This window comes from Manis javanica, chromosome 2 (genome assembly GCF_040802235.1).
Source record: "Manis javanica isolate MJ-LG chromosome 2, MJ_LKY, whole genome shotgun sequence".
NCBI lineage: Eukaryota > Metazoa > Chordata > Mammalia > Pholidota > Manidae > Manis > Manis javanica.
In genome coordinates, this window is record NC_133157.1 from 219710111 (window position 1) to 219998468 (window position 288358).

General features: G+C 43.2%; 1 protein-coding gene, 1 non-coding gene and 1 pseudogene across 5 annotated transcripts; 1 reads left to right on the top strand and 2 right to left on the bottom strand.

The window, feature by feature from the left end:
• Positions 1 to 17608: 17608 nt before the first annotated feature.
• On the top strand, positions 17609 to 216701 carry KHDRBS3 (KH RNA binding domain containing, signal transduction associated 3). Of its 4 annotated transcripts, XR_005062642.2 has the most exons (11): positions 17609 to 18126; positions 92842 to 92960; positions 121807 to 121923; positions 127624 to 127770; positions 140377 to 140513; positions 155554 to 155749; positions 176645 to 176727; positions 206548 to 206606; positions 208447 to 208596; positions 209977 to 210034; positions 216497 to 216701. XR_005062642.2 is itself a non-coding variant. In XM_037023269.2 (9 exons), exons 1-9 carry the CDS (start codon positions 18039 to 18041, stop codon positions 208536 to 208538), a joined length of 1038 nt encoding a protein of 345 aa, XP_036879164.1. In that variant the 5' UTR covers positions 17610 to 18038; the 3' UTR covers positions 208539 to 209052. The 4 variants fall into 4 exon arrangements, 3 of the variants coding, with proteins under 3 accessions (XP_036879164.1, XP_036879165.1, XP_073086295.1); XM_037023269.2 differs by lacking the exons at positions 209977 to 210034; positions 216497 to 216701 and having other exon boundaries at positions 17610 to 18126; positions 208447 to 209052; XM_037023270.2 differs by lacking the exons at positions 17609 to 18126; positions 209977 to 210034; positions 216497 to 216701 and adding an exon at positions 19059 to 19080 and having other exon boundaries at positions 208447 to 209052.
• LOC118973372 (U6 spliceosomal RNA) lies at positions 95015 to 95121 on the bottom strand. The gene has a single exon (XR_005062680.1). It is a non-coding gene; the product is annotated as a U6 spliceosomal RNA (small nuclear RNA).
• Positions 151807 to 151901, bottom strand: LOC118973373 (U6 spliceosomal RNA; annotated as a pseudogene).
• Positions 216702 to 288358: the final 71657 nt, after the last annotated feature.

The following is a 288358-nucleotide window of genomic DNA, read 5'->3' on the forward strand; positions in this document are numbered from 1 at the left end:
CAGAGACCCTAGTGAGGGGTAAGGCCAAAGAAATGAGTGTCTCATGAGGCTCTACCTCCCCCTTGCCCCTCCTCCCCACCCGAGACCATCCCTCTCACCAGGGTCCCATCCCAGAGCCCTCTGCCATGTTTTCCTGTTCTCTGGCATTATCCAATCAGCCTGCACTGCCCCTCACTCAGTGGTTTGTTCTCTTCCCCGCTGCAAGGGTCCAGAGTGGCTCTGCATTAGCACTGGCTTCCCATATAACTCAGATGTCAGCAAGGTCCCCTGCCCATAACAGAACCAGATGCAATAGTGTCAGCCGCTTCCTGATACTTCCCTGGTCCCTAGAAATCCAGCATTTGCCTGTGTGATTCCACCAAGTCCAAGGGGCTCCCTTCCTCACACCTTCTCCAGTCTTTCAGTCTCTTACTTTGGGCACTGTTTGTGCCCTACATCATGCTGACCCCAGTGTGAAAACAGGCTTGTCACCCATTTCTATGTGGCACACACACACACACACACACACACACACACACACACACACACACTCCTCTCACAACAGGCATTTATGAGTTTGGTAAACTTTACTGAAGGTTTGGCAGCTGCGGGAAAGGTTTGCATCACACACCACATAGCTTCCTGCAGACTAGGGTCAGTGTCCAAAGGGACCCCCACTGTCTCCCCATCTTTAGTCTAACCTCTTGGCCTGGGGGTGTCCATGGTACCATCTGTCCTCAGGAAGACAGAGCAAGGATGAGTCATGGAGTGTCTGCAAGCAGATGCTTGAGAGGGAATTCCAGGGTCCCAAGCACCCAGAACACAGTCTGGAAGGCAGTGTGGAGAAGCCCAGGAGAATGTCCCCTTCGTCCCCAGGGAAGGGTGTGGCTAGAAGAGGCCTGAGCAGGGCTTTCCAGAGCACAGGACCCAGATTGCCTTGGTCTAAGGCAGTACTCTTAAAATCACTGTCTCCATTTTTATGGATGAAGAAACTGAGGCCCAGAAAGGTTAAGTAACTTGCCAAAGGTCACACAGCTATGAAGATGCAGAGTCAGGAATTAAATTCAGGTAGTCTGGACCCTTAACCATTATACCATTAACTCAAGACCCTTAACCATTATACGACACTGACACTCAGAGACAAGAGTCCAGTGGCTCTGAAGTTCAAGCGTTCAAGATAATCATGTGTATGTGTGTGTGCACATGCATGTGTGCATGATTTAAATAATTGCTCTTCTGAGTTCTGTGGGCTACATGCTGCAGACAAGACAGCAGAGGGACCGAAGAATCCCCAGCGGAAGCAGGGAGGGCGGGGCGAGGTCAGAGAATGCTCCCAGGGGATATGACATGGGCATTGGGCTTTGGGGGAAGGTTAGCAACAGGGTGGGGAAGGGAGTTTGAGGCAGAGAAAACAGCATGTGAGAAGGTTCAGAGGCTTGAGAGGGAAGGCTCTTTCCCTAGAATATAATGGTGACTGCTTATATTTGTGGGGTGATTACCATTCACTCTTCAGTACAACCTGGGAAGGAGGTCCTGCTGTGACCTCCCTGCCGCGAGCTTCCCAGGTTGAGGACAGATGAAACCTGAAACTAAGGTTTAGAGATACTACAGCACCTAGAAAGCTAGAAATAAGGTCACCCTGAGGCCACCTAGCTAGTAAGGAAGCAGCCCATGCTTTTAACTACCCTGCAATGCTGCCCGCAGCTAGTCATAAAATGTTGTTGAACTGGGTTAGTTGAATAGAGTTGGACTGAAGGCAAGCAGCTGCCAGGGCATTTCCCTCCCACCCTGAGTCAGACGAAACAGGTCAGATTCCAGGCTGCTGATTCGCGGTACCTCAAAGGTCAGGACAGGGTGTGACCCTCCCTTTTCCCCGCTGGTCCTTCTTAACTGGGAATCTCTTGCCCTCTCTGGTATTTCATGCCCAGCAAAAAAAGTAAGAAGCTTCTTTATGTGACTTCCAGATCAAGGGTGATAAGGTTGGGAATCTGGTTAGGGATAAGGTCATAGAGTCCTCATCCCCTATTAGAGGCCGGATGGCCTGGTGCAGCTTACCAGAGGGCTCCTGTAGGGGTTGGGGCTCAGCTCAGCACATAAATAGATAAAATAGCACACTATTTTCCAATGTTATTCATCCAGTATCCCAAACAAAGGTGCATTGCTTTGATGGTAGCTTCTAAACCTGTAACAAAATGGGACGCTAATTGGCCTTACATTGTTTCTTGTGTGTCTATCTTCCTTACGGAGCTCACTGGGAGGGAAGACACGGTCTGGTCTGAGACTCAGCTGGTCCTGTGCTCCTCGGCCACCAGCTCATCTGGTGGCATTGAAGAGCACCTCACTCCAATCTCTATTCCTTTATTCAGCACCTGTTTATGGAGCATCTACCACGACAGGCCCTAGGAGTACATCAGAGAACCAGGAAGATGAAACTCGCCATCTCCTTCCAGAGGGAGAGGAAAGACTCGTACTGGCCAAGCGAAAAAGTAAACACTATGAAATGTCATAAGGTGAAAACTGGTACAAAGTATGAATAAAGCTTTGCCTATACAAATGCCAGGGGCAGAAGGGGGTCAGAAGCAGAGACTGGGGCTGGGCTGCAGTGGGCAGGGTGGGTGTAGGTGATGGAGGGACCCTCACGCCTCCTCATGACAATGGCCTCGACTCTCAGCAAGGCGGGAGCCTCAGATGCCACATGACCTGACATCTGTCTACAAAGGCTCCCCCTGGTGGCAGAGATGAGGACAGGCTGCAGGGAGCCAGGGCGGAGGGCAGAGAGCCCTAGGGAGACGGCAGCGTCCGCCGAGAGAGGCCCTGTGAAGTGGTCAGTTCTGGATTTATTTTGAAGGTAAAGGTAACCTGATTTTTTTGATAGATTGGGTGTGGGGTATGAGTGGAAAATGTTTTTCAGTCTGTGCAGCAGAAAAAAGGATTCTTCATTGAAACGAAATGGGGAAAACCAGAAGAGGTGTGGTTTTGGAGGGCAATTCCCTGATACCCCTTAGTAAGTAGGACAGCTGTTGTTCACACAACTACTCTTTTGGAGTGGAATTGGCCTCTGCCTCTTGATAATGGTATAAAGTTAATTAAATCAGTTGAACTCTTGACCCTCAGTTTCCTCATCTGTACAATGGGAATAATAACAACTTTGTTACCCGTTTTTTGTATGGATGGGCAATAATTTGGTAAAGGACCTTGCATGGTGCCTGATGCATAGTAGATGCTTGATTGACATTAGCTGCATGGGTGCTTGAGTGAGTGAAATACCTGTGGGCATGATGATGAAGTCAGAAAGGCCAGAATTACATACACTGTGTGTTCAGTCATTTATTTTTTTGTATGCATTTATAAACAGGGGATTTGCTGAAAGCTTTGATTCCTAGTTCATCTAATATCCCAAACAATGGTGCATCACTTTGATGGTAGATTCTAAACCTGTAACAAAATGGGACACTAGTTGGTGAGTTTCTTGTTCTATCTAGTCTGGCAATGGGCACATGGGCAAGGCAGCAATTGTTCTAATTTCTTATCAGAGTTGCAGACAGAGAAGGCAGGTGGTTGGAGTACATTGTTTATAAACTCTTCTTTCCATTTGCATTCAGGGGAGTTGCAGCTGGCCCAGTTTGTTACCAAGTAATGAAATGGATTAAATAATTTATTGAAATATAATGGTTACTTCCTTGATGGCTAGAGCCCTGTCTTAGTTTTTTCTTTTATCCTACATAGCAGCAAACCTGTGCAGGTAGAGCAGGTGCTTAACAAATACTCTAGTGGAGTTTTGTGTATTCAGCAAGTGTGTTAGAGAACAATGCCAAGCCTCAAGTTACGACTCACAACTACCCTCCAGGTGGCGGAGGTAGTCATGCTCTCACTGATGGTAAAAGCATGCATGGGCAGCCGATTACATGTCACCTGGCAGAAGACCTGATGACGATCTCATCTCCCATCCACCAGTGAAGCAGTCCTGTGCACTGCTGTTTCCCCTACTTTAAGGTGAAGATACTAAGGCCAGGAGAGTGAGATGATTTGCCCAAAGTCCCACTCCTGCTGCAAATCAAAGTCAGAACTTGAACCCGTGTCTGCTCAATACTTTTCATCACATCATGAAACGAAAAGCCCTACCTCCCCTCGAATAAATATTTCCTCACTGGCCAGCTGAGCACAGTAGAACCAGATTCGTGTTCCATAATTCCAAGCCAGGAAGTGTAGATTTAATTGAATGCAATTAGCTTTGTTGTCTGAGCAACGGGAGGGTGCTGCTCCATGCACCGTGCAGGGGTGAGGAGGACCCTTCTGCTGCTGTCTGGTTGTCTAGGCCAGTGGGATGCCTGGAGTCTGCAGCTGCTTTGCGGACTCCAAGTGGTCAAGGTCTGAATAAGTCTCAGTCTCCACTTTAACCAAAAATGTTGAGGTGTTTTGTTATTTTGGGTGGAACGGAGACAGGGATGGAAAGGTAAAGGGATGGAAGGGAGGAAAATGTGAGTTACCTCTACTAGGGAATTTCTGTTCAACTTAAACAAAGCCTGCTATATAAAGAATGAAACCACCACGAAATCTCAAGAGAACAGGCAGTAGAAGATGGTATTTGGGGATCTGAGACACATTCCAGAGACAACTAAGATTATATGATGAGGACTCTGCCTATTTTAAGAATGTCTTTGTAGTCAAGTACTATGGAGAGAAAAAAATGAGGGGTCAGATACATTATGGGAAAATAACTTTGTATTAGAAAAATAATGGTGTTGATATCCTTTCAACAGATCTTTAAATACAATTTGTCCCTTTGCTTAATTACTTACAGATTGCAGAGAACATCTTCTGTGACAAGATTTTGTTCTATTGACACTACCACCTAATAAAATAGAAATTATTTTAGACTATTTCAGAAAATGTCTTGTGCATATAGATTCTGATTATATAGATATTAAAATAAGCATGTATTATTTGCCTATATATTTCCTTCCCCCCAATTTCACTCTCTTGGCTCTTCAGTGAGTTCTTTTGTGTTTGCAACTGTTAACACAAAGTCCCATTTTGGAGTTAAATTGTGTTGTGTGAGAAGAAAATAGTTTTCAGATATTATGAGAAAACATACACACACACACATACACACAAAGACAGTGGGGATGAAAATAATTTCCCAGTGGATGATTGGTTTTTGTCAATGATTCTAATGGGATCAGGAAAAAGGGAAATATTCAAAGGATGTCTGTTTAGGTGGATTTAATCAAAAAAGATCATAGACTGTAGAAAGATCTTAGAAATAACCTAGCCATCTTCCATGTGTGTGAGGATGAGCCAATTAAGCGAGGGAGGGCCGAGACTCGTGGACAAAGCTCCGGCTTTGGAAAGAGGACACCTGAGCTGTGCCCCATCTCTGGCTTTGGCCTTTCTCATGGTCTAAGGCAGCCGCTGGGCGTCCCTCTCCCCACCTGTAAAATGAGGGCTCAGGACAAAGTCATCTCCCTCTAGCCTCTTGCTTTCCTGACCACCTGACTTGAGTTTGGTCACCTGCTGTTACTCCTTCAGAGCCTATGTCACAGCTGTAGTTTTCCTATTGATGTGTGAGCTTATTTGTTTAATAAATGTTTATCCTTGTAGGTGAAAAGGGTTGGGTGGGGGGGGGCGATGGATGAAAATATATATATATATATGTCTTCCCCAGGGAGGAAAAGAGGCCATAATTCTGCTAGGCTGCAGCCCTCTCCCAGTGCTCCCCGGGGCTGGGCCCATGGTACTTAGTGATTTGCTTGATGGATAAATGAATGAATGACTGAAATGTACCCTGATCATTGAGGAGGTAGAGACTATAACTCAAATTTCCTGAATACTGGTTACAGGAGGAAAAACCAACACACAAGCTTTTCTGGCTCACATAGAATTCAATTTTATTAAAATAGCTGTGGATATTTTTTTTACATAATTTATTTTCTAGACCTGATAATATAACAAACTATTAAGTAATATAACACTTTTTTTCACACTCTTAGCTGCTAAAGCCCAAAAACTTGATGCTTCTCATGAGTAGGGGAAAAGAATGCCCTGTGCTTGAAGCTCTCCCCACCTCCACCTCACAGATTCCCCAATAGGGCACTTTTCTCCTTTCTTTCTCCCTTCCTTCCTTCCTTCCTTCCTTCCATTTGAAACTACCACATCTTAAAACAAATCACTGCAATATAAATTTGTTGGATATGAAATTATGCAGATGGCTTAAGATGCACATATTAAAACATTTTTTAAACTGATTACATGGAAAGACTTGACACAGACTCATAGCTACAATAATGGGGAGTCACTTTTTCATCCCTTTAGCTAATATTGACCAAGTACCTGTGGTCTCTGCTTTCTAGGAAAACACAGGCCAGGGGGTGATGGATGAGCGTTTGGAGCGGCCACCACACCGTGAGGCAGCCCTGGGCTCCAGGAGCTCAGTGGAAGGCCACCTCATCTAGGGAGGGCATGCCGTCAAGATGACCCCCAGGATGGATGCGAGGAGCCTGGGGAGGGAGGAGAGGAGGCCATGGTGCGGGCTGTGGTCCAGGAAAGGGCTCCTGAACAAGGGCGGGGCATGTGGCAGTCCCAGAGCCTGGGGCGCAAACACAAAACAAACTGTCACAAGCGCACAGCCCAGGGCGCCAGGGACTTGTGAACAGACAGTCACATCGTGATGAGATGAACAGGTGAAGGTCAGAGTCTGGAATGGGCTGTGAAATGTGATGAGCAGTCGCGGTCACATGCAGACTGAAGCTCCAGAGATCAGCTACACGGACTAAGGGGGGCCTACGGTGGGCCTGGCGAGGCCAATGGGATCTCGTTTTCTCAGAAGGGAAGTTTCACCATTTAGTTTGGGGCCTCCAAGGGCTTCGAAACTAAATTACCTTTGGCCTCAGTTTCTTTATCTGTGACAAAGAAACTGCAAGATCCTTTGTTGGTGCTGCCCAAATGCGAATTTCAACTACTCCCCCAATTCAACCCTAGTCATCCCAATGTTTTGGCCTCTCATATCTCCCAGCTTCCTTTTCAGAAATGTGTCCTAATCCTTATTTGAGAAAACATGGCTTCCTCAGGAAAAATACTGTTGTAATTCAGAAATTATTCAGATGCTACTTCCAGCTGTGAAGAAATAGTGCGATTCCCTCCTGCCAGAGTCACTGGAATCATTTTTCGCTCCTTACTCTCCCTCGCCTTGTCCAGGGTTGTCAGGACTTGCCGATTTAGCAAGTCCCCAGAGCTGTGCAAAGCACGGAAGGAGATGAAGGAAGGAGAGAAGGGGAGCAGGAATGGAGGGAGGAGGCACAGTTTCAGGCCCTTCGAAAAGGCAAGTCTGTCATGAGTGCATGTCTAGGGCTGCATGTGGCTGATTTTTCCAGATCCCTTCAGAACGTGGTCCCCTGCAGTAACCCAGGGCCTTCCTGAAAGGGACGCACATTAATCAAGAGAAGGATTTGGCCTAGTAGACAGAGGGAGCCTGAGGACACAGGAGAAGGCCCCTGCGGAGGGGCCCCCACGCCCGGGGCCAGGCCATGGAGAGCAGGCTGAGGAGGCCCGGGACTGCCTCTGCCTGTGGACAGGGTGCTGCCTCCCCAGGTCTCCTGTCCCCTGTCCAGCCGTCTTGAGAACTTGAACCTGTACAGCCTGTGCTGCGTCCAAGGAAAGAGGCGGGCCACAGTGGAGCTGCTGGGTTCTGAGCGCAAGGAGGGGAGAGGGAATGCTGGCAGCTGGGCGGCAGTCAGTCAGAGGCAAAGGGAGCCACTGCAGGTAACGGAGCCGCCACTCAGTTAACTCATGGCACACTCCCCAAACCCCAAGACCCCTTTTGCTGGAGAAGGGGCTGGAAGAGGAGGCAGGGCCAAATCACATAGACCTTGTCGGCTGAATAAAGGATTCTGGCCTTCACCTCAACCAGTAGCAATGGTTTGCAGCAAGGAGGACATGACAGACCTTGCATTTTCAAGGATCAGTCTGGGTGCAGCGCAGCTAATGGGCAGGAGGAGCCAGAGGGCAGGGGTCCAGTGAGTAGGTTGGGGAAGACAGGAAGGGGAGAGAGAAGGGGGTGGGGACTGGAGACATGGAGGCAGGGAGATCCACAGGAGCTGCTGTCAGAGTCACTGTGGGGGCTGGAGGGGGGCAGCAGCTTCTGGGCTTCTGGAATGATGGAGACGCCATTCAGTGAGATGGAGACACGGACCGAGATTGGGGACTTGGAAAGAAAAACAAGATAAAAGCTGTTTGTAAGAGAAGGGACAGTGAGTTCATGAAAGGCAAAAATGCAAATGCAAAACAAAACCACAACAATCCTTTAATCAGAGATGCCTTACGTAAGGGCTCTTAGGCTGATTTGAGGGGTCTGTTGTAAGTACAAACTTGACACCTTGGGGAAACTATTCAATGACTAACTACACTGGCCCCAACACAGTCTCAAGAGTCTCAGCTAATTTTAAAGACCTGTTTAGAAGCAACTTCTCCATATTTGAGCATCTGCTTGGACTTTACTTGAAGTAAATTATCCTTGTGTCATTAAAGCTTAACAGTTTTTTTTTAGCAGAAGTGGCATTTCTTTGGAGTATAATGTTTGATTCCTCCCTATATTTCAGGAAATCTAGAAAATAAATCATTAGTGAAAGAAGCAATTTCTGTGGATATTTTTTAGTATCCACTTTATACAGTCTTTTTGCCTTGATGAGAAGTCTAATTTTGTTTCAAGAGGGAGATGTACTTACTGTAACAGTTCCCATTTCCTAAGCCACTACTGTGTTTAGGTCCATAATATTTGGCAGTTTAGGTCCATAATATTCGTTAATCAATCTCAATATTCCTATAAGGGAGGTATTTATTGCTGGGGAAATGGAGGCTTAGACAGGTTGTCAGTGGTCCTGACTTTTCAGAAATTAAAGGACTTTTTAATGCTAAAAAGAAAGAAAAGAGAAGTTGAGTCACTTGTTAAAAAGGCTATCACACAGCTGGGAGCTGAAAAGTTGGGTTCCAAAGTGTCTGTTCTTCCCACTACATCTCTGAAGTTATCAGCCCTCCTTTCATTCAAAGGAAAACGAGAGAGGCTTCTTCTGGTTGGCACAGGCAAGAGGCAGCCTGTGTACTGCTTAGTTAAGAAAGACAGCTCTGCTGCCCACTTGGGGTCCCGTTTGCTTGCCCTTCCTTAGCCAGTGCCGTCGGTGCCTGGCTGTCTCCCGAACTGGTTATCTCCCAGACTTGGTTGTTCTTCGACGTTCAAAGTCACGAGGTCAGAGGAAACCATTTCCATTTCCTGAGTGACTGTTGTGCGCCTGAAGGAATGTTTGATGTAGGAATTATTATCCCCATTTCACAGATGAGGAGATGAAGGCTCAAAGGAAGGTGGACTGGCTTGAGGAAGCCAGAGGTCCCAGCTAGTAGGGGAAGGAGTAGGAACTTCGTTTCCTGTTTGCTGACTCTCTTGGTGGTGGTTGGGAAGTGTTGGCAGGCCTTCGTTTTGTCCACAAGATAACCAATCAAAGTATTCTCGGGCTGCAGATCTCAGGCTGTAGAATGCCAGCCAGTGGATCTCGGTGACGTGTGTCCATCAATGGACCTCTTGATTTTGCTGACTTAGGCATTTTCTTTCTTTTTTTTTCCCTGACAGACAGACACAGTTTTGATCTTCTTTCAGCTGTCAAGGGAGAACAGTGTCTGAGACCAGTGCTGAACCACAAAGAAATTGATTGGTCAGAATTTATTTACAGAGCTGAACTTGTTGTATTTAAGAGACCTTTAAAAAGCGCACATACTATGTGCCTGGCCCTGTTGTAAGCACATTTAAAAAATCTAATTTCATCCTCATGACTAATTTCAATCTGGTCAGGTAGGTGCCATTGTAATTCCCTTTCTACAAGTGAGGAAACAGGCACAGAGATGTTAGGTAACTAGCTCAAGCTCACACAGCTAGAGAGAAGCTGGCTCTTTAGGTTGTGATCTCAACTGCTATGCTGAGCAGTGCTGAAATTGAACTAGGCCCAGGTATTTCTTGGGCAGGAGCAGGGGACAGTGGCTTCTGGGCTGATTTTCCTTTTCCTGAGGACAGGGAGCCACCACTCATGAGTCCCATCATATACTTTGTTCCTGCTCAGATGCTCAAAACCTTCTATTTATCTACCCTAACAGAGTAAAGGAAGAAATTCCTACCCTCCATTATTTTATTTTACTTCTTTAAGGATTTTTTGTGAGTGCCTCTTGGAGTTTGGTAGTATTAGTAACGACAGCTACAGATGCCCCCTCTGATGGGAGCTGCCACCTTCCCACCAAATATCCATTGTCTCCCATTCCTTACTGAGGAAGTCCACGTAAGTTGGAGGTGGCAGTGTGCCCAGGGGAAACACTACATTTACCATCTCTGCCCTGGGCAAATAAGGGTGGCTGTGTGTGAGTTCTGGGGAATGGTACTGCCTGCCGCAAAAACCATTAGATGGGGTTTCCTAGAAAGTTCCTTAACAGCTGAGCCAACTCAACAGGTGATGGTCATTTTCCCTTTAGCCCTTTCTCTCCCCGCTTTTCCTGCCTGGAATGAGGTCAGATGCCCGAGGTGGAATGTGGGCAACTCAGTCTGCCACCTGAAGGTGCGGGAAGCAGAAAGATCAAAGGCACCCAGTACAACATCTCACAGCCAATGCACCACTTCCCGCCAGCCTGTTTTGGACGTCACGTGGGGTGGGACAAGGACATATCGATTTGGTCGAGCACTGTTAGTTGGGTTTTCTGCTCCATGTCCCTGAATCTCTTCTTCTGACCTGCACTGCCCATACTACAGCCACTAGTCACTTGTGGCTAATGAGCACTTGATTTGGGGCAACATTGGTGAAGAACTGGTGGTAATATTATGTAATTTCAACTAATTGAGTTTAAGTTTTAAAATGCAAGCAGTTTAAGGTATTTTTCCTTTAAACACACTTTATAGTTTCAATAGGACCACATTTTACTTTAATGGTTTTGAAAATTTTGCATCTAGACGAGATACACTATAGATGCAAACTACACACTGGATTTCAAAGACTTAGTATAATACAATAAAGAATGTAAAGTATTTCATGGTATTTTAAAACTATTGACTTCATTGTTGCAAATTCTTGAAATACTATTTTGGGTATGTATTAAATAACCTGTCTTATTAAAATGAACCTTACCCATCTCTCTTCACCTTGTTAATACGGCTGCTAGAAAATTTAAAATTATATTTGTGGTTCTATGGATACTCCACCCATTCTGAGCCTATTAAGTGCCAGGCTCTCTGCTAGGCACTTTACATATGTTTATCTCATGAAGATCTTACAAAAATTGTCTGTGGAGAGTGATATTGCCTTCATTTCACAAGTGGGGGGAGCGAAGCCAGAAGAGGCTGCTTTGCAAGAGGCACTCTGCTGTGAGTGGCTCCTTAGCTGGTGACTTCAACTGTTCCATGGTCAAGGGTCACTTACCAAGTAGAGCTGTGCATGGACCACTATGGTTTGTACTCTGAGTCATTGCAATTTGCAGACAAGTTACCAGTATATGTGGCTAGGAAGACCAGAGAGAATTGTTTGCAGGATAAGATTTGCCAGAGGAAACTGGAACTTCCCCATGTACCAGCTACCACCAGAGCTGGATCGAGTCCATCCAGTTTACCGAAGTATACTTTGTCCCCAACTCTCCCCCATTAGCAGCAAGTAAGGGATTTTGAGGCATTATGTATCACCCCAGGATAAGTCCGGGCAGGGTGGTGATGAGGTCGGAGAGTTGTGGGAAGGCTGTGCCGTGCTACACAGAACCCAGAGGATGAAATCCACAGAGGCACTTTGGAAGAACACAGACAGACTACTGACCAAAGTACACTTTTGCTCTGAGAAGAAATGTTTTCTCGTGTCATTCAATGTATACGAATTTACAGCTTCAACTTTATGTCTATTTCTCTTCCACAGTCATTTTTTGTTAAGATTATCTCTTCTTTTTTTAATTATAGAAAGGTGGAAGCACAAGCTGGCATTTTTATGTGTGATCTTGATGTGTTTTCACTTTTGCAGTGGACCCTAAAAATGTCATCACCCCCTTGGCAGCTGTTCCGACACTTGACACTTCCAGAAATAACTTGACACTTCCAGAAATATTCTGTGATCATTTTGTTGAACACAGACGTGTGCAGTTTTATGGTAAAGTATTCTGCTAATGTGGACAGAATTGTTTTGTGTGTATCTCTATGCATACTGACAAGAAAGAGTGGGTTAGAAGATGGACATGGATATTTTTACTGCTGTGGCAATAATGTTTTACATTTTCAACAGTGTCCTTCAAATCATCTTGCAAAGCACCCGAAGTCATGATAACTTGATGCGTTGAAATATAGCAAGTGCTTTGGCAGTCCGGCATCTCACATCGCCTTTTATCCTGGAAGCAGAGGATAGAGGGCTGTCACCACATGGAGGAAAATAATAAAACACATTTCTATGATGGTTTTATCTGGGAACTCAGAGCACTTTTCAGGGTTTTCTCGGCAAATCTTTATTGTTCTCATCAGATCTCAATAAAACAGGAAGAGAACAACTGCTATTAGCTACCCTTTTATAAGCTCAGAAATAGAGACAAAGAAAGACAGGGATTTTGAAAAGATTACCAAGTCGGGCAGTGATGGAGTCGACCGTGGGATCCCTGTCCTCTCTTACGCCTGGTTCGTCAGTACCTACCTGGCTGTGCTTCAGGGCAGCAGTCGACACTGGCCGTGCCAAGTCTTGTTATTTTCTTGAGTGTTGATCTTCGAACTAGTGAAAGGCTCGGCTTACAGAAGCATTTCTCCTTCAAGCTATTCATTCTCTTGCTCTCTCCTCCTATTCTTTTTCTCTTCCTTTTTTGCATTCTCCTCTGCCTTCTTTTTCTCCCCCCACCCATTTTTTCCCCCTTCCTTTTTCTTTACTTTATCCCCTTTTCACTCTCTTTCACCTAAGATCACACTGCACTCCCCTTTCCTTGTAAGGAGTTAAGATCCTATTGAGATTCCTTTTTGGTGGCAACCAGCTCCAACCCAGGTGGGTATTAACCTTTCAAATATGCTCTTTTTTGGGGTATGCATTTCCACACGTGGCCACGAGGGGGTGTGTGCGCAATACTATGGTTTTACAAGCTGCTTAAGACAGCCCAGGAGGGCTCCTTGGTGAGAAGACAGTGGGCTGGGGGGACTGGTGTTCCCACCCCCTACAGGGTGAGAGGAGGAAATAGACTTTTAGGCAGCATGAGTGCAGAGACAAAATACGTGTCTCCAGCAGTGTGGCCTGGCTTAGAGGTCTGATTCCATCCATCCTAGGCACAGGCGGAGTGTGTGTGCGGGTCCAGCTCTCCATTTACTACTGTGAGGTCACTTAAATGTTCTGGGCAACAACTTCTTCATCTTCATACAACAGTGACCTGGGAGCTAGCTGGTTTCTGAGGCTCCTTCCAGCTGTAAGTCATACACTGAGAGGCGGGCTGTGGAAAGTGGGAGAGCACCTCTACAGAGCGCCCGGTCCCCAGGGGCATTCCTGGTCTATAATGGCTTGGAACTTGGTGAAGGCTCCCGACTTCCAGGAGTACCCATCCCCCCCCCCCCCCACAGGTGTTAGGCCTTTTCAGTCACACCTGAGGTTTAACAGTGCATTTTCTGCTGTAACCGACTGGAGTTAGGGGTCAGAGAGGACATTCCTGGTGTCTTTTTCCCTGACACACAAACGACTGATATCTAGGTAAGCCTGTGCCATCTTTTGGTGCTTGTCTTACATGACAAACTCATTTGTCTCAGGTAGCAGGGAAGTGGTACTGTTAGGGGACTGAGTTTCAGAAGAGATGGACTCACTGTGAACTGGCTGTCTGGCTGGGCAAAGAAGGCGTGGCGGTGTCACAGTGTCAAGTGTGCCCAGAATCATGAATGGTGCCTGTGGAGCTGAGAGGAGAGGGAGGCAGAACTTCAAATGCTGTCATTTAGTGCCTATGACAGCTTCATGCTTCTTTTTAAACCTTGCAACCATCCTGGGAAGAAGGTATTTCCTCTGCATGTTCAGGGACATGGAATAGCTGCCTCAAGATCACACGGCTAGTAAGCAGGAGAGCTGGGCTTCAAACTGCGGTCTCTCCGGCTCTCGGTGCGACTGTGGCTTCACCACACGTGGCACGGCAGTAAATGGTTAAGTGGGACAGGGCTCAGCTTTCTCTACAGGAACAGGAAGCCTGTAGTGCATGCAGCAGTCCAGTCCAAACCTGATAACGGCCTCATAGATGCACTCCCCACATTTGGGTCCTCTGCCCAGCAAGTTGCTGAAGCAGTGACTGACCCACACTTAGTGTCACAAAGGCTGAGAAGTGCTTGGCCATCTCTCTCTCGGGCTGGGGGTGGTGACTGGGTGGGATGGGGGATTCTGCCAGACCTGGCCACGGTGGTGGCTGGCTGGGACTGGAGCAACTTGCTGTGGGTGCAGAGAGTTCTTGAGATGGCCCAGCGACACTGGGTGACACTGGGTGATATTGGTTTGGGAAGTGTCCCTTTGTCTCTGGGGCTGAGAGGGGAATCCCTGACCTATGGATGTAAGGAGAAAGAGTAACCAGGGTTTCTTACTTCAGTTTAGGGCCCCCCAGTCCCAGCAGATGTGAACTATACAGGTGGCATTAAGTGGCCCTAAGGGCCCAGCCTGAAGTAACTTTGAAGTCTGTTTTGTCTGTGGCTAGTCCCTGTACCCAGAGAAGTCCCTGCCTATGGTATGTGTTCAGTCAGTACTGGTGTGTGCCTGGAGAGATCTTTGGCCTGGAAGTCAGAATATCCAAGTGTCAGTACTATCTGTAGCTGTTTGCAAAATATCACAACCTTTCCCAAGATGAGATTTTCTAATCTTCAAGGGGATCTGAGGGTTAGCGCCACAGGATGGCCATCTCATGAGGCCCAGCAGTCTGCAGCAAGGCATGGAGGTGTTCCACAGCCAGCTTGGTGGGTGGGGATAATTTTCTGAGCATCTCACAGAGACATTCATCTCTTTCTCTCTGGAGGACCCCACATGGGCACTCACAGTGCTGGGCACCTGCCCTCTTGGAAGGTTCTGTGCTCAGGAGGGTCTGGAGCAGAAGATTCGCGCCATTGCTGTCAGCTTCCCGGTGTACAGCCCTCCTCCCCAGCTGCCGGTGTGACTTCTTTGCCAACTGTTCTGATGGCAGGAGGGATGGAGCCAGTCCCGAGCATCACAGACTGCTACCTGGGGGTGGGGGTAAGAGCAGGCAGGGAGGGGGAGCAGACTTTAGAGTTTGCTGGGCTGGGGACCCCTTACTGACAGCTGTAGGACTTAGCAAAGTGTCAAACAGCTCTGAGCCTCAGCTTCCTCATTTGTAAGTGGTGGTAAATATTATCTTTCACGCAAGGTGTTGAGAGAACTGAAAATAGTGCATGCAGATTCCCTGGAATAGTGCCTGGCCCTGAGTAAATGCTTAATAAAAACAGCAATTATTCAAGGCTTGGACTGCTACTGGCATTGAAGGTCTGAATGGAGAGAGAGAGTAAGACCACATGGTAAGGGGGCAGCTGAGCATCTGGATCCCATTCTCTTCCCCTGGGGCTCATCCATGTCCCAGACACTGTCCACCTCCTTTCCTCTCCTCCCTTTCAAAGTTGCTGTCAGGAAGTCATGCCCTAGAATGTAAGTCCTGTGATGCAGGAATACAAGTCAGAGGTATGTGCGTCCCATTTTGATGCTACAGGAGACAACATTTCTGCATGAATCCTTCCTTTTGCCCTTCAGCACTGTGGGCATAACCAGGTTTTGGAGATGCGGTCTCCGAAGCTCAGATAGGTTAATTATCGATTCCTCCCAGCAAGTCAGGGAGGAACTGGGACTATGGCCATGCGCCTTGCTGTCCTAGCAGCCCCAGTCTGGGCCAAGGGTCAGAAGTAGGGCCCTGCCACCCCAGGTCCTTCAGTCTCCTGGGGCAAAGCACTGTCCTGCAGCGAGGATGTCACAGGGTGTTGTTTGCTTAGTGCTCCCCCTACCCCCCAGGAGCTACAACATGAGGGGAAGCAGAGGTCCAGGAGACAGGGAGGGCAGTCATGCAGAGTTCAACAACAACAACAATAACAACAAAGACCAGATAAATATTTACGATGTGCTGGAGACTGTTGTGGGGTTTCATTATGAGTTGACATGTTTAGTCTTCATGATTCTTAGGCAAGAGGTTCTATTATCATTTCTCCTTTACAGGTAAGGAAGCAGGCACAGAGAGGTCACTTGCCCAAGATACACAGCTAGTGAGCAGCAGAACCACGATTCCAACTCCAGGCTGTCTGGTCCCAGAGGCCACGTACTTACTGACTCATTGGACTGCCTCTTGGGCATTTGATGGAAGAGAGCCCTGAAGAGGATTCTTGCTGAGGCCCTGAAACCGCACCTTAGCTGAGAGCCTGGCCAGTCTAGGGTGGAGCAGGGAATGGGTGCTGAGCGCATTTGGGTCTGGGGGCTGGTACCACGAATAGCTCCAAGCTCCGTGATTTCCAACCTCAGCATTTCTGGTGTGGCCTCCATGGAACTCACGGGGGACTGGGAGGGAGATTCAACCCTAAGCAGCAGGCCAGGGGAGTGGGCGCCCCTGGCTTATTCCTTCAGCAAACATTTGTGGTGCACCCACACCTGCCCCAGTGCACCAGGTGCTGGGGACCCTCCCTTCAAACATAACTCCAGCCCTGCCCCTGAGATGCTCACAGTCTGATGAGGCCAGAATTGCAGCTCTCTGAAGGCCGATCAATGCTGGGGGACACAGCACGGAACAGCTTTGCCTGGGGTCTTGGAACATTGTCCAGGGAAGGTGGCACCGAACCAGGACTTGAGGTGGCGGTTTGGCAGGCCAGACTCGGTAGTCCTTGCCTGCTGGGGGAACCTTTGCTCCACATTCTTGGGAAACTTAAAGCCGGCCTGGGCAGAGGGCTTTTTGGGGAAGAGGGGAGGGGAGGGACAGAGGACATCAGCGCCCACGTGCGCAAAGCACCCTCCCCCGCATCCAGGTACAGCCGGTTTATGGGAGAAGAGACGCTCTGAAGGGCACGCGCCACTTTTATGTAATCGACCTCGGCACCCAGGGTGTCGGGGTTGGAGCTCGGAGGCGCCCAGGAAGGACCGCGCGCCCGCGCCACTACCTTGCCAACAGGGGCAGACAGCAAAGCGAAATAAGTTAGGGAAGTCCTGGGAGCCTTACAGAGCAGGACGGTCGTCGTCCCGCTGCCGTTCGCAGGGCCCGCGGCGGCGGTCCGGGCTCCCCTCCCGGTCCCCTGTCCCTGCCGGCCCCGGCCCCGGCCCCGGGGGCAGAGCGCGCAGCCCTCCTCCCAGGACCGCTCACTGGGTGACCTTGGGCGAGCCGCCTGACCTCTCTGGGCCTCAGTTTCCCGGTCTCTGCTCCCGACGATGCTGTGACCGCGTCGGAGAGCTCCCCCGCCGCGCGGGGCTGGCGGGCGGCGCGCGGCAGGCGGTAGGCGCCCAGGACGCCCTCGCCGAGGACCGCGGCGCAGGCCGAGCGGCCCCACGAGGCGGCGCGCCGCGGAGACGGGCGGGCGCGGGCGGGGGCGGGGCGGGGGCGGGGCGCGGGCCCAGCGCGCAGGCGCGGCGGGCGGGGCGCGGGCGGTGGGGCCGGGCGCTCCGCCGGGCGGCTCAGAGCGCGCGGGGCGCCGTGCGGCGTGCGGGTCGGGGCCGAGCTGGGCGCTGGCTGGCGGGGCTCGCCCGGGACCGCCTCAGGCTCGCCCCCCGCGCCGCCCGCCCGCTGGCCTGCGCCGGCCCGCGTCCGCCGCTCCTCAGCCCCGTGCGGGCGCGCCGGGACCGCGTCCGGGCAGCAGCGGCTGCCAGCGCGGGGCACTGGGCGGCCACCCCCAAGGGACCGGGGCTGCGCGGCCGGTGCGCGCCCCGCGCCGCCGCCGCCGCCGGGCCGCCCTCTGGGGTTGGCTCCGGCGCGCCCCGGCCGCGGCGTCCGGCCCGGGTTCCGCGCAGCTGGGGCGCGGGCGGGGTCGGGGCTTGCGGGGCCGCCGCCGCCGCGCGCCCTCGCCGAGTCCGCGTCCCGGGCCCGGGCGGCCGGCGAGCATGGAGGAGAAGTACCTGCCGGAGCTGATGGCCGAGAAGGACTCCCTGGACCCGTCCTTTACGCACGCGCTGCGGCTGGTGAGCCAAGGTGAGGCGCGCGCCGGCCGCCCGTTCGCTGTCGCCCGCGGCCGTTGGGGGCCGTTGGGGGCCGGGCGGGAGCCGGCAGAAAGGCGGGCTGCGCGGAGGCGGGCCGGGGGTGGCTGGACAGAGACCTCGGGGAGCCTGGGGGGAACCAAGGGAGCAGTTTGGGGGCATTTGGGTGGGCTGGGAGAAGAGGCGACACCTGGGGAAACCCGACGTGTGCATCTGGGAGACCAGGGAGGGAAGGAAGAAGGGGCCGGGCGTTTGGATGGGACCCGATGGGAATCTGGGTCTCCAGGGTACCCAGGGGAAACTTCTGCGTGGTGGACAGCGGACATCTGGGGGCTTTGGAGAGGCGGGCGGGGGTGCAATTACCTCTTTGTAGAGGAGAGTGTGGGGGACTCGGAGAACTAGTGTGTTGGCTTTGTGTGAGAAGCTGGAGAAAGAGCTGGAGGAAGATGGAAGCGTTTGAGGGGATCAGATGCAGAGGAGGTGAAGGGAACAGGTGCTCTGATTGTTAGTGAAGTTCGAGCCCTCGGAGGAGGCTTGGGAGCAGCCCCGCAGCCCCTTAGAAGAGGAGGACACAGTGGTCCTAGTGAGAGAGCCCAGTTCCGCTGCCATCCCTCCTTTTCTCTCATGTCCAGGCTCTGGCCGCGCTCGCTGGGGGTGGGCGACTCACGCCAAGCCTTGCAGGCTGGCCCTCGGAGGGGTTAGCCGGGAGGAGGCCCACCCAAGAGCCCTGTTCGGGCTCGCCCGTCCTCTCTTCTGAAGGCTCTGGCTGGGTCGCCCTCACCGGGGGCTGGCTGTCCTGTGCCATTTCAGCAGCACTCCAGCTCCAGGTGTGAGCAGTCCTGGGAAGGACAGGACGCGGGATCCAGGCGCATATGGAGGCTTGCCTACCCAGCACAGCGTTTCTGGCTTGTTTCTCCTCAGCTTCCTGAGTAATCATCTGGGATGGACGGTAAATGAAGCCTGCCTTTCTTCCCAAGAGCAGTCCTCACTTCTTCCCGTATCTGGAATACGTGCTTCACATAGAGATGGGTTTGGGGCTACTGGTCTGCTTTTCCTTTGGGTGGTGGCGGAAACATTGTCTGAGCAGATGAGTTCCCTTTCGCGTGAATCACTGTGCTGCGACCGTCTGGGGTTCCCAAGTTAAATCGGGGCTGCTGATCTTAATGCCGGTCCTGGCTCTCTTATTGGAAGTGAAAGATGAGGCAGACATATTCTGTTTGTATATAGATACCTATATTTTAAAACAGCGCCCGCCGGTATTTGCAGCCATTTCTTCAGAGTAGGGTGTGTGTGTGTGTTTTCAACTGACGGTGGTGGTGGAGAGACTCCCTGTCTACAAGAATTGAAGCTTGTTTGAATTGTGGAACGGAAGGCAGTTTACAGAGCTCTCCCATTTTAATTGCAGGTTTATTTTTATTTCTTTAATAAGATGGGCTTGTGAGAAAGTGATGGCCGGCATGCATTCTTAAATCAGGGAGAAAATGTTAAGTTTTATTTTCAGGCTCTTCTGAACAGTTCTACAGTTAGGTTTGTGCTTCTTGCTCTTTATGATTTACATATATCTTTTGTTGCCTGCTGGGCTGTCATGTGTGAAAGAAATTTCTTTGTACATTGTGTGAGATCAGTGGCATTAGAAATATTCTGTACTGTGGAATCAAGTGCATTTTTTCTTAATAAAGCTGAATCAAAGTTATGTTGTACTCAATTAAGGGAACAGTTTAACTGAAAGTGTAAAGAGTTATGTTAAAAGTCAGAATTATTTTTCTGTGCCATGTTGCCATAGTACTGTGTTGCTAATACATAAGTTATTTTGGTTTCTAGGTTTTTACTAGTGTTAAACACTTCCAGTTACTTGAGACAGATATTGGACAGTGTTGCCATTTTTTTAAATATGTTAAACCTGATTACCTTACTTTTCCATAAAAAATTCTTATAACAAGTACATTTCTTGCATTGAACAGTTACATGAAGGAAGAAAGAGGTGTTCAGATGTTCTTACTAATGTTAATTTAGATTACTTTAGACTAAAATGTTTTTCCCTTAAATCTTAGGCTGATAACCAGAATGCAAATGCCTATCATTTAAAATATTAATTATACTCTCTTATGTAACTCCAAATTTACAAGTGCATTTCCAAAACAGTGTCTTATATCTGAATTTCAGTGGTTATTAGAAAGGTTTGATTTTGAAATGATGACCTTGTTATTGGCTTTAGAAAAGCACCTTTATTCTTACTTAGCTATATTTTTTAGTATTTGCTTCTCAAGGAAAGTACTTTTTTAGGTTATTCTGAGTCTTGATTCTAAAAGCAGTATTCTGGCACTAGATTGTAGAGCAATGATGGGCCAATGGTGCCAATCTTTATTTTATTGTGGAGTGGCATGTAATAGATACATTTTATGGTAAACATCTTCAAATGCTAACTACCTTATGTTTGCACAGTATTAAAGTTTCCAAGGTTCTTTACAGCACAGGCTATCTAGTTCCATTCTCATGCTTGCACCTTGTGAGGCAGACACTGGTGTCCAACTATTTTTCAGGGAAGGGATCTGAGGACCCCAGCTCTGTCAGCTTGTAGGCAACTGAGATTTAATTTTGTCTCAGGTCTTCTGTCTCTAAGGCCATCATGACTGTTGCTTATGCCTTCTGGTAAAGATGGAGCAAAACATTTTGCATATGCTAATTTAAAACCCTGTGGAAATCACTCTAATTAATATGTTTGCCTTTGATTGACTTATCTTGATTTTTTAAAAAAGTTTCTTTCTATCCTTGTCTAGTGGTCATAGAAGAAACAAACATACATGGTAGATTTATCCTACAGGATTTTAATGCTCAGCCCAAGAGGCGCTGTTGAATTAAAACCCTCCTGTGACCAATGTATTACTTCAGTAATCAACATTACAGTAATGAAATAGTTTATAAGTGAGGTGTTTTCACTTTTAAAAAATTCAGTATTTGTAAGCAGAGATCAACTTCCTAGCTGAAATACTTTTTTTCTAATAATTTTTAAGAAAGAACTTGAGCTGGGATGGCATCAGGACACGTGCTTCTACAGGTCGGCTTTTATACTTTCTCCGGGCTTGTGTGTTATTTATGGGCATTAGCTACTGACTTATTTTAATTTTCGCAGGATAACTGGTTCTCCTTTTCCCAACTCTACAAATATTGAATACTTTTGTTTCTCTACTGAAAGTAATGGGTTATGTTTACTTGGTGTTAAAACTGATATTACTCCCTTCCCCCCATGCACACGAGTGCCTACAGAGTGAGTTGACATTGCAGCTTCTTGCCAAGGAGGTTAATTGGAGATGAAAGTAGCATTCCATGTTTTGTATTATATTTGCAAGTAGGGGATGTGCTGACTCTACTAAAAAACATCTTCAGAAATGTCTTACACATCATAATTTAATCCAGCTCTCTGGTATTTCTTTGCATGGTTTTCAATCCAAGCCAAGTAACCATTAAATAAGATTACATAACCCCGTATTTTTAATTATCTGATATAATATATGGATTGGTGGCTGGTTCACTGCCAAGTTACATTTAATGGTTGGTTACACAAGGAAGTAGAGCAAAGGATTCAAGATTAAGGTGGTCTATTTGTGTCCAGGTTGATAAAGTCCTTTTTTGGTATTTCAAAATAAATATTTTTCATATTACATCAATTTCTCTAATATTAGGCTTTTTACCGTTACTTAGGACACTTGTGAGAGGTAAAAATGTGTAAAGGGAGGATCATGACTTTTCCCCATATGTGTCCTTTTGTTCAACAAAACCCAACGGCTTTAAGTTTCACTTTTGGAGGCACTCTTTAGAAGGTATTTTTGATTTGCTTGAATGTTGTTAGATCTGTAAACTAAGAAAGAACAAGAATTAAAATTGCAGAATTCTCTTCAGGTGTGGTGTCATCATGCTGCAGTGTGTGATTCTCCGCTTTATCCAGAGGAGGGTATGGTTATTTAGTTTTTAATTGTCTTTCTTAGGAGTATCAGTTTTTGTGTTTTTTCTTAAGAAAATGGATGTCATGACTCACATTTGTAGATAAACCTTTTCTGACTTTTCTTTAGTGTGCTGTGATGCAAAGTGACCCAGTGATCGTAAGTTACAGTCTTTTGGTGTCTGAACCTTAGTAGCATGCCTGTTGAGGTATTTGCCAGGTATTTGCACTGGGTCCTGGAGCAGAGAGGCACAGGGTGTCTCTGCTCTTGACACGCTCCTTCTCTCCCCCGCACTAGTTGGAGAATGAGTTCTGTTTATCAGTGCTGTCTTCTTTCCTGAGGAATGTCTCATCAGCCTTTCTACCATCTTTTTGAGATATTTAATGACTAGATGGTTTAGATCTAACTCAGCCTAGGGATGTTTTCAAGGCACTTCTTTGTGCCCGATTATGTCTGTCATCTCAGGATTGATAACAGCCTAGAAATGTAGAGGTTACTGGCCCAATTTTTCAGTCGTAGAAACTTGATACTCCAACAGCTACAGTGACTCATCCCAGGGGACATATTTAAAAGTGTCTGAGGGAAGGTTCAAGCTTTGTTCTCCACATACCTTGTTCTTTGACCACACCACACCTACCGGCAGTGACGTGAGAGTCCAGCTGTGATGGTCCAGAAGGAGGGTGGACCCCGGGCCTCAGTAAGTGCAGTTGGTTCTCTCTACCCTCTGTTGGGACCAAAAGGATCCACTTTTCTATGCAGATTTCCGCTCCGTGTCCCCTGGACACATCCTCCTGCCACGTGGGTTAGGTGGCCCATTGTTTTGTGTCCCAGAGCAGCTGGTGCTCAGCTCCCCGCTGGTCGGATGCCATCCTGCAGTACTTGGGTCTGCCTCCCTGGGGAGGTGAGGGCTTCTCGGGAGGCAGGGCCGGTCCTCCATCCTGCCTAGTATGGGCACAGCGGCTAACATAATTCCTGTTACATCGCCCTTGTAAACTCCAGTCTTCAACTCAATCTTCGTTTCAGTGTGTGTTTTTTTTTTTTTTTTCATAAAGACAGAAGAATGAGGAAGTGTGTTTGCAGCCTGGCTTTGCTCTCTGCCTCTTGGGGCACCTGCATTGGGGTGGGGCTGAGCTCTCTGGCAGTGCCACGGATCAGACCCGGAAAACGTTCCCAGTGAAACGCCGTGTCCAGCACCCTCCACATCCCAGTGCTCTTGAAGGGGTCCTGCTCTGCAGGACGAGGAGAGGTGTCACCAGGCCTGCTTCGGTCCGATGTTTCTGTGCCTGCCTTCTCTCCTTGGGGACGTAGTAAGCCCCTGCACGCTAGTCTAACTAGTTCTCCTCCCCCGAACCCCTAAATGGGCTTCTTACTCGGGCTACACCTAGAAGTGTGCCCGCTGCTGTCCCATGCCAGAGAGGCCTCCCTACCAGAAGGAGTTGGCTGCAATGCCAGTGCCAGCCGGCCTCCCGAAGCAGCGCAGCCCCCGAGACTGCAGATCCGGCTGCCGGCAGCTTTGCCACAAGACCCTTTTGCGTGCTGTGTCCTTCCCACGGAGTGAAGATGGAATAGTTTGTATTCTATACTGAAAAAAGTGGAAGCCGAGGACTGTCCTTCAGCACTGGGATACTGATCATGCTGCAAGCTGCCAACCGAGGGCCTCTGTGCCAGGTGCTGCCCCGTGTGTTCTCTCTGATGCACACACGGTCTTCCACGCAGGCGGCTCCATCCCCTGCCTGCTTCCTTTGTTTTTTCAAATGAGGCATCTTAGCTCAAACACTTCAAGTAACTTGCCCAGTCAAGATCGCAGCTTTAAGTAGTTAGTGAGATTTAAAATCAGGTTGGTAGCATTTTCATAGGTTACTTGAAGGGCAGAGATCTAAGGACAGAACTTGTTTTTAAGTTTCATTGTAGTAAAAGACTTTCCTTTGGTGGTGATGAATTTTTAAAAGGGGTTCCCAAAAATGTGTTTTACCAAAAAGGCAAGTTCACTTTTTACTATGTTTTCCAGCAATACTTTTTAGTCTTCAGTAGGCATTTAAGGTAAGGATTCTTAATCACATACATTTCACTGGTTAAGGAGAAAATATGAAAACTTTCTGTATAGAAATGTAATAAGTCAAATTCTTGGTAGAACTCCGTGTTTCTTGAAGGACCCTCTTAGAGTCACAGAGCTCTTTGTATTTTAATATTCTATCACAGAAACAATTGGTTGGAAGTATAATGTGAGGGATATATAGTCATTTCATGGTATGTTTAGAAATTCTCCATCCTCTAAAAATAGGCTCTAAAAAACATTCAACAACATATTCCATATTCCCGTAGACCATGGTTTGGGGTCTCTGAAGTGGGGGTATATTTGAATATATTTGTCTTGAGTCACCAACAATAGTAGTTACCACTTATCAAAAGCTTTCTCTCAGTTGCTTCATGTGTATTGTTTCATTTAATTCTTCTGACAGTGTTAAAAGAATCAATAGATTGGCCTTATTTTACAGGTGAGAAAACAGGGCATGAAGGTCAGTTTGCCTAAGGTTAGACAGCTAATAAGTGGTAAACAAGGATTCACATCCTTATCTGCCCTCCTCCAGGACACTGTACTGTTTACCTGTGAGCACCGGGTGGAGGTGAATGCTTTCACTGTGGCTGGACTTTCATGTTTGACTTCTGTGGGAAATTCTCTTTGTGCACCTTTTAAAACTAATTGCCTGGTGATCTGTGGGCAGGCAGACTGCATGCTGTACAGCGGTGTGACAAAATGGGGCAGGGACTTCCTGACCAGTGGCAACGTGGAAAGTCTGGTGGGTGGCATTTACATGGGAAATGACATTAGTTAACCAGGGAAGGAGCCATGTAATTATGGGGGTTGAGAACTTTCTAGGCTGTAAGCACCATTACTTAGTTTCCAAGAGCCTCAGTTGTGCATCTGTAAAATCAGGGACTTAATGCTTCCTTTTTAAGAGTTGTTTTTTTTTGACATGAAGTAAGTAGAATGTAACATAATAAATATATGCTTGATAAACATCTGCTTTTTTTTTACAGAATGCACTGAGATGAATATGAAATTGGCATTACTTTCCAGACATAAGGCACAAAATACTAATACATAAATTCTGGTTTCATTTCTTAGGTTAATTTCATATTATTAGGATGATTTTAGTTTTCCATTCCTGGCAATATCAAAGAAGAAACTCATTCTTTGAGAAACTTTTTTGCAAAATTAGCGGGAGCTCTGATGATTTTACTATGCTATTTGAGATGCAACACTTGAAGCTTAAAATGACAAATGAAGCTTCCATAAACAGTTTTAGGATGGCACCTCTTAGAACATGTCTGGACACCCCACAGCCTCTCTCCACAGTACAGGATATCTCACTCTGGATTGGCTAGCTGTAACTTTCCATAATTTTTTACGTTTCCATCATTTTTCACCCATCAGCTTCTGTTGCTATTTTAAGGTTTAAAGGGTGATCCTGGCATTTTATTGATGTCTTCCCTCGTATGATAAAGAGCATGAGTATGTGAGAGCACCCCTTTTAATCTCTCTCCGATATAAATCTCGCACGGGAGGCCACTGTTCGTCCACGCCCCCACGAGGAATTACAACGGAGAGGGGGAGGGGCACATTTCACAGTCATTTTTCCTTCATCGGCTCCAGTGTTTGTGCCGCTTGTGCTCTGCTCTTCGTCCACTAGATGGCCCTCCACATAGCGAGGTTGCCTTGCCGTCCGCGCCAGAAGCTACTCCTGAACTGTCTCGATGAATCCGCCCGCTTGCATTGCCTTTGATTTTCACATATTAATTGTTCATATTTCTGATATTTTGAGGCACGCTCTCTAACCACTATTTGCAGAAAACGACTTGTTTTTGTCTTGTAGCCACCATTTTTTAAGTGCCTGAGGAGTTCCAGGCACTGTTGCTAGGTTCTTTTTCACACATTATTTCCTTTAATCCTGATGTCCGCTTCGTGAAATTGTTTGTGTTGTTCTCATTCTGCAGATAAAGAAATGGAGGTTAGAAGTATGTATAACTTGTTCCAGAGGATACAGCTGATACATTATAGGGCTTACTATGCTCTAAAGGAAAAATATTCCAAAAGCTTTGAATTGAAAACTTTTTCAAGTGAAGGGTTAAGATAGTCTGATTTATGGCTGCTGACACTGTAATGTGTTTATTTATGTGGGGGGAAACTACCGTCCTGGCAGTTACTTACACCGGAGTATGGAGTTAAGGTCTTTGATCGTGGGGGGAAGCACACAGTAGTAACACGCACCTCGGCACCCAGGGTGAAGAGTCCCCCTCCCTCCTGCCATCCGCTGATGGGAGTGGGCTGAGGGGTCTCAGCACCAGGTCCAAAACCTGGCAGACAGCCTGGACATTTGATTCCATGTTTAGTGACTTTAGCAGAGCTGGGTACTGGATTGAACCCATAGGACTTAAAAAATGTGTACTGAGGCTTCTTTGATTTTATTCATTGATTCAACTATTTGTTGAATCATCTGCATTACTATGTTGAACTGTGTGTTCTGAGCTAGTTACTTCTCTGAGCCCGGTTTCCCTGAGCCACACGGGGCAGGAATGCCTGCCTTTTAGGTCATTAGGGTGGAATGACAGTGATTTTATCTTTGTCTAGTTTCACTATACATTTTTAACATACAGAATATATTTGTTATTTCTAATATGAGATTATTACACATTTATGTATCTCTTCCTCAGACGTGATGTTTGATGTCTGTTCGTATATCAGCTCTTGGTTATCTACCAGAGTAGTGGCTGATCTGCTGGTTATTTCTGTAGGGCGGGCTTTCTCCTTCCACCTGTGCCTCCTCCGTCCCTTGCTTTCAGATTGGGTGTGCTCAGCAAATACAAACAGAAGCAAAATACTTAAAAAAAACTTCTCACCTTTTGTTTGCTTAACACGTGCATGCCACAGCTAATTAGAGAAGAGACCAAAATAAGATTCAGACTATTTGGTAAAAAAGAATAGTTAAGGACACAGTTTTAAGTCAGACAAATGAGTTCACATGTCAGCTCTGCCACTTCTTTGTGTCACAACCTTGGATACATGAGCCCCTCTTAGCCTCAGTTGCTATGACCGCACAATGGTAATTAAAAAAGCCCCTTTGGTGTTGTCATGGCATTTGAATGAATTATTTTTGGAGAGTTCCTTGTCATGCTTGGCAGAGGATGTCCTTGTTGGTGCATTGATCACCATCATCATCATCATCGCTTTCATTTTTTATCAAGGAATTTGTAATCCTGGGGGAGACACGTGTAGAGGGATTAATTTTAAGAGTGTGTTTAGTGCTATCATAGAAGGTTGTGTAGAGGTTTTAGGGGCTCAGAGAAGGATCTCTAGCTGATCCCAGATCACGATGAGCTTTCTTGAGCACTTCTTGAAGGAGGAAGTAAGTAGCTGGATGGCAAAAGCACTGCAGGCAGGGGAGAGCACTGGGCGTGCGCGTGTGCCTTTTCTGGCTCCTCCAGATCGTTAGTTCACCTCTCATGTGTTGCCGTACGTCTTCATGTTCCTACTTGTCATGGTGCATTGTAGCTGTTTGTCCTCTTCTTTATTTTGTTTTATTTTTTCTTTGCAAATACGTATTTGTATTATTTGCTTTTTAAAAAAAAATTTTATTAAGGTATTATTGATATACACTCTTATGACGGTTTCACATGAAAAACAATGTGTGGTTACTACATTCACCCACATTATCAAGTTCCCACCCACACCCCAATGCAGTCACTGCCCATCAGTGTAGTAAAATGGCACAGATTCACTGCCTTCTTTGTGCTACACTGTTCTCCCCGTGATCCCCCACACCATGTGTACTAATCATAATTCCCCTCAATCCCCTTCTCCCTCCCTCCCTCTCCCAACCCTCCCCTTTGGTAACCACTAGTCTCTTCTTGGAGTCTCTGAGTCTGCTGCTGTTTTGTTTCTTCAGTTTTGCTTCGTTGTTATGCTCCACAAATGAGGGAAGTCATTTGGCACTTGTCTTTCTCCGCCTGGCTTATTTCACTGAGCTTAATATCCTCCAACTCCATCAATGTTGTTGCAAATGGTAGGATTTGTTTTTTTCTTATGGCTGAATAATATTCCATTGTGTATATGTACCACATCTTCTTTATCCATTCATCTACTTATGAACACTTAGGTTGCTTCCATTTCTTGGCTATTGCGATAAACATAGGGGTGCATCTGTCTTTTTGAGTCTGAGAAGTTGTATTATTTGGTAAATTCCAAGGAGTGGGATTCCCAGGTCAAATGGTATTTCTATTTTTAGTTTTTGAGGGACCTTCATATTGCTTTCCACAATGCTTGAAATAGCTTACATTCCCACCGGCAGTGAAGGAGGGTTCTGCTTTCTCCACATCCTCACCAGCATTTGTTGTTCTTAGTCTTTTTGCTGGCCATCCTTACTAGCGAAAGTGATATCTCATTGTGGTTTTAATTTGCATTTCCCTGATGGTTAGTGATGTGGAGCATCTTTTCATGTGTCTGTTGGCCATCTGAATTTCTTCTTTGGAGAACTGTCTCTTCATATCCTCTGCCCATTTTTTGATCGGGTTATTTGCTTTTTGGGTGTTGAGGCATGTGAGTTCTTTATATATTTTGTATGTTAACCCATTGTCAGATATGTCATTTACAAATATATTCTCCCATGCTGTAGGATGCCATTTTGTTCTGCTGATGGTGTCCTTTGTGGTACAGAAACTTTTTAGTTTGATGTAGTCCCATGAGTTCCTTTTTGCTCTTGTTTTCCTTGCTTAAGGAGATGTGTTCATGAAGAAGTTGCTCATGCTTATATTTGGGAGATTTTTCCCTATGTTGTCTTCTAAGAGTTTTATGGTTTCATGACTTACATTCAGGTCTTTAATCCATTTCGAGTTTATTTTTGTGTATGGGGTTAAACAATAATCCAGTTTCATTCTCTTACATGTAGCTGTCCAGTTTTGCCAGCACCAACTGTTGAAGAGGCTGTCATTTCCCCATTGTATGTCCATGGATCCTTTATCATATATTAATTGACCATATATGGTTGGGTTTATATCAGGGCTCTCTAGTCTGTTCCATTGGTCTGTGGGTCTGTTTTTGTGCCAGTACCAAATTGTTTTGATTACAGTGCCTTTGTAGTAGAGCTTGAAGTTGGGGAGCATAATCTCCCCAGCTTTATTCTTCCTTCTCAGGATTGCTTTGGCTATTTGGGGTCTTTTGTTGTACCATATGAATTTTAGAACTATTTGTTCCAGTTTGTTGAAGAATGCTGTTTGTATTTTCATAGGAATTGCATTGAATCTGTAGATTGCTTTAGGCAGGATGGCCATTTTGACAATATTAATTCTTCCTATCCATGAGCATTGGATGTGTTTCCATTTATTGGTTTCTTCTTTAATTTCTCTCATGAGTGTCTTATAGTTTTCAGAGTATAGGTCTTTCACTTCCTTGGTTAGGTTTATTCATAGATATTTTATTCTTTTTGATGCAACTGTGAATGGAATTGTTTTCCTGATTTCTCTTTCTGCTAGTTCATTGTTAGTGTATAGGAATGCCACAGATTTCTGCGTATTAATTTTGTATCCTGCAACTTTGCTGAATTCAGATATTAGATCTAGTAGTTTTGGAGTGGATTCTTTAGGGTTTTTTTTATGTACAATATCATGTCATCTGCAAACAGGGACAGTTTAACTTCTTTCTTGCCAGTCTGGATGCCTTTTATTTCTTTGTGTTGTCTGATTGCATTGGCTAGGACCTCCAGTACTAATTTGAATAGAAGTGGGGAGAGTGGGCATCCTTTCTTGTTCCTGATCTTAAAGGAAAAGCTTTCAGCTTCTTGCTGCTAAGTATAATGTTGGCTGTGGGTTTGTCATATATGGCCTTTATTATGTTGAGGTACTTGCCCTCTATGCCCATTTTGTTGAGAGTTTTTATCACGAATGGATGTTGAATTTTGTCAAATGCTTTTTCAGCATCTATGGAGATGATCATGTGGGTTTTGTCCTTCTTTTTGTTGATGTCATGGATGATGATGATGGATTTTCGAATGTTGTACCATCCTTGCATCCCTGGAATAAATCCTACTTGATCATTATGGGTGATCTTTTTGATATATTTTTGAATTCTGTTTGCTAATATTTTGTTGAGAATTTTTGCATCTATGTTCATCAGGGATATTGGTCTGTAATTTTCTTTTTTTGTGGTGTCTTTGCCTTGTTTTAGTATTAGAGTGATGCTAGCCTCATAGAATGAGTTTGGAAATACTCCCTCTTCTTCTACTTTTTGGAAAACTTTAAGGAGGATGGGTATTAGGTCTTCACTAAATATTTGACAAAATTCAGCAGTGAAGCCATCTGGTTCAAGGGTTTTGTTCTTAGGTAGTTTTTTTGATTATCAGTTCAATTTCATTGCTGATAATTGATCTGTTCAGATTTTCTGCTTCTTTCTGGGTCAGCCTTGGAAGGTTTTATTTTTCTAGAAAGTTATCCATTTCTACTAGGTTATCCAGTTTGTTAGTATATAATTTTTCATAGTATTCTCTAATAGTTCTTTGTATTTCTATGGTGTCTGTAATGATTTTTCCATTCTCATTTCTGATTCTGTTTATGTGAGTAGACTGTCTTTTTTTCTTAATAAGTCTGGGGGTTTATCTGTTTATTTTCTCAAAGAACCAGCTTCTGCTTTCATTCATTCTTTTTATTGTTTTATTGTTGTCGATTTTATTTATTTATGCTCTAATCTTTACTATGTTCCTCCTCCTACTGACTTTGTACCTCATTTGTTCTTCTTTTTGTGGTTTCATTAATTGTGTGTTTAGACTGTTCATATGGGATTGTTCTTCTTTCCTGAGGTAGGCCTGTATTGCAATATACTTCCCTCTTAGCACTGCCTTCGCTGCATCCTGCAGATTTTGTGGTATTGAATTATTGTTGTTATTTGTCTCCGTGTATTGCTTGATCTCTGTTTTTATTTGGTCATTGATCCATTGGTTATTTAGGAGCATGTTGTGAAGCATCCATATGTTTGTGGGATTTATCATTTTCTTTGTGTAATTTATTTCTAGTTTCATACCTTTGTGGTCTGAGAAACTGGTTGGTACAATTTCAATCTTTTTGAATTTATCAAGACTCTTTTTGTGGCCTAGTATATGATCTATTCTTGAAAATGTTCCCTGTGCACTTGAGAAGAATGTGTATTCTCCTGCTTTTGGGTGCAGAGTTCTGTAGATGTCTGTTAGGTCCATCTGTTCTAATGTGTTGTTCATGGCCTCTGTTTCCTTACTTATTTTTTGTCTGGTGGTTCTATCCTTCAGAGTGAGTGGAGTGTTGAAGTCTCCTAGAATGAATGCATTGCATTCTATTTCCCTGTTTAATTCTGTTAGTATTTGTTTCACATATGTAGGTGCTCCTGTGGTGGGTGCACAGATATTTATAATGGTTATGTCTTTTTGTTGGATTGGCCCCTTTATCATTATGTAATGTTCTTTCTTGTCCCTTGTGACTTTCTTTGTTTTGAAGTCTAATTTGTCTCATACAAATACTGCAACTCCTGCTTTTTTCTCCCTATTAGTTGCATGGAATATCTTTTTCCATCCGTTTACTTTCAGTCTGTGTATGTCTTTGGGTTTGAAGTGAGTCTCTTGTAGGCAGCATATAGATGGGTCTTGTTTTTTTATCTGTTCAGTGACTCTGTGTCTTTTGATTGGTGCATTCAGACCATTTACATTTAGGGTGATTATTGATAGGTATGTACTTATTGCAATTGCAGGCTTTAGATTCGTGGTTTCCAAAGGTTCAAGGTTAACTTTCTTACTATCTAAGGGTCTAACTTAACTCACTTAATATGCTATTACAAACACAATCTAAAGGTTCTCCTCCTTTTTCTTCCTCCTCCATTCTTTATATATTAGGTATATTCTGTACTCTTTGTCTATCCCTTGGTTGACTTTGGGGATAGTCAATTTAATTTTGCATTTGTGTACTAATTAGCTGTTCTACTTTCTTTAGTGTGGTTTTATTACCTCTGGTGACAGCGATTATACCTTAGGAACACTTCCATCTATAGCAGCCCCTCCAAAATAGACTGTAGAGATGGTTTGTGGGAGGTAAATCCTCTCAGCTTTTTCTTATCTGAAAATTGTTTAATCCCTCCTTCAAATTTAAATGATAATCTTGCCGGATATAGTATTCTTGGTTTGAGGCCCTTCTGCTTCATTGCATTAAATACATCATGCCACTCCCTTCTGGCCTGTAAGGTTTCTGCTGAGAAGTCTGATGATAGCCTGATGGGTTTTCCTTTGTATGTGATCTTATTTCTTTCTCTGGCTGCTTTTAACAGTCTGATCTTATCCTTGATCTTTGCCTTTTTAATTGCTATGTGTCTTGGTGTTGTCTTCCTTGGGTCCCTTGTGTTGGGAGATCTGTGCACCTCCATGGCCTGAGAGACTATCTCCTTCCCCAGATTGGGTAAGTTTTCAGCAATTACCTCCTGAAACACACTTTCTATCCCTTTCTTTCTCTCTTCTTCTGTTACCCCTATAATGCGAATATTGTTCTGTTTGGATTGGTCACACACGTCTCTCAATATTCTTACATTCTTAGAGATCCTTTTTTCTCTCTGTGCCTCAGCTTCTTTGTATTCCTCTTCTCTGGTTTCTATTTCATTTATCGTCTCCTCCACTGTATCTAACCTGCTTTTAATACCCTATCTAATCTGTTTTTAATACCCTCCATTGTGTTCTTCAATGATTGAATCTCTGACCAAAATTCATTCCTGAGTTCTTGAATATTTTTCTGTACCTCCTTGAGCATGTTAATGATGATTATTTTGAAATCCCTTTCAGGAAGATTCATGAGGTCGACGTCATTTACATTTTTCTCAGGAGTTGTATTCATAATTTTACTTTGAACCATGTTCCTTTCACATTTCATATTTGTATGTGGCGCCCTCTAGTGCCCAGAAGCTCTAGTCTCTGAAGTTGCTCAGCCCCTGAGGCAATGTCGCGGGTCCCAGTGGTATTGGTGCCTGGGGCGAGGAAAGAGGTGTTTCCTGCTTCCTGGCTGCTATGCCTGCCTCCACTCTGCCAGAACCAGTGGGCTGAGCACACAGATAAAGCTTCTATGCTTTGTGTTTACAGTTGCTGTAGACAGTTCTTCCCTCTGGCTGGCGTAACACCAGGGCATAGTTTGCCAGTTTGCGAGCCGGGTGGGGCTGGCCAGGAGAAAGGCGCAGTAAGCTGTGTATCACAGAGAGGGTCCTTGGAGCAGTGTAGCCAGCCTGGGATCTGGAGCGCCTGAAGGTCATGAAAGCTCCCAACCTGCTGGGCAGAGTGCAGCTGGACAATTTTGTCTACCTGTCCTTTTTCCTGAGCAGTGAGCTGTGTGCATTCCTTGCTCCTTTAGCAGCCCTCTTGCTGTTAGGAAGTCTCTCAGCCTGCCCACCTTTCTTTTGTCCCAGAGCAGCCAGATATGGATCCCTGCTTTCCACAAGTGGCTGGAGTCTCAGTCCCTCCAGGAATTTTGCCTGTCTTTGCTTTCCAACCCCCTAATCACGAGAGTACCATGAAGCACCATGCAGTGTAGGTTTGTGATCCCAGAGCAGGTCTCTGGAGTTAGGTATTCAGTAGTCCCAGGCCTCCACTCCCTCCCTGCTCCGTTTGTCTTCCTCCTGCTGGTGAGCTGGGGTGGGGGAGGGGCTTGGGTCCCGCTGGGCCACAGCTTTGGTACATTACCCTGTTCCCTGAGGCTTATTATTTTCTCCAGGTGTATGCAGTTTGGCATAGTCCTCTTTCCTGTTGCTCTTTCAGGATTTGTTGTATTAATTATATTTTCGTATTATATGCAGTTTTAAAAGGAAGCCTCTGTCTCACCTCTCATGCTGCCATCTTTAATCCTTGATCTCTGTATTCTCTGTCCTCTTCTTTTCTTCCCTATGTCCCAGTTTTACTTCACTACTTATTCCTGGCATTAAAAGTTTTATTTGCATACAGTATTAAGTTTACAGAAACTTAATGATTCTTTCCTATACATAGGTATTGTTATGGCTCATTTGAGGGTAAGGTGGTTATGTTATCTCTCCTTTTCCTGGAATACTTAAACACCTTGGTGTGTATGCCCTAAGAATAGTCGTGGCCTTCTCTTATGACCAAGATTAGGAAGTTGATCATTGTTTCCTAATGTTCTGTCCACACGCTAATCTTGCCAGTTGTTCCAATTTGTCTTTATAGGACCCAGTTTGAGGTCACCCATTGCGTTCAATTGACAAGTCTTTTTCCTCTGAGATGGGAAGGGCTCCTCTGTCTTCCTTTGCCTTCATGATGCACAGTTTTGGATACTACACAGGCCAGTGTTTTGTAGAATGCCTCTCAATCTGGGTTGTCTAATGTATGTTAAAGTTAGATTCATGCTGTGTATGCTTGTGGCAGGTATACCAGAGGCACAGTGTCACTCACTTATCCCGTGATGGATGATGTGAACTTGATCATTGGTTAAGGCGGTGCCCGTTATTGCCACTGTAAAGATACTCTTTTCCTTTTGTAATTAATTAGTTCTTTAGTGGGGAGATACTTTGAGACTGTGAAAATACTGTTCCTCATTAAACTCTCCCTCACAAATTTTAGCATCCGTTAATGTTTCTTACCTGGATTAATTATTGCTATGATGGTTGTAAGATGGTCATTTCCTAATTCAGTCACTCCATCTATATTTATTGGTCGACATTCTACTGAAATATTTTCATTTTTTTCTTTCCTTCCTTCTCCCTTCCTCCTTCCCTCCATCATCTCTTTGTATAAATCCAGGGATTCTGTTGGCTATAACCCTTTACTTCCACTATATAAGTTGACACTGAAATTGTCCTGGATTTGGCCATTGGGAACCCTTTATCGTGTCTCATGGGTCCTAATGACAGGATAATCCTGTTAACAGGATAACAATGTTGGGTAATCCCAAACATTTTTTGAATTATTTTTTTACTTTTCTAACAGCATTTTATTCCAGGCTCATCTTGTACCTGCTCTGCCCCAGCCTTGGAATCAGTCACTTCTTCCATGGTGCCCTGGTTTCTTCTAGTGTGGAATGGCATTTAAAAATGGAGATGGGGCTGCCTGTGTGCCATTGTTTCTAGGCCCTTCGCCAGACAGAGCCAGCACTGGACGTGTATCTGTAGGTGCATCACCATTGTCTTTATGTTAAACTCAGCCTAGGGCCAACACACTTCCTGTAAAGGGCCGAATAGCAAGTTATTGGGAGCTATGCATTCTATTCTGCTGTTGTAGCAGAAAAGCAGCCCTCAACTATATGTGAGTGAATGAGTGTGCTTGTGTTCCATGTGCTTTATTTCCAGAAGCAGGCAATGTCCTGGGTTTGGCTGTGGACTGTAGTCTGCCTGCCCTTCCCAGAGTAGCGACCAGGCCTTATCTGTATTTTCCAGTACATCCACAATAGGGCACAACCACATTCGTTTGCATGAATGAATTAAAGGTGATTGTTAGCTGTTGTTATTGCAGACTACTCATTTCTCTTATATAGGTCTTTGGGTATCAATTACTTCTGACTTGTCAATTTGTTGACATCCTAGTTTGCATGATGAGACTCTTTTAAAAATGTAGTATGCACAATATGCAAAGTAATAAGCAAAAAAATGAATAAAACTCCTGAGGGTGTTTTTCATGTCATGACAAAGTGGGTATCTTTTTCTTAACAAAGGTTCGTCTAAAGGCAGAGCTCTGGTGTGCAGGCATTATCAGCATGTGGCCCCCGCTCTGGCAGAGTGTGACTCTCATCTGTATAACGTCAGCTGAAAGGCAGAACTCCAGCACCATCAATTGGGTGGAAAATCTCAATATTGTGTTCCTTTTACTGTCTAAGAATAGATTTGTTTATTCACAATTTTCTTTATGTAATTTATTGCTCTAATATATTCAGAAAAGGACTTCATTATAGCAGTAACAAATGGATCAAGGAGTGAGCCTGTTCTCAGGGAAAAGTGTGTCATTACAAAAACACCACCTGTTGGTGACATGCTGGCTGTGATCAAGGTGGTGTTGGATGCCAGAATGCTCCCAGCTAAGAGCAGTAGCTTAAGCATAAAGTTGCAAATTCAATCAATTTAAAGTGTGTCCAAGGACTCTAAAATGATCAGACTTAGTTATTGCTTACATTTTTATTTTAATTCTGAAAATTCAACCACCAATTGGAAGCCTACTGGTGAGCATTTTTCTTTTTGTCAGCAGGCAGTCTGATTATTTATCAGAAGCAACATGAAGTTTTGCTCAATCCTTTCTCTGGAATCCAAAAAAGTGGTTTTAGGTTCTGTGTCACAGAACAGTACATGGTTCTGTGCAAAGTCCTGGCCTGATGGGAAAGGGAAGTGGAGCAGAGCAGGTCTCTTCCCCCACTTGGCTTTCATCTTCCAGGTCCTAAGTCCCTTATAAGATTTGTATTTAGTTAATGAGTTTTACTGTTTTTTATTATTCCTTTAAGTATGAAAAGTACTGTCATAACGACGTTATACCTTAGTATCTGTCTGTCTGTCTCTCACTCAGAGATACACATGGAGCAAGGAATTTCTTCTCCTTTTGACCCGCTGGCTGTCATTTAGCACACCGCCAATTCAGAGCAAATCAGGAGCCACGATTCCCTGCCCTATATTTATATGGTCTTCAATGACTTGAAAGAACAAAGCGGCAGAAAAATAAAAGTCATGTAACTTAGTTGCTTATACTCTGATTGTATTCTGATTTCCTTTTTTTCCTTGTCAGGGTTTTGTTCCTTAAATAGGTAAATAGCTATGTTACTTTTGATAGTAATAAGCTCTATGAGTTTCTGTTTCTTCATCTATGAAATGATCATGACAGAATCTTGAGTGCCTGGCATATTGTAGAGACTCAAAAAGTCAGTTACTTATTCCTCCCAAGTTCTTCAGGTCGATGCAACACACCTTCCTGGGGCCGGGCACAGAAAGCTAGGCACAGAGTCAGTACTTGTTACCTACTTCTTGAAGCATTTATTAGAAGACTGTGTGTGAATTCTTGGCTCTCTTCGTTGGAGCACCATACTATTCCCAATAAAGAATTTTTAGCAGAAAGTAGTTTTTGAGGCTTGGAGAGTCAGCATTATGGCACAGGAGTAGCCATATCTACTTCACAGACTTCAGACTTATGGACTCTTTCAGGAAGTCACTTTCCAGACTTCTGGGGAAAAAGCTTTAGGAGATGACTGGTAGAGTGCATTTCTTCACAGTCTTTTCCACTGTACTGAAGGCTGTGCAATTCTTACTTGTGAGGATCACATGCTTAGGCTGGGCTAAGTGCTGGGACACAGAGCTCGGTAATACTTAATTCCTGCTTAAAGAATTTCAGCTCAGTGGGGAAGCAGCAAAATTAAAAGGCATTTATATTGCCAGGTAGTAAACAGCGTAATGAAGACACGGCATGCAGGGTATGATGGCATGCATAGGAGCAGCGCGTTACCCTCACTGGGGAGGTGGTATGTGTGCCTCCTCCTGTAACAGTAGAGACGTCCTGGATGCAGACTGTGACGTAATGTGATGTGAGCCAGTGAACTTCTTGGAGTCGTTTTCCTTAGCCTTACACCGCAGACATCTCTGTAGACTGCAGGATGCCCTGCCTGGCATGTATGAGTTCCGTCCTTCACCCTTTCCTTATGTGCTCCCAGCGCCTAATATAGTGCCCATCTTTGCATTTATCACATGCTCGATTCTGATGTTTTGTTGGGAGTTGTTTCTCCCATGAGAATCCAAGTTCCTTACAGGCAGAAAATCTGACTTATTTGCACAGCACAGTGCGTGGGAGATAGTAAACTCAATACATGCTTATAGAATGCCTACTTATTTGGTTTCAGTTTCTTCTTCTATGCATTAGGGCAGTGAATCCATTATCTCAGGGATGCTTTGGTGAAGGAAGATTGAATAAGAGTGTTTCAATTTTATTTGCGTTTCCAGCTTCTGATTTTGAGAGATCTGCCATTTCTCAGGCAAGTTTGCCAAGCATGTGCTTCCTGGCAGGGTGGGCATGAGCCTCAGGTATGAGCCTACTGTTGGACCCAGGTACATGCCTTCCCCTCTCCAGAGCCCTGGTTTGTTTAAACATTCATAATACCACTTCCTGCCAGCCTTGTGAGGCTTCTGTGACACACATCAAGACTGTATCGAGACTCCAGGCTCCTGAGACCTGGGCTTTCAGTCCCTGCTGTTCTCCACTGACCAGAATAGTGCCTGACACACAGTGGGCACTCAGTGTTTGTTGAATAAATACTATGGGAGAAATCACCTTCTATCAGTCTGGAGTATAAGGTAAAGAGCAGGAACATATTGAGAAATGAGGTGAGAGAGACAGGCAGGGACTAGAAGGTGCAGGGCCTGCAAACAACTAAGGGGTGTGATGCATTTTAAGGTTTGGAGTGTTGAACACAGCACAGGAGAATAACATGGTCATCTATGTGTTAGAAAGATCATTTGGGATGTTGAACAATGTAGGTTGAGAAGTTTTTTGAATTATGTGAGTTCAGAGTTACATGTGGTATATTTCTAGACATCTGCTTTCACTAAAAATTCATTGTCTTATGTTGAAAGCCATGAATGAGGATGAGATCCTCGAGGGAGAATGTGCAGATCAGTAGAGAAAAAGACAAAGGAAGGATTCCTTGCAGCTTTACAAACACCGAAGGCTTGGGCAAAGGACAAGGGACCTTCCACCATTTCCGTTTTTACTTCATAAGGCTGTGTGATTTCCATCAGTGTAAAGTACACTTAGCCATGGTTAAGAGCTGTATTGTGTGTGATACATTTCTTTTCAAGTAGGAATCTTATATGATTTGTCATAGCCAGTGATGCTTAGGCAAAACAGGGTCTCTGTAAGCTTCTTGAGCCTTCAGCTGATAAGAATTTCAAGAAGAGCCCCTTGGTACAAAGAGCTCAGGAAATATGATGGGACAGTGAGTTTATCACAGGCTTATCTCTCCACAAACTTACTGACTCCCGATAGCTTCTCTTCATCATGGCCACAGTCTTCCAAACTGGCTTTGAGTTGGTTCACACTTTTCCAGTAGAGTTTTAAGTTTGGATGGTAATGCTTTGTGGCTTTCTGTTCACACCAGAAAATATGTGTGGAAATTGCTGTTTTCTTGGTGATTGTTTTTGGTTAGTGCTGTTCCATCAGCAGGTAGTGGTAGGTCCAGGTTCCATCCTGAATGAATCCCGCTGCCTGATGAAGGCCCGCCCCATGCCTAAGAGGCTCTGGGGCTGGAAGCAGAGTGCAGACACTGTTCTAGGCAGGCGTACATGGCTTATTGTCAAAGCGCTTGCGCCTCAGGGCTTTGACACATGAACTGCAAAAGATTGTGCTTCCCCAGTCCTTTCACTTGGGGCTTAGTGTAGCAGCAGAAGGGGTCTGCTTCATGCTGCCTTTCTCTTAGTTTGGGCCATAGTTCTTGTTTGGTCTCTTGAGTGGGTGGCAGGAGCTTCATGCAAAATGGGTTGAGCTGTTGGGATTTATTACAGCAGCCATGTCATGAGAATGGGCCAAAAAAGGAGAAGGAAGCCCAGTAGCGTCTTCTTTTTCAGATGATAGCTTCTTAGCCTCTTGCTTAGTCCTGTGGGAGCCACCATTTTCTGGGACTCTGTCCCACTTTGGTTTCTTGGTGAGGCCATTAGCCCCTCAGTTCTTTATTACTGGTGATGATGTTACAGTGTTTAGAGGAGGTAGCAGGGATCCATGGTGTCCCCCAGAGATTTGGGTATGTTACTGATGTGTTTTCACTTCCTTTGCCTGCAGACCAACTCTTATATTGACGTCAGTGAGCTCAGTGACATGGAACAAACTAGGACTTGACTGAGCAGTTTGAGTTAGTCATTTGTTTTAATTAATGTTTGTGGTAGGCTAAACAGTAGTCCCCAAATATGTCTATATCGCAAAGCCCAGAACTTGTGAATGTTATTTTATATGGCAAAAATGACTTTGCAGGTAAGAGTTTAAGGATCTCAAAGTGGAGAGATAATCCTGGATCATCAGGGTGAGCCACAATCACGTGGTCCTTATACAGGGGATGTGGAGGAGGAGTCAGTCAGACAGAAGGCAGTGTGACAATGGAAGCAGGGATTGGAGTGATCAGGCTACAAGCCATAGAATGCTGGGTGATTCTAGGAAATGGGGAGGACCAGGACAAGGACTCCCTTGAAACCTCTAGAAGAAATGCTGCCATATGCACCCATTAAGGAAGCCTCAACACATTTTTAAAGATAGAAATCATGCAAAGGATGTTCTCTGGCCACAATGAAATGGGATTAGGAAACAATAACAAATTTGGGAAATTCACAAATATGTGGAAATTAACAGAGTCCTAAATAACCAATCAGCCAAGTAAGTAATCACAAGGAAGATAAAAAAATATTTTGAGATGAATGAAATGAAAGCACAACATACCAAAATTTATAGGATGCGGTTAAAGCAGTACTAACAAGCAAATTTATAGCTGTATTAGAAATGATGATACATCTCAAATCAGTTAACTAGCCTCCCATCTTAAGACACTGCATAAAGAAAAGGAAATCAAATCTAAAGCAGAATGAAGGAAGTAATGCAGATTAGAATAGAAATTAATGACAGAATGAAAAAACAGTAGAGGAAATCAGTAAACTAAAAGTTTCTTCTTTGAAAAGATCAAGAAATTGATAAAACTTTAGCTACATTGACTAAGAGAAGAAAGACTCAAATGACTAAAGTCAGGGATGAAAAATAAGACATTACTACTGACACAAAGGATTATGAGGAAATACTATGAACAACTGTATGCTCCCAAGTTAGATGCCTTATAGGAAATGGGCAAATTTATAGGAGAACACAAACTACCAAAACTGAATCAAGAAGAAATAGAAAACCTGAATAAAGTGGTCAAGAGATTGAATTGGTAAACAAAAAATCTCACGAAAAAAAGCCAGATCCAGACAGCTTCACTGGTGAACCCTACCAAACATTAAAAAAAACATTCAATCCTAATTATTGACAAAGATGCAAAAAATAGAAGAGGAAGGAATACTTCCCAAATCATTCTGTGAGACCAATGTTACCCAGATTCCAAAATCAAAGACATCACAAAAAAACTATAGGCCAGTATCTCTTAAGAATATAGACACAGGTATCCTCAAATACTAGCAAGCCAAATCCAGTAACATAAAATGCGATCCGTAGAATTTATCCTAGGAATGCAAGATTGGTTTAGCATCTGAAAGTCAATCAATACACTGTATCAATAGAATACAGGAAAAAACAACATAATCATGTCGATAGAAACAGAAAAAAACATGAAAAATTCTAACACCCTTTCATGATAAAAATACTCAACAAACAAGGAATAGAAGGGAATTCCCAAAACCTGATAAAGGGCAATCTGTGAAAACCCACAGGTAATATCATACTTAATTGTGAATGACTTTTCTCCTAAAATTAGGAGCAAGCAAAGATGTTTGCTCTCACCCCTTCTATTCAGCATTGTCTGGAGAGTCTGGCCAGGGAAGTTGGGCAAGAAAATAAAAGTGATCCAGACTGGAAAGGAAGAAGTACAATTAGCTCTATTCTTAGATGACATGATCTATAGAAAATCAAGGAATCCACTAAAACCCTATTGAAACTAATGTATGAGTTCAGGACTTTCCTCTCTCCCTCCTCTTTTGTATTTAAATTTAAAGTGGAATATTTCCTCTGATAACATAATATATAATTTGCTGGTCTGTAAGCTTCATGTCTGTTTTTGTAGACCACTACACTACGTAACTAGCAACTGCACACATGCTTAGTACATAGAAAACACTCTTTACATACTTGATAAATGAATGCTTACTGTGGAAAAAAACAGAATAAAAAAGTAAAAAATAATTGTAGTCTCCATAAGCAGCCAATTGGAGATAGTCATTAATATTTTAGATAGTTTCCTTCTCTGCACAGAATTTTAGATTTTGGTTTTTAGTTTAATATTCTTCCATAATTGTTTTCTTAGGTCAACAGAAAGTTAGGAATACTGTTTTTCCTGGCTCTGTAATATTCCATGTTATACATGCATTATAGCTGATTCTTCAGTAATGATTATTTCTGTTTTTTGAAATTATTAATCATTTGGATTTGTGTTCCACATTTTTATGCTTTGTGCATTTCGACTCTTCTCTGGGTCGCTGTAGTAGCCTGATGTTGTTTCCTCATCACTGGTAACGTCTGTTCTCTTTCAAGATCTGCATTTTAAAAGGGAGCAGTGCAAAATGCAAGTATTTTTAAACATGCGAACCCAGTCAAGTCATTCCTTTATTTTAATTGTTGACCGATATGTCACATCCTCAGGATGAAACCTTAATTTCTCAGGCTGGAGTTCACTGCCCAGCTGACCTGTCCAGTGTCATTTCTGTTACTCCCCTCTTTGAGGCTGGATTTCTGGTCTGAATCATGAAGCCACACACTCTTTTGTGTAAGGCCTTCTCTGTGCTGTTTTATTCTGCTTTTTATTTTTTATTAGCACAGATGCCTTCATGCCTATTCTTGGGGATTCAGCTGAGGAATTACCCCTGGAAAAAACCGTTTGCTGCCCACAGTCTGGCTTGGGTCCCCTCTTCTGTCCTTCATATCTCAGAGCACTCTGCATACTGTTGTCAAAGCCTGTACGGCTGGACTGTAATCACCTTCCTATGTGTGTCTCTCTACGTGGACCAGCTCCTTGAAGGCAGGGACTGTGTATCCACTCTGGCTGGGACACAGCAGGTATTCAGAAAGTGTTTTCAGTGAATGCTGCAGTGACCCTCTTTGCATATGCCCCACTAGCCATACAGATAATTTCTTTGGGATAGTTTTCCAGAAGTTGAATAACTAGGTCAGAGTTCATCAACATTTTAAAGGTTTTTGACCCACATCATCAAATTGACACATTAAATGGACTACTGATTAATTACTTTTGCTAGTAATGTATGTGAGTATACTTACGTGAGACCTTCTAAAGGTCTCATAGTTATAGTCTGTGAGGATAATCTGTGTTGTCTATGCTTAGGCGGTGGCTGTTGAGGGAGCTACTAAGTAGAAAGCACTTGCTTGGCAGGTTTTCAGCCTGCCGGCTTTTATGAGGACTTGTAGTGGGAACGTGATGCACTGCACTAGAGAACTGGGTACCTGGTTTTCCATTTCCCACCCTGCTGCATGGTTTGCCTTTCAGATATAATTTGTTCTTTGATATTGTAGATGGGCTAAGCTTTTTTCGACACTCAGCATAAGGATCAAGACAGTAATAGGCCCACTGCTATAGTAAATGCTGTTTCATAACTTGGAGAAGCTCTAGAGAAGCCCTTCTGTCTGGTCTCCTTTTGGGTTTGCAGAGTTAAAGAAAAAAGGTGTTGTGATGTCACTGGCATCACATTAAAATGAAAGCTCAGAGCTGCAGTTGGGGCCGATAAACGTAGAGTGGCTGTGCTTGTGCTGCAAGGATGTACATTGTGTTTGGATTTGTATCTGATAAAACCCGAAATGGAAATACTGAACATCTCACAGTGTTGCCCTGGGAAATGGGAAATGCCTAGATTTGTAAGGCTTAATACTCTGAAGAGGGAAGGGGGACTGAGTTCTGCGTTACCAGACCAGTTTCTGAAAGAAGGTTTGTGTTCTTGGCTGGGGTGATTATGGTTCCAAGCCCAGTTGTCCTGCCACCTCTGTAGTCCCAGTGTCTGCGTGTCATCTCTTTTCCCACCTATTTCTTTTTCTCCATGTGTGTGTGTAGTGGTTTTAGAGCCTGAGAAAAGCTTGTGGCCTGAGGTTCTGGTTGTATTACTGAAAACTGGCCTAATAGAGTGGATGTCAGATGGGCGGTGGGCCAGCATTAGCCATGAGGACTGGCAAGCTGACTCACCTTGGCAGCACCCCCTCATCAGTGAGGGGGCAGCACTGCCCGCGGTGGGCGGCATGGGTGAAGGTCGGGCCATAAATGAAATATCTGTGAAGAGTCAGAGGGGTGCCTGGCAGGTGCCCAGCCGGCGCCGGTTCCTTTCCTTTTCATACAGCTCTTCCCACCAGAACGGCTGGAAAAGAATTCTGTGCGTCAGATAAGGGTGTTTCTGTTGCTGCTTGTTAAGGGGGATGATGTCCTCCATTTTCCCTGAGCCTGTCTGCACCTCAAGTCTCTCTCCTCCTGCCTTTCTCTCTTTCTCTCTCCATCTGTACCCACTTCCCTTAAAAAGAAAGGTGAAAACTGTTGGGCTTTCTCTATTGAAGTGTTGGACTGTACTAATTAAGTCCTCTTTGCACCTGGCCCTTTTTTGAACGTTGCTGATTCTATTTTATGGGCTCTTCTTTTTCACGTGAAACATGTGGCACAGTGGTCAGACCTGTCTCAAAACCCCTTCTTCTCAAGCCAGAAATTATTCTTGTTGCATCATTTTTCAGCAACAAACCCAAAGCATGATGGATCATGGCAGGTAAGTGCAGCCAGCTGCCGTTAGTGCATTTGTGGTTTGCCGCACCGCGCTGGCTGGGAATTGCTGTGGGGCTGTGGTGTAGGAGGGCTCTGGCATGGAGCGGTGGGAGCTGTGGAGGGCCTCTTCGGCCATGTTGAAACTTTGAGGCTAATTACTCTTTGAAACTAAATAGTATAAGTACATGAATCAGAGTCACACAGAATTTATGTGATTGAGCACATGCAGGTGCTATGAAGGTGTCCTGTTCAGGTGCCCGGATTCCTGCTGCTCATCTGCTGGGGCTGGCAGAGCTGGGCTTGCTTTTCCACGTCCCCCACCTTGGGGAGTTTGAATCCAGTCATGACCTGCCCATTCACACTCCCGGCCCAGAGCTGTTAGGACTCTGTTTCTGGGCAGGTATAGGACCTGTCTAGATAAACTGCAGAGCACAAATACACAATTCCAGTTTGTTTTGATTTAAGATGACTTTGAGTGTCCAGTATTTTGGAAGTCAGCACTGGATAAGGAGAGTAAGGTTGAGGCCTCTGGAGTTGGATTGCTTAGTTTTAAATCGCTCATCACTTGTACTGGTACTTGCTGTCTATATGCCCTGGGGCAGGTAGTTTAACCCCTCACTACCTGAATTTCCTCGGTTGCGGTAATGTGATAACCGTCTTAAAGGGTTGTTGTGAAGATGACGGATGTTACCATGTCAGGCATTGGTCACCTGGCAGGCGGAAACGTTCAGTGGATGTCAGCTGCTGCCATCCTCACCATCACCACCATGTTACAGTTTGTATTAGTCACGTGCTGTGCTGACTGCTGGGAGGTGACGGTGGGTAAGAATAGTCCGGGATGGGAGAGGCTGTGGGCTCCTGGAGTGGGCTCCCTGGGTCTGTGTGCAGGTGGTGAGTACCCCCACCCCCTGGCTCAGCAGCTGTCCCTACTCAGTTCAGTTTTCTCCCAGGCACTCGTCACTGGCTGCACGTGTTCCTTTTGTCCTCTGCCTCTGCCTGCTACAGCGTGAACGCCACGCACGCAGTTCCTGTCTGCTCATTGCTGTATCCTGGCACCTTAGCAGTGAAAGACTGACACGTAGTGGGCATGCAGCCCAAGAGACTGAACGAGTGAGAGCTGAAAGTGCTGTGGGAGCACCAACGAGGAAGCAGTGCATTAGCCTGGGTGGAACAAGGACATGCAGAGATGGCACTTCTTATGCTGGGCCTTGAAGGATGAGTAAGAGTTTGCCAGCTGCCAACAAGGTTGCAGAGGAGCATTTCAGCTAGAGGAGCAGAAGTCTAGAGAGGTGAACACCTTTGGCGTGAATAAGGGAAGGGGTCACACCAGTTGTGGCATCAGAGAGTCTGATGGCTGGTTTGCATGAAGATTATAGGAATTGTTTGCTCACTCAGTTGTCATACCATGTTTGCATCTAAACTCTTGCTTTGCTTATCACCGGATATTTTTACTCTAAGTTTTCATATGGTAGCTTCATCTGTTTGGGTGGAGCTAATTTCTGGACTATCAATGATGTAATCAGGCACAGGCAGGACTAAACAATGATGGTAAAGATAATGGAGATGAAGATGGTGGCATTTGCAAATCACTTTACAGTGATTTTGCCAAAGGTTTTCACCTGTTACTTCTTTTGAGCCTCTTAGTAGCACTGTGAGATATGCAGAATTGGTTGGTGTCCCTGGTTTCTGTTTTTTTTTTTTTTTCATTTGCCTATGCCTTCAAGATACGTAGTTTACAGAGATACACCAGGCAAGGATCCTTTTATCACTGCTCCTGAGTTCTTTCTGATGTCTCTGTTATTGACCTGTGCTAAGCAGTAGAGGAGTTCTGGACCCTGGGCCCAGAGAGTAAGAACATTTCTGAGAAATTGGTTTGTGCGCTCCATCCCCCTTTAGCTTTCCAAGGGTGGTGATACAGTCCAGCTCCTTGTTAGCACGCTGACCTTCTGTACTGAGAAGTAAAATGAAGAGGTCAGTGACACTTAGCTCCCTGTCCAGCACCATTTATAATCCTTTAATTTCACTCTAAAGGCGTCATCCCTTTGTAGAATGGAAGTTCTATGAGGGTAGGGTCTTTGTGTTATTCCCTGGTGATACTCTATAGTCAGAACAGTGCTTGGCACATGGAAAATGCTCAGTGAACATTTTTGATGAATGAATATTGATGGTGGTCTCATTTTGTCTACAAGAATCTGTTTTGTCCTAAGTCCTTGTCTGAGCTTGTTTTTTGGGTGAGGGAAATTGGGGGTTTAGACTCTTTCCAGAAATTAGAGGTTTGCTGGTATGCAGAGTGGCACCATCTCTGTTTTCTAAGTCTGAAGTGTGAGGCAGGGAGATGTCACATTCATTACCTGCTGGGGACTCCATTAGAAAAGAGTGTTAATAGTTGCTTATATGTAAACTTTGCATATGGAGGTATGTAGGCCTTGTGTTTTGTCTCCCAGATGTTTTCGGTATATGAACATAGTTTGAATAATAACAATGATGTTTACCTTTCTAGCAAAACCCATTCTTATATGGTGTGTATGTATTATAAACTGACATGCTTAATTGTGACAGAAATTGATTTGCAAAAGTACTCTTACCAGGTCTGATCAAGCATAAATCATACACAAGTCATGCACACAAAGAGTGTTTTCAAAAGCAGCTCTGATTAAAGGAAAGCAAATTGATTCTTCTCCTTTCTTTTTGTAGAAGAGGATGGTTTGAACTAATCTGTTTGGACAAAATTATTTTTCTCTTCTGTCTGGTATTTTGACCTTGAACCTTTAGACTTTTGTAAAACAAATTTTATCCCCATTTTCCTTCTGTCCTTTATATTTCTCTTTAATTGTTTTCTGAACATTTTAAATCATTTAAATATTTTACATGCAACGTCTGAGTGTATTTAGCATTTGATATCATTCATCAATGGTTGTTCGTATGTTTAACATTAACATTTAAGGTCCAAGAGGGCATGTATCTCTGTCATCGTTTATTTCCTTGCACTTGGTGGGCTTCAAATGTTTGTGGAATAAATGAATTTATTTAATACCTATTGTATTGGACACTATGCCAGAGCTGCGTAGAGGAGGGGAGGGGAATAAAGATGATACTCTGCTTTCAAGAGTGTCAAAAGAGACATGACGAGAATGAAGTGTCACCACTGCGCTGTTCTCATGGGGCAGTGTGGCCCGGGAGCCGGAGCGTGCTGGGGACTGTAAGTCACGGGCCACGAGAAGGAATCTTCCCGGGAATGGCATGTGTGCGGTTGAATTTAAAGCTTAAATGGGATTGAAGGAGAAGAGGGGAATTGATGACACACAAAGCAGTGGAACGCTAATAGGCCACGGTAGGTTCTGGCATGGTGAGGACTATGGGTGGGTGGTTGGCACAGGGAAGGGTGGGAATAAGAGGAAAGGACCAGTTTGCTCTAATTCCATCTGATTATCTGTACTGATGGTTGGAATATGGCCATTACCCTAAAAGTAATTGGAGGAATCTTTATAACTCTTAGGCTTGAAGGATTTTTAACATTGTTGAGCAGTGCTTCAAAAATTACCTTTGTAAAAAGTAGTGTTAAAAATTACAATTTGAATGTATCTTGTTTTCAAAAATTGTCACTGTACATGTGCATTTGTGTACATGTGTGTATATATATGCACATATATGTAAAAGTTTGTAGAATAAAGATCTTGAGAAAAACAAATACATATAGTATTTAAACAAAAATAGTATGGATTTCGTGTTGATTGGGGGGTCTGGCTGTTTTCCAGAAGCACATATAGCTTTCCAGAAGCTGTATATAGCATATACAGTTCTATATAAAGTTGTATGTATATTATATAATATAAAATATTATTAATACATAGTTTCATATATTTGATTGTAGCTTGTATACTTGCTGATACTGACTATGCTTTGTTAAGGGGAGATTATTACCATATCGATTTTGAAGAAGAACCAAGGAGAAAATAGATTTTTTGGATCTTTTCATTGTTATTTGCAGAATACTGAATAAATCAGCCTTATTAGGTACACATGATAGATTGGTGGAGGGATTATAGTTCTTTAAATTATTGAACTGTTAGAAGATCCTTCGTATTGTAAATAGATCCTGCAGCCTGGCAGAGATAAGGATTTCTGCAATCTACTCCAAATTCAGCTTATTAGAAAAAAATACTTCAAAAAGATGAAATTATGACTCTATCTGTGCTACTATCTGGCTTCAGCATCTAGAGATTAGAGAAAGCTAAGGATGCAAGACTCAGCCTACTGCCAGGTATTGTTCTGAAATGTCCTGCCATTCTCAACAGTAGAGAGGGCTGAGAAATAGAGCAAGATGGGGAAGCAGAGCTACCGATATTCCTAGTATGGATTTCGTGTTGGTTGGGGGTCTGGCTGTTTTCCAGAAGCACAGAAAGAGGCCATGAAACAGCATTGAGGTTTAAATACTGTCTGGCACCGTAACTCCCGGGGAATGAGGATGTGTCTTCATGATTGCTGTAGACTCAGCATATGGGAAGTTCCTGCTCATTCTTGATGCTTAATATAAACATTTTCTGAGTGGAGGTTGTTGAGTATTTATGCCCAGCTAATCCTGGGTTCAGTACCCAAAAATGCTGATTATTAGGTGTGCATTAGGTGAGTTAACTTTTTTGAGTGTTCTCCCTTCTGAAAACAGAGTGGATATCATGTGTAAAGACCCAGTAAAGTACTTGGAAGTAGTGGATGCCCAGCCAGTAAACAGAAATAGCTATTGTATGATTAATGTTTTAATATTATTATGACATTATAGCTAATAATATAGTTCGAGGACTTCTTACTTTCTTTGGCAGTTCTGTTCACTCCCTCCTCCCCAGCTCCTGTACGACGTCTGTCTCTGTCATTAGACTGTAATCCCCTAGAGGTCAGGCCTGCTTGCTTTCACTCCTCATTGCGTATCTTCCGGTGCTGGGCAGATAGCAGGACTCCCATCCGTTCGGTGGCCTGGGGGCATGCTGCCTGGCTGTTCCCCTGCCACATGCTATCAAGTTGTTCGCCATTTCACTCTGGGCTACCCGTTGCTGTGGCATTCCAGCTTCATGCAAACTGGGCTTCAGGCCTCAGCTGTGGGCTGCTTCACCTCACTGCTCAGTGAAAAGGTTGCTTACTTCTTATGGTTTTCCTGGCCACGCGGGCATAGAGTGTGCTTTCTGTTTTTCTCTGTTTTCACATTTCTGGCAGTTCTTTCCTGATTATGTTATGTACTAGTTGCATGACCTTAGGCAAAACAAGGTTGACAAAGTCTTGTAAGGATTAATTTTTTTTATTGTAGACATTTGTATTATAGATGTAGAAGCATTTTAATGTTCTGTGGTTATAGAGCACTTATCTTTGTCTCCCAACCCCTCTAAGCACATGAGAAGTGACCCCTGGTGTCTGGGAGAGAAGCCATGGGTTTATTATCTGCGTGTGGAGAGCAAGTGCCTTGGAGTCCAAGCCCAGTGACTGTTGTGATGACCCCTCTAGCTCTGAAGGACGTGTCTACCCTATGTCCTTACTTTTGCCATATGTTGTCTACAATTGGGGTTGTAGGAAACTGACTACCCTTTGTTAAGTGCTCTGTGTGCTGGATCAGGAAATGTCACAGGGGAGAAAGCACCCTGCCTCCCTTCCTCTCCCCTTCCATGCCTGCGTGAATGTCTGATTCTGTGGAGCCCTCTGAACCATGTGACCTCAGACAAATCACTGCCCTGCTCGGTGCCAGGCTTCCTTTCTGCTTCCTCGTCTTTAGGATGGAGATAATGGCGTCTAGCTTGTGCACCCCCTGGAGCTATCGGGTAAGATTAAATGGAAGGAGAAAGACTTCTTAGTTTACAAACTGTAACACAAAACCAAAGTATATCATTATCGCCACCATTATTATTAGGATTATTGAAACACAAGTGTGAAATTCAGCATTTTTTGCAATTAGGTTGGAAATTTTAGTAATATGAAAGTGAGTAATATAAGGCACTGTGTAATCAGGTGTTAAGAGGAAGGCCAAGGAGCAGAGGGAAGGTATATAATTTAGAAAAGAAAGTGTCATCAGAGGAGGAAATTCTGAACTCCACTGTCTCCCAATGTTCCTGGTCAATAATGGATAATTAAATTGTTCTGGCTTTTTTGTTTTGTATTGGAAGTTCAAACCACCTCTTCGCTTAACACCCTTTAGGTTTAAACACAGGTCATTAAAATAGGTAATGACCATACTTGCATCAGAAACAAATGATATTTAACATTTGATTTTATTTACATATCTACTATTAATTTAATATATGGTATATGCCACTTGGCATACTTAGTTTGAATGACTTAGTAAAATTAAATACTTTTTAACATTTTATTTTCATCAGTTCTCTAAACAACTGAACGTAGCTAGTAGTGCCATTTTTCAAAGTTCAGGAACGTGGGCTGGGAAATGGGAGCTGACCTGAGGGGGGACGTGCCAGGTTTGTGTGGATGGGGATGTCCTGGCCGAGAAGGCCTGTGTCCGGGCAGTGCTGGCAGTGCACACCGGCTGCGGCTGTGCCTCTTTTTCTCCACTCTCTCACCATCTGAAAGAGGGGCATCAAGCTAATTACTGGCAGGTGCCATAGGCATAGGAGATACTTAATCCATGTTGGTTGGTGAGGCTGTGCTTGGGGTGGGTGCCCAGGCACGAGGTCTGACCCGGTGAAAATGTGTGGGCTCACCAGCATGTTAAGTGGCAGGTTAAATTGTGAGAGTAGGCGGACCCAGAAGCAAACCATACAGACCCACGTGAGCAAGCAAATGTCGGATAAAAAAATCAGACTATAGCCACATACATACTTTTAATAAAATAGTATAAATATAATTGAAGTATGATAATTACTGTGAAAACTGAAGAATGTGATGTTAATTTGCATGGACCATGTCTTGTCATTTTTTAAGCCTTATTCAAATTAAGAAAGAATTGTTTAAAATAAGAATCTTTTTTTTTACTAGAAACTTGCTTAGTGGCTTGTACAGGCGGTGATTATGTTGACCAGTACAGAGAAGTCCTTAAATATCATGTTTTAGATCCTTGTGTTGGTGAATGTCAGCACATAATAATCCTCCTCACCGTTAAAAGGAAGACAGCTTGGGAATGGTCATTTCCTCACTTAGCGTATATTGTCTCCCCTATACTAACCTTTTCTGTTACTGGGTGTAGTGTAATGAGCAGCACAGGCGGGATCCCTGCTCTGGTGGAACTTGAATTACAGCGAGGAACATTGGCAGTATAAAGGCAGCTAACGGAAAGTTCTCTGAAGACCAAACTAGGGCATCTGCCTTTAAGGAGTTGGCATGTCAGCACGCGAGGGGTCCCAGGGGCTGCCCCACAGAGCCCCGCAGAGGGCTGTGGAGGAGAACAGGAGACGTACATTTTACCCAGACTTAGTGTAAGAACAGCTTTCCAGGAGGTTGTGATGCCTAAGCAGAGTCATTAGGTTGGGAATAATCTAGGCCAAGGAGCAGGTGTGGGTGCAGGCAGAAAGGAGGGGAAAGTCTTCTAGGCAGAGGTCATAGCATCTGCAAAGGTTTGCAGCTGTGGGAAATCCTCCATTTTAGGGAACTGAGGGAATCTGCCTGGAGATGAAGGAAGAGAAGGCTAGAAAAGAGGATGGAGGTCCAGATGACAGTGTTTCATTTCTCTTCATGGCATTTACCTTTTCCTAACACACTGTGTGCTTGTTTACAGCTCTTCCCTCTGCTGGAATCTAAGCTCTGTGTCAGCAGAGTATTTGCTTAGGTCTTCTTTGAATCCCAGCTCCTGAAATACTATTTGATGCATAGTAGGTGGTCAGAAAATATTTATGGAATTAATGAATGAATGGGTTCTTTTGGAGGAGTTCAAATTTTATTGTGGAGTTAATGGACAGTTATTGGTGGATTTTGTACAAAATGATTTGCTATTTCCTTTAGTCACAGAGCCTTATTGCAGCTAAATATGTGATTCTCATTGGGCCCATTGGAATATTGAAGAAGACACTGGTTCCCCATTACTTCATCTGTGTATCCCCAAATCTCAGAGCATTGTTAACTGTGAATGCAGTCCCAAATTTTATACAGGATGTGTTGTATAACTTATTCCCTTGTCGTGGCCTTCGGGCGTGAGATTATAGTGGCTAACACAGAATGAAAGTGGACAGAACTGAGTGTGTAGAAAAAACAAAGGTTGAAAAAGGGGAAAAAAATGCATGCAGTGTGAGGGTGGAAAAAGCGTAGACTTCAGTGTCAGACTGACCAGGACCCCCTTCTTTTTGATTCCCGCTGACTCTTGGCCAGACAGCTAACTTCTCTGTCTCTGTTTTTCCCTTATAAAGAAGGGTGTTTACTTCACAGAAGTGTTGTGAGGCATGAGTGTGATAGTGTATGTAAGTTGCCTACTGTCATGTATGTCATATTTAATTATAATAGTACAGAAAGTCAAAAGCAACAAAGAAATGCCAATCTTACCCTCATATAGTATGGGCATTTAAAAATTCTTTTTTTTTTAATAGTGGATTTTAGGGGGGCAAAGCTGAAATGCTTTAGTCTTACTTCAGTGACCAAAAAGGGAAGTCTGATCTCTGTTTTACTCTTGATAGGAACATAGCTCTTGTTCAGATTAATTTTTTTGTATGTGATTATTCAGAAATTCTTCAAGTCTTAATATTATATTGTTTTTAGAGTATGACCCATATTCTTGGCTGCTAAAACTGAATATTATTATTTTGTGAAAAGCTCAGCCACTCATGTCAGCCTTCTCTGTCTTTAATTTAAATATTCTTTCCCCCATTTGATTGTTCTGCTTGCTTGTCTGCCAGTTTTAGCAGACAGCGGGGCCGGCAGTTTCAGGTTGCAGATGGTGACAGCGCCTCCTGGTGGCTGCTGTCCTGCTAACCCTGTCTGCAGAGTTTGCAGTGCTCTTTGCATTGCCTCTGGTTTTGCACTGCCCCGAGGCGAGGCTGGGGCTCTAGCGGTCGGACCCCAGAGCTCTCTTCTCAAAGACTTTGTTTGGCTCTTAAGGGTTAGGTCCCTGCATTGTAGTTTGGGGGCACCAAAGATTTTTTCCTTACTTTTGTTTTCCTGAACTGCTCCTCTCTGTGGCCTCCCTGTGGCCCTGTGTCTAGCCTGGGTTCGGTGTTTCTTCTACACTTTGCTCTCCCTGTGACTCCTGCTGCTACCACCCCTAGGGACAGACGGCAGGAGGACAGATTCAGAAGCAGAGTGGGACTCTCCTCGCCCTGCTCCCGGGACCACAGTTCCTCTCGTCAGAGTGAAGGATTCCTTTCTCTTAAACTACACGTAGCCTTGCCTTCGCTTCTTTGGGATTGCCTGGTAGCAGGGGCGTGAAAGAAGGAGTACAACCTAGACTGATCCAGTGGGTTTTCCCTTTCCTGCTCCTCCATCCAGAAAGAGCACGGCTTAGTTCTTGGAGCTCTTCTGTCCCTAACTGGGCAGAGTTCCGAATCTGGGGCTCCCTTCAAGTCCAGGGTGGGAGAAACTGGAGGAAAACAAAAAAGAAAGTCATCCCTGGACTGGTCTTGCCCTAACGTCTGGTTTCCCTCCCCCTTCTCCTGCTGCCCTTTGCTCGTAGAGGCCGTAGATGGCAGCTCCGCGCGCTCTGCCTCGGCTTTCCTTCCTTCACGGGAGAATGTACTGAATTCCACTTCAGCTGAAGCCGGAGTCAGAACCTTCTCTTAGGTTCTCTAATTTGAACTTCTCTCAAATTAAAAAAAAAAATTTTTAATGGCTTATAATTCATTTTATAGATGATTGGTAGTTTACTGAATGACTTTGATATTGTGAAAAGGATTTCCACTTTACCCTGTTAGAAATAGTACCGCAGTGCACTTCGTTGCACATTAATGTTGAACCAGTTCAGGTTATTTCATTAGAGTGTTCCCTTTGTTTTTGCTATTATTTAAGTATAACATCAGGTAATATTTGCTAAATATATTGTATATGCCAGGCACTGTGCTTAGTACATTATCTCATGTAATTCTTATAATAACTCAATGAAGTAAAAAATAACTCCCGTTGTTTGTTCAAGAGGATTTGCTTGGAATGTTTCTTATTCAAGTGGCTAAGAAGTTGGCATCTCAAAACTGAAGAATGATTATATTTTTTTCCAAATATTTCACAAAATTTGTTCAATTTTGTTTCTTTTAAATGTAGACATTTAATATATTTTCCTGAACGGAAACTTGATCACAGCAGTCAACAGATTTAATATAAAGGTATGTTCTTGAATAAGTCATAGTCTCAACTAGAAATAAAATTTTTATTCTTCCTATACTTTTACATTTATTATTAGCTTAAAATATGAAGAAAGTTAAAAAAATATTTTGAAGGTCTGAAGAATGTGTAAGTAATATACTTGAATTTTACAAAATACTTAGAGTGGTTCCAACCGGTGAATAGAATATATTCTAAATCAGAATTGGCATTTGTAAGACTTGCAAACCAAGAATGGTTGAAAAAAAATAAAAAGAAGAAATCTGTTTTTACATGTAAGACTTGAAGTTCAGATTTCAGTGTCCCTAAGTGAAGTGTTATTAGAACATGGCCACACCCCTTTGCTTACCGGTTGCCTGTGGGGTCAATATAACCTCTACACTAAGACAGAATTGAATAGAGACAGAGACTGTGGCTTGCAAGGCCTAAAATACCGTCTCATCCTTTCACAGAAAGTTTTCTAGCCCTTGCTGAAAATGAAATTGTTATTGGGAATTTGACACATTTTTCAATGTGTATCCTGTTTCTAAAGGTGTGAATTACCATTGGCTTGAAGTCAGACCTACCGAGGTGTATTTTAGCAGTCTGTTGATCATTAGCTTTGTGAAATATGAGTTGTGAGCATAAAATGAGATCATGAAACTACAATAATTTTCTCCCTGCTTTCCCCTGGTTTCCGCGCTGACCCGTGTATGTCTACTTAACACAATGACGTAAATGAACAGTTACCAGTGTGGACTTTACCTTCCCTCTCCCCTTCTCTGGAATGGAATTCCTTTCTTTTCACATTACCCTGGGAATGGGATGGGCTTTCTCCCCAGTTCTTGTTGAGTCTAAGAGCAGATCCCCTTTTTTTCCTGCTACCCATTACCTCATCTCTAGTGGGACAAGCTCCTTACATCTACAAACACTGTCACTTACCTAGAGAACATTCGTTAGGTTTTAGGAAAAATAAAAACATTCCCCTCCCCAACCCCACCCCCCTACACAAAAATCCAGAGGTGAATGAAGTGGAACTTACACATTCAGTTAGCTAAGCTTTGTTTCCATGCAGGTAAATATTTAGTTTGGGTAAAGATAAACATTTCTGGGGTGTATGTGTGTATTTCATTTTGAACTTAAGATATAAGAAAATTGTTTTGGCTGTAGAGCTAAGAGCTCCAAGAAATAAGGGGCAGTGGTCCTCTTGGTTGGGACCCCAGGGAGTGTTGACGTAATTGCACCAGTAGATTAATGCATTCAGTTTCAAGTATGGTCCATGAATCCCTGGAGAAGTGTGTGGGGTGAAAAAGATTTTTTTCCAGTAAGATAATGTTGTTTTTGCCTTTTTTCACTGTGTTAACTTTTGCTGATCATTCAAAAGCAGTGTTGAATAAAATTTCTGGCCCCTTAGCACAATCACAACAGTGACACCAAACTGTACTGGTAGTAATTTTATTCTTCAGTGCCTGGTGCTGGCAGTTAAAAAAAAAAGCCAGTTTCACTTAAGAATGTTCTTTTTGGAGCGGTAGAAATTGTTAATGCTATTGAATGTCACTTTTTGAGTATATTTCTTTTTAATATTCTTTGTGATAAGGAAAGCTGTGTGCAGCACTTCTGGATACCGTGGTAGTAAATGGCTGTCTCAAGGCAAAACACTTGTGGATTGACTTGTTAGCTAAATGAGCCACGTTTTTCATCAAAATCCATTTTTACTCAAAAGAAAGATTGACACTGACCACAAAAGTTATTCAGATGTGGGTGTTTCACAAACTTTTTCTCAAAATGAATGAGGTGAGCTTTCACTTCAGGTTAAATAGTTGACAGTATTGTCAATAATAAATTTTGAGCTTTCAGATGACAGAACTTCAAAATTCTAATTAATATTAGGATACAGTTAAGCATGTAGTTAGAATTTCCAAAAAGTAAATGCATTTGATGAGAGTAATGATAGAAGCAGACGTGCTTTTTTAATGTCGTAAAATGAAATGTGTTTGCATTTGGAAGATCTGCATAAAAGCAAGTATTTTTCAAATGATCATGTATGATGCTACAAAGTCATGCATGAGTAGAGATTCATTCCAAGTTCAGGATAGACCAAAGGGCTTAAGTTTAACAGTGTGCAAAGTTCATTGGCACAGTTTGAGATTCCATAATGCAACTCACCTGTGAGAAATTAGCACTTGTTGAGTTTTGGTGTACAAAGAATATCCACAGTTATGTGAAAACACCTCCTTTTTCCAAATGTTTATCTGTGTGATTTTTTTCATATACTTTCAGTCACAATAACATAATGCAAAGGGTTAAACACAGAAGCAGATAAGAGGGTTTAGCTGCCTTTCTGTAAGACATTGAAGTGTGCAAAAATAAGAGTGCTGCTCTTGTCACTGATGTTTTTCCTTTTTTGTTGAAAATGCAGTTACTTTCATGAAAACTTGTTTTTATGCCAAAATGTAATTGTTATTTTTAAATTATTAGTTGTATTTGAACTTCCCACTTTTCATTTATAATGTGGTAAATCTTGATTATAGACATAAATCAAAAAGCTCTCTGGGCTCTTAAAAATTTGTGTGAGTCTAACTCAGATTTATGAGACCATGGTTCACACTGCGATAACATGCTGTATGTTTGCAGGGATTCCTGGAAGCTTTGTTTCATGAGCAACTTTTCTTGATCAGTAACTACTAACATATTATTAGATGTTATTCTAGTTGTCTGTTGAGTAATTGTTTCTCTATGAACTATTATAGACTTTTTTTTAATTAACACTATTGTATATTTAAGAATGTTTTGGTAATGAGAAGAGTCACACTGATTTTATAAGGAAATGTTTTAATTTCTACTGTATACTTTCTCTACCCACAGTCACAATTTTATTATTGATAGTCATAGATTGGCAACCTAATAAGCCTCAAGACCAGAAGTAGCGAATGGAGAGCAGATAACCGTTGCCATAGGCCAGGGGCTCCTATGATGGAGTATGTGCTGTAGTGGCTCCGGAGTACTTTGAGTAGAGGATTATACTGAGCAAATATACAGGATTATTAACACTAATCACATGGGTTGTAATACTTTGTCCCATTTAATATTCGTTCAGGTGAACTTTGCATATCTTAAATTTATGCAAAATGCATTTTTCATTTACTTTCTGACAATAATGAAATACTTGTGTATCTCTTGAACTAATCCACTTAGAGAACAGTCTGTCTATGGAGAAAGAGTTGAGATGTATCAAAGCAAATATGAAGCAAAAATGGAATATTTAGTTCTGTGTTTCTTTTCGAGTAGTTTTATTTTTTTGATAGGGTAAATTTCATTGGTTTTCGTATGTATATCTGAATGTTGTAGCACAATCTGTTGAAATGGCTTCTCTGCTGAATGCCTCTGAATCTCTGTGAAACATCAGTTAACCCCCATGTGGGTTACCTGGTACATAGTGGGTCTGATTCTGGACCCTGTTCTGTTGCTCTGTATGTCTCCCCATGGGCCAGTACCATGGCACTAATTACTGGGGCCTCATAGTAAGTCGTTGAAATCAAATAGTGTGGGTCCTTCAACTTTGTTCCTCTTCTGCAGGATTTTCTTCCCTGTTCCTATAAGGGCCTTATATGCAAGGTCCTTTGAACGTGCATATATTTATAAAAATCAGCTTATCAATGTCTACCAAAAAAAAAGATTGTGGGCTTTTTATAGGGAATTTCGTTAAAACTTATAAATCAATTTTGAGAGAACTGACATCTTTACAGTATTGAGGCATCTGACCCACGGGCATGATCTATCTTTTCACTTGCTTAGATCTTTTAAAATTTCTACCAGCAATGTTTTGTAGCTTTTTAAAAATATATATTTTGATACTATTACATGCTATTTAAATTTTTCTGTGTGTGTGCCTAGGTGCTATGTGACAACCAGCTATATTATATCCAGATTTTGCTCAACTCATTTATTACTTCTGGTGGCTTTGCTGTAAATCCCTTGGGATTTTCTAGATCATTTTGCCTGTAACTGACTTTTCTGTTTCCAATCTGAGTTATTTTTATTTCTTTATCTTCCGTTCTGGTCCTGACCAGGGCCCCCCATCAGCGAATAGATGTGGTGGAGGAGGACACCGTTCCGTGTTCCTGACCGTGGTGGTCACTCAGCCTCTCACCGTTAACTGGCTGTTGTCTGTAGGCTTCTCATAGATGTTCTTCATCAGACAGAGGATGTTTCCTTTTATTTCTGTTTTGCTGAGAGTTTTTATTATAATGGAGGTTTAGTAGTTTAAAATGCTTTTTCCACATCTATTTAGATCGTCATTTTTTTTTTTGTTTTACTTTTGTTTGTTTTGGTTTTAAGCCCTTTAATACAGTGAATAACATTGACTTATTTTCAAATGTTCAGTCATCTTGGGATGACCCACATCTGGGGATCATGTACTCTCGTTTAGATATTACTGAAGTCACATTGTTAATATTTTGTTAAGGACTTTTTCAGCCTTGTTCATGAGGTATTCAAGATGATAATATAATTTTCCTCTAAAATATTTGACTTTTGCATCAGGCTAATTAAACAAGTTCAGAAGTGTTCTCTGCTCCTCTTTATCCGGGACGAGTGTGTATAGAACTGGCATTATTTCTGCCTTATGTGTTAGGTGGAACTTAACAATAGAATTTGGGCCTGGGGCTTTCTTTTGAGAGTGGTTTTCAAACTGGATTCAGTTTTAGTTTTTTAATAGAGGCTTATTCAGTGTTACCTTTTTCTTCTTGACTGATTTTCGGAAGTGTGTGTTTTTTAAGGAAATCGTCCATTTCATCTTATCAAATCTATTGAAGTAAAATTGTTGATGATATTTCTTTCTCCTTTTAATGAATGTAGGATCTCTGATGGTGTCATTCTTATTCCTGCCATTAGTAACTATGTCCTCACCCTTTCTTGATCATTTTGTCTAGAACCTTATCAATTTTATCGAGCTTTTCAAAGAATTAGCTTTTGCTCCTACTGGTTTTTCTCCACACTTTCATGTCTGTTATTTCACTGATATCTGCTCTCTATTATTTATGTCCTCTGCTTGGGGTTAATTTGCTCTTCATATTCTGGTTTCTTCAACTGGGAGCTTCAGTCATTGAATTTAGACCTTTCTTCTTTCTAATGGAAGCACAAATGCTTCGTTTCAGAGCAGGATCCTCAGCAGGCTGGTTTCCTGTCCATCCTCCGGGGCACAGGCATTTTGCCCAGTATGGGTGTGGGGGCAGGGTTTTTTTTTTTTATCTTTCCTTGTGGCTTTAGGAGGGTATCTTCTCTTCCTCACCCCCCACCCTCCCAAGTGACCTATGGCTTTGCTTCTAACTCTTTGACTGGAACCAGGGTCTTACCTGCTGGAAGATGACGTTTGCTTTGTATGAGGGAAGGACTGGTATGCAGCGGCCTCATCCAGTGTGGGCATTTCTCCTTTTTTCCCATATTTAGCTCTGAGCACCATTCAGGGGCTTCAGAGCATCAGGTGTGCTGTCCTCCAGTGGACATGCCAGAAATGTGCCATATATCCTACAGGTGGGTTGATAAGCATATTTCTGGGAAGAAGGCATTATTTCATGACCTGAGCAGCCTCTCTTCTGCATGCCTTTTTCTCTTTATTGCTCTATTTTAATGGCTGTTTTGAAGCCTTTTTTGAAATTCAGCCTACCTTCCTTCCATGTATGCCTTTTTCTCTTTATTGCTCTATTTTAATGGCTGTTTTGAAGCCTTTTTTGAAATTCAGCCTGTTACCTTCCTTCCATGTAAGCATCGCTTGCGGCCTGTTACTGAGAGAGCCGCATACCTGACTTGGGCTGTGTGTGTGGATGTGTGGTGGGGGGGCAATAAAAGGTGAAGAGCTGGTGAGGTTATTAGGGCAAGTCTGCACAAATAAAGGGCTCCATCAGAAGAAATTTGTAATATAATTTTTAATGTGTGTCCAAAAGCAGCAGTCATTTATTTAACACCTGCTGTTAGTATAGTACTGTGCTTATTCGTTGGTGTTCTTTAGGCATGGAACTTAATTTTTTTAATAGCCATGAAAAATAAGTAGTAGTTTCTCCATTTTCACAAGTAAGAAAATATAACTAAATGAATAAATTACCTGAGATCAAAGGCTAGAAATTGGCCATTATTTTTGTACTATTCCATCTGACTTCTCAAGAATATGTTACTGTTCTATTAATAGTTAGGTCACTATCAGATGATTGATATGTGATGATAAAATAGGAAGCAGCCCTACCTTCTGCACAGAAGCACCATGGCCTGATGGAACTTCCTTTTTTTTTTGCTGCCCTGGGGGTTGTGGTTTGGTTCTCATGCTGATGTGTTCACGTAAGGACTTTGCACGGCTCTGTCTGTATGAAGGGAAGGATGGGCTTCAAGATGCTCACAAACTCGAGATGAAGAAAATCCAGCTGTGTTTCATCCATATTGCATTGCTCTGAGGAATTAAAACCTCAATACCTAAAACACGCTTTCTTTGGGGATTTTTGGGGAAGTTGAGTAGAAAAACTTCTCATCATAATTAAGAAATGCCTCAGCAGCAGCGTCCTAAGCTCACTCGTGCTACTGAGTGGCTCCTCCGCTGGTAGACTGTGCTGTCTGGGCAACCAGGTTGATCTGTTAACAGCCAGACCTGAGCACATAATTCTTGTGCTGAAACTTTCCAACAGGTCTGGACTTCCATGTCCCTCCTTGACTCTGCAGTAGACTGGATCAAGCTCTCTTGTGAATCCTACAGGTGGGTTGATAAGTGTATTTCTGTGAAGAAGGCATTATTTCGTGACCTGAGCAGCCTCTCTTCTGCATGCCTTTTTCTCTTTATTGCTCTATTTTAGTGGTTGTTTTGAAGCCTTTTTGAAATTCAGCCTTTTACCTTCCATGTAAGCATCTTTTCTAGGCTGTGTGCTCACCTATCAGGACGTTCTTCATCCTTTGTTCTCATTATCTGCTGAGTATCTGCCTTCCCTGCTCTACTGTTAGTTTCTCAGTCACTGAAACCCTGCCTTGTTTCTGGAAGAACTCTGCAGCCTTCATAGTCCCTGGCATATACAAGGTATTCAGTAATAGACAAATGAAAATAATTTTGAAGTACTGGGTAGAGGTTAGTTTTCTGACTTTTTTTTTTGATTATGGTAAGTACATATATGTAAATCATCTATTCAGTCATCTAGAATACATGGAGCATTTGCCCTGAGATACAGAGGATACAGAGTAGGGGTCCCCTTTCAGGCTCTTAGTCTGTCGTGGGGGAGACACACAGTGGGATTCCTGGGGCAGGTGCTGCTCAGGGACCTGTTCTGGGATGGCGCTGGGGTTGTCCTTGGAAAGAACCTTTACTCTTGTGAATTTGGCCCAGAGCGGTTCTGTTGGTCGTGCTTACTCATCGAATCGACTTGCTTACTCATCGAATCGACTTGCTTACTCATCGAATTGACTTGCTTACTCATCGAATCGACTTGCTTCTCACCTTTCCCTGAAAGCCATAGGTCAGCCGGTGCGTCTTGTCGCTGGCAGGCCCCTGATGGAGTGGGGGAGAGAGGAGGTGGAGAGTGTGGCCATGTCAGGTTAGGAAGGTACATATTTTCAGTGTCCTTTCGGGGATGGGGGCTAGGAATGCATAAAGGAAGTATAGTCATTATTAACAGGTAATATAAGTATATACTGTCAGGCATTGTTTATATTTGTTTTCTGTTTTAGTTGCTTATAACTGCGTATTTGGCATCATTGTCAATCTTTTGCCGATCAAGTAGCATGTCAGAGGTTAAATAATTTGACCAAAGTCATGCAGCTCTAAATGCTGGGGATGTAAACTTCTGTCTGCTTTTAAATGAGTCTTTCTGCTAATCCACCTTGATGCTGCTAAAATCCTAATGCACTTGGCTGTATGCTTATGTGTCCCTTTATCTCTACAGAATGGAAATTGTAACTTTATCTGTAACTTTGTCTTTCATTATAATTTCATCTTTTTGAAGATATAAAATATGATATATAGGATATAGCCAGCAGGTCTTATTTTTGTTATGGCACAGTATCTATGCACCTTAGTTATCACTTCCATTGCATTTAGAAAATTATTAATTTCAACTCTAGAAACACATCAGAGTGTCTTAAACCCACTCATCTTACTTTTTCTTCCTGAGTTTTTAAACTTGCCTGAACAGAGGGGATTTACTTTTTTATGTTAGGTGGCAATGAAAAAATATTTTTAGATAGTTTCCTTTTCTCTGGTCTCCTCCCATGCTAGGGTTCCTATCCCTCTTGCACTGCCATAAAGTTAAAATGAAATAGAAAATATTTGTTACATTTAAAATAAATTTGCCTTTGTTATTTCTGTGATGGATTTAAAACTATAGCAACTACAATTACTTTCAGGATATTTTAATAGAAAATCATGTTCTTATATTTAATAATACTGTATCTCTTTACTTAATTGAAAAGAGTATATCGCTGATGCTAGAAAGTCACTGTGGCTGCTGAGGTAGGTCAGACTTGGCCCTAAAGACATGGACAGGAGGGTTTCAAGAAGAGATGAAAACTCAGAACTCTCTCTGACCACTGTCCCGTGTGGTCAGTGAGAGAAATGTAGTTTATTGTGGGTAGTATAAGCCAGGGTCTGGTGGTAATTGGGTTATACTCTTTATATAAAGGGGTGAGATGGAAGAAGGAAGAATTGATACTGGAATCTTACCACGTGCAGGAGACTATTCCTTACACTGCGTCACCCACGTTTTTGTTCCCAGCAAACAGACACTGACCCTGACAAACGACTAACCTGGAAGGGCATAAGGAGCCCCAAGGGCTGATGGGAGATCCTAGAAGCAGGTTTTGAAATGGGCAGGAAGGCCACTCACAAGAGAAACTGTGTGGAAAGGGACCAGAAGTCACCCCACCTCTTCTCAGAAGGCAGATGGATGGATGGAGGAAGAGGTAGAGAGCTCAGAAAGTATTTCCTAGAAGAAATGGAAAATAAAACTCAGAAAACATGTAGTTTGCTCAAAGTCCCTGACTATCTATCTCTTGGCAAAAACCAACAGGAAACTCGAATTCTAGGATTAGGACTCGTTCGTATTTATTTATTCCTTCAGTACTTCTCCATGCAAGGCATGATCCCGAGAGCTGGAGCTCAGCCGTGGCCGAGACAGGTGTGAGCGGTCATGGCAGGTGCTGCGGCCTAGCATGGGGTGAGTGCTTTGGGAAGGTGAGTGAAATGATTAACCAGGAATTGGTGGGAGCTTATATTGGGTATATCACACTTGGATTGAGTGTTCTCACTGAAGAATGTGGGACTCTTGTAACCAAAAGCATGGGCCTTTGGTCAGGTGTGGGTTCAGTGCATATTACTCCACTTACTAGCTTTGTAGGGAAGAAAAGGCCCTCCTGCATTTGTCTGCCTCCCTCAAAGACCAAGACAGCGTATTTAGAAGTGCCTAAGATACATTAGTCTGCTGTTAGCCTCTCAACAAATGCTGACTCTAATTTCCTTCCCTTAAACCCTGACCAGTATAGTTTTTATGGTCATATAATTTATAAAATAAACAAAAACAAAAGCAGCATTTGCTTCATTCTGAGCTCTTTTCCCTTTATTCTGTAATATTTTGTTTCTTAGAATTTCAGGGGACTCATGAGCATGTATAAAGGTGTGATACCTTCCTTTGCATTAAGACATAAAAGTTCACATATCATGTCAGTCATGACATGGTTCTCGTTTTGGGCACAGCTTTTTATTTTAACATATTATTTCTATGAGTTGGAAAAATCATGCCTGGAAAAATCAAAGGTAGCTATTAAGCAAGAAACTTAAAAGGTATTAAAGAATGTTTAGGAGATCTGAATGCATTTGAAGGAAATAGGAGTGAATTCAGTAGTTTTGAGCTGGAAGTAGATTAGAGGAAAAGAAATATGAAATTGTACATTTTTTACCCATCCTTCAGAAAGATGCATATCTGTTTTACCACATGTTCAGAAATGTGGCTTATCTTTCCTTTTCTTCCTGTGTTGTAGAAGTTGTTTAGGGATTTTTTGTTGTTTTGTTCATAGATAACTGTGTAACAGAATTTTCTTTATCTTATTTTTAGTCTCAGAGTAAAATGACTTTGTATTCACAAGAAGACATTTGGGGTGCTATTGTCTAGTAATTCTCCATTTTTGCATTCTTCAACCTCTGGCCTTAGATTTAACATAAAATGTGTGAGTCTTCTCACTGACGTTTGTACCAGCACATCTTGTACTTTCTGTATGAATCATTGAAGTTTTTAAAATTTGCTTTACTCCTCTGATGTTACAAGGCCTGTAGAGGATCTCAAAAATCACTTTTTCTTTATCATATTTTTTCACCCTTTTACAGCCTTTTTGTAGTATCTTGGTTTATCAAAGCTGTTTAACCCTAACACAAAAAGCAGTGGACACTGAATCAACTGAACAGAACTGTGTCGGGCATTGCCTTACGAGGCAGCTTGCTCTTTCTGAACCGTGCTCCTCCGCCGCTTGCCCTTTCTGAACCGTGCTCCTCCGCCGCTTGCCCTTTCTGAACCGTGCTCCTCCGCCGCTTGCCCTGCCTGCCTGCCGAGGCCTCCCAGTCCTGTCCTGAAGGAATTAAGTATTTAGCCCAGCATCGCAGGTCTTTCCCTGTTTGCAGCCTACCTGTACAGCTCTGTCACCAGAGCACCCCTCCCCTTTGCGCCTCGGGCATTCATCGTATTCTGCTGCTCTGTATTCTCTGCAGACGTTACCATGGATGTGGCCGCAGAGTTTTGCTCTGCTGCTCCTGTGCATACAATGTCCCTCCACACAGGCAAACCCATTTGTTCAGGCTCAGCTGAAACACCATTTATTCTGAAGTTCCCCTTGATCTCTTGACCTAAAAGTGTTTACAGCTTCCTTTAAATTGTGTAATACCTCACTTGTACTTTTTTAAAAATGCTTACAATTTATACTTTGCATTGTGAATACCCACATGTAGTCTTAACTAAAGTATGCATTTCTTGAGAATAGGGTCAATATGATTATATTATACGGCAACATAACCACCACTTGTTGAGCCCAGGGTTGCCTGCCTCCTAGTCCATGTGTGCTTGTCTATCCCATCAACTGCCTGCCCAGAGCCGCTAGGTGCTTGTTAGAGAGCATTGATAGCATGTTTTGGCATTCAGTAAATTGTGGTTGAATGAAAAAATAAGTGTTTCCACTTCATGGCATCACTTTTGGCTGGTCACGTGCCTTTTCACTTGCTTTTCAGTTTTTAGCTGTACTCTAGATCTGTGCTCTGCTGGTAGCTTGTAGCCACTTGAACCTATTTCAATTTTAATTAACATGAAATGAAAGTAAAAATCCAGTTCTTCAGTCACATTGGCCACATTGCCAGTGCTCATTAGTCACCTGGGACCAGCGACTACTTTATTGGACCACACAGATCTACATTTCTGCCATCACAGAAAGTGCTGTTGGGCAGGGTGGTCTGTGTGGTTTTGACAGCCTTCCAGGGTAACCCGTGAGTGCCTGTGGTGTGACTATGCTTACAGGACAGGAATAACATAGTAGACAAACATGTCATGTGGGAATGTATCTGTAATACTGTATTAAGGCACTTTGCGGTTTGCTGTGTCCTTTTAGATCATCGCAGAAGCACAGCTTTCTTCGATACTGTGCACGTGCAGGGTTCTATTAATGTTCTAGGGAAAGTCTCCTTTATCTAGCGTACTGCCTTCCCCATGCTTTGCAGTGAAGCTGACATGTTTTTCTTCAGAAGCCCTGAGCCTAGAGAGCTAAGCCAGTGGAAGGCAAATGTAAAGCCTAGCCTAGTAGCCCTTGTTTAACTAGTTGGAAAAGTTCCCCAAGATGACACACTGTGGTTCTGGAACTTCCTTCTGCTGCTGAGATACAGCCTCCTGGACAGGAACTGCCTCGGGCCCTTGCTGGCCCACTGATATTTGAGTAGCTCTTACAGGTTGTGAGCATTTTCTCTGCCTGGTCTCTGATTTAATGTCCACCTCAACTACATGAGGTAATAGAAGACTGCCCACTTTTCAGGCAAAGAAACTGAGTTTCAGAGAGGATAAGGAAGTCAGTCACCCAAGTAAATCATTATTAGCAAAGGGTAAGTCAGGACAGAGGGATTAAGAGGAACCCCCAGGGGCGTATTCAGAACCCTGCTAGTCTTGCCATGCCTCTGTCCTTGCCAGGGGACTCCACCACACTGATGGCTTCTGTGACTTCAAGAGAACTGGGAGTTACTATGACTAATCTCTCTTAGTGATCTTGCCTTTAATTTTAATTGTATTTACAATTCTTATTAAATTTTTATTAGCTTTCTCTCCATAAATATGTTTGCTTGCATTAATATGTAGAAATATGGAGTGTACAGGAGGTTAGGATTTGTTATACACGGTGTTGAGGCATATCATTAATCCTCACAATTCTGCAGTAGGTATCAGTATCCCTAACTGATAGTCAAGGGGACTAAGAGCTCTGACTTTTTCTTTATCATATTTTTTCACCCTTTTACAGCCTTTTTGTAGTATCTTTGTTTATCAAAGCTGTTTAACCCTAACACAAAAAGCAGTGGACACTGAATCAACTGAACAGAACTGTGTTGGGCATTGCCTTACGAGGCAGCTTGCTCTTTCTTTATTTTTTCCAGTGTCATACTGCAAGTAAAGTTCTGGTCTGTGATTTGAATCCATGTTTTTATTAGTTTTTATTATTTTAAGTTCTCGCTAAATGAAGCACTTCTTTCCATTTTATCATCAACTTATAATCTCTTACTGCATATGTCAAAAAGCTAGAGAGTTGTGCTTGTCTGGAGGCTGTAGGTTGATATGCTGTTCTGGGAGTGCCATAAGCAAAACCAGGTGACAGATAACTGGATAAAGCATTCACTTAGAGGCAAATTTTGAATTTTCCTCTAAGCATCTTAATTTTACATTCCTTTTATGCTCATGTTTTGGCTTCATTTGTTCCCAAGCTTGAGATCATGGAATGTAAAGACTTGGCTGGTTGGAGCATTTGTATGTAATACCTGTAATACAGTTTCTTTGTCAGAAGCATAATTACCAATATGATTTGTACATCTACTGCCTTCTGGTATTCACAACACAGTTTGTAAACTTAATTAGTTCTTGGAATAGCAAATGTTTTGAAGATGATAAACACTTTCCTTCTGAATATTGTGTTGAATGGTTATATATTCATAGAAATTGACTCTGTACTCTTCAACTTAGAATGCTGATAGGTATGCTTCTCAAGGTAAACATTACCTGCACATTGCATATTCCCAGATTATATTGTCTTCCTGTGCTTTTCACAGGGAAAATCAGAAATTTAATGCAGATAATTCAGCCTCCAGGATATTCATTATGGTTCCATTGTATAGAGAACATCTATGCTAATGTCATTTACATAGATGCCTTTTTTCCAAACTCTGATGGTGATCATTATGGTACATACTGGGGGCAGAGTGGGAATAAACAAGCACACCATCACAGCAGTGCTGCAGTTGCCCTTGCCCTCAGCTCTCCGGGACCTAGTTGAGAGCAAGGTAGCAAGCAAGAAAGCTCTCTCAGCAGGTAGAAGTGCTGCTGCAAAACCATGCTGAATCCAGGAATGCCTTCATAGACAGTTTCCCCTGCTAACCATGCTTTCCCTGCCTCCACGAAATACTGATGCTTCAGATGCCTTTTCCTTAGAGCCCTGTTATCATTAATAGATCACTGGTCTGAAAGTTTAATTATTTCTGTTTCCAAGGAGTATTGAACCAGAGGAATCAAACTGGAAGGGGCTTGATGCCATTGCATTAATGACTCCAAATCCCAGGACTCAGGGATGGGTTCCATAGCCTGGGTATCCCCCATCTTTGTATAAGAAATGTGAGGGCCCAGGGAGGCTAGGTGACTTGCCAAAGGTCCTTAGTGGTCAGACTGCGGCTGCCCCTCCTGACCCATGTTCTCCCTACCACTTCCTTGCCCTGTCTGTGGTCGATTGGGGCCCTCTGAGAGCCCCTCTGTAGGCCTAGCCTGGTACCTGGCACTTAGTACTTCAGACTTCTAGCCTGTCAATTTCCAGGTACTTTTCACTAGATTTCTAGGCGTTTACTAGATGGTGTATCAGTCAGGGAAACAGAAATTATACCAGGTACATAAAGAGAAGGTTTAATACAAAGAATTGATTAGACAGATGCTGGGTGACTGGAAAAGCCAATGGAGAATGCTAAAGTAACACTGAAATGTGACACAAGCACTCCCGAGGCCTTCGCCTTTGGGTTGGAGGGAAGAACCTTGGAGGGAGTGTCCCATTCAGTGAGGCCAGGCATGAGCTTGAAGAGGGAGTGCAGGGGTGGGACCCAGGCCTCTGCGGAAAGGACCTGGCTTGCTGAGGAGGTGAATGAGTATGGTTCTGGGAAAAAATTGCCATCACTGCCAGAATTTGTAAACACTGCTCTGGTATGGTGCCAGGAGTTGAAAGCAAAATGGGAAGGATCAGGTCTTGCCAGACTCCCTGCTGTGGCACTCCCAGATGCAGAGGCTGGGGAACCATTGGCAGAGGAGAAGGTGCAGAACCCCTGGCCAGCATTCTAAAACAAGGCATGGGTGAGTATGGGTGGTGCTGGGAGACAGTGGCTTAGCTGCTGGCCTAGATGGTTTGTTTATTGAAATGAAAAGTGGATAGGTGACTTTGATTTTGGGTAATTCAGACCTTGGGTATTCTTGAGCATCTAGTCAAACTGTGCCTTTCCATGAGGAATATCATTGTTCACTCAACAAATATTTTTTGAATGCCCATTATCTTTATGGCGCAGAATTGCACATTGGGGAGATGCAGGTGAATGGCTCAGTTTCCTGTGTGAGGGAGCTAGTCCGAGAGTCCAAGGGTCAAGCGTGTGTAAGTCTCAGGGCTGAAGGGGACCTTCCAGTGCAGCCCATCAAGTTCCCGGGCCCTGTTTGCTGCTTCTGCAGGTGGGTGAAGCCTGTGCTGGGCAATGCTCTGTAGGGAACCTAAAATTTCTTTACGAGAGCTCTTTCCATCTTTGGAAAATCCTGCTACTAGAATCCTCATCTCTCTCATTTGATTGGTAAAACTCCTTTCTGTATAATTTCTACCTTTTAGTCCTGATTCTACCACTGGCCTTCTTACCAGCCAAATCAAATCCCTCTTTTATGTGACATACACAAATGTCTTTACATAAATTTTATCCTCCCTTGAATCATCCTCTAGGATTAGCATTTTCAGTTATTTCAACTGGCTTTCTTAGACATATTTTTCAACTTTTTTCATTGTTTCCTTCCTTAGCCTTCATAGACAGTTTTCCCTGCTAACCATGCTTTCCCTGCCTCCATTAAATACTGATGCTTCAGATGGACTGCGGGCCTTTTTATGGTACTCTGGGCTTTTGGTGGGCCAGCAACCATTGTTGCTCTAAAAACTGGTAAATTCTTGAAACAGGGCCAAGGGTACACTTCTCCGGATTCCTGGCCATGTTACTAGTCTCAGTGTCCAGGGTTCTCTCTTAGGCTTTTACTCACTTATGGAATAGACAGCCCAACAGATTATCCCGCTTGCTGTGGTTAAAACAAGAAAATAGAAGACAGGCATCAATCTAAGATACTTGTTTTATTTAGGCGAAGTAAAGCTCTGTATTCTTTGATTCTGTCTCATTTGCCCAGACAGGCCATGTGGTACAATTCCGTAAAAATAACAAGTCACCTGTGTGTTCATCTTTAGATAGATCAGTCAGTTGTCAGTATATTTGTCAAGTGGAACCCACCAAGTCCATCACCGCTTAACTAAATACTTCATGGTTGAAAATGAAAATAAACGAATGTTAGTGACTGGCCTCAGCATGACTGTTTTTCTCTAGATCTCTAGGCCTCCAGTGATCGTAATGTACATCTTGGTTCAGAATGGGAAGATCTAAGCTAACTTGACGAATCCCTTTATGAAACCTCCAGTGGGAATGTGCAGTGGGAAGAGAATGGCATGCTCTGGATAACTGCTCCTGGCTTTAAATCCACGTGGGAAGGGTCGTCCTTTCTTTCAGTAACTGCATGGATCTGGGTTAAGATATTTCCTATCTTCAGAGGCTGTGCTATTGAAGTGTATGCAAATTGATTTTTATCAGTGCCTTAATTTTCTATGATGATTAAATCTGAGTGGCAAAATACAAGTGTACATCACTTTATTGTGCTTTGCAGAGACTGCATTTTTTACAAATTGAAGGTTTGTGGCAACCCTCCTGCATCAAACAAGTCGATTAATGCCATTTTCCAACAGCACTTGCTCACTTTGTGTCTCTGTCATATTTTGGTAATTCTTGGACTGTTTCAAACTTTTCATTATTATGTGTGTTATGGTGATCTGTGATCAGTGATTATGACTTCCTGGAAGCTCAGATGATGGTTAGCACTTTTTAGCAACAAAGTATTTTTTTAAATTAAGGTCTGAATATTGTTTTGTTAGACATGATGCTATTGCACACTTAATAGACTACAGAATAGTGCAAATGTAACTTTAATTTGCACTGGGAAGCCAAAGAATTCCATTGACTCAACTTATTGGGATATTCACTGTATGCTGTGGTCCAGAACTGAAGCTGCAGTTTCTCTGACGTGTGCCTGCATGTTTCTGCTCTAATTGTATTTTGTTTTTAAAAAGTGTTTTATTCCTGTTTGGCAGTTTTCAGGTAGCTTAGAAGAGATTTGAATTATGAGGGAAATAATATATTTTTAAGCATTTTATATATTTTGTATTAATATTAAACTGTTTTTGTTTTAATTTTTAGTCATGTTCATTATTCTGCATATCTCTTAGGGTTTTGTTGATATGCCTTTTAAACAGCATCAGGGTAGATGTGTTCTTTTGGATTTAATTGTAATTCTTGATCATGCTATTCATTTTTAGAATTATTTTTATGAAAGTGACCCTGTAGATAATCATTATATGAAAAATATGATTTATATCTTAGGGGTTATTTTCCTCCAGTTACTCTAACTCTTTGCTATATAAGTAGGGACTGATTCTGCTTATGGAACTGACTTAAAAACATTTAGCCATAGTATGATTATATCCTACTTTGAGTTTACTTTGAATAATCCATCACAACCACAGAGTCCATATTATTGTATATCTAACCAACAGAAAACATTCTTTGGCAATCTTATTAGATATGAAAGTAAAATAGAGAGCAAAATGCTTGTATTGTATGGTTGTTATGGAATATCATTAGCACAGTCATATTTCTGTCTCAGAGTGTGATAATGCCAGCGGGATAAATGAGAAAGACACTGAATCTTCACACAAAGGAAATGGGTTTTATAATGAGTGCAGTCTGAACAGACCCAATCTCTTTCTTGGATCATTACTTCACCTAATCATAAAACCTTTTTTAATTCAAATCCTTGCAGGGTTCTAATTGGTGACCTCTGGAGCCTGATAATTGTTTAAGATAGCTGGTCTTTTGCTGTATATTTAATGGTGTTTGCAATTAAAAGTGAGAAATGTGGTTTAACCCTGAGGCAGGTATAACTAAAAAGTAGATTTTCCTTTCTTCAGTCTTTAGTAGTTATTCCCATTCCTTCTCCCAAAAGTTACTGACTTAAGTCATTAACTTGAATTAACCTAATGCACTGTTCTCTCCACTTAGCCTGGGTTTTCCAAATCTTCATTTGACAAATGTGTTATATTAATAATAATCCTGAGTTGTTTGGAATAGCCGAGGGATGGGTCTGTTTGAGAAGGCAGGAACTCCTAGCTTCTTTTTCTCTGTCCTGTAGGCCCATTGGCCTTCCATTTTTTGTGGGTGATTTAAGTAGAAGGAGCCATTCTTTGCAACTGGTTTCAATAAACATTTATTTCAGAACTTTTTTTGCTACCAGATAAAAATGAATTCCAAAGAAGAGAAATTTGCCTACGTTCACCATTAGGACTGGTCAGACTGTAGGTGAACCTGAGCCTCCATCTTTGTTGTCTTCACCACGATGTATAACAGCACATTGGACGCTAGTTTTCAGGGTCGTACCTTTGTGTTTTCAACTTCCTCTGTTGCTTCTGTTACATTTCTCAGTAAATAGTGGACATTCAATGAATGCAGTTGACTGACTATTCCTACCAAATTCTGTTGATTTATTAGAGGTGTAATTTAATTTATTAAGTTTACCTGTTGGCTTTGGAGGTTTTGTTTTGCAGTCAGGTGTGTGGCATTTGGAGAACCAAAACCCTTGAGTATCAGTCATGCAGTCAGACATTAGGTCTGCCACCTATTAGGTAGAAGGAGAACAGGGCATGGAAGTACCTGGCCCATCACTCTGAGAAGGAGGAGGCCTGAATGTCTGGAAAGCCTCCAATATAGTGTCTAGAATATAGTAATTATCACTTTGTTAGAGTCCTACTAGTTTTAAGGAATGTCCTAACTCTGATTTCCATTCTTTCGTTTTTATTGTTTTAAAATTGTGTGCAATTAGAAGTTTTTTTTGAAAATTGTTAGAATTTAATATCAAAATCTGATAACCTACTCATTTCTGAAGGTCTGTGAGTCTTTCCCCTTGTTTAAATGATAAATTTACATTTCATTGAGGCTTTGAACAATCATGTCTTACCTTTGTATTTCTTTTTCTTCCATGATGTCTTTTATATGGTGAATGACTGCACATATTTAAGGAGAAAGAAAGGTGCCAAGACACTGGGAGCATTTTCTTCCCCTAAAAAAGAATTTGACAAATTTTTATAATCATTCTGAGTATTCAGTATTTTTTAGTTATCTGAATTTGATTTTCTAGAATCTCCTTGCTTTTGACAAATTCTCCTTGAAATTCATTCTATAATGAGATACATGTAAATACATCACACATTAGGCATCATTTTAAAAAATAACATATTGGCATTATGTGTTACAGTTTTCAAAGCTCTTTGATAAACACTACTTCTTTTTTTTTTTAATCTTTAATCTACACTTACATGAAGAATATTATGTTTACTAGTCTCTCCCCTATACCAGGTCCCCCCTATAAACCACTTTGCAGTCACTGTCCATCAGCATAGCAAAATGTTGTAGAATCACTACTTGTCTTCTCTGTGTTGTACAGCCCTCCCCTTTCTCCCTCCCCCCCATGCATGCTAATCTTAATACCTCCTTTCTTCTCCCCCCCCCTTATCCCTCCCTACTCACCCATCCTCCCCACCCACCCATCCTCCCCAGTCCCTTTCCCTTTGGTACCTGTTAGTCCAGTTTTGGGTTCTGTAATTCCGCTGTTGTTTTGTTCCTTCAGTTTTTCCTTTGTTCCTATACTGCTCAGATGAGTGAAATCATTTGGTATTTCTCTTTCTCCGCTTGGCTTATTTCACTGAGCATAATACCCTCAGCTCCATTCATGTTGCTGCAAATGGTAGGATTTTCCCTCTTCTTATGGGTGAGTAGTATTCCATTGTGTATATGTACCACATCTTCTTTATCCATTCATCTACTGATGGACATTTAGGTTGCTTCCAATTCTTGGCTATTGTAAATAGCGCTGCGATAAACATAGGGGTGCATCTGTCTTTCTCAAACTTGATTGCTGTGTTCTTAGGGTAAATTCCTAGGAGTGGAATTCCTGGGTCAAATGGTAGGTCTGTTTTAAGCATTTTGATGAACCTCCATACAGCTTTCCACAATGGTTGAACTAATTTACATTCCCACCAGCAGTGTAGGAGGGTTCCCCTTTCTCCACAGCCTCGCCAACATTTGATGTTGTTTGTCTTTTGGATGGTAGCCATCCTTACTGGTGTGAGGTGATACCTCATTGTAGTTTTAATTTGCATTTCTCTGATAATTAGTGACATGGAGCATCTTTTCATGTGTCTGTTGGCCATCTGTATTTCTTTTTTGGAGAACTGTTTGTTCAGTTCCTCTGCCCATTTTTTAAATGGGTTATTTGTTTTTTGTTTGTTGAGGTGTGTGAGCTCTTTATATATTTTGGACGTCAAGCCTTTATTGGATCTGTCATTTACAAATATATTCTCCCATACTGTAGGGTTCCTTTTTGTTCTATTGATGGTGTCTTTTGCTCTACAGAAGGTTTTCAGCTTAATATAGTCCCACTTGTTCATTTTTGCTGTTGTTTTCCTTGCCTGGGGAGATATGTTCAAGAAGAGGTCACTCATGTTTATGTCTAAAAGGTTTTTGCCTATGTTTTTTTCTAAGAGTTTTATTGTTTCATGACTTACATTCAGGCCTTTGATCCATTTTGAATTTACTTTTGTGTATGGGGTTAGACAATGGTCCAGTTTCATTCTCTTACATGTAGCTGTCCAGTTTTGCCAGCACCATCTGCTGAAGAGACTGTCATTTCCCCATTGTATGTCCATGGCTCCTTTATCAAATACTAATTGACCATATATGTTTGGGTTAATGTCTGGAGTCTCTAATCTGTTCCACCGGTCTGTGGCTCTGTTCTTGTGCCAGTACCAAATTGTCTTGATTACTGTGGCTTTGTAGTAGAGCTTGAAGTTGGAGAGTGAGATACCCCTACTTTATTCTTCTTTCTCAGGATTGCTTTGGCTATTCGGGGTCTTTGGTGTTTCCATATGAATTTTTGAATTATTTGTTCCAATTCATTGAAGAATGTTGCTAGTAATTTGAGAGGGATTGCATCAAATCTGTTTATTGCTTTGGGCAGGATGGCCATTTTGACGATATTAATTCTTCCTAGCCATGAGCATGGGATGAGTTTCCATTTGTTAGTGTCCCCTTTAATTTCTCTTAAGAGTGACTTGTAGTTTTCAGAGTATAGGTCTTTCACTTCTTTGGTTAGGTTTATTCCTAGGTATTTTATTCTTTTTGATGCAATTGTGAATGGAATTGTTTTCCTGATTTCTCTTTCTATTGGTTCATTGTTAGTGTATAGGAAAGCTACAGATTTCTGTGTGTTAATTTTGTATCCTGCAACTTTCCTGTATTCTGATATCAGTTCTAGTAGTTTTGGAGTGGAGTCTTTCGGGTTTTTTATGTACAATATCATATCATCTGCAAATAGTGACAGTTTAACTTCTTCTTTACCAATGTGGATTTCTTGTATTTCTTTGTTTTGTCTGATTGCCGTGGCTAGGACCTCTAATACTATGTTAAATAACAGTGGGGAGAGTGGGCATCCCTGTCTAGTTCCCGATCTCAGAGGAAATGCTTTCAGCTTCTCGCTGTTCAGTATAATGTTGGCTGTGGGTTTATCATATATGGCCTTTATTATGTTGAGGTACTTGCCCTCTATGCCCATTTTGCTGAGAGTTTTTATCATGAATGGATGTTGAATTTTGTCAAATGCTTTTTCAGCATCTATGGAGATGATCATGTGGTTTTTGTCTTTCTTTTTGTTGATGTGGTGGGTGATGTACCATCCTTGCATCCCTGGGATGAATCCCACTTGGTCATGGTGTATGATCCTTTTGATATACTGTTGAATTCTGTTTGCTAATATTTTATTGAGTATTTTTGCATCTACATTCATCAGGATGTTGGTCTGTAATTTTCTTTTTTGGTGGGGTCTTTGCCTGGTTTTGGTATTAGGGTGATGTTGGCTTCATAGAATGAGTTTGGGAGTATTCCCTCCTCTTCTATTTTTTGGAACACTTTAAGGAGAATGGGTATTATGTCTTCTCTGTGTGTCTGATAAAATTCCGAGGTAAATCCATCCAGCCCCAGGGTTTTGTTCTTGGGTAGTTTTTTGATTACTGTTTCAATTTCTTTGCTCGTAATTGGTTTGTTTAACTTTTGTGTTTCTTCTTTGGTCAGTCTTGGGAGGTTGTGTTTTTCTAGGAAGTTGTCCATTTCTTCTAGGTTTTCCAGCTTGTTGGCATATAGGTTTTCATAGTAGTCTTTAATAATTCTTTTTATTACTGTGGAGTCTGTCGTGATTTTTCCATTCTCATTTCTGATTCTGTTGATGTGTGTTGATTCTCTTTTTCTCTTAATAAGTTTGGCTAGAGGCTTATCTATTTTGTTTATTTTCTTAAAGAACCAGCTCTTGGTTTCGTTGATTTTTGCTATTGTTTTATTCTTCTCAATTTTGTTTATTTCTTCTCTGATCTTTATTATGTCCCTCCTTCTGCTGACTTTAGGCCTCATTTGTTCCTCTTTTTCCAGTTTCGATAATTGTGATGTTAGACTTCATTTGGGATTGTTCTTCCTTCTTCAAGTGTACCTGGATCGCTATATACTTTCCTCTTAAGACTGCTTTTGCTGCATCCCACAGAAGTTGGGGCTTTGTGTTGTTGTTGTCATTTGTTTCTATATATTCCTTGATTTCTATTTTGATTTGTTCATTGATCCATTGATTATTTAGAAGCATGTTGTTAGGCCTCCATGTGTTTGTGAGCCTTTTTGTTTTCTTTGTAGAATTTATTTCTAATTTTATACCTTTGTGATCTGAAAAATTGGTTGGTAGAATTTCAGTATTTTGGAATTTACTGAGGCTCTTTTTGTGAGCTAGTATGTGGTCTATTCTGGAGAATGTTCCATGTGCACTTGAGAAGAATGTATATCCTGTTGCTTTTGGATGTAGAGTTCCATAGATGTCTATTAGGTCCATCTGTTCTAGTGTGTTGTTCAGTGCCTATGTGTCCTTACTTATTTTCTGCCCGGTGGATCTATCCTTTGGGGTGAGTGGTGTGTTGAAGTCTCCTAAAATGAATGCATTGCAGTCTGTTTCCCTCTTTAGTTCTGTTAGTATTTGTTTCACATATGCTGGTGCTCCTGTGTTGGGTGCATATATATTTAGAATGGTTATATCCTCTTGTTGGACTGAGCCCTTTATCATTATGTAGTGTCCTTCTTTATCTCTTGTTACTTTCTTTGTTTTGAAGTCTATTTTGTCTGATATTAGTACTGCAACCCCTGCTTTCTTCTCCCTGTTGTTTGCCTGAAATATGTTTTTCCATCCCTTGACTTTTAGTCTATGCTTATCTTTGGGTTTAAGGTGAGTTTCTTGTAAGCAGCATATAGATGGGTCTTGCTTTTTTATCCATTCTATTACTCTGTGTCTTTTGATTGGTGCATTAAGTCCATTTACATTTAGGGTGAGTATTGAGAGATATGTACTTATTGCCATTGCAGGCTTTAGATTCGTGGTTACCAAAGGTTCAAGGTTAGCCTCTTTAGTATCTTACTGCCTAACTTAGCTCGCTTATTGAGCTGTTATATACACTGTCTGGAGATTCTTTTCTTCTCTCCCTTCTTATTCCTCGTCCTCCGTTCTTCATATGTTGTGTGTTTTGTTCTGTGCTCTTTTTAGGAGTGCTCCCATCTAGAGAAGTCCCTGTAAGATGCCCTGTAGAGGTGGTTTGTAGGAAGCAAATTCCCTCAGCTTTTGCTTGTCTGGGAATTGTTTAATAATCCCGCCATCATATTTAAAGGATAGTCGTGCTGGATACAGTATCCTTGGTTCAAGGCCCTTCTGTTTCATTGCATTAAATATATCATGCCATTCTCTTCTGGCCTGTAGGGTTTCTGTCGAGAAGTCTGATGTTAGCCTGATGGGTTTTCCTTTATAGTTGACCTTTTTCTCTCTAGCTGCCTGCCTTTAAAACTCTTTCCTTGTCCTTGATCCTTGCCATTTTAATTATTATGTGTCTTGGTGTTGTCCTCCTTGAATCCTTTCTGTTGGGGGTTCTGTGTATTTCTGTGGTCTGTTCTATTATTTCCTCCCCCAGTTTGGGGAAGTTTTCAGCAATTATTTCTTCAAAGAGACTTTCTATCCCTTTTCCTCTCTCTTCTTCTTCTGGTACCCCTATAATACGGATATTGTTCCTTTTGGATTGGTCACATAGTTCTCTTAGTATTGTTTCATTCCTGGAGATCCTTTTATCTCTCTCTATGTCAGCTTCTATACGTTCCTGTTCTCTGGTTTCTATTCCTTGAATGGCCTCTTGCATCTTATCCATTCTGCTTATAAATCCTTCCAGGGATTGTTTCACTTCTGTGATCTCCTTCCTGACATCTCTGATCTCCTTCCAGACTTCATCCCACTGCTCTTGCATTTTTCTCTGCATCTCATCCCATTGCTCTTGCATTTTTCTCTGCATCTCCGTCAGTATGTTCATGATTTTTATTTTGAATTATTTTTCAGGAGGGCTGGTTAGGTCTGTCTCCTTCTTAGGTGTTGTCTCTGTGATCTTTGTCTGCCTGTAGTTTTGCCTTTTCATGGTGATAGAGATAGTTTGCAGAGCTGACACGAGTGACAGCTGGAAGAGCTTTCCTTCTTGTTGGTTTGTGGCCTTCCTCTCCTGGGAGAACAGCGACCTCTAGTGGCTTGTGCTGGGCAGCTGTGCGCAGACAGGGCTTCTGCTTCCTGCCGGGCTGCTATGGAGTTTATCTCCTCTGTTGCTGCGGGCATGGCCTGGCTCGGGCAGCTCCTCCAAAATGGTGTAGCCCTGTTGGAGGGGGCACGGCTGGGAGTCTATTTATCTCCGTAAGGGGCCTCTGCGCTCCCTGTTGCCCAGGGGGTTAGAGTGCCCAGAGATCCCCAGATTCCCTGCCTCTGGACCAAGTGTCTTGCCCTGCCCCTTTAAGATTTCCAAAAAGCACTCTCCAAATGAAAACAACAGCAACAACAAAAGAAAAAAAAATTAAATAAATAATTTTTTAAAAAATCACACGATTTTCTTTGTCCTCAGGCGCCAGTCTCAGGCACCTGCTCACTGGTCTTGCTTTCCTGTTTTCCTAGTATTAGGGTCCCTGTCCCTTTAAGACTTCCAAAAAGCACTCGCCAAAGAGGAAAAAAAAAAGCCACTCCTGTTTCTTTGTTCTCCGGCGTTGGCCTCAGGCACCCGCTCACGGGTCCTGCCGCCTTGTGTCCCTAGTATCCAGGACCCCACGCATGCACTGTGCCTGCGCTCTGGTCCTGATGGCTGGGGCTGGGTGTTCAGCAGTCCTGGGCTCCCTTCCTGCTGATTCCTCTCCACCCACCGGGAGCTGGGGGGAGGGGCGCTCGGACCCCCCGGGTTGGGGCTTGTATCTTATCCCCTTTGCGAGGCGCTGGGTTCTCACAGGTGTGGATGTGGTCTGGCTGTTGTCCTGTGTCCTCTGGTCTCTATTTTAGGAAGAGTTGTCTTTGTTATATTTTCATAGATAAATGTGGTTTTGGGAGGAGATTTCTGCTGCTCTACTCACGCCGCCATCTTGGCTCTGCCATCCACTGCTTCTTTTGATACTTACATATTCCCTCAAATGAAATAATTCAGAGCATTTTCTTTCACTCCAAGTCAAGATCCCTGTCCTATAGTAGGAGTAAGAAGCTGGAGGGCGCATGGACTTAGGAATCAGATAAACTGGGGTTGGAGTTCTGGATCTGTATTGGCTTAGCGAAGTCATTGGTCTCTAAGCAGCTCTTTCCTTGCTGTGCAATGAAACTTGTATCTACCTTTCTGCAGCGTTACAAGCATTAACCTCGAAGGCAGCAAATAAATTACAGGTGCTGATATTATTGCTAATTATCCATGATGAGTAGAATTGCTGTTGAGTCTTGGACAGGTTTGGGGTATACCAGCCCCCACTGTTAGGAATCTATGTATGTAATTGTTGACTCCCCCAAAACTTAACTACTAACAGCCTACTGATGACCAGAAGCCTTACCTAAACATTGTTGATTAACACATATTCTGTATGTTATATGTATGTATTCTTGAAAATAAAGTAAGCTAGAGAAAATGATTTTCAAATTGTTGGAGATCTCCAAAAGAATTTCCAATACATTTCTTTAAAAAGTCTGTGTAAAAATGGACCTGTAGAATTCAAACCTCTTGTTTTTCAAAGGTGAATTCAGATTCATTCTTTCCTCCCTTCTTAGCAACCTTTCTTCCTTCCTGGATTAATCTGACTGTCAATTCCATGTGTGTATGTTTTAATCTTATGTGTTGTATGTATATTTAAGGATATTTTGTATATGAATATTTGCTTTGTTTTCATAAAAATAATTTCCTTCCTAGCATTCTTAATATTTAGAGTGTTGAATTTCCTGCTCCCAGGATGGTATATATATATATGTGTATTTAGGTTGAGATCATTCTGATTGGACAGTGATGTGCATATCTACTCTGCTGTGCCATTTATTTCTGTTTATGGAAAACTGCAAGGTCATGAGCTATGTGAATCAATCTCGTCTGGGCAGGTTTTAGTGAATTCATCTCTGGTTCGAATCTAATACATGTTCACTTGGGTTTGGATCGCTTAAATAAGTAATTCCTTAGTGAAACTATTTGCCATATTGGAGGTTAAAAGATGTCCCTCCAGACCAGCAGTCACAGTAACATTTTAGTAATCTGTCAGATATGATTTACAGTGGCTTTCAACACTATATATCTTGTAAGATCAATTTAAATCCTCAATCTGAACTGTTGCATTATTTTAGAACAGATTTACGAATGTTGAATATGTAGGTATTACCATTTTTATATGGGCTTCTCATTTTATTATAGTTCAAGGCTCAGCCCTGTCCTTTAAAAAGTTCATACAGAGTCAAGGTGCTTGGAAAGGGGCCTGTATTGACTGTATTACTGTCCAAACTCGTGTTTCATGCATGCTGATTTGCATTATTTATTTATAGTTTCCTGACCCTTCTATTAATTTTTACTAAATAGGCGTTTAACAACTAATACGATAGTCTTCCGTGTAGATATAACTTTATTGTGAATCCTGACTCAGCTACTCATTAACTATCTAACCCTTGGCAAGCTTCTTAACCATGTGAATCCCCAGGGTCTTACTCTGTAAAGTGGAGGTCACAGACAGCTCACAGGTTTGTTAGAATAAAGAGTCAAACACACAGCCCTATACTTGGTGAATCATTGTCAATAAAGTAATAATAATGAATTAGTCCTGGATAATAAGTGATCTCTAAAACAGCTGTCTTTACTCCTCAGTATTTTACTGAGCGCATGCCGTTATCTGTGGTGAGCTCAAATGGAAAACTGTAGGTAAAGTAGGCATCAGAGATTTGCAGGCCTCCTTCCTCTTACCAAGAATGCAGGTGCTGTGTCTGCCCTTCTGTCCTCTGCTCCAGGTTGGGGAGCCTGATGGGGATGGCCTGAGGATCGAGCAGCTGACACTCTTGCCCTCTGGCTTCTAGTTGGTCCGCTCTGCTCCTTGGAGGTCACTGGTGGACGCTTGGCACAGGGAGCAGTGAGATTCGAGGGTGCTCTCCTGGCCTCCTCCCTGGGTGACCACGCAAGCAGGCTGCCTCCCTCCTGGGGGTCTAACCCCTGCGGGCTCTCAGTGGACAGGTTCTTTGTCCATCCCTTTCCCCTCGAGCTGCTGCCTCGGTGCAGTGCGCTTCCATTCCTGGCCACCCTGGGTGAGCCACGCCATGCTTCTCTGGTACTGTTTTAGGCTCTCTGTATGCTTAAATTAGGCCCTTAGTTAAACTTTCCTCAGCGTAGCCAGTCTGAATGCTGTTTGCTTCTGGAGTCCTGTTCCTCAGATCATTCTCTCAGGGAAAGAGGAGAGGTTCTAGATATAGGCAGAATTAAAGACTGTCAGGGTTTCTAGCTAACAGCTTCTGATACTAAAGTATATGTGTTCCATTGGGGCTCAGCAATTTATTGGCTTCTTAATACATTCCTTGATGGGCCTGTTTTGTAAAGAATATTTTTTTCCTTTATTAAAGCTCTGTGTACTACAGGCTTGATTGGGTTGTTAGCTAGACAATGTGTTTTAATGACCTGTTGACAGAATGTGTTTGGAATGGCTTAGATTTTGGGCCCTGGGTGTGAGTCTTGGTAATGTTTGATGATTGTGTGACATTTAGAAATACATTTTTAAACTTTTGTCATGTGTAAAATGTGAAAAACCTCAACTTTCCTGGAATATTATCAGTATCATCTGAGATAAAGCAGTGAAAATACTATATAAAAGGTAAAGCTGTAAACATTTGTACTGTTTGTAGTGATGAGTCATTTTCATCATTCATTCCTAACAGCATGTATCCAAGGAGCCCTTTCATGTCTGGCACTGTGAAGGGAATTAAAAGGGGTAACTAACAGTCTATTTGAGAAGACAGACATTAAGTAGGAAGTTACACCCGTGGTGAGAATCATAATAGAATGCTGTGTGTTTTGGTTAACTAGTCTGAGAATTTGAAGACAGTTTCCTAGGAAGTGGAATTTAGGCAGAGATACCAAAGAGAAGGATATTTCTAGGCCAAAGTCTACAGAAGTGTGCCAGTCTTGGAGAACATATTCAAAGTCTAAAGCATGGTGGGCACTGTGCTTTACACTTGTGGACAAAGACAGGCGTTACGGGCCAGAGCACAGGGTGGGGAAGGGGACACAGGTGTGCCCTGCAGGTTTCCTCTAGCGGGATGTGCAGTGGGCTTGATGCTTTTTCTAAATGAAGGGGTTGCCTCCGTGATAGTTTTCTCATCCGTCTTCTGTCTACTGCAAATATAAATAAACCCTCTGGTTCAATCCCTCATTTGTTGTTCATCAGGACAGATTGCTTTATTATCCAGCTGTGTTTTAATCTGCTTTTTCTTTCTCCACATTCCATCCATTTCATTTCCTATTCAGCTGCCAGATCACCTTTCCTACAGGAGGTCCAGCATCATGTTACTCCTCAGCTAACAGCTTTTAGTGTCTCCCTGTTGTCACTGTACTGTTAGTATCTGTTTTGACATTAAGAGCCTGGCTTGCCTTTTCATGCTTTTTTTTATTTCTTCTCTGTGTTGGCCAGAGAGAACTAACCCCACTTCTCACCCTGAGCCTGTGAGTCTTTCTGCAAGAACCCAGGACTTGGAGTCAGGAGATTGAATTCTTGTCTAAGCTTGTTCACCAACTGACGCTGCAATCCCAGGATTTTGTCATCATTACTTCTCTGATCTATTCTATTTTGTACTGTTAAAAGAGAAAAGGAAAAACTTAGTAAATCTTAGTAAAACTTAGTAAAATTCCATATACCTAATTAGATAAGCGACTGTGAACTAGTGTTACACAAGGTTACTTAAGTTCACTGAAGAATTCATCATTTCTTTGCCTGACAAATTCCATTCCTTATCTTTTAAGAATTTAGCACATATTTGCTAGCTTTTTGAATAATATTCCAATTTCCAAAGCTGTTAGTCCATTTTCTGCAGCACTGTGTGCGTCGTATTAAATTTGTTTATATGCTACAGATTGTCTATATTCCCAGCACCTACCACAATTTCTTCAGTCTTGAACTCAGTTTTCTTGATCAATGCCAGTCCTTCCCTCCACCCACAAGTGAACCCCACTGCATTTAAAATATTGATTCTCAAAATATTTCATATATAATTTTCATATCTGTTGCTTCAGCTGAAATATGAAGTCCAGGTAAATTCCCCATCTCAGTTTCAGCAAAAGAATAATGAAGAACTTGAAGTGAATGTTCAAGAGAGCATAAAGCTTTGGATTTTCAGCCAAGATGCAAAATAGAAGCATGGCCATCTCTGTATAAGTTTTTGTTATTCTCTCTCAGTATTAAAAGAAATACACAAAATTATTTGAAAGTTTAATTTCATATCAATTTAAGTGGATAAAATATTCACATGGTTTAAAATTTTACAACAATATAGAGACACTGAAAAGAGAGTGATAAGTCTCCTATTCCTGTCCACTGTCCACTGTAGTCCACCCACACCAATTAGATAACCACAGTTACTAGTTTGTTGTACAGAAGTAGGGAGATATTTTTGGTGCATATGCAAATGAATATGAACATATAGTCTTATATTGTTTTCCTGTGTGTATGTGTGTTTGTGTGTGCATGTATGTTAAATAGTGATTTGGTGGAGACCTTTTCCTATCAGAACATAAGTTCCCTGATCTTATAAAATAGTTATATGCTGTTTCATTAATGGGTGTACCCTAGTTTATGTAACTGGGCTCCTATTGAAAGATGATTTGCAGTTAAATCTGTAAATGGATTAAAGACAAATCTGTAAATGGATAACTTTCTACATAATATTTTTTATTTATGTAAGTATATCTAGAGGGTAAGTTTGTAGAAATGGAGTTGCTGGACCAAAGGAAAATGCCATTTTAATTGTGCTTATCTCTATGAGAGAATTTAAGCAGTCTTAATGAAAATTTATACTACTGAAATTTTTTGTATTGGAAACTTAACTTAAATCCAAAGATTATTTGGCTGCGTTTTAGAAAATTCTTGGATCTTAACCTATTTCATAGGCTGCAAAGATAAGTGGCTATTGCTTAGGAAGCTCTATACTGGACCAAGACAAAAATAGAAAAGAAATATCTAGGCAAAAAAGATCCTGGAACTAGATTTCTGGGCGGACAGAAATTTGGTGTCCATGGTTTGAATGCAGAGCATTTTAATCCCCACATTATCTGAAACCTAATCAAACATTACTTACTATTTCCCAGCTGGGAGATGGCATTGGTACATTCAGCTCTGCAGCTGTAATCCGGGGATTTGCAAAGTCAAATCCCCTATGCTTTGACCTTGAAAATCTGACTGGATTTTCTCTCTGGCTGGCCTTCATTTACTACAATTAACCGAAGGTTCTATCTCCTTTGGTGAGTGTCAGGTGCCTTCCCTTCCCCAGTGGGGGATCAGAGGGGTGGTAGCATGGATTTTGAAGTGTGAAATGCCCACTTAGGGACAGGCATAAATACTAGAAAGCTGTCCTAAGATTTCATAGATCGTCTTGTAGAATTCCTCATTGTTTTGCAATGAATTTTGTTAGACTTCAAGAAAACATTGTAGTACTTGCAATCTCAATCAAAAAGAAAATGCAAAATTGTTCATGAATAGCACCTAAAGAAATAAGAGTTTGGATGAGTTTTGAATTTTACAGCTCTAGTACACAAAGGTCCTGAGAAGAAAACCAGATCTGTTTGACTCCAGTGGTGGGAATTGGGTCTCTTCCCATTGCTTTGTGGTGTGTTTGGGCTGTACATGCAAACCTGTATGCTTTTAACATGGCATCAGGTTATAATTTTTTTTTCTGTAAATCTTAGTGAAGTATTTCAACATAATTCTTGACTTCAGGTAATAAGAAGGTATTTTAACAACATAAAATTTGCAAAGTTGACCGTACAGAGTGGAAGTTAGATAAATATTTCTTTTAATTTTTACTTTCCTTTTTAAAATCATAGGAATTTTGCTGGGCAGCTGCGTCTGGGGCGGTCTCTCCCTGCTCACTAGGTGAAGCACTAGGAGAAACCTCAGTCTGGATGGGGGAGGGTTTTTGACTCTGGGTGAGAAAAAATTCTCGAACAGGTGAGACAAATGTAGGTGAGGAAGGAATTCATTAAAGCAAGAGTGGCAGGGAATGGCAGCTGCCTTGCAGGCAGCAGAGAACAGGAAAGTGCAGAGGGAAATGGAAAATTCTCAGCCTAGGGCAGATTCCCTTGCCAACTCCTGAAGCCAGGGTCACCTGGCATTCTGTGTCCGCTTGGATCTGCACAGTGTGGGGACTAGCCCCTACCACTCCAGGATTTGGGGGAGCCCTGGAGCACAGGATGGAGGGAGATAATGTTCTGAGACCTTCCCAAAGAAAGGAGATTTTCAGGCAGGCTGCTAAGAGCAGATCACACAGCTGCAGTTTCATCCAGATCACCCAGGCGATAGAAACACGGAGGTACAAAATCTAAGCTCTTTTTTTTTTTTTTGGTATCATTAATATACAATTACATGAGCAACATTGTGGTTACTAGATTCCCCCCATTATCAAGTCCCCACCACATACCCCATTACAGTCACTGTCCATCAGCCTAGTAAGATGCTATGGAGTCACTACTTGTCTTCTCTGTGCTATACTGCCTTCCCCGTGTCCCCCCTTCCCCCGAACATTATGTGTGCTAATTGTAATGCTCCTCATTCCCCTTCTCCCTCCCTTCCCATCTACTCCCCCCAGTCCCTCTCCCTTTGGCAACTGTTAGTCCAATCTTGGGTTCTGTGATTCTGCTGCTGTTTTGTTCCTTCAGTTTTTTCTTTGTTCTTATGCTCCACAGATGAGTGAAATCATTTTTTACTTGTCTTTCTCCACCTGGCTTATATCACTGAGCATAATACCCTCTAGCTCCATCCATGTTGCTGCAAATGGTAGGATTTGTTTTCTTCTTATGGCTGAATAATATTCCATTGTGTATATGTACCACCTCTTCTTTATCCCTTCATCTATTGATGGACACTTAGGTTGCTTCCATTTCTTGGCTATTGTAAGTAGTGCTGTGATAAACATAGGGGTGCATCTGCCTTTTTCAAACTGGGCTCCTGCATTTTTAGGGTAAATTCCTTGGAGTGGAATTCCTGAGTCAAATAGTATTCCTATTTTTAGTTTTTTGAGGAACCTCCATACTGGTTGAACTATTTTACATTCCCACCAGCAATGTAGGAGGGTTCCCCTTTCTCCACATTCTTGCCAACATTTGTTGTTGTTTGTCTTTTGGATGCTGGCTATCCTAATTGGTGTGAGGTGATATCTCATTGTGGCTTTAATTTGCATTTCTCTGATGACAAGCGATGTGGAGCATCTTTTCATGTGTCTGTTGGCCATCTGAATTTCTTCTGTGGAGAAGTGTCTGTTCAGCTCCTCTGCCCATTTTTTAATTGGCTTATTTGCTTTTTTTTTGTTGAGATGCATGAGCTCCTTATATAATTTGGATGTCAACCCCTTATTGGATATGCCATTTATGAATATATTCTCCCATACTGTAGGATGTATTTTGGTTCTACTGATGGTGTCCTTTGCTGTACAGAAGCTTTTTAGTTTGATATAGTCCCATTTGTTTATTTTTGCTTTTGTTTCCCTTGTCCAGGGGTATATGTTCATGAAGAAGTTGTTTATGTTTATATTCAAGAGAGTTTTGCCATGTTTTCTTCTAAGAGTTTTATGGTTTCATGACTTACCTTCAGGTCTTTGATCCATTTCAAGTTCACTTCTGTGTATGGGGTTAGACAGTAATCCAGTTTCATTCTCTTGCATGTAGCTGTCCAGTTTTGCCAGCAGCATCTGTTGAAGAGGCTGTCATTTCCCCATTGTATGTACATGGCTCCTTTATCGTATATTAATTGATCATATATGCTTGGGTTAATATGTGGACTCTCTATTCTGTTCCACTGGTCTATGCATCTGTTCTTGTGCCAGTACCAAATTGTCTTGATTACTGTGGCTTTGTAGTAGAGCTTGAAGTTGAGAAGCAAGATCCCCCCTGCTTTATTCTTCCTTCTCAGGATTGATTTGGTTATTCGGGGTCTTTTGTGGTTCCATCTCAATTTTAGAACTATTTTCTTTAGTTTGTTGAAGAATGCTGTTGGTAATTTGATAGGGATTGCATTTAATCTATAGATGCTTTAGGCAGGATGGCCATTTTAACAATATTAATCCTTCCTAGCCAAGAGCATGGGATGTCATTCCAATTATTAGTGTCCTCACTAATTTCTCTTAAGAGTATCTTATAGTTTTCAGGGTAAAGGTCTTTCACCTCCTTGGTTACGTTTACAAATGTGAGATCTTAGCACACACCCCTTTCTACTTATTTAGGAGTAAAGCAGAGATAGAATGAAGACTTGGAAATAAAATGGAATAGTAAAGAGAAAAACACCAATAATCTGAGCAGTGAGAAAGCTTTATTTTAAAGTACACACTTAAAGAAAGGAAAGTGCGGGTGTCCTCAGAGAGGAGGCACACTGAAAGTTTGGGGATTCTGTCTTTTAAGGCTTTCAAGAATGGGGCCAAAGGGTAGAGGGGGCATTTTGTGTGTAAGCTTGACTTGTGGTCTCAGGGTGCTTATTGCTGGTGAGAGACACCATGTCTTTTTTTTTATTATCAGTCCTCCAACTAATTCTGCTAAGTAAACCCAACACAAGGAATTTGTTTATCCTGTTCTTGTCCAAGATAGTGGTTACCCTCAAGCAGTGGGGACATATCAGTTATGACTGCCTGCCCTGCTTTAAGATAGGCTGTTGGGTTATTGTCTGATTACCAGAGAATATGTTAGGAATCTTACTTTTCAATTCTCTGCTTTTTAAAATGGAATCTTAGCCTTAAGATGGGGTCCCTCCTGTTCTTACTACACTGTTTATATAACAGCATTTTTCATCATAGACAGGGAAAGTTAATTATGATGCTTGTCCCATGTCCCTGACCTACCTCAGGAATATCTGCAACTTTAATGTAATATATACTAAAATATATACTTCTCTTCTAATTTTTAAATCTTACCTTTAAGACTTTACATGTTACTTCAAATGTTAAATGTGACAGATGCAAGGAATAACATTTTGAATTCTGATTATGGAATTAAATATTAAATTGTGCTGTATATGTTTAAGCTCCCAAAAATTATAAAAATGCTTTGTTATTTGAAAAGAAAATAGTAAAATCTATTTTGATGAACTTATATGTACATTGAATTTTTTTTCTAGGATATTTCAGTATACCTAATTTTCTTCAATCTTCTAGCTATGCTAAAGGTACTTCTAATTACAGTATAAATGGATGAAGATAAATGAATTTGTTTTCTAATAATTAAAGCTGAAGTCATGAATTACCATTCTTGATGGAACAGAGGACATGGGACTTACTGCTCTTTACTAAGGAAAATGAAACTAATTTATATCATTAGTTCTACAATTTTCAAACTGTATATTTTGTTGTGTATGCATATGTGCACACATGTGCTTATTTGTGGAAGATTTCTTTAAGAGTATATAAAATTGTTGATTATTCTTTCCTCTGGAGCATGGGTGTAGGAGAAACCTGTTCTTTTAATTTTATATTCTGTTATGCTGTTTTAAATTTTTATTATGTGTATATTTTATTTTTACAGAAAAGAGTGAAATAGGTAAAGGGGATAAAGAGGTACAAACTTTCAATCATAAAGTGAAACTTAACAGCACAGGGATATATATAGTCAGTAATATTGTAGTATCTTTGTGTGGGGACAGTTTCTTGAAAGGTTTTTTCCAACAAGAATTATCCAAATTTTTCCATTTCTTCTCCTATTTCAGTGTATATTGTTCCAATCCAGATTCTATCTAGAATTAGTTTACAAGGTCAAAACATAGGATAAATGCAAGGAAGCAGACCCAGTAATGAGTGTATTTGGAGACGAGTGTTTGTCTTGGAAGCTTTGGTCCGGGCTGCTGCATGGTCACTGTTCCTGCTCAGCTACTCTTTCCATCTTCAGCCCCTCTCCCCCTACCTCTCTTCTCCTTTCTCTGTGATTCTTAATCCCTGCTGGGTAGTCTTTTCCCACACCAGCCAATTCTCCAACACTGATAGTTGTCCAGCAATCCAGTTCAGTTGGACAGGAGGCTCCGGAGTCAGGGCAGACCCCACAGAGTGAGGCCCAGTCGTGCAGGGCTGTTCCACTGCAGTGGGCACTACAGACACACTCCCCAGCCGCCGGCCTCACTGCCTGGCCAGCTGCAAGTCTGGGACTTCCATAATGCACCCTCGGGTTCAATAATTTGCTGGAATGACTCAGAACTCAGGAAAGCACTGTACTTACTATTATGGTTTCTTATAAAGTCAGGATACAAATCAGGAGCAGCTCAAGAGAAGAGCTGCACAGGGCATGGTGTGGGGGAGGGATGCAGGGCATCCATGCCCCCTCCAGGTGTGCCACCCTTCCAGCACTTGGATGTTCACCAACGCAGAAGCTCTCCACACTCTGTTGTTTAGGGGTCTTCATGGAGCCTCCACTATGTGGGCAAGATTGATTAAATCATTGGTGATTGAACTCAATCTCTGCACCTCTCCTCTCTCTAGAGGTGGGGGTTCATGGAGGGGGAGGGTGTTGCTGAAAGTTCCAACCAACCATATGGCTGTTTTTTCTGGCAACAAGTCCCCCCTTTTTCTCCAAGAATCACCACATTAACATAAACTCAGGTATGCTTTGAAGGGGCTTGTTAAGATGACAGAAGGCGCTTTTATCACTTAGGAAATTCCAAGGGTTTAGGAGCTCTGTGCTAGAAACTGGAAAAGTAGACCAAAGACCATACAGCTGACCCTTGGACAGTGTGGGGCGAGGGGGTTGGGGACTAGGGGCACTGACCCCTTGCAGTAGAAAATCCACATGTAACTTTTGAGTCCTCAAAAAATTATTAGTAGTCTACTGTTGACCAGAAGCCTTACCAGTAACATGAGCAGTTGGTTGAAACATATTTTGTGTGCTACAGTAGTATACACTGTATTCTTACAATAAAGTAAGAGAGAAAAGAAAATTTTTCAAATTGTTGCAAATATCCAGAAATATTTTCAATATATTTATTGAAAAAAGTCCACATGTAAGTGGACCCACACAGTTCAAACCCATGTTGATCAAGGGTCAACCTGATGTTTTTCATTATACTCCACCTATAAACTGACTTCCTACTGTGCATTGTTAATGAAAAAATTATTCTGACACTAAAGTGTAAGGACCATTATGACAGGTAACAACACTGTCACCGCAGGGGAGAGAGGGTTCTGCTCTGAATGCAGAGACAGTGGAGGTTTATAGATAATGAGCAGAATGAGGTTCAGGGAATGGAAAACTAAGAGAAAACATTGGGGCCCACTGCGTTGTGCAGTGGGGACCAGAGCCCTATGCTGAACCTTCTACCTTTAACACATTCTCCATTTGCCCTAGGGTGCCATGAAAATCCTGCTTCCTGTCTGAATGTGACATAAAAAGCGGTGGAAGAAACTGCAGTGGCATGCTGTCTTTATTGTCAGACAAATCGGTGGGGTGGGGGTGGGGCTTAATCCTACCTGTGCCATTTATTAGCAAAGTAACCCTTTTGAACTTTTTGCCACCTGTCTTGAGGATTGAATAAGGTCCTGAATGTGATATATATTAAAGTCTTAAATATCCCTAGCTCAGCAAGCCAAATGAGTAAATGTAACTTTGTGCGACTGGAGCCGTCCTCGGTACTGTCTGCGTGCTGTGGTGCCCTTCCTTAATCCTGTGGTCCATCTTGGGGGGAACAGTCCAGGCATGCTTGTGTTCGTCAGTCATTCGAGCGTCTGTTTGTGTATCTCTTGTAGGCATTTGCTATCCAATAGTGTGAGGAAATGGCATATCTGGTAGGAGAGTATTAGTCTGTTTTCTGTAACAAATATCACACCCTGGGGGCTCATGAACAGCACAAATGTTATTTCTCACAGTTCTGGAGGCTTGAAGTCCAGGATTGCCACGCCTGCAGATTCAGTGTCAGGTGAGAGCTGCCTTGGGGTTCACACATGGTGGTCGTCTGGCTGTGCCCCCACACGGCATGAGGAGCAGGTCTCTGGGGTCTCTGTAAGGGCAAGGATCACACTCATGAGCTCACCTATGACCCAGTCATTTCCCAAAGGCCCACCTCCTAGAACCCTCACCTTGGGCCGGTCAGGAGGCTGAGGGAGTAATAACATCACAGTGTGGGAATTGGACAGAGGAGGCCATTATCTGTAGTAGAGAGGCACCACATTGGTGTCCATCTAAAAAGCACGGAGCTGTGGGTGTTGTGCTCTGTGAGTGACCTAGTCTCCCACTCCTGCTGCCCAGCTGAGGAAAGGGACAGTTGCACATAAAAAGTGGTATTCAGTGTGGGTGAATCTTGAAGGAGATGTATGAGATTGAAATTGTCAAAGTCATATCACAAGTAGAGAGAAGAGCGTCAGCAGAGATGTGAGCATGGAGTTGGTTCATGCCACTTGTGGGGAGGGGAGCTTTGGATGGAGAGGTGGGCTGATGGAAGGGAGTCCTGGGCTGTAAAGCCATTGTAAAGAATCAGTTCTTGATGGTATGAGCCTTGGAGAGCCAGTCAGGGATGATAAATAGCGAAGTCGGTACTTTGTAACACTGAACTGAGAATTCTTTCTGGCTGTTCTTGCTGTTTGAGCAGCCTTTCTTTACGATTCCAGAAGACCTGAAGGAACTCATTTTTGTTTGTGCTCATTGTTAGCTGGTCGGTGGTGCCCCTGCACAGCATGGACAGGTGAGATGGGGATTTGTGAGCCCTGATATGGGCCTCTTCTCCCCTGTACTGATGAGGAATCACTGGTAACACGGGAGATGTGTCAGTACTTGAAAAAGTTGTTATCAGTCTAATTATCCACAGTCCTGTATTTGATTTAATGCCACAGTAGAGTAAGAACTCCCAGCCTTTGGAGTTCTAAGTCATACACTTCATGGTTATCTTTTTTCTTCCACAGAAATAGAAAAGTTTCAAAAAGGAGAAGGCAAGGATGAAGAAAAGTACATTGATGTGGTGATTAATAAGAACATGAAGCTGGGACAGAAAGTGTTAATTCCTGTAAAACAGTTTCCCAAGGTAAGTAAGACAGTGAGGTCTACACTGAGGGTATGTTAATCCCAAGGGAGGAGATGTTTAATTTACATTCTGTTTGGTATTTTTTGGAGGTGTGTTCCCTTAGCACAACCCTGTCCGCAGCACATACATCTTTTCAAAGTTAAGTGAAGATTTATTTAGTGATTTTGTCATTTCTGTTTGACTTTAAGTGTGAGTTATAGAGCCCTAAAAAATTATACTTCTGAATTATACTAGCAGTGTGACTTTGGACAACCTATTAACTTCTTCCTATTTTAGTTTCTTCATCGGTAAGATGAAGTTGGATTGTTGAAAATTAAATAAGATTTTCTGTGTTAAATGCTTATAGGCACAGGGCTTAGCACATAAATACTCAAAATATTATTTATTATCTATCCTAGGAAAAAAGTTCTATTTTTCAGTCATCACATGTGTTATTTTATGTTATTGAGCACAAATCCAATAGGTACTTTTAAAGTCTTGTATCAAATTCTAAACTCTTGGTCATCTTAAATGTGGCCTAAATTTTTACTCTTTTAAGCCTGTTTTTTCTTTTCTTTCTTTTGAGTGTGCATATATATGATTCATGCACACTGCTGTATATGTCAGTAGTTCAGTTCTTTTGATTGCTGCGTAATGAATGGTCTATTACCTGAATATACTACAATCTATCCATTTTCCAGGATGGTTTCAGTTTGGGATTATTATAAATTAAATTTCTGTGTCCATTTTCATCTGCCATTTTGTGACCATATGTTTTCATTTCTTTTGAGTGAGTACTTAGGCTTTAAAGTGCTGTGTATTTCGTTTTTTAAGAAATTGCCATACTATTTTCCCAGATTCGTTGTACCTTCTGACATTTCCAGCAGAGCATGCCAGTTGTGGTTGCCCGCTGTCTTCATCAGTATTTGATGTTGTCAGTCTCTTTAATTTACCCATTCTAATAATGTATTGGTTTTCTGATGGTGTTAATTTGCACTCCCTTGATAATTGATGATTTTGTCTACTTTTTCACATACTTTTTGGCCATCTGTATATCTTCAATTTTGAAGTATCTTTTTCAATCTTTGCTTATTTGTAAATGGGCTGTATGTCTTCATATCATTGAATTGTAAGAGCATTTTTCCATATTCTAGATACAAACCTTTTGATAGATACATGTTTTTTGAATATTTGGCTCAGTCTGTGGCTTGTCTAATATTAATAGAGTCATAATAAGCAGACATATTAAATTTTGATGACCTCTCATATAGCAGGTTTTTTATGATTATTACCTTCTGTCAACTGAGAAGTTTTTGCCAACCTCAAGGAAACATTAGAATCCTTTTTGGGTTATAAAGATAGTCTCCTGTGTTGCCTGTAAAACCTTTATCATTTCAGCTTTTACTTTTAGGTCTGTGATGCCTCTTAAATTAATTTTAGTGTGTGGTATGAGATAGGGTTGAAACTTAGTTTTTCTCCATATGGGTATGCAGTTTTTCCATTACTATGTGTTGAAAAATGTTTCCCTGCCACTGATTGCTGATTGTGTTGGCACCTTTGATGAAGATTAGGTAACTCTAGGAGCATCTATTTCTGCACTTTATAGTATAGTCCGTTGATCTATTTATGGGTCATTATGTTGTATCTTATATACCCTGCTGTCTGTATTACTGTAACTTTTTATAGTAAGACATGAAGTTAGGTAAGTAGCCGTTCAACTTTGTCCTTTTTCAGGATTGCCTGGCTATAGGTCTTAGCAATTCCATATAAATTTAAGATTGATTAATTTTCACAAAACATTCTGCTGGGATTATAATTGCTTTTGCATTGAATCTGTTGATCAACACAGGGAGATATGACATCTTTATAATACTGAGTTTTCCCTTTCTTGAACATAGTATATCTTTCCATTTATTTAGATTTTAAATTTCTTTCAGCAGTGTTTCATACTTTTCAGGGCAAAGGACTTGTCTTTTGTTAAACTCATTCCTAAATATTTTATGTTTTTTAACAGTTGTAAATGAATGTTTAAAATTTTATTTTCCAATTTTTGCTTCTAATATAAAATTTAAAAAAAAAATATGGAACGCTTCACGAATTTGCATGTCATCCTTGCGCAGGGGCCATGCTAATCTTCTCTGTATCATTCCAATTTTAGTATATGTGCTGCCGAAGCGAGCACTCTAATATAAAATTTTGTATCTTGACTTTGTATTCTGCTGTCTTGATAAATTCACTTGTTCTAGTAAGTTGTTTTATGGATTCTTTAGTATTTGCTTTATCCATGGTCAGATCGTCTGCACAAAGAGTTTACTTCTTCTTGTCCAGTTTTTATGTTTTTTATTCATTTAGCTTGCATTCCTGGGTTGGCTAGGATCTCTAGTATAATGCTTGGATGTAAGTGGTGAGATTTAGGCATTCTTCCCTCATTCCAATCAATGTGGAAAGCATTCATTAATTTCACCGTGGTAACAGCCATTGGGTTTTTGTAGCTATCCTTTATGATGTAGAGGAAGTTTCCTTCTTTTTCACTTTTTCTGAGAGATTTGATCCTGACTGGATAGTGAATTTTACTGAATGCCTTTTCTGTATCTGTTGAAATGAACACAGGATGTTATTTCTCTTTACTGTTAATGTAGTAAGTTTTATTTATTGATTTGTCTAAATTAAAACCAACTTTGCATTCCTGGGTTAAACCTTACTTGGTAATGCTGTATTGTCCTTTTTATATATTGCTGTATGCAAATGCATCTGTGTTCATGAGTGGTACTGGCCTATGATTTTATTTTCTTTTTTTTAATATTAGTATCTTCGGATTTTGGTATTAGTATTATGCCAGCTTCATGAAGTTAGTGGAGAAGAGTTCCTTTTCTTTCTTCTCAAAGAATGTATGTTAGTTTGATGCTGTTTCTTCCTTAATATTTTATAGAGTCACCAGTGAGACCATCTGAGTCTGGGAGCTTGTTGACGAGTCCACTGTTCTTAAAGGCACGGCACTGATTAGATTTCTGCTTTGTCTTCTGTGAAAATTTTTTTGTGTTTGTTTTTCAAGGGGTTTGTCCATTTCGTCTTAACATTTCACCTGTTATTTTTTCAAATAGTTTATCTAACCCTTTTTCTCCCCACCTTTTAAGACTTTAATTATAGGTATGTTAATCTCAAAAGGTTCCCGTGGTTCTGTTCACTTTTGTTGTTTGTTTGTTTTTTCTCCTGTTCTTTAGATTGGATTAATTTCTACTGCTGCATTTTAAACTCACTGAGTCTTTCCTATTTTATTTTTCTGTTAAGCCTGTCAGATAAATGATTTTATATTGGATAGTATAATGATCTTTTTCAGAATTTGTATTTGACTCATATATGTGTATATGAAAAAATATTTTTTCTCTTTTGGATTTTGTTTTTATTCATTGCAGATGTTATTTTTATACTGTTGAGCACAATTAAAACAGGTGTTATGTTCAATTCTAAAATCTTAGTCATCTTAGATTTTACCTGAATTGATAATCTTTTATCTTGAGGAGTCATATGGTTCCAGTGTTTAGTATGTTAAGTAGTTTGGGACTGTATACTGGACATCGTGAGTGGTGTATTGTGGAAAATCTGATTCTGTTATGTCTCTTGAGGAGTGTTGGCATTTCTGGATGCAGACTCAATTCAGTTCTCTCCCTAGTTTGACTTTTGCATTTATTTCTGGGATACATGGTTTTGCAGGTCAGCCAGAAATTCTAGCAGATTTTTGTGCACAAGGGTTGGGATTCCTTAGCTGGCTTTTCTAGTATTCCTCTCTCACATTTTGTCACTTTGATTACTTCAAACTCTGCTACTCAGGCTAAAAGCTCTGAAATCAGTAATTTCACCCAGGCCTTTCCCTTCTTCCAAGTGTTGACTCTCTTCCAGAATCTCCTTGTTTTTTAACCTTCTCCAGAGACTTCAGATAATTAGTTTTTAAATTTTGTTTAAAGTTTAAGTGTTTATAGTTATCTATAGATGGTCAGCCATACTTGCAGAAATGAGGATATATATTTTTAGTAAGCAGATAACAGTGTTGTGAAAATTTCTTTGACACACTCATTATTAAAGAAAGCATGTGGCCTGTGGGAACCTTCACAGATTGATCACTATGTTTGATATACTCTATGAGCTAAATATGCAATAGATAGAAAGGTGAATGAATAGACACGTTCCCAATCTTTAAGTAGTTCATATTCTAGTAGTGATTAATCTGAAATTAATACTCTTGTGTATGAGTAAATATGAAATAAAAAATGTGAATAAAGGATATGAAATAAAATGTCAGGTGCTGTTTTTTCGGTATCAGCCTTGATGAGAATAGGAGAAGACATATTATAATTTCTGTGTCTAACCAACATCAGAGACCATTTCAAGTACTTATAATGTCTGAAGTAGGCTGCTTAGAAATCCAGTGCTTTCAGAATGCTGAAAAAGGGTATTTCTGCTTAGCATAATTGAGCGTGCAGAGTTTGAAGCCAGCCTTGTGGAAGGGCTGATAGAGCACTTGCATCTGTTCTCAGAAAAAGCTGTCATGCTGGTGTCGGTTAGCAGACTGCACGGGAGGAGGCTCGGTGTACCTGCCGCTCTGGAGGAGCAGGGGGCCAACTACAGCTTGGTGAGAATCGGTGCTGACTGGACATTTTCAGCTTCTGGGACAAGGAAGAAGAACTGTTTGTCAAACTCTAATAACATTAATTGAATAATTTCTTTTCTCTTAATCATTTTCAACACCCTTTTAATGGTACAGCATTGAATTTGAGCCTTTTAGTATTCAAACCTAAAGTATATTCACTCTCTTGAGTTATATGTCTGAGCTTGTAAAGTATGGAGTTCAAAGTAAACACTGGTCTATAATTTTTTTAAGAGACTTTATGCTGTAGCAATTGTTCTGCATAGTTTTCATGTGGAAAAATCTTAACCCTTGGTGCTGAACAGTCTGACTAGATGCAAAGTTAATGTAAGTGCCAAATCAGTGCTGGAACAAGGAGCCCTGTCCTTGAGGGCGGCGCATGCTTTGTCATTTAGATTTTATATTCATTCTCTTCATTCATCATTGAATCAATCCATCCATTCATACACCTGACAATTAGTGGGAGTCTTCTCTGCGCCAGGTGTTGTGCTGGAAAAACAAAGGCAGTTAAGACATGTTCTCTAGTCACAGAAGCTGGTAGTTTTGTGGGGAATGTAGATGAATACCTTAATGTTTATAGCCCTGTGTGTGAGCAGCTCAGGGTTAGGGAACTCTGAGAGAGGATCCTGGTGACACTCTCAGGGATGCCTTTGCTGAGGGGTCTGTCTCTGAAGGAGCTGGCTGGGTAAAGGTCAGAAGTAGGACTTTGAGATTGAGGCATGGTCCTGTGACTGGGGAACTTGGGGCCAAAGACATTTGAGAAATTACAAGCCGTTTTGCATGGCAAACAGATCAATTTCAATAAGATGTACTAGTTTTGGTAGAAAATTTATAAATAGAGTGATACAGAGGCACAGTACGGGGTAGGGTGGGCAGTGGGAGCTGCAAAGTTTTAACAGGAAGTGACATTTAAATTGCTTCAAAGGATGACAAGTACCATTACTGGAAACTGTTTCAGGAGGGGCAACGCTGTGTGCATCATGAGGCTAGGGTGAAAGAATGCTTATGTACCATCTAAAAAAGTGAGTTGTAATGTGACGTTAAGTGAATAAATTATCTCTCTGTGTCATCCTTGCAGGCCCTGTTGCTGTGGTAAGATGTCTGTATTGTTAAATAAGAAAGGAGAAGGCAGCATGTAGAACAGATAGGAGCCCAGTTGGACGCTTAATTGAAAACAAAACAAAACAAACCTCAAATCTTAATAGCAGTTGCTTTCTGGAAGATAGGATTGATTATGTGCTGTTTTCTACCTTTCACATATTTAACCTTTTGACAATAACTTCGTGTAACTTTCATAATTAGGATAAAAATGTTTCCATTTTGGGGGAAAAAACATGCCTGAGACTATTAATTTAGGAGATGTCTTTGTCCTGTGGTTTTGATTTGTAAGATTTAGGGTACTGAGTTAAGTTCTGTAGGTTGAAATTAGATGTATTACTCTTCTTAATTTGGTAGTTGTTTATTCTCTTAGCATTCTAATACATACACACTATTTTCAGTAACTTTACATTAATCAACATGGTTTCTAATATTAAATGTTTCTGTATGATGCACATATTTTAAATTTGGAATATTTGCTGTCTCATAGAAGCTCTTAGGCTCAGGCTGTCTGAGAGAGAGAAGGGGAAGGTACTTGAGGCAACACGTTCCTTCCTGGGGTTTGAATTGAAGTGCACATGGGCTTTCTTTTTTAAAGTTGGCTTTCATTTTTCCCTTGTATGTTGTAGACAATTAAAACACCATGAATTTACTGTTAGGTAGAAACGGATTTCATTGAAATCATCATGGGTTTTGCAATGTCCTAGAACAGTAAATATTTGACAATCATTTTGATATGTTAAAAGCTGCTTTTTCTGTGACTCCTAATTGATTTCCAGAGGGTTTATTTAAAAATAATTTTCATTCCCAGTGTTCAATTGATAGTTTATCTGTAGAAATAAAGTAATGATGAGCTTACATGTTAGTTATTGATATGTAATTGCCATTACCAAAATTAATATGGTGGCTAGTGGGGATTTTGAAACTTGTTGATACTAAGGAAGATTGACATTACAAATGATCACTTAAAGACATGTGTTTTTGATAAGTCACAATTAGTGACCCTCCTGGTACTCATTAAATCTTGGGGCCTATGACAAAGCAGAAAGGCCACTCAGAACCCTAGCAAAATGTACTGGCCTATGAGGCCATTGTCCCACAGGGCACAGACCTGCTTCTGATCCTGTCATCCCCTCCCATCACCTTGACAACCTATATCTTATGGCAGAGACCTGAGGAAAATAAAAGTTTAAGTAGAGGAAGCTAGTTTTATTTTCTGTTCTGAGAGGTCTTTTAGGAATATGACAGATACTCCTGTGTCATGAGAATTAGAAAGTTATTAAAGTTGATATTTGCAGTTTACTAGCATTCTGAAAAATATATTGTGAAGGGTTTTCAAATCTTAACTTATCCTGTGACTTTTTCTTTATTCTCTTTAGAATGTGTGATTATTGACCCGGGAAGTGGCATTGAACTTAGATTTGTTAGTGACCTCTAGAAACCAAGCATATTTTCAGCATATATACTGAAAGAATTTACAGGTTGTTTGGGGGATTTATCATTTTTAGTACTACTATTTTATTGAGCCAAATGAATAATTACAAAGTTTGGTTATATATAGGACCCTGAAAACTTCATTACATTCAAAAGACTGGGATTGCTACTCTGTGTGTGCATTGGTCATAATGTGGTACATTTAGAAATTGAAGTCTGTGATAAATATTATATGTAAATCTTGTATTACCTCACTGCTTACTGATTACTTGCTTTTTGAGGGGTGATAGAGGATAGATTTCCAAGTGTGTTGCTGAGCCAAAAAAGTAAAAACATTTTAGTGCTTAGCAGTACATTACTAGCTTAGAAATCAACTGAAAATTGTGTGACTATTCTGGTATTGACATAAGAAATATGAATAAAACTTAATTCTTAGTAGAATAAAATGGCAAAATTCATATCATAGACTAAACTGAACTTTTATCAAAATAAGCAACAGACAGGTAATTACGTGGATCAAGGGACATGTAATATACATTGATAGTGAGGAGCAGTTAACAGAGGGGAAAGAAGTCCGGCTCAGGAGCCGCTCCACTTGTGTCCCGCCCTGCTCTGCGGTTCACTAGCTTCTGATACCCTCTCCCCCGAGCCAGACCAAATGCTTGCTGGACTGGACGCTACCACCTGGATATTTCACAGACATCTGAGCTCTGATGTCCAGACAGCATGTGTAGCTAAGTGCCCAGCCTAAAGCCAGGATGTCATTTTTGTTTACTAATTTCTCCTTCATTTACCTCGGCCCTCTCCATTCTTGAAACCAGCACATACACATTTTATGATTTCTACATCCTAAATTAATCGTCACCTGTCTCCGTCTCTGCACGCTATCACCATTCCTTGATGCAGATACAGTCATTCTCTTCTGTGATTCTCGCCCTTTCGGTCTTTCGCCTTCCGCTTCAAGTACTGCCTTCTGTTTACCACGCTTGCAGCTAGACGGTCGCAGTCTGGGATTTTCTGGATTACAATTTCAAATTGATTTACGTATGAGCTACACTGTTTGATTTGTTTGTTTTGAGGCTTTCCATTTCCTTCCCCCAAAAATATAATCAAGCCTTGAGCACATAGAGATAGAAAGTACATAAAGTAGATCATTTCAGACCATATAGACTCATGTGTACCTGTGTGTGTGTGCCTTTGCCCATATAACTCCTGCAGTTACTAAGTTAACAGACACTTTTTGTACACTTTTTGTTTTTTAGAGTTGCTGATGTGTAAATAAGTTGGGCTGTTTGCCATTTAGAACTATTGTTAAAATCATGATCAGTGGAGGAACACCAAATAATCTTAACCACTACCAGTAATACCTAGTGACTTGTGGTTGGCAAATTAACACATTTAAATAATGGCATTTATTTATAGCTTTACTATATTACAAGACTTTCTGCAGCAAAGAAAATCAGTAAAAACTATGTTGACTAGTAGCATTTGATTCAGGCTAAAATAAACTTTAATTCCACAAGTATTTATTAAGAAATCACTGTGTAGGAAAAAATGATGAAACATCTCAAGGTCCTAATCACTCTTAAGGGATTTATTATTTAGCAGGAAAAACAATATATTTCACTAAATAATACAGAGTAGAGACTGACTTGACATAAGAGGCAGATAAAATACTACCAGAACTGAAGGGAGTGAGGACAAATCTGTAGAAGAGAGTATAAGTTGAGATGTTACAAAGCAGAGATCAGGGGAAAGAGAGTAACTATTGGGCCAGAATGATTTAATGGTGGGGACTAGTAGATTGTAGCATTCGTTGGAATGGTGAAGACTAGTCTGGGAGGATTTCAGTGCTCTGTTTGGGCATTAGAATTTTATACAGCCTAAAAGATTTATGACCTAGAGATAATCAACCAGAATATATTATAGAAGGTATTCTGATTGTAAAAGATCTTACCTTTTGTTTTTTAAGTCCTCTTAAAATTTAGGAATGATTGATTTAAACACAAGTTTGGAATGACTTCAATTCCTAGAAAATTCAACTTCCCATGTAAAGGCGATTGTTATTTTTAGAGGTGATAATCAGAATCATGAAAATTATTGTTAGTAATCCTAAATTTGACTCAGTTACTATCTTAAGAAACAAGTGTTTTATTTCTGAAGAGGTAGCTCCATTTTTCATAATAGGTTTACTACTGTGTGGAGTTTGGCATTTATGACGTTGGTTTAATTCAAATGAAATCAATAGTATGAATACCAGCTAAATCGTGGATTTGTCTAATCATTGTGTCAGTGGTTGAATTATTGGAATCTACAACAGCCTGTAGAGCTAATAAGAGCAGTGACCTGGTCACCCTTTCAGGGGAACAGAGGTGAAGCAGACCCTGCCTATTCTTCCCTTTTCATTCTTGCCACCGGGCAGGACCTAGGCGAGTGTGGAGATTGTGACTGAACTGTGTTCCTGAGAGTTTAATCCTTTCTACCAGTAATGTCTAGAAAGCTGATGCTTGGGTGATGTATTCACGACAGTACATTTGGGTGGTAAAAGAATGTGTTAGCCCTTCTGTTTTTAGTGTAGATACGTAGCCTGTGGCTTTCTATGTGTCAGGCTCTTTTCTAAGCACCTTAATGTATTAATTTACTTAATCTTTACAACTTTAGGAGGGAATGATTATTTCCTGTTCACCTATGACAAAACTGAAGAACAGAGAAGTTATTTGCTAAAGACTATGCAGTTACTAAGTTAACAGACACTTGAATCCCAAAAATCTGGCTCCAGAGCCCATGCTCTTATTCAAGAAACTCAAGTCCGTTAATGTTTAGTGTATAGATTAATGCTAGTACCGTAACATGGTTCACAAATGCCACCCAGGTGTGTGCACCCTGAGATAGTATCCTGAAGTAAAGGAGGGACTCCACAGTGCAGAATTCTCACCAAGTTTTAATTTCTGATTTGCTTTCAGTATATTGGGACATATAACTAGTATACATCCTGGGTTAATGGATTCATGGATTACCGTACCTAGCTTCAGTTAAACTTTCCTTTAAATAGACAGATTACTGCAAGAGAAACTGTAAATTAAAGGTCTACTACAAATACAGTCAAAGTGAGCAAGAAGAATGGCAGAGCTGATCCTTCCCCTGTGCCTAATACAAGCTCAGCCTTCCAACAAGGTAAAGGCAACTATGATCTAGTTGGTATGACATGGAGAAGAATCTCAGATTGGAAGGAACTATTTCTCTCCATCCAGTATTGTTAATCTCTTGCCCTAAGTACTGAAATAGTAACCAATGACAGTATGGACCAGGCACATGATTTTAAACACATTTATGCATACAAATACAACTTACATATATACATACATATGTATACACACACACATCCATCCGTGTACATATACGAGAGGTATGAAGGCCAGGGGGTGGTGTGATTTTTGCTGTATACCTCAAGGTCTTCTGACATTTGCTGTGATAACTCATGGGGAACGTTGGCATTTGCCATCGCTGTGGAATGAGCTGGTGGGCCTGCTTCCTTCTGGTCTCCTTGCTTCCATTTCCTTAGCTGTTAAATTAATTTGAGATATATGTGCCATACTGCATCTAAACATTAAAAACATTCTTTATGTCCTCTTTTGTTTCTCACATCCTATCTCAGACCCACCTATTTTGAAATGTTACATTGTTTATCTAATACCTTATCCCATTATTTCACAGTCTTTCTCAGATGTCTTTTTAAATAAAGATTTAGATTTTTATAAGATGCTCAATTACAAAACGTTGTTGGCCAGTTAGGACCCATACAGTAGGAATGTGCTTCCTTCCATCTGTGGCTGCAGTTTGCTCCAGGGTTTATTTAATTAACGTGGTGGGGAGTGACTGGCACGTTGTGACATTAGCTTTGTTTGGCATGCATTGTTCTCTTTCAAAGCATGCACTCTGCTTGCCTTTTAGGAGCTGAGTGCTATTCTAGGCAGTTGTTGAAATGCACAGATAATAAGACAGGGTCCTTACCCTCAGAGAGATCACTTCCCTTCCCCTGTCAGGGAGAAGGCAGGCAGCTAGGGGGCCATTGCTAGCAAAGACCAGTGTTTGAAAGGCTATGAAAACTGAATGCTTTGATAAATGCCTGCTTTGTCATTTTTATCCGTGGTAGTACATTGTGTTGCGTTCTGCCCTAATGACCACTCTTGCATTCATGCCTCTCAGTGCCCTTCCCTTGAGTCTGCTGACTGTGCAGCTCCCTGTAACAGAGAGCGTGCAGAACCACTGACCGGAGGCCAGCTTCCAGGAGGACTGAAGGCTTCTGCCTTTCTGATCTTGGAAGCCGTTTACCTTGCAAATGCCTGGTCACCCTGAGGCCACTGTATGTGGATGCCCAGGATACCCAGGTGAAGGAGAGCAACAAAACTGTTAAGGAACTGAGATCCCCAGCTGACTGCTACCACCGACTTAAGAAAGGTGGGCACTATGCCATCCTGGGAGTGGGTCCTTAGTCCTCGGTGACCTGGCTCTTGCCACATGGAACTGCCCCCCAGTGCTCAGATTGCTGAATTGGGAGTAAATAAATGATTTTTTTGAAAGCCATTAAGTTTTGACTTAGTTTGTTACATAGCAGTAGATAACGAAGGTATCATTCAAGTGATGCCTGTTCAGTTCCCAACTTTCTAATTGTCAAGTCAGGTGGGGCTGTGTGAGAGCAAGCAGCCTGTACACGTGTGGGCTAGACAGTAGGGTTTTAGGGTTTGGGGAGATGGCAGAGAGGGAGAAGGGACCCAGGTGGACAAAAGGGAATCACTTTCAGCAAGTATGAGATTTATCCCAGGTTTTGATTTGGTCTGTGAAATAGTAAAGTGCATTTGAGAAAAACAGCTAGTATAAAAGAGCATTAAATAGCTGGTGTTGCAGTCAGGGAAGATACCTACCACTTCTGAGCCATTTATCACAGTGAGCAGGAAGGACTCTACCAGGAGAGAACCTTACTGTGAAATTCTTTTCCTCTGTGCCAAAGGGTTTTTTCTATTTTATGGTACTGCTGGCCTGGCTGTGGCTTTCTCAAAATAGGAGCACTGGACAGGATGCTTGGTCCTGGACTCAGAGTTCATTAATTTAGCCTATTGCTTTTGTTGATTCGGTTGTTACTTTGAGCATTTGCACATGCCAGGCAGTGTGTTAAGGATGAGATGGCCATTTAGATTTGGAGAAGATCTCACAGTTGAGTAGAACACATTCCCTCTTCTCAGAAATCCAACATGAAAGGCAATGCCTTAAAATAATTTGGTAAGTGCAGCAAAGAGAAGGCAGGACAAGGAGAGAGGATGGATTCAGAGAGTCCGGAGGTGTCTGGAGACTGACTGAGCTGAGCAAGGACTGCACTGCAAGTCGTTCACACCACAGTTTGTTCTTCTTTCAGTGTACATTTTTACCATTGTTAAAAGAGTGAATTCTTATCAATATGGAACATTTAAGTAGTGACTAAAATGCAAAGAGAAAAAAATGAAACCACCTAGGTCAAATCTGGATATTTTTTCTCTCCCCTCTTTCCCCTCTCTCTTTCTGTCTTTCTTCTTTTTAAATTGAGGGACATACAATAAAATGCACAAATCTTAGTGTGCAGCTCAGTGATTTTGACATGTGTATATCCTCATATAACCATCATCCAGATCAGATATCAAACACTTGCACTAAATTTTCTCCCTTCACCTATTTTTCCCACTCCCCACCCTCCTCTCCCATGGCAACCACCAGTCTGTTCTCTGTGTCTGTGAGTCCATTTGTTTCATTGTCCATTTGTTTTGTTTTTTAGATTCCACATATGAGTGAAGTCATATGGTATTTGTCTTTCTTTGTCTTATTTCACTTAGACTAATACCTCCAGGTCCAATCATGTGTCACAAATGGCAAGATTTCATTCTTTTTTTATGGCTGAGCAATGTTGTGTATATGTAACACAGCTTTTGTATCCACTCATCTGTCAGTGGACATTTAGGTTGCTTCCATACTTTGGCTGTCATAAGTAATACTGTGAAAAACATAGGGGGTGCATATATCTTTTCGGATTGGTGATTTTGTTGTCCTTAGATAAAGTCTCAGAAGTGGAATTACTGGGTCATATGGTATTTGTATTTTTAGTTTTTTTGAAAAACCTCCGTACTGCTTTCCATAATAGCTTTGCCAGTTTATAGTCCCACCATCAGTGTACAGGGGCTCCCTTTTCTCTACATCATCGCCAACACTTGTTATTTCTTGTCTTTTGGATAATAGCTGTTATCCAAATAGCCATTCTGACTGGTATGAGGTGATACCTCATTGTAGCTTTGATTTGTGTTTCTTGGTTAATGATGTTAAACTGAATCTATATTTTAAAACTCTAAAAAAAAAATTAAATCCAAACTCTTGGTGATTGCCTATGAGGCCCAGATGTCTGTCTGTCTTCTTTGACCTCTTACTTCCCTATCCCGAGTTACTCTTGCATTCATTTTGGCCATCTTCTTATTTCTCAGAAGCTCCTCAGTGCCTGAGAGCTTTTTATTTATTTATTCACTTATTTATTTATTTATTTATTTATTTATCCATTTATTCATTCATCTATTCATTCATTTATTTATGTTTTGTTATCATTAATGTACAATTACAATAGCAACATTATGGTTACTAGACTCCCCCCATTATCAAGTCCCCACCACATACCCCATTGCAGTCACTGTCCATCAGCATAGTAAGATGCTATAGTGTCACTACTTGTCTTCTCTGTGCTATACTGCCTTCCCTGTGCCCCCCTGCCTCTACATTTTGTGTGCTAATTGCAGGAAATTCTTTGTCCCCATATCCATGCACAGGACAAAGCTTGCAGTAACCATCCCAGGCCAGCCTAGCCTGAAGTTACTCACCTCTGTGAATACACACACACTTCCTGGTGCCTTTGTCTGCCTTGACTGATGCATTCTGGTAGTTAACAAACCTCATCTATGTGTATATTTTTCTTACTTGTTATCTGGCTCTTCCTACGAGAACCTGAAGCTCAGGGAGGACAGGGTTATTATCTCCCTTTTTTCCACCCAGCAGTTGGAACATGTTTGCCACTTCACCAAGCACTGTAACAGTGGTAACACTTACTGAGGGCAGGCACTGATCTCAGGACATATTTTGTTGATTTTGCCAATATTTTAAAGACCCAAACAATTTTGTTCCCCCTCTTTCTGAAGATTAAGGCTTTTGTTCATTCTTTCCAGTTCTGCCCTTGAGCTGAAATGGGTAGTTCTTGGAACGTGGTAGTTTTGAGAAACTGACCTAAGCCCAAAATGGCTAAAATCAACAGCAGGAGAGTGGTGATGTAGAGAGGTGGGCAGGAGCCAGAGCAGAGAGGGCCTTTCCCAGCAGCATCAGGGTGTTTGGACTTTATTCCCAGGAAAATCAAACAGCTGTATTTATGCGGAGGTGTAGCAAGGTTAACCTTGTGTGAAGATGTCTGTCCTGAATGAAGGGGATGAGAGTGAATACAGAGAAAGGATTCTGCAGTGGGCGAGGTGAGAGATGGTAACAGTCTGCGCTAGGAAGGTCATGGCGGATTCCAGAAAAATAGGCAGATTTCAGAGAGATTTAATTAAGCCATTGAACATTTCCTAAGAGCCCTGTCTTGCCCAAGTATTGGAGCAGTGAAGGTAGAAGGCCGGGTCGCTGCCGTCATAGAATGAATGTCAGGTTTCTGGCTTGAGTTGCTGCATGGACAGCAGTGACATTTACTGGGCTAAGGACCTTGGGAAGAATAACATATTTGAAACTATGTTGTCATAGGCTATAGGTTGTTTTAGTGTTGATTTAGAGGTCAGTAAAGTATCCTTTTGTTAAACTAATCAATTTTTGTGAATACCCAATTAAGGGATACCTTTTAAAGGAAACAGTGACATGTTCTTGAGGCTTAGTTGTTTGTGAAATGACAGCTTAACTGTAATTGTTCCCCAAGGAATGGTGTCATATCACAAAAATAGTTTAGATCAATTAAAGCTGATTCAGAAAGGCACTTGGTCTTTACCAACAAAGAACATAATTATTGGACCTTACATATTATGCAATGAGACTCAATATACTTACTCTGTGTTGGTTTACCATCTTCATAATCATTTGAAAATTTTATAATTGTAACATTGTATGATAATATGTTTGTAATATCATAATTGACATTTGGAGAAAAATCATTAGTCTTGGAAATAACACTTTGACTTTCTCTTCAAGTCTATTCACAAATGAAATTATTAATAAAAACAAAGTTAAAATGTATTAAATTCTTACTGTTTTGCAAATCCAGTTGTCCAATAAGAAACAAATTCTGACTTAATACGGAAAGATTCTGGGAGCCTGTTGTGGGGCAGGAAAGGGTACTTACTGCTGTAGTGAAGAGGAGGGCGGAGCATGAGGACCGTCGGTGTCCCGGAGGTCGGACTGCAAAGGGCTTTTCCTTTATGGGGAAAGTGAAGAAGACCAGCGAGGTGTGGGGAAGGAGGGGGAAGGGGTACAGGAGGCCTGGTGGGACAGCAGGTCAGAGAACGTTTTACATGAGGCTGGCTCCTGAAAACAGGCCTTTCGGGAGATATGGTGGGTAGGTTGCTACTGTTCAGGGGCCTGAGGAAGGAAGAGAAGCTCAACTAAAGTTCGATGAAGTTGGTGTTAGGGACATCTTCTGATTCATCAGTGGACTCAAACACGTCAGCTCATCTTTTATGGGGCAAAGAATGGCAATTTGCAGGGTCTGTGTCTGGCCTTGTCATAGGTCACAGGGGTCATGGCAGGTCTTACCTAAGTCACAGGGGAAAAAAAAGAGTTCTTCTTTGCAGTGAGTAATTTCCAGGAGTGCAAGAGCATTTCTTGATCCTCACAGTGTTTCTGGAGCACAGAACTCAGTGCTCAGCACTTCATCTGCTTTAGTTAATGACTCATAAGCCAGACTGTGGTTACTAGGCGAAGCTGAGGACAGGAAGGCTGAGGAGCTCTGTGATCACCCCGCCAGCCAGAGGGGGCCCTTCAGGGTCCACAGCAGGTGGAGCGTCAGGACGTCATGGAACTCGAGGCAAAACGAGAACCGTGCTGCTTAAGGTGCTTATTTTGTATGTCATCCAAAGAGTTACTCAGGCCTTTTCCCGTGTGAGCACCGGCTGCAGCTAGCCTGACCAGTGGCTGCTTCATGTTTCGTTTTGCTTTGTTAACTACATTAGGGTATCTTACAGAGTCCATGGAGGACCCGAATTTATGATCTAAGAGGAGGACCTTCAGTAACAAGAGGTTCAGGTCTAAGACACAGAGAGTAATTACAGCCTGTGGCCCCTCCTTCTAGCAGTGCTTTTTACCAGGGGCACAACTGACATTTTACACAGACCCTTCTCCACTCTGAGGGGCAGTCCCATCCAGTTCTGCCATGTGACATTTTTGGACTTTGCCCACTAAGTGACAGTAGTGACCCACAGTCATTATGACAGCCAGTCATGCTATTTCCTCATGCCCCCAGGGAGGTGATGCAATTTGGGCTTGAGAACCCAAGCCAGCAACCAAGCAGATTGCCTCTGTTGTGACTCCTCTCTAACGACGCTGAGTGTCCTCATGCTTAGGCCTAAACCCCAGACTCCCTTGACTTCCAGGCAGACAGCAGCTCCTTGACATGCCTGGGTGGCCTGGGCATGGTCACTCTGTCCCAGTGTGGTGGCTCCCCTGATAGCCTCGTGGGTGAAGGGGTATCAGTGCTCACTGAAGCGTGGTCATTGTTCACATACAACCATAAATGTCCACAACAGTTATTTAATTTATTACACAACAGTTATTACACAACAGTTAATTAATTTATTACTTATTGACTTGGCATGGAGTATGTTATGCACAATCTACGTATGGGCTGCTCTGGTGGGTGATTTTCATACATTTTTCATTTAATTCAGACAGAAGGTGCTGCAGTAGGTTGTCTGCTCCCCGTGTCCTGTGAGGAGTCTGAGACTCAGGGAGGCTGGTGCCACTGCATTTGGACAGAGAATGAAGTAAAGGTGCCTCTCGTGCCTGAAGTACTCGTCTACATTTTTTTTTGGGTGAAGAAAAGACAAAAATAGAGGTTAAATGGAGAAAGAAAACTCCTGAAGATACCTATAATCTTATAGAATCTTTTCCTTCTTTTACAGAATCCTATGTTTTTATGTTTTATCAAATGACCTTGAAAAAATCTTACCATTCTGTCGATTTCAGTTTCCTCTGTATGAAGTCAGATGTTTGGACCGGATGATTTCTAAGGTCCCGTAATTTTTAATTGAGAAATATGTAGCTATTAAAGACATCTAACTGTGGCCATTTGACCACAAATTAATTTTTATGCTCTCCTTGAAACTTGCTAAAATGAATATAAGTAAGTTAAAAAGGAAGAAATCTAGAAAGAATAGGAGTGTGAGACAATAGGCAAATGATGTTAGTAAAGTTTTGGTGATGGCAAAATAAATGGATAAATGCTAATAACTTTGGAGACCAGAAATATCAGGAACCTCAGCTTGCGGGGCAAGAGAAAGTCAGCCAGAAACATGCTCACGAGTGCGGGAAAGCCTCAAGAAGAGCCGGGCATTGTGGGTGCCAGTCGCTGCGACGGTGGGCTCATAAGGTGGAGCTGGACAGGAGACCCAGTTGGAAGTTTGGTATGAGAACAGGTCAGCCCGCTGGCTGCTCTGCCCACTGACAACACCTGGTATTTGCTCTTCTTAACCTGGCAACACACTGGACACTTCTTGAAGAGGTTGAATAAAGAAGCTTTAAGCTCTAAGATTCCGATGTAGCCGGGGACTTAAGTGACATGCGGCCCTGAAAATTAGGGAGAGATTTCCTTTAACTAAGGTGCACATACTTCATGACAGGATTCTCAGTGTTCGGGCAGCCAAGCCTGTACCCGCTCCTGGGACACTGGGGAATTTCTGCTCCGGGCAGTGCCTTGCCCTAGAGGAAAGGGCCATCAGTACTGATATTTGCGAAGCTTCTGATGAAGGAACTTGGCTGCCATATTACAGTGAACGATCAAGTCCAGTCCTCAGATCCCATGTATGAACACAGATAGTGTTTTTGAGCCTCAATCTTAAATTTTTAAGGACAGGTAGCAGAGAATTACCAGTCATCTGAGGAAAGCCCATAATGTAGAAAGAGACCATTTCACCAAGTGTGGCGTAAGGGCTTCTGTTGGAAGCAGTCAGTACAAACGCCAAGGTTGGGGGGCAACGCCGTGAACATCCTCAGAACAACTGCTGTTGCTTCCATAAAATACTTAAAAAGGTGCCATAATAAAGAATAAATATAAGAAGATACTATTAGGATACTATTAGTACTTAAATATTTGAAAGCAGAAATGAAAAATAAATCAGTAGATATCTAGGAAACGTAATTGTCTCTCAGAAAGTAAAAGAGAAAGAAAAAGTGAAAGAGAAAGAGAGGAAAAATAAGAGAGAAACTCAGAGAGTGAACTCAGGATGTCCAGTGTACAAGTAAGAGAATTTCCAGAAAGATAAAGCAGAAAAAGTGGGAAATGAGAACAAGGGTAGGGGTGGGTGGGTGGGTGGGTGGAGACAGTGATTTTCTTTCCCACTGTACAGTATTATTTGGTATTTTAAACTCTGTAAGTATCACTTACATATTTTTTTAAAGTAATTTACTTAAAGTTAAATTAAAAAATAATAATTACATTCATGTGAAGGTTAGAAAGAAATTCTTGAGTTTTCATTGAAGACCAATAAAATTAAAAGTGGGCAAGGAAAAATACCATGTTGATTTTTTTAAAGTACATATTTTTTTTTTTTTTTTTTTTTTGAGAGGGCATCTCTCATATTTATTGATCAAATGGTTGTTAACAACAATAAAATTCAGTATAGGGGGGTCAATGCTCAATGTACAATCATTAATCCATCTCAAGCCTAATTCTCGTCAGTCTCCAATCTTCTGAAGCATAACGAACAAGTTCTTACATGGTGAACGAATTCTTACAGAGTGAATAAATTCTTACATGGTGAACAGTACAAGGGCAGTCATCACAGAAACTTTCGGTTTTGATCATGCAATATGACCTATAAACCATCAGGTCAAATATGAATATTCATTTGATTTTTGTACTTGATTTATATGTTGATCCCACATTTCTCCTATTATTATTATTATTTTTATTTTTAATAAAATGCTGAAGTGGTAGGTAGATGCAAGATAAAGGTAGAAAACATAGTTTAGTGCTGTAAGAAGGCAAATGTAGATGATCAGATGATCAGGTGTGTGCCTATGGACTAAGTATTAATCCAGGCTAGACAAGGGCAGCAAGACATCCACGGATGCAGAAGATTTCTCTCAAAGCAGCGGGGGTGAGGTTCTGAGCCTCACCTCTGTTGATCCCCAAATTCTCACCTGATGGCCCCCCTGCGACTGTGCCTGTCTTAGGTTGTTCCTCCCTTGAGGAATCTTACCCGTCTCTGGCTAACCAGTCATCTTCCGGGGCCATACAGGGAAATGTAAAGTTGGTAAGTGAGAGAGAAGCCATATTGTTTGCAAAGGTTAGCTTTTTACTTCTTTGCAGATTTATGCACTGTGGCTTCTATGCCCAGCACTTGTCTCGAGGTATCTTTACCACCTGGAGGAATTATGATACTCGGTAAATTCGATATGAGGCACGAATTCTATTTAAAGTTTGTAATTAGGAAGGAAGAAGAAAAGCTATAGATGTAGCATATGAAGGAAACTTGGGAGGATTGATTATTTCTTTGACATATCTTCTTGTATAGTATCTTAAGTATGTATAGGTTTTAAACTACTAACTAATTTGCACACACATATTGACATAATAGGAATACGGTGACATAAACAAAGCAAATCTATAATTACCAGCCATCTCCAGTGAAGCCAAGAAAACCATTTAGGCACCCTAGGCATTTGTGAAAATTTATCTATGATATGATGGATATTTTCCAACTGTACTTGAACCATCAGACAAATTAAAGCAGCCCATTTCTGGGATCTGTTCACATCCCATATGTTCTTTTAACCATAGATAGTCTATAGTCATGAGATTTTGGGGTGCTACAACTTGCACCCCTCCCAACTCCTGGTTGAGTTCCAACAGTACAGATCCAGTCAAATTCGTTGTCTCACTGTATGCACATGCCAGCCTAGACATCTCCCTCCTCCTTCTTATGGCAAGTCCAGGAGACGGTGGGCTGGATGCAGCCACAACCGCAGCATCGTCCGGATCCCTGTGGAGGCTTTTTGATGATCATCCCCCGGCACGAGTCCTCCAGAGAGTGCTGATGCCGGAAGCTCCTCCTCATATCGTATCTTAGTTCATTTTCTGGGTATCCAAGCTAGGCCTTGATCTTCTGCGTAGAAACAAACAGACCCTTTGCCCACACTTTGACATGCCCTCTATACCACTGTGCAGAACTCATTGGAGGTCAGCACACAGTAACTGCTTTTTTTTTTTTTTTTTTAATTAAGAGAAAGGAATATTATCAGAAAAGAGTACCTCCATAGCTGATCATCTGACACCCTTTAAGTGATCAACATTAAGGATATTTAAAGCATGCGTTGATCTTTGATTTACCAATAGTTTTATCCTGTTAAGGAGTAATCCCCCTTTTCTTTCTTTCTTTCTTTTTTTTTTTTTAAATTTTTAATCTACACTTACCTGAAGAATACTATGTTTACTATGCTCTCCCCTATATCAGGTCCCCCCTAACAACCACATTACGGTTACTGTCCATCAGCTTAGCAAAATGTTGTAGAGTCACTACTTGTCCTCTCTGTGTTGTGCAGCCCACCCTCCCCTTTCTCCCTCCCCCCCATGCATGCTAATCTTAATACCCCCCTTCTTCTTCCCCCCCCTTATCCCTCCCTGCCCACCCATCCTCCCCAGTTCCTTTCCCTTTGGTACCTGTTAGTCCATTTTTGGGTTCTGTAATTCTGCTGCTGTTTTGTTCCTTCAGTTTTTCCTTTGTTCCTATACTCCTCAGATGAGTGAAATCATTTGGTATTTCTCTTTCTCCGCTTGGCTTATTTCACTGAGCATAATACTCTCCAGCTCCATCCATGTTGCTGCAAATGGTTGGATTTTTCCACTTCTTATGGCTGAGTAGTATTCCATTGTGTATATGTACCACATCTTCTTTATCCATTCATCTACAGATGGACATTTAGGTTGCTTCCAATTCTTGGCTATTGTAAATAGTGCTGCGATAAACATAGGAGTGCATCTGTCTTTCTCAAACTTGATTGCTGCGTTCTTAGGGTAAATTCCTAGGAGTGGAATTCCTGGGTCAAATGGTAGGTCTGTTTTGAGCATTTTGATGCACCTCCATACTACTTTCCACAATGGTTGAACTAATTTACATTCCCACCAGCAGTGTAGGAGGGTTCCCCTTTCTCCACAGCCTCGCCAACATTTGTTGTTGTTTGTCTTTTGGATGGCAGCTATCCTTACTGGTGTGAGGTGATACCTCATTGTAGTTTTAATTTGCATTTCTCTGATAATTAGCGATGTGGAGCATCTTTTCATGTGTCTCTTGGCCATCTGTATTTCTTTTTTGGAGAACTGTCTGTTCAGTTCCTCTGCCCATTTTTTAATTGGGTTATTTGTTTTTTGTTTGTTGAGGCGTGTGAGCTCTTTATATATTCTGGACGTCAAGCCTTTATCAGATCTGTCATTTTCAAATATATTCTCCCATACTGTAGGGTTCCTTTTTGTTCTATTGATGGTGTCTTTCGCTGTACAGAAGCTTTTCAGCTTAATGTAGTCCCACTTGCTCATTTTTGCTGTTGTTTTCCTTGCCCGGGGAGATATGTTCAAGAAGAGATCACTCATGTTTATGTCTAAGAGGTTTTTGCCTATGTTTTTTTCCAAGAGTTTAATGGTTTCGTGACTTACATTCAGGTCTTTGATCCATTTTGAGTTTACCTTTGTATATGGGGTTAGACAATGGTCCAGTTTCATTCTCCTACATGTAGCTGTCCAGTTTTGCCAGCACCATCTGTTGAAGAGACTGTCATTTTGCCATTGTATGTCCATGGCTCCTTTATCAAATATTAATTGACCATATATGTTTGGGTTAATTTCTGGGGTCTCTAATCTGTTCCACTGGTCTGTGGCTCTGTTCTTGTGCCAGTACCAAATTGTCTTGATTACTATGGCTTTGTAGTAGAGCTTGAAGTTGGGGAGTGAGATCCCCCCTACTTTATTCTTCTTTTTCAGGATTGCTTTGGCTATTCGGGGTCTTTGGTGTTTCCATATGAATTTTTGAATTATTTGTTCCAATTCATTGAAGAATGTTGCTGGTAATTTGAGAGGGATTGCATCAAATTTGTATATTGCTTTCGGCAGGATGGCCATTTTGACGATATTAATTCTTCCTAGCCATGAGCATGGGATGAGTTTCCATTTATTAGTGTCCCCTTTAATTTCTCTTAAGAGTGACTTGTAGTTTTCAGAGTATAAGTCTTTCACTTCCTTGGTTAGGTTTATTCCTAGGTATTTTATTCTTTTTGATGCAATGGTGAATGGAATTGTTTTCCTGATTTCTCTTTCTATTGATTCGTTGTTAGTGTATAGGAAAGCTACAGATTTCTGTGTGTTGATTTTGTATCCTGCAACTTTGCTGTATTCCGATATCAGTTCTAGTAGTTTTGGAGTGGAGTCTTTAGGGTTTTTTATGTACAGTATCATATCATCTGCAAATAGTGACAGTTTAACTTCTTCTTTACCAATCTGGATTCCTTGTATTTCTTTGTTTTGTCTGATTGCCGTGGCTAGGACCTCCAGTACTATGTTAAATAACAGTGGGGAGAGTGGGCATCCCTGTCTGGTTCCCGATCTCAGTGGAAATGCTTTCAGCTTCTCGCTGTTCAGTATAATGCTGGCTGTGGGTTTATCATATATGGCCTTTATTATGTTGAGGTACTTGCCCTCTATTCCCATTTTGCTGAGAGTTTTTATCATGAATGGATGTTGAATTTTGTCAAATGCTTTTTCAGCATCTATGGAGATGATCATGTAGTTTTTGTCTTTCTTTTTGTTGATGTGGTGGATGATGTTGATGGATTTTCGAATGTTGTACCATCCTTGCATCCCTGGGATGAACCCCACTTGGTCATGGTGTATGATCCTTTTGATATACTGTTGAATTCTGTTTGCTAATATTTTATTGAGTATTTTTGCATCTACGTTCATCAGGGATATTGGTCTGTAATTTTCTTTTTTGGTGGGGTCTTTGCCTGGTTTTGATATTAGGGTGATGTTGGCTTCATAGAATGAGTTTGGGAGTATTCCCTCTTCTTCTATTTTGTGGAACACTTTAAGGAGAATGGGTATTATGTCTTCTCTGTGTGTCTGATAAAATTCCGAGGTAAATCCGTCCGGCCCCGGGGTTTTGTTCTTGGGTAGTTTTTTGATTACTGTTTCAATTTCTTTGCTTGTAATTGGTTTGTTTAACTTTTGTGTTTCTTCCTTGGTCAGTCTTGGGAGGTTGTATTTTTCTAGGAAGTTGTCCATTTCTTCTAGGTTTTCCAGCTTGTTGGCATATAGGTTTTCATAGTAGTCTTTAATAATTCTTTGTATTTCTGTGGAGTCTGTCGTGATTTTTCCATTCTCATTTCTGATTATGTTGATTTGTGTTGACTCTCTTTTTCTCTTAATAAGTTGGGCTAGAGGCTTATCTATTTTGTTTATTTTCTCAAAGAACCAGCTCTTGGTTTCGTTGATTTTTGCTATTGTTTTATTCTTCTCAATTTTGTTTATTTCTTCTCTAATCTTTATTATGTCCCTCCTTCTGCTGACTTTAGGCCTCATTTGTTCTTCTTTTTCCAGTTTTAATAATTGTGATGTTAGACTATTCATTTGGGATTGTTCTTCCTTCTTCAAGTGTGCCTGGATTGCTATATACTTTCCTCTTAAGACTGCTTTCGCTGCATCCCACAGAAGTTGGGGCTTAGTGTTGTTGTTGTCATTTGTTTCTATATATTCCTTGATCTCTATTTTGATTTGTTCATTGATCCATTGATTATTTAGTAGCATGTTGTTAAGCCTCCATGTGTTTGTGAGCCTTTTTGTTTTCTTTGTAGAATTTATTTCTACTTTCATACCTTTGTGGTCTGAAAAATTGGTTGGTAGAATTTCAATATTGTGGAATTTACTGAGGCTCTTTTTGTGAGCTAGTATGTGGTCTATTCTGGAGAATGTTCCATGTGCACTTGAGAAGAATGTATATCCTGTTGCTTTTGGATGTAAAGTTCTATAGATGTCTATTAGGTCCATCTGTTCTAGTGTGTTGTTCAGTGCCTGTGTGTCTTTACTTATTTTCTGCCCGGTGGATCTATCCTTTGGGGTGAGTGGTGTGTTGAAGTCTCCTACAATGAATGCATTGCAGTCTATTTCCCTCTTTAGTTCTGTTAGTATTTGCTTCACATATGCTGGTGCTCCTGTATTGGGTGCATATATATTTAGAATGGTTATATCCTCTTGTTGGACTAAGCCCTTTATCATTATGTAGTGGCCTTCTTTATCTCTTGTTACTTTCTTTGTTTTGAAGTCTATTTTGTCTGATATTAGTACTGCAACCCCTGCTTTCTTCTCACTGTTGTTTTTCTGAAATATGTTTTTCCATCCCTTGACTTTTAGTCTATGCTTATCTTTGGGTTTAAGGTGAGTTTCTTGTAAGCAGCATATAGATGGGTCTTGCTTTTTTATCCATTCTATTACTCTATGTCTTTTGATTGGTGCATTAAGTCCATTTACATTTAGGGTGACTATTGAAAGATATGTACTTATTGCCATTGCAGGCTTTAGATTCGTGGTTACCAAAGGTTCAAGGTTAGCTTCTTTAGTATCTTACTGCCTAACTTAGCTCACTTATTGAGCTGTTATATACACTGTCTGGAGAGTCTTTTCTTCTCTCCCTTCTTATTCCTCCTCCTCCCTTCTTCATATGTTGTGTGTTTTGTTCTGTGCTCTTTTTAGGGGTGCTCCCATCTAGAGCAGTCCCTGTAGGATGCCCTGTAGAGGTGGTTTGTGGGAAGCAAATTCCCTCAGCTTTTGCTTGTCTGGGAATTGTTTGATCCCACCATCATATTTAAATGATAGTCGTGCTGGATACAGTATCCTTGGTTCAAGGCCCTTCTGTTTCATTGCATTAAGTATATCATGCCATTCTCTTCTGGCCTGTAGGGTTTCTGTTGAGAAGTCTGATGTTAGCCTGATTGGTTTTCCTTTATAGGTGACCTTTTTCTCTCTAGCTGCCTTTAAAACTCTTTCCTTGTCCTTGATCCTTGCCATTTTAATTATTATGTGTCTTGGTGTTGTCCTCCTTGGATCCTTTCTGTTGGGGGTTCTGTATAATTCCATGGTCTGTTCGATTATTTCCTCCCCCAGTTTGGGGAAGTTTTCAGCAATTATTTCTTCAAAGACACTTTCTATCCCTTTTCCTCTTTCTTCCTCTTCTGGTATCCCTATAATACGAATGTTTTTCCTTTTGTATTGGTCACATATTTCTCTTAGTGTTGTTTCATTCCTGGAGATCCTTTTATCTCTCTCTATGTCAGCTTCTATACGTTCCTGTTCTCTGGCTTCTATTCCTTCAATGGCCTCTTGCATCTTATCCATTCTGCTTATAAATCCTTCCAGGGATTGTTTCACTTCTGTGATCTCTTTCCTGACATCTGTGATCTCCTTCCGGACTTCATCCCACTGCTCTTGCATTTTTCTCTGCATCTCATCCCACTGCTCTTGCATTTTTCTCTGCATCTCATCCCATTGCTCTTGCATTTTTTTCTGCATCTCTGTCAGCATGTTCATGATTTTTATTTTGAATTCTTTTTCAGGAGGACTAGTTAGGTCTGTCTCCTTCTCAGGTGTTGTCTCTGTGATCTTTGTCTGCCTGTAGTTTTGCCTTTTCATGGTGATAGAGATAGTCTGCAGAGCTGGTACAAGTGACCGCTGGAAGAGCTTCCCTTCTTGTTGGTTTGTAGCCTTTTCCTGGGAGAATAGCGACCTCTAGTGGCTTGTGCTGGGCAGCTGTGCGCAGACAGGGCTTCTGCTTCCTGCCCAGTTGCTTTGGGGTTTATCTCCACTGTTGCTGTGGGCTTGGCCTGGCTGGGGCTGTCCCTCCAAAATGGTGGAGCCCCGTTAGAGGGGGAGCAGCCAGGAGACTATTTATCTCCGTAAGGGGCCTCTGTGCTCCCTGCTGCCCAGGGGGTTAGAGTGCCCAGAGATCCCCAGATTCCCTGCTTCTGGTCTAAGTGACCTGTCCTGCCCCTTTAAGATTTCCAAAAAGCACTCTCCAAACCAAAACAACAACAGCAACAATGAGAGAGGGAACAGAAAGGAAAAAAAAAAGAAAAAACACGCGATTTTTTTTTTTTTTCCTCAGGTGCCGGTCCCAGGCACCCGCGCACTGGTCCTGCTGCCCTGTCTCCCTAGCACCAGGGTCCCTGTCCTTTCAAGGCTTCCAAAAAGCACCCACCCACCGGTCCCGCAGGGAAGGAACGCTCAATATTCTTGGTCCTCAGGCACTGGTCCCACACACCCGCTCACCAGTCCCGCCGCCCTGCCTCCCTAGCACCGGGGTCCCTGTCCCTTCAAGGCTTCCAAAAAGCACTTGGCAAAAAGAGAGAGAAAAAAAGGGGAAAAACGCGCGATTTCTTCCGTCCTCAGGTGCTGGTCTCAGGCACCCACCCACCGGTCCCACAGGGAAAAATGCGGGATATTCTTTGTCCTCAGGTGCCGGTCCCAGGCACCCGCTCACCAGTCCCGCCGCCCTGCCTCCCTAGCACCGGGGTCCCTGTCCCTTTTAGGCTTCCAAAAAGCACTCGCAGAAAAGAGAAAAAAAAAAGGGGAAAAACGCGCGATTTCCTCTGTCCTCAAGTGCCGGTCTCAGGCACCCGCCCACCGGTCCCGCAGGGAAAAACGGGGGATATTCTTTGTCCTCAGGCGCCGGTCCCAGCCACCCGCTCACCAGTCCCGCCACCGTGCCTCCCTAGCACTGGGGTCCCCGTCCCTTCAAGGCTTCCAAAAAGCGCTTGCCAAAAAGAGAAAAAAAAAAAAAGGGGAAAAACGCGCGACCTCCTCCGTCCTCAGGCACCGGTCCCAGGCACCCGCCCCCAGGTCTCGCAGGGAGAAACACGGGATATTCTTTGTCCTCCTGCGCCGTTCCCAGGCACCTCCTCACCGGTCCCGCCACCCTGCCTCCCCAGCAACGGGGGCCCGTCCCTCTAAGGCTTCCAAAAAGCGCTCGCCAAAAAAAAAAACTGCTCCGGTTTCTCTCCACCCGCCGGGAGCCGGGGGGAGGGGCGCTCGGGTCCCGCCGGGCTGGGGCTTGTATCTTACCCCCTTCACAAGGCGCTGGGTTCTTGCAGGTGTGGATGTGGTCTGGATGTTGTCCTGTGTCCTGTGGTCTCTATTTTAGGAAGATTTTTCTTTGTTATATTTTCATAGCTCTATGTGTTTTTGGGAGGAGATTTCCACTGCTCTACTCACGCCGCCATCTTGGCTCCCGCCTCTTAAAGTACATATTTTTATAATTATTTCAACTATTTGAAGTTGATTAAATTTACTAAAATTACTAAAATTCACTAAAATTACTCTTCTAACTATTACCATAGTTGGGGAAAATGAGGAATAATTTTGTCGTAAAAGCAGTGCACAGGAGTGGCCTCAGTCAGGAAGGAGGGCAGCAGGCGCCAGGCAGTGTGACTAGAGCGGCTCCTCTCTCGGTGAGCAGATGTGGTTTTCTGTTTGGGAGCAAGGAGAATTCATGACTTACCTTAATCATAGTAAGAGTTTTTCAAGTTGTGTGAAATTTCTAGTAACAGTTCTTTCCTTCAAGATGTATTTATTGGGGGTGTTATGTGCCAAGCATTGTTCTAAATGATCTATGTATACAACCTCCTTAATCCTCAGAGCAGCCCTCTGAGGGTTGGTCCCGATGTTATTCATCAGTCCCGTTTCATAGATGAGAAAACCAGGGTATGCAGAGGTTAGGTGACTTGCCCAGGGTTACTCAGCTGTAAGTAGAAAAGTCAGGTTTTAAAAACATGGCAATCTAGCCTGTGTCCATACCCGTAACTAATTCACTCCTACTGTGCTTGTTAAATAAAGAACCCTAAGCATCTAGGGTACATGAGTCGTCCACTTTCCCACAGCTAGTTATTTTAGAAGAGATAGATGGGTTTTGTCATAAGGTTTTTGTCAGCCGAGCGCTTAGCACTCACCTAGGCCACTGCTCGCATTGGTTGACTGACCAGTGCTTAAGAGATGAGCCGGTGGAAGAGCCCAGATCTTCACAATGCGCCTAGTGTACATTATAGTGCAACCAGATTCATTTTTCCTCACCTACGTTCTAATCCTACACTGTTCATATTTGATACTGAATGGGTGTTGAAATGATCAGGATAGCAACTTAGGAATTCTGAAATTAACTTCAGATAGTTTGTGAAATACAGCCATTATTGAAGTGACTGGTATAAAAAAATATGTCAATTTTTTTTATCTTGTAATTTTTAATCCCTGTTTATGTGGTTTGTGGAAAACATTACAATGTGATACAGCAGAAACTTAAGTATTTGTTATAATCAATGATGTGTAATGTTCTACAGTGTTTCCTAATACCAAGATTAATAGACTGCTTTCAGATATGAATGTTACCAATTCTTTTTGTTTGTTTTTTCTAGTTCAACTTTGTGGGGAAACTTTTGGGTCCACGTGGCAATTCTCTGAAACGTTTGCAAGAAGAAACATTGACAAAAATGTCTATACTTGGAAAAGGTTCCATGAGAGACAAGGCAAAGGTACTTTTCATCACAAACAATGGCCACCTATTTAGACAAGTCATATAATGCGCTTTCAGATCTTTCCTTGTAGTGACACTCCTTATATGGTAGCAAATGAAATTATATGAAAATGTTATATGAGGTGATGTATTTGTGACACTGGTTAGGAAATGGAGTCACTCTGGCCAGTTTCAGAATATGTAGTATCTTACACGTACACCTCTAACTGTTACATTCATTTATAAATGAAACAGCAGTACCTATGGTTTTGATTCTAGAAGCAGCACCTTGTAAAAAGTACAGTGATACTGAAATTGTCCTGAAGAGAAAGTTACCTATAGTCTTACTGTCACTATTTGCATTTTGGATTAGTTACTTTGTATCTTTTTTCTGTGTTGTTTCACATAGATGTGTTTATAAAGTATATACTTTTATTTGCTTTTTTGGCCCTTCATTCAATATCCTATGTATTTTATCAAGTTAAACCTGATTTTATGTCTTTTAATAATTGTACACTATTCTAACATATGATAGTTCTACTTGGATGTATTCACACTAAAAGCCTTCTTTTTAAGCTAAAATTACTTATTTTTTATTACTTTCTTAAATATACCAATTCTGAAAAAAAGTTCATATTTCATAATGTGCTGTTAGTTATATTGTGAGGATTAGCAACTTGACTGAAAAAAACCTCTTTAGCCTCCTCACATAAAGTCAATCAAAGTAAAAGCTTTTATAATAAAAAGAGCTACCATTTGCTCATTGAACAACCACTGTGAGTCTGGCACTCTGTGACATTTTACATGCATTTTCCCCTGCTCTCCTTGGAAAAATGATGCAAGAGACATAATATTTTCCTTGTTCTACATGTTACAAAACTGAGATTCAGAGGACCTATGCATGTTACCTGGATTAATCAGGTGAATTTTTATGTTGTTTGATTAAAACATGGCTGCATATGAGACTCACATGGGCTACTGAAAAATCCATATTCCTATGCCTAACCTGTTCAGAGTGCATTCCCAAAATGAATTTTCTGCTGAGTGTTTAAAATGATTCTAATGCATGGCCAGGTTAAGTTAACTGCCCACTAAGCATTGCTGTCTCAAAAGATGTTACTTTGATTCCCTGTCTATTCTGGCAGTAGGAGGAAATGGAACCATATATTATTCAGGTGGTTGGAAGCTGTGTGTTACCTTGTAGGAAAGTAGCCCACCCTCGCTGGTATCTGAACTGTCTTCAGTAAGGCCGTGTGGTAATGAGGCTCATGAGGCACCTGCTATGCTAGTTAGACCCATCAACACAGTGCTACTTATTTTGTCTGATGTTAGGGGAGTTCTCCGGCAGAAGTGACGTTTTGTGGCACCTTGTGGCAGTGGCCAGAGCATCCACAGATAGTGCAGGCAGAAGGTGAGGTGTCCACGTAATAGCAAGTACCTGGTGTCCATATAATGAAAGGGACCCTAAATATTATGAGCTTGCCCAAAGGGCTGATGGTGTTTCCAGATGACGTTGCCATTTAAGGGCTGGCAGTTGTTCTTTGCTGTTGGCATATTGGACACAGCATGGCAGTAGCCAGGGGTCCTTTTTGAGGGGAATCTGTGTTGTGAGGTAATCTGTAACCTCTCTCTCTGTCACATAGACCCTTGGTCCCTTGAGAGGCACTGCAGTGGCTGGGAGTGGGTCACCTTGGCCACCTGGTTGCTGGGTGCCTGCTGTGTTGCATGGGGACTCTGTTCATACACACTTGGGCCTCTTTCCTAGACCACTTACCAAAGTGTCTAGTGTTTGATAAATGTTCAGTTATCAAAGAATTCACTAATTCGTTGATTTCTATGCCCTTGACCGCATGGGTCAGCAAATCAGTATGTGGATTCTGCAAATGGTTGATATTTACATTGCATCAATAGATGCAGGGACGGGAAGGTAACATCCTTGGGGGTTTATAGTCCACTGAGTCTACTGTCGGGGACTAGGCCAGAAGTCCTGTATCCCTGTACCCCATAAATCACACTCTCATCCATGGCCGTCAGAGGAGCAGCATTCGCTCAGAGTCTGCTAATCCTCTCAGCGTACCACCTGTACTGAAAGGTCACAGGTCCTTGTTGGACAGACCAGGAGAAAGGTGCAGTTACTGTGTGCACGCAGTCTCCTCTGGCTTTAACTCCCCTCTCTTTTCTCTGCTTCCCTGGGGCAAGCAGGGAACTGCCCACAGGCCCGGAAGGGGCAGAGGGTGGCAGTAGTAACATGAGAGTTGGCATCTCCTTTCCAGGAACTACCTTGACTGTTGAAACAAGGAAGGGAAAGCCTACAGAAGGCTTCTGCCAGGGTGGGGGGCTCAGCAGAGTTCAGCTTTTAGATAGCCACGAGTTGTTTGTATCCTCCCACATGTTCTGACCCAATTCTCAGATTCTCACTCTTCTCCAGACATGGTCCTGGCTCTCGCGGGCAGGATGGCTGGGCGGGCTGTACCGCCCTCCAGCGGCACACGGGCTTGGACCCTGCCTCTGCCTTTGGCTGCACCAGCCTGCGGCCTGAGTAGGGAAACCTTCTAGGGCACTTCTGGCTCTTTAGGCCTTGAACTGGTAATGTAAAATCCTGAGTCTGTCATTTGCGTTTCTAAACTCTTCAGTACAGTGTGAAACAGCCCATTTCATCCACCCCACCTGCTTTGCCTTCCCCTTGCCATCGTGCTATGCTGTTGGCTCTTACTCATGGCCCATTGTTACACCTACAAAAGTATTTCAGTGGTGGTGAGTACACATGATAATTCACATAACAGGTTTTGCTGTTTAAATGGATACTACAGTCAACCTTTGAACAACATGGGTTTGAACTATGGAGTCCACTTATGCATGAATTTTTTTCAATAAGTATATTGAAAAAATTTTCTGGAGATTTGCAGCAATATGAAAAAAACATTTACTTTTCTCTAGTTTATTTTGTTGTAAGAATGCAGTATGTAATCTACAAATATATATGTATCACATACAAAATGTGTGTTAATCAATTGTTTATGATATCAGAAAGAATTCTAGTGAACAGGCTCTTAGTAGTTAAGTTTTAGCGAAGTCAAAATTATATGTGGATGTTCAACTGTGCGCTAAGTTGGTGTCCCTGAGTCCTGTGTTGTTCAGTGGTTGACTGTACTGGTATCTCATCTGTTACATTGTATTAGAGCCCCACTGCCTGAACACTTGAATACTGATTTCATTTGATCCTTTTTACTAGTTTAATTTTAGTCTACAGAAATTCTCAGTTAACAACATATTTATTTCTAAAGAGACTTCCAGTACTTAGTATTAAAATCTCATCCTTTTAGATTTTCAAAGTATTCACTATTTAAATTCTAATGTGAGCGTAGTTCATTTTCTTCTTGTGTTTGCTGCATAGATGAAGTTATGGGAGTCATTGCTGATCATCCGCTGGCTGGTAGCATGACAGTCACTACCACGCTGGGGTCTGTTGAGCCTTCAGTTTGTGTCAAACAAGTTAGATGTTTTGCTTACATCATCTATACTATAGAGTAATGGGATAACTAATACTAGAGTTATATAATAATTTTACTGTGATGATAGTTAGCATTACTGAACTCATTATTTATTGGGTACTTGTCATGTGCTAAGTAAAATTCTAAAGACTGTCTTTATACACAAAACTCCTTTCTTGCTATGACTCTTTTATTGCCAATAACTCCTAATTACTATTATAGTAACTCCGTTAATACTACAACAACCCTTTGAGCAGTAGATCTTATACTGTTCTTATCCCCATTTAAAATCACCCCTTCAAGATTAATATAAAGTAACCTGCCCAAAGTCATACAGTAAATATTGGACTACATTCAAAAGAATTTGAATGTAGATTTCCAACAAAACCTGTGTTCTTCTCCCAACACCACTTTGCCTCTCATCATTAACCCAGGAAATGATTTGGTAATTACTTACTCTATGGAATTGTGTGACAGCTATGGTTATAATGAGAAATCTATCCTGTTCCAGTTTAAGTTTGTGATAGAAATGAAAATGCTTGACTATAAATCAACAATTACAACTCTCATTAAAATCATTAGTTTGGAACCATGTTAGAAAAAGGTGTGAAATGTTTATTTCAGTAATTGTATCTTCAAAAACAAACTACTCTGCATAGAATCTGGTTTTTTAAACTTCAGCTATAAAAGGCAGAAAAATCAGTTCAAATGACTGAAAATGCTCTGATTAGAACAATCAATAGTTTACAGTTGGCATGAAAGCAATGAATAGTGCCTTTTATGTTTGAGAAATCCTGATGGAAATGCATAAAACATATTATGGCAGCTTATATTTGCTCTCCCTTCAAATCCTTCTTTTCCTTCGGTTTCTGATTGCCTCCCATAAATGAGAAGGGAACTGGTGTTGTTGAGTGGGCACCACTTGTAAAGCAGTGTGTGGGCGGCGCGTGCCCTGCCTCCAGTGTCAGGCCCTTACCTACGTGCAGCTGGTCCTGGGGGTCTTCCCAGTGGGCTGCATTGATATCATATGTTAACACCAAGTTGATCTTGCAAATTAAGTGTTGGATTACATCTCTGTCCACACTCACACGCCTGGCCACCAGCGGAGCTGAGGTTCAGTCTGTCTGACTAAGTCCTTTGCCCTTTCCGTGCTCTGGATGTCGATCTCTCTTTACTTTGTAAGAGTTCAAATTAGTAACAAAAGTTGACCTTAAAGGTTGAAGTCAAGGGTGTTTGTGCCTCCTGGCCTCTTGGCTCAGGTGGAATTAAAGGTGGGGTTGCCTGGAATTCCTGAGATTCTCTTCCTTATGAGACAGGTGTTTTAGAGAAGCTAGGAAGGTTTCCTACCCGTTGGAACGCACTGTAGAAGTAGGTTCCTCCTGTCTGATTTTAATGTTGGAAACCAAGCCTATTAAAGACCCAGAGTCTGTAGTTGCTGCTCTAATGAAAGGTAGTTAAGAAAAGATAATGGGGCAAAATCAGTTATCCCTTGATGATCTGGATTATTTTCCTCTTAATTTCACCCCCTGAATTTCATTTAAACCAAGTAAAATTTTTTTAATGTTTATCACAATTATGTAAAATCATGTAATAAAATCTTTCATTTGTTTTATTCACTCTTTTATCCTGAAATATAGCACCTGGCATGTAGAAATGTTTTTTCAATGAATATATGAATGAGCAAATAAACACAGAAATGAATAAATAATGCTTATCCATTCAAAAATATTTGTTGAGCATCTACTATATACAAGCACTTTCTTAGACAAGGGGATATAGTGTCAAACAGGGCAGTCATCTTTTCTGCTCCATGCCAATCACCTTCAGTGAGAAAAACTAGAAAACAGGCAAGTAAAATAAGGCACTGCAGGTATTTTAGTAGTGGTGAATGCTCTGTGGCAACCTGACAGGGAGACGTGAGCATGGCGGGGGTGTGTGCGGGCCTGGGGGTGTTGAGCAGCAGAGACAGGAGGCCGCGTGAGAAGCCAGCGGTGCTGCAGGGTGCGAGTGGAGACTCACTGCAGCAGCAGGAGGCCTTTGCAGTTTCACAGAAGCCTGGCAACAGCAGGATCATAGTCGTATTTCTAACCTTCTTGAACCTTAGGGTGGTGGTTGCTGTTGAGAGCATCTTCTGGGACAACCTCATGCTAAATAAACTCTGGGTAGTTTTTCTTTCTATTTCTCTTCTTATGATGACACATTTTTGAACATGGTTTTTCTTTCTCCAGGAAGAAGAGTTGAGGAAAAGTGGAGAAGCAAAGTACTTCCACCTCAACGATGACCTCCATGTTCTCATTGAAGTTTTTGCCCCGCCAGCAGAAGCATACGCCCGGATGGGACATGCGTTAGAAGAAATCAAAAAGTTCCTTATTCCTGTTAGTATGGTTTTTCTTGATAGTTCATTTGTGTTTTAAAGTCCTTCCTTTATTTTAATGTTTGATAATTTTTGTCAGTAATTATTATTTGTATTACACCGTATCTGTTAGTGTCCCTGTGAACTACTTGGCGTTAGTCCTTTTCTATATATGAGGCAGAAGGATTCTTAAAGAGGTCAGACAAAACTGCTGAGGTTGCTGGTCTAGGAAAGTTGAAGAACACAATCACTAGTTCAAGTTTTGGGACTCCAGGTCCTAAGCTTTTCTGTGGCACTAAAGTCACCTCACAAATTTTCATCGTTCTCCAACACAGACTCAGTGGTACCTTCCGTGTACCAAGCACCATGCGTTGTGTTAGGCATGCAAAGTGAGTAAAAGCAGCCCTACCTTCTAGGAATATGTAGTTCAGAAGAGGGGAGAAGCGTGAGCAGATGATTTCAGAACAGCACGCTGTTGACATTGACAGTTACAAGCATAAGGAGCACAGCGAGGGAAGGAAGGCACTCTGCAGGGTATTAGCTGGCTTCTGCCAGGTGTGTGATGTTTTGTTAACACTGCTAGTCTTTTTTAACCCTTTTTCAGTACCTTGATGTCACTAAGAATGTGATAATTTAAAGATAATGTTGCCCTGCCTCTATTATTATAAAAGTTAATTTAGGCTTTTTATATAATTTGCATGTTCCAGATTAAAAAGAATAAAACTAAAACAACATTTTGGGTCTTTAGATAATTTATTTTGAAGAAGCTGTCACATCCGCCAAGTAGCTGTCTGGGATAAAGCTGCCCTCAGTGATCCCAGGTCGGTTTAGTAGATTGACTTACATGCTGCAGCATGTTTCATGTCCATGTTATCTGGGAGGAAAACTGTTGTATTTACAGGAAAGGATATTTTAAATCCTGATTGCCTTGGAAAAACCAGGACATGGGATTTTATTAAGTACTTTACTTGACAACTGAAATGGTTAAATTTTCTGTAGTTCTCTTAATCAATATGAATATCAAAATGAGTATTTGTATTTATTTAGTTTAAAAACAAAGTTTTTGAGTGTTTTCTCTGTGATAGACACATGTAAACACCTGGTCCCTGCCCTTTTGGAGTTGAAATATAGCAGTAGAGAAAAATACACATCAACTATTTGTCTGAATGACTATAAAATTGTGGCTATGACAAGAGTAAGGAGAGGTTTTTAATGTCTTGGTGGTCAGTCGATGTGGACCAGAGAGTACTGGTCAAGTAGCACATACTCTGTTTTCCAAAGACATCTGCAGCAGTACCGGGCATCCCATCCCTTTCACACTTCACCAAGACCTAGGATCTGATTTCTCTTACACTGACTCTGGGCTGGCCAGGAGAACTCTCTGCCTAACTAACCCATAGTCATAAAGATTTTCTGCTGTGTTTTCTTATTAATACTTTATAATAATAGCTTTTTCATTTAAGTCTGTGATCCATCTAAAGTTAATTTGTATGTATGATGTGAGGTTAGGGAATATAAATTGATCTTTTTCTATGTAGATATCCATTTTCTCCCAGTGCCATATGTTGAAAAGAATTCTTTCCCTGTTGAATAGCCTTGACAGTATTGTTCAAAACTGACTGAACATAAATGTATGGATTTATTTCTGGATTCTCAATTCTGTCCATTGATTTTTATGCCTCTCTTAATGCCAGTACCATTTTCTTAATTGCTGTAGCCTTAGTAATTTGAAATCCAGGTTGTGGAGGTTCTCCAACTTTGTTCTTTTTCACAATTGCTTTTGCTATTCTGGCTTCTTTGAATTTCTACATATGTTTTGGAATCAGCTTGCCAATTTATACAAAAAAACTTTCAAGGGTTTTGATAGATAATGTATGGAATCTGAGGTACAATTTGGAGATAATTTCCATGTTAACAATATTGAGTCTTTTAGCCCATGAACATGAAATGTTTCCCTGCACTTTTTTTTTCCCTAAGATATTTAAAAACTTCTCTCAGCAGTGTTTTGTAGTATTCAGGTACTAGCTTTCCCGTTCTTTTGTTAAATTTGTTTCTAAGCATTGTATATATTTTTTTAATAAGGTCTTTTTTTATTTTTTATTTTGGTATCATTAATATGCAATTACCTGAGCAACATTGTGGTTACTAGATTCCCCCCATTATCAAATCCCCAAAACATACCCAATTACAGTCACTGTCCATCAGCATAGTAAGATGCTCTGGAGTCACTACTTGTCTTCTCTGTGCTATACTGCCTTCCCCGTGCCCCCCACCTACATTATGTGTGCTAATTGTAATGCCCTTTATTCCCCTTCTCCCTCCCTTCCCACCTACCCTCCCCAGTCCCTTTCCCTTTGGTCACTGTCAGTCCATTCTTGGGTTCTGTGAGTCTGCTGCTGTTTTGTTCCTTCAGTTTTTGCTTTGTTCTTATGCTCCACAAATGAATGAAATCATTTGGTATTTGTCTTTCTCCACCTGGCTTATTTCACTGAGCATAATACCCTCTAGCTCCATCCATGTTGTTGCAAATGGTAGAATTTGTTTTCTTCTTATGGCTGAATAATATTCCCTTGTATATATGTACCACATCTTCTTCATCCATTCATCTACTGATGGACACTTAGGTTGCTTCCATTTCTTGACTATTGTAAGTAGTGCTGCGATAAACATAGGGGTGCATATGCTTTTTGAAACTGGGCTCCTGAATTATTAGGATAATTCCTAGGAGTGGAATTCCTGGGTCAAATGGCATTTCTATTTTTAGTTTTTTGAGAAACCTCCTTACTGCTTTCCACAATGGCTGAACTAGTTTACATTCCCACCAGAAGTGTATGAGGGTTCCCCTTTCTCCACATCCTCACCAACATTTGTTGTTCCTATTCTTTTCTATGTTGGCCGTCCTAACTGGTGTGAGTTGTTAATCTTGTTGTGGTTTTAATTTACATTTCCCTGATAATAGCGATGTGGAGCATCTTTTCACGTGCTTGTTGGCCATCTGAATTTCTTCTGTGGAAAAGTGTCTGTTCATATCCTCTGCCCATTTTTTAATAGGGTTATTGACTTTTTGGGTGCTGAGGTATGTGAGTTCTTTATATATTTTGGGTGTTAACCCCTGTTGGATATGTCATTTACAAATATATACTCCCATACTGTCAGATGCCATTTTGTTCTGCTGATGGTGTCCTTCGCTATACAGAAGCTTGTTAGCATGATGTAGTCCCATTTATTCATTTTTAATTTTGTTTCCCTTGCTCGAGAAGATGAGTTCAGGAAAAAGTTGCTCATGTTCATATTCAAGAGATTTTTACCTATGTTTTCTTCTAAGAGTTTTATGGTTTCATGAGTTACATTCAGGACTTTGATCCATTTTGAGTTTAGTTTTGTGTATGAGGTTAGACAATAATCCAGTTTCATTCTCTTGCATGTAGCTGTCCTGTTTTGTCAACACCAGCTGTTAAAGAGGCTGTCATTTCCCCATTGTATATCCATGACTCCTTTATCATATATTAATTGACCATATATGCTTGGGTTTATATCTGGGCTCTCTAGTCTGTTCCTTTGGTCTATGGGTCTGTTTGTGTGCCAGTACCAAATTAATTGTCTTGATTACTGTGGCTTTGCAGTAGAGCTTGAAGTTGGGGAGCATAATCTCCCCAGCTTTATTCTTCCTTCTTAGGATTGCTTTGGCTATTTGGGGTCTTTTGTTGTACCATATGAATTTTAGAACTATTTGTTCCAGTTTGTTGAAGAATGCTGTTGGTATTTTCATAGGAATTGCATTGAATCTGTAGATTGCTTTAGGCAGGATGGCCATTTTGACATTAATTCTTCCTATCCATGAGCATTGGATGTGTTTCCATTTATTGGTTTCTTCTTTAATTTCTCTCATGAGTGTCTTATAGTTTTCAGAGTATAGGTCTTTCACTTCCTTGGTTAGGTTTATTCATAGATATTTTATTCTTTTTGATGCAACTGTGAATGGAATTGTTTTCCTGATTTCTCTTTCTGCTAGTTCATTGTTAGTGTATAGGAATGCCACAGATTTCTGCGTATTAATTTTGTATCCTGCAACTTTGCTGAATTCAGATATTAGATCTAGTAGTTTTGGAGTGGATTCTTTAGGGTTTTTTCTGTACAATATCATGTCATCTGCAAACAGGGACAGTTTAACTTCTTTCTTGCCAGTCTGGATGCCTTTTATTTCTTTGTGTTGTCTGATTGCCGTGGCTAGGACCTCCAGTACTATGTTGAATAACAGTGGGGAGAGTGGGCATCCTTGTCTTGTTCCTGATCTTAAAGGAAAAGCTTTCAGCTTCTCACTGCTAAGTATAATGTTGGCTGTGGGTTTGTCATATATGGCCTTTATTATGTTGAGGTACTTGCCCTCTATACACATTTTGTTGAGAGTTTTTATCATGAATGGATGTTGAATTTTGTCAAATGCTTTTTCAACATCTATTGAGGTGATCATGTGGTTTTGTCCTTCTTTTTGTCGATGTGGTGAATGATGATGACGGATTTTCGCATGCTGTACCATCCTTGCATCCCTGGGATGAATCCCACTTGATCATGATGGATGATCTTTTTGATGTATTTTTTAATTTGGTTTGCTAATATTTTGTTGAGAATTTTTGCATCTATTTTCATCAGTGATATTGGTCTGTAATTTTCTTTTTTTGTGGTGTCTTTGCCTTGTTTTAGTATTAGGGTGATGCTGGCCTCATATAGTGAGTTTGGGAGTATTCCCCTCGCTTCTACTTTTTGGAAAACTTTAAGGAGGTTTGGTATTAGGTCTTCACTATATGTTTGATAAAATTCAGCAGTGAAACCATCTTGTCCAGGAATTTTTTCTTAGGTAGTTTTTTGATCATCAATTCAATTTCCTTGCAGGTAATTGGTTTGTTTATATTTTCTGCTTCTTTCTGGGCCAGCCTTGCAAGGCTGTGTTTTTCTAGAAAGTTGTCCATTTCTTCTAGGTTATCCTGTTAGTGTATAATTTTTCATAGTATTCTGTCATAATTCTTTGCATTTCTGTGGTGTAGTGATTTTTCCTTTCTCAATTCTGATTCTGTTTATGTGTGTAGAGTCTCTTTTTTTCCTCCATAAGTCTGGCTACTGGTTTATCTATTTTGATTATTTCAGCTCCTGCTTTCATTGACTCTTTTGTTTTATTCTTCTTGATTTCATTTATTTCTGCTCTAATCTTTATTATGTCCCTCCTTCTATTGACTTGGGGCCTCATTTGTTCTTCCTTTTCTAGTTTTGTTAATTGTGAGTTTAGACTGTTCATTTGGAATTGTTCTACTTTCCTGAGGTAGGCCTGTATTACAATATACTTCCCTATTAGTGAGCCTTTGCTGTTCCCACAGTGTTTGCAATGTTGAATTATTGTTGTCATTTGTCTGCATATATTGCTTGATCTCTGTTTTTATTTGGTCATTGATCCATTGATTATTTGGGAGCATGTTGTTAAGCTGACACGTCTTTGTTGGTTTTTTCATTTTCTTTGTGTAATTTATTTCTAGTTTCATACATTTGTGATCTGAGAAACTGGTTGGTATAATTTCAATCTTTTTGAATTTACTGAGGCTCTTTTTGTGGTGTAGTATATGATCTATTCTTGAAAATGTTCCCTGTGCACTTGAGAAGAATGTGTATCCTGTTGCTTTTGGATGGAGTGTTCTGTAGATATCCGTTAGGTCCATCTGTTCTAGTACGTTGTTCATGGCCTCTGTCTCCTTACTTATTTTCTGTCTGGTTGATGTGTCTTTTGGAGTGAGTGGTGTGTTGAAGTCTCCTAAAATGAATGCATTGCATTCTATTTCCCCCTTTAATTCTGTTAGTATTCGTTTCACATATGTAGGTGATCCTGTGTTGGGTGCATAGGTATTAATAATAGTTATATCCTTTTGTTGGACTGACCCCTTTATCATTATGTAATTCTTTGTCTCTTGTTACGTTCTTTATTTTAAAACCTATTTTGTCTTATACAAGTACTGCAACTCCTGCTTTTTTCTCCCTGTCAGTTGCATTAAATATCTTTCCATCCCTTTACTTTCAGTTTGTTTGTCTTTGGGTTTGAAGTGAGTCTGTTGTAGGCAGCATATAGATGGGTCTTGTTTTATTATTCATTCAGTGATTCTGTGTCTTTTGATTGGTGCATTCAGACCATTTACATTTAGGGCGATTATTGACAGGTATTTACTTAGTGCCATTTCAGGCTTTAGAGTCGTGGTTACCAAAGGTTCAAGGATTATTTCCTTACTATCTAACAGTCTAATTTAAGTCACTTAGTATGCTGTTACAAATGCAACCTGAAAGGTTCTTTTCTTTTCCTCCTTTTTCTTCCTCCTCCATTCTTTATGTATTAGGTATCATATTCTGTACTCTTTGTCCATTGTCCATCTCTTGATTGATTTTGGTGGTAGTTGATTTGATTTTGCATCTGTTTAGTAATTAATTTGTTTTCTTTGCTGTGGTTTTATTTCCCCTGGTGATAGCTATTAAGCCTTCCATCTATAGCAGTCCCTCCAAAATGCACTGTAGAGGTGGTTTGTGGGAGGTAAATTCTCTCAGCTATTGCTTATCTGAAAATTGTTTAATCCCTCCTTCAAATTTAAATGATAACCTTGCTGAGTAGGGTATTCTTGGATTGAGGCCCTTCTGTTTCATTGCATTAAATATATCATGCCTCTCCCTTCTGGCCTGTAAGGTTTCTGTTGAGAAATCTGATGATAGCCTGATGGATTTTCCTTCATATGTGATCTTTTTTGTCTCTGTAGCTGCTTTTAAAAGTCTGTCCTTATCCTTGATCTTTGCCATTTTAATTTTTATATGTCTTGGTGTTGTCTTCCTTGGGTCCCTTGTGTTGGAAGATCTGTGCACCTCTATGGCCTGAGAACTATCTCTGCCCCCAGATTGGGGAAGTGTTCAACAATTACCTCCTCAATGATCTCTCTCTTCTTCTTCTGGTACCCCTATAATGCAGATATTATTCCATTTGGATTGGTCACACAGTTCTCTCAATATTCTTTCATTCTTACACATTCTTTTTTCTCTCTGTACCTCAGCTTCTTTGTATTCCTGTTCTCTAATTTCTATTTCATTTACCGTCTCTTGTACTACATCTTATCTACTTTTCAATCCCTCTGTTGTATGTTCCATTTCAGATGTGGAATTTCTTAGTGATTGAATCTCTGTCCTAAATTCATCCCTGAGTTCTTGAATATTTTTCTGTTCCTCCATGAGCATATTTATGATTTTTATTGTAAACTTTCTTTCAGGAAGATTGGTGAGTTCAGTTTCATTTGGCCCTTTTTCTGGGGTTTGTGAGATTTTTGTCTGAACCAGGTTCCTTTGACGTTTCATATTTCTATGTGGCGCCCTCTAGTGCCCAGAAGCTTTAGTCTCTGGAGCTGCTCAGCCCCTGGAGTGAGGTCAGGAGTTTGCAGGGTGTGGCGCTTGTGCCTGGGGGAAGGCAAGAGCTGTTTTTGAAGTCAATCCTGCCTTGTTAGTGAATCCCATGGAACTAATACTTGCTGGTTAACAGAATGTATGTGCAACACTGGCTTGCTGTGTCTTTCATTGTACCATCACCTCCTCATCCTTCTCTCTTTCTTGCCACACCTTTTGGTCTACTTTGTGTAGGCCTTTTTTCTGCCCGTTACTTTCTCTTTGTGTTCAAAGCTTTGTACTAAGCCCTTCTCTCACTGTATTAATGTGCTCCCAGCAATTCTGCCTATTGCTAACTGTTTACACAAATAAATTCTTTTTCTAGAGGTTTCCACAACTACCTTCAAGTTCATTAATTCTCTAAATGGACTCAAAAAATTTGTTACATGCTATAATTATGGCTTACTTCAACAAAAAGATTCAGATAAAAATCAGCCAAGAGAAAGGGAGTATGGGGCGAAGTCCAGGAAAACTATGCCCAGGTTTCCTGGTGCCTCTTCCCAGTGGAGTTACGAAAGGACATATTTAATTCTCCCAGCAACGGTTTGTGGCAATACATATGAAGTGTTGCTAACCAGTGAAACTCACCTGAGCCTTGGTGTCCAGGGTTTTTATTTAGCATCAGTGCCTGTGTACCTGATCTCAGCTGCTCAGAGTCCAGCACCTCTACTTGATTTCCTGAGCCAAAAATTATGTTCCCCACCAGTCACATTACTAGGGCAGACTTACCTGGCTCAACTGTTATAGCATGGTGTCAAGCTTCAGAGAAGCTCTGAGCACACACAACCCTCCAAGGGCTCAGAGGTTATCTCCCAGGCACCTGCCAGTGGTCAGCCTTGACAACAGACCTTTCTCTGTCATGTGAAGGGCCTGAATAAGCCTTCCTTGCCCACTTCTGTTTCTGTATCTGTATCTTCAACTTCTAAATTTCCAATTCCTGTATCTGATTGCTATAGGACATCTCGCTTTAGCCATTGCAGATTCAACTTGTATAAAGTTGATTATATCATGGTATCACTCTGTTTTTGATCCTTCTTCTTACCTTCCAGAAACCCACTGACATTCTTGACTTTGCTCATATATTCCCCATATACATTATACTACCATCTCTTATAAAATTAAACATTATAAGTAATTCCAGATCTGCCTTTCCTCATCCTTCCTGCCACTTCCTACTCCAGGCCATATTTACCACATCCTGAAATTATTTAAGAGCTTCCATCCAGCATTTCTGCCACTAGTATTCTTTATTGGCTTTAATATCTTTATTGAGCTATAAATCACATTGCAAAATATTCACCCATACAGAGTATACAACTCAGTGGTTTTTAGTATATTCACAGAATTTCTCAACTGTTATCATAATCTAACCATTTTTATTACCACCCATTAAATAAACCTCAAAACAAACAGCTGTCATTATTTATTTGTCTCCTTCCCTAGGCAACCACTAATTTTCTTTTTGTACTTTTTACACAGCTTTTATTGAGACATAATTCATATACCATACAGTTAATCTAAGGTATACAGATCATTGTATTACTGTATAGTTGCAGTTATGCAACCATCATTGCAATCAGTTTTAGATTTTCATCATCCCCGAAAAGAAACCCCATACCTTTTAGCAGTCACTCCCCATTACACGCCCCTACCCTCCCTTACTTCTTTGTTCTATCTAACCATAAATCTGTCTCTTTGATTTGCCTGTTTTTGACATTTCATATAAAACATGTACAATATGTATAACCTTTTGTCCTGACTTCCTTCATGTAACATACAGTTTTCAAGGTTCATTCAAGTTGTTTTTCATTTTTGGATAGTATTCCCATGTATCATTATACCACATTTTATTTGTCCATTTGTCAGTTGAGGACTTTGGGGTTATTTCTACTTCTTAGCTATTATGAATGGTGCTGCTGTGAACATTCATGTATAAATTTTTGCATAAACACATGTTTTTATCTTCTGAGGTATTACCTATGAGTAGATTGCTAGGTCATATGGTAATTCTTGTTTAACACTTTTGAGGAGCTACTACATGTTTTTCCAAAGTGGCTGGACCATTTTACTTTACTATCAGCAAGGTTAAGAGTTTCAGTATCCCCATAGTCTCTTCAATACTAAATATTGGATGTTTCTTTGATTATTGTCATCCTAATGGGTATGTTCATGGTATTTCATCATGATTTTGATTGTATTTCCATAATGACTAAGAAAGTTGAGCCTCTTTTCATGGGCTTATTGACCATTTTATATCTCAAGAGAAATGTCTATTCAAGTCCTTTATCCTTTAAAATTTAGGTTATGTGTCCTTTTATTATTGGGTTGTTATGGCATTTTGTATATTCTGAATACAAGTTCCTTATCAGATACATCAAAAATTTTTTTCTGTGAGATAATGTGGTAGTATTCTTTATAGCACAACATCTTAAAATTGTGATTTAGTGCAATATGTCTACTTTTCTTTACATTTTGCTTTTGGTATCTTATCCAAGAAATCATTACATAACATAGGTTGTGAAGATTTACATCATTGTTTTCTTCTAAGAGTTTCACAATAGCTCTTAATTTAGGTCTCTGATCCATTTTGATCTAATTTTTGTGTATGGCCCACATTACAGGTCTCACTTTAATTTTTTGATGTGGATATTCAGTTGTTTCAGTACAATTTGTTAAAGTGACTATTTGAAAATCAACTTACAGTAAATTATGTCTGGGGTCTCTATTCTGTTTCATTAATCTTTATGTCTGCCCTTTAAGCCAGTACTATATGGCCTTGATTACTATAGCTTTTTATTAAGTTTTGAAGTGGGAACAGATCAGTCTTCCAACTTTGTTTTTGTTAAGAACAAAGATTCTTTGTTGTTCTTAAGATTATTCTGGCTATACTAGGTCCCTTGAATTTCTAAGTTTAGAATTAGCTTGTAGATTTCTGCAAAGAAGCCTCTTGATAGGGATTTTTAAAAATCTGTAGCTCTCGTCATCATTGTTAACAACATTAGGTCCTCATATCCAATAGCACTGGATATCATTGTTTACTTAGATTTTTAAAAATTTCTTCCAACATTTTGTAGCTTTTAGTATACAAATTATGCTCTTATTTCCTCTTATTTTACTTCTAATAAATTATGCTCTTAATTTATTTCTAATTTTGCTACTTTCTATGCTGCTCTGAATTGTTTCCTTAATTTCATTTTTTGATTATTCATTTTTAGCGTGAAGAAAAATACAACTGATTTTTGTATATTGATTTTGTATCCTGCAACTTTGCTAAATTCACTTACTGGCTCTACTGTTTTTGTGGATTCTTTGTGATTTTCCATATACGGGATTATGCCATTTGTGAATAGAGATTAAGTTTTTCCCTTCCAATCTGAATACCATTTATTTCTTTTTCTTACACAATTGACCTGACTAGTACCTTGGCTCCAGTGTTGGATATAAGTGGTATGAGTAGACATCCTTATCTTGTTCCTGATCTTAGGATTCACCATTAAATCTCAGTTTTTCACCATTACATGTGTCGTTAGCTATAGGTTTTTCTAGTTTGTTGAGTGTTTCTGTCATTAAAGAGTGTTGGATTCTTATGTCAAATGTTTTTTCTGTGTATTAAAATGATTTTTTTCTCTTCTGTGTTACATCTATTAATTTTCAGATGTTAAACCTACCTTGCAATTGGTTTGTATGTATATTCCGCTTTATTTATTTATGTTGCTGGATTTAGCTTCTTAATATTTTTCTGAGAGCCTTTGCATTTATAGTCATGAGGATATTCATCTGTAGGTTTCTTTTCTTACAGTGTCTTTGGTTTTGATACCAATACTGGCTTCATAGAATGAGGGGTTCCCTTCTTAATTTTTTGGAAGTTTGGGAAGGATTAGCATTAATTCTTCTTTAATTTGTATGTAGAATTCACCATTGAAGTCATGTGGGCCTATGCTTTTCTTTGCAGGCATTTTTGAGTACTAATTTAGGCTCTTATTACTATCTGTTCAGATTTTGTTTCTTCTTGTCAGTTTGCTAGTTTGTTTCTCTTTAGGAGTTTGTCTATGTCATCATGTCATCCAAGTTATCTTATTTGTTGGCATCTATTTGTTCATAGTATTTCCAAAGCACAGACCTAGATATACAATTCTTCTCCTTAAAACCATTAAATGTTTTTTAGTACCTCTAATTCTAGACATTTAAAGTTATATTTAAAATGACTTAAGGTTTTGCATGATTTTGTTTCTATTTCTCCAACTCTACTTTAAGACCCACCTTCTACCCCAAATTGTTTATATAATTCATCCATAGAGCACTTCTTTTGATTCCTTGGACACACCATTACTTTCTGGTGTTAAAATATGCTTTTTCCTCCCATCTGGAATACTTTATTGCCCCTCTTCTGGGAATAAGTTCACACTCCAGAACCTACTCTTACTACCCACAATTGAGTTAGATGACTTTCCCTTTTGATCATTTAGACTTAAACTTTCCTTTTGCTATGAAACAGATCACACTTTTATTTATAAATGACATGTCTTTCTTGATAATTATTTAGTTAGGGATACTAAGGAAAGGGGAGAAACCAAGGATGAGTCCCATATTTTTTCATTTGAATATTTAGACAATAATATAAGATAAGAAAGAGCAAGTTTTCAAGAATAAGGTGGTGTATTCAATTTTGGGAATGTTGCATTTTGCTACTTATACAGTATCCAAATGGGACTGGACAAAAAGAATGTGTGCATACGGTTCTTAACTGTGGTTACAGCTATCGTGTTCTCTGTGTGTGTCCTCTGTCAGACTGCGAGTTCCTTGGCTGTGGGGGCTTTGGCTTCTCCTCTGTGTTTTGTTAGTTGGCACAACATAGATGCTCAATAACTACTGTTTGAATTGAGTTGTAAATAATAATGCCTATATATCAGTTATATGGTGTTTAATTTTATTATACATATTTTATTTGGAAAGTATGACAAGCCTAGGGAGTTATGGCTGATTGTAAAATTTTTAATTTGGGGAAAAATACTGCTTTTTCTTTTTATAATTTATTGATACATTTTCATTTCAACAAACTCAAATCTTGTTGTATGATTTCAGTGGCTTTCCTTAAGCTAAAAAATTGTTTGCTTCTTGTCCTAAAACTTTGTATTTTTCATAAGAGGTCAGTTATGCTATCTTGTCTTCTATGTAGGACTATAATGATGAAATCAGACAAGCACAGCTCCAGGAATTAACATATTTGAATGGTGGTTCAGAAAACGCAGATGTACCAGTTCGAGGGAAACCCACCTTGCGTACGAGAGGTGTACCAACCCCCACAATAACCAGGTAGGTGTAATTCCTTGACTTACTTTTCTGTTGTCGTTAGAATAAGATACCATGGCAACAGGTTTAATGTTTCCTTTATTAATAATCAAGCAGCTGTATCAGTGTAACAGTATAAAGCCTATAAGAATATATTCAGACAGTATGATACCATCTGAAGGGGATTCACTTTGGACTGACATATTTCCAGGCTTAACTATAACCTGTACCACTTGTTAGGTAATGGCTAGAGATATTTATTTAATCACTCTGACATTGATTCCTTAATTCTTTAAAATGAGGCTTGTCTTTATGTAAGTACTAGCGTTTATATGCAAATTGAGATAGTGGAAGCTGTGTTCTCCCCATTGAGTACAGCATCAAGCTACTTCATTGCTGCATCTCCAGTGTTGAGAACAATGTCAGGGACCAAGTGAGTGTCCAGATCTCTGTTTAATTTTATTTACTGTAAAAGCTGTGTGGTATCTGAAAATTTCTGAGTTGACCCAGGCACAAAGAATATTTATGTTTGTCTCTGGATTGATGACTGCTTTTAATATGAAAAATGTTTTGATGAATTCATGTCAACTTACTTACACGAACCATAAATTGAGACATGACTGTCTCAAATTTATTTGCAATTTATTTTTAATTTTTAACTTTTGCCCCCATAGGAACTCAGTGGAGAGGTTAACAGATTATTCACTCATAATTATATATTTTTTCATTTAGAACAGTGCATGAAATAATTTAAAATACCATTCTTCTCTATCTCCAAGTTCATTTGGGGGAACTAAAACTAATTTCTCCTATTTAGTTTTGCTGATTAGCACACTGTTATTGCAGTGTAAAATAAGTATAGACCTGGGCATGGTACCAGGTAGGTTTTCTCTATTAAAAAAAAAAAAAGATTAATAATAATAGAATTGCTGTTGATGGTTTAATGAAACAATTTATGTAGGTGCTCAGTAAATGGCAAATCTCTTTCATTTCTGTTTCTTCATTAAATTTACTTGAAATCATAAGAAATTACTGACCTGCTATATTAGTTTCCTGCGGCTGCTGTGATGAGTTATGACAAATTTAGTGACTTTAAACACTAGAAATGTATCCTACTTTTGGAGGTTAGATGTTTGGAATGAGTATTACTAGACCAAAATCAAGGTGTTGGCAAACCTCCCCCTGGAGTTGCCTGGGAGGATCCTTCCCCTGTCTTGCCAGCTGCTGGTGCCCATGGGAGTCCCTTCACTTGTGGCTGCAGCACCCTGCCCTCTCCCTTGCCCGCATGTTGCTCCTCCTCCTAAGCCTGTCTCTGATCTCCATATGCCTCCCTTTTATAAGGATACATGTGATTATACCTAGGGCCCATCTGAACAATCCAGGGTAGTCTTTTCATCTCAAGATTCTTAACCTAATAATCACATCTGCAGAGGCCCTTTTGTTAAGTAAGGCAGCAAACAGAGCGAGTGCTTTTGGATAGGGAGCATAGAGAATAGAGCATGTCCAGTGCCATGTTTAGGGGATGTTGTACTCCTTAAACCAGATCGTCCATTTTTACTGAAGATGATTTCTAATTTAGTTTCCAGATTTTAAATCAAGTTGAAAATGTTAGGTTATGAACAGGTGAGGGAGGCGGAAGCTCTCTGCTACTTGGAGTACAGTGCCTGGAGAGTACCTCAGTCGGCCTGGATGAACAATCATCCCTCTTGATTACAGTCTATACGTCACTGCCTTTTAAATATAAAGTCTTCCCATTGTCTTGATGGTTAATGTTCTCTGATAGAGTTACTGTTGAGGTCACAGTTCATACTGTTTTTTAGTTTGTGGTGGAGCAATGGCTGGGTAGTACAAGGTTAAACATACACAAGGTGCCCATGTGTGTAGGGGGCATGATGGACCCTGGGCCCTTGGGCAGAGCCCTTTACACACACCCTGCTTTCTTTCCTCCATATGGTTATAGGCTTCCTTGGTACCAAATCTTCCAAATACTCTGCTTTTTGCAGTATAAAATCATATTACTAGAATAGGCACTCAAAGCCCTTCTGCATTTTTTCTGAGGACCTCTCTTCCATTTAGTCTTTATTGTTTACTTCGCCATATTTCCTGGGTGTTTAACCCTAGGCTGGAAACTGTCATGAAGTTTGTGCTTGCATCTTCCACACCTTTGTTCACATCGTCCCCTGTCTCCCATTCTGGTTTTCCTCTCTGCCTCTCTTCCCTGTTTACTATTTATCTTTAGATCTCCTACTAAAACTTATTTTATCAAACACTTACATGGCAGCTACTGTCGACTGAGTACTCTTCTAAGCACTTGATGTTAAAAAGGCTGAGGCTCATAACAGCCCTAGGAGGGGGCCACTGTTGTGTTAATGTCACCATTGTAAAAATGAGGAATGTGAGGCCAGGGGAGTTGGTTACTTGCCCAGGTTGGCAGCTGGTCCCTAGAGCCTGGCTCCGTAATCCACACCTCTCCCCTCGCTGGTCCTTCCCTTTCTTTTCATCAGACTCATCCTTTTTCTTCCATCCATTCTCCCACTAGCTTTTCCATAGAACTTACATTCTGTCACTTTTACTATATTTTCATCTTAGCATATACTTTCAATACAAGCTGTGGTGAAAAGCCTTCTGCACTTCTTTATTACTTTCTCTCATCAGATCACATATAGTAACTTGCTGAACTAGTATGTCCATCTAACAGAATAAAAATAAATTGACGTGGAAATTAGGATAGAAAATTACAAAAACCCCAAGGGCGGTGTTAGTACTCAGAAAAATACATGTTATTCTGTAGAGTTGGCAGAGGTGGTCTTTGGATTATGCTTTGAGCTTCTTAAAGACCAAAACTGGAGGAAATATGGTTACAGAATACATAGTGTCTAAATATCTAAAAACAGTAATGAAAAGACAAATGTGCTCATTGAAGCCTCGTACTTTGGAGCCCTGGGACTTGTGAGAAGTGTTGCCGGTGGACAGTGTTAAGCAGACCTTTGCCGTATCCAGTCAGTTACTGTCATTTTGATTTTTCCTCTGAAATGAACCTTAAGTATGTTTTTCTTTAGTCACCTCTTCCTATCCTCCTGATCTTTCCACGCTATTCTTCCAGTTTTCATTCACAGTCTTAATGGGTTTTTCAAACTAAATTAGATTGTCTCTCCTTGCTGCTTAGAATGCTCCAGATGCTTCTTTTGCAGCTGGAAGGAAACCCCGACTTCCTGATGTGAACGCCCACCACTGGCTCTCTGCTCCCCTTTCTGACGTGATCTCAGCCCGCCTGCCACTCTGCACTCCAGCCAGACTGGCTTCCTTTCTGTGCCTTAAACAGGACGAGCTTGTTTCTTTCCCGGGTCCTTCATGTTCAATCTTCTTACCCTCCGAATGCTTGGTCCCCAGGTGTCTCCCCTACACCCCCCCCCACACTTCTCCAGGCGCACAGGCACCTGTTGGAGAAGCCTTCCCCATGTCCTTGTTTAAAGTATCCCCCCACCCCCAATCCAGAAGCTGGTCCGTGACACGTGCTCCCCCCACCCCCAATCCAGAAGCTGGTCTGCGACACGTGCTCCCCCCACCCCCAATCCAGAAGCTGGTCCACGACATGTGCCCCCCCACCCCCAATCCAGAAGCTGGTCCGCGACACGTGTCTTGGTTACTTAGCAGCATTTATCAAATGGACCTTTCTTATTTGTTCACTTTTTTCACTGGTTACTCCTCATCATAATGTAAATGCACAAGGGCTCCATGTCCCTAGTACCTAACAAACTATACTCAGTAAATAATTGTTGAGTGAATATGGTACAATAGCAGATCATCTAGGCTCTTTCTGATCAAGTGCTGACCATTTACAATATATTCTGATAATGTAGTTTTTTGTCACATGACTGAATTTAGGGGATCAGCTGTGTGGGCAGGTCACGTGGACATTGCCACTTTGCAGTGTCACAGTGGAACACGTTATTGCTGGAATGTTCATGAAAGTTCCCCAGTGTCACCACTTTAGGAAACCTTTTGGCTAAAAGATGTAAACAATCCAAAATTAAATCCTACAGTGGGCAGTAACAAGTGTCTTAATAAAGCCTTTTCATTTAGGTTTCAAATGAGAGAACTAAACTTATCATGTTTTTCTTCGGCGATAAGGAAGTGTCTTTCCTTCCAGGCTGTCTTCTGCGATGCCCCATAAAGCAGTGCCGCGAGCACATTGCCTTCCGACCGCGCCCACAGACCCCGGCAGAGAGGGAGTTCAGGAAGTGACGCGGATGTAGAACTGTGGCCGCTGCAGACGGCACCCTGGTTTTATGCTTTTCCCAGTGCGTCTTCTGCCCCACAGTTGGTTCTGTTCTGCTGGTCCGGCCTGGACGGTGTGAACGCTCCAGGCCGCCCCGGCCATTCCCCTCCCACACAGCTGCGTGCTGTGTGTTCTCTCCACTGGCCTGGACTCTGGCCCTTCTGGCCCTTTCTCCCAAGCAACAGGCAGGCTTATCTCCCCGCATTCGATGCCAAAACCAGCAGGAAGAGAAGGTGAACAAGGAAGATGAAGCTTTTTTTTCTAAGTAGTAAATACATGTTCACTGGGCCCGGGGGCTGAACGTGGTGGTTTTGTTTTTGTTTTAACTGAGGGCATTGGGCTGTCCCAGGGACTCTTGGCCTTTTATTAGCTTTCGTCTCATCGGGGAGTTCTCATATAGTTTCTATAAGCATTTTACCTGCCCCTTGCTCTCTTTTCCTTCTTGGCCTGCAAACCTGCCTTAGATCTTAGGGTTGTACGTCCCACACTGTGTGCTGGGGTGGGGCTCGCAGCAGGCGCACGGGGCTGCTGGGGGACGGCTACCAGTTCCTGGGGCCGCTACACTAGCAGCATCTTTGAGTCACCGTGTGAGCTCTCAGTTTAAATTAGTCACTCTTAGTTTCAACAGCAGATTGCACCCTGCTGAGTTTAATGATGTCATATCTTTGTGACACTGGCACTTTAGCGGTTGCTGGGATTAACAGTAAGTAGCCACAGTTGCTTTGCCTGTTGGACACCACCTGACTGCCCGCAGCATGGGGTCTGAGGGACCCTCATTCTCCCTTCTTTGCCCACACTGACTCCGCATGGTACTGTCTCTTTTTGGATTATAAATGATATCATAAATACTGGAGATTGTTTTAGTGACTGAAAATGATGTGTGTCCTCTATAGTACATGAAATTATGAGAAATGTTATCAAGAAAACATAATAGTTCCTTTAAGGGCCATAAGTATTTCACCAGTGTGTGGTATGATTATATTAATCTACAAATCTATATTAAAAAGTCCTTTTCTAATTAAGGAAAAGGAGGATATAGGAAAATGATAATGTATTTCTTTTTCTACCAGCCAAAATTATAGACATAAAAAAAAAAAAGCACCTTATTAGGATGTGATTTACATTGTTTAATTCCCTGCTGCTGGTCCTGCCTTCTCGGGACGTTCTGCTCCCTGAGCTGCTAAAGCAGGCGCCCCCCCGACTCTGCGTCTGCTGCCTGTGCCTGTAATAGAAACCTAGGCACTGATTCACGACCTGTGTTTCTCTGCTTTTCTTGCCTACGGTCAACTGAATCTCTCCGATTGAAGTCCCCCCTCAGCCCTCGGTCTCCAGTCGCTCTTTATCCAAGTGCTCTCTCATGGTGTGCTAGTGAGTGGCAGCACTGGAGTTAATCTTAAAGTAGGGACAAAGGAGAGAATGTGTGGTTCCTTTTAAAATCACGTTAACGGGCTTTGGAAAGAAAATAACTGAGGCACAAATGTGGCAAGTAGTGTGGGGATTTTTTTTTTTTGAAGTATAGTTGATATACAATCGTATATTAGTTTTAAGTATACCAGACAAGACCATGTAATGTAAATGCCAGCCAGGGACAGACCAAGAAAGGCAGCCAAGCATGGTTCTCATGGCTGCACGCGGCTGGCTGGTCACGTCCAGGTCAGGTGCAGCATGAAGCTGGGTAAACGTTCCAGGCCCCTTGACCTCAGTGCCAACCAGAGGGAGGCTTTTGATGCCCAGCCTGTCCAACTGATTTTTTTCCCTAGGATCATGTTCAGAAAGATCCACTGATAAGCTGAGATGGTTGGGGTGGATGGAACTTAATGAGTGGGAATCTCCATAGTAAGTTAAATAGTTAGAAAGAATAAAATCCTTGCCATATTTATTTTTAAACAAATAAAGCAAAAAACATGATAACAATCAGAATAGGCTTTGGAATAAGGAATGAGCTCTCTGAAAAAAAGCTTCTTGCTGTTTATAAAAGGCTGTACTTCTCACACACCATCTTATATTCTCAACAGTTTTACTAGTAACTAGTTCATAACTTGTTAGAGAATAAACAAATTGCCTGTGATTTCTCTTATCCTCTGCACAATGTAGGATAACAAAGCAGTTGCTCAGCAACGTTCTAGAAATTGCATTGAAGATTGGAGGGATCAGAGTAAAGAAGGGTTCATAACAGACCTGCAACCTCTGGATGTAAACCAGCAGCAGCACCCTAGAGCTTATTGAAAAGGCAGCATCGCACAGCCCAGCCCAGCCCAGCGGCTTAGATTCTGCCCGGAAACGAGATCCCAGCTGCGCAGGCCTGCGGAGCTCCACCCGGGAGTGCGTCCCGGAGGCCCGCTCGGAGGAGGAGCCGCCATGGCCGCGCCCGAGGGCACATTCTGAGGGATTTTAACCATGGTCTGCGCTCACCTTCTCCTTTAGTCTAGCCTCTCATTTGCTTGTCAACATCTGGCAAGAAAAAAAATAGAGGTGAAGAAAGTTGTAAAATGTGTTAGGGATTCTGTAGGAAGAACAAACCACCCCTCCAGTCATTCCTGCATCAGGGCGCGGACCTCGGGCAGATCACGGGAAGGTTTTTTCTCGCTTTGATGTCAGTGATTTCAGGCTAAGACCCTGACAGTACGTCCCTCAGAAGCCCACTGGTGGTCAGGGGGAGGCCCTCCCTTTCCTGAGGCCCAGGAGTCACGTGGGTTCCCGAGGCCGCCCAGCTGACAATGCTGGACGTAGCTTGGCATTCAGGGCCTCTGCCACCAAATGTATTGTTTTACCCTATACTTTCTGCTTCTTGTAAAATTTAGAGACAGAAGCCAAGCAATGTAGTATCCATTTATACTCTTACCCTACCAAGCTGTATTACTGTTGCTAAACATATAAAATGCAGAGAAAGGGGTTGGTTGTTATTAATGTACAGAAGGAGAACTTATGGGAGTTGTACCAGTTTTCTGCTATCTCTTCACCCTTCAGAGAGCAGCCAAAAGGAAAGTACCAGGACAGAGTCCAAGTGGAGGACTACAGAGTAACTACTGTTAGGCTAGGCACATTAGAGACCCAGTGTGTAAGCCTCGTAGCCAATCTGCAAGAACTAGATATCATTAATCTCATTTGCGGAGGGAATACCCTGGCTCAGCAACTAAGCTGACAAGACTAGATTTGAGTATGGGTGTGTTGGAATCCAAAGCACATGCTTTTTTCATCACATCCTAAAACCTCTTGTTAATCTGCAACGTGATTCATTCTTGATTAATCTGCTTTCTTGTATTCAGTCATTCAAAGCACTATTCCCATGAAAATAGCTGTTTCCTACAAAGACCTGTCCAGATTATTTTCATACCTGAGTTTTAAAACCAGAAACCATGGTTGCCCTACTGAAAAAATTCAAACACAGAACCATTACAACTGCATCCATTCACCTGCTGATGAAACATTGATGTTCTCTTTCGGCTTTTCCATTATCCTCACTCTGAGCAGTGTGACACCTTAATTCTATCTATTTGAATCAACTTTTCATGTAAAGAAATAGTAAATTCCCACTGATTATCATTAGAAAACTCATCTAACAGACACACTTTTTTTCTGTTCTCATATTACCAATCCAGATGTTCTGCCGCAAACTCCGTGGGTAGCACTCATTAAATACTGTGCAGTGTGACAGGATTTTTATGTTAATATGTCACTCTCCATTATACTTTCCTCCTACCAGAGTATCATTTAAAGCAATACTAATAGTATGCTGCTTAACACCATTCCCATGGAGTTTAAGCACTTAAAAATGAACCTTCAAAGCATCTTTTATAGGTAAGTAAGTATCTGGAGCTACGTATATCAAATGGCTTGTCTAAACTTCTGAGACAGATAACTTTGTATGATTCCATATACCTGGTGAGCACATAACCTAACAATGTTGATGATGATAGTAAAGAATTGTTAGCTTCTTTAACAGATAAAGTATGTCTTTCACCTTGATGAAAGACAAATTTATATATGCAAACAAGATACTGAATATTTTCTGGTCCATATAGTACCTTGAGTAGCAGGGATGGGGTATTAGATAAGGAAGCAAGAGCCTTATTTTGAATATATACAGATTGACTGAAATATCACAAATGAATTAGAGGTACTATAAATAGAAACTATTCTTTCCTCTAATTACATTGAAGATTTTTCTGAATATATACTGGAGATAAAAAGATAAGAGAGTATAGAAACTGTGTCTGTCAGGACAGTTTAGAGTGATAGAAGTTTACATAAATTGTTGAGCTTCATGGAGTAGGAAATGCGCTCAGTACTTTATACATCCTGTGTCATTTTTCCTTCACAATAACAGTAAGAAGCGGATCCTATATCCCATTTCAAGTGGAGGAAACTGACTTGGAAAGTTCAGACTCCTGATTAGTTTGAATGTTAACCAGAAGGCAAAAGTTCAGCAATACCTAATTTATACTACTCCTAGAAGGGATAGTACAAGTTACCCAAGGGTGAAACTCTTAGATTTTCCTTCTTTTTGATGATCTTGACAGTTTTGAGAAATCCTGGTCAGGTTTTTTTGTAAGATGCCAGGAGGGGACAAGAGAGTCCCTATTTTTTAATTGAAGTGCATACTTTGTTTTTATAGACATAGTGCTTTTGCACTCTTAAGTAGTGCCAGAAAGTATTGCACTAACCTCATCTTGTATGTTTCTCACTCCAGCCTTCGAATCAGCCATTTTTTCAAGGAGCACTGATTCCTTTTATTGGAGCGTGCTACTAGAAACCCAGGTCTGGGCGCTGGTTCTGCTTGTGGCTACCAGTATTGCCTTGTTTCAAGGCCCTCTCCCTTTGACAGAGCGAGGAAATCAATGTATGCATACTAGCCCCTGTATATCTATACATATGTCTGTATCTATAGAAGACTAATCAAGAGTTCATATTGATGTCTCCAGTGCCAGTCCGCTACTATATGTATTGAGCATTCTAGTCTCTACTTGTTTATGTATAACCTTCACTCCAGCACAAGAAATGTGGCTCCCACCATCCACTATCCATTTGCTGAATTGTTCAGTTCAAGTATACATGTATGTTGGTATCAGAATTGTCACCCTATACTTGTGTACACACACACACACACACACACACACACCAACCCCATGGTACATAACTGTCAACTAGAACAGTGCTTATGCAGTTCCTTCTGCCTAACTTACAAACTTCACTCATTTCTAAATTTACTTACTTTTCTTCCCAGCTCCTCCAGTAGGCTAGGTCATATGTGTTTATTGTGGCTAAAATGTTTTGTCACATTCAGCATTCTGTCTTGGGAGACCTCTATCTCCTAAACAATGGGTATTTTTTTTATTTTGCATATATTGTGTTATGAAGTTCTGTAGATACGGACAAATGCCTCGTGTCATGTCCACTGCTTCAGTATCATACAGAATGATTTCATCTCCCTAAAATAGTCCTAGTGCTTCACCTACTCGGTCTTACCTCCTTTCCTGAGCCTGTGCCAGCCACTTACTTTTGTTAACTCATCTCTGTTGTTTTTTTTTTCCCAAAATGTCATATAATTAGAATCATACAGTACGTGCCTATTTAGAATGGCTTCTTTCACTTAACAAACGTGTAGTTTAGAGTCATCCATATTTTTTCATGGATTGTTGGCTTATTTCTTTTTATTGTCTATTATATGAACATACCCCAGCTTGCGTATCTATTTGCCTATTGAAGAAGATCTTGATTGTTTTAGGAACTATGAGTAAAGCTGCTGTAAATGTGCATATGCATGTTTTGTGCAGAAGTAGGTTTTCATATCAGTTGGGTAAATACCTAGGAATACAATTGCTAGATTGTAGGGTAAGACTATGTTTAACTTTGGAAGAAACTGCAAATTGTCTAAGTGGCTATTCTATTTCATTTGCCTACCATTTGGTGTACTCAGTTACTTTTGATTTTATTCATTCTAGTAGGTATGTTTTAATTTGCAATCCCTTTATGACAAGTGATGTGGAACATCTTTTCATTTATTTAGCTGTTGCCATCTACATATCTTCTTTGGTGAACTGTCCAAGTCTTTGGTTATTTTTTAATGGAATTGTTTGATTTCTTATTGTTGAGTTTCAAAAGTTCTTAGTATATTATTGATACAGATCCTTTATCAATAGTGTCCTCAGAGTTTGTCTTTAATTTTTAAAAAGTCTAGCTTACCAATTTTTATTTCACAGATTATGGTTTCCATATTGTATGTTAAAACCTATCAAACCAAGGTCACAATGGATTTCTCCTTTATTTTCTTCTATACATTTTATATTTTAAATTTAGATCTAAAACCCATTTTGAGTCAATTTTTGTGAAAGGTATAAGGTCTGTGTCTAGGTTTTTTCTTTTTGTGCATACGCATATCCAGTTGATGAGAAAACTGTCATTGCTCCATTGTCTTTGTGCCTTTATTACTCCATTGATTGTCTTCATGCCTTTGTCAGTGATCCTTTGACTGTATTTCTGTGGATCAGTTATTTCTGGGCCCTCTCTTTCATTCCATTGATCTGTGTTGTCTTTTTTTCCCCTCCATTACTCATTGACTTGGTTATTGTAGCTTTATAGTAAGTCTTAAAATCATAGTCTTAAATTTTATAGTAAGTGAGTCTTCCATCATTTTTCTTCTGTTGTCTATTCCAGGTCTTTTGCTTTTCCCTGTATTCTTTAGAATATGATTGTTAATCTATGAATTTCCCTCCAGGATTTTAACTGTGATTGCATTAAGTCTGTAGATCAAGTGGGAAGAACTGGCAACTTAACAACAGTGCCTCTTACAACCATGAACATAGGATGTTTCTCCTTTGATTTCTTTTATCAGAGTTTTGTAGTTTTCTACATAGTTTCTGTACGTATTTGATTAGATTTGTGCCAAAACATTTGATTTCTTTTGTTGTTTCAGTAAATGTTACTGTGTGTGTGTGTGTTTAAATACTTTCTTTTTTTATAGCAATTTTAGGCTCACAGCAAAATTGAGAAGAAGGTACAGAGATTTCCCATATGCCTTCTGCTCCATCATATGCATAAAAAAATATGGAAAATCTCACAGATTTGCATGTCATCCTAAGCAGGGGCCATGCTGATCTTCTTTGTATTATTCCGATTTTCATATATATATATATCCTGCCAAAGCAAGCGCTATTATTGTTTTAATTTCAAATTTCAATTGTTCATTGTGGTATATAGGAAATCAGTTAGCTTATTAATGTTCTATACTGAGACTGTGTTTTATGCCCTTATTCTAGGAATTTTTTGTTTGCTTGCTTGCTTTGTTTTGTTTGGTTACTTCCTTTTCTTACTGCCTCAGGCAGGCAGGCGTCCCAGCACAATGTGAATGGGAATAGTGAGCGCCGACCCGCTTGCCTTGTTCCCAGTCTTAAAGAGAAAGCATTCAGTCTCTCACCGTTGAATATAATATTAGTTACAGGATTTTTAGATGTTCTTTTCAACTTGAAGAAATTACACTCTGTTCCTAGTTTGGTGAGAATTTTTATCATGAATGGTGTTGCATTTGGTTAGATGCATTTCCTACTCTGTATGATCACATGATTTTTTTTTTTAAGTCTATGAAGAGTTTTATTTTACAGCCTAACCTTTTCTTTTATTTTTTTTATTTTGGTCTCATTAATATACAATCACATGAGCAACATTGTGGTTACTAGATTTCCCCCATTATCAAGTCCCCACCACGTACCCCATTACAGTCACTGTCCATCAGCCTAGTAAGATGCTGTAGAGTCACTACTTGTCTTCTCTGTGCTCTACTGCCTTCCCCGTGCGCCTCCCGCTATGTTATATCTGCTAATCGTAATGCCCCTTATTCCCCTTCACCTTCCTTTCCACCTACCCTCCCCAGTCCCTTTCCCTTTGGTAACTGTTAGTCCATCCCTGGGTTCTGTGATTCTGCTGCTGTTTTGTTCCTTCAGTTTTTGCTTTGTTCTTATGCTCCACAGATGAGTGAAATCATTTGGTACTTGTCTTTCTCCGCCTGGCTTATTTCACTGAGCATAATACCCTCTAGCTCCATCCATGTTGTTGCAAATGGTAGGATTTGTTTTCTTATGGCTGCGGAGTATTCCATTGTGTATATGTACCACATCTTCTTTATCCATTCATCTACTGATGGATACTTAGGTTGTTTCCATTTCTTGGCTATTGTAAATAGTGCTGCACTAAACATAGGGGTGCATATGTCTTTTTGAAACTGGGATACTGCATTCTTAGGGTAAATTCCTAGGAGTAGAATTCCTGGGTCAAATGGTATTTCTATTTTTAGTTTTTTGAGGAACCTCCATACTGCTTTCCACAATGGTTGAACTAGTTTACATTCCCACCAGCAGTGCAGGAGGGCTCCCCTTTCTCCTCATCCTCGCCAGCATTTGTTGCTCCTAGTCTTTTCTGTGTTGCCCATCCTAACTGGTGTGAGGTGGTATCTCATTATGGTTTTAATTTGTATTTCCCTGAGTAATTAGCAATGTGGAGCATCTTTTCTTGTGCCTGTTGGCCATCTGAATTTCTTCTTTGGAGAAGTATCTGTTCATTTCCTCTGGCCAGTTTTTAATAGGGTGATATGCTTTTTGGGTGTTGAGGCATGTGAGTTCTTTATGTATTTTGGATATTAACCCCTTGTCGGATATGTCATTTACAAATATATTCTCCCATACTGTCGGAGGCCTTTTTGTTCTGCTGATGATGTCCTTAGCTGTACAGAAGCTTTTTAGCATGATGTAGTCCCATGTGTTCATTTTTTATTTTGTTTTCCTTGCCCGAGGAGATGCATTCAGGAAAAAGTTGCACATGTTTATATTTAAGAGATTTTTACCTATGTTTTCTTTTAAGAGTTTTATGGTGTCATGACTTACATTCAGTCTTTGATCCATTTTGAGTTTAGTTCTGTGTATGGGGTTAGACAATAATCCAGTTTCATTCTCTTGCATGTAGCTGTCCAGTTTTGCCAGCACCAGTTGTTAAAGAGGCTGTCTTTTCCCCATTGTATATCCATGGCTCCTTTATCGATCACATAATTTTTTATAAGCCTTGTTGATGTGGTGGATCACATTGATTTTCTAATGTTGAACCAAACTTCCGTACCTAGTATGAACCCACTTGGTCATGTTATATAATTTAATACATAGTTGGAATCAATTTGTTACTGTTTTTGAGGATTTAACTTCTTTGTTCTTGAGAGATTGATTTATAGCTTTTTTCCCCCCATTTCATTATGTCTTTATCTAATGTCTGGTTATCAGGAGGCCTCATTCTCTCATTCTTGTTCCTCCTTGAGCCACATGTTTCTTCCTGGGGGGTCAGTTGCATCTATGCCAGGCCCACAGCACCCTCCCCACACCTCCATGTGCTATCTAAAAAAAAAAACTTGGCACATTCCTCCTCTTGACAGGTCCCTACCAGAGTTCAAGTCACTTCTCCCCTGGCCAGCCAAGGCCAATTCCAGCTCCTCATCAGTAACACAGAAATAATTTTCTGGAGGGACTTCTTATGACCAGGCTCACAGAATGAGTTAGGAACTGTTCCCTCTGATTGTATTTTCTGGAAGAGATTGTTGAGAACTGACACCATTTTTTCTTCTAATAGTGGATGTAATTCACCAGGGAAACCATCTGGGACTGGTGCTTTCTTTTGTGGAAATATATTAATTACTGAGTAAGTTTCTCTAATAGACATAAGTTTATTCAGATTACTTAATTCTCCTTATATGAGATTCAGTCATTTGTGTAGTTGGTCATTAGTCCAGTTGATCTATGTTAACAAACCTGTGGGCCTAGAGTTGCTCATAATCTGCCTGTATTGTCCTTTAATGTCCTTAAGTTCAGTCTTGGTGACACCACTTTCATTTCTGACACTATTTTGTTGTTTGTTAGTCTATCAAGAGATTTATCAATTTGATTGATCCTTTCAAAGAACCAGCTTTTGGTTCTGTTAATTTCCTCTGTTGTTTGTGGCAGTCAAGTTTTTAGCCATGTGTATGCTGTCCCAGTCAAGCCGAAGACGTGGTCACCGGGCAGTGCATTCTGTGGCAGCCCCTCCCAGTTTGGAGGACTGTCTGAGAAGTGGACCGGCTGGGCCTTCATTCTCTGGTGGAGCCCCATTTTCTTATGTTCATTTCTTTATAAGACTTGCACATTTTCTCAGGTTCTCCCTTACGTTGAGCCATTCTTGATATAACTACCTTCTTCCTTCCTTTCTGACTTGAAGTATAAATCATATTTTATATTAGAAATTCTTGATATGTTGAATTCTACTTCAGAAATTATCTGTGTTTATTTAACTTATAAGTATTTTAAATTACTATGTAGTAGATATGTTATTTGGAAAGCACATTTATTCTTTCTTCTGTGGAATCCTGGCATTGCTAACAATGTGTTCTCAGATAGTTTTAAGGTCTCTGTAGGCCTCAGTTCCTGTCTATGGACAAGCATGCTAAGGCCACATCATAGTGTTGGAATAAAGGTTAGGTGTGGCCTCGGCATAGCATTGTAGTAGATGCAGCTTCCTAGAGGTCCTAGCTTCCCTCTCTATGTCCCAGCCAGAAATTGAGTCTTTGATGTGACCACATTTATTGTTGCTGGATAGTTGCTAAATGACGTAACCTCCTTTTGTAGATACCATTTGCTTTATTTTTTGCTTTGCATGTGGTTTCCTTATTTCTGCTTGCAGAACTATGGAACATTGGTGTTTCTGAGGTATAAATGCATATGAGCCACAGAATGTCAGAGGATATGGTGGCTATTGCTAATCTGATGCTCTTGCTTGCAGGGGACGGGGAGGCATCACAGCCCGGCCAGTTGGAGTTGGTGTGCCACGAGGGACGCCAGCTTCCAGGGGAGTCCTTTCGTCCCGAGGGCCAGTGGGTCGGGGAAGAGGACTTCTCACTCCCAGAGCACGAGGAGTTCCCCCAACTGGATACAGACCTCCACCGCCACCCCCAACCCAGGAGACCTATGGAGACTATGTAAGTAAAGGGGCTGAGCAGCAGCCTTGGTGATCTGATGGGCCCCGTTCAGACACAGCACTGGGTGCTGTAACCAGGGGCCCTCCCTTACCTTGCTTTAGTTGGTGAATATTCCACCTTACTTGAGCAAACATTTATTGAGTGCTGAATAGGTACTTAGTACTAAAGATACAAAAATGAATACATCAAATAGCTCAAATCTAAGATATGGAAGATGAATTTGGTGGGGAAGGTCAAGACTAGGGTCAAGGAGACATGTTATTAAGCTTTTACAGGACTTTAATGTAACATTCTTTTATATTTCACTCCAGGTTGCCTCTGACTCATTCAGTCTTTTAAAAAATAATTGCCTACATATACCAAGCTGTATTTACCTTTAAGTGTTTCTCTTAAGCTCTGTGGCTGAATATGGATTCTTAGTGGAAATTCTTTTCAGAGAGGAAAATAAGTTTCCAATTTTTCAAGTTAATTTAGATTAGTTTTTCCAATTGCCATTTGATAATTCTTTGATTCTTTGATACGGTTCATAGACTTAACAAAAGAGAAAGCAAATATATCTGTGAAAACTGGATGGTGGTATGGAGAGAGGAATTCTTTAACAAGAATACAAACCCCCTGGGATTCTTGCTGTAATATTCAGCTTTTACATAAATGAAGAAAATAAGTAGTGTTTCATATTAGTAATTGAAAGTATTAAAGAGTTTATGAACTGTTCTTGAAGACAGGGAAGCAGCGATAGAGCTAAAATGTAAACATCAACAGGTTTTCATGTTTTACCTTATGGAGATTTCTTGCCAAAGGCCCAGCACCTCTTTGCAGTCTCTAGAACAATGCAGGAATCTCCTGGGCCACAGACAGCCACTTCACTGCACCTGCAACTGCTGGAAAGATCGGAGATTTGTCCTGGATGTGCTGAATGTTGTATAATTCACTGCGTATGTTGTGTCCTCTTAGGCTTGCAGACATTTGCTCAGGCAGCTTTCTTTACCTGCAATGCTCTTCTAATACTTCATTTATCTCTTATTTGTCCTTCTAACTTAGGTCAGCTATTACTAGGGGCATTCAGTGGAGGTAGGAGCTGACACAGTGAGCTTTACTATGATCATTACATGTCTCTCTCTCACCTAGACGGCTTCAGGCGGGGCAAGGAGAGAGAGCTTTTATCTCGTTATTCTTGGCAGAGAGGGCATACTGAGAGCTTAGTGAATTATATTTAACAAATAAATCTGTAATAGCTTCACCATTTTGCTTTTCAGTGGGGAAGGATGTGGCTTCTCTATCTTCTCTTTGTATTCTTTACTATTGGACATGTTCCTATTTCCTAATATTCTTTCCAAACTGACAATAACAATCATACCTCGAGCTCTTCTATGAATGCTGATTCTCTTGAGAGTAGCAGAGGCTGTAAAGGAGAGGAAATGTGAAATTCCTTTTTGATAGGTCCAGTGTCTATTTGTTCCAGCTGGGCTTACCTCGAGTTCCCTTAGGGTGGATCGATGTAGACATGGCCGAGTGGTGTCATGGCCCAGGTCAGGCAGGGGGTGTGAAACCTGGATCCTGGGCCCCTCCATACCATCACCATGGGATGAGCCCGCTGAGGTGTTTGGCTTTGGAGGCCTCACAATCCATGTGTTTCAGAAAGAGCTATTGCCTTCTTTTCATACATTAATTCATGTTCCTAGTCAACAAAGATTGATTGAATTCCTACCGTGTGAATAAGGACACACATGTTCTCTGTCTCGGCTACTTTAGTGAGTTGAGAATGAAATCAGATGAATACAAATAAACATTTATTGAAAGGTTCACGTCCAAGGAAGAGAAAGGAAAAGAAATTCAAGGTGCTTGGTGTTTGTATTTGTAGCTCTGGTTTTTATTAATAAATGATGGGAAAGGCATTAAATTGATTGCTTTGAAAAGTACTCAGTTGAGTTGACTCCCCTTCCCATCCACTATAGTAGAAGGCGGGTAGTGGCCATGTACAAGAATGCTTGTGTCCTTTCAGGGATAGACAAGCCTTTGAGGGCTCTGGAGGGGAAAGGCGGCCTTCGTTGTTTGAGTGCCACACCCGGCCCTCTCCAGGCCCCGACTTGTCACTGGCTGCAATTCCAACACAAAGGCAGTGCTCCTGCCATACCACACTGGGGGCCGCATTTGCCCTCCTTGTTTTAGTTTATCTGGGGTGCGGCATTCACCGTTTCATCAGCTGCATATGACTCTTGCCCATATGACTGCTTTCTGAGTTGGTTTCAGGCAGTATTAGGACACACACAGAACAGAAACACTGTATCATGAGTTCACCCTCTTCCCCATGCTGAATCACTGATGAAGAGTTCAGATTATGTGTTACCACTTTCCCTCTTAATTTTGTTTCTGTAATTCGTGGGAAAAGTTACTTAAATGAATAGCCAAGAACAAAAATTTTCCCCACTTAGCATAGCATTTCATCAGCCCCTTATGTAATTACAGTGAAGCTTGAACAGACGCTGAACACCGTAAAATAAACATTGGTAGCTTGTAGGAAGAGGAAACAAAGGCCCCTCACCTCACCCGTGGACTTGCCAGCAGTAGCTCTGGCTCAGGTGTGCTCTGTTGACCTCATCTTCCTCCCCTGATCCAACTTTAATTGAATCTCCTGCTTCCAGCCCCTTGAATACAGCTTTGCAGTCTCTGACATATACTCTGACATTGGCCATTGGTCTGAACTGTTTTAAATCCTACAGATTACTCACACAGCATGCTTAGCTTTGTAGCATGGTGAAGGGGAAAAATATTATTTGGTTTGCTTGCTAGTTTCTAGGATTTTAGATTGGGTGGTTATACAACAAGATAATACCCAACTTAGAAAGCCTTAGGATCCCGTAATCCCCCAAGAACAGGTATTCACTATGTGGCAAGTAGGAAAGTTGAAGTTGGTCTTCTTAGAATATTCTAAAATAATTGTCCGTTGAGCTGAAATAATTGTAAATTAGATTCTAAACTCCATGGGAGGAAGGATTCCTCCCACTATTCACACATCTTTATATTCCCTGCACCTGGTATAATGTCTGGCACATAGTAGGTCTTTAATATATGTTTGGTGAATGAATAAATGAATATTCTCAAGACTGAGTTTTTAAAAATTGCTACCTGTGAAAACCCACCCCAGATGCCTCTTGTGTTTTTTAATTTGTACTCACTTAGCAATTAGATATAACTCAATTATTAGCATGTAGCTGCGTAGTGCAATCATTAGTTAGTATATATCTATTTCTCAGAAGAGTATAGGGAAAAGCACTATGTGTCTTAATCTCTAGCTACTAACATCATTTCTGGCACATTGTAAGCACTTTGCCAACATTGGCTGACCTAGACAATCCTTCACGGAGACCTATGAGTTTTCCTGATGAAGTTACCGTTGGTCTTTTCCAGCCAGTGGAAGGAAGTATGATAGTTGACACTTGAAGAAAGATCTTCGCTTACTTACCCTTGTCTTCTGGTGCTAGGGCAGGTGCAGTCTGCAGAGATACAAGACTAATCCTACGTAGCTCCTGAAGGTAACAGAGTAATGTGTTGTAAATCTCTCAGTATAAGAATGAACTTGCAGGAAGGATGTAATATTTAACGAGAAGCTCCTCTCCCAGGAGGCACTTTCATAAACATATGCCATGTTTTCACGGGCACTCAGTGAGATACTATCCTATTGTGCAAATGAGAATTTAAGTTAGAGCAGTTGTGTCTTGCCCAAGGAGTAGATGTGGGATTCAGAATTCCAGGCCTGTATTGTCCTGAACAATCAGCGCCTTGTTAAATGCACCTCTCTAGTAGCTGAGACTGAGATCTCATCCTTGGAGAAAGGTCACAGGTGATGCACAGAGCTCTTATTAGTGCTATGAAAGGGCTGATGGGAGGCTGAATCAAATAACTTTTGTGGCCCCTTGCAATTTAATAATTCTCTGGTTTTAAGCTATGTAAGTAGGTAAGTGGAAATTGACCACCATTAGGAAGAATAGGATGGGGTCAGGATTTTAAAAAATAATAAACTGTTATTATTACATCTGTTGGCAAAAGTGAAAATGGCATGCTCACTGTTTTTAGCATTTTAAAACAGCTGTATCTCTAAAAAGGACTTATCATTACTTTGGAACTCAAAAATGTAATTTTTAAAGATCTCCTTGAAATTTATATGATAAATGTTTTATTTCTATAAAACTTTGTGGTTCTATCTACCCAATTCGGTTTACTTTTCATTTTAACTTTGACCTTTAATGTCTGAGGCCATTATTTCTAGAATAAAAAATGAAATTATATCAGTTGCTTACTTAAACAAAAAAAGGGATAAAATCCTATTCTTTCAAATCTTGCCACAACTGCCGCTTTTTTGAGAAAGGATACATTTCAATCCTTGAAATACTCAATATTGTTCCATTTATGTATACTAAAATTAAAATATTCCAATATAGTTTTAGGTCCAGGAAAAACTCAGTGGTATATGTTAAAATTATTTTTTGTGAATAGTCATGTGCATTATAAGAAAGAGCTTTATTAGCCCAAGTGAAAAAGCCTGGTAGTCTGCAGGTGCTTCCTTGTCAAAATGTGCCTGTTGAAATTTGACTGATTTTTCTCAAGGTTGGTAAAGGTATTTGATCATTTATAATGTCATGTAGCCAACTGTTTGTTCTTTATCAGAGTCACTGTCACAAAATATCCTGAGAATGTGTCATTGAGAAGAACATCTTTTAGCACAGAAATCTGTTGGGCTGCAAGATGATTAGTAAGAGAGTACATATTACAGACACAGTAGCCATCTGAGTAGAATATACCCATTGGAAAGAGCAAATTGTTCTGTCGGTGATTGTCTTTGAAGAATAACTTAAAGGAAATAAGACAATTCAACATGATTAGCTTTCTTCCAAGAAAAAAGAAAACAGATAATAGATGTGTTTTCAACCATTTGAGTATAATTTGGGACCTTCTGCTCCACTCTTAACTTGGTAAAATTAGACATAATTACAGTAACTTCTCATCTCTTTTGAGAACAAGAAGTAACTCTTTCCCAAAATGACATTGATTCATTACTTATGTCCAAATAATTAAATACCTGACAAATTAATTAGTGTTACCCAGAATACATTCAATGAGAACACTTTTAACAATTCAAAATATTGGTATAATTACATAGGAAGGTATGTTTGATGCTTCCTGGCAGAAACCAATTTACATATGAATTTCTAAAGTGAAATAACTTTTGATAAATTGTTCTAGGCTCCACATATAGAGGAAAAACACAATCAAAACAGATGTATGTTCTCCACATATTTAGTATCATGGTTTCATTTCTTGTCTCTGAAATATCTTTTCCATTTTCTTCATTTCACCCAACATTTGTCTGTTAATAACAACTGTACCCAGCTCTAACGAGCTGGCCCCTCTCGAGCTCTGTCTGGTGTCACCCTCCTGGGTCTGCCTCTCCCTGGTGTCCCCCCAGCTCTGGGGCAGCTGGTGTAGGCCAGCCAGAGCCTCAGGCTTCCCCCGAGACCTGGTCGAGGAGAACAGCGCCACCATATGCCCAGGCTCCCAGGGCCTCACCCAGTCATCTTCATTTCCTATAATCAGACAGCAAACCAGGGCTTCCCCGTCTTCATGAATAACTGTTTGACCTCCGGTTGGTCTCCATCACAGAGCTCCAGTTAAGATGCTTGCCTTCCTAGGAAAACGTTCTCACCAACAGCCCATTGGCCAGTTCCTGTGCCCTGGCTGCATCACGTCTCCATGCCCGCACTCCTCACCTTGCAGCTGTTTGCTTGTATAGTTGTGTTCCTGCCGGGCTTCTCACTGTCTTTAAGTCTTTGTTCACTCTTTTACCCCTGCCACTTAACTTATAGAAGTCCCTCAGTAAACGCTGATCGATGGATGTCTGGGCAGGCAGAGAGATGTGTACAATTACCGTAACCTGCTTAATCTCACCTTTGCTTGTAGTCTCATCCTAGCACTGGTTCCTTCCCTTAAATAATGCATTTTTCACACTTTTTCAGGTGAACTTTCTGGTATCTAAAGTCTGATAATGCTACTACCTCCCACTAGCCCCAGAACATAAGAGCTAGTTTAGAACTGTGGAAGGATAAAGTTGAGATTCTTCTGAGGGACATATGAAAGCCTCTTGAATGTCCTGTCTGGCCGACTGTCAGCCTCATAGCCCTCTGCTCTCCCTACATATCATTTTCATTTTGCCAGTACAGGTGGCATTTCATTAAATACACCAGGGGCTTGAACACTGTCACTTTGCATGTATCATTGGTTCTCTTCAAATGTCTCTTGTTTTGTGCCTGCCAACTCTTTCTACTGTTCCTTCTTCCAGGTGTGCAGCCTGCCTGGACCTGATCGGGCACAGTTGGTAGCATGGTGGTTTGCACCTTCTACTTGCTTGTCTTTGTCCCTAGGCTGTGGATTTAGGGCAGGAACTATGTTTTTGTTGTTGCTTTTGTTTTTTTAAACTTAGTTTGCACGAGGCCTATCCCAGGGCCTAATATTTTGGAGACATTGAATAAACATGTAGAAGATGGCCTTTATTAGTGCCAGCTAATTCCACGATGCCATGTGCCATGTGCACTGTTGAACATACTTAGTGAAATAACATTAAGCATTGCGAGCCAGTTTTAGCAAACAAAGCATGGCTCACTTAGTGAGCTAATAACTACGAAAGACAATGAAATTTAATGAAGAGAGTATTGTTCTGAGAGGAAAAATACTTGGTTCCTAATGCCTCTTTTTGTTAGAATCACCATCTATTTCTTACACAAATTATTTAACCCTTTTGAGCCTTAGTTTTTTCATCTGCAAAATGCAGGTGATAGTACCTTACTGCCACATCAGCAAGTTAGACCAGACACTGTCCTGACCTCTTTCCAACTTGAAAATTCTGTAATTGATTTAGAAAAAAGTTTTCTAGAACTTGCTGGGTTTCCACTATCACCCTAATGATGGTTTTTCTAATAGAAACTGTATTTTCATCAAATAGAAACATTGGTATTGAAAACAGTCATGGAGTAAACAAAACAAACATTTTAATGAGAGAAACAAGCTGAAGTGAGTAGATATGAGTCTTTTCAATTCTAAAACAAGTTTTGAAAACTGTTTTAAAAAATGTCTTTTTTTTCAAATGCAACCACCATTCAAGATACATAAACCAAAATTTTCTAGAAATTTTCAGCATATTATGTTGTAACTCATTTAATTATGAGTATATCAGCCATCTATTCATAGGAAGCATTTATTATTCACTAATATCCCTTGATATCTTAATGTGTAATCATTCTAAATTTTTGAGGTTGAGCTGATGGGTTAATCCCTTTAAACATAAGTACGATAGCACATTTCAGGTGAAGTTGTGGAGGTTCATTAGAATATGAAAGTTCTATCAGGCACTTTATACGCTGTGATATACGCTGTGAAAGATATTTACTGAACAGAGCATGGAATTGTCCCTGCATCACCCCATGCAGTGTGGGGGCCCTGAGAGGGGCCAGGCAGGGCAAGGCTTTCATTGTGAAGCCAAAGTTCCGCCTTAGGCTCATATTTTTAAAGGAGGTGGAGGCTCCCTGAGACTGTCTTACACGCAAGTAGCAGAGCAGGACATCCGGTGCAGCAGCCATGCGCTCTTCTCTCCAGACCCGCTGGCGGGATTGTAGGGAGGAAGGTCTGGGATGTCCCACAGGGGTTTGCCGCCCCGACCTGTATGCTTCCGCCCACGGTCCTCAAAGCTGCACTGGCCGGTGGGGTCCTCATCTAAACAGGAGGGATGGTGGTCACTAAGCCACAGGTAAGAGCAGTAGCCCAGTCCACACTGTCCCAGAACAGGTGTACCATCCTGTGACCTGTGTGCATGAGAGGTGGGTAAACTCACATAGGATCCCACATTTGGCAACCCTCAGTCTAAAACTTTTGTTCCCAGCATGCCTACCTGTGTGGTGTTATGGGCTAGAAGAAAGGAGAAAATGAGCAGGGGAAGAACAGCAGAACCAGGGCTAGAGGCACACCTTGTAGCTGCCCCTGTGGGCCTTGTCTCCAAACCGAGGCCCTTTTCTGGTCTATCTTACCAGTGGAAGAAGATCCTGCACTTCCTGGACGCTACTTTACAAATCATCTACTTCGGTCTTATGACTGAAGTTACACTTTCATTTATCCTCTATTGGGAAGGACACTGCCTGAAGCAGATGGCTTTGTTTGGAACACTGCAAAACAACATCCTCCTCTTTCAGTCTTTCTGTGTGTTTCTGTTCAGTAATCACAGACAAATTATACTCTTCAACTTTTAAAGTTAGTGGAAGGGACAGCAGCTGCCGTTTGTTGGGTGTTACTTTGTGTGGTGTGTTAGTGTGCGGGATGCTTGTCCTGTATCGTCTCAGCCCGCACTCACCCTGCTCTGTGGGGTAACAGTCAGAGCTCCTGACATCCGGAACTTAGCCATGGTGGCTAATTTTCCCCAAATCTCTTATAGAAAGTCATACAACCCACATGCCTTTACTTCCGTGCAAGCACTGCTCCCAGGAATTAACCTGCATCTGTTTTATCTTTAAAACACCACCATGATGCGTACTTCTTCAGAGTCACACTGCTGATGAGGGCAGAACTGTATATGCAAACCCTGCAGTCTGGCTCCCAGGCCCCTGCTCCTACCCAGTACCCAGGGCTATCTGGACAGCCAGGTTCATCTCATTCAAAACATTGTGTTTGCAAACGGAGAACCTGACAAATGAATGGGAAAAATAGTTTAATCACATCTGTTGTAAAGGTTGCTATACAAAACTTAGAGCAAGTGGTATGTGATTGAGTAGTAACTGGCTTTACCAATCTTTCTGAGACTACTGTATGCTATTTCCTCATAGGACCTGAGCCATTGATTAGCTTAATCCAGGTTTAAGAAGTCAGAGTTAAGTTTCGAATGGGAGCAGAAATCTAAGCCGTGCTTTCTACAAGCAGACATGCCTTTTCTGCATGCTTTCCAACATCATGGCTTAATGAAGCTGTTTCCGTTAAGGAAAACACCAGTATTGCCAGAAATGTATCCTTATCCGTAACATGGCACCACAGGGACCACCATTTCCTCTTTGGCCATAAGAATAAACTCTTCTGAAATTCCGATGACTAGGAATATCAATGAAGTTTAGGGAAATTGAAATATATATTTTAAGTGTACATGTAACTCTTTAGTGTTGGTTTTGCTTAACGACTCTGTGAAGTCATATCCTCTCATTCTTCTGAGAGCTCACCTGAAGTTTTAATTATATGACTAGTTTGGGGGCTTCCACACCAATGAGGGTTGTACTGACAGCGCATTTTCCCTGTGCAGTGACTACTGGCATTTTTTGACAGTTAACTAATCTCTAAACTGTTTCAATTATCTTGTTTTCCATAGTGAGAAATTTAATTAAAACAGAGTACAGATTGTGAAAAGGTTATTTATGAAAATGCATTTTAAATGTGAGTTGAAAAGCCTAGGGATACCTTTTTCTTTTAGATAAAAGATGAAAGTTCTGTAATTTTTTATATTCATTTTACCAGAAGCAAGAGTAAGAGCCATATGCAGTTTGCTGGAAATGTCTATCAGGAGCTTCACAAGTTGATCTCTTTCTGAAATTGCCTGAAAGGTTGACCTATTTTAGAAATATAAAACTTTAGGAAATAATTTCAGGTATTTACGAATGTGGAGCTTTTTTCCCCTCCTTTCTTTAAACAAAAACAACCCAAGTGCTTTAATGTAAAGAAGTGGAGGGCTCTGAAACGACAATGTCATGAAGGCCTGGCAAGCAAATACTGCCTCCACATTGAGGCTTGCACCTCCAGGATGGCCGAGCATCATGGGTGTACTGGAGCCAGTGTGAGAGTTGTGTCCCTTCCCTCTGTGAGTGAGGCTGAGGCAGGGAGGAACGAGAAAACCACTCGATCAGCCCTCCCTTCATGGTGGTGGCCCTCCTGCAGGAGCCCCGTCTCCAAGCTGCTGGCCTCTGAGAGCTCAGTCCTCGCCTCCGAGTGGCCCGGGTCCAGGGCGGGTCGCTGTGAACCCTCCCTCAGTCTCCTGTTTGTTTCGGGTGGCCCTTCTCTATCATTTGGACCCATGTGTGTGCGTCCTACATAGGGTCCTTGTCTTAGAGCACTGCGATCACTCCTTTGTCTTTCCCACTGTATTTTAAATGATTAATTAAAAACAGGAGCTATGCCTTGTTTATCCACATGGCTCAGCACATGCTCAGTAGTTAATGTCTAATTTACTGATAGAAAAACAAAACAATTACTATTTAGAATAATACCTGCAATTGACTTATGTATTTGGGGAGGACCAAAGAGGGAAGACTCACTGCTTAATAGAATGTGGACAGACCTCCTGCAGGAGACAAGCTTTACATGACACAGGGAAGAGCAGAGGCAGCTATCATGCAAGAGGCCTGGAGTGCTTCCCAGAAGGCGCATCTGGGACCCGCGGACGGACCAGACGCTGGAGGTGTCAGTGCCTGCGGGGCAGCCAGAGAGGCTTGGTGGTGGTATATTATTAAGGAGATCATCTTTCTCTTTATGCTTTTATTCTTATTCCATTCAGTCTGTTTATAGGTAGAATAGGATGTGAAGTGTACATAACAGGACATGGAGTCTTGAAAAATACTTTAGGACTAAAACCAGTTTAAAATAAATCCGCAATGTCAGGTTGAGTGACAGCTAGCTGTCCACATGTGTCCTCAGAGTGTGGCATTATCCTGGGGTGCTCCTTCCAGTCCAGCGTCTGACCTTCAGCTTTATAGGGACAAGCAATATATATACACCTCACAATAGTTAAAAGCAAAGTTGAGAGCTAAACTGACCTGTTTCAAATCTCCACTGTACCTTTAATTGCTGTGTGACCTTAGGTAAGCTTCTGAATTGCTCTATGTCTCAGTCTCTAATGTATAAATGGAAACATTAGTACCTATCACATAAGCTTGTTATGAAGATTAGATAACATATGGACCGTATCTAAAATAGTGCCTGGTACATAAAAAGGGATATGTAAGTATTTTTATTATTGTTGGCTCAGAAATCTAATTCTTCAGTTTATCAATAGAGCTCTTTCAGGAAAGACTTACAAACTGTCCCAGACATTAATACAATAGTTCCCCCCTCATCCTTGGGGGATACATTGTAAGACCTTCAATAAATGCCTAATACTGTAGATAGTACCAAACCCTATATACTGTTTCTTTTCTACATATGTATGCCTATGATAAAGTTTAACTTAAAAATTAGACACAATAAGAGATTAACAGCAATAGCTAATAATAGAACGGCTCTAACAATATGCTGCAATTAAAGTTATGGTTTATCTTTCTCTCAAAATACCTATTGCCCTGTGAGTGATACCTTCCTCTTCTTGGGATGACCTGAGATGGTCAAATGCCCGTGTGATGAGAGGAAGTGGGGGGAGTGACGCGGGGATCATGATGTGGCATTAGGATACTGCTGACCTTCCGATGACATGGCAGAAGGGGGTGATCTGCTTCCAGAGTATGGTTGGCTGCTGATAACTGAAACTGCAGAGAAGAGAGGACTACGGTATATGAGAAGAATAAAATCCTGCACCATTTATACCCACCAGAGTGATGAAAATTAAAAAGACAATTTAAAGTGTTACTAGAATGGGATGAAGTAGGAATTCTCATTTATTGCTTTAGGAATGTAAATTGGTTACAACTATTTTGGAAAATGTTGGGCGCCATCTGTTAAAGCCAAACACATGCCTCCCTAAGATCCAGTGAATCTGCTCCTGGGAACACTCAACAGAGGATAACACGTAGGTGCTTCAGAAGACTTGTCTAAAAGCTATGTGAGCAGAAACTAGAGAGAAGCAAATTATCTATCACCCTAGAGTGGGTGAACAAGCCGTAATGTAACCATACAGATCAGTATTTCCAACCAGTGAAAAGGCACCACCTATTGCTACGTACAATATGGACACATGTCACAAACAGGAAAGTGGCACAAAGGAGAGCTGCCCTGATGGCATTTATATAAAGCTTGAAAGCAAGTAAGCCTCCTTACTTGCAAGGAAATGCAGACATCACCTTTAAGTCAGTCAGGATAGTGGTTACCTTTTGGGGGAGACAGTAACAGGATGGGCTCAGGGTTGTTTCTGAGGAACAGGATGCTGCGTTTCCTGAGCCGGGTGCTGGGTACCTGCTGTGCTTTGGTAAAATTCGCTAAGCTGAATACTTAGAATTTGAATAAAAATTTTGAAAATATAATCAGTTTGTGTATTAAGAATATTGTACTAGACAAGACCCAATCCTCATGTTTATAAAAGCACTGCACATCTTCCCACAAACAGGTCTGTGGTAGACCAGGTGATAATCTGAAGGCTCCTCCATGAGTCCAGAAATTGAGCAGGCAGTGACTTTAACCTAACATGATAGAACTCTGATAGTCTGGTGCTTGTGTTTTCATTGTGGAGAAACTCTGCACTGTGAATTAGGTGTGCATTTTGGTGGGACCAGAGCCCTTTCCCCTTCATGATGGGACTAGAGGCAGTTTGCCAGTTGTCATTCAGAAGGGGCCATTCTTCTCAAGGAGGAGCACTTGGAAGAATTCATGGACCAGTATAAATCCACGACTCATTCATTCATTCAGAAAGCGTTTACTGAATGCATCCTCATACCAGGCCCTGGGGAAACAAGGGAGATAAAGCCCTTGTTGTCAGGAGCACCACAGTTCTAGTGGGGGTGGTGGTAGTGATGAAATGCATGTTAGGAGTTGAGAATCAGTTCTAGACCCTGCTGAGAACAACTGTAAAAGGAGGAACAAAACAATAAGCAAACAAACAATCCTTGAAGGCCTAAAAGCTAACGAAGTAAAAACAAAATGAAAACACTGGGATGCCATCCTAACAAGAGAGCCAAAGAGGACTGCTCCTCTCAGCACTTGTGGCAGGTTTTCTCTCAGGGCAGCCTTTCTCGCCTGGGATGCTTCCTCTGAATTACAGAATATAGAAGGTGATTTGAATGATTATTTCAGATCTCAAACTGCTGCCATTCTGGAAGCACCCAAGAGGAGTGAATTTGTTTTATGCACAGTGGACTAAGAGGCCCACCCTTAAGGCACCGGGCTGCTTCTGTGATGCACCCCTGGTCAAGAAACTGCAGAGGCTTCTGCTAATTCCTGAAGAGGTAGCGGGGGAGCTGAATGGAGCCGTAGAGAGATCCAAAGCTTGGGAAGAGGAAAAAAAAGGTGCAATTTAAGCCCTCCTCCCCAAATTTGGCTGCTAAATCCCCTAGGTTTTGAACTGGAACCCAAATAAGCTGTATTCTCAGGGGAAGGCTTTCCAATCATCTCAGTCCTTGTGGGATTAAGGTTAAGCTGGAATCGCTTCTTCTCTCCTCCTACCTTAAGCAATACAGATTCCCTCTGGAGAAAGACAACAGTATATACTTTAAATTACTTCTGTAACTTTTCATATACAAATGCAAGTACTCAATCAAAAGTCATAGGCATACAAGAAGATACCATAAGAAAAAAACAAACCCCAAGAGATGAGAAAGCAGACACAAATGCATGTTCATTACAATCAAGGATTTAAAAGATAATATTGATGAATTAGGCAGAGAATGGGAAAATATTGGAAACATTAGATATCCTAGAACTGGAAAAAGAAAATCTAAACTGCTTTTAATTGCAGATCAGACAACAGGTAAAGGAGGAAATAGTTACTGAAATTAGATCAATGAAGCAGAAAAAAAAAAGCTACACAATACAGGAATCTCACACGCACAAATGCCTCTGGTGGCTCCATATGAGTTGATTCCTGCTTCTACCCCTGGCTAACTCCACCTTGACCTCTTTACCTCATGACCTTTGTACTTACTGTTCACTTTGCATGAAATGCCCCCCCCCAAATTTACATAACCAGCTTCTCATTTGCATGCAATCCCTTCTGTGAGGTCTTCTCTGGCCACCCCATCTCCAGTGCCCCCCATTCTCTCACTGTGTTTAGGTGTGATGATTGGTTCTGTTTGTCTTCTTCCCCCTGGAATGTAAGCCCCATGAGGACAAACATCATTTTTTAAAATTTGTTGCAGACCGTATCCCCAGGGCATGATCCCCTTTGTTTTAGAAATCTCTCTTGAGTAACATTTGTGGGCATGGATCAGCAAGGGTGCAGCTGGTGGCACTTAACATAGTAGGCATTCAACAAATGCCTGCCTTCTGGAGAAAATGAAAAAATTGATATAAAAATTATTTAGCATTATGTACATCATGTGGGCTAATGTAAATTAATAAAATTTGGTTATTACCTCTTTTTTCTTAATTTTAGTTTTCTATTTACAGTTTTCCTTCACTTGTTCGTGGGATTTCTGGTTTAACTTGTTATTTTTTTTTCCTTGTATTTTTTAGCAACTTGTCAAATCCAGATGAATCTAATCACTTAGATACAAACTGAGACAATCATTTTATGAATAACTGACACAGACATTTTTTAAAAGCTGTGCTCAGATGTAGGTAGAAACACAGCTAGTGTTGGTCAGCCATTTCTTTATCTAAAAACTGCAGTAGTTAATACTAGAATTTGTGGACAGGAAATGCAGACATCACCTTTAAGTCAAAGTTTTAAGAATTTAACACATTCTACAGAAGACAAATACCTGGATTTCTCTGATGTTTCTCTGGCCTGATAACTTGAGAGTATTTAAAGAGATAGATCTTCAAATAAAATGAATCTATTTTTATTGGGGAAGAACTGTGTCAAACAGCTTTCATATACATTTTTGATTAATCCTCTCCCAACCATTGGAAATAACCAGGACCTAGATCATGATTCCCATTTGGAAAATTATAAAATTGAGGTTCATACATGTTTGATGATTTTCCCAAAACCACACATCTAGGAAGAAGCAAAATTGGAATTTGAACCCAAGCATCAGACTTCATGAGAAATTGTATGAGTCTAGAAGCTGTATAATATATTCCTATAGCCATAAGTAAACACCTGGGGATGTAATTTGATTGTTGAATTAATGATCTTTTATTTAAGTGATTATGGGAAAAATTCATAGCTAGTACTATTAGCAGTATTGTGATTTTTTTCCTTAATTATAAAATAACTTGGTTATGTGATATGTTCATGGTCATGGGTGAAAGTTGACAGGGGTGTTATTATTCAAAACCCCCTGCAAAGATGAATTTCTCAAAAGACTATTTTTAGCCAATGTTTTATAAACTCAGAATAGTCTTTATAAGAGTAGATTTGAATAAGGTTTTAACACTGTATTATATATGAAAACTTTATAAAATCTGAAATGACCAGATGTCACTCTAATTAAAGTGAGGTATTTCATAGGGTAATTGTCTCCTTTTAAAAGGACTTGAAACTGAAACATTATTTTTAAAATCACTGTCTTCTGTTATTCTGTTTAAAATGTTTTTTCCCAGCTTGAATGTTATGCTTGATTTTACTTGTGACAGAAATAGAATTAAATAGGTCATGCTGTTTCCTTTATCCTGAAAACTCTCTTTGCAAAGCAGGATTTCTTTGGTGTTTGGCTATGTGTCAGTTGGAGTTTTGTAGGTTGGGAATGGCAAATGAAGACTCCTCTACCCGTGTTAGAACATGTTTCCCTTACTCTACCCTGACATATACCAAGTGTCCAGGTCACCCTGTCAGTTAAGTTCCATTTAGACATCTTCCTTATTGGAGAAAAAAGCTCAAGAGGTATAGCTTGTTGAGTAAGTTAAGTCTTTTTTAATCATGCGAGAATATGTATTAGTGTACATTTATTTATTGGGTATGTTTGTTCACTATTTTGAGTTATGTTCTGACTTTCAGAAACAGAATAGAGTTTCAAAGGGAAATTTTTGACCAAGAGCAGGGAACAGAAGACTGATAGGTAATGTTTGTTTGACAGAAGAATTCAGGTGAGGTCTCATGATCAAATTCTACATTATTTTAATAAATATTGCATTTTGTTCTACAACATCACCTCCATTTGTATTCATCTTATAAAAGCTATTGCTGAATTTCCTGCCAATTGGTCTTTAATTAGTTCCTTTCTTCATTTATTCATTCAGCATACATTCCTGTTTAAGGCAGTGAGAATACCAGAGAACAAGTCCTGGGCTTTACTCACCTGTAAAGATCTTGCAGACTAGTTAGTGGGAGAGAAAAGCAGAGAAACAATTGCAGGTACCATGTATATGCAGGCCATCAGTTACCATGGAAGCATTTATAATATATTCCTATAGCCATAAGTAAACACCTGGGGATGTAATTTGATTGTTGAATTAATGATCTTTTATTTAAGTGATTATGGGAAAAATTCATAGCTAGTGTTATTAGCAATATTGTGATTTTTTTCCTAAATTATAAAATAACTTGGTTATGTGATATGTTCATGGTCATTGGTGATAGTCGACGAGGATGTTATTATTCAAAACCCCCTGCAAAAATGAATTTCTCAAAAGACTATTTTTAGGGGAGGAGGCTCAGCCTAAAGTCTTTTGGTTGAAGACCTGGAAGGTGATGTCAGAGGGAATGGCATGTAGGAGAAATTACAGAATGAAATGGCAAAGCTGCTTCACAGCCCTTAACTCAAGAACAAAGCATGCAGTGCATCGTCTCTGGCTAAGTTGCTAAGGGCAAGACCATGAGAAGCTTAGGAATTTGTTCTTTATCTTATAGAAACAGGAGAGAGGAGATGTGTAAGCAGGAAAGCAATAGGCTCAGATTCACATTTAGAGGATAATTTGGGTGGAAAGGTCGGATCATTTGAGAGGAGGGGAAAGCCCGGGAGAAGGTTAGTATATCACACTCCAGTGGAGAACTTCTTGACGGTTAGAGTATAATCACTTTGGGAATGGAGAGGAAGGGTGGGTGGGCATGAGGGAGATCTAGGAGATAAAACATAAAGATGTACTGGCCAGGTGGAATGACACTGGGATGGTAAAGCAGGAGGCACTGATTCTGTCCAGACAAAGGTGCCTGGAGGTTGGTGTAGACTAATGGTTTAGTGTGTTGTTAGAGGTAAGTGTCTCTCCAGTGCCCATACCTGCCTCACAAGTACAGGAGTGAAAAAAAAGGGGATAAACCCTCTTTGCAGGGTATTGTAATAACATCAGGGAGCTCTTCTGAGCTTCTTTCAGAGAACACTTAGTATATTGCTGAAAGTTTATATAATGCCCAGTTTCCTCACTTTGGGTCATCTGAGGAAACTGCTCGGTGCAGGTACTTAGTTGCACATCTAACCATCCAGCTGTACCCTTGCTGATCCATGCCCGCAAATGTTACTCAAGAGAGATTTCTAAAACAAGGGGGATCATGCCACTCAGAATCCAAATCCACACTCCTGCCTTGCTATTCATGATCTGGTTTGTGGGTTTCTCCTTTTGATTGCTCTCCCTTCTTCTGCTTTCATCCTACAAATGTACCCACAACAAGCTGTTTGCTTCCCTGGATGAGAAGGGTTCTCATGTGTCCATCGTTTTGCACCTACTGTTCATTCTGCTTAAGTTTTATTTTTAATGTATTTTCCCAGCCACTTTTGCTTTTCTCTGCTTTGAAACTGAGTTCTGTCATCAACACTTGGAGGGCATTTCCTCCTACCTTCCCTTTCCCACCTGGGCTGTTCGTGCCACCGCAAAGCCCACCTTTGCCGCGGCATCTGCTGGGTGGGTAGCCGCTCTCTGGTGTGCGTCATCTCCCACCCACCTCATGCTAGCCTGCCCACTAGACTGCGCTGCTGCTTTTCTATCCATGGTGTCTAGGAGAGTGCCAGGAACAGGGGAGGCGCTGGGTGAAGGATTTTCTTTTAATTTAGTAAGATTGCTCCTTTCATTAGAGCCTCTTTTAATCCATTAATTAATTAATTTCTTTTAATTCATTAGTTCACCAGAATTACTAGTAATATCTGCATGATGCTTCTTACTAAACTAAACTTACATAACTAAAATCATATCAGGTTTTTTTCTGCTTATATCTTGTTGGTAGCTTTCTCCTCTGCATTGGGAGATCATAGCTAAATTAGTAATTTTCCTTTAATAACCTAAGTTATCTTTTATAAAGATACATTGAATACATCATATATAATACAATAATATATATAATACAAATACATATATATGTATGTATGCATGTGTGTGTATATATGAGATGCATATGTAATTTCTTACCCCTTCCAAAAAATTATAAGGATTCACATTGCACAGATAAATAAACAAAATCTGATACGTGAATGAGACTGTCTAAAATCATTGATAGTAAAGTTCAGAAGCCCATCTAACTCCAATCTTTTCTCTTACCCCTTCACCACATTTCTCTATTTGAAGAGGTCTGGTGGTGGTCATTAAATTGATTAGGACTGATAATACTGGTATTCCAAGATATTTAGGTGCTATTTTTAGGCTTACTTAAATATTAAGTAAATACCAATAAGTCCAAAGTCACTAAGAATATAAATTAATAACCCCAGAAACTTAGAAATCAGTTTTAGGGTAGGATTTATACTTTCATGAATGTACATGTCGTGGAATTACATCTAGTTTGATCTTAGATATGTGCATACATTTTGTAATTTTATTTTCTTGATAGATTCACTGTTTTACCACTATAAATGTCTTTTCTCTCTAGTAACAATTTTTGTCTTAAAGTCTATTTTCTCCAATGTTAGCATAGCTGTGGTAGTTCTCTTGATTGGTATTTCCTTAGTAACTCTTCTTCCATCCTTAAAACATGTTTTTATTTTTGAATCTATAGTGTGTCCCTTGTAGACAACAGGTAGTTGGATGTTTTTTAAACGTGATGTCAATTTCTGCCTTTTAATTGTATGTTTAGCCATTTGTATTTAGTGTGATTACTTAAGGTAGAATTTATATCTTCCATTATTCTATTTGTTTTCTGTATGTTCTATGTCTTTTTTGTATTTTGCTGCCTCCTTTTGTGATTAAATAGGTATTTTTTACTGCACCACTTTAACTCCATTGTCATTTATTTTTCTACTTTTCTATTTTTTAATTATTTTCTTAGCCTGCCCTGGAGATTGCAATTTACATCTTAACTAATATCAGTCATTTTCAGATTCATACTAACTTAATTTTAACAATACACAAAAGCTTCGCTCCTCTATACCTCCATTCTCACCTTCCACCTTCTTGTTGTTTTTGTTATGCAAATTACAGCTTTCATACATTGTGAGCCCATTAACACAGATGTGTAATTATTTCTTTATATGGTTGCCTTTTAAATCAAGTAGGAGAAAAAAAGTTACAACAAAAAATACATTTTACTCACTTTATATTTATCTAGTTACCTGTATCCAATGTTCTTTATTTATCCATATGAATTCAAGTTACTGTCCAATAACCTTTCACTTTACTTGAAGGACTCCTTTTACTATTTCTTATAGAGCATATCTGCTGTTGATGAATTCTCTGTTAAACTGGGAACATAATTTTTATATTTTTGAATGTTAGTTTTGCTGGATACAGAATTCCTAGTTGACAGTCTTTTTCTTTTAGTACTTGCAGTGTGGAATCCCACTGTCTTCTGGTCTCCATGAGAAATCAGCTTTTGATATTATGAGACTATCTTGAACATGATGACCATCTTCTCTTCTGCTGCTTTAAAATTCTTTGTTTTTCAACATATTGATTATGATGTATCGAGGTGTGAGTCTCTTTGATTTTATCCTGTTTGAAATTTGTCCAGCTCCTTGGACTTGCAGATTAAATGTTTTTATTAAATCTGGGGAGTTTTTACCCATTATTTCTCCAAATAGTCTTTTGGCTCCTTTCTCTCCTGTCCTTCTGGGTGTCGCACTGCTTATGTTCATGTTTGATGGTGTCCCACAGGTCTCTGAGATCCTTTTCATTTTTCTTAATTCTTCTAGTTTCTTAAACTGAATGATCACAATTGATCTATAAGTTCACTGATTCCTTCTTATGCCTAGTTATATCTGTTGTTGAACCTCTCTAGTGAATTTTTCATTTCAGTTATTATACTTTACAATTCAATAATTTCTTGGGAATCTTTTATTTACTTTATATTAGTTCTCTCTATTTGGTTAGGCATTGTTCTCATATTTTTCTTTAGTTATTTAGATACAAAGTATCCTTTTGTTCCTTGAATATATTTTAAAGAACTAATTTAAACTCTTTGTCCAGTAAGTTCAATAGCTGCCTCAGACAGTTACGATTGGTTACTTTTTTCCTTCCTGTTTCTTTGGATAGCACATGTTTTTTATTTAAAACTGGATATTTAATGTAATGTGTCTAAAATCAAATTCTCAGCATATACTGTGCATGCAGGTAGCCTTCTAGATTCCTAGGAATATGTCAGAGCTTTTCAAAGCTCGTATGGACATTTTATTTGCCCACTTTTCCTTGTGACTTTTTTATTAGTTTGTTGTTAGGTCTAGTCTCTTTTTCATCACCTAAGCTGAAATCTTAAACAATTGCCTTTAATTATGAGGTCAGATAAAGGCAATCCTCTAAGAATGGGAATTTGAAAGAGCTCTACACTCTCTGCCCCATCCTGTTGGTTTTCAAGGCTCCTGCAGAGCTGAGAGTGAGGAGTGAGAATAAGACAAGTTAAAACATCACAAAGCTCACTATTCAAACCAAGGGTCATCCAGTTTTTTAAAAATTAGAGCTCTCTATATCTCTGCAAGCTTTTGGTTAACTTCCATGGTTGAGAAAATGTTGACTCTGATGACAATTTCTGCCAGTTTATCTTTGCTTTTAAAGAGAGAATTTTTGGCAATTCTTACTCCATCATTTTCAGTGATATTCTTCTTTATACTGTAATTAGATGTATAGTTCAATGCTAGATGAATTAATTCATTGAAAGCAGAATGCTTTTCTCTTTCCAGAAACTTCTCTGAATGTTTTTGTACTTCTCCTGTTTTATTTTAGGACTATGATGATGGATATGGCACGGCCTACGATGAACAGAGTTATGACTCCTATGAGAACAGCTACAGCACCCCAGTCCAGAGGTAAGAGGTGATCCTTCTGACCAGACCCCTAGTGCGTGCTGTGCCCTTCTGCACTGTATACTCTGGGGAAAGGAGGATGGTCAGCCCGGGAGGAGAGTTTGTCTTGGGCAGCTTTGGTTTTGGTTGTTTTAACTGGGGAAGCACCATCTGTCCTGCCAACTAACATTACTCCTCCCAAATTTACTGGTGTATTAGCAGTAAGGTTTGGGAAATAAAAATTGAAATTTTTATTTACTCTAAAAGTGTGACTTAAGTGTTCAGTATATTCTGAAGAGGAACAATGTCTATAAAGTTAGTGACTAGTTAAGTCCTAAGGTCCTTAAATCACAACAGAAATGTGTAAATATCCTATATTTCAATGCCAGGGGAAGAAAATGCCAACATTTTGTCTCATATTCAAAGAAATTTCCCTTTCTTAGCAGCAGGGCTCCTGTTTTCTAACAACTTCAAATTCCTGTTTGTGAATAATGAGTTAGTTCCAATCAATTCATTTTCTAACAAAATATTTACCCAGAAATAAGTACACGTTGTCAGAGGCAGAACAGCTTTGTAGTTACCGCTTTTGATGATACACCTCGATATTCATAGATATATGAGATCAGTGTTTATTCTCTTCAGAATGTTTTCCTAAAGGCCTAGGAACTTCTTGCTTTGTGTCTAAAATTCTAAGTGGAGGACAGAGATAGATATGCATAAAATAAAATGCTTTATGAAGCATAAAAAATAGAGACTATGTGATTATTTTGATGAAGCAAAAATGCACTGTTGAACACATGTGTTGCCAGGCAATCTTTGAACAGATAGATACTCCTAATTCTTATTTGTTAACTTGGGTACTGAGGTTGATAGGTATATATGTATGTATTTATTTACTTTTGCTCATACCGAATTTCTTTCTTATATAACTTGTAGTAATTAAGCAGTCTTCAGACTTTGACTCTCCACTGGAAGCCTTCTGCATCACGTTCATATCCTTGAGGGTGTTGGCATGCCCTAGGTGACTGCCACTAACAGATTCTGGACAAGACTTACATCTCGTATATCACTTAAATGTCCCCACAACCTTATGAAGTATGGGATGCCATTCCCACTATATAGAGGAAGGAAAGGACTGCAGAGCACAAGATTAATTTGCCAGAAATCACACGTGGAATGTAATCCTTTACTCACATGGCTCATTTAATCCAAATGACACCAGCAGGAATTAATGTATCCCTGCTTTACAGATGATGAAACAGGGGCTCAGAGAGGTAAAGATCTAATCCAAAATGTGATCCCAGAGTTAGAAAGCTTATCAAGCAAGTCTTTCTACCATCAGTTATGATAACATATTAATATCATTACAGGCATTAATTCTTTTGGTCATTTATTCAGCCAACATTTATGGGATGTCCACTATGTGTTAGGTGCTATGCTCAATGTTTGGAATACAAAGATGAGGCCTGATACTGCAGACTGCAGTGGGGAGCTATTGAGGAATTACATGCAAGGGTATGGTGCATTTTGACTTGGATTAAGAGATTAATGAACATTAGATGACAGTATAGAGGCTGGACTGACGCATGGTAAGCTTAGAGGCAGAGAAATTAAGAGGCTGGTCCATCATTATACATTATAAATTACAAGCCCTTTAAATGTCAGACAAGACTCACTTAAAGAAACATCTTGCATGACAGCCTATCTGTGCCTTCTTTGAAGTGATCTTTTCAGTGCTATAACTCACGTTACCTGAAGGAATACTGAGAACTGTATGAGAATTGCATACATTGCAAATGCAGAAACCACTGTTTATTAGCTATTCTGAATATTCACTTACTTCCCATAACCTGTGGGGAAAAAATCAGTCCTTTTAAAGAAGAAGAAAACTCTAGTTCACAATAATCAGTTGACTTGTCTAAGATTATGCAGTTCACAAGTAAAGGAGCCCAGCTTTGAACCTGGGCCCGTCTGACTGCTTGAGTTTTCCTCTCCCATGCTTTCAGCCTCAGCTAAGCACCTGCTCTATTGTAAATTGAAATGAAGCGGTTATATTACAGAGTAGGATGAAGAACTGGTTTTATGCACTCTATCAATTTGCTGGAAGTACCATAACAAAATACTGCAGACTGGGTGGCTTATGCAGAAGAAATTTATATTCTCATGGTTATAGAGGCTTGTAAGCCCAAGATCAAGGTGTTGGCAGATGTGGTTTCTTCTCAGGCTTCTCTGCTCGACTTGCACAAGGCCCCCTTCTCTCTGTGTCCTCACATGGCCTTTCCTCTGTGCGTATTCATCCCTGATGTCTCTTTGTGCATCCAGATTTCCTCTCTTATGAGGACACCAGTCAAATTGGATTAGGACCCACAGAAGGCCTCGTGCTAACTTAATCTCCTCATTAAAAGCCCTGTCTCCAAATACAGTCATGTTCTGAGGTCCTGGTTTTAGGACTTAAACATATGATTTTGGGGGAAACACAGTTTGGCCTATAGCATGCATATTTTATAACACTGGTTTATGTACAACAGTATATGTCTAAGAATTAGAAATCTAGTATAAACCAGTTACCAGTTAGCATAACAGATTTTCCCATCATCACCATGTGGGGATTAATAAGGAGCTCACCTTCAGTTATTGAGAGTTTACGGTGTGCTCTGTGCTTTTCCACAGACTTCACATAAGTTCTCTCTCCTCTCTCAGCATGCCCTGACGTACTGCAAAGTTCAAGTCTAAACATGCCGTGCCCTTGCATACAGGTTCAGACAAGTTAAATGGCTTATCCAAGCTCTCAGCACTGAGCAGTGGTACAAATTCACACTGGCCCTAAGGCGTTCTCTTTTGTACTTTGTGCCACTGCCTTTCAGCTCCCCTTTAGTCATCATTTTGATTTCAATTGCTGGAACTTATTCCTATTAATATTTCCCATATACAGTATTTAAAAATCTAATACTTCGTGATGATTTCAACTCCCTTAGGAATTAAGCTTCCATCTGAACTGAAAGTGTTACCTTATCAGACTTGGACCACCTTTATCAAACCTAAGAATTCCATGTAAGCTGCATATTAATGTTGTAGGCTAAGACTAATGAAGTTAAGAACTTTGTTTTTCCAATTTTATATTAGATCCTTTCAGCAAAAAGCATTCACTGTAATTCTCACAAGGAACACACAACTTCAATATTCACTAATAGGCACTAGCACGTAACACTTGATGTTCTGTAATCTAAATTCCATGATTTTGACACTCAAGGTTCTATAAAATTAATTTCATACTTGAATAATTCGCTCAGTTCAACATTTGAGAGTACATTCTATGCTATAGTTACATAGTTAGTTCAGTATTACTACAGAATTCTTGGTCCCCTTTTAGATTAGAAAGCTATTCTGGAAATGCTCTTTGGCATGTCATGAGGGTAGTAGAAGGAGCATGGAGCAGAAATGAAAACTGCATTGTCCACTGTCCCTAAGCACATGTGGCTCTTGAACACTTGAAATGTGGCTCTTCCAAATTGAGATGTGCTAGAAGTGTAAAATACACACCAGATTCCAAAGACTTAGTGTGAAATAAAGAGTATAGAAAAATATATTATTCCAATTAATTTTTCCTTTTCCTTTTTCCTTTTTTTTGTTTAATGTGTCTACTAGAAAACTTTAAATTACAGATTTCTCCCATGCAGAGCAGAGCTAAAAGACTGGCTGCATGGCTCCGGCAGGGCAGCAGGGTGTGGTGTTTCCAGGTTTTGGGCACATGCCCTCTAGGTCAGCAAGTCAACTCACTGGGTGCAGAAAGGAAGTGAGAGAACACTGGCTGGTGCTCATCCTCTTGAAATTTCCGTCTTCATGTTTTGTGCCTTGTGTGCAGTTCCACTGTGTTAATACTGTAGTGCCCATGTCACACATAAACAGTTACAGTTAAGATCAAACATCGTTTTCTTTTTCATGAAGCTGTGTTATCAAAACTGGAGACCTGGGCCATAGTGGGTAAGTGTCTGACAGACCCAGCTCTAACATTTATACTGGTTATGTGACTTTAGGCAAGTTATTTCACCCCTCTAAGCCAGCTTCAGTTTGTAAAATGTGTGAGTTTCTTCTTTAGAGGATTGACCTGAAAGTTGAATGAGACAGGAAAGGCCACAGTCTGGGTGAACCTCTAGGAGGGTTCACCCACAGTCTGGGTGAACCTGTACAGGGTAGCCAAGTGTGTCGTGCAAAGCAGTGAGCCCGCAGTGCCTCCCACCCTTCTTTCCTAGTCCTGAACCTCATCTGCTTCCCATTTCACATTGGGGTGGTCCCAGGAGAGAAGCAGGTACTAGTGAATCTGGAAGTGCCTTACTGGGAGAATAGCAGCAGGGGGACATCAGAAGCCTACCCAGAGGAGGGACATAGTCAATATTAATATTTACTGTAACCTGGGATTAGTGATGTGAGCAGCCAGCACCCACTTGAGAACAACCTGGAACAGGGCAGCAGGTGGCGCGGCCGCCAGTGGGTACTGTCCCCGGCCGTGTGAAAGGCTCCTTCCACTAATGACTTCTAAACTTCTCAAAGCATGATCATATCGTGGCACTGTTTTGTTCCAGAAACAACAGTTTCTCTTAGGAGGTTTTACAAATTATTAATTTTTTCACCCAGTTTTTAAATATCTTGTATTAAAATTCAAGGACAAATGAGAATCCCTACGGTGTGATGGAAAATTCAGTTGAGTTCAGCTATATTTCTCCACTGATTTTTATAGTGACTTCGATAGTGCTGGTACTGTAGAAAACAAAGCATTATCTAACTTCACACACTTAATGAGTAACAAGCTGTCAACACAATTACTGTGAAGAGAAATATGAACTATTTACAATATTGAAATTGTTCTAATATGCATTGTCTCAAAATAATTGTTGATTAATTCCTGTGGACACACAGCTCCTAAATAACTGTGGTGAGTAAAAAAGAGCAGGTGGTAAATGGCCTCAGACCCGCCAAATCCTGACATGACTTGAGCCTTCACAGCAATCATAGTTTTGAGTCCTGGAAATGCTTTGTAAATGATCCATCTCACTCTAAACTAAGTGGAGTGAATTTTCATTTGATATCTTATTTATAATCCTGACAATAATCACAGTTGGACAGCATGACTGTAATTAATAATACTGTATTGAATTCCCGAAATTTGCTAAGAGAGTAGAGAAGTACTCTCAGCACACACAGAAAAGATGTGGGAAGAGATGTTAGTGATGTTGAGTGGAATGTTATTTCACTACATATTTGTATAGCAGATCATGTTTATGCCTTATATGCAATTTTTATTAAGATTTCCACAGTATTTTAGCCTGTTTCTAATTGTAAATTCTTCAAAGAAATATTAGATTCTTAAACTGATCATAAAGAAAGTAGAACAAAGAAATCCTTTTAAAAGGGTTTCAAAAAAGTGTTGATAACCTCCTGCTCATAAGTGATGACTATGTGGTGAAAGTGTTTAGTTTCTTGATGTGTTTAATATTGACATACTAATTTCCCATAGCACTTTGTGGTTTAACTGTACTTTCAAGCAAAGATTTTACATCATCTTCTAAAATCTCTGATTTTCATGAAAACACTTCAAATTTTAGAATAAAAAGGGAATTAGAAATAATAGCTGCCAGTGCTAAGTCTAGTGCTCAAGTATCTATGTCCTGTATTTGCATTATCTCGTTTTCCTAACAACCCTGCGTGGTTAGTTTTTCCGTGTACAGAGGTTGAGAATTATGATGTTTAGTGACTTTCCCAAGAATATACAGCTGAAGAGTACTGAAGCCTAGGTTTTTGGCTGACTGTAAAAACTGTTTTCCTGCTAAGAAAAAGTTTAAAAGATAGAAAATCTTTGACTTCTTTTTGTGACAGAACAACACTTAAGCCCGTTGATTCAAATAAGCAGAGTAATGGAAGCTGTCAGAAGCCATCAGTGCCCTGGGTGTGTTTTCAAATGCTGTTCCCAAGGGAAGCAATGAGACAAGTAGCATCAGCACATGCCCTGCTCTCTGGTTGAGCACTGTCTGTTCAATAATGCCTTCTCAGGACTCACCTGTACAGGTCTGCAGATTACTTGGAATTTTCACTTTGGAAATAATAGCCTATTGTTTAATTTAAGATGTGACCACTTAAACAACAGCAAAGCTCTCTTTTTGAAGATATTGTTGGGTTGTATCAGATTTGGCTATTTGGGGACTTTTAAAAGCAGTAAGGGCTTTGCCTGGATTAACAGATTATTAACCATACCTTGAAAACCTTTTGTCAAATATGCTTTTACGTAGTCTGGTCCTTTGGGTTTTTGGCTTCTTGCTGCACAAGTACAGAAGGAGCCTCTTAGCACAAACTAAGCGGTGTGAGCTATCGACAAATACTACTCGTACAAGTGTTATGTCAGCATTGATAAAAACCAGAGGTACCAACCCAAGGTACACGACAAACTGGTACATATTAATTATTTAATTAATGGCTGAGTGCAGTCAGGAGCCCTGTATTAAGGAGTGGGGAGTGGGGGGCTATAGTGAAAGAGTGATGCTACAAGCTAGAGAGGACAAGGGGAGGACAGCCCGAGGTGAAGGGTTCCCACCTGTAAGCACTGCTGGTGGCTGTGGGCGCCTAGATGTGTATATGTGTGTGTGCACATATGTATCCCCTCGGATCTTAATTTTAACCTTAAAAGGTGGGTATTATCATCGCCATTTTATTCTTGAGAAAACTACGAAAAGAAGTTTTAATAAGTGACCTGAGTTACACACTTAGAGACACTACTGATTTCAGGTCATTTTCTTTCTATTAGAGGAGTGTTTGTCAAAGAGTAGCACACACATCATTGATGTTTCACAGCAGGACTTCATATGGCACAAAGCAGACTTCTGTAATTTTAATGTTTAGATTTTAAAGTTATTGGAAAACTATAATTAGCACAACAAACACATGATTTTATGAATATTGTTGCTATTATTCAGTCCTAACAAATTGATTAAAATTAAAATAGTCAATACAGAGAGTACTCTTGAGTCGCTAATAGGACAGGTGGTGTAGGTGGATTGCAAAAATCCTGCAAGTGTCCTGTGAGTGGCCAAAGCTTGGCAAGCACTGCGCCCAGCGTCTGTTTCCCTAACTGTGGGTCGGCTGCTGGGTATCAGTACGGAAACGGAAAGTTCAATCGAATGAATCTGAGAGCCATGATTGGGCTTCACCTGAGTTAGTGTCCTACTGTATTGATGCCTTCATTGCATTAAAAATAAGCTAAGACTACTGAAAATAGATTCATCAGGAAGTTCCTTAGAATTAAAACTAATAAAAAAACAGGAAACTTTTTATCAGGGTTCAAGTTAACAAACTTTGAAGGATTCAGGTACCATCTACCGAGTACCTCCCAAGTGGGAGTCTGTAGGTCAGACGTGTGCACGCCTCCCATTTCCCGGGATTCTCAAGGACCTCTCTAATATGGTCGGCCCTTCATTTCACAAATGACGGGACTGCTACCCAGAGAATCTGAGCTTGACCAAAGTCAGGTGGCTCACAAGTAACAGTCAGGCCTCATACCCAGCTGTCTTTAAGATCAAGCTCCCATTCTTTTGCTTAACATAAAAAAAAGTATGTCCCTGTCAATGTGGAGAGCCCCCAAAAGCCTGCATCCACCACGTGGAGTCTCCCTGCACGAGCCCCACACGTGTGCGGGGACAGTGGCCAGGCCCGGGCCTGATGGCGGTAATAAATCAGTTGTCATGTCGGTGCACTCTTTCATGTTCTTGAGAGTACATGAGATTTATCACTGAGGAATTGTAGAATAATGGTAGTATATGAAAACAAAGTCCGCCAGGGAGATGTACTACATCATTTGGATTTAGCGCTGCCATCTGCTTAATAGTGTTGAGAAGACGACAGCGGTGCTTAGGATCAGCCATTCGTAGCGATGACAGATGCTGCAGAGAGAATGCGCACCAGGCAGGGAGGCTCCTTCCTAAAATGTGGATTATGTGCAGGGTGGATTTTGCTTTCCTTTTCCCATGTTTCATACATTCTTACAATGTATTTTTATTGATATTTAGAAAGTTTTTCTATCAAATCCTGCACTCTTTTTAGTGAAAGAAAATGATAATGTTTGTATAATTCCTGACTCTTAAAATTGGTGACATGAATTCATTAAAAGGACTGTGAGCTGGATTTGAACCCCAGCTCCATCACTCCCTTAGCTGTATGTTTCTGGCCAACTTACCTGACTTCTTTGGGTCTTCTTTTCTTATCTGTAAAATGATGACAATAATATTTGACTTGCAGGGTTGTGATTGGACGAGACAGCTGATGTAGCGTACGTAGCTGAAGTACAGTGAGCTTGCTGAGGTAGCCTGTACTGGGTGCCACACTCTGTTCAAAGCATTTCACAGTCATATGAAAATAGGTTACTGTTATCCCACTTTATAGGTGGAAATTGAGGCAGAGAGACTGTGCTAAGGTCCGTGGAAAGGAAGCGCTGGAGCTGGCGTGTAAACCCAGGCCTTGTGAGCACTTTGCTGCACCACCTCTCCAGGAGCCTGTCACTGTCCTGAGTCTAGTTATTGCATCTGGAGATGTTCACAGTCATCTTCTGAGAAGGACTTCAGGCAGTAAAATTCCAGCCAGTAAACAATGAGAATAAAGTTATATATGCCATTTTGATTTCCCATTCATGAAATAGAAAGCTATTGAAGACCTCATTTAATTTAGTTCATTTAGTCCTAAAATGCTTGGAGGTCAAAGCTTGAAGTCACTTGTGAAGAAAGATTTATAATCGAGAATGTCCATGTGCTTGAATTTCTTGGAATCCAGTCAGACACCATTTGATGAGACTCACTACTTTAGAAGCTGAAATAATTTAGACATGGTAGAAATTGTATTTCTCCCTCATATTTGTCATCGTGGAGGGATATGTTCTGTTTAGAAAGTATTTCTGAGTGTATATCAAGAATCTTAAAAGTGTTTGTAACCTTTGACCCAACATTTGTAGGGTAAGTGCCTGAAGTTACCGCGTAAGTGTTTGACAGTGTAAATTTGTTTAAGAGCTCTTTAAAAAGAATATGGAATTTCTGGCAAAGTTCAGGTAAAGAGACATGACATTTTAGATATGGGGAAAGAAAACCTATGCATATTACCTTGGCCGAGACGATGCAGAAAAAATAGTGCCTCCACTAAGGCCTAGTCAAGACCTGGTTACTGAGGCTGCGGGGCTGCGCTTCTGGATTTGAGTCGCAACTCTTCCGTGTGTGACTGCACAGCCGTGGCCGCATTGCTTAGCCTAGGCTTTAGGTTCCTCATCTGCAGAACAGGGGTGCTTAGGGCAGGAGCTAACTTACTGGGTTTGTGTAAATTTAAATGTTAATATGTGGAGAGCTCTTTGAACAGCACCTGGCACATTGTAAATGCTATTATTAGCTATCATTAAAGTTCTATAACCCTTTATCTAAAATGCTTAATTATCTTAGATTCAGAATTTTTGATCCTGGAAAGACAATGTGGTCACATACCATCTGTTACCAACTCCAGGGGAAACTGTTCATGCCTCTCTAGGACAGTGATTGCCCCTTGGCTTATTTGAAGTTTATGATCAAGGAAAATGTGATTACAGAGGAATGGGCAGCATGTACTCAAATTGAAAAAACAAGGGGATTTCTGAAGTGGGTGGGTGGTGTTCAGCCCTGGCAGTTTGTAATCCTACCAAGTGTAACAACATTTAATTAACACTTAAATAAGATGGATTAAAGGATTAACAGAGAACCATCCCATCTATTAGAAGCTGTCAATTAGCAAAGTCTCTCTTGATCTGGCCTCGATTTTTTCTCTAGCTCATGTCAAGTCAGTCACTCATACAATCTAACCTTGCTCTGTATCGTTCATTTGTGGTTCGTGGATTATTTGCTCAATTGCACATTAAATAGATTGATAAATTATGAGAGTAAATTTATTTCATCAAATTCTTCATGACTCCTTTAGTTATTTTCTTTACATATACTCCTTAAAGACATTGTGGTTCTTTGGTATATTTCTATAAAAACTGCATGCATTTTTTTTAAGACTTTTCCAAAATGGTGCTAGCAGGATAATTTGCTTTTCTTTACATTTTGGTCTTCACCTGCTCCTTGAATTAGTGATTGTTCTTCTGTTAAGAACTAAGCCAATCTCCTGTGTTTCCAAAATATTTTTGCTTGCCTTTCTTTTTTCATCAGTACTTACTGGAATCTTAAGACTCTGTCTCTTTTATAGAGAGAGGCCCTCTGTGTCAGGGACCATTTATATTCATCTTTGTATCCCTAATCACTGATGAGAAAAGTGATCTCTGTTTTTCAGATAAATGGGTAACATTTAAGAAGTCTGCATCTGTTTTAATGTTTCCTTATTGAAACACAGTAAGAGGTCTGATACCACTGACAGTCTATGGGTAAGTGTACATAGTCCTCAACTCCGGCTTACCTTTCTTAAGACTGCTGAAGTGTCCTCATACCTGTTACAATTAATCCCTTTTCCTAATCCGAGCCCCAGGCAACCATTAATGTCATTTTTGTTTTTATAGATTTTCCTTTTCTGGACATTTCATGTAAATGTTGGCAAAAAATGGTCCATTACATCAGGTATTTTTCACTTACCATTACACTTTTGAAGTTATCCACATTATAGCATTATTATTTCATTCCTTTCTGTTGCTGAGTAATATTCCATTTATGGGGAACCAAGTGTTATTTGTACTTACACTAGGAGGTGGATGCTGGGAATATTTTCACTTCTTAGCTGTTCTAAATAAAGCTGCTATGCACATTTATGTGCAAGTCTGTGTGTAGATTGACCTGCATTTTCATTTCCCTTAGGTAGATATCTAGGAGTAGACTTGCTGGATCAAATGGTAATTTATGTTTAATTTTTTAAGAAACTGCCCAAATGTTTTTCAAATTAGCTCTGCCATTTTAAATTTTAACCTGTGATGTGTGTGCATTCTTAGTGATAATGTAGCAAAAATGTGCAAGACCGATACTCTGACAACTGTTAATAAAACATTGATTATAGAAAATAGTGAAGACCAGACTAAATGGAGATGCCCCATTTTTTTGGATTGAAAGAGTTAGTATTGATGAAGATGTTGATAGTTCCTGAAATTATCTGTAAATTCAGTACAGTTCTAATCAAAACCCCTGCAGGCTTCTTTTCTTTCTTTCTTTCTTTTCTTTTCTTTTTTTTTTTGTAGAAAATGGTAAGATGGAGATTCAGAAGATATAGAATAGCCAAAACTATCTTAACAATGAAGAACAAATTCGGAATACTCTACCGACTTCCAGATTTACAAAACTATAATAATCAAGGCATTATAGTACTGTGAATATGCAGATAATAGATTAATGAATATCCAGAAATGGACCCACACATAATTGCTTTCAAGGGTACCAAAGCAATTCATGGGTAGAGAATTTTCTTTTCAATAGGTAATCTGTACCAACTAGGTATATGCGGAAGTAGGGATAACACTGACTGTCCCTTTCACACCCAACACACACCTCAAACCATTTACAAAAGTTAATATGAGATGGTTCATGACTTCAGGTTAAAAGTTAAATTTATAGAGCTCCTAAAAGATAATACTGAAAAAACACACATCATAGAAGGAAAAAAATTGCAAATTTGACTTCATCAAACTTAAAACCTCTCCTAATCAGAGGACATCATTAAATAGAAAAGCCACAGCCAGGGAAACATATTTGCAACACATATATCTGACAAAGAACTTTTATCTAAACCATATAAAAAAGTATACAACTCAATGAGTAAAACATAAACAATGCAATTTTTATAATAGGCAAAAGCCTAGCCAGAAATTTCACAAAAGTTTATATTCCAAGAAAAATATGCAAAAGTGCTCAAAGTCATTGGTGATCAAGGAAATGACAATGAAAAGTAGAACCTCAGTGGGATATCACTGCACTCCCACTGGAAGGGCTAAAGCGAAAAACCCTGACAGCATCAACTGTTGGCAAAGTTATAGGACAACTGGAACTCTTGTATAAAATGTATAAAATGGCACAACTATGGGACAATTGGCAGTTCTTTGAAAAGTCAAACATACACCTACCCTGTAAGCCAATAATTCTACCCCAGAAAACTGAGACTATTTATCCAGAAAAAGCTTCATGTAACAATGTTCAGAGTACTTTTATTTATAAAAGCCAAAAGCTGAAAACAGCCCAGATGCCTGTCGACAGAGGAATGAGCTGTGGTGTATTCACACAATGGAATGTTCCTCAACAATAAAAATGAGCAAAACCATGGTGGCTACAGAAACATGGATGAAGCTCTTAGAAGACTCTTTAAAACTACTTGGTACAAAGCTCTCAATCTGAGTGAGTAACATGTAGTAGTTACCTGCTTACTGCCACTAACGTAGACGGGAGGAGGAGAAGGGAACAGACACCATGTAGAAGGCCCCTGACTCGTGCTGGTGTAACTGGTGCCTCAGGTTGGCAGCGGCCCGCAGTGCCTGAGAAGGCTGTGCCACGTGTCTAGAGGAGAGTCAGCAGTGGTCAGAGTTCTGCTGGAGTGTTTGGTCTTTGGTGTGCGGTCTGCCCCACCTCCGCTTGTGACCTCTTTCCTGTCATTTCCATACTGCAGTCAAAATGCTTTTTCCCCCGAATGTGTTACGATTCTCTGTTCTGATAATAGCAAGCAATTTCCCTTTATAACTGCAACTTTACCAGTGAAGTAATTCTATGATCAATGTCTTTCTTCCTTAAACTTCTTCACAGTGCCTAGTACAATGCCTGAAACATGGAAAATCCTCCATATTTCTTGAATAAATATGGAGAAGTAGAATTTTATTTCACATCAGTACTTCTAAAATAACGTAGGTGTTCCTAATCTGAATTTCTTAATGTTGAATTTGAATCTAAATACAATTGCTATGTATAGTGTAAATTATTTTTACTCTACAGATTTGAAGAGTGAGGCTGAATAATTTCATACACAAACTGATATAAGAATATGCTACCAGATTCTCCAGCAACACTGAAGCCATGTCCCAGCCTTGCATCTCCTCACAAAGACACCGACAATCCCATAAAGTCAAATGAGGTTCCCTCCACACTAACATGCATATTCACATGTATAAATATTGCAGACCATAATCAAATTCCTTTAAAGAGTAATAGACAATGAATTGAAATCCAACTGTCAGATGAATCTATCCAAAATCTCCCCCAGAAGATACCTCAATATAGCAGATTAAAAGTATTCGCTCAAAAATAAATTCAGGATCCCATGTGTCTGTCCCATTGACAGACAATCCCATAATTATAGTAAGCTGCTCCTAAAATGCTGATAGGCTATTTCCTCTGCTACGGAAAGAGCCAGGAACCCAAAAGCAACAGATCACATGCCTTGACATTCAAGGTAGTTGCAGTTGGGTATTCTTAGGAAGAAATACAAACAGGCTGATAAACCAACCTTCATTTCGTTCTCTGTCAAAAGTCATCTTGTATTTTTTTAAACTTGCAGGTACATATTTAATTCTTCTGTAATTAATTCTGAGTGACCTTCCCAGCCTCCTCTTTACCCAGGGACTCATTTCGGTCCTTCCCACCCCTCTCAGCACTTTCCCTTCAGCCCTAGTCTGTGGTGGCAACTCTGTTCTATTCACATTCTGATAAGTAGCACTGGTACGTCATGCAAATAATTCTCATTAAAATGTCTTGGGATGTCTAGTGGTGATATAAGCAATTCGTAACAATTTTTAAATCATTTCTTGCCAGAAAAATAAGTCATAAAAAATGGATCTGTTCCTTTGTGTTACTTTGTAAGAAATCTTAGTTCTAAATGTGTTTTTCTAAGACATTCATTCATTGTTGAAATTAACAACTACAGTGGAAATACTGAAGCTTGAGTCAGCAGACAGGGCTAACTTTGAATCCCACCTCTGACATTTACTATGTGACCTTGGGCAAGCCAACAGGAAACCTTACAAAATTTCATGTTTAATTAATAGGGTGAATGGACAAAACAGTACTTATATTCCTGAAAGTTGAAGTTATGAAATTACAGAGTACTCAGCAAATGGAAGGAAACTGTCAGTCATCGTTGGTGTTCTTGTTAGACTTGCCTCCTTAAGGGCAAGTCCCTCACTGTTGCTCAGCAGAAATAGATTATAAACACATCAAGATAAGCACTCCAGGAAAATATTACTGATTTAGAAAGAATCTCTTCTTTAATGATATCAGTAACAGTAGTCCTTAAACAATAGGCTAATATAGATATGTAACATTATCTTATTTAAACCTCACAACGTTAGGAGACATTGATCTTGAGAACTATTGAACACATGAGAAAACTGGATTAACTCTGTGGAGTAAATGCTGAAGCCTAGATTCTGATGTTTGTTCGACTCCAAAGCCTGGTTCTTAACTACTAATTCTATGCTGTCTTCCAACATGATTACAATAAGATGAGGAAGCTATTAAAAACGGAAGCGTAATTATGTAGAGAAGGTAACCCAGCCCTGCACAGACACCAGAACCAGCGCCAGTGTGCGCGGCCATGAGCCCAGCGCTCCGAGCATCACGGACGCGCCTCTGAGTGGCTCCCGTGCACTGGAGGGGAAGACGGCGCAGTGAGCTAGGGAGGCTCTCGGAACTAACTTTCCTTTTACTCCTTTTTCTTGGAATCAAAAATTCATAATCAAAAAAAATTATATAGAGCCATCCGCAGGCTTTCAGGCAACTTTTTGATAGGAAGGGGGGCGGCGCAGCAGAGCATTTCCTGTGAACATCCCGTGTTTCAGAACGCGTGCCCTATCCTCTCGGGCTGGGATAAGCTTTGGACTAACCCTAACTCACAACAAATGAGAGGCTTATTTCTCTGAGCAGCCATAGGCAGTGACAGCGCTTCATAGCCACTGTGGACCAGGCCCCCCTTCTCTTTGACCATCCCTGCCCTTGCCCGGTGCCCCGGGCTCATCGCAATGTCAGCTGGCTGTGTAGCTGCAGCCGCCTCGCTGGGCTCAGGCTGGCAGAAAGAGGAGGAGGAGGGCGCTGCAGGCTTTCGGGGGGGTGGGGGGGGTGCAGCCTCCTGTTAGGTAGGTTCCTGGGAGCTTCCCTCGCCGATGGCTCCCCTCCCCTCGGAGACCTCAGCGGCCGACGCGCTTCAGCCGCGTGGGGCACTGATCCACTCACACTAGCTCCTCACTATCAGTCTAAACAGAGCCTTTGGTAAGGAAGGAAGAAAAGTGTATGCTAAATAGGCAACAAGTGCCTATTGATTCTTCCCTTTTCACATATGAATTAGGGTGTTTCCCTTTTAGGTATTTTTCCCTTTTTCGAGATAAAAATGAGAGCATAGATGTAGTCACATCTATCTCAAGTATCCGGTTCAGTGAGTATGCACCCATGGAACCAAGAGAGCTTTGCCAGCACCTCCAGGAGGTCCCTGGCTATTTTTCTTTTGATTCTGGGATATCTTTTTATATCCTTGAATTACATGGCTTTTTGAAAATGTACCCAAAGACCTTTGTATTATTCTGAGAATGTAGTGATTGATAGTTAAATTAGATAGTAGTAAAAAGCAAGTGATCTGGAAAGGGTCCACACTGGGAGGTCAGAGTAGCTGACTCACCTCCTGACCCCACGGCACTCCAGCCTGGTGACTGTAAAAATCGCTTTATGCCTCTGATTCGTGTCTTTCTCATCACCAAGCCAGATTCTGCTTAGAATAGTTTTTTCTTGCTTTCTGTCTGCCTCTTCTCCCAGGTGTCAGTTTAGACCCTTCTTTTTCAGGACACAGGCTTTCTGAAGAAAAAGAATTCCCGTGTTCCCCAAAACTGGTTCAGGCACCTGCCTCCAAGCCCCTTCAGAACGCTGCTCCTGTGTTGCACAGTACGGCTTCTGCCTGCTTCCTCTGGTCTCACGTGTGCAGTAGCCTAAACGTGTTTATTGCAAAGGTCACACCTTGTTCCCTGCTGCATCCCTAGTGTCTGGTACACAGTAACTGTTCCGTAAATACCTGCTGAGCAAATGCTGGATGAAAAAGGTGATCTCTGAACCTGGTAAATTCCTACTAAGATCATCATTTTCAAGAGATAGTGTAAGAAATGAGTTTCTCTCCTCTTAAATGGTGGAAAAGTGGTGTTCTTAACCATGTTTACAAAAAGAGAGAGTACCTGTTTGCAAGTTTGTTTTAAAGACGAGAGATAATTTGCATGGTGGACTAGCACACTACCTGGCTTTTGGATTTGTAGACAATTTGTAAGTAGTATATGTTACTAGTGTCACAACAAATCTCTGTCTGCCTGATACGTCCGATAGTAGGAGTGCATTGGGTCCTCCTCTGAATCAGGCATGCCAGGGGCTTCCTTACTGTATAACCTGGGTTCCCCAGTCTTCTCACACAGAGAGTGGTGCTCTCAGCTCCGCGGAGAACAGAATGGAGAAAAAGGGCTCTGAGTGTCTCAGGACAGATCAAGGTTAAACATAAAACAAGAACTTAGTGGCAGGCCTGTCCCCATGTGTTGCCGTGACAAGTCATTCAGGCTGCATTGCTGGAAGTCTTAAAGTGGGGGAGAATCATTTCTCTCAGATGATTAAGACAGCTGGAAGGCAGGGCATGGGCCACATGACCTCTCACGGTCTATTTCCTTCCTTTGATTTAGCAAAGTACCAGTAAGTTCCTATACTTTCTAGCAAGGGCGGATGTAGGATTATTTCTCAGTAAAGAGGTAGAGAATCAGCTATAAATGGCAAATGGTATGTCTGATTTTTGGGCAAACCTATGTTAGCATTTAAAATCTTTTTATTTGGCAAAGTAATTGCTGCATACAAGATGAGGCTCTGCAAACCTAATTATAACAGTAAGGTTAAGAATGGTAGTGGCCATTTATGTTGTCGTGGGGAGGTGGCAGGGTGGGCCAGTGGAGAGCGTTGTGTGTATGAACTCACGTAACCATCACTCACCAGTTAACACCTCCGGCAGGGGACATGGCTGGAGTGGCCCTTACGGAGCAGACACCTCATTCAGTAGACACCTTCTTTCAGTACGTTTGCTGAGCGCCTTTTATGTTTCAGACACTTCTAGAAGAGGGAATTCAAAAGGATTAAGCTGCCCACCTGAGATTATGCTGCTTCTAAATGGAAGGACAGGATTCAAAACTCAGTGAACCTTTAATCCAAAATTTGAGTTCTCCCCATTTGCACTTATTTCCTATATGAGCTCATCCCACCACATGGTTTTAAGTACCTTTTATAGGATGATGACTTCAGATTTATGTCTGCAGTTCAGACCTGTCTCCTGATCTCTAGATTTCTCTTCCCAGCCACCTCCTTACTGTCTCCTTTGGGATGTCTGAGAGGCCTTTCAAACCTAGTGTGTCACAGGCTGGTCTCAATGGCTCCCTGCTGCCCCTGCTATGCCTTCTGCCAGACTCACCCCCGTCTCAGTACAGGGGAGCCTCCCATCTCACTCAAGATAAAAATCTGAGAAACAAGCCAGTCAGTGTCAATGGCCTGTGTGATCTATGTGATCCACCTCTGCCCTCTTTTGACGGTCAGACTCCTCCCCCCACTGCAGCTTGTCCCCTCTGCTCCAGCCACTGCTTTCGGTCCCCAGACGTATGAGTACTGTGCCCACCTTAGCGTGCAGCTCCCAGTGGTGTCCACACAGCTTCCTTTCCATGAGGTCTGCCACCTCGTCAGAGAGGGTTCTCTGACTCAGTTGTAAAATGACTATACTTCAGTCCCTCCAGCCTCTGTCACTTCTCTTCTCATTCTCACCAGGTGTGTACATGTAAGTAGTTTATTATCTGCCTTTCCCGTTGTAACACAAGCATTAGGAAGGTAGTGTGTTTGTTTTGTTTCTCAAATATTTTTAAATAAATTGCACCCGTGTATGAATGAATGCTTGCAGGAAGTGCTTGGCTCATACTTGGCTAAGTAAATGGCTGCTGCAGTTGCAAAGGGCAGAGCCAGGTGCCCTGTAGCTCTGTTTCTGCCCGGCCTGTACTGTGTGCAAGGCAGGCACCACACACTACAGCAGTTGGGCCTTAGTTTGCACATGCACAGCAGTAAAGTGGGCAGTTATTTCTTCTAGAACAATAACAAGACTTTTCTTAAGTTGGGTGAATGTACTTTTCTTACAGAACTTGTAGAAATAACTATTAACAGTGAAATTCAGATTTTATTAACCTGTTGCATGCAATGACTTAAATATTTAAATGAAACCAGTTTTGTTAATTGTTTTAATTATTCATTTTGTAGTAAAGAAGAAAAAAATAGGTTTTCTTACCTTTCATTTTAAAATCCTATTTGTCCCTGAAAAATAAATGAGATTCGTATAATTAAGATATAAAAATAAATTTTCAGTTACAATTTTAAAAATATGTTTATGGTTTGTGTACTTGATATTGACCCATTTTTCAAATAAGATTCTATTATAAACTAAAATTTTTGTTAACTCTTAATTGTGTGAATATGGAGCAGGCATAATTTCCCAAATCGTTTCAAGTCTGATTCCACTTACTCTTTTTAGCGAATTTTATATCCAAACTTAAGTAACATGGTAAAAATGTTTTTTAATCTGTCTTTGTTTCCCCTTCCCTGTCAGTCTTGTGATGGATGTTCTCCTGAGCAGTGAATATCTAACAGGTGAACAGCAGTAACTCTGAAAGGTCTATAGTTCTGAAAATCAGTCCTTCCATTTTTGTGAGCCAATCGAATGAATTACTGAACCTTTTGGAGATAAAGGGATTCTCTGATTTAACTATAAATTTTGTCTTACCCTTTAAATTGAAAACTTAAATATTCCAGTTATTGGCAAATCTATGTATATTTAAGCTCTTAAAGAAATCATTTCAGACCTAAGGGTATGTTTCTGTTCTCATACATTCATGGCACTAGAACATCACACATACCAGTTGATGCTATTCCTGTGTTAAAACTATCCCCAGTATGTCTGTGAGAATCTACATAATTTGCCTTGCATATCAGAAGCTGAAGTTTTCCCTTGACTTTTTTTTGCCCATCTGCCCCAGAAGACAGGGGCTGTTAACCCTGGTATATGTGACTTGAGGCCAGCAGTCATGACATTGGGCCCCAGCCACCTGCCGGCTCTATGAGCCACCACCTCCACCCTCATTGCTACATCGCAACAGGACAGTTTTCCCACTAACAGCGTCATCCTTCAGGCAAGTGTGTGAATGATACCGGCTCTGCCCTCCCCAAAGGCCGTGTAGTCAAGCACCCAAGGCCTGTGGTTAAAAGTTTTATGTTCTCAGGCTCCTTTATAATTTTTACTCTTAAAAATTGGTGAGGTCCACAGCTTGGTTTAGTGTATATGATTTATATTTGTTAATATTTACCATATTGTAAATTAAAACAAACATTTAAAAATATTTATCAGTCATGAAATATGTAACAGTAATCAACCTTTGTGTGCTAACATAAATATCCATTTTTATGGAGAAACTTTTTTAAAACAAAAAGTAGTAAGAATTGTGTCATTGTTTTGTATTTTTGCTAATCTCTTTAATGTCTGGCTTAATAAAAGCTAGCCAGCTACTCATATCTGCTTCTGCTTTCAGTTAATGTGATAGGTTGTTTTGGTTGAAGTGGTTAGAACAACAGATACATAGTTGTAACAGGGGAAAGTATGATAGCCTTTCTCAGAACGTGGATATACTTCTTTGATACTTCACCAAAACTTGTCAGGTGGTAGTTTCTTAAAGGTTAATTGCAGTGTGGATCCTGAAACCATATCAGTAAAGTTTTCACACTCTGTCACTTAAAATACCCTGGTCCATCTTACACTTAATAGATTTTACTACATTATGCAGAGGTCATTTAAAAGCATGTGGTTCATTGAATTCACATATTTTCACAATGCTGTGACTTACTTCATCGTGCAATATTTAAAAGTATTTTCATAGTTATTACCATAAGTCTCAACAGAGGAGGTTTTGAGTATTGGCTTGCTATCAGTTTACAGTAGTAAATAGTAGTTTTCAAAAATTCTCATTTGTACTTGAAGGCTTGAATTTTGTCCTTGGTAACAAATACTGTCAGTTGTTTTTATGGAAATGACAGGCTCACTTCATTCATCAAGAAAATGTCTGGCAGATACCTAAGTCTGAATAACCATAGTTTGTCTACAATTCATTCTTCCAAGTAAAAGTGATGTTGCATGAAAGCAGGAGTTCGCTGGGCTTGCCTGTGGGCTTTTCCTGTGATCGCCGTCATACCTGGGCACGAGGCAGAGCTTCTACAAGCCTCTTTCTCATCGCATTACACAGAATGATTAAAGGCTGTATACTTAACAGTTCAGGTTTATTAAAATGACTAATTTTTACTGCTTCATCAAGGGTATTTTTAAATGAAACTTCCTTTTTTTTTAAACTGCCAGTACTCTTTGGTGCCACTGTACTGATTCTTACCAAAGCACTAACAACTTTACCCACCACATTTGTTTCCAATGTGAGCATAGTGAACAAGACAAGTCATGTCTTAGTATCATGAAAATAGTCTGACCCCTGTAGGATGTCCAGGACTCTTAGAGTCCACAGGCCAGGCCACGTTGAAAATGCAGTACGTGTTATTGAGCTGGGAGAGAGCTGAGTTAGAGATGAATAGAGCAGAAGAAGAGTGAAGCACGGTGTCTAAAACATTTTAAATCTTGTGCAACCTTCCCATTAAGTGAACTGCCCTCAGACCTTAAACTCCTGGAGAGCAGAGAGATCTTAATTGCGTGCCCGCCATACAGTGGCCTGGCTGTGATGGCCACATGTGCCTTCAAGCGGGCTGGCACATCACAGCGCCTTGTCTTGTTTTGGAGGAGTGCTCAGGGGAAGAGGGGCGAATGATGAACAGCCTTGTAGGTAGTCTGAACGCACTGAGCAAAAACAGAAGCCAGGAAGGAAGTGAAGTCAGCGCCATCTCTTCCCATCGTAGGTGATGGGAGCTCAGTGAGCAGAATGGCTCCCAGTGCGGGCTCCAGTGCCCAGGTGCCCAGGAGAGGCCAGGTGCCCCAGGCAGTCAGCAGTGACTAGACCCGGGCCCCAGTGCGCATGTGCCAGGAGAGGCCAGGTGCCCCAGGCAGTCAGCAGTGACTAGACCCGGGCCCCAGTGGGCATGTGCCAGGAGAGGCCAGGTGCCCCAGGCAGTCAGCAGTGACTAGACCCGGGCCCCAGTGCGCATGTGCCAGGAGAGGCCAGGTGCCCCAGGCAGTCAGCAGTGACTAGACCCGGGCCCCAGTGCGCATGTGCCAGGAGAGGCCAGGTGCCCCAGGCAGTCAGCAGTGACTAGACCCGGGCCCCAGTGCGCATGTGCCAGGAGAGGCCAGGTGCCCCAGGCAGTCAGCAGTGACTAGACCCGGGCCCCAGTGCGCATGTGCCAGGAGAGGCCAGGTGCCCCAGGCAGTCAGCAGTGACTAGACCCGGGCCCCAGTGCGCATGTGCCAGGAGAGGCCAGGTGCCCCAGGCAGTCAGCAGTGACTAGACTTGGCTCTAACTCTTCTTCCATCCACTGGTACAGCCTGATTCTGAAACATATTTTTCAGAGTCTTCTGGGGCAATATTATCAAGTGCTATGAAAACACTATTAGATAAGTAAGGCTCTTATTGAAACAAATGGGCATTTTTTTAGCCAATTACCCTGAAAGAATTTCAAGTCTCCTAGTTATTTATGATAATGGGAAAACAAGAGAAGTCCCCAAATAACTATTACTTTTCACTTATTCTGATTTACTTAAAAATATTCTTAATGGTTGTGTTAGGGATTAAAGGCTCCTGAGTAGAAGGGAAATACCATGCCAAGGCGGCCAGTCTGGAGCCACTATCTGGGTTATGTGTGTGGATTCCTTCATTTTTTCCTGTCATATAAGCGGTTAGGAAATGTTTTCAAAAATACTAACTTTCTATCATAATGGTTACAAATAAGATTTCTCTTAAATGAACAGGCCAAAATAATGAGGAAAAATACAAGCTTTTATGTTAAATTTGAACAGCACAGAACTTACTAATTTAACTCCTGAAGGGACTCCCTACCCCTCCCACCCCAAAGCATTATCACAGCCATTGCAATAAAGCATTGTCATTACAGACCATTCACTGAGACACGGACAAAGTTTCAGACCCTGTGTTCACATTAGTCTTGTATCTCTCTGTTTCTGGAATACTACCATATGCCAGGAATAAGTACAGTCAAGACCAGTTATGAGTCAGATGTGGTTCCTATCTTCTGACCTTATTTTTGTTACCTGCAAAATTAAATAATATGTCTACTTCAGACAGAGGTTTTGAGGATTAAAAGATTAAATGCATTGTAAACTAAAAAAGGACTTAAAGGAAGGAAGATAGAATTAGAGGATGGGCTATATACCCACTACACTCCCACCCTGCCCCTTCTTAAAATCCAGGTGACAAAAACAAGCTTTGAAAGATTGCTAAGGAAGGAGAAGCAAATGAAGCCAGATCCACGAAAAACAGCAGACAAAACCCCGCTGAAGAGAAGGGCGCTGCAATGTGGAGCGCTCTAGGGAGGTCTTCGCCCCTCACCAGAGGCTCGGGCATCCTTTTCATAACTGGCCCTGCCCTCTACCCCAGCAGGCTCAGCAGCGCAGAGTAATAGTGGTTATTCCCAGAGTAAAACTAGCAGTGCTACCCCAAACCTCAGGTGGTACCACCCACTAGGGGACCAGGAACTCCAAATACAAAGAATCTCAAATTAAAAAATGATCACATCCAAAATTTACTAAGCATTTAATAAATAGATTAAACAAACTGAAAAACTAACACCTCAACAGAACAGAGCCCAAAGAATAGGAGATGATTATAAAATAAGTAATTAAATCTTCCCATGGATAAGAAGACCTGGCATCTATAAAAACCAAGCAGGTTAGGGAGTCAGGAACTAAAAAGTCAATAGATGGCTGAATAGGCTGCTGAGTGGCACCAGAGAACTGAGAGCTAGCAGGTACGGTAGGAAACTGAGATGCGGGGGACAGAGTTGGACTTCCAAAGTGCCTAAGTGGGGCTACCACAATGGAAAAAGAATTAAAGGGAGGAAGGACAATTTCTAGAAGAATAAAGAGTTCAGAAGCTAAAAAAACATGTGAGTTATTACTTACATTGAAAGGGCATACCCAGTGCTAGAAGAGATGTGTCTGCAGCAAGAGATGAGGAAAAAATCAGGGCTATGAATAAACAGACGTGTAGGTTTCTTCTTGAAAGGATCAACTCCTTTGTGCCGCAGATGAGGAGGAGGCATCTCACGTGGGATTAAATGTCTCCGTGGCATCAGACCGACCCGGTTACACCCGTGGTCTTCATGTGTTACGTTTACCCTTGATAGTTTGGCTAACCTTTCAGCCTCAACTTCTTTGTACGTAAAGGAGGCAGAATAATGTCTACTTACCAAATCGTCATGAGGCTAAATGAGAAAAAATACACATACATGCACACGCTGGCTGTGCCCTGTGTACACTAGGTGAGCTAGGGGAGTGAGTGCTTGGTGTCCGACCCCCCTTGTGCGCCACTCTGCCCTCCTTGTCATCCTCCCACTTGAGGTGTCATCGTCATTGCAAAGCCTCCTCCTTCGTGCCTTCCTCTCACCTCCCAGGGTGTTTGGGACATACTTCTTTGCTCGTACTTACACTCTGTTCTGCTGAGATCGACATGTTCATCTTTGTTAGCTTCTTGAGAGTAGAGGTTTATTTCTTTATTTATTTCTGTACCTCCATTTTTCAGAATAGTTAGTGCTCAAAAAATGTTCCCTGAATACATGACCACACATAGGCTTAGAACTTCATTTTACTTAATTTTTTCAAGTTTGTCTAACATTCAAAAAACATGAAGTGCCTTCGAGTCCTTCTGTCTTGCATCCTTATAAGTGGGATGGGAAGAATACTCTCTTGTTCACCTTTACTCACTAATAATATTTGGTCTTTCTTAAGTCGACTTAGCACATAATTTTTCAATATTTCTTTTGTAAATTAGTTCTTTTAACAAATATTCACCAGTACTTACTATGTACTAGGCATTGATGCAGAGGTAGTGAGGTTTATCACTGAATAAAACAGACCCATACCCCTCCCTTGTAGAGCTTACATCTTCATTCTACTGAGAGCAAATAGGCAATAAGTACAACAAATAAATGTGTCGTATCTTAGAAGATGGCAAACGAGATAGAAAAAAATAGTTCAGAGTAAGATGGATCAGATTGCTGAAGCAAGGGGGTTGCCATTTTTAATCAAAGTGGACGTTGCTTAATGGCATCATTTGAGCAAGGACTTCAGAAAGGTAAAGTTAGCCATGTGGATATTTGGAAGTAAGCGTATTCTAGGCAAAGGGGATAGCCTGTGTAATGGTGACTCCAAACTTTTTGGCCTGAACAAAGAAGACAAGTTTGCTGTCAAATGAGATACAGGAAAGCTTGGGTGGATAAGATCAGGGGTTCAGTGTCGTTCTAGCCTTGTTAAATTTGAGATATCTGTTAGACATTGGAATTGCAAGGTGAAGTTGGCAGTTAATACAAGAAAGTAAACTTCAGGAGAGATTTTCGGGCTACAAAAACTTGGATTTTTTTTGCTATTTACATTGCCTTTAAAGCAAGAGACTAGAGAAAATCACCAAGGGAGTTTAGGTAAACAAAGAAGAAAAGATGACCAAGGTCTGTGGAAGAGGAGGGAGGGGCTGGCATGGAATGACTGATAAGGAGTAGCTAGAGATAGAGGAAGACCAGCAGGAGGTATAGTACCCTGGATGCCCAGCAAAGAAGGAATATCACAGAAAAGGGAGTGATCGAGTATAACACATACTGATCAGGCACATAGCATGAGGACTGAGAACTGACCATTGAATTAGCAACTTCACTGTTACCTTGACAAGGGATGAAAAGTTTAAAAGGAGTGGAGGGGTTGATTGCAGTGGATTTGAAGGGATAGCGTAATACTAGAGGGAGGGGGTGGTCTAGGAGAGGAAATCCCAGTGAAAATGGGATGTATGAACTTGAAGCGAGGCGGGAAGATTTCAGGTAATGACGAGATGGAGGGTGGGATGTGGAATGAATGGCTAAAGGAGACTAGAGGCCCGATCGGCGGACAGGAGTTGTTCAGGGACTCGAGAGACAGCTTGTTTGAAGGATCATCTACCCACGTGCTGAATCACCAAGACTTCGGGCAGTGACGCTACTGGGAGATTCTGAGCTGGGTGTCCGGAGGAACAGGGGGAGGACAGAGCATTGGTCTGGATGTGCCGTGGCGCGTGTGTCTGGGGGGCATTAGTGAGGAAAGTCTCACCTTTCCTCCAGGCCCATGTGCGCGGGCTGTGGGAGAGGAGGAACTGGAGCGGGCCCCAGGGAAGACTGCTCATTGGAGGGGAACCCCGTGTCCGCTTGGACAGAGGTGGGGGAATGCCCAGAGCAGAGGCTGAGAATGTGTAGGGGCTTCTGCCAGTGGCAGCCATGAATGCCACCGGGCACCCGGGGTCGGGTGGGCGATGAGGATGGAGGGAGGGTGGACTGCACAGGCATTAGAGGCGAAGAGGAACCCGGCGGTCTGGAGTGGCCTGAGCTGACAGAGGGCCTGAAAAGATTAGTTCTCGTGACCTTAAAGTGGAAGTTGAGGGATGGGAACATAAATGTGAGGGGTTCCTTCACCCCCATCATAGAGATGGGCTGGTCTGGGGACTCAGCTTCTTGTGCTCCTCCTGAACCCCGTTGATGCAGAGTAGAAGGCCCCGCAGGCCCCAGGCGCTGCGCTTCACTCCCTGTGTCTCCTGGTGCTATGCTGTTTCTTGACTCCAGGCAGTGGAATTGAGAACCTCTGGGAAAGCCAGGAATTGCTCAGAACTTTTGGGTTTCCTTCAGCCCCTGATATGGGGTGGAATGTGGAGGACGGCTAGAAGGCCTTGGGAGGCGTGGCCTTTGTGCCAGTGGGAGGAGCCCATCTCCCCTTCGAGTTGCCCTTGACCCCCTAATGTGGAGTTGAGGTGTATTTGGCCTAATGTGGTTTCTTGCCTATTATCAATCCTATAACTTGTATCCATAAATGAAGAAATTTTAATGTTTTTCTCCCTTTGCCATGTGATGGATTTTTAGTTTATCCTTGGGAAATAGGACACGTCTTTGGTTAATAGACGTTTGAGGTGCACGGAATGGATGCTGTGAAAGCAATTCAGATGGAACTGACAGGTATGAGAATGGGGCTCAGCTGCTCCCAGCTTCACAGCCTGATGACAGGCTTGCAATAAATAATCAGAAACTGGGTGAAATGATAGCAAATGTCAGTTTAAAGTTTTCACTTGTCAAAACTAAGATTGTCTCATCACCAAACCATTGCCAGACCAAATTATGCTACCTTTTATCCTCCTGTTCATTGGAAAACATTCTTCACCCTCGATTTTTTTATGCTCAGCTGTGTTAGAGCACCTCACAGACAAATTTCCAATCTATACTGATGTTCATTACTGCTCAGCCCATTTAATAAAGGAGACTTAGTTTGCTCAGAAAGCAATTGCTGTGCTCTCCTGTCGATTAGGCTCAGTGCTTGTCACCCACAGTCCCAGGCCAAGCGGTGGGAGCCTGTCTCAGTAGAGGGAATTCTTTTCCGTTTTACAAAGAGGTTACTTTCACTTTGTCTCTGCAACAAAGATAAAATTCTCAAGAACATCAAGGTTTTATTTGCCTAAGATGTCATTATAACTTCTGACCTTTAGAGAGAAGTCTGAGGTTCATTTAATTTAGTGCTGAGTTTCTAAGATGCATTAGCCAAGTTATTTTCAGCAAAACGAGAAGTTATATTTTGGGGCCAGGTGCTGTGCATAAGAATGTTAGGAGTCTGAGCAGTAGCTCACCCAGACCCGGCACCTGCCGTGTGGAGCGCCCAGGCCCGGCGAGCGGGAGATGCTCCCGAGGCTTAGACTCAGATGTCTAGACCGGATTTGACCCCAGGTTTTTATCAAAAGGTTTCTGAGTGTCTGTCCTCAAGATGAGGAAAATATTCTTTAAGAGCGATCCTCATATTTAAAGCTCTCAAACCTAAGTAGGAAAGCCACATTGTTTCTTTTGGTGTTGGCTTATTTTTGCTACTTTTTTCCCTTCTGAATGTGGAAGTTTCTTTGCCACTTTTTCAGCTAGTCCCTCTTCTACTCATCGTAAAGCATCTAATGCCTGGAGGGAAAAATTGGGACCACAAAGAGGGAGAGGAGGAATTTGAGACCAGAGAGAGAAATAAGGTGGTTATAGTTGCCATGCTCATGGAGCAGGTCGTGTGGACCCTGACTTACGTTTTTGAGCAGAAGGAGGGATCATGTAACCCCTGAAGGTCAAGTAAGCCCTTCCAGAAGAGTGGCCAAGCAGCTCGGAGGAAATCAGGTGCTGCTCTTCCGGGCCCCACGCTGAGCACGCCCGCCTCTAGCCTGAGTTTTCAGCACACGGCAGTGGTAGCCCCAGGGCCCGTGGCTTGACCCGCCCCCCGCCCCAGCCTCAGCTGCCTCGTCGTGTGGCACAGAGACTTCAGGTAGATGGCGTGAGATGGTGCACGTGGACGGAGAAGCCGCCGGTGTGGCAGGGGTCTGGCTCTTCACTCCTACTGGTCCATTCCCCTCGCATCCATGCCTTTTTCCAGGTTCACTAGCAATGCCAGATCTCAATTTGAAGACCTTTTTTAAAAAAAAACTCTGTAGCTACTTGTGCTTGCTTGGAAAAACTGTACATTGCTTGGGAAAACTGTATAATAGGTCAGATGTGGGAGTGACTATGCTGTTCCTGGGCAATAGTTAAAAGAGCCAGTGGAGCTTAGCCCAGCGCGTCCAGAGAGCTTACGGTGGAGTCCATGCCAGGGAGCTCACATCACAGCCAGCATGCCCCACGGTACCTAACTGACTTGTGAGGACCTGACTGCACCAGGACAACGAGACCTGACCCACATCTTGCACTTGGTGGAAGTGTTTTATGCTGAGAATATTCTATCCTAGGCATTTTGTCAATGTTCATTAACTCTATTTGTTAGAAAAGTTTTCAACCTGTGCCCTGCGTCTGTGCCTTGCTTACACTGTTCCCTCCACCTGCAAGGCCCCCGCTGCCACTGCCTCTGTCCTCACCTCCTTCCTCACCGTCGCCCGGCCGGCCTCGGCACACTGTTCAAGTGTTGTTACGTTCTCCAAGAAGCCGGCATGACGTGCCAGAGTGACAGAGGTGCCCCGCCTCTCTGGACCCAGTCACGCGGTCCACGGAGAGTGAGGGTCTGTTCAGGCCCGGGAGGGGATGAGAAGCCGGGAGAGTGTGCTGTACTGACCCTGGGAGCTTGGGAAGGTTCCGTGGGGGGAGCAGTTGGGTCAAGGACTGCTTGAGGAGGTAGCCTAGAAGGAAAGAGGAGAAGAACATTTCTGGCAGAAGGAACAGATGTGAATCCTCATGTGCTTGAGACCAAGGGAACACAGACCCTTGCCCACCTCTTCTTCCTCATGGGAGTGCCCTGATGTACTCTAGTCATGGGGCTCATGATTCCTCTGGGGTGTCATCTACCTGATGAAGGGAACAGGAGAAGAACCAGGTGTAGGTTTACCCACTGAGTGTGTCCCCTGCACTGTTTTCTGTGAGATTTTAGGCTGGCGTCCTGGCTTTTCTGAGCTGTAGTTCCTTTTCTGTAAAGTGGGTACGTCGGCTCCAATCACCTCGGGAGCTGCTGTGAGGCTCTGCACAGAATCTCAGCAGCTGGCACATGGCGACACTCAGAGCATGGATTTTATTAAGCACAGTGCGGCTTCCTCAGGTGTCAAACGGCTGAATTGGATCGCTTTCCATTTTGACAAGAACTTCTTACTTGATTGCATGAAGTTGGAATAATGAGAATGTTTTATTTCTATGACAATCCAAGACAACAAATTCAGGACAGTTGTTACCCTGCAGAATTAAGTAGAATTAAAGTGGAAAGCCTGAGAGGGTAAGTGGAAGTTCTTCCTCAGTTACTCAAAACAGCATCAGAAACCAATTGTGTCTGCTATGGTTAGTCATCTAGATTTTCCACAAATTTGTTCCCATAAAAAAAGGTGCCTAATCCAAGTATGGTTGTGTATAGGTGCCTGTTCTGTATAATCTGCAACGTTGCCATGGTAACAGGCTCCCTCCCAGCTGACATCTCAAGGATGCCATACATTAGGACATAGATGTGCCTGTGCTTGAAAAGACACTCGGCCTCATCTTCACGGGCTCTGTGAGGGCGCCGTGCTGGGTTGCGGGGAGCCTTCCCGTGCCCTCCGGTCACACGGTCATTGACGCCTTGCCCCAGTTGTGAGCTGCTTCCTCAGGGTGATGCCAGAGTCCTGGGGCAGTGAAGCCTTAACTCTGGTACTGGTTACTGAATTGCCAAGTGAAGTGCCCGCAGCTGACACAGCAGCATGTTGCCTGGCAGGTAAGGGTCAGAGAGAACCGATGACCTCACCTGTGTAAACTTTCCATCTGTTGGAGCGATGCCGTGGTTTTCCTTCCTCCTCTCCCAGGGTCCCCAGCACAGGTCCCTAATGGCCCACTACATCCGCCCTCTCTCTTGCAGACTCCTGGGACAGAGGCCGTCGCTGTCCCCCCGGTGCAGTCAGCGCCTTCTCTAAGGCGATGGACCAGTTGCTGTGCTTCAGGTGTCAGACACGTGTCATGTGTTCAAGCTGGGGACCTGGTAATCCTCAGGCCTAAGGTTTCATGTTAGAGCTCTGCCGTCTGAGTGCGAATTTGTTTCCGTGTTCAGCCCTGCCCATTATTAGTTATCCTTAAGCTTTACAATATGATTTAAACTCACAGCCAAGTCATTTTGTCTTAACTGCTTTTTCATCTTCTCTCTTCGCATGTTTTGTTTTGTTTAATACAGTGGTGCTGATTACTATGATTATGGACATGGACTCAGTGAAGAGACTTACGACTCCTATGGTGAGTAACTGGCCAGGATGAATCATAACTAGACAGGGGAATGAACACCCTAAATATCTGAATTGAGGGGACAATTCTGTCACAAAGGCATGTTGAGTATCAAATGGAGCTTCTTCAGTTCATCTGTGCAGATCTAGCTATTTTCAGAAGCTCCTTTAAGATTTAAATGTAATACTTAAAGGGACTAAAGACTTGCAGAAAATTGCATGAATTCAGATTCTGAACTTAGATTTTCTGTTGGGGTTGATTGCCAAGTGCTGATTTTCTTATTTATAAAATAGTTTGCCAAATTGCAGACACTTGATAGCATGGGTCTTTTCGAAGCGTCTTTGCTTCTTGACAGTAAAGGAAAATGAAGCAATTGAGAATACAGGTCTGAAATGACTCTCCCTCCCTCATTTTTATATTTTAATTCATCTCTAATCTCAAATCCTCTAAAAACATTACAGTGGGAGTCATTATACAAAGGTTACAAAAGCCGAGCCAGGATGGAGATGGAAAGCTCTCTCAGGCTTATAGGGGGCCAGCTAAACTCCACTTAATTCACTGGGAGCTGGTAGGCATCTGTGTCCAAAGTCTCATTATGCAGAAGGATGACACGTTTAATTAAAAGAATTGGCGGTAGCAACATTAATGATAGTAAGAAACTCCTTTGCCGCAGGGCAAAAAGATCAGAGAACGTGAAGCTTCAGTCAGTCGCAAAGCTCTGAGAAATGCCATGTACCCAGTGCAAGTGAATCAGGACTCTGGCTGATGCATGCTGTGACATTTCTCTGAACATAACTGAAACCCCATTCCTGATGTTTTTTTTGAAGTGCATTTTGTTATATCACCTGCCCCAAGCTGTGATGACCAGAACTCAGATTTTCTTTCTTTTTTATTTTTGTTTTTTTTTTGGTGGTATTATTTGTAACAAATGCTAAAGAGAAATGCCTTGGTTTGTCAGAGTGCTGTCTACTTAAACTGATGCAAGCTGGCCTGAGGGAATGACGTTGATTGCATGATTGTATCAACAGAAGAGGTCATTTTAAGCGTTTTTCCTTCAGAGCTTTTTTAAATTGGTCTCTGTAGACACATGGCTTTTAAATTGCGGAATGTCGCAGCAGGTATGTTAACTGTTTGTTGTCAGAGACCCATAGATTCCTCACTGTAAGTGCAAGGTTGCACAGGTGTTTAATTTCAGGAGGTAGAGATGATAGAACACCTCTAATATTGATACTTTTGTCTGGTATGGATTGAGTATTGTCATGAGTGAAATTTGATGTTATGCCACTAAATGTATTTCATATGCAGCATGTATACAATTGAGGAATAAACTTCCACCAGTGCAACTGTGATTTACTCTCCTATCGAAGGACTGATGGGAACGGTGTGGCCTCGCTCTTTCCCGGGCCCACTCCATGTCGCCCTCCAGTTTTATCTTCTTTTGCCTTCACACATTTTTATCTGTGTTTTCTTTGTTTTTGCCATTAAGAAAATATAGGCAATCTCTTTCTCATTCTCTTTCCCATCCATAAATGTCTTAATATTTAGCAAAAGGCAGTTCCATTTGCTGGTTGAGCTTGTGTGCTTTGTTAAATGAGTGGCCAAAAGGGAACTTCTTGCCATTTAAGGTACAAAAATCATTTTACTTCCCATGGGTTTTGCTAGTGAGAGGACCCATTTTCCACTGGGTTTGTAATTTTTTTTTTAAGTAAATACCCTTGGCCTTTTCAGTGCATGGGATATATATCTTCAATGTGACATCTACCATTGATTCAGGGCTAAGTTGGATTCTGAAAAATGAAGCCAGTAGGATCCATGGCAACGATCTAATTGTGATTCATGTTACCGATTTTAGGGCAAGAGGAGTGGGCTAAGTCAAGACCCAAGGCCCCCTCGGCGAGGACAGCGAAGGGCGTCTACAGGGAGCAGCCGTACGGCAGATACTGACTGTACTGTCTGATGTTGTGAAATAGCCAGTCTCCGCCAGTCCTGTGTACTGTTCAAAGTAATTTTTTTCTATGAACAATCCCTTTTTAAATAAATCAAATGCTTAAAATATGAATGGATGGAACTTAAAACTACTTTGTTGAAACAACCTGGGCAGAAAAAAAAGACATGTAAAATTTTGTTATTTCCAGTCTGTATATGAAAAAATAGGTCATCAAAAGAAAAAAAAATAACTTTGATTAACTAGTGTTAAAAAAAAATAGGTTTACTAAATATGTTAATCCATTCTTTTAATATAAGCCTCACCTTGCATTTTAAAGGTTTCCATAGAAATTTATTTTATCTTTCAGCCATATGCTAGTTTTTTTTTCTCTTGCCAACATGCGTAAAAAGGGAAGCCAATTATAAGTGCAAATAATGTGGTATATTCTTTTGTAACTCAAGTCTTGAAATGTTCTGTAGTGTTAAGCAAAGTATCCCTCTTGCTTGATACTAAATAAACTTTTGAAAGAAATTTGGTGTGTGTGAGCTAACAATTTCATGTTTTTCTTATTTAAAAAGGCCTTCATAAATAGCTGTAAACAGGGAAAGCATTCATTTAACAACGCTTGTCATAAAAGGGTCACACTAAACATTGTACAGCTTACTTAAAAAAATGGTACAAAATTAAAGGTACCATGAGATACTCACCGTAGATTTAAATGCTGTTTAAAGAGTCCACATGGTATCAAGCTGCTTGAGTGGCACGTTAAAACTACGCAGAACCAAATCTTGTTTAAAAACTGGTTTTAAATAATATTTTCTGAAAAAGATGTGATCAGTTTTCATCTTGTTGAGCGTTTTTTCACTAGTGCAACTTTGGATTTTTTATGAGAATTTTGGTACCTTAATGAACACCTCGCTCCCTGCTGGAAGCAATAAGCACAAAGCTTTTAAAGACATTCTGACTTGACTAATTGAGGTCGCACTCGCCAAGGCTGAGGATGTGTAACCCTTAAACGGTCTTCATTTTCAAAGGTAAATAAATCAAATAAGATTTTAATCTCACTTAATTTATCTTAATATAACTAATAAAACCAGGGAGATTACAACTTAGCAAGTTTCATTATCCATTTTAGAAAGGTTTTAAGATCACCTAAATTCTCATTTTAAAAAGTTTAATTTGTTTTAGTAATCTAAAAAGTCTTAGTTTAGTCAGTTTAATTGGGGCCAATTATTCCCTATTAAACAAATGTAAAACCTCATAACTAGTTGTTTGTAATACATTATTTGATGAGTAGTTGAGGGCACTTCTTAAAACGGACAAATATTTGATAAAGTTATTCTTTAATCATTTGGCTTAAGTTTTTTTTTTAATTGTAGATTATGTGAAATGTTTAATTTTTATTTCTTGAGGGATTTCCTTCTCTTTGAGTAAAAAGGTCTTTTCTTTTGGTAGGAAATGTCAGCTCTCTTGGAAAGTCAGAGGAACTGGAGTGGCCCTGGAGCAGACAAAGGTGAGCGCCTTTTGTTGCAATTATTTTGATGTGTTGCAGAAGATGAAGACAATTTCATGCTCACCTGAAGTCACAGGGAAGATACCCCACGTTGCTTCCCATTACCAGCACTAGTGATCACGGCACATTAACTTGGCCAGTTCCAGAGGAAGCTTCCCGAATGTAAACAAGTCAGACCCAGTCAGCTTTGTCTGCCCTGCAGAGCTGGGAGGCTCAGGTCATCACACTATTTAAGTACCTGGATCACTTTCTTCACCAAAAATATTAAAACAGTCTAGTCAAACATGAAAAAAACTTCCTAATAAATTATTAAGTAAAAACAATACTAAACCTAATGATATGATCCTAATTTCATTTTTTAAAAACGATACCCTGCTTATTTATTTTTTTAGGCAAGTATTACATAGATATACTAAGCAATTTTGACAATAATTATCTTAGGCTTGTGGAAGTATGATTTTTGTGTGTGTGCTTTTCTACCCTTTCTAGATTTTGCAAAACAAATTATTTTATGAGATAAATATTGTAAAGTGTGTTTTAAAAAGTTGTTTAATAAAATTCAAAAGACGTCTAGGGATCTGTGAAGGAAAGGTATCATTAGTTTGGTCTCCCTTTTCAGATACTCTTATTTTTTCTAAACCATCAGAAACACTACTTCAGCCCTGACACCCCAGACAGTGTTACTTTTTAAAAGTATTTGTATTTGAGCCCTTTTTATATGGCTTTGGACAAGTCTCACTCTGGAAGTCAGCACTGTAAGAATGATGTTTATCTCATGTAGTTGTTGTTAAGAATTAAGTGAGATAACATTGCAAGAACGTTTTGTAACTTAGGAAATGATATAATAATGTGAAGGTTGTCACAGTTGAATACACTGAATATACATATTTAGTATGTATGGGGGTATACATGAGCTAATTTTTTTCCTTAATAGCCAGAAACAAATTACTGTTAGGAAGAAAATAGTTCTTTTCACTTTCATAGACCAAAAGAAGTCCTCTTTTTTTTTTTTTTTGCTTCCTTTCTTGCATAGAAGGGTAATGAGACATGTAACACAGTTTTTCAATGTGTGACATTATATTGAAATTTTTCACTATTTTGAATAATAAATGTATGTTTCTTAAAGCAGATATTGTGGATAGATACAGGGTAAACCCCCAGATGGTCTTAAGAGCTAATTCATAGGAATTGTTCAATTTTATGTGTATGTTCATTTAAAAAAAAAAACCCATAGCTCCATTGGACCATAGGAAGAGCTTGGTGAGCCAGCAAGGTCAGGAACCACCAGGAACACTGTCGGACAGGAATTCTGCTTGGCTTTCCAGGGCTTCCCTTATTTGGCATATACTCTACCAAGCCTTATCTCTTCCTCATTTCAATGGGAAGTTCTGCTGCATACCGACAGCCTCACCCTGTTCCTATGGGCACATTGCATTGTCCCACGTCCTTCCCTAGCCTTCATCTATAGCCTTGGGCTTTGTTTTCTCATTTGACAACATTTACTGAGCATGAGTTCTACTTGGCACAAAGGAAGTACTGGCAATACAAAAATCTGTAAGATATGGGCCTTACATCCAAGTAATTCATGGTCATGGGGAGGTGACAGGCTGACAAGCCAGTGCTTGCTGTTCCCTGTTTCTTTGCCTGTAGAAGCCGTGCTGATCTTTCAGGACTTGACCCAGGGCCCTCTCTTCCTTCATGTCCTCACCGTTAAACCAGGTCACAGTCTCTGGTGGCAGTCCCTCTACCCTCTCTGAAATAGTGTGCTTAGTTTACACTTCCCCATTTCAGCATCCATAGCATATGGTTAGATTGGTTAGTTTGCCATATGACCAAGCACATGCTTATCACTTCGTATAAACAATTTCATTGAGTCCTCACAACTGTAAGAAAGTGTTATCTCCATTTCACAAAGGAAGGCACTTAAGCTTCAAGAGGTGAACTCACTAATGTAAGCTCCCCCTCCCTGTAACTGGGCGAGCCGGTTTGGAGCCATCACATTAGTGTCTCTGTTTTTAACCATCCTGTTACATTGTCAGTCACTGACCCCTCATTAGATGAAAGTCTCCTTAGGAGCAGGGACTAGTTTTTATGTTACCTCGTGTCCCTAAAAAGAACTCCCACAGCACTGAGCATTGGTTAGACATTATGATCCATAACCATGCCTCCTCTGTCTACCCAACTCCTGCTCCACAGTCCTTCCCAGAGAGATTCTGTGGCTGTATTTAGGTCCTGACTCTTCTTATATTCAAGATATTCCAGGTTGAATCAGTTATCAGCATTCATTCAGCTACACTGTCCCAGCATCTGCCATGCTGCAGTGGAAATGCAGTGCTGAATGACACGGTCCTGTCCTGGAAGTCACGACAGTCCGCTGGAGAGATGGTAAAGGAGAGCGTCAGGGCTGTGACAGACACAGGCGTGTGACAGAGAGACACTGCCTGGTGGGGCAAGGAGGTGGGAACGGCGCCAGCAGGAGTATCGGGACCGGTAGAAGCTGACCAGCCGGGCAAGTTGTCCTTGGGGCTTTCATAGCCCAGCTCTGCTTTCACCAGCTTGGTGACCTTGCCGAGCTCCTTGGCCTCCAAACTGCCACTCACTGCAGTTCCCATCTGTGCAGCTGCTCTGTAGTGATACCTGCCCCAGTGGGACTGTGAAGATTGGAAGCATGCCTGGCACAAACGTAGCTATTTACTCATATTTTGCTATGTAAATATTGGGAGTTATAAAAAAACATGATCATCTATGAAACTAAGCAGTCATACTAGATAATTAGAGAAAGCAGGAGCTGATACTGTCTGGGTCGGCAAGGGACTCAGTGAAGGGTCTGGTAGGTCCTGCTAAGAAGCTTAAATACGTGAGCCCACTTTCGGTTGTAACGTCATCCTCACCTCTGAGCTCAGCCTGCTCTGTCCCCCTGGCCAGAAAGACTACCTTTTTCAGTCTGTTCCAACAAGAACTGTGTACACACCTCTGTTTGCACTGGCTGTTGATCCGAAGGCCAGACAGAGAGCGCTTTAAAGCAGGGGTCCTAACTTTTCATCCTCTCCTCCCACCTCTCAGCACTGCTGGGCAGAGAAAGGGTCTGCTACTCAGTCAACATGAACAAGGTGACTTTGGCGTGTGATCCGTACAGTTCCCACCGTGCAGTATTAAGAGGCGTTAAGAATGGTTTGCAGACAGCAAAAAAACAAAAACGAAACAAAAAACCCACTTATGTTAATTGTATCCCAATTCACATAGTCTAGTTCCGTTGGTTTAACTCAAAACCAGGCAGCGACTCTGGTCACTGTGTACAGAGAGATGGGACGCAGAGTTTAAAACTGATGATTTTAAGAAAAACTTAAATTCTAGTAAAAAAAAAATCTAATTAACCAAAATATAAGCCACTTTATAGGGTATGTATAATAAATATAAATAATAGTTTATTTCCTGTAAAGATAATATCTATTTATATTTATGTTCAGTGTCCTGCAGGGAGATACAAAGGGAAAAAAATCCATCATTTTATTTAAAATAACAAAGGTTACTTAATGCTTAATTCTGTTTCTGTCTTTGAGATAAGGTATAGGACATGTTAAAATCCAGTGCACCCTCCCCTCATTGAATGGAAAGGCCCATCGGTGGGAGGTGACTCCAGGTGGGGGTCTTGTTTCAGGGACCCACGCATGGCTGAGACTGTTTTCCTGGAGCTAGGATGCTGAGCCCTTCGGTGGCTCTCTGGGGTTTTCAGGACAGAGCTCAGCCTCGGGCTCCGAACAGAAAGCCTGGCGCGATCCCGGCCTGCTGGATCCACTGCAGCCGCCTCCCGCGCTGCCCCCGCCTGGCCGCTGAGCACCCCCTCGGCCGGGCTTTCCCAGCAGGGCCGTGCCAGGCCTGAGCTCTCCTGCCACTGCTGGCCAGACCAGACCCCTGCCCTCCGCGCTTCTCCACATCTGCCTGCTAGCTCCCAGTGCCCGAGGGATGCCGCCGGCTCAGAGAGGGGACAAGGGAGCAGCCCTCTGCGGGCGCTGGGCTGCTGTCGGAGCGAGATCTCTGCTTGTTGCGGGTCCCTCTCCAACGGGCAGACCCGAGGTTTCTCGAAGACGGAACCAAGTCTGATGTGACTCGTTCCCCCGGATCCCAGCCCGGTGCTGGAATGGAGCAGCCGCTGAGCCGCTGCTCCCGGAGGAGTGAATGAGCGAATGAGCAAAGGAGCCCATGACCCTGTAATCCTTCGAATACTAGCACTGAAAATTTCTCACTGTTAGTTTGGTTTCTCAGTAGAAATGAGATATTTACTTCTGTAACCACTGGCTTTTTCAGTGGGAAATATGAAGTTGGAAAACCAGAATATGTCCTTTATTTAATAGGTAATACAGGTGGTTGGTACAAAATCCAAAATTTCCAAAAGAGAACACAATGAAAAGTTGGTCTGCCCCCAGACCACCAGAGGCAGCTCTTCATGTGATCTTTCCATGTATTTTTCCTGCAATCGTGCACAGGCAAAGCATATTTTTTTCTAATTATTACTATTTTAAATTATTATAAAAATGATTTATTTCTAATTATTACTATTTTTCTCATGCAAAATAGTAGTTTCTTACCCTCTCTGTTTCACTTTAGAATGTATCTTAGAGCTCATTTTCTATCACTTCATACTCTGAAGCTCCCTTTTTCTTTTTATTGGTTGAATAATATTTATATGAATGAACCATAATTTAGAAAACTATTGATAGACATGCAGCTTGCTTCCAGTATGTTGTACTCACTGAAGGCAGAACTAGAAAGCGTAGGCTTACATCTCTGTTATTGGACACACTTGTATACATCTGAGGAATAACCTTCTAAAGGGGATTCATTGAGTCACTGCATTTTTTCTAGCTATGGCTCTGCTGTTCCCCATCGAGGCAGTGGTGCATCAGATACACTGTTCCAAGAAGCTTGGACTCAGTGCTGTGTGCAGCCCTTAACTGTGTGCAGCTCTTAGCACCTGCAGCCACACAGGAGATCCGTCTCTTCAAAGTGGGTTCAAGCGGCCTGCCCACCCCCATGGGGGTGAACGAGGCGCACTGCATCCATTGAGGGCCTCTCTCCCGTGTGCCACTGGGTCATACAGCGACAGCAGAGAGAGAAAAATCACACCTCCCTTCCTCAGACCCACGGTGGCTCCTGTCCCTCTGGTACTCATTGCCATTAGCAGGTCATTCCGGGGCAGCCTCCATCTCTGCCACTGGCTTTTCCACCCCAGGGTCTGCGCTGCCCTTCCTCTCCTCTGGGTCCCCAGCCGGGGGTCTCCCTCCCTCCTGCCTCAGGAGCCTGCCTTCTCTCGCTCCCCTTACTGGCTGAAGCTGCTCTGCTAGTGGTGTTGTCTGGCATGTGTGGCTGTGCCCCATCCCTGCCCCCACCCCCAGGCGGCCCCCTGAGGGTCTCAGACCGAGCGTCCTGTTGTGTGCACACCAAAGCACTGAGCCATCAGGCTTTAAGAAACACTCCTTGAGTCCTTAAGCAAGGCCCTAATAATTGGATGGACTAGGCTAGATGTGTACCTCTTAAAGTATTAGGCCTCAAAATTGTGATTTGCTTCAGATGTATGGTGCCCATTGCTTCCTGTGCAGCTGACACGGAGCAGCCCACTGTCCGGCACGGTCAGCTGTGGAAGGCTGGGTGGGCACCCAGGTGGCACAGGGGCGAGGGGCCCAGCTCTGCATGAGGGAGGGCAGGGACGGGAGGGTTCTGCAGAAGAGGAAAAACCTGGATGGGTTTTAAAAGTCAAGTTAAAATTTAGAAGCAGGGAAGAGAAAATTGTCTGAGTGACAGGTAGATGCAGGGGGCCGGCCTTGGCCAAGGCAGGAAACCACATCGTGCGGGGGGGGGGGGGGCCTGTGAGCTGTCGCTGGCCCAGGAGAGGAAAGGGAGATGCGGGGAGGGAGTCAGGGGCCGGGGCAAAGGGAGCCAGGACCAGCAGGCGCCGAGGGGGCCCCTAGCACCAGGCATGTGTGGCCGGCGCTGTGAGAAGCCAGTGACGGCCACATCTTCATGACGATTGGACTTTTTCCCCTTTGATTACCACTTGCTTTTTGAAACAACAGCTCTGTTGTATATGACACCTCAAAATATATTCTTTCGCATTAAATTTTTTTCTTAAACATGCCTGAGAGTCGACCCTCCTCTTCATGGACTGTGCCCGCGCACGCCCACGGGGGCTCATTTCCCATTCGCACATGCGCGGCATCGCCATGCTGAAGTCAGAGCCACGGTCGATCCTCATCATACAGAGTAACCGTTCTTTGCCTTCCTGAGCACAAATATATCGTATCCTTAATTTCCTTAATTGTGTTGTGCATTACTTTCCATAAATGTCTTCATTTCTATTATATTTCTGCCTGCCTGCTTCCTTTGCCAAAATCCTTCCTTCCCCAACAGAGTGTAATTATTAGCTTCTTGATGTGCACAAATATATTTCATTTTCCTCTCTTGCAGGACCTTTCCTTCTAATCATGGACTGCTTAAGAATAGTTAACTCACCAACGTGCCTCATCAGTAAATGAATCCACTTGGGAACTTGAAAATCATCTAAATTTTTTTTCACAATTTTATGTTCTGTGAAATGTTTTATAAAATGTTACATTTTTTAATTTGGAAACCCTGTTTTAAAATAAAGAAAGTCAGTCTTACTTTGTGGGCTCCTAACAACAAAAAACAAGTAATTTGTGTACTAGTTAATAAAGGTTGCCTGTTTCAATTTCTTCTACTTTAATAGAAACCCAGAAAAAGTTTTATTTTTCAGCACAGCTCTAAATTTTGCACACTTGGGAACCATGTGCATCTGTAACTCAGTGCAAGAAGTCAATATTCTATACATATTACGGTTCAAAAATGATTTATCTGTTTCAGTCGCGGACCAATAAACATGGGAATGTTATGCCAAAGGTGTTTGGCACCTAAAGGGTTAATTATACGAGCTTCTGCAGGAAGCAGAGTCGTGCTGCAGGATAGCAACCTGATTTCCATGCCTCTCTGTAATTTGTTATGGAACATAAAGGTCACAATCCCTGTGGACAGTATTATCCTGTTCGTTCTCTTTTCATCATTTACTTGTGCATTGTGATTTTAATTCATTATGCCCCAGGAGGATGTTTTATTCTTTATGCTAGAAGCTCACACCACATGTCTCTCAGTCCTGGAATTTCAAGAAGTCTAGTGCACTGTTAAATTGTCACTCTCTTACCTCAAAGACACATTTCTTCAAGGCATTCACTTTTTACAGTGTACTGTGTTGAAAGCATTATGTTAATCACAGAATAACCTCTAATAGGTTCACTTTTCCTGATCCTCTCATGATGCATTCTAAAAACATGATTTTTACTTCTGCGGTTTGTATGTTTACATTTGTCAGAGACACATTTCTCCATCTCAGAAGTGCAAAGACTCAAGGTATGCATGTTGTTGCGAGCGCAGCCGGACTGCTGCACGATGGGGATGTGAGCGCCACAGAGCACACAGGAAAGCGTCGCCAGCGAGGGTCAGCCCCGTGCACCCTTTTATTTGACCTTAACATATGGAAACTTGAGAACATAAGCCAGGTTGTTGTAAATGGAAACTAATTTGAGCTCCCTTTTGCCTGCAGCCCTTCACTACTGAATCAGGGACACAGTCTTAGGCCTGCAAGTAAAATGCCCTGGATTCAAACTTTCTGACTCATCTGTTCCCTTCTCCTTGATCCCACTCTTACTACCTGAGATTTGGCTTCTTATTTTAGTGCCTCCATTACTTAATTCTTTAAATGTATATTTATTGAGAATCTTGTGTATACTGGGCACCATCCTACTTATTAGAGAGCAAGGAGAGCCAATGGGAGGTTGTCCTGTCCTGGGGGAGCTTATGTCCCAGTGGGAGGAGACAGAAGCTGGTGGGGGTGAGCGCTCTGGGGAGAACAGAGCACAGTCGCGGGAGGAGGGCTTAGACCTGCGTGGTGGAGGACAAATACCGCCATGCTTAGCAGGGACCTGGGAAAGTATAGAAATGAGTTACATCAAGACGCCAGCAAATGCAGAGATCCTAAGGCGGGACCATGCTGGGAGCCTGAGGACCCCAGGGATGCCGGTGCAAAAGAGGGCAGTGCGCGGGGGCCAAAGAGAGGGCGCTGAGACGATGGGACCAGAGCCCATGGGGCCATTTTGAGCTTCAGTGGGAGCTGCTGGGGGAGAGGAGGTGTTGAGCAGAGGGTAAGGTGATCCACTCTGCACTTGAACAGAATCACTGACAACCACATTGAGGATAGACGGGTGGAGCAGGGTGGGGAGACTGAGAGGCCATGTGGTGACGAGAAGAGGGATGCTAGCCTGGCCAGGGTGACGGCCATGCACCTGCTGCACACTGGCCAGCATCAGATGCTCTCTGAGAGCAGAGCCTCTGAGACTTAGTCCCCAGATTGGATGTGAAGTGCAGAAAAGTAAAAGTAGGATGATGTCATGATTTTGTCCAGGAGCCATTGGGAAAATAACATTGTCTCTTTCTGAGAGGGGAGATTAATGTTAAGTCTGAGACACTGGAGTTTGGAGGGAGATCTTGTCTGGAGATAGAAATTTGAGAGCCATAAAAGAAAATTGTGAGTGTGGGGCCCTTGGATTACACAACACTTAGTGAGATGGATTGGAACCAGGAAGGGGAACCAGGCAGGAGTGCCCAGGTCCAAAGACCCCCAAGAGCTGTAGCCTGGGAGGCACGGGAATCAAGGGTGTCCCGGAAGAGGGGCGAGCCCTCTGTTGAGAGGTAAGGGCTGAAGATGACATGGACAGAGGCCCCAGGACCATGACTGACTGCTAGAGTGAGCTGGAGGCAGGTCCAAGAACAAATTGGAGGAATGAGTGTGGCCAGCTCTCCAGGAGCTGGCTTTGAAGAGCTGCTGGAAAGGTCTATGGAGCTGAGATGGAGAATTCAGAGAATGGAGAACACGAATGGGTCACTGGAGGGGAACAGGCGGGCCATCTGGGCATGGCTGCAGGTGGTGGTGACGGGAGCAGAGCAGGGCGCCAGAGCACCCTGTCCACAGGTGTCCTTGCTTTGGGTTCTCTGCCAGCACAGCGGCGTTTGCCATCACTTGCTGCCTTCTGGCCACAGCCAGGCCTCAGGGCCCCGCGGGCTCCAGACCCACCAGCCGGGCCCTTCGTGCTTTGGCTCTGATGTGCCTGGATCCTGAAACCGCAGGCAGGTTGGGTAATTCCACCGTCTGTCATCTCAGTTCTTCACATTCAAGCTGAGATTTTCCTGGTTCTTGGAAGAATGAGTGCTTTTCATCTGAAATAAGGACACTTTGGGTTTTATTAGGAGACTCTAGATTCTAGCACTTAAGTCTTCTATTTTATCTGGCCTCCTAGACGTGGCCTGCTACTGCAGCTGGGGCTGGAGGCGTCCAGGCCGGCCCTCAGCCTCAGTTGACAGAAGAGGGGAGGAGGAGCTCCCAGGGCCTCTGCTGGCCCCACTCGGCCCCACCACAGGGTTGGGGGCCTCCTAACCCCTGGGCAGCTCCCACGGGCTCTCCACGGCCACACAGGAGAAAGTCCTGGCTCCCACCGGCCCCCGACGAATCACTGAGCCCCACTATGCGTGCTCTTCACCCAGGGATGCCGTAGCTCCCCAGCCCGCCCACCTCTCTCTACGCTTCCTCCAGCCCAGGGCTTCCCAACTCTGTTAGGACAGGTGCATAGACACGCAGCTGGCCGCGGTGTGGGGGAGGCCCAGGGCTTCCCTGCCCTCCTGAGCTGCCCAGGCGGGGGGGGAGTCCACGTCTCTGAACCATTCACAGCACGGGTCTGGAAGCTCCGAGATTCTCACCAGCTCATACTCCCCCAGTAAGTTCCCCAGGGAACCCCAGCCACACTCCCCAGGCCTAGTCATCAGCCTGGGTATGGTCACTGGCCTTACAGCCCTGCAGGGCAGACGCCATCTTAGGCGACAATTTTCCCAACTCAGCCCAGGGCCTGACCCACGGGAAGGGCTCACTGAACCTCCACCAGGCAGCAACTCCGCTGGGGCGCAGTGGCGGGGAGTCGCTCCACAGAGAACAGCTGAGCGAAAGAAGCCGGTAGATGCGAAATGCACCTTTACTCTGCGGCTAAGTTTGTTTTGGTCCATCTCAGACGGCCAGGGTTCCTCCTTGACATCATTTTTTTAGCTAGCAGCAACCTTTCATGGAAGGCTGCAATAACCATTCTTGTGTTTATTTCTAGAGGATCTGAGTGACTTTCTACGGTTAAAAACAAAAAAGGTGATGGCTTTTAAGTGTGGAAATTTATATTAGTCTCTCAAGCTAGACTTTCAAAGCAACACCTTCATGCAGTTGTCAAGGCTGTGGCTGTCCACACTGAGACACCACCTCACCCCAGACAGGATGGCCAGCATCGAAAAGACCAGAAACAACAAATGCTGGCGAGGATGCAGAGAAAGGGGAAGCCTCCTACACTGCTGGTGGGAATGCAAACTAGCTCAACCATTGTGGAAAGCAGTATGGAGGTTCCTCAAAAAACTAAAAATGGAAATACCATTTGACCCAGAAATTCCACTCCTAGGAATTTACCCGAAGAAAACAACTCAGATTCAAAAAGACATATGCACCCCCATGTTTATCGCAGCACTATTTACAATAGCCAAGAAATGGAAGCAGCCTAAGTGTCCATCAGTAGATGAATGGATAAAGAAGATGTGGTACATAAACACAATGGAATACTATTCAGCCATAAGGAAGAAACAAATCCTACCATTTGCAACAACATGGATGGAGCTGGAGGACATTATGCTCAGTGAAATAAGCCAGGTGGAGAAAGACAAGTACCAAATGATTTCCCTCATTTGTGGAGTATAACAATGAAGCAAAACTGAAGGAACAAAACAGACTCACAGACTCCAAGAAGGGACTAGTGGTTACCAAAGGGGAGGGGTGGGGGAGGGCGGGTGGGGAGGGAGGGAGATGGGGATTGTGGGGTATCATGATTAGTGCACATGATGTGTGTGGGGTCATGGGCAAGACAGTGTAGCTCAGAGAAGACAAATAGGGACTCTGTGGCATCTTACTACACTGATGGACAGTGCGATGAGGTATGGTGGGGACTTGATAATAAGGGCGATGTTATAACCACATTGTTTTTCTTATGAAACCTTCCTAAGAGTGTGTATCAATGATACCTTGATAAAAAAAAAAGACTGGTTGTCAGGCCAAAAGGCTCGCTGCCTTCTGGTAACCTGAGGCTCCTCTGCAGAGGGACCCAGGCAGGAGCTCTTGCATTGAATGATTGGAAGCTCTGGCAAAATGATACTTTTGTATCTCCTCGTGTCCCTGCTCATTGGTGGCCCCTAGAGTTTTCGTTCACTGCCAGCCCTTCCATGGATGCCTAGCTCTGACCTCTTTCCCGTCACCCAGTTGTGTGCCCCACCGACCCACCTTTAAACAGCACCAGAACGTCCGTGCCAGCGCCTCGTGCAGCCCGCTCCGGGCGGCGGCTCACTTCTCATCCCTCCGCCCTTGCCCCACAATGTTCTTCCTCCAAACTGTTTCTTCTCCTGGCCCTTCAGACTGCAGCCTCTGGAATCAGATCAGTACTGACTAAATTGGGTACCTTCATGTATTTAGTGTCAGTGTGCAACAAACTGTCCCAGAACTTAGCAGTTTAAAAGAACAAACATTAACGACATCATACCTTTGCTCAGAGTCAGGAATCTCAGGCACATTCTGGCTCAGAGTGCCGTGAGGTTGCCAACTATCAGCAGGTGCTGCATCGTCCCAAAGCTTGACAGGGGCTGGAGAATCCACTTACAGATTCACTCACAGGGCTGTTGGCCCGAAACCTCCGTTTCACACCACATGGGCCTCCCCACCGGCTGCCCGAGCCCTCAGTGCGACAGCTGGCTTCCCCTAGATGCATACTCCGGTAGAGTCCAAGAGTAACAGCACATGGGACAAAACCACAGACTTTATATCCTAATTGCAGAAGTTATGTCACATAATTTCTGCCACATGCCATTGGTCAAACACAGCAGCCCTGGTCCAGTGCCATCCTCGAGTCCAGCTCCCACTGGGCAGGTTACTGCCCCTCTCTATGCCTACGGTCCTCACTTAAAAAATGGGGGTAGTAGTGCCATCCTCAAAGGGGTTGTCAGAGTGAACCCTGTCCCATCGTATATATCACCTATGAACTATCTGGGAAATAGCCCAACACCCAGGCACGTGCACACGCGCTTCCACCGTAGAATGTAGACGCCGTCCCTTCTCCCTTCCTCGGCCATCGTACCGTGGCCCCCACTGAAAGAGTCACCTCTGGGGGCAGGATGAGGATTTGCCCCTCTCCCCTCCTCCCACACTCATCTCCACAGCAGGTGCAGGTGACCTGTCTGCCGGGTGAAGGAGCCCCCTCCATGTCTGGGAGCCTGGGGGCAGCCCCTTCCCTCCCTCTAGCTCCTCCAGCCACCATGTGCCCTGTTCTTGGTGTTCGGGGTTCAGCCTTGCCAACCTCCATCACCAAGGTCACAGCCTTCCCTTAACCCTCATGGCCCGTGAGGGGCTTTGGCCCTGGCTTCTCTGCTGGTTCTCATCGTCCTACCTGCTGGTTCCATTGCCATCATTCCCCTGCAGCCCTGGCTGTCTTGGCTTTCTTCTCTTCAGGTCCCTGCCCACTCTGGGCCACTTGCTGGGCCCTGCCTTTGCCAGTTTAAGCAGCTGACAGCAACGGGGCAACCAGGTAGCTCTTCTGCCCATTTCTTCCAGTGTTGGAGCACAAGGGTGCTATTCCTCGGGGGTCCCAGCTAGCCCCTGCTGACCTGTCACCCACCTTGTTCTCCAGAACCAAGCCTATGTTTTCAGCCTTCGTTTCTTCCCCATCAGCTGAGCAACATGACAGACCTGTACCTGAGTCTCAGTTCTTTCATCTATAAAATGGGTGTTTTCATGACTACCTTGGAACACCGGGGAGAGACTCTGAGAAGCTTCTCGGTGGTGGTGATATTGGGTCCCGGGCAGGAGAAAGCTGACCCACGAAAGCGTGCAGCTGTGGCTCACTTACTCACTCACGCTGCCCGGCTGAGCACCTTCTCTGCTGCAGCCCACGCTGCTCCAGGGGCTGTAGGGAGCAAAGATGTTCTTGCTCTCAAGCAGCTCAGACTGAAGGCGCCGGGAGATGGGAGGCAGCCAGGAAGATCACATACACGTTTTCTAAAAACCAGAAAGCAGAGCCTACATAGACATCTAGACGGCTGGACGAAATGCAGGCTGATCTCCCCAGACAAAATGCTCCGATGTGCTGACCTGTTCTCCCAAAGCCATTCCCCGCGGAAGGAGCCCGCAGCTGTCCAGGGAAAATCAGTGTCAACACCCAAAGAGAATTTTTCTTCGTGACAGAACAGTGCAGGCAAAGGAAATTGGGTCTGCTACCCTCTGTGGGCAGGAAATGATCTCCAAAGATGTCAAAAGACCATCACAGAGGCAAGATCCCAAATCTTCAGAAGAGGGAAGTGAAAGGGTAGCAAACCGGGGCGGCCAAGTGCAGAGCTACCTCGGGCCGCTGTGGCCGCAGCAGCACTGTCTGTGAACGGTTTGGGGAGAAAGCCTAAAGTCCAAGGGAATTGCAGGAGTTGGGGGCCTGTGCTTCGGCCTGGATTCTCCTGGTGATGAGAGGGCCGACATTTATTATGGGAAACCACAAGCTATTTTCATAGTGAAAAACATGCTGCATTAATCATTCCTAAGACCACACAGGCTTGCCTAAGCCTTTCTAAGGCCTGAAGTCTCCATCTTAAACCAAATGGTACGACCATATTACAGAATATTTATTTCCCCCAGATCTTTTCTCCTACAGCTCTATTACACTAACTAATTGAAGTCAAATTGTAGATATTTTAGAAAAGGAAATGTCTTTCCCATTAAACTATTCAGCAGTGTGCCTGTTTCCCTGCTCCTGCAGAGCCAGCACGTTTTCTTCGGCCCACACAGTGTTTTACATTATTTTCATCTGTTACCAAGCAAGCTATACAAATATCTAGATTTCTGACTTTTCACGATAAAATGGGTGATCTACAACTACACCCTCTTTCTGCATGCCCACTGTCTGCTGGGCGTGGAGCCATGGAGCTGAGGCCCAAGCCCTGGCTTCTGCCCAAGTCCCTGCCGCTCTCCAAAACCTCCTGCCCAGCCTGCTGCAGCCACTTGCTGGTACCTATTGGCCTCACTTGCCGTTTGCATTTGATGTCCACAGCCCCAGCAGTGAGGCCTTGTCCCATATTCTCTATTGTGTGTCATGAAGACATCAAGTTAGCTAGAAAAAGCCACAACTCGGTTCCCTAACTGTTTCATAATAGGATGGTTACTTGAAGCCATTCAGCAAAACCTGCTCCTGGCACCTGTCTCCTGGTTCACTGGGAGCTCAGCAAGGGACGGCGGGGGCAGGACTCAGGAAGGGGGTCTAGGTTTTCAGGCGGTGCCTGCCTTCCCCTCACTGATGACATATCAGGTGCCATCCCGGAAGACTCAGGGGCCCCCTCTTCCCCCCTCAGCTGGAGCAACTCCTGCAGGTGAGAAAGTAGGGGCCGTAGTACACTGGCTACAGGTGACAGGAGACCTGTCACCACCTGAGCAAGAGCCAAGTGCAGAGAGCTGACCCTCCTTCCCCAAGGCCACACAGCACCCCTGCCACACACCCAGCCACCCTGGCACTCGGGCTTTCTAGCAACCAGGCACGTTCTCTTTCTCGGCTTTGCATCAAGGAGGGACTGCCCAGTGCCTCTGCAGCAGTGGGGCCTCCTACGTCTCAGGACTCTCTGCCCTGGCGGAGGCCCTTAGCTCTCTATCTTCCCCTCCTTCTCAGAAGGCGCCAGGGACAACTCCCGTCCTGGAGAGCTGGCCCGTGGCCCCCACAAGGCACCTGGCAGGTGCTTAGGGCACACTTCTGCAGGAAGGAGTAGAGTCCTGTGCAGAGGGCAGGATGGATCCCTGGGACTCCTGGACGGACCCCTCCCCAGGCCGGACACCCTGAAGGGACCGCAGTGACAATGTAGAGGCAGAGCCCCAGGCATGGACCTCAGACCAGCCACTGCCTGAACCGTCCTGGGCAGGGCCTTTTACTGCTCGTAGCCCAGCATCCTTGTTTGTAACACTAGACATGCAGTGGGATGTTTCTAGAATGCAGCACGGCCTCAGGACCTAGTTATAGTTACTGGGAAAAAGGGGAAGGAGCTGGAGGAAGGAGGGCCATAGAGGGAGGGCCCAGGGCCGCCAGCCTAATTCCGACCCGCATCCTGGGTGTGCTGGGCTGGGCAAGGCACTGGCCTCTGCCAGAGCCACAGTCACAGCAGCAGGGGCAGGGACTCAGGGCACCTCTGAAACTGGGTCGGGCTGCCTAGGACAGAGCAGGAAGATGGGGCTCCACACTTCCCAGTGTCTCTTCAAGATGCCAGGGCACATGGCACTCGTCACGGGGGATGATGCCCATTGTGGGCCGACGGGGTGCATGTGTTGTGATAGACACGTCCCTGGGGGCACACCTGCCACCTGCTACACTCTAGCAGCCTCTGGCTTCCTGACTGGGGACGGTCCCATAACCCCCAGCCCTGGTCTCCTCAGCTGACAGACTGGAAGGCAGCACCAGCTTTGTGGGGTTGGCTGGAAGAAGGGACACCTGGCGGCAGCTGGCGCAGGTCCTGCAGGAGCAGGTGCTGGGCTGAGGTGGAGGCCAGGCAGAGGGCCGGGAAAGTATGGTCTGCAGCCTCGGGTCTCATGGGAGGAGGGGCCCTGGGGCGACGAAGCAGAGAGGGGCAAGAGGAAACAGCAGCCCACCCCCGTCCCGGGACAAGCGCAGACCCCATCGGCTCTGTAGTGGCTGTTTCAGCTGGGGTCTCTCTGGGGCCTGCTCTGTAAACCGATGCTTTGCTTACAGACCGCGGCCATCCTGAGGGACAGGAGAGAGGCGGGGGCCGTGGAGAGGGCACTGGGCCCAGCCTCCCTTCATCTCCAAGACGAAAACTCAGCCTTGAAAAAACCCGTTGGTGGGGAGAGTTCCCGCATGGCACCCCAGGTCTGCCTCATTTCTAGGCCATTCACTGCAGAGAAGTTGCTTGCTCAGCTTTATTAGAATCACAGTAAATGCAGCCAAAGCAGCAGGAAAGAGGTGTGAGCTGGCCACTTCCTGCAGGCCAGGGACTGCCCTGGGCGCCGGGGCGGTGGTATGTGCTCCAATAGATGATTCTCTCCATGACCCTGAGAGCCTGACCCCTGAGGGACCTGACCCACCGAGATGCTGAGTGGGCGAGGGCCACAACTGGGATGGCAGGCCCCTCTGTCTGGCTCCACCTCCCAAACCCTCCTATGCCTGACAAGGCACGTGTCCCAGCTCCAGGCCTCCGGCTGTCACACATCAAGCCAGGGGCGGAGCCAGGTGTCAACTCCAGGCCGAGGCACCTACGGGCTCCCCTGGTCCCAGCCGAGGCTAATGGGGGGCAGACCTCACACCTGCAGGGGCCGGCCTGCGCAGCTGCCAGGGGCATCCACAGAGCCATGCTGGATCCCGCGCCCACAAGACTGAGCCTGTCACCAGCGAGCACGGAGGGGCTGGGCCTGGTGTGCTTGCCTGGGGCGTCCTGACAGTCCCTCCTCCTTAGGGCGGGCTCCGAGGTCTGTGCTGGGCTCCGGCTCCCTGTGCAGGGGGAAGTCCAGGAAAGTTCTGTAAGTCAGCTTTGCTCTCTGAGCTTCCAGTAGAGCCAACCACACCTTGGGACCTTCCGCCTCCAGCCTGAAGTCATGGGGTGGGCACGGAGGGGACAGGAAGCTGGGTGCAGGGAGCGCTCGGGGCTGGTTTCAGGCCCTCTCAGCTCCACGGCGCCCCCTCGCTGCGCTCCCTGCCCCTCCCTCACCTCCAGCAGCCAGGTCCTGGGACTGCTGCAGACGCAGCACCCGGCTGTGAATCTCCAGACACAGACACGGTCAGTGTCCCTACACCATTCCCTCAGCCACCCGGAGGTCACAGAGGTTTCCGTGGACAGCTCCCTTGCACGTGGGGTCCTCCTGCCTCAGGAGTGTGCCCATGGAGGTGATGCCCTGGGAGAAACCCTCAGCCAGTGAGGGATGGCCTTGGTAGGGGACCTCACCAAGCTCCCTGTCTCCAGGTTGCACGACTGAGAGGCGTGCTTCACGCAGTTTCTCCAAGGGACTTTGGCGGGATTGAGCCCAGCAGGGACAGCTCAGTGACAAGCCCTCTCCTAGCCTTTTCCCTCCCTCTCCCTGCTCTTCCCGGGTCACCTCCCAAATAAACGATGTGCACCTGAGTCACTATCTTAGGGTTGGCTTTTAGAGGAGCCCAAGCCATAGAAGACAGAATAAGGCCCCCCAAATATGTCCACACCCTAATCCCCAGAACCTGTGAATACTTTCCCCTATATAGTCAAAGAGACATGGTGTGATGATTAAGTTAAACGTGCTGAGATGGGGGATTATCCTGGGTTACCCAGGGGGATGCTCTGTAATCACAAAGTCCTTGCAAGAGGGAGGCGAGAGGGTCAAAGCCAGAGGAAGGAGAAGGTGGAGTGCCGCACCTTCAGACGGCGGAAGGAGCCACATGAGCCAAGGAACATGGCAGCCTCCAGAGCTGAAGAGGCGGCCGAAAGGATGCGCCCCTGGAGAATTCTGCTGAGACCTTGACTTGAGCCCAGTGCGACCTGAATTAAACTTCTAAGTACAGAATGTTCAGACAATAAATTTGCAGTGTGTTAAGCCACTAAGTTTGCAGCAATTTGTTAAGGCAGCAATGGAAAACGAATACACCTGAGACAACTCAGGTGCCCCTTGAGTGTGATAAAAAATGCTCAGGGTTTGGAGTGAGGCTGACCTGCCTGAAATTCCAGGAGCTGCTAAGGAGAAGGGAGACTTTCAGTGACGTAGGTAACCTCTCTACTTCTGGTTTTCTGATAGATTTCTAAGGTTGCTGAAGAGAAAATCCAGTGGGAGGTCAGTGATGGGAAGGAGATAGAGCAATTTATTGTTCATTTTTCTTGAATACCAACATCTTACATTCTGTGAAGAAAAGACACATTTCATTGCCTTTCAGGAGAAATGTGTTGCTTCTATTAGTTATGTAATTGGATCTGTTGAAGTTGGTGGATTTTTATCATTTCTATTTACTTTTTTTCTGCTTTGTCTTATTCCCTGTAGAAGGATTTGAGGGTGGTTTTCTGCAATGCATGCATGCTATCTAGAAAGATAAAAGGAAAACAATGAGGAAATGTGGGGGGAAAGCAAGCAGGGTTGAGGAAATGAGATGCAGCCAGAGGAAGATGAGATTGGAGAGCAACAAGCATTCCATAAGGCCTACAATGAAGCCCTGAGCATCCCAGCAGCCAAAGCAAAAAGGAACTAAGGTGACACTTGTAAGAATCTAGTGTCCACAAGATGCATTCTCTAGGGAGAACACACAGGAGCACCCCACTAGCCTGAGGGCAGGGGAGAATATCAGAAACAGAAGGCAAGAAGGTGGGACCAGGAAGCTTTCCTGGAAGAGGCAATGCCTGAGCTTCCTCTTGCAGGTTGCAGAGTGTTGGTTGGGGAAAGAATAAAGACAATTCAGACAAGCGCAGCATGAGCAGAACATGGTGACAGAAATGGAGACTATGGGCAGGGGATACATGCTGGCAGCTGGAGTAGGAGGAGGTGAGGCTGGGAGGAGGTGTTGGGAAACCTAGGAACACCTTGTTGCTGTTCTGCCAAGGGGCTAGGACTTGATCCTGGGCAGTGAAGGGCCACAGGGTGGTGTGTAGTTCGGGGAAGTAGCACCGTGAGATGCACATTGTAGGAGGAGCTAGCTGCCTTGTGGAAGGGGACGAAGGGGCTGACCAGAGGCAGCCCTGGGCTCTCGCTACCGTCCTTGTAAGAAAGAACACATTTGTTTGAATCCAAAACTTGCCCTTTTTTTACCTGCTGGCCTGTGTGGTAATTGGTGTAAAGGGCATGCAGGAAGGAGAGAGATGCAAGGACCCACATATCCAGGGGGCCTAGGTTCTCCCCCAATCCCCATTCCTTGGCCTCCTGGCTTAGCCTGCTTCCTGGAGCCTGGGTGTGTTCCCCACAATGCGGAAGGACACATTGTCTGGCAGCGGCCAGTCCTGAAGGCCTGGGGTGCCCAGAAGCCTAGCCCCAGATACTGCTACCACCCGGTATCTGGGAAGCTCTGTTCATATGAACACGGTCTCCCCAGCCAGAGGTGCATTTTCCCGTTCTCCCTGTTCCCCACGGCGGCCAGAGGCACTTCTCTAAGGTAGGCCAACCTGCTCATGTGTGCCTGAGCTGGCCCTATCCTGGGGGCCTGCCCCTTGCCCTCAGCACAGGAGGAGTCACCCACCCACCCCCTGACCACCCCCACCTCTCTGCCCTGCCCAGCCCCACACCCTGAATGTCGCCAGTGCAGGGGGGTGGGCTGTGAGGCCCAGAACAGAAGCCACGAGCACACAGAGGTGAGGAGAGGTGGGCAGGCTGGCCTTCCCTGAGTCGGGTGGGTGGGGGCCAGGGTCTGACCCTTGCCTAAGATCTCCAGAGCTGTGGTCTTTCCATGCTCCTAGCTGGTGGTTGCTGCTGCTGTTCAAGCTGCTCTGGCTCCCCTAAACAAGGACACCCCTTGCTGTGAAAAGCACAGGCTCTGGAATTGGACTGTCTGATGCAAAGCCCAGCCTCACCTCAGGTCTACCCACCTTGCTATGGGCAGGTTATGTCGCCTCTGGGAACCTCTGTCCCCTTATCTGTGGAGTGGGACATAAACAGCGCCTAATTCAGAGCTGGTGTGAGCATCACATGTTAGCTGCTGTCATTATTATTTCCCTGTCTGATTAACTGCAGTTAGGCTCTCTCTCAGAGCTGTGGTGAGGTTCAGTGGGAGCACCCCAAGGACCCTAGAAAGGGTAAGTGGAGCCAAAATCTGAGGGGCAACAACGTGCCCAGCACTTTGCATGTGTGAGGATGGGACAGGCCGTCTGGAGTCCCTCCTTTAGGCAGCCTTTTGAAATTTGTATCAGGAGCCTTTTGTTTGCAAGTGTCAGAATAATCTAGAACAACCGGCTTTCAGCCAAAGGGGAATATTGATTCAAGTAAGCAGAGAAGCCCAGAGGATAGAGCCAGCTTGTCTCAGATCTGGTCAGGGACTGGCTCCCTTGGGTCTCAGGATCTCAGGTCCTCCAGGTGAGCTCCAGGCCATCCTTACCCTGCAAGAACTCTGTCCTCCCTTCTGATTGGATAGACTTGGGTCATGTGTCACCAGCCCCCAACCAATCACTGTGGTAGGCATCTTGAGGACTCCAATTGGCTCATTTTTCCAGTATTATAGATGCCACAAAAGGGATGTGGTGGCTGAGGGCCACCATCCACTCTAGGATTGGAGGGGCTACAGTCCACAGGGAAGACTGATTTCTGAATGGGGCAGGGTTGGAACTGGCACAGAAGGCCAAGGGCAGGGAGCATGGGAAGCACAGCAAGTGGAAGTCACAGTTAAGCGTTTCTGCATTTTCCCTCACATCACACCCCTTCTCCAACACTGGGGTGCACCCATCTGAGTGCCTGGAAATTCAGTGCCTCTAGGCTAGGGTTGCCAGATTTAGCAAATATAATACTAGATGCCTAGTTCTATTAAATTTCAGATAGAGAACACATAAGTCTTTAAGTACAAGTATATCCTTAGCAATATTTGAGACCAATTTCACCTAAAAAAAAATCTATTGTTGATCTGAAACATACATTTAACCTGGATGTCTTGTATTACATCTGGCAGCATTATAATCTAGATTCTACGTTTGTTTTGAAGCTTCCTCGGACTCCCCAAAGAGACACTGGGCTTGTTCCACGTGGATCTGGGCAGAACCCACACCCGTAGGCGCCCCTCCTTGGTCATGGAGATTCCCCAGCTGAGTATGATGAGGAACCTTGAGCAGTCAGAGCTGTCCAGTAGCCAAATGAGTCCCTTTTCCAGGAGGAAGGGAGACCTGGCGCATGGTGGCACATTCATTCCCCTCCTTAAAGTCCCAGAAGGGGCCCCCTGGACTTTCTCAGCTTGGGGCTCCTCATGCAGTTCGAAGATGTGCACACTGAGAACTTCTCTCGGCTTCCGTCTCCAGGCAGCACCAAGGGGGGCAGTGGCCCAAGGGTGTGCTGTCACTGTAGAAAGCAGACTTTCCCTTGGGAGAGAGGTGGGCTGCCTCGAGTTCTGGGTTTGGGTCAGTGGAGGAGCAGAAGTGTTGACAGCTCCTGTTAGCCACTTGCTCCTTTAATCAAGCTCATTAATGAGGAGCCAATTCAGTGACACCAAAAAGAAAACCCCAAATAACTTATTTAAACAGGATAGGAATTTGTTTCTGTTTTCCACAAAAGGTGTCCACAAATAGGGCAGACCATGTAAGCTGGTAGGAGGCCCCCAGGGCAGTCGTGCTCCAGGCCTGCCTCTCCTCTGCCCTCATCACAGGCTTTCATCTGCGGAGTCACCTGATCAGGCTCCCCCAGACCCAGGCCGGCTCAGGAGGTCCGGGCCCAGCCCTGGGGAGCGCAGCCGGAGCCCTGCTTGTCGGGGTACCTGTCTTCACCTGGTTTCCCTTGGCCCTGGGCCTCCTGGTGGGCCCGTGGAGGAGGTCTGTGGGCCACAGCCTTGTGGCCTTGGGTTCCCAGCTGCCCTGAATCTTTTTACCAGGCGAGACCCTCCAGGAAGACCAGTCAGGGATGACTCACCAAGCAGAGCCACATGTGCTCACCTCAGGGGGTAATTCAGTATTGATGGGAGCCTCTGCCTCCCCAGGAGAGCCCTCCCTCACGTGTGTGCCCCCAGGGCCTGGCATAGCAGGCATTTGGTGTATGCTGCATGGGCAGTGACCTGCCAGGGGTCATGATCAGGGTTCACACGAGGAGCAGCACATTCGCCTTGAAGGACAAACGCCCGCGCAGGAATGCTTTGGAAAAGGCGGCCTTGTCCTCTTTACTTATTCATGTGTTGATTCATTCATCATTTATATTCTATCTACCCCTTGGAAAGGATTTAAGGAGTCTTACAATATTAAAACACATATAAAAGAAGCCCGACTGGAAAACCTACACAAAACAAAGATCATTTAAAAGCAGCAGAAAAAATATATGTACCAGTTACTTGGATTAAAGTTGCTTCCGCCTCTGAGCTGTTAATTCAGCAATCAGGTGCCTGGGAGGGGCCACGGGAGAGGACACATGTTTAGCTTAGTTCATGGAACCCACGGGAAATCACACACACGGTCCCTCTCGTGGCCTCGCTGGCCGTCCCTGCTGGCGCACAGCCCATTCCTCACGGGTCCAAGGCGGGGTGTGCAGAGAGCCCTCCCATGGGCATGTGTAGGCCACAGGGCAAAGGGTTTTGGCGGCCTGGGAAAGGATCTTCCTCTGTGTCCCCGGGCACTGGCCCCAGGGGACCTGTCAGAATGGCTGTTTCCAAATGCACCCTGGAGAGGGGAGTAGGGGGCATGGCTGGTGACTTGGTGAGGAGGCCCACCCCTGAGTGCCGCCCCTCCAGGTGCTGTGGGAGTGACTCTTCCCACCAGTGGGCCTGGAGCCAGGTGGCTGAGGGGTGCGTGAGGACCCGTAGTAAGCGAGGAGGGCGAGACACAGGGTCCTACAGTGAGGAGCAGCTGCGGAGCTGCCTGCATCCGGCGAGGCCAGGGCTCCTGCCTTTGAGCAGTCCTGGACAGCACAGCGCATGCGGGCGTGTACGGAATGTCGCTCACCTTTGTTATTAGGAGCAATCATGTCCCACCCAACAGTCCTGTAAGACAGCACTGACAAATGGTTCTGCCTTTGCTTGCATACCCCCATTGCTCGGGAGCTCACTACCCGCCGAGGCAGCCCTTTCCTTGTTGGACAGCCCCGGCAAGACAGGTGGAAAGCATTATGACAGAGGCCAGCACAGGAGCTAAGGGACCCGGAAGAGGGGCTCACTCCACGCTCTCTTCCTCAGCTGGAAGCAGGCTCTTTGAGTGCAGGGAATGTACCTCGTCAATATTTACGTCTCCAGCCACCAGCGCTGTGCTTGGTACACAGTACATGCTCATCACACGTGTGTGCTCCGAAGCAGGGAAGAGTAGGGAAAAGAAGCAGGGCAGGGGGCGTCAGTGCTTCCTCCGAGGGACCTAACGCTTGCTTTCCTGTTGCTTCCACCCATTGGCCTTTAGGCCATAAAAACAGATGAAACCTCTTCTTCTGACAATCTTCCCAATTTAAGGAACTGGTCTGGCAGTGCACAGCGGCTGAGGGGTAGAGCTGGGGTTCACCCCCCAGGTGGCTGGGTTCCAGCTACCCAACTCGTAACCACCGTTCTAGAACACTCTGTGGGTGCAGCAGCTCCCAGCACTCACAGGGACCCCAGCCCTGTTTCTCTGCCTCAGTAGGTGGTTTCCATTCTCAGGGTGGCCTCTTGGTCATCAGAAGGACATGGCAGCTTCAGCCACTGGGCCTATGGCTCAGGGAGGAGAAAAGAAGAACAGAGGGAAAGGTCATCTGTGGGTCGAGTCAGCCCCTTAAGCCTGGAAGCCTCCCTCGTGACTTCGAATCACAGTTCACTGGGCAGCGCGTGCCCTTGAGTGCTCCGCGCCCTGGGCAGATGCGCTCAGTGTGGCCCAGGGGCAGCCAGCCACCAGTGTCCTAGCCTAGCTCTCCCGAACACAGAGCTTCCCATACACGCTTGGCTGCAGGTGATTTCTCTGTGAGGGAACAGAGCGAATGAGACAGGGATGGAGAAAAGTGGTAGAGGTGTATTCTTGCTGCATGGGCTGCTGGGGCTCAGCCCCTCCAGGACCCCCCAATGAGGGCCAATGGCTGGGCATTTACATTATGACTCCACCACACTGGTTCAAGGCGGCCCTGCATGTCCAGGTCACCCTGTGATCACATGGAGCACGTGGAATGGTCTAGACCTCCCCCTGGAGGAATTGAACACTTGTGGGCTTCTCAGGTGTAGGTGCATGTTCCCCACAAGCTCTGAACGTGCGGGCATCTGGGGGAACCCCCATGAATCCCCTCAATCCTAGACATGTCTACTCCCACCCCACCATCACAAAGCTTCTCGTGCCCACCCCAGCTTCTTATGGGGTCAGTGTTGACTGTCTCTAGCAGATAATATCTCCTTTCTTTGCCTCTAGCCCAGCTGCCTCAGGACCTAGAGTGGCTGGGCAGCAGGGACTGTTTTAGATTCAGTGGAGGCTTTATCGCTCCCCCTGGTTGTGAGGGTCTTCCTCTGGGAACCAGGCTGCGGAGTCTAGCACACACTAGAATTGCAGGGACGGGAAGCCAGTTTCTGCAAGGAGGTTGCTGGGATGATGGTGGAATCCTCTTTCTACCCTTTGTTCCAGCTGCTGGGCCCAGTGTCCTGTATGTGACCCTGGGTTCAAGCCTTTCTGGCCTCCTGCAGGACAGAGTCCTGGTGTGTAGTAATTGAGCTGTCATGTGAGCTGAGCCTGGTTCTCTCTGGGTGATGTGGAATCTGGGGTACCAGGGACCCCATGGTCATGCCCATTATTGTACCCCCTCGGCCTGTGAGCCACCTGGTTCTGTGAAGAGCACAGATAAGCCATCCCTCCAGAGCCTCCCCAAACTACAAATTAAACAGCAAAATTAGTGTTTTATGCCAGAGGGTCAGCAGGTGTTTTCTGTAAAGGCCTGGTGGTAAGTACTTTAGATTCTGCAGGCTGTATGATTTGCAACAACTGCTCAACTCTGCAACTGCAGAGTTAAGAGCAGCTGAAATGAACGGGCATGGCTGTGTGCCAGTAAAATTTTGTTGCCCAAAACAGGTGTTGGGCCGGATATGGCTCGAGGGCTGCATTTTGCCGCCCTGCACTAAGCTGCTAACTGCTGTATTAAGTAGCAATGGAGCAAGAGCCCCAGTGCATCTCATCCCAGACCCCCAGCGATGTCCACGCAGTGTGCTCAGTGCTGCCTGACGGTGAGTGATGGACGCTGGAGCCCCATCCCGCGGCCCTGCTCCATGGGCCTCCGTGCTCCCATCTGTCTAAGTCTGCAATTCCCCAGAGCAGATCCAAGACAGGAGGTGGGAGGCTTGGAGGTGATCTGAGGAGACAGGCGAGAGCAGGGAGAGCGAGACCTGGCGGGATGAGAGCCAGCAGGGGCACACGGCTGGGCTGATGCTCCGGTGTGTCTGGGGCCCTGGAACAGCCATGGCCTCACCTCGTGACCATCAGGGCAGGGTCTGCGTGTGGGTAGGGGGCTCCTGCTCCTGTTGGGTAAGGGTGGCTCCAGGGATGTGACTGCCCACACTGCTGGGTGCACCCTGAGCTGGACAGAGAGATGTGGCCGGCTTTTGGGGTGGGAGCTCCCAGGAAGTGTCTACCACAGTGGCAGCTGGGATCTTTCTGGGGCCAAGGGGTGGGTGCAGGGCACAGAAGTGTCCTTGTCTGTGATGGTTCTCAAATTTGGCTGCATGGAATCACTGAAGGGCTTGTTAAAACAGATCACTGGGCCCCATGACCGGCATTTCGGGTTCCGATGGTCTGGGGTTGAGCCTGAGAATTTGTCTCCCAGCACCTGGGGTACCCAGGTGCTGCTGACACAGCCGGCCCAGGGCTGGGATTTTGAGAACCGTTGGTTGGGGAGTGTGGGTCCTGGGTAGGCAATGCCAGTCTGTGTCACACTTATCAAGTGCAGGCTGTCCTTTGTGCCCACTAAGGGTGTGAGCGTGTGGATATGTGAGAGAGAGAGGAAGGGTGGAGAGAGCTCTGAACTGAGCCTCCAAAGGCCTGGGTCTGTTACCAACGAGCAGGGAGATACTGGGCGAGTCCACAGGCTGCAATTTCTTCTGTGAAATAAGGCAGGACTGCACGATTGCCTAGAGCCCTTCCAGCTCTGATGTGATGGCTGGTTGCAGAAGGGAAGGCCTTAAAACCTGGTTCCACAGTTCCCTGAATGCAGATGCGTGCTCCTTCCCAACCTTTACTGCACGAATGGCTCCTGGGAGTTTTTAAAGGAGCTTAGAGAGTGAAAAGAGGAAAGAGGTGTGGGAACTGCCCAGGGAGGGAAAATGCTGGCCAGTTGTCCTATGGATGAGCTCCACGTGTTCCCTCAGAGAGCCGCCGCTCCCAAAATAGCAGAGGGGGTCAGGGCAGCCCTGCTCAGGATGACACGAGGTCGGAGGCGCCTGGGGCTGCAGCTCCCTCCTGGGCTCATCCTCATGAAGACGTCATGCAGCAGCCGCCAGATGCAAGTCAACAAGGCCGAACCCGGGGGCCCCTCCACAGCTGCTCAGCTGGTATTTCGCCTGAAGTTGGGCACGGATCCCACAGAGACCTGCCTTTGAGTCCCGCCTGCCACACTCAGCAGCCGCGGGGCCCAGGAGGGTCACGTGGGTCTCTTGCACCATGGGAATTACAGTGGAACCTCGGGTTGGATTTACTCCATTAGCGCAGGTGGTGCACCGAAGAGTTTTAAGATTGTTGGGAGGAATCATTAAAATAACATAGCAGGATTATTGTAATAATAATAACTTACTCTTTTGTCAGCTCCAGTTCTCTATTTTTATTAGTGTTGGTTTTCAACCCTAAATCCAGCATGAAATGCCCCTGAATCTGTCTGTTAGGCTCACATCCACGGTGGTGTGAGGGGACCTTGCTGGTGACCCCTGGTGACCCCTGGCAGGTCACTTCCCACATTGGAGTTGTCTTTGCATGAGTCACAGGATGGCTCCATCACCTGGCGCCCGAGCAGATGATGGGGAGAGAGCAAGGTGGCTGCAGTCACCACAGGCCTCCTTCCTGGGCGGGCACTAAGTGATTTTTGTTTTGTCTTTCTCAGATAAAACTTGCTCAGTTATGACCATAAGCCAGGCACTGGGCTGTGAGATTTCCTTTGTGAATTATGTCACTTAATCCTGACGATTCAATGACTTACTGTAATCATTATCATTGTCTTGTTCCCCATGAGAGCTGAGGTCTCAGAGTTGGCAAGTGGGGGAGCCCAGGTCCACACCCAGGACTCCCTTCCCCGATGCCCCACAGTCCTGGCCTCCCTGGCTTGTCATGCATTGCAGGGGTGGGAGGGTGGGGACAGGTCTGGGCCGCGAGTCCCACCCAGGTGCCCCTCACCAAAGGCCCAGCTGTTTGCTCAGAGCAGGACGGATGGCTTCGGCCCGCCCTCTGTGTGGCCACTGTTCCGTTTCCTGGTTATGAAGACGCATGGGCTTGATTAGCCTGGGCCAGGCCCCAATTCATCACCATCTGCACACCTTTCAGAAGGCACCGCGCGTCTGCAGGAGAGCAGACTTGGTGTCACGCAACATTTTCCTGATCAGAAAGGACAGGCAGGGCTGCGGGATCGATCCTGAGTCCTGGAGTCTGGTTTCTTTCAGAAACTTCAGGGCAGAGCCCCCAAGGGCAGGAAGAGCAGACTGCAAGGAGGAGAGGTGCCCCTGGCCTGGGCCTCTGAGCTCACGGGGCTTCCCAGGGCCCAGAGAATCTTGCTGGTTTCATGGCCTGCTGGCTGCCAAGCTCCACATGTGGCGTCCGGCACTAGGGGGACATGTGCTGAGTGGAAGGAGAGACGCCAGGCTCCAAGTGACTCCAGAGGAGTCCTGGGCACTCCCAGCCTCACTGGGGAGAGAACCGGGTCTCTCGTCTCCCTGTTTTCTAAGCACCAAGAGAGCCTCGGTTACTGTTTATTGCAGCTGTGTGTGACTTCCCGAACCCTTGGCTCTGCCCCTTAAGGGAGCAGGCTAGTTCCCGAGGGCAGCAGGAGATCAATGCCCGTTGTTCTGCACCCACTGCAGGCGCCTTGGGGCAGTTTGAGGCCTGCCCAGGGAGAAGGCCCTTCCAGGCCCCAGAGCTCCAGTTCCCGTTGATCCCACAGGCTCCGTCCGTCACACGTGCCTCTGCTGGAGGTGTGGAGTTGCAGGGCAGGAAGTCCTGGGACAGTCACAGGCCTGCAGCAGCCTGAGCCTGGGCCTGGCTGATGTCAGTGATTGTGCTCTAGAGAATTCCATGGACCAAGAGGAGACGTCCCAAGTCACTTGGCTGAGATGGATTTTGAACTTTGAAGTCACAGACTCACACTGAACTGCTTCAATCAAGCTCCGTTTGTTAATCCAGCAGGAATGGGAGACACTGCCGGGCCCCATGCATGCTGGAGTCCAGCAGTACTACAGCCCTGTCCCTCAGTGGGTGGCTATGGGGTGTCGGGCACAGGGCGAGAGCTGCTAGTAGAGTCAGGAGGCTAGAAGGGAGGCAGACCTTTCCATATCAATTACAGGAAAAATTGATAATTGATACTTGCAGACCCCACAGAAGGATCCTCAAAAGGAAGGAATCATCAATTATAGTCCCCAACAGGGGAAGATGTACCTCGCATCTCCTACAAGCAATTGCCTATCCCTGCATCTCAGCCAGGGAGACACTGTCATCACCCTGAACTCCTGCTTTGCTCCCAAGGACTTTGTTCAAAACAAGCCCTTTTGATTTCCTCCTTCTTCTCCATAAAATAATGTTCTGTCCTTTGACTGTGGGACTTGCCTGTGGTTTTGCAGTCACATGCATGTCCTGAATTGCAATTCTCCACTGTTCTAAATAAGCCCATGATTTGCTGCTAAAGTAACTGATAGTTTTATTCTTAAGGTCAACTGAAACTTGAACACATGACCTTCTTTAGCCATCAGAGCAATCTTGCACAGTGGATACCATTATCCTCAATTAGCAGATGAAGAAAATCTGGCCCAGAGACGTTCAGTGACCTATTGGGGGTCACACAGCCAGGGAATGGCAGAACTGGTATGCCAGCTCCTTCAGCTGCCCTTCAAACTGGCTGTTCTTCCCCACACAAACCTTCATATGGACTCCCCATGTCCACCAATCAATACAGTCTTGGAATGAAGGGTTCCTTTTAGGTCGTCTGCCTGAGAACTGTCAGCGGGAGAGGCAGTTCAGTGGGGGAGGTTTGGAAGTGGTGCGTGTAATCCTGGCACAAGGTGGGCATTCTCCCAGCACAAGCCTCGTCAGTGTAATTGTGTGTGTGTGTCCCGGTAGTTCCGTGCCATCTAGGATGTCATTTCACCTCTGGACTCCATTTCCTCGTCTGTAACATGCGTGTGGTTCTACCTTTCACGCTTCCCTTCCAGCCCGACATTCTCTTTGTCCAGTCACACCTGTAACAACAAAAGCTGAGCAGGGAAGGGTGGAATTTCTATGGAGCAACTGCACGAAATGAATCAGCATAAAATCATAGAAGCTGCTGGCAGAGTGTTCAAATAAACAGTCTTCATTCATTGTTACAAATTGAGCCCGTGTACAAAATTGGCAAAGCTCGCAGATGGCTTTAATGCTTCTGGAACAGAGGTGGTTGAGAACGGAGGTTTACAGTGGCGTACCAATCAAATCCAGTCATCAGCCTGATTTGGCAAATAAAATTAGATTGACACACGGCCACGCCCATTTGTCTGCCTGGTGTCTGTGGCTGATTTCGCATTACAAGTGGCCTGGGTGGGACAGAGACCGTATGGCTCACAAAGCTGAAAATATTTACTATCTGATGCTTTACAGAAAAAGGTTACTCAGTGTTGGTCTAGAATGTGCAGGGTTAACTTAGCCAAACATGTACCTCATGTGTGAAGTTGTGTCGTCCTGTTCTGGCTTCAGTTGCATCTTCTGAGATTCCTCTACGCCTGCCTTGAGTTTCAAGCACAACAACCTATGTACTTGTTCCCTGAACACTGAGATCTTTGTACCTCCTGGCTTTTGCCTGTGCTGTTCCCTGATTGAAATGTCCTTCCTCACAGTCTTTTCTCACTCTCCTAATGTGCATCTCTACGAACCTCACTCCCATTACCCAGCCTCCTTCAAGCCCTAGAGGCCACTGGCCCTTCTGGCATTTCATGACCTGGGTTCATCGTTGTGTGGTTACTTGTCTCTTTCTTCCATTGGACTGTGGGCTCCTGAAAGACCAGGTTGCATGTTCCTGGGTCACTGAAATTTCCCTGTGCTCCAGAGAGCATCTGGCATGATAAGGGCTCAGTAAATATGACCAAGTGTATGGATAATGGTACCCCACCCACATTTCTGTCAATAACGTAGGATCTTGGCAAAGACCTTCTTGCACTTTAAAAAGTTAAAAATATGATTACCAGCAGTTAATAGAAAGCTGCAATATCATTTCAAAGCAAATAATGAGAGTCTAGGACAACGGCATTATATGACTGTGCAGCGTGTGGCCAACTGGCCAACTGGAAATAGCTGGCCTTTGCTTGGCATCACAAGGCCCTTGGTGTGAGTGCCAGGCAGAGGGGATCTCAGAGGCCACAGTGAAAGTTGGCCAGTAGCAGGAAGGCAGGGGAGGACTCCCAGCTTATTCCAAGAAAGATGACAGTGTTTTACCCCACTAGTTCCGGCCGCCTAAGTTATTAAATTTTTGAAAATTTTAGAATAGAATGGACCCATGAAAGACGGAGCTGCTTTTATTTTATTTTGCACTTTTCGTTATGCTGATGTTATACTCTAATTTAATTTAACTGCATGTCCTTCCAGCAACTCACCTCAAATCCTTTGTGGGACAAAGTGGGACAAGTGGGCATTCACTCTCCCTAAAGGTCTCTCTTGCTTGAGGGGTAGATAATCCTACAGGAGACTCAGTAGGGGTTTTCCTCTGTGTAGCTCCTGTCCACTGGAACTAATGCTCACTGGAGCATCAGTGAATATATCATAAAGAGTTGACACTTTGTAAGTTATCACAAAATATTTTTGGGGAAGGAAGTGGGTTCTAAGTTACAAGTAGGAAGTAGCCCTTGAGTGGCACTCTGCCTACACTTCGGTGTTGGGATGGAGGTGGCACAGTACAGCAGTTGCAAGCACACCCTCTGAAGTCAGACTGCCGAAGTCCGAATCTCGATTTCCACACAATGCTGGGCTGTGTGACTGTGGGCACGCCTTTCACCCTACAGTTCCTTCATTCTTAAAGACTGGGGTAATGATAATAATGACTTCACAAGGTAATTTTGCCATTGAGTTTTTAAAACATTAGTAGCTTGAAATTGTCCATGGTGGGATTATTTACATCATGTAAGTTGGCAAATACTATAAATTTAGAGCATTTTTAATAGATTACTAGCTCACCATTGCATGGAGTCCAGTACATAAGAAGCCTCAAGCAATAGTATGGAATGACTGAATGAATGAAAGGATGGATGACTGAGCAGATGAAGAAAAAGGCCTTTGGGAAGATGTATGGGGAGAGAAGTAAGCCAGGAGAGTGACCAATACTACCTGGTGGCTCTAATAATAATGATAATGATAGTTAATAATAATAATAGATGTCATTATTAAACCTCACTGCTTTTAAGTGGTACTTTACATGAGTACTATACAGGAGTTAACAAATCTTTAAAATAGTGACTCTCTTCATAGTTTATGGATGATGATACTAGGCACAGAGAAGTTAAGCAAAAATCCCATTATTGCACCTGTGTAAGAGGCAAGATTCACCAGAGGCAGCCAAGCCCAGTTGTAACCTTTGTCAACTTCTGGCCACCAGCACCCTCCCTGACCATCCAGGTTGACATGTGCACCATTCCTGCCCAGGTAACCATTATTGTGTGTGTATGTGTGTGTGTGTATTGCTTTACTTTATAGTTTTTATGACTCATTTTTATATCCCCAAATAATATATTATTTAATTTTATGTTTCTAAAAACTTTACAGAAATATAATAATACTGGGTATATTCTCCTGTAACTTGCTTCTTTCACTGAAAAATTTTCATTGGAGATTCAACTATGTTGATGCATTCAGCTGTCATACCATCATTTTCTGTTCTGGATATTCAATTGCATGAATAAATCATAGTGTATTTATCTAAAAAATAATAAATGTAGCCTTAGCATCTGTAAGTTGCATGCGGAGCCTTCTGGGAGCTCTGGGGAGGGTGACTCAGGGTGTGGTCAGCGGCTGGCCCAGAGTTCGGGAGTCGGTCCCCCTGTGCCCCTTGCTCCATGGCATCAGTCTCATCAGAGGCGTGCTGAACATTTTACTTGCCTACGTGGAAAGCGGCTATCAAAAGAAGAAGAAATAAAAGCCAACTTGAATCTTTGAAGGCCTAGAAAGACCAGCTCTAGAGACATGGCCTGTGTTTTCTTATCTCCTACTTATGTTATGGAATTTTCCTCGGCCCCCATCCCGCTGAGCAGCAGCCTAACGTCTAGGGCAGATAACCGATTCACATGATAGGCGACATCCCGGATGAACTCAGCACCTTCAGTTCTAAGGTATGTATGTCTCGGAGGGCGTTGGAATTTGTGCAGAAACTGGGAGAGAGCCCGCAGAGCAGGCAGGACACCCAGCTGGAAGACGAAGCGCTGTCCTCTGAAGAATTCCCACGTGAATTATTTGTGATGCTTGCCATGTCCCGCCCCTGCCCATACTGGTCTCTCCTATTCCCCTCCACCCTGCTTGTTGCATGGATCTCGACTGTCCCTTCAAGAACACCAGGAGGGTCCTGACTGCCCCCCGCCCTGGCCATGCTGAGGGCTGTGGCTGAGAAGCTGTGCACTGACACCTTCACAGTCCCTCCTCTCTACTGGAAATTTACTCTCTAGCTGGAGTGGCCACCACGTAGCCCCACTTGCTACGTCAGCAATGACTTCAGTATATCGTCATAGTTGGCTGGCTATGGGGTGGGAAGGGAATGAGGGAAGGGAGAAAATCCGTCAAATACTGGTTGTCAGTAAATGTCAGGAAAAAGATACATCAGCAGAAATCCCCAGGACACTTTTAGGGACTTTCTCTCTTCTTTTTCTTTGCTTAGTTTTGGTTTTAATATGCAAACTCACTTTTCAAGTTCAATCTCAATCTTAGTTACAGCTAATAGGAGAGAAAGTCAATGTTGAATCAGGTTTTTGTGTGTGTATGCACTTTCATTTTTAAAAATTACAAGTTCACAAATGGGAAACAAACATATTGCAAAATGGGGTAGGATTTTGGGTTTGAGTATTGGGCAAATATGTTGGTAAAGAGGGGAGAGAATTCCCAGGATTGGTTTATTGCTCATGTTTGAAAAGTAAGATATGGGGCTTTACCACTGTCATTTTTAGGTTGACCCACATGACATTATTGGCCTTATAACTTAAATGCCTAATACTGGTATTTTCATAGCATCTGAACTAGTTGTTGGAGGAGGTCCTTGGAAAGGTGTGGTGGCCAGTTGACCCATAAGGGGGACCCGGGCTATTGGAAGTGCCCCCCGCCTCCCCTGTCTTCGGACTGTTCATTCCACCCACTGTCCCCACGCTAGGAGCCACTTCAAGGAAGCATGCGTCCAAGAATTCAGTGGCGGGCTGGTGGAAGGGTCCATCTTCCCTTCTTCACATCCTCAGACCTAGGGGACCCTGGAGGCTTCAGCTCTCACTCCCTAGCGCTTTGAGTCGGCAGGTTTTTCATCTCAGACATGAAGGGCTTAGGCCAAGTTCCTTGGAACCCTCCGTGTCCCCTGCCCCCACACTGAACACCTGTTTGGACCTGTCTTTGCACCAGGACCTCAGGGAACTAGGAACAGAAATAAAAAGCGCCACCACTGGCCTTGGGGGTTGGAAATCCCTGTGGGGAGTGGAACAGGCCTGGCTCCCCTTGGTTAGAAAGGGTCCCCCAAGGCGTGGAGTCCCGTCCTGGCCTGCCAGCTTCTGCTGCCTTTTCCTTCTGCCTGGGCCAGTGGGTGGTGCTTGAGTGTGTCACCCATCACCTCCGACTGCCCTGGTGCAGGTGAGGTCTGGTGACTGAAAGTGAAGGAGGAGCTCAGACCGTCAGTACAGAGGTGGCGGGGCAGCCACTTTGCGACAGAGACTGAAGTGCAAGGCTAGTCTGCCCTCCAACAGCCAGCCCCCAGGGGAGAGCAAGTCCGGTGGGTTCCAGACCAGGAGGAGAGCCTGCAGCTGCAGGATGGAGAGCAGAGAGGGTGGGGAAGGTGGAGAGGCGGGCAGGGCCTGTCCCCCGGTCTGGCTCTGTCTTGACAGGGAGCATCGTGGTTTGCTTTCTGCTCTAGCTGCTATGTAGACACGGGAGTGGGCCCCGACGGGGTCACAGGAGGGCGGACAGCCGCGGTCGAGAGGCCTCACCTGGGCTCAGGAGCCTCCAGCCCCTGGTCAGGCCACCCCTCTTCACCAGTTCCCTGCTGGGAAATGCGGCTCGGGGGGCACTTCACAGAGGAGTTCAAGGGGGCAAATCGGGTGTCTGGGGGTGTAGGGGAGCTGGGGAAGGAGGTCTGAAAGAGGGAGATTGGGGTCATCCTCAGCTCAGACAAGTTGGAGCTTGTGGGAGATGCAGAGGCTGAGCCAGTCCTGCCTCTGGACCAGGGTCCCAGAGGGGCAGGGAGCAAGGTCCGTGCAGACACTGCCCAGATAAGAATTCGCTTTCCATTTGTCAGCTTCCTAGCCTGCGGCCTCCATCATCAGAAAGTGTCACTGCAGCTGAGCCCTCCCAGCAGCGGCTCTGACAGGCCTGGACCAGGGGCAGCCCAGCCCTAGGAGAGGGAGCAGGGTGGGGGTAGCTGGTTTCCAGGGGAGCCAGGAGGTCCTGGGTACAGATGACCACAAATTCCTCTGTGTGCCATTGAGCCTGGGGGAGCCAGGCTGGGGGGTCCTGAGAGCTAAGGAGCAGAGATGAGCCCCTCAGAGACAGAGACACAAACAGAGACAGAGAGACAGTGCCAAAGGTCTTGCCTGGAGCAGCCAGACCTGTTTTTCATCCAGGAGCAAAAGCCCAGAGTCAGGCTCAGGGGACATAGACAGTAAGCTGGAAGCTGAGTAGGTGCTTGAATGAGTATGTGTTTGTATGTGGGTGCCTCACTTGTTCTGCACTAGAAAAGCCCCACACATGTTGGCACGGCCAGGGGCAGTCTGACTCAAGCAGTATCTGCTGCAGTGAGCCTAGAGGGGAGGCATCAGCGAGTAGTCCCTGAAAAACCAGGGAAGGCTTCCTAGAGGAGGTGAGACTGCTTCATCATCCTCATCATTTCTGTGAGTTGACTCATCTCTTTTTTCCTCTCTGGACTCTTTTGCTCCCATTTTTGTTCAACACTTCTGCTTATAAGGTTAAAAGATAGAAGTGCAAAATGATGTCATGGTGTGAGGTCCCAGCCCTCACTGTGGTCATCAATTTATATATGATTTAACACTTCCACTACCTATGATATTTGTATTGCTGAACCCATTTCATAGAAAAGAAAACCGAGGCTCAGACAAAATAAAACTTTCCCAGGGCTGCACAGGCAACAAGTACCCTGGGAATTAAAGCAGATGAGCCTGCCCCCAGCCTGTATGTACCTGAACCTCCTCGCCAAGCAGCTGCCAGTAGGGGAGGAGACAGTATGTCTGTAGAAAGACACAGAACCCTTTCTTGGAAGTGAAATCTTGCCTTTCTCTCCAGAGTTGAGCAAACTCTGTAATCATTGCTATGGGCAGGGAGGTTGTTCCTTGACCTTTGTCAAGAAGATCAATCAGCCAAGCTCCACAGTTCCAGGGCTCTGCAAACCTGCATCATTTGGCAATTATCAGGTCCTTCAGCCCCACAATTATTTTCCTGGCTGATCTCTTTAATTTCTCCTGTTCCCCTGGTGACCTTGTATGAGGTGGGGATGAGGTGACCCACAGTCGTGAAATTCTGTCTTTCGGGAGCACTGGGAGGTGGGTCAGAGTGTGAGTGGAGCCCCAGTTGAGCTTTCTGGGCTCTCTGGCAAGAGGGAAGGGCAGGCCCAGGTGTGCCGAGAGGGCCTTAGGGGCAGGCAGGGGATGCAGACCGGAGTCCCTGCCCTGCTGCCTGTCTCCTGGACACCCCCTCATTTGTGAAACGGAGACGCCAGTCTCTGTGCTGGCCTCTGCTCAGGGAGTGGGATCATCTTATGAGGTGTTGACTGGGTGGGATAGCCATGGAAGCAGCGGAGACCCCAAACTTCAGTGTGCGTGTGAATCTATGGGGATCTTGTTGGATTATGACCACGCAGGGCTAGGGTGGGGCCTGAGGCTCCGCATTTCCCACAAGCTCCCCAGTCACACTGACTCTGTGTCCCTGTGGACCACACTTTGAGAAGCACTGCTCAGATGGGCAGGGAGGAGGAGGGCTTTTTGATGAGAAGATGGGGCCCAAAGTACACAAAAAGTTTACCAACAGAAAGCTCAAGCTTTCTGGTAGAGAAGAGAGAGAAAAAAATGGGGGTGGGGGCTCAGTGCTGGGCCTCAGCCTGCAGGTCTGGAGGCTGGGGTGGGCGCTCACACTTTCTAAGACTTCGGCCGTGTTCCAGGGTCATGTCAGGTGACACAGCGCAGCAGCTGGGACAAGCTGGGATGGGAGCCTGGCTTGCCTGGCCCCGAGGCCATGGCATTTGTCAGTTTGGGGGGAAGGGGTGGATGTGACAGGAGGCACTGGCACTCCGGGGGAACCCACTCTGGGAGCTGTCCTTCCTGAGACTCTGGGCACCACTGGGCGCTCTCTTCCCCTCTCAGGCAGGTCCTGGGGACCCCACCAGCCTTCCTGCCTATTCCCAGACCCAGCTCTCTGCCGCTCTGCCCCAGTGGGCCTGGCTGCAGAGCAGCACAGCTCCCTGGCAGGGCCACAGTCCCCCTGCAAACAGCCCTCTCACTGCCTCCTTCTGGAAACACACCAGCAACCCAGCTCACAGAACAAGGGGACCTGGGGGCTGCCGCCGATCACCCCTACCAGGAAGGTCTCATTTCCCATGGGCATGTGGCCAAGTCACAGCCAATGGGTGTGAATGGAGGTGACACGTGCCACCTCCAGGCCGCATGTTTTCAGAAGGAAATGGCTTGCCTCCCATGACCTAATGCCCCTTTCCTGCAGCTCGAACTGTGCTGTGGGAGATGAGCTGACTTCCGCCCTGCAGGTGAGGCAACCGTGGAGGGAGGCAGGGCAGCAGGCAGGGAGGCCCTGGGCCCCGGAATTCCACGTGGAGCTGAGCCACTGACCACCTGTGCCTGACCCAGAAACAGGGTCTCACTGGACTTCCTGGTCTTTGGGCCTGTTTGTTACAGCAGCTCAGCCTGTCTCTTAACTGACACACACCGAGAGCTCAGAATCCCAACTCAGTCTCCTATGGGTCAGTTCTTTCCATCTCTCCTTGCCCAGGGATGCCGCTGTTAACCTTCCTGACTGAGTCAGTTCTCTGTAATGTGCTCCTTTGTTTCCTCATACCTCTCTGTCAGTGCACTTCACTTATAATTTTGCATTTATTGTTGCCATTCTATCATCAATATCTAGCTTCCTCACTGGGCCTTAAAGGCAGGAAATTCATCTTTCTTAATTTTGTTCACCCTTATATCTCATCATCTGATACCATGCTGGTGTGACTTTTCCTATAAGTGAGTGAGTGAATGAATGAATAAATGAATGAATGAGAGTATTAAGTGGAGGAAGGGAGGGAGGAGGAGGAATGAAGCTGCAGTTGGGTGTCATTCCCACCTTGACCCTTCCAGAGCCTTTTTCAATCACTGTACCTAACCCACTGCCTCAGTTTTTCTTATTTATTTTTATATCTAAACCTGCAAACTTAGAGAACGGTTGGCAGTGCACACTTCTGGGCCGTTTGAGAGTCTGCCCCTGACCTGCTGCTGTCACCTGTGAGAGCCTTCAGTGTGTATTTCCTGAAATAAGGCCCTTCTCCCGCGAAACCACACTGCATTCATCCAGATCAGCATATCGGTACTGGGCACTGCACCCACCCCACCGTCAGGCCCGCCCAGGTTCCCCCACTGTTGCATGTCCTGTAGACCAAGAGGACCACCTTTGGCTTCCTTTAGGATTCTTCCTTCCCTGGCTTTGATGGCCTTGACGTTTTTGAAAACTTCAGGCCAGTTCTTTTGTAAATACCCCTCCCTTTGGACTGGTGTTTCCTCCAGGTTAGATCCAGGCCACACGGCTTTGGCAGGAATATCGCAGAAGCACCCCCGTGTTCGTGGCTTCCTCGTATCCTGTCACGTTGAACATTTGAGTGAGATGGGTGTCCCAAGCTTCTTCCCCGTTAATGACTTCCCCTTGGCACATGGTAAGTATTTTATGGGGAGGTTACATTCAAAATACGTAAATACCTCCTTAGGCACGAAACATCCAATGTCTTCCTTATCGGTGTGGATTTGTGATTTCTTATTTCATTCTGCAGATTTTATTGTTACTCTTATTTTCAAGCTCTGGTTTCTCTGATTGGCCAGTGGGGGTCCCTTTAAGCTGGCCCCTGTGTCTCTTGGGCATAGTACCATTAGTCTTTTAACCCTTTTGATTTCTGGCACAAGATGCCCCAGGCTTGTTTTGTATATTCCCTGACTTATCCCTGGAAAGAACCATTTCTCAAGAAGCCCTGATTCCTCTTAGAACAGAATGGTATCTAGAAGCCAAGCTCTGGGTAAAAGGTGTGCTTGACATTACTGCAGTGTGGCTGCTTCTGGGTACTCTCATTAGACATTTATTTCTAGGTTTATTTCTATATTTGTCTATATATATTGAAACCCATGAGTATGTACTGATATTTCCAGTTCTAATCCAATGCCAAGGATTTATTTAGCTTTCACTCTTTCTGTATTTGCAAGTCCTTCTGTAATGGTGAGAAACCTGGCTTCCACCCCTGTATCCTGTATTCGATCAGTCCTCCTGAATGTGAAATCTCTCTTCTCCCTGACACCACCTTCCCACATGAATGCCCTCTTATTCCTGCCAGCCCCCGGCCTGGGAACCCTCTTCAGCCCCATTGGGCTCTCACACCTCACACAGGGATCCTCTCCCAAACCCGTAGGTCCTCCTGTGCATACTGTTTTTGACAATCTCTTTATGTATTTGTCTTCCCCACTGGGCTCAGTGACTCTTTGAAGCTTGGAATCGAGTTCTTCTTTATATATGATAACCTGCTGCTATTCCAGGTACACAGAAGGCATTCAATAAATACTCGTTGTGTGCATGAGGGAAGAACAACATGGGTGAATGAGGGCAGAGTCAAGTCAGTTGGTACTGATGGGGCAGAGCCAGGAATAGGGAGTGGGAGGTGCTGGAGTCCTAGTCCCATCAGAGAGCCTGGGCCTCCCTGGAGAGGGGCACTTTCTGGCCCCCAGGAGAGCAGAAAGCAGCCCTCTGGCAGTCCCCTGTCCCCCCTGGAAGACGTGCTGGATGGGACCCTAGGAGATAGTCACAGGCCTCAGAGAGGCTGGCAGTGGGACAGGCTGCCTTCTGTCCCCACCTTTTGGTTCTGCAGTTATTTTTGCAAATGGAAAGGAGTGTCTCTCAGATGTGGTGTTTTTGATGTTCTCATGTATAAATGCATAAAAAGGAAGCTTGTTTTCATACTTGATTTACTTTCTTGTCAGTCTCAGCTTCATTTTCAGTGCCTACTTCAGAGTCCCCATTTCCTCCTTGATGGACTGCCTGATTCCAGCCCCGTAGGCTCAGTGCGGAATGAAAGCATTTCGGTGGGGGGTTTCCCTTTTTCCTTTTTAAGTCCCAGAAGTAGCTGGAGAATGTGGCAGGTTACCGTGAGGCAGGATCCAGTGTCTGGAGTCTGTTCCCACACCCCACGTGGCATCTGCCTGCTTGAGTTGGGGCCGCTGTGGACACTTAAAGGAAAACCCAGGGACAGGATGAAGCACCTGCCACGCTGCACATGGTGTCGAGCAGGCGGACCTCCCTTCTGCTCTCACAAGCTCATGTGCTTTCTTCTGAAGGGAAACAGGCATTGTTTGTTGGGCTGATTTCCCTTTTTGCCTCCATGTCTAGGTTGTTGGGGCAACCTTCATTCTTTCCCAGCTACACTCTCCCTGTTACGCCAGGAGATGCTCAATGAAGCCCTCAGGACCCAGTTCTTTCCTGCTTTCCACTCCTTGAAGGGTGTCTTCAAGTCTCCACCACGGTCCCAGGATGGCTGATCCCCTCACATAACAAAAGTTAAGATCAGAAAGAGGCAGGGCTGGGGCTTCCTCCTAGCATCTGTGTCTTCTTATCAGCAATGTGGCTCAGAAGCTGTTCCCCGGGTTTCCCTCCCTCCATGGCTGGCGTCAGATCCCGTGGCCACTCTCGGCTGCAGGGGAGTCTGAGGGTGAGGTAGGCCTTTCCAGCACCTCCTCCCTGAGAGGCAGATTTTGCTGGCCACGAGGAAGGGAGAAGATGGCAGCTGTTGGGCGCAGGAGCAGCCTGGGCCCCAGGGCTTGCCGGCCAGCACCACACCCACCCATCTCCCCAGCAGTCTCCAAGGACATACACTGGCTGGCGTTGGGCTGGGCTGGGGCTGAGCCTTGGCAGGAAGTGTGGGCAAGGACCACGTCTTTTAACCTGGTTAACTTTCTTCCATCTTCCTAGAATATAAGAGCCACACCATTGGTCCACCCGGGCTGGGCTATTCTCTGGCTTGCAGTAGGAGCTCAGGAAGTGGTTACGAAATGAACAAGACCCAGGCGAAAATGACTGCCATTTGGGAAAAAACCCTTCCAGCATCAAACAGGGCCAGGAAAGCATCCTTCAAAACTGCCTTTGTTCTGGGGAGAAATTTGCCATAAGGTCCAGTTCAGATAGCCAAATCAAGGGGCCAGCTGGGGATTTGGGGCCTTATTAAATCTTCCCTGAAACCTACGGATTTAGGGGATTGGTGGGGGGCAGGTCTAGCTGAGGAGGGCAGAGGGGCTTCCCACTTCAGAGCATGAGGAAATGGGTCAGTCTTGGAGATCTGTGTCTAATTCATGTGATGTAGGGCAGGACATATAGGGTTGGCCTTACCGTTAGCTCATTTTCTGCCTGTACATCCCTGGGCAAGACACTAAGCCTCTCGGCGCACATTGCTCATCAACAGAAACCCGGAGATAATCGGAGCCTGCCTTTCAGGGCTATTTCAGAATTTATAGGAGAGAGCTATCGGAAGTTCCCAATACATGGTAGGCAATCAATAAACGATGGTGACAGTAACAACAATAATAATACCACTATTATTATTATCCCTCCTTTTCTTAGAAAGCCACTTGACATTTAATAGATGTGCAATAAATTATTCGGGTTGGCTCAATTTCCTCCTGACACTCGAACACACAGGGACGTCCTGGCTACACACACAAAGTCTCAGTCAATGAACGGAGTGATTTCAAGCATCAATAAGGTCAATAAGGGCCGGGAAAAGGCATTTCTTTGCTTCATGTTTTTATGATCTCATCATATGCTATGGTTTCGAGATGGGAAAATGTGATTGTCAATTAAGAATCTGAAAAAGAGTTCCCTTTATTAAAACACACACCCAACATAAGCGCCGTATTTCATGCTGAATGGGAGCTGCTGCCGGCTCGCAGAAATTTACCGCCTTGTGTCCCAGCCCAGAGAATCTGCAGCCGGATTAATGCCCCTTTCTCTGGCAGTGAATCAATTTCATACATACAGCCGTATTTTCCCCCAAGTGACAGGCAGCAATGGCTGCTACTTTGTAGTCGCCATAGGAAACCTGAGGCAACTCCCCAGGCATTTGGAGTGTGTGCCGCTAATAACGTAGCGAGGACATTTTCCCAGGGGGGAGGCGTTTCAGGGAGTTCAGCCTGGTCCTTACCCCTCCACCCAGCCAGTTCCTTCCTGTGGCCTCTGAGGACACATGGGACCATCTAGAGAAGCTTCTGGGGCCACTCTCCTCCTTGCCTCCCACATCCTGGGACCTCTGGCCTCAGGCACTCTTCCTCTGCGGGGCTTTCTGCCCTTGGCCGTGTCTTCTAGCTTAGGCTGCCCACTGTGTGCCCTCATCACCCAGGACGGCTCCAGCCAGGCGCTCACACGGGTGTAGTTAATCACTGCACAATTCATCAGTTGGTGTCAATGCCTGCCCTCCCTCATTAGGGTTTTCCTGATGGGGGCCCCGTGAGGACCGGCACCCTGAATTTTCTGTCCAAAGCTCAGAGCACTGGTGCCCCTTTGTGGAAGGAATGAATTACTGATAGCTGAATGAATGAAAGGGCCAGTGTGGAGACATGCAACAGCGTCTGGCGGTGGGAAGTAGCTTCCTATATGTGGAGTGGGAAGTTCCTGGTGTGAGTGGAGGGAGATGAGTTTGGAGAGGGGAGTGGGAGGGCTGGGCGGAAAGCCTTGTCTTTCAGGGTGAAGTGAAGGCACTGGTGTCACCCCTTTGACGCCAGGAGACAGGGTGTAGTTGTGAGTTAAAACAGGCTGCTCACACCTCATTGCATACAGGAGTCCCTGAGGATGGTGTGACAGTCAGACGGTCTGCCGTAAGTCTGGGAGGCCTGGGGGTCCACATTCTAACACGCTTGCTGCCAGGACCACAGTTTCAGGACCATCACTCCTGGCAGTTGGTGGAGATGGCTTGGAGGGTGAGGACGGAGGAGACAGGGACACCATTCTGGAGGCCATCAGGATGGTCCAGGGCCAAAGGGATGAGGGCCAGACTGGCAGCACAATGGGGATGGAAGGAGGGGCAGAACAATAAGGCATGGGGAGGGCATGGGGTAGGCACAGAGGAGAACATGGAGGAGAGCATGGGGAGGGCACAGGGGAGGGAATGGAGGAGGGCATGGAGGAAGGTGGGAGGGCATGGGGTGGGCATGGAGGAGGGCATGGGCATCGAGGAGGGTGTGGGGAGGGTGTGGGGAGGACACAGGGGAGGGCATGGAGGAGGGTGTGTGGAGGGTGTGTGGAGGGCATGGGGAGGGCGTGGGGATGGAGGGAGGGCACAGGGGAAGGAATGGAGGAGGGCATGGAGAAACGTGTGGGGTGGGTGTGGGGTGGGCATGGAGGAGAACATGGAGGAGGGCATGGGGAGGGCACAGGGGAGGGAACAGACGAGGGCATAGGGGAGGGCATGAAGAGGGTGTGGGGAGAGTATGGGGAGGGCACGGAGGACGGCACGCCAGCAGGACTCAGTGACCATCAGAGTGCAAAGGGAGGTGTATTATTGATGTTCAGGTTGCTAGTTCCTGGGTTTCTTAAAAAAGTGAATGGTTATTGGCATCTACGTCACTTATTAGTGTTTGTGATTAGCTTATTTTAACACTGAAAAAATAAGATTAAAAGAAAGATTTAAAAATTTAAAGTTAAATGGAAAGAACTCTATTTTGTTGAGAAGAATGGAGCGGAATGCCCGGCTGCCCTCCGCTGGCACGGGAACTCCCAGAGTGCGTGCTTCCTCGGCCCGGAGCTGGGCAGGGACTGGGGTCTTTCTTGGCACCTGAGGAGACCCAAACCCTGCAGCTGTGGGGCTGGAGCCCTGGCCCTGAGCCCAGCCCCACTGTTTGGGACCTAGGCCCCCCAGACCCCTCTCCCCTTGGCCTGAACACTTTCTCCTCACCCCCTACCACCTACGCCCCATGTCTAATACGATGGGCCCGCCCGCGCGGAGAGCTGCCATGCAGTGTTCCCTCTACCAGCCTGTGGCTCCGGCCCTGCTGGAGCCCTCACTGGCCCAGAGCAGCCCAGACATATGGCCCCTCCTACTGCCCAGGCCCTGATTTGTCCTGGGTGCATCCCTTCCTCACTCTGCACCCACCGGCCCCCAGTCAAATCCCAGTCACCTCCTGCCCACCAGAGGCGTGATAACAACAGCTACCTGGGAGGAAGCCTCCTGTGCCAAGGCTGCTTGTTGCCTACTCATGTCTATTCTCCTTTTCTTCCCTACCAGCAAAATAATACCATTCTTACTTTATTAGAGGAAGTGATGATCTCCTGAGGGATTGCATTTCTCACCCACCCTGCAGTTGGCCATGTGACTAAGTTCAGATAATGAGATGCAAGTGCAAATTGTTGTACAGGCTTCTGGAAGTGCTCCTGTCTTTCCCCATTTTCCTTCCTGCTCCCTGGAATGATGATGTGGTGGCTGGAACCCCAGCATCTAGATTGTTTGTAGTGAACACATGATTTTGCCCACTACCAGCTGCAGAGCTTTCTCCTTATTTGTGGCATCACTAGCTGCCCATGTGGGTCTCTCTTACATTCAGTTTGGCTGCTTGGTCCTTTTCTGAGGCTTTATTCCATATAGAGCATCTCACTTCTCTCTCCACGGGATCCTTGGCTTCTTTCAAAGCTGCAAGACAATGCTGGCACTCTCGATTCCCTGATCCTCCTTTGCTCTGAGAACACCTAGCACCCTCCCCACCCCCAACTGTCCACAGATGTCTGCCTCCTGTTGCAGCTGGCAGAAAGAGCAGGCCCGAGGTGTGCCAGCCACTGGGCTAGGAGCTTCCTGTACTTGGGGCCAATCATTAAACAACTCCTGGAGATAATAAATACATTAATTACATTTCCAATGTATTTATTAGTTCCAATATACTGATTACATTTCCAAGAGATTCCATTGCTTCTCCAGCATCATTCATTTGTTCATCATTCAATAATTATTTGTTGAGCTTCTACTATGTGCCAGACATCATTTTCATTGTTGATGACCCCCACAGTGGGGTGCCAACTTCTGAGAGGGAGGAGACAGTGGGACAAGCTTGGCCGTGCTGTGTCTGAGTGGCGTCAGGACGCCCAACGGGATGATCAGCAGCCATGCAGGAGTGGGCCAGCCAGGCAATAGCAGTGTCAGGAGTGGAGCCCGCCAGCTCTTCTCCCTGCAGGGGAGGCTCTTTGGAACGGGACTGGGTTATGGGGGTGCTGAGAGAGAAGAGCACCTCAGGTTTGACTCAATTTGAAAATAAATAAGTTTCCTAAGGGGATAAAAGGCAAAAGCTTTCCAACCATCTACGATGGAAAGTCTTAATCTAATCCTGTCCCCTCCTGACAGCTGTGGTTACAGCCTCATAGTGACCGCACTCCAACTTCAAGAGTTTTCCATTCTTTCTGCAGAGAACGCAGGCACTGTGAGTCCGTGCGGCGCGTGGACTCTTTCCGCTGAGTGCTCGGTGCCCTAATGGCTCGGCATCGATCGGAGCTATCGACCTCTTGGTTTCAGATAACTGGCACTGTTTCTAATGGATCCAGATAATTAAGACTTCTTCTCAAATGGCAACTAATAATTTGCATTTGCCATGCGGGGAACCCACGCTGGTGGATATGAAAGGGAAAACTCATCCTGGTGGCCGTCCAGTCCTTGCTAATGGGGTCTTAGAAAAACCATTCACCCTCCTGACCTGTCTCACGGCCGTGATCGGGTGACCTAGGGGAGCTCTTTTCATTTGTTGGAAAGCACTTGGGGCTGGCTCACAGCGTCAGGGCACATGGTCTGTTTCTCAAGGTCCTCCCAGCTCTTCATCCCTCTGTCACTCACTCACAAGGGTCAGGCCCTGGCACTCCCAGAGGGTCTCTTGGAAATGGTCTTTCTGCCTCCAGACCCTCCCTCCTCCAGTGCATTCCTCCCATGGTAACCAGTAGGAACTTCCTTGGCCTTTATCCCTCTGCTTCCACACCTCTGCTGTGCCCAGGATGAATTAAAGTCCAGATTCAGGTGGGAGATTGGTCCAATTCTTTGTGCCCTGCATTGTATATCCATATCCCTGTCCAGACGCACATGGATGCAGGGAGTGCCATTCCTATGCCTTCACTTTGGGCTTGGCTCTGGGACTTTCTTAACCAATGGGATGTTAGTGAGTGAGCCCTGGCTGGGGGCCTGAAATGTGCCGGCACCGTTGGGCTTGCCTCTTGAACTGGTGCTCTGGCAGGGAGAGGAGCATGCCCTGGCTGGCTGCAGGCCCCAGAAGGGGGAGAGACATGCGGAACAGACCGGAGTAAAGCCCAGCCACAGCACGGTCAGCCTGTAAGTGCCGAGTAAGGACGCTGACTGCCGTGAGCCACCAGGTTTGGGGCTGGCTTGTTACGCAGCACTATGAGGACAGTAGCTGAGAGGTAATTACTGCCTCGTATTATAGTTACCTGTGAGTTTGTTCCCCTGCAAAGACTGATATTAACAGCAAGGAGTCTCCTCATTGTCATCCCAGCTAAGCTCAGAGTCTGCTGTCTGACTGGGAGCAGAGATTGTAGAACTGAAATCACCACGTGAGAGGCAGAAAAGCAAAGGAAAAATAATCTGGGGGTGGCGTGTTGTTTCTATCACATGTGTAACAATGCCAACAGGACATGTTGGGCGCTGCTGTGTGCCTGGCAGCGGCCTAAGAGTGTTAAGTCCATTTTCTCAGTTGCCCATCAGGACGGCCCTGTGGGAAGTCTGCTTTCCAGGCACAGGGCCTGAGGCTCAGTGAGGGGAAGGGCTTTGCCCAAGGCGAGTCACCCCTAAGGGGAATGAAGGGAGCCTTCCAGCTCCTGCCATGCGGCAACTCCCTCCTCCTGGGGACAGAGCAGGGGCTGGGCTGCCCACCTGCCAGTGTGGAAGCCAGCCTCGCTGTCTCAGTGATGCTGAGCTCGTGGCCTGGAACATGGTGCAACCAGGGTCTGAACTTGTTTCTCTTTGTCACCAAAACCATGCCGAGACGGGAGTGGAGCCAAAGCCTTCCAGCAGGGGGGCGCGCGTGAGCAGAGGTCTTGGAGAGGAAGAGCGGGAAGGTGGCCCGGCCCTGCGGGGCGCGGGGTGCTGCCAGGCAGAAGCCGCCATGGGCCTGAGTGGGGCGGAGAGATGGTGGTGAGCAGCTGGATTTTACTCTGTTCCCTCTGGGCAGATAAGGCTTTGCCTCCAAATGCTGAGAGCACAGGAGAGTTAAGTCTCACCCCCGTGGTCGGCTCCCTGTCCTCTGGCATCCCTGGCGCCCAGGTGACCTGGTTCCTGGACTTCCCATCCCAGCTGCTCTGCCATATTGAGGTCCATCTTGTGTATGGGCTGGGGTCTGTCTAGTTCATAGCCCCTGGGGTGGGGGCTAGTGCTTCTGTCACGGTGCAAGGCGGTCCCTGAGCGTGCTCACATACCCCTGGGCAGGGTCTCCTGCGGGCTCCCTTAAGCCCCAGGATGGCCATGAGCTAGGAGCTTGTATCATCCCGACCCCACAGAGGAGGCGGCTGCGTCCCAGAGGTCAGTCCCTGCCCAGCACATACCGTGAGCAGGTGTAAGACCACAGTCTCACAACAGAGCCCTGGCCCTTGACCACCAAGCCAGGATGTCAGAAGAACACAGGTTCCCCCACCCCCTGCCCTGCTGTCCGTTCCCTCCTGTCCCTTCCTCTCTGGTTCCCAGCTACCTGTAAGATGCCTTTTGTTAACTGGGAGAAGGCGCCCTTCCTGTAGGGTAGGCATGGCCCCCACAGCAGGGTGTGGCTTGGTGATGGTGCACAGGCTGCCTTTCAGCCCTCCTGAAACTTGTTCAGAGCACAGACTACCCTCTGCCCTCCTCTATAGTGACTGAAGGCCTTCCCGTGAGCATTTCAGGCATGGCTGTTCTCCAAGCTCCACCCACGTGGCGGCTGCTGGCACCTGTTGCTGTCCCCATCCATGGTGGGGTGGTGGGCAGGGGGGACCCAAACCTCTCTCCCCAGTCTCCCCAGTTGAGGCTGCTGCATGAGGGTGGCCCTTCTTGGGATAGGTGGGGCTGGGAGTGTGCAGTGAGGAATGTAGGGGGCTGGAAAGGCTTTGATTTATTTTATGTTGTTGAGATTCCACATTGTTCAGTTTGGAAAAAGTTTACAATTTCTTTTTCAAGTTTTCACTGGAAGAACATACATTTTAGAGTCAGACAGAATTAAACTTAACTCCTGACTAGCCCTGCCTGTTCCTCAAGACTTCTCACTGCCCTCTGCTCAAAAAATGTCCCAAACTGAGATGGTGAGAAATGTAAATAGTATCTCTGGAATTAGGCAGTGCACAACTTGTGCAACTGTGCGTAGTGACCTTGATCCTGACAAGTCACAATGTTTATGAACCTCATTATCTTTACCCATAAAATGGGTTTTTATTGTCCTTAAAGAAATTGGTTAGTAAGTTTTAACTGTTATTATATTGTTATAGTTGCTGTTATCAGATTTCAATTCTGATAAAAATGATTATGATATTGATGAAGACACCTGGTGTTTATGAGGACTCATACTTTTCCAATGGGATGTCAAATTTGTTTTCTACTTACAGAGCAGTCACTCTTATTCCCATTTTACAGGTCATAACATTGAATCATGTATTGTTCCTTGACAGAATGAGACAGGAAAATCAAAGGCAACATTTCGTGTTTTAATTCTCATTTAGCTTTCACCCTAGGACTCTGCCCTCTGAAGGGGGGATGCTGATGCTGACAGTGGCAGGGTGGTGTGTGTGTATGTTTGTTCAAAATGTACCTTTGCTGGAGAGTCGTATTAAGTTGCCTCCTGTCATTGTTCCAGATTTATTACTTTAATTTGTTTTGGCTTTTTATACACAGGAGCTGCATTTTCCTTTGTTCTACCTCAGTTTCAACCTGCCTGTAGGGTATAAAAACATATTTTTATATTTCACCCTCTATAGTTTTCATCTCTGGTGACCAATGTTAAGCAAGAAAATGATTTACTTTGGACTTGAGGGTCAGCGAATGTGAGGTCATTTGTATCTGTGGCACTCGTATATTTGTGGATACAAGCATGTGGGTGAACCTGGACCAGGGAAGCCCGCTGGAAGCCCGGTGGGCAAGCTGAGGTTTTCAAGAGACTCTCCCTCTCCCCCGACCTGCACCATCATCTCACCATGTGGCCTAGGCCCGGAAGGCACCTGCTCCCCGGGAGCGCCTCCTGTGCCTTTGCAGATGCCGGGCTGGGCTCCCAGTCCTGTGCATTTTTCACTGGGTCCTGTGGGAGCTGACCGTGTGGGGTAAAGTCTGAGGGTGCCCACTAGTTGACCCACTGCCTCCAGAAGAGTGAATTCTGGCACAGCATGCCATTCACAACTTTCATAAAACACCTAAGTAGTAATTTCATATGGTGAATTCACTGGGGGAAAAGGCAGTTAAGGAAAGAAAAGGAAGGAGGTAGGGAGGGAGAGACTGGAGCCCGAGGAGCTGGGCGCTGAGAGACGAAATGAATTCCTGCCCTTCTGCTCCTTTTAATCTTCCGTGTAGGTACGTGGACTCATCTTCTCCCAGAGGGAGCGTGAGCAGTGCTGGCAGAGGAGGCGGGAGGAGAGGCAGAGACGGGCTGGGCAGGCGGCTGACGCTTTCTGGGGGGACCTTTGGAGAGGAAGAGAGACGTGAGCAGCCAGGCCTGGGGCTGGTTTCGTCCCCACCCAGCCTGGGTTTCCAACTGCGGAGGCCGTGTTCTCAGTCTGCTTCCCAGCGCATCCCTCCGCACAGCCCCACTGTCTGCAGCCCTCAGTGGCTTCCAGACTCTCCTTGGTGATGAATTCCCTCTGAGTGAACCGGGGTTTTTTCGGGGGGAGGAAGTCTGGTCTGAGTGTTCTGAAGTTCCAGGGACTGGGAGCTGACTTGCAGCTTGGAGCAAGGTGGTCTGAGGCCCCTGCTCCCCAGGGAGAGGGCAGGTCTGTGCGTGGGTGCAGGAAGGCAGCATACCACCTGCTCTGGCTTGGCCCCTTGGCCCCTTGGCCAAGTGTCAGACGGAATCCCCCCCAAGGGACACCCCCTCCCAAACCCAAGAGCTCATGGCCTGTACATGGCGGTCCTGGCCTCTGCCTATGCTCTCTGCCCTTTGGCTCGGCCTTTGCCCACCGGGGATCCAGGAGGGAGAGCTCCGGTGGTCTGGAGGATGGTTTGGGGCCAAGGTCAGCAACCGAAGTCAAGGCAATGGCTGACGGCCACAGTCATTTATGTGTCCACGGACATATATCAGTCAGCTGTTGGAGCAGGAAAGCAGCCATGGTGTGTAAGCGAATGGGTATGGCTGAGTCCAGTAAAACCTCATTTACAAGTGAGCAGACATGGCCCACTGGCCTTGCTTTGCCACACCTCGTCTCGAGTCAGCTCCGGACCCCCACCCCTGCCCCTCTGATGACCAGGGCGGGTGTCACTGTTGCCCTGGGACCCACTCACCTGCAGCTGACGGAGGTCTGGCCCTTAGCTCATCTCAGGCAGCAGTCGTCCTTCTGAAGTGTCCCCTGAACGTGTCTCCATGTGCTTCCTGCCTCCTTTTCCTTCACCATCAGAGTTTGGCCAAGGGACTCAGCCTATCTGAGCTGCATCCCCTGCCAACAGGGAGCACTGAGATGAGGCTCTGAGGCCAGGCCAGGGTGCAGGAAAGTGAAGGCAGTGGCTGAGCTGTGCATGGAAGAGCTGGTGGGGCTCACCGGAAATGAGGAGGAAGGGTGCTCCAGGCAGAGGGAACAGCTTGCTCAAAGGTTGGGGGTCATGATCTAAAGCACCTTTCCTGGGGAGCTCTCTTTTTGGAACATGAAAAACAAGGAAATAATAAAAGACCATCTTCCACTGATGTGGGTGATGATTGGCAGCCTGCCTCTCACGGTATCTGAGTCTCCACAGACATAAAGCCTTTGGTGCTGGGACCCAGGATGAGCAGAAGCAGGGATCTGGCAGTTGACCATGTGTTGAGTTCAGGAGCGCTTCACCTTCAGGCATTTGATTTTCTGGAGCTAATTTGACTGGGCAGAGGTGGAGTGGGGAGCTTGCACCAAGGCCTGGGCTGGGTGCCAAGACCACACAGGAGTGTCTCCTCTCAGCTGTGGACCGAGGCTGAGTCCTGGGTGGGGCGGCCTGGCCCTGGTCTTTCTGCACAGACTCCAGGGGACCTGCAGAGACCACATGGATGGCAGGCAGCTCAGGGGCAGGGGATGATGAGTGGCTGGTTTGTGTCCTGCTCTCACATCAGCAAGGCCTGACTGGAGGGAGAAGGGTTGGCTCCTGTGCCCCTGTTTGGACCTGCTGTAGCCCTCAGGACATAGCAGGGACATGTGGGGGGCTGTGCTCCCGGTTATGGGGCGGGACCAACGAGCAGTGGAATTCCTCACCAAAGGATCAGACGGCCCTATGCGTCTCCGCCGACTGTAAGGAGCCTGCAGCTAATCTGGGGCCCGTGTGGCTCTGGCCCTTGGGTGGGGTGGGAGCTTCTTAGGGCTGATGTTACAAATCACCAAAGACAGTGGTTTAGAACAACAGATATTCATTCTCTCCCAATTTTGGCTGCCGCAAATCCCAAATCCAGACGCCAGCAGGGCTGGCTCCTTCTGGAGGCTCTGGGGGCGAAGCGCCCGGCCGCCTCTGGCAGTGGTGGCCGCTGGCAGCCCTTTGCCTTCCGCAGCGGCAGGTGCCTTGGCCTGCTGCCTGCCTCCCACTTTACCTGGCCCTCCGCGGGGTCTCTTGTGCCTCCCTCTCCTTATCAGGACGCAGGTCGTTGGGTGTGGGGCCCACACGACATCCAGGAAAATCCCATTTCAAGATCCTTAACTCAATGACATCTGCAAAGGCCTATTTCCAAACAAGGTGAATGCACAGATATGGGGCTTAGGGCCTGCACGAGTCTCTTTCCGGGACCCACTTACCGTGTTACAGAGGGCATGTGCATCATGAGGGTGCCCTCCATCCCCCACGTCTCCCTCCAGTCCCGCACGGTTGAAGGCCCCCTTCGGATGGCCCCTCTCTCTAGCCGGCAGCCCAGGCTGACCCTCACCCTCCTAGTACTTCTCCTGGGCCTTCCTATGTGGGTCCCCACTGGGAAAGACTGTAGCCCGACGGCCACAGTGTGGACTGGAGCTGAGCTGGAAGGGTCTTCGTTAGGGCTTGGGGATGAAAGGCGCTCTGTGAGGCGGGCCTGGAAGCTGATGAGATCAGAATCCATTACTGCCCTGTAATTCTCTTGCTCTGAAGAAAGACTTTTCTCTGGGAGTGAGTTTTCCCAGAAAAGATTTTTGAAACAACAGCCTAAAAGCTCTTCTCAAAAACCACACCTAAAAACAGAAGCCTACCGCTAGCCCTCCTGACTCCTGGCAAGGGACAATATCAAGCAGGCAAAGGAGGGCAGGTAAGCCGAGGCGCAGCGTCTGAGAGGGGCCTGCCTGTGGGACTCGGCGGGCCTGGGCTTGCTCCGGCCGGGAGGCCGGGCCTTTCTCTCTTGTTTCTGTCTGGACTGGTTGGTTTCTCCTCTATTTCTTTAGAGAGAGCATGTTAACTTGAGGGTCTGGACATGTGATGAAGTGGGGATGGTTCTCTTTTCCACAGATTGAACTCAGTCTCACAGAGTGATGACACCTGTGCAAACTCGCCCAGCTGGGCAGGACAGAGCCCACGCGGACCCTGAGTGTTTGCTCCTGTACGTGATGCTCTCCCCCGTCCTCTCTTCTCCTCAGCTCCTTTCTTGACCTCCCATCCCTTTCTCTGTGAAGCCAGGATGTGTGATCAGGATTGGGGCTCACGTAGGGCAGAGGAGGCTTTGGGGAGATAACCCTGGGTTTGGAGTCAGGAACCTGGAGTCCAAGTTCAAACATGACACCTGCCAGTGCCACCTGTCCTGGCCCCTTTTCCTCCCCTGGGGTGGGCCAGACAGGAGCACCTGCCCCACTCCCTCTCGGGCTACAGCAAGGTCATGCAGGGGTTAAGAGCCCCTGCTCTCTGCAGGCTGCCGCAGGAAGGCACAAGACCCTACCTTTCTCAGGCCTTATTTCAAGCCTAGATGTCCTCAGTGCCCCTTGTAGTCACTAGGGGCTGGAAATAGCCCCCATCTCACCCATCCCACCCCACCCTGCCCCATCTCATCTTATGGGTGCTTTTCAGACCTGCCATATAAATCCCCTCCATTCCTGTCTCTACACTCTGGGCTGTCTAGAAAGGAGCTAACGACGTCAGCAATTATTGTCTGCTTCCTTCTTCTTTTTTCCAATATCAATGGGAGAAATTGAAAAAAAATATTTATTACATATTTATTTCACATCCCTAAAGGTGGACAATTTCCCAACAAAGTGCATTAGTTCATGCCACCAGACCTTTTGCACGTGCTGTTCCCTCTGCCTGGCACACCCTTCCCCCATATCTCTTTTAAGCCCTATCAGTCTTTCAACATGTAGCTTTTCCTCTGAGCCCCTGGGATTGCTCAGGCTTCTCGCCTCTTCCCAGCACTCACTGGGGATTCCAGATGCTGCCTGTGTAGGACTCTGAACTCCCCTCGTTTGTGTCCCTGTCTCAGACCAGCTCCATCAGCCGGGCCCACGGCTTTTCCTCTGTTTCTCAGTCCCTGCGCCGTGTGGAGTAAGGGGAAGAGGCGTCGTCCACCTCCACCTGCCTTGGCTCCAGTCAGCCCAGAGGATGGGCCGCAGAGGTGCAGACACGCAAATCAAATGTGTCTGCTTCAAATTAAGCCCACATTCTGGTCTAGTGGGGGCAGAGCTGTTTCTTAGCCAATAAATATTAATAAGAAAAATAAACCAATCTTTTAGGCTTCTTCCCCCGAGCTGCCGCCCCAGGGTTATAAATTATGTACTGCCTGAGTCTGTTTTGACAGTTGTGATAAAGTGGGTTTCAGATGCCGAGAGAGCTTTTCTCCTGAAAGACTGCAGCACTGTGTTTCTGTAAAATGACCCCCACCTCCCCGCCCCACCTTTCTCCTGTCTAGGAGGAAGATCTGACTACAGGATCTATTTTTCTACTCTGGGGCCTTCTCTGTCACCTGTTTGCCAAACAGACACTGTGATTGTTTTGGTAAAATTCTGACCCTTATCACAAAAACCTGGAAAGATTTTAATGGGCCCAGCCAATAGCCTCTTGCCATGAGTGGGATACGCTGTGGCTTCCACCTGGTTCCGCCTCGCAGGCACGTGTGAGCCAATCTTCTCGTGGACCAGTTCCCTGTCTGACCACTAATTTGCCCCAGCAAAATCCAGGCCATCACTGAGAGCCAGATGAAGCTCTGGCTTCTTCCGGATTCTCCTAGTGTCCCTGTTCCCTCCCTTCCCTCCTGTGCGCCCACAGTTAGACTAAGAGGGGCGCTTGAGTCTCTGCTGCGGCTCTGCATCTGTTTGGTTCCCCATGCCTCTCCCGGCTCCCCAGCAGGTGTCAGATGTCCCCCCTCCATCCGCACTCTCGCCTACTGGCTAGCTCTCTCCCATCCTGGCCCGCCTGGCTTGCTTTCTCCTTCCTCCAGGTATGACTGGCATGCAGTAGAGTGTGCAAACCCTGGGCATTCCCTCACTGCCTGCCTACACCTGTGTAATCTCCAGACCAAGATACAGATTTCTGGCGCCCAGCGGTGCTCTGGGCCCCCTCAGTGGATAAATAAAGGCACAATATCCTGATCACTTCCATCAAGTTTCCTGTCCCCTTTCCTGGACCTTCTTATACATGAAATGATCATACAGTGTGTACTCTTTCGTGTTTAGCTTTTCTTTCTCGTCTCACCATTATGTCTGTGAGATATATCCAATTTGTTGTATTTAGCGGTAGATGTTTTTCATTACTAAGAAGTATTTCATTGTCTTACTCCTTTCCAGTTGCTATAGCAAAATGCCATAGATTAGGTGGCTTATAATAACAGAAATGTATGTCTCCTAGTTCTGGAGGCTGGAAGTCCAAGATCAAGGCCTGGCAGATTCAGTGTCTGTGGAAAGGTCTCTTCCTGGTTCACAGGCAACAGGCTTTTCACTGTGTCATCACGAGGTGGAAGGGAAGAGGGAGCTCTCTGGGGTCCCTTTTATCAAGGCTCCACCCTCATGGCCTAATCACCTCCCAAAGGCCCCACTTCCTAATACCATCCCACTGGGGATTCGATTTCAACATATGAATTTCAGAGGGATGCAGACATTTAGTCTGTGCATTCCTGTGCATCTCACAGATGATTTACTTATTCTACTTTTAATGGACAATTCATGTTTTCTAGATGTTGGGTTTTATGAGTAATGCTGTGAACATTTTGCACCTTTTAGTGGAAATAAGTTTTCATTTCTCTTAGAGATGAATCTAGGAGTAGAATTTCCAGGACATAGAATATCTGTGTTCAACTTTAGTTGATTTTGCCAACTAGTTGCCTAAAATAATTGGGTCAGTTTATACTCCCATCAGCAATGCAGGAATGTTCTAGTTATTTCATGCCTTCACTAACACTTGTTATTGCTATTAGACCTGTGTGTATATGTGTGTGTGTATGTGTGTGAGTGTGTTTGGCCTGTTTTTAAACTGAGTCATTAGTCTTTGACTTGAAAAAGTTATGTATATATTCTAGATATGAATCCTTTTCCAGATATAAGTGTAGCAAATATCCGTTCCAAGTCTATGGCTTGTTTTATCAATCACGTTTTATCTTAATGGTGTCTTTTGATGAAGAGAAGTTCTTCATTTTAATGAAGTCCAATTTATTAATCTTTTCTTTTATGGCTAGTGCTTTTTGTGGCATGTTTAAGAAGTCTTTGCCTACTCAAAGGTCATGAAGATATTCTCCTATGTTTTCTTCTAGAAGCTTCATTGCTTTACCTTTCACATTTAGGTTGATGAATCATGTCAAATTAATTTTTATGCATTGTGTGAGGTTCACCTTGATTTATGAAATAGCCTCTTCCCTGGTACCAGCACCAGCTTCCTATATTGAATTAACTCAATTTTTGTGTTGGCATGATTGTCCATTCTAAAGCCAGGTCTGATCACGTAACTTTTCTGCTTAAACCCAATTTGCATTTCTCTGACCACAAAGTCTAAAGTCCTCAGCATGGCATGGAGCACCTTTCAGGGTTGGACAAATACTTATCTTTCTAACTTCATCTCCTATTAATTCTCTATATGGGTATTATACTCCAGCCACAAAAATTCTGGATATCTACTGTTATGGTTTGAATTGTGTTTCCCCCAAAATGATATATTGAACTCTTAACCTTCAGTACCTCAGAACATGACCTACTCCAGGAAAAGAGATAAGCAGTTTGTCACAGCAGACTTTCTCCAATTCGCAGCATCCAAGATGGCTCCTATTTCAGGTATCTAATACCGAAAAGCGAACAACCCCCAAAGTCAGTGACTTAAAATGGTCATTTATTTTTATCTCTCATGGTTCTGTGGGTTAATAGGTCTTACCTAGGTGGTTCCTGTTTGACCTTTGATCTGGTTGAAATTGGATGGCAGCTGGGGTGGAGTCACTTGAAGAGTCAACTGGGTTAGACGTCCAAGGTGGTGCCTTAGTTGGGTTGGATAGGTCACCAGGGAGCTGGCTGGGCCTCTCTCTTCATGCCCTTCTCTTGGACAGCTTGGGCTTCCTCACATCATGGCGGTATGAAGGTCATCACACTGCTTACATGGAATCTGGTGCCCATGAGAATGAATGTTCCAAGAGACCAAAGAGGAAGTTGTAAGGTTCCTTCTGACCCAGCCTAAGAGGTCATGTAGTGTCACTTCTTCCACATTCTATTGGTTAGAGTCACAGGACCAGCCTAGATTCAAGGGGCAAGGATTATGCAAGAATGTGAATACTGAAGGCATGGCTCCTTAAGGTCCATGGGAGACGGGTTGTCATAGCTTCTTTGTGTATCCTTAGCTGTGGACAGATTATCTTTTGTCCCTGGAAGGATCTAAATTGAGTCAAGAAAGGGAGTTCATCTGTCCAGTAATTTATTCTGTAGTCAATTTCCTGTTATGTAAAGCATGCCTAGACCTGATACCTTATCTTGTTTAAAAAAGGACAGAGAAGAGCCTCAAGGATGTCCTAAAACTCATCTTTCAAATAATGTAACCTCAACAATATAGACATGTCTCAAAAACTGCTACATACCACACTGCACTGATTAACTAATCGTCTGTGAGGCTGTATTGAGAATGATATCCAGTGTATGTGTTGAAATATAGAAAATAGAATAAATAGCTCTCAGATGTTACCTGGCAACTTCAGGTTAAGAAAGACCAGAATAGATTTTCTCATTTTAATTTCTAGTCAATAATTAGCAGTTTCATCATACTCAATGGAGCTTATCAAAAACAACCATGCAATAGAACTAAGCTGTATTATACACATTTTATAGAAGAGTAGATGGAGTTTCAGAGAAGTGGACTGATCCACCTAAGGAAATAGCTCTTTGTGGCTGAGCTGAGGTTCGAATCTAGATAGTGTGATTCAAAATCCACTATTCTTTTGACTATCATAGGTTTCTTTTGACATCAGGTTTGTGTCTGTATGACGTTACTCCCACTCTCATGTCTATGTAGGCATCACTAATCAATCATAGATGTCTTTCCTACTGACTTGGGACATTGTCTCATAATCCTTCTCAACCCAGCACTCACTCTACCAATCACTTGAAGCTCAAGATAACACTTTCTCACCATCCTGATATTCTGGGGATTGTCTGGAGGCTGAGCAAGGCCCTAAAGGTATCTTATGCTATATTTTGGTGGCTCTCTCTACATTGGAAAGATTGCCTCCCCTTTGATTAGGAGATTTTTAAACATTAGGGATATTCTCTATATGTATGTCCTCCATCTGTCTGTCTGTCTGTCTCTCACACACACATACATTTTAACATTTCTGACTTAGGGCATGTCTTATAATCAATGTAGTGTTCTTTATTTTCCTTCCGGACAACTGCTGTTATACTGATGGTACTTTGTTCAATTGGCAGCATCTTCTATTTATGCACTTGTCCAAAAAAGAATTATATGTGGCTGCTGTGTGAGGCTGGGTATTGGGCAGAGCCCTCCTCAATGAGCATGGTCCACACTCAGTGCTTGAGGAGTTTCTCAACCTCAGTGTGATGGGTATTAAGAGCCACATGACTTTATTTGGTGGGAGGGCACGTGGGATCTGGTGGCTGTCCTGGTACCCCATAATGTCCAGCAAAATACTCGGCTTATACATAATAGATGCCAGGAATATCCCCACTCCACTTGTGACAATCAGAATGCTCCCAGACATTGTCAAATGTCCCTTGGGGTGTAAAATCACCCTAGCTGAGAACCACCCGTCTAGAAGTTAGCTCTGTGGGTCATCATAATCTTTGTCTTCTGTCTCCTATCACCCATCCATGGAATGGAGATTTCACCTCAAATGGATCCAGGCAATTTTTATTTTTCACCGTGTGACTTGGGAATTGGGTAATAACTATTATTTTTAGGGTACTTACTACATGCTGGACACAGAGTATGCTCTTTGCATACCTATTACCTCATTAAATTCTGGTAGAAGGCTGTGGTCTATGGAGTCTAGGGGTTATGGGTTAATAGCGTGGCCCTGGCACCCCTGCCTGTGTTTAACTCACGGCCTCTCATCGCTGGCTTTGTGTTCTTGTCACATTCCTCTCTCTGCTTCTCTCTCCATCTATAAAACAGGAATGCCAAAAGTTGATATTACAGTAAATAATTACATTATTGTAATATTACAGTATGGATATTACAATAAAGATTTAAAGAGTTAAATATCTTAAATATTAAGAACAATGCAAGGCACACAAAAAGCACTCATAAAGCATAGTTTCAATTTTTAAATTCAATGATGTAGGTGCCGCTGGTTCCCGTCATCACGTCAGGGAGGTTAAGTTGATCAAGTTCTCATGGGGAGGCAAGTGGCAGAGCTGAGATTCAAACACTGTTATTCTTGATTTCAAAGCTGATGGCAAAACTCAGGGAGTGTGTGGCTGTCCTCCCAGGCCGGGCTCTGGTGGGGCACACACGGGAGCCACCTTCCTGGCCGCTGCATTCATGGGCAGGTGCACTGGGAGGCTTGCCTTATTCAGTCAGGGTCACTGGGGGGTGCGGGTTAGAATGCCTGGGGCAGCTCTGTGACCCAAGGTAATGGGAAAATACCATGGACTGTGAAGAGAGTAAATGAGAAGCACACAGAGTGAAAGGTGGAAAATCACAGATGAGAACCAATTTAGAAGACACATACCAGCGCTGAGCTGGGGCTCAGCCAGTGACCGAGGTCAGCGTTTCTATCGCAGGCTTCTCCATGCACACTGAGCCCGCCCCGCCTGACTTTTGGGTGAGGGCCTGTCCATGGGACTGTGGCTGTGGCTCCTCTCCCTCTGGGTGCGCCGTGTCTAGGGTCTGTAGGTTTATCCCTCTCATCTGTGTGAAGATGCTCCTGCCCTGGGCCTGGGGCAGCTTATTGCTGGGGCGTTGCCTTACTGTCCCTGCACCACCAGGGTGCATTACCCCACGATGCATGCTCATTGCTGTTTGGTGGAAGAACCAATGATGGTATCAGGTTCTCATGGAAATCCTCTGACTCCAAGGCTCACTTCATTGTGAGAAAATGGAGGCAAACGGAAAGAAGGTCCTTGAGCCCAGGAGCACATGGTGAATAGGGGGTGGGACGGGATCATCTCACACACACTCTACTACTCTTCCCATAGCTGTTTATAAAGGCGTACACGTCGTACATACCCGTAATGAATGTGGGATACACACATTGATTCATTCACCCACCTAATGAGGTTACTGACCCTTTGCATGTGTCAACCACCTGCTGAGCTTCCCAGTCCCATGTTACATGAGCCACTTGATTAGCACTTGAGCCTGCTGCCTAGTACCCTTCATTCCTGAGAAAATGTATCCCAGGCACTCACTCTGGTGTAGGCAGAGCTTAGTTGCTGGGGCTCATGGAGGGACTAGACTTGGACTTGCCCTTATGGAGCTCCCAGTTTAGTAAGTGAGTTATTTCAGTTGTTAAAATACACACAAGAGAGAGTGGGGACAGTTGCTTGTTGACTGCTTTTTACATGTGTACTTTCTTTCTCCAAGTGGATGGTAAGTCCCTAGAGGCTAGAAGGCATCTTCTGCACTTTTCATGTGCCCTATTGATGGCAGTTCAGGGTTTAGAATATCCTCACTTGGTCAGGCTCTACTGGTGTCTATGCCAGGACCTCATCTGGGAGCCTGGGAGAGAAAGTGAATGGATTCAAGGTTGGTGTGGCCCATGTGTGGGGAAAATACAAGTTCTTATGGCAAAGATCCTCACCTGAACCTAAATTACTTGATGATATAACTGGCCTACTGCTAGGCTACTGCTCCCACACCCATAGGCAATTAGCTGTTATTGACTGAGTCACTATAGGCTGATACCCCTCATCAGGTGGTAGATAGACTATATTGGGCCTCTCCCATGTCAGAAGGATACCAGTATGCTATGACTTGTGTGGACACAGCTACTGGACTTCTGGTTGCTTTTCCTACATGTTGTGAAGACCAGCAGACAACCAAAAGAGGCCTAGAGCATCTCTGCAGCCTATGGCCAACTGCAGGCACCTGAGAGCAATCAAGGCACCCACTTTACTGGACATAAACTACAAGAATGGGTGCAGCAGTTGGGAATCCAATGGAAGTTTCACGTGCCATACAATCCTACCACAGCAGGCATGACAGAGAGGCACAACGGTTTGTCGAAATCTGGCTTGAAGTCAGGCATCAATAGTCTATGGGATGGTCAGTCCGCTTATGGACAGTGCCACAGCACTTGAATGAGAAACCCCAAAAGGGAGCCCTGAGCCCCGTAGACATGCAAATGCATATGGCTGCCTCCCCTATACAATTGCAAATACAAACCAAGGAGGAATTGCTGAAGCTGAGGTTTGGCCACTAGAATAATATCTTGCTGCCAGCACCAACTGCACTAAATCCTGGACCTGGAGACTCCACTGAGTGGATGTGGCCTTGGACCTTTCGACACACGGACCAACGATGGCTGGCTCTCCTGGCACCTTGGGGACAAGGCCTGGAAGCTGGTCTCCTGTGTATTCCTGGAGTAACAGCACAGTGGCCCCCAAAGATCATGCTAGTATATCCTGAATGGCCAGAAGGTAGGAGCAACTTACTGAGGAGTTTTGTTTTATCTTTATGGCCAGTGCATGCACCTCTGGTAGCACTATATATAGACCCCTCAGTAACCCTCACAGGGAGAGGAGTAAAAGTATGGTACACTAGACCTGGACGAGGCCCCCTTCCTGCCACAGTCCTACCACAGGACCACTCTCTTGCGTGCATCCTACCTGATGGACAAGATTTGCCTATGTTGGTGTCATTACAACGTGTCTTATAGCTCTTAATCTGTCTAGAGCTTAAGCAAAACCTGCTACTTGCTGGGGTACATGGAGCCCCTATCAGTACCACTACTAAGTGTGAGTCATGAGCTCATCTGAGTAGAACTGGTTTTAAACATAGCTGAAATAACTTCCTCAGGCTTAAGGATTATTATAATTTTTGTTACCTGTATCAAAATTTTTGTATCTTAATTTTTGTTATTATCTCTATGTGTTGTTATCCTCTATTACTGTTGTGAAATCTGGTTATAATGCTCCAGCTTTCTCACACAGGGACCACTGCAGAAGATAGGGAGTGTGTAGATTGTGAGGCGAGAATCCTAGAGGGGTGCGGTGTAGATAAAGTGAAGGATCCTATGGCCAGGATCCTCACCTGAACCTAAACTACTGATGATGTAACTGGCTTGCTGCTAGGCTACTGCTTCCACACCCATAGGCAATTAGCTATTTTTGACTGAGTCACTATGTAAAGAGCTCTTCCCAGTGCTCTGGGCGGAGGCAGAGATGAAGGAGGATTACAGACGTGCAGACTGTTGGATGCAGATGTAATTCTAGTGCTTGACCAATCACCAGGAAAACAAGCTGGGTAATAAACCCTTTCGCCCCAAGAACATTGCATTGTCATTCCTCGGTCTCACTGAATCCATAGTGAACTTGCCAGGGCTGACACCCATTAGCAAGACATCATGATAAGGAGTAAAACTGACCAGAGTTCAAATAGGTCCAAAGGGGTGTGGAGACCTCCATCTGTTCTAGGCTGGTGGTCCCCGTGGGGCTTGTAGGGTTTGCATTGGTTAGCTATTGAGTCATAATAAACCTCTCCCAAGCTCAGCATCTTAAAGCAATATGTACTAATTGCTGCTAATGGCTTTAGAGGTCAGCTGTACATTCCTCCTGGTGCTGGCTGGGCTCACTCGCACATCAGCCATCAGCTGTGGTTCATGTAGAGAACTGCCTGTTTGCTCTGAGCTCCCTCCCAGGGATCAGCTGCAGTCAGCCAGTGCAGAATGGCCTTGGTTTAGGGCTCTCCTCCCGGGATGATCTCTCGCCTCCCACAAGGCTACCCTCTAGAGGCCTGGATGGGAACTGGCACCAGGTTACTTTTACATCATTTCATTAGCCAAAGCAAGTCACAAGGGCAGCTCACATTTGGGAGGTGGGACATAGACTCCACCTCTTGGTAGGAGGAGCTGACAATTTAAACAGTAAAGCCAGTGGACACAGGGAGATGTGGAGGATTAGGGCCATTCTTGCAATCTGTTGACCAGAGGACTGGCAGTAGACAGCCATCTGGGGTGGGGACCCTGTTCCTGGGAGACTCACTCAACCTGGAATACGGCCCTAACCAACAGCTGGGAGCATGAGGTTTAGGATTTGAGCCCTGTGCAAAGAGGCTGGTGGGGGCCTCACTCTGGGAGGCTGGGCTGCCGGACAGGACTCTGATTTCAGTTAGAATTCAAATAGGGCAGAAAGTCTATACAAAAGCCCTCTTAATCCACTGGTCAAATGTGGCTAAAGAAATTCAATGGCCCAGGCCTATACCCTGCATGGTGGGCTGAGGTGCTAACTCCCCACCCATCCTGCTTAGAATGGATTCAGGCAGTGGGACAGGGCTGAGCTCACACCTAAACTACCTTGGTACCTATTGCCAAGCAGGCCTGGAGAAAGGAGTGTCTGATCGGGTCTGGGGTTTGTGCACCTGCAATATCAGGTAGGAATAGATTGATGGATCATGGCTGTCTCATATGCTAGCTGTTGGCTTGGGACATATGCCTTAATCTTTCTGAGCCTCATTTTCCTCACCTGCAAAATGGACATATTGAGCAGTGAGTGAGATATAAATGAAAAAACACATATAATGTCTAGTATGATCTAGTGAGAATAAACATCCACAAAATTGTATTTTGTTTAAAAATCATGTAGATTTTCAGTCTTTAATTAATCTGGCACTGAAATGTACTAAAAAGCATTTGGGCTTTGGAGGAAGGTACACCAGGATAAGAGATTAACTCAGTTTTATAACTGGGATTTGTGTCAGTGAGCTGAGCATTTACTTTCACTGTCTAGGAAATAACCACATTCCCATTCTATCCGAATCTTGCTCGACCCACAGTGGTTTGTGTGGGATTAAATTCACTGACTCTCTGCCTAGTCTTGGGGCCCATCCAACCTGTTCTCTGGCCACATTGATGAGTTAGGGGCTATGCACGTGACTCAAACTGGATCTCTGATTTCACCCTGAGACTTTGCCAGTGCAATGAAGAAGCCTTCTTATTCTGTGGTGTGTTGAGCTCTAAGGACCATGTAAATATGGAACTGCTGGGGCCATCTTGCCACCATGGAGACAGAGATTGTCTGAGAATAAAGTCAAGCTGAGAAATGCAGTGCTAAGAATTAAGAAAGACAGAATCTTGATGAGAAGGTTGACTCCTGGATGTTGCTTTACCAAACTCAATCCTGCACTTGGACTTACTCATTTATGTTTATGTAGGTTCTTGTTATTTCTCTATTTCTTTGGCTTAAGTTTGAGTTGGTTTTCTATCTGTTGCAACTAAATGGTCCTAAATAATATGTCAGGTAACTTCTCTGAGTCTCAATGTTCTCATCCATAAAATAGGGAGAAAAACACCTATTTATTAAGTTGTTTTTGGGTTAAATGCATGTTTTGAGAGACTAGCAATGTACCCAACATTAGAAAGGCTGGCATGGGCCAGATCAGCAAAGGTATGGAATGCTGGGCTAATTGGTTTGGACTGTTCCATTGCCAACTGATGCTATAAAAGTCTTCCTGTCTCTTTTGTGCTTGTAAATCCTCCAGTTTCTGTGACCCATTTGTGGCCAAAAAAGGCCAATCTCAAAAGAGGGCTAGGGAGGGGGAATGAGCTTTGAAGGAGGGAAAATATAAGTGAACAGCCCTATTAGTCTACCAAGATGGCCACAATTCTCTGCTCATTTTCTACATGCTTCTTGTTTATTAAACATTCCTATTGACTTGAGTTTCTCAGGTCTCTGTACCAGCCAGGACTAAATTATAGCATTTGCTGAATGGCCATTTGAAGACTGATTGTGCTTAATGAAATCCTTTGCTTTCTGTCTGCAAGACCTGTCTCCAAATGCACAGCCATGATTTGTCCAGATAAGCATTTGTATCAGGAGGAAAGAGTGGATCAGATTCTCACTTCCTGTGTATTTCCAATGCTTATTTTTATTTGGCCTTATTGAAGAAGTATTTGTTGATTATCTGTTACATCCCAGGCACTGTGTTTGGATTTGGGCAAAGAGAGATGAGTGACTATGGATGGCTCAGTCCTTCTAAAACATTTAAAATATAGCTGAATGAGAGAAAGTATTTTCATAAAAAGTCATATTAAGAATTGTTATAAGCTATTGAGCATCTGCTATGGGGCAAACACTCTGCTAAGTACTTCATGTGAGTTATCTCACAAAATCCTCATAGTAACTTTGAGAGACTCTTACTCTTATCATATATACGAGGAAATTTAGGCTAAAAGAAGTTGAACCCACTTCTCTAAAATGTTGCATAGGTTCCAAGTTTCCTGTTCAATACCCATCTTCTCTCTTGTTTAATGACAGAAGCCCTATATATATTTTTGGGGGGTGGCAATGTAATCATTCTTTGTATTTTCCATTCTCTCTTGCAGATAAGAATGGCCAATGAGATGCATGAAGAAGTTGTTGAAGTTTTTTGGGGGAAACTCTTAGAAAGGAATTCTTTAAAAACTCTTTAAAACTTGACTCATAGAAATATTCTTTTTCTTATTCTTGCTTGGGACAAGGATGTGATAGCTGGGGCCTTTGCAGAGTTCCTGGATCATGAAGTGAACTTGAGAATGGAAATCACAAGTAGAGGGATAGAAGAGAATGATAGAGTCTGAAGCTTTATTACCATGGAGCCACAAGTATAGCCCAGGGTTGTCTACTCCAGACTTATTTTAATGAGAAAAATAACTAACATCTCATCTACTCCACCATTTAGGTTTTCTATTCTACACAGTCAAGACTATTTCCTAAGGTCACACAGCTAGTAAGTGGTAGAAATGGAATTTGAAATGAGGTCTTTCTTAGCTAAAAGCTCATTGCATTAACCACCATGCTATTTGTTCACTCAGAAAACATTACATGCCTGCCACTGTGTTGGGTACAAAAGACCCTAAGATGATTAGGACTGTATAATAATTGAATATAACATCTACTAAAGGTTTGTGGGAACAGATAACTACCTGGGTCACAAAAGGAAGTTGCAGAGGGACAATATCAGCAGGGATTTTAAATGCTTGCATTCCGTAGCAAAGAGGGGGAAAGAAGTCTTTTAAGACATAGGATAGCACATTCAAAATAGCAAGATGATTCAGGGTTGTGTTCAGTGTTGATAGAAGGCAGAACTTCCTGACAATTACAGCCAGGTATCTTTCGAATAGGCAGTTTTGTGAGTGTATCAATCTTTTCTGTGTAACAAACCACCCTGTAATGTAATGATTTGAAACAAGAAACATTCCATTTGCTGATAATATCATAGGTCAGCAACTGGGGCTGTGTTTCTGATCTTGCCATACTGTTCAGGGTCCTGAGTGATGAGATAACGGTCTTGACATCATTCTTGTAATGCAGTGTTCCTTATTCCCTGCGTTAGAAACATAGTTTGTCATTGTGTTTTCTTGCTAATCAGCTCTGACAAGTCAGTTTGTCTTTTTTCATTTTATTTTGTTTCTTCCATTGACTTACACCTAGCATTTGTTATAATATCCATAGGTCAGTGATGCAAATTTTGGGGAAGAAAGGATATTCTGAATACAGGAGCAACAGGAGAGGCATTTTGTTATGTATTAAAGTTTAAATAATGGCTCAACATTTTACCCACACTTCCTGTCTTCACTAATATTTTCCTCAAGTCCCAAACTGCTGTTTTTATGTACAAGTTATTATTACTGCTCTTAAAGCCTGTGAGTCCTGAAAATTATACACCTGTGGGGGGCTCTCTTTAAAGACCAGAAGATTGTGAACAACAAAGATTAAAACTGAATATTTATTTAGAATGAGAAAATAAATAGCAAATGTCATAGACTGAAAATCAATAAAATACAAAGTAATCTTGTAAAATGGAGAAAAGAAACCCCTAATTTTAAAAACTTACTTCTGGGCACACCTCTATGTTTTCCCTAAGATTGTGAGTACGTGCTCCTTCATTGCCACTTCACAGGAGAACCTTTTGGTAATAAATTTTCATGAGACAATAGAAAGCTTATTCAGTCTTTCTTCTGGCACCATGGATTAAAATAATTTTTATTGATCGTTTACAAAAGTTCTTTTCAGTGTCCCAACCCATTGTTGGTCTTGTCATACAAACTTTTAGGGTCATTAACAATTTCGGGAAAAATTCCATTCTGTTTCTGCCATAGATGATGTCTAAGGCTTCAGGTCATTTCGGGTTTTTGTGTGTAACACCTGAGTGTGGAATCTCCTCGATGAACTGACACTCCTTAGTCAGCTTGTCAATGGTTTCCTCTGGCAGTCGTGTGTTCTGAATTTTGTAGGACCTCCATTGATGTCAGCACTCTGCTTAAAATCAGCCAGAAACTTGAATATCTTCCTTGTATATTAAGATGACTCACTCCTTTTACACTGACCAAAATATCAAAGAATCCTAGAGACCATGTGTTATTTCTATGAGGAGAGTCACTCTTTCTTTTAATGAATTACCACATTTAGTGCGATCTAAATGTTGTTTTTGTTATAATTTGCTTCTAAATGTTGGGTTCATTTCTATTGTTTTTCTCCATATTTTCATTTTGTTTCAATTAATTTTTAACTGAATTTCCTCTCATCTCTTTAACAAATAAATTTAAAGATGTACCCTTCATGAAAGAAATGTAGCCTTTGTAAACATCCAACACAGCAGCCTGTAATTTCTTATTTGTTTTATTGAAACATTCTAAAATGGCTTTTAAAATTACAGTTGAATGGTGTATTGAAGCTTTATCAACTTTTTGAATACACTTGTTTTTTACATTTCCTTTGTGCTCATGTTTTTCTTCTGAGTCTTCACAAATGTATGTCAGAGTCCCTTAAGTATCTTCATGCCTGTGTGAAAGGCCTGAAAAGCTTTATAATGGCCAGACCATTTTGTGACCCTTAAACTCTTAAAGCAAAACCCAAATTGGCATGTGTGTATAAAATAACACATCGACAATTCACAACTGCAAAGAAAACATTTAAGGTAGCAGAATACCAAAGCTGTCAACAACCTCCTCACCATGGGGGCAGCTTTTCCTTCAACAGCATTAAGGGCACAAGGTACTCCCTGCACATATCATGCCATTTTTAAATATTTTTATGGAGTGTGTGGAGCCCTTTGTGTTCTATAATAGCAGTATTTTCATATGACTGACCATGAATGCCGTTCACAGGCAGGCCACAGGACCCCAGAGCTCGTTTTGCTTTGTTGACTAGAGTCATAGATAGTTGTCAGCTGGCAAAAAAAGTTAGAAATTTCTAACAGGATTTTCTGTTAAAAGGGTAGCTCTCCATACCTGCCACAGTTCAATGCCTGCTCCACCCAATGTTGAAACTGCAATAATCGAGCAGTATTTAGTGGCTGGTTCAGTCAACATACCTTTTAATGGACCACAGTTTACAACCAAAATTGCACTAAGCCATATAAATGACATTATATAGGACACCCAAGATCTCAGCAGTTTGGCCATTACATTTTTTAAACCTTTGTTTCAGAAACATCCTTAATGTCTATTTTATGTTTGGTTTGATTCTTTGTATTCCTTTGTGATATGATTCTTCATATTATTGTGATCATGATTTTGGAAAAAGCAGTTGTTCTTTCCTTAAACAGATATGAATGGAAATACTGCTCATTGTGACAGGCCGCCCTGAGAGGTCACGGCGGGCTTGGGGTCGCTGAGTCAGAAAGTGGCGCTCCTCCTGACCTCCACGCCGGCCTTGGTCACTGTGACGGATCGTGTCTCCCCTTCACTTTTATTTTCATCTCCCTCGTCTTGTCTTCTGCTTTCTCTTTGGGGATGTCTTGATTTTTACAATCTCGTTCGCGCTTCACTTTTTATACGTTTGCCTATCAGGATTCTTTTCTGTGTCTCTATGACTTTGGCCAGCAAAGTTTTAGTTCCCATTGTGACATCGTGAGAGAGTTTCTGACATCTGAGGGATTCTGCCCATCTTGGTTTGTGTAATTCTTTTTTAACTTCTACTAAGATACTTCTCATCAAATTTGAATTTTGCTTTGATTGATAATTCTGAAAATGTATAAAACTGACCTGAAATTAAGGGCTCTGCAAGAGCAATTCCAGTGCTTTTTAAAAACTCCCTCTGTTTGTATTGAACTACTTAATGTATAATCCAGTTACCCTTACTCTGCATCCATTGGCCCTACCGAACGTATGGGACTGTGTCACTTGTTTCTCGCGGCTGTCGTGCTGTGGCCCTGATGAATTCATGTCGCTTCCAGCTGGAACCAGCAGACTTGCTCAGGTCAGGATCTCTTGGATGTGATCGATGCGATCAATATGTTGTGATGCATAAAACACACAGCTTCTCACAGAGGCACGCTGGTTGTTTGTTGTTTTGCTGCTGGTTTTTACTCTGAAGCGCAGGGATTCTGATAAATTCTATTTTGGGCAATGCCCATCACAAAAGATGTAAAGGTCCAGTATAGTTCTAATTGTACCTGCTGAGATTTTGAGTGTATTGCTGACAGGAGAGAACACTTTTGACCAGACATCAATGAGATCCAGACTTATAATTGTATAAACTTGATTGGAGGAATTTTCTGCCATTTGGCTTCTGGCTGTGTACATTTCAAACATTGCTTCCCTTCTGCTCGCCGCACATGCCCCATGCCAGGGACTAGAGGACAAAGTCCTGCCGTGATAAAACTCTGCATCTTCAAGTTGCTGGCAGGGTGAGTTGGCAGCTACTCACAGAGGAAGAGCGGGGACTTCTGAAAGTTATTCCTGCACCGTGATCGCCATAACGTAATTAAACTATGAATGGCAGTGACAGAAAATCACATACATATATCTCAACAAAGCCTGGCTAAATATATCTCTAACTCAAGCTCTCTTTAACCAGATCTTCAAAATATTTACTGTTTTTACTACAGCAAAATGACATGAGGCAAAATCAGCAAAGGATAAACGTTCAGGGGGGAAAACCCAGGGAAGACCGGGAGCAAGCTGCCCAGAGGCCTTCCTGCTGGAATCACACGGATGTGCTAACATCCTCCAGCAAGGAATTGTGACGGTGTATGATCACACAGAATCCTGGAGACAATTTTAACAAACTCAACAGTGCATTAAAGAAAAGTACAGCATGACCAAATGGCATTTATTCCAATAATCAAGAGTGCTTCATTATTATATAATATGTTTAATTCATTATAGTGCTATATCTAAGGAAAACAACTTACGATTATTTTCATAGATGCCGATTAGGCATAAGGCAAATTAAATTTCCATTTTTAACTTTAAAAAACTTAATAAAATAGGAATTCACCATATTTTCCTAACTTGGTAAATGATAATTTTTTTGTCCCAAAGACATTTTCAGGATGAATGAGGGTATACTGGAAGCATTCCCACTAAGTTCAGGAAAAAGACAAGAAAGCCATCATTACTATAATTTCTCATTATGCCAGATGAGTTGGTAAGATAAAATAATTATAGGTACAAAAACTTCAAAGGAGGAGGTGAAGCTCACCAGTTAGATACAATGTCATTATATACCTGCAAGACTCAAGATAACAAACCAGAAGTGAATAAAAATAGTGAAACAATTCAATAAAATGGCATGATTCAAAATTTATAGATTGAAATCAATAAATTGATTGTATATGGTACACAAAACATACATACATACACAACAACGCATAATAAGCTATTACACTGTGATGTGTGAAGGAAAAAAGTCAGTGAAACATGGCAGTCCAGTTCCGGCCGGACCACATTTTCCAGTGCATTCCTTGTACCAGTTTCTCTGAGGCTGTGTCATCAGGTAATCAGAGGTTCTGTATCTCTAGGAGGCCAGATTCCCCTCAGATAAAATTCCGTGTGTTCATATTTTAATCTGAAGACATTTTTTAAAATGGCAGAAGCAGGAAGGTCACTCCGACCTCACTCCCCTCACACTTCTTCTCTGATACACATTACAAAACGCCCATGTGAAAGGTACACTCCCTCTACCAGTAGGAGGGAAGACATTCTTATCACCAGCAGGGAATTCGAGGCCAAGAAATCTGTGTCATAAAACCTTGTTAAACTCACCCAGATCTTTCTGTTTGTCTAAAAGGTACAAAAGCTTTCTATTCTGATCACTTGATCAAGTCTTTGTTTTCTTGTAAAGGCTCCCATGTGTAACATTTAATAAAATTTGAATGTAAACATTAAAAAAAAACATTCCGTGTGTTCCTCTTGCAGGCAGGAGGTCATTGCAAACCCAGCCATAGACATTCCAGAGTCAAGAAGAAAGCTGCCCATTTGGTGCAGGAAGCACAGGAAAGGGCCCCAAAAAGCCAGTTCGTGGGGGGGATTTGAACATCATGAGGAGGACCCCGGGCTGACGAAAGTGAAGCCATGAGGGGGCTCTGGAGGGGTCAGGGTAGGGCAGCGAGAGGAGCTCCGAGGCCCCTATGAAAACAGTCCATTGAGAGAGATGAGGCGCTCAGTGCTGGTAGTGGGAAGAGAGACGGCAGACGGGTTCCAATATACTTAAGTGAAATTGACCAGATTGGGATAGTCTGGTTGGCCCGTGGTAGGGGGTGAAACCTAACTGGTACTATGTCTTCAATATTTACCTTTTTAATAGTATTATTAACATTTTGTTATTGTTATTACTATTATCATTGTTTTGGGAAATTGGCAGAAAGCAGAGGCCAGAGTTTATGTCTTGATGATTATAAGAACGCTGCTTTTACTCCCCTCTGTAGGTAGGCCCCCGACTGCTGTAGCCCTTCCTGCTGCTGGTAATTTTCACTGAATGCCAGATATTGTCCTAGTTCTTCATGGGGCATCTCAAGTTTAGTCTTTGATGGGATAGAAAATGGGAGACAAAAACCAGGGGGAAACTCCTAGGTAGAAACGGAAGTGACAGGCCTGGGGTGAAATGTTTAGAATTTGAGCAATTACCACACATAGCTCTGGACTCTATGTTCAGCCCCGTTTTATCAGTCCTCGCTTGCATGGTGTGTTGGGGTGCTTTGAAGATATTGTGTGTTTTTTCATGAGCATGGGAAAACATAAGTTATTTTGAGAAATAAGAAATGAAAAAGAAGTGATAGGTGCATCCTCATGCTTTTGTGCACAAGAACATAAAATTGCGCTTTACATTTTCCAATGATGTTTTATGAGCAATTGCCTACTCATTGACTTGTGAACTTATTTTTGCCAAATGAACCATTCAAGATGGAGACCACAGTTTAGAAGAACATAGACTGGAGTTATCTTTAAATAGTCTTAGTACACTAGAACATGAAAAATATATATTCATTTGGGAAGAAGACATTCACAAAATTAGAAAATCATAATTTTCAAATTCTTTATCATCCCAGTCCTGCTCTATTTTGACCTGAGTTTCACAGACAATCAGCTCCAGGCTGGCAGTGTAGTTTATCACCACTGAACTTTACCACCTGGCTTAATTTCCCTTTCAGCTTGGCTTGGTAATAATATCCGCCTAATGGAATCCCATCTCCAAAATTTCTAGTCATCTCTGCTTTGCACAATGGATGAAGCTAATCATGTTTTAAAGAGACTAAATATTACAGTGACATAAAAAGGTTCATTATGTCTTAGTCAGGAATATTAAACATCTGTGACCTGGGAGAAGAGAAAGGCAATGATTAAGTTTGACGTTTCAGTGAAAACTAGGTGATAAAAACAATTAGGGCATTAATGGAGGAAGATTCTGTGCCTTTTAGTACCACTGACCTTTCCAAACCCACTGCTTCTCTTTGCATCATCTCTTTGATCGTTAAGTCTCCTGAGAGGGGAAAAAGGATAATTTAGGGGGTTGGATGGAAATCTGCTCAATTTCTCTAGCTGGGGAAGGCTGCTGCTCCACCCCATTGCCCAGGGGTTGGGATCTCCCCAGGCTCATTTCCTAAGCAGTGGGCCACGCACCTCAGGACCCGCATCTCTATTTGATATGATGAAGAGAGTAGGGTCTGGATGACCAGTCTGACTTTTGACCTGCGAGAGTGTGTTTCATGGCAGGGAATAACAGACCAAGCCTGAAGGTTCTTGGAAAGAACAGATGTTCAAAGACAAACGGAGCTGGGTGACACTCCTTCTCCCCCAGTGGCTGCATGTACGACCTTCTGCACGTGGCTTGACCTGTTTGAGCTGCATTTCCTCTGCTGTCTGAGGGAGGTGATAATATCAAGGGCTGTGAGATCAGATGAGATATGTAAACGAAGCATCTGGAATAGCACCCAGCAGGGTGGAGAGTCAGTCGATGTTTTTCTTCCTTGCTTTCCAGATTCCTGTGAAGACCTCGTTCTATATGAGGGTATACATCCACTTAGTCACACAGTACTACTAACTATGAGCCAGGCACTGGGCTCCATGTGGGACTCCAAAGATTATTAAAATGCATATTTTCTTTAGAAGGTTCAAGTTAAGGTGATCAGAAACTGGAGAGAATAAGATCAAGTTCATAACTTTGATCTGAAAAAAAAAGTCAGTTAATTTTATTCTACATTGTGCTTTAAATAATTTTAAGAATAACTGACATTTGGTGAGCACCATTGTAGCCTAAGCACTGTATTGAGTGTCTTAAATGTGATAGTCATTTTCCATTTTTCAAATATTATTTTTGAGTACATTACAAGATTAATTATGATTATAAAAGTATAAAAATGAAGTTAGGTATAAATATGAAAACCAAAATAATGGTTTAAGACTTTTCTTGAAATAACCATTACAAAGATTGCCATTGTTGGCATTTGGGTGCATAATTTTCCAGAACTTTCTGAGACTTTCTCTGTATTATTTTTTATGTGTGTCTATCTCCAAAAATGAAAAACTTTGGAAACAAAAAAATAGTCATGTATCACTAATTTACAGCATGCTCTCCCGTCAGTAGTATAATAATGAGTCTCTTTTTATGTTCTGTAATTTTTAACTATTCAACTGTTTCCATTTTGATGCTACAAGAAATTTTGAAACAAATAGTTTTGCACATACATGCTTGTGTACTTAGCCAGTGATCTTAGGATCAATTCCTGGAAATACAATTCTTGGACCAATTTTTAAAATAAGGTGTTTTTGTAGCTGATGCCAAATTTGTCCCTGGAAATGCTGGCTATTTATACCCCCACCAGCGAGTCATAAGAGTACTTACTTCTCTTCAGTTTCACATACACTCTTACCATTCTTTTTCATCCCTTCCAATTTAATAGATGACGATGTTTTCTTACGTTCGTTTTTGTCTCTCCACTTACTGGCTATGTTGATCATTTGTTGACCATTGTGTTAATTTAGTCAATTTTAAAAGTCACAATAAAGTTTGAACTACTTCCTTGTCGGTTTAAAAATAAGAAAATGGGCATCACAGATGTTCACATGGGCTAACTCAAGCTTGCATGGAGTGTGTGCCGGGACCGTATGCAGACCTGAGCCGCTTCCCGCTGGACGTGGTTCTCTCCCCCTGACGCTGACCCCTGACTTCCACCCTCCCCCACTCTTGTCGTGCTCATTGGTGGACTTCCGGCTGCTAAGTCAAGTGGTCCTTCCTCACTGTGTGTGTTACTTGACCTCAAGGACTCCCAAATTTGTATCCTCATTTATAAAACCTTTTTTTTTTTTTCGCTTCTTCTGCCCTACACCGTCTGGTTTGCCTCATGCCTCTCTTTCTTTTTTTGTCTGAACCTTCCTTAAGTGCTGGTGGGAGAGGTTTCCAGTTCTGCTCCCAGCTCACAGCCTCCTCTCACCTAGATCACTGGACAGCCTCCCTCCCCAGTTGCCTCCTTGACTCTCTTCAGACACTCTTGTTTGCAACCTACTCTTCACACTAAAGGAAGAGTGATGGTCCACAGATGCTCTCAAGCTTGTTAGCATTCACTTTCTCATATAGTCTTCCATGGCTCTTTGCTAATTTATTAATTCAACAACTAGTTATTGAATGCTTGCCATGTGCCTGATGTATCTGGCACTGTTATATGTGCTGAGGCTACAGTAATGAGCGAACTACACACCCAGCCTAGTTAGTTATGGTCTATTGGACAGAAAGAGATAAAAAACAAATGAAAGCATCATAGCATTAGGTGGTGACAAAGCGGGGCTAGGACATAGGGGAATGTGAGTGCTGGGGAGAGACAGGAAATCAGAGGACTGGCTCTTGTTGGCCTTGTTGGCCATGGTCAGGATTTGGGTTTTACTTGACTGAGCTGGGTTGTAAGAGAGCAATCATGTCCCTTGGCCCACATTAGAGGGACTCCACTGGCCGCTGTGGGGAGAGTAGGCAGTGCAGGGGCAAAGCCGGAGGCAGGGTGCCTCAGTGCAAGGCCATCGGGATTGTCCGGGCGAGAGACAAGTTCGCTGAGGGTCACGTAGAATGCCTTCAGGTGTCTTGGACGTCCCTCTTTATGCCAAGTTCATGGAGAGTAAGGGCCTTGTGGGATCTGTCATGGAAGAGAAACCAGTGCCTAGCACAGAGTCTGTCTCATCATTGGTGCACCTTAAATACTCGTGGGATGGGTGATGAGCAGTTTTAAAAGAGCAATCTGATAGCACGCAGCGTGGACTGAGGGAGAGGCCTCTGCTTGACACCAAGAGTCCATTGCAACACATGTGACAGAAAACCCCTCCTCCTAGAATACATTGCTGCTCCCGCAGTTGGATGTGGTTTAAATACTTAACTTTTATCAAAGTAATACTTGCACCTACGATCCTTTACAGTGACAGAAATTATACAGGGATTATCACAAAAAAGCAGGACTCTCGGGCCCCACCTCCCTGGGACTGCTGTTCATTCTTGCTTCCCAAAGGCAGCCCTGCCCGGTCCTTGGCCGTTTCTCTGGTATCACTTCTCTTGTTTGTAAACAAGGTATCTTTACTACTATCTGTAGATGTTTCAATTGTAGATATTATCTGCTGATGTTATACCTGCTGTGGACGAAGATGAAGCTCTTATAAACTTCCCCACTCACTTGACCTTTTTACCTCTGAAAACAGTTATATCGCAATTTTAGTTAAATTATTTTGTGCGGATGACATTATGACTATGGAAATATTGTTCAAGGATTATTTAGTCAGAAGGGTACAATGACTGTATTTCTTCTCTAATTTTGTTAATGTTTCTTAGCATTAATAAATACCTTGTGTTTGCTTTTTTGTCTTGATGAAACTTTCTCAAGAATTCGAAGCCCCCTCTCTATCTGGCCAAGTGCCTTGGGTAACAGATTGTTTCCATTTTCCTCTTGTCCTTGCCTCTCAGAGCCATCCAGGCCTAGACTGTTCCTGTCTCTCTGCTCCGATGGCTCTGGCTCTGCTCCACCATGTCACCCGGGGACCCACCTACTACCACAACATTCGCCGTGCTTCTCTCTAGTGTTGGAGGCCTTGCTTTCTCATCTCTCCAGTGTGCTAGACTACATTCTACTTCAAGCAAAATACCTGAGGATAGTGACTGAAACAGACACTATAATTTCTCCACATGCCAAGAAGTCTGAAGTTAGCAGTCATTGCATTGATTCCATGACCCAGGGATGCCAGGGTCAGTGTCTTCTGCAATCTGTTAGCTCTGTCCTTCAGGTCTGCAAAATGGCAGTTGCAACCCCAGCTATCATTGCTGCATTACAGGCAGAAAGAAGGGGAGAGATGCTACCAGCTAGGAACTTCCTTGTTTATTAAGAAAGCCAAGGAATTCTCTGGACTGGCCCCAGACCGGCCCTCTGCTTCAGCCTCAGAGGCCAGAGCAGGTTGCATGGCCGTACCTCTCCAGACTTGCTGCGACCGTCATGATCTACTCCTTGGGTTGGGTCTGTTGCTGTTCCAAGTGCAACTGGCTTCTTGATCAAGAAAGGAATGCGCTAGGTACTGGATCACCAACTAGCAGCAGCTTGTTTCTTTTGGATGCCCCTTGCCAGGGTTAGGCCTGAGCTCCCATAGGACAGGTACCTGTCATTTGCTTCCTGCTACGTGAAATGCAGTTGTCCCTCCCATCTGCTGTCACCTCCTCTCTCATCTTCCCTGTCATCTCAGCTTTACATTTAGTAAGGTCCCTCCTGTCATTCTTTCAGGGCTTCAGGAAGAAGTTCCCTTTAACTGGAAGTCCAGAATATATTCTTAACTGGCACTGGACCATCCAAATATGTCTTTTTTCCCCTGCTTTTAACAGTACATTTTCCAGAGACTCCTTTGCATGTTCCCTGAGGGCAGGAAGCCTTGCTGCTCAGCCTTCCTGCCCTTTCAGAGCTTGACCAACAGCCGGCTCACCACAAGCGTGGAGAACACAATTTGCTGAATAGAGCCATTCTTGGAAATGGAGCCTTATGTCTTATTCAGGTCCGCCAGATGACAGTAGCCTCTCATTTCAGGCTCCTACAGCATTGCAGAACCATAAATCCTATGTTTCAAGGGACAGCAAGGAGAGTAATTGAAGCTTGGGAGGCAGTGTTTCAGAGTCCAGAGCCAGGCTGCGGTGTATTTTTAGTGCTGGGCTCCTGAGGTTGTAGGGGGCTCTTCAGCTGGAGGGGAGGGGAGGCTAGAAAGGCCTCCTCAGGAGCCCAGCACAGCTGTGCGAGGCCGGAAGTACTGGCCCTCCGGGGATGAGCGAGGGGCACTGCCGAGCGCAGTCCTGGACAGGGCTGGAGAGCAGGGGTGTGACAATGGCTGTCTTACCAGGTTCTGCTACTGACTTTGTGAAGAGAAGCAAAGGGATGGAGAAACAGGATGGTACTCGGGTTCTGCAGGAGCTGCTTCGTCTGGGTTCATGTTGGGGGCATCGGAATCTTGACTAGAAGTCAGGTAGCAGCCGTGCAGCCCACGCTCTGTATATAAGGCTGAGTGAAGCCTTTTGACTTCATGAAAATAGCCACAGGGCTTGTTGAAACAGTACCACTCCAGCACACTGCAGTGAGCTGTGTCTATAGCTTATTTCACAAATATCAGAAAGGAGGCTATAATGCAAGTTGGGATGTGATAGTTTCCACACCCCTCTCATTGAGATCCCTGAGCTACTACGGAGGAATTCTATGGAAATGCATTCTCTCTCTCTCTCCCTCTCTCTCTCTCTGTCTCTCTCAAGGTTTCGTTAGGGATCTTTGACCTATATGTGCTTTACATATGAACAGTTTATAAGTTCTGTTATATGTGTACACCCATGAAACCATAACCACAATCAACACAGTGAACAAATCCATCACCCTCCAAAAGTATTTTCATGTCTCTGTAAGTTTTTGCTCACAACCTCCCCATTCATAAACAACCCCTGACTCACTTTATGTCACTCTACATTAGTTTGTATTTTCTGATATTTTATATGAATGGAGTCACACAGTTTGTACACATCCTTTATTGTCTGACTTCTGTCATTCAGCATTACTTTGAGATTCATTAATGTTTTAGCATGTATCACCATTTTATTCTTTTTTATTGCTGAGTAGTATTCCATTGTATGGATATATCAGCTTTGCTCAGCCATTTACCCACTGATTTATGTGTAATGTTGGCTTGTATGTATGTACGTATTAAGGATGTAGTGAGAGCTTCTTGTCAACATCTCATGGTTTGGGGCTCAGACAAGTCAACCTCTCCCTCTCCACATGATTTTATTGATGCTTCACACTTCCAGATGATTACAAGAGTCCAGTAATTTTTCAGCCATCTGGAAACAAGCTCTAAATTTTTCCATGTTGGCAATAGATGAGGAGAAAGGTTGTCTTTTTCTTTTGAAACAAGGAATGTAAGCAGGCATACCTGGAGCTAGTGATGGCTGTTTTGCCTGCCATATAGAGAAAGCTGGACTATAGAAAGAAAATAAAACCAGTTATCAAAAGGAACCAGAGATGAGCCTCAGTGTGCAGGAAGATGGAGTACTACTGTTATTACCTGAGCTCTTGTTAGAGCCAAGCCTGAAGGTGGATTTGTCCCAAGACTTACCAGTTGCATGAGTCAACAAGTTCTCGCTATTGCAACTTGCTGAACTGACTGGTCTTGGAATTCTGTCACCTGTGACCAAAATTCTTGACTTAGAGTAGGTTATAATCTGAAGTACATGGTAAATATCTGGTTGGTTACCCCCACCCCTCTACCAGCAATAACCCTACTCCCTACAATGGAGAAGGTGTTTGCGATGGACTCAGGCTTTACAATCTGGCTTTACTGAAGGTTACTGTGATGAACACCCAGTGAAGACATATCATAAGCTGGGCAAGGATATATGTTTGGGTCAATCAAATCCAGCATTAAAATCCTAGATATGTAATTTTCTAGCTTTGTGTTATTGAGCAAATTTCATAGTCTTTGAACTATGCTTTTTTCAAAGTGATATGTGACTTATACCTATTAATTTTTGTAGTTACCTTGATGATCAGAA

What these genes read in the sequence shown, in the direction of transcription:
- KHDRBS3 (XM_037023269.2), top strand. Translation starts at nt 18,039, where the DNA reads ATGGAGGAGAAGTACCTGCCGGAGCTGATGGCCGAGAAGGACTCCCTG. An exon ending in CTGTAAAACAGTTTCCCAAG is followed by an intron (nt 92,961 to 121,806) that starts GTAAGTAAGACA and finishes TGTTTTTTCTAG; the next exon opens with TTCAACTTTGTGGGGAAACT. An exon ending in CCATGAGAGACAAGGCAAAG is followed by an intron (nt 121,924 to 127,623) that starts GTACTTTTCATC and finishes TTCTTTCTCCAG; the next exon opens with GAAGAAGAGTTGAGGAAAAG.